Source organism: Equus przewalskii, chromosome 13, assembly GCF_037783145.1.
Source record: "Equus przewalskii isolate Varuska chromosome 13, EquPr2, whole genome shotgun sequence".
Classification (NCBI taxonomy): Eukaryota; Metazoa; Chordata; class Mammalia; order Perissodactyla; family Equidae; genus Equus; species Equus przewalskii.
Genome location: NC_091843.1, coordinates 1,409,730 through 1,687,651, shown reverse-complemented (window position 1 = coordinate 1,687,651; position 277,922 = coordinate 1,409,730). Strand labels below are relative to the sequence as shown.

At 47.0% G+C, this 277,922-nt stretch overlaps 3 protein-coding genes and 2 long non-coding RNA genes across 17 annotated transcripts; 2 read left to right on the top strand and 3 right to left on the bottom strand.

The window, feature by feature from the left end:
- Nucleotides 1-937: 937 nt before the first annotated feature.
- On the bottom strand, nucleotides 938-42,406 carry TBC1D9B (TBC1 domain family member 9B). 4 transcript variants are annotated; one of them, XM_070570066.1, is made up of 22 exons: nucleotides 42,183-42,406; nucleotides 39,635-39,745; nucleotides 36,173-36,291; nucleotides 32,444-32,672; nucleotides 31,120-31,378; nucleotides 29,447-29,654; nucleotides 26,398-26,610; nucleotides 15,670-15,831; nucleotides 15,238-15,388; nucleotides 14,516-14,730; nucleotides 12,837-12,954; nucleotides 11,755-12,040; nucleotides 10,495-10,624; nucleotides 10,261-10,359; nucleotides 9,427-9,495; nucleotides 8,251-8,491; nucleotides 7,799-7,864; nucleotides 6,053-6,124; nucleotides 5,742-5,792; nucleotides 4,167-4,229; nucleotides 3,495-3,604; nucleotides 938-2,238 (listed from the first exon to the last, which is right to left on the bottom strand). In XM_070570066.1, the coding sequence occupies exons 1-22, from the start codon at nucleotides 42,298-42,300 to the stop codon at nucleotides 1,552-1,554; spliced, it is 3,777 nt and encodes a 1,258-aa protein (XP_070426167.1). In that variant the 5' UTR covers nucleotides 42,301-42,406; the 3' UTR covers nucleotides 938-1,551. The 4 variants fall into 4 exon arrangements, with proteins under 4 accessions (XP_070426167.1, XP_070426169.1, XP_070426170.1 ...); XM_070570068.1 differs by having other exon boundaries at nucleotides 3,495-3,651; nucleotides 42,183-42,395; XM_070570069.1 differs by lacking the exon at nucleotides 5,742-5,792 and having other exon boundaries at nucleotides 3,495-3,651; nucleotides 42,183-42,395.
- Nucleotides 42,407-50,600: 8,194 nt separating this feature from the next.
- Nucleotides 50,601-157,495, bottom strand: RNF130 (ring finger protein 130). 9 transcript variants are annotated; one of them, XM_070570054.1, is made up of 9 exons: nucleotides 156,595-156,916; nucleotides 126,997-127,191; nucleotides 112,014-112,264; nucleotides 97,062-97,133; nucleotides 94,844-94,926; nucleotides 87,233-87,329; nucleotides 84,879-85,083; nucleotides 81,314-81,407; nucleotides 74,247-74,428 (listed from the first exon to the last, which is right to left on the bottom strand). In XM_070570054.1, the coding sequence occupies exons 1-9, from the start codon at nucleotides 156,836-156,838 to the stop codon at nucleotides 74,413-74,415; spliced, it is 1,257 nt and encodes a 418-aa protein (XP_070426155.1). In that variant the 5' UTR covers nucleotides 156,839-156,916; the 3' UTR covers nucleotides 74,247-74,412. The 9 variants fall into 9 exon arrangements, with proteins under 9 accessions (XP_070426156.1, XP_070426163.1, XP_070426159.1 ...); XM_070570061.1 differs by lacking the exon at nucleotides 156,595-156,916 and adding an exon at nucleotides 156,095-156,438; XM_070570055.1 differs by lacking the exons at nucleotides 74,247-74,428; nucleotides 81,314-81,407 and adding an exon at nucleotides 50,601-52,009 and having other exon boundaries at nucleotides 156,595-156,926.
- On the top strand, nucleotides 132,495-133,995 carry LOC139075226 (uncharacterized). Its single transcript, XR_011525386.1, has 3 exons — nucleotides 132,495-132,585; nucleotides 132,995-133,088; nucleotides 133,710-133,995. It is a non-coding gene; the product is annotated as an uncharacterized lncRNA (long non-coding RNA).
- Nucleotides 157,353-179,838, top strand: LOC103541270 (uncharacterized). The gene is made up of 3 exons (XR_542429.2): nucleotides 157,353-157,814; nucleotides 162,685-162,772; nucleotides 174,499-179,838. It is a non-coding gene; the product is annotated as an uncharacterized lncRNA (long non-coding RNA).
- A 13,346-nt stretch (nucleotides 179,839-193,184) lies between these two features.
- Nucleotides 193,185-277,362, bottom strand: RASGEF1C (RasGEF domain family member 1C). Of its 2 annotated transcripts, XM_070570065.1 has the most exons (14): nucleotides 277,122-277,362; nucleotides 229,234-229,416; nucleotides 228,950-229,072; nucleotides 227,649-227,786; nucleotides 220,654-220,854; nucleotides 219,518-219,592; nucleotides 214,466-214,555; nucleotides 213,065-213,167; nucleotides 212,496-212,575; nucleotides 212,320-212,415; nucleotides 207,577-207,672; nucleotides 205,621-205,744; nucleotides 198,692-198,764; nucleotides 193,185-198,285 (listed from the first exon to the last, which is right to left on the bottom strand). In XM_070570065.1, exons 2-14 carry the CDS (start codon nucleotides 229,408-229,410, stop codon nucleotides 198,261-198,263), a joined length of 1,401 nt encoding a protein of 466 aa, XP_070426166.1. In that variant the 5' UTR covers nucleotides 229,411-229,416; nucleotides 277,122-277,362; the 3' UTR covers nucleotides 193,185-198,260. The 2 variants fall into 2 exon arrangements, with proteins under 2 accessions (XP_070426166.1, XP_070426165.1); XM_070570064.1 differs by lacking the exon at nucleotides 207,577-207,672 and having other exon boundaries at nucleotides 277,122-277,246.
- Nucleotides 277,363-277,922: the final 560 nt, after the last annotated feature.

The following is a 277,922-nucleotide window of genomic DNA, read 5'->3' as shown; positions in this document are numbered from 1 at the left end:
ATCAATTTAAGACTTGACAGCCAACTGGGTGGGATTCTTATGTATATCTTTACTTAATTTCATCTTGGCCAAGAACATAGTCTTTCTGGTATGAATTCTTTGAAATTACTTTATGGCAAAGCATATGGTCAGTTCGCGTAAATACTGGAAAAGAGATTATATTGATTAAATAATGACTTTTTGTTGTTAAGAAAGAAAACAGTTGGTCAGTTTCCTTGACGTTGCTTTGCTGTCTGTATTGAGATGTGGCCCAGCAGTTGTGAACAAGAGGAAATCATGGAGATTGTCATTTTTAAAACCAGCCATAAAATCTATAGAGACAGAAAGCAGATTAGTGGTTGCCTAGATCTGGGGGTAGGAACAGGGACTGGCTGTACACTGCAGAAGGGGTCATTCTGGGGTGATGGAAATATTCTGAGATTGCATTATGGTGATGGTTGCACAACTCTGTAAATTTACGAAAAATCATGGAATTGTAACTTAAAACCAAGTGAATTTTACAGTAGTAAATTATGCCTCAATAAAGCTATTAAGTTAAAAAAAAATAGCCACAGAAATGTATCTTTTAGTAGAAGAGAAGCCTCACATGTGGAGCAAACGTGGCTGCAAAGTGAGGGGTCCTCATGGTGCGGCTGGCAGCCTGTGGCCCCTAGTCCACTTCCTGACCCCGAGGGCTTGCTGCTGCCCAGGCCGAGCACACGCCTCCTGCATTGGACCTGCAGCACTTGGGCTTCCTGAAGGCACAGTCAGCACAGGCCCTGCTCAGCCTGCATCAGCATCTCCCATGTCCCCGTTCTCCCTGGGGGCCTTGAACTCCCACCCCCTGTGGGGGTCTAAGTGCCTGGAACCTCTGGAACACAGCCTGGGCCCACAGCTGCCCAGGAAGAAGCCAGGAGCCCCAAGCAGAGGCCACAGTACGGCTCTGTACACAGTGTGGTTTTTAGTTCTTTCAGGGATTTTATTAAGGCATTGAGCACAGTGTGATTTTTAGCCAACTGAAATGAATACAAGGAAATACATGGGGACCTGAGGGATGTGCTTTTAAAGTTAATGGTGAGGATGATGAGCTGAAAGAGCATTTAGAGTAATGCCTGCGTGGCACCCACTCCAGTGCAGTGGACGCTTCCTGCCCGTGTCCCCCAGCCAGGAGCTCAGGCTCAGGGGCTCCTGGAGAGCACCTTGAAGGTCCTACCACTTTGGTGCCCAACAAGCATGTGACCCCCCTACCTGGCGCCAAGTTGCAGGAAAGCCCCCGGAGCATGCAGTGGCAGGAGTGCGCCCATGGGTAGAGGATGCAGTGTGGCCTGGTCACAGTGCGGGCCGATCTGAGAGCCTCTGTCTGTCACCACGCAGGGCCCAAGGCAGGGCCCACCAGGCAGGCAGGAGGAGAGGGGCGGGGAGACCCTGCCTGGGCCCCAACTGTGGCTGTTCAGCCTTCCTTCCGTTTACAACTCACTGCTTCTGGGGAGAGCAAGAGGGCTGCGTCCTTAAGGAGAAAACAGAGCTGGAGGGGCGGGAGGGAGGAGAGGCCAGCCCCAGCTGGCAGAGCTGTCAGCCTGAAACCCCCGGCTGCTCGTGGTCACTGGAGGTGCTAAACTGCCTCTCCACCTTCTTTTGGTCCTTGATCTTGAGTCCAATGTCTACCCTCTTCTCAAAGAAGTTCACCAGCACAGACTCTGTCAGGATGGAGGCCAGGATCTGCTCGAAGGAGATGCACCAGTCGGTGTCGACAGCGCCCCCGCAGCGGGTGGTGGCCGCAGGGCTGCGGGCCTCCCCACCCACCAGCACCGTGTCGTCAGCCAGGTCCTCACACTGCAGGGAGCCAGCGCTGACCACCGAGTAGGAGGACATGGACATGTCGTCTTTGGTTTCATCGTCGGACAGAAGCTGGGGGGGGGAGCCCCGCCCCTCACCGCTGCCCCCCTCGCCCACCACTTGGCTCTCCTGCAGTGCTTTCCCAAGGTGGGTGTCTCCGCCCGCGCTGGCCTGGGGGTCGCCTGCAGCTGGTGGCTGAAGCTCCTGGGCCGGGTCCTGAGGTGGGTCAGAGGCTGGCGGCTCATCCTCCTCAGGGGCACGGTCCCTGGGCTTCCGGCCTGGCTGCAGTGAAAACTTCTTCCCCACCTCGCCAATGCGGAGCAGCAGACTGGCCACCGTGGCGATGGCGTGGTACAAGTCCTGCTCCATGGGGTCCTCACTGAACATGTTGTAAAGCGTCTTGCACAGCTCAATGAACTGTTCCTTTTAAGGGGAAAAACAGAAAAAGGGCAGGGAGATGGTAAAAGATGGGTCAGACTGCCCTTGGATTAGCCAGACTGACAAAGCTGCCCATTCTAACTGGTGTAGGGTGTTGTCTTATTAGTTGTCTCCACACAGCTGTGCCTTGTCATGCCCATTTCACAGATTGGGACACTGAGGCTCAGAGAGGGAAAGTGACTTGACCAATGTCACACAGCCCTTCAAAGAATTTTCTTTTCCAGCTGCCTTTCTTTCAGCCCAGAGAGAATGGTTTGGGATCTCTCCTTGTCTCTATGTCCATTGTTTTCTTTTCCTTTTTTTTTTTTTGGGGGGAAGATTGGCCCTGAGCTAACATCTGCTGCCAATCCTCCTCTTTTTGCTGAGGAAGACTGGCCCTGAGCTAACATCCAAGCCCATCTTCCTCTACTTTATATGTGGGATGCCTACCACAGCATGGCTTACCACACAGTGCCATGTCCGCACCCTGGATCCAAACCAGCAAAGCCCAGGCCACCGAAGTGGAATGTGCGCACTTAACTGCTGCGCCACCAGGCTGGCCCCTACAAAACTCTCGAGAGGGTGATAACAAGTGCAGCCTGGGTCAGCTGAGGGCTGTGGGGAGGTCAGATTCCAGGTCCTGAAACCATACAGTCAGGCCTCCTGGCCTGAGAATGGGATGGAGCCTCACTTCCTGGAGCACCCAGTTCTTCAGGCCTGTGGGTAAGAGAGTGCCCAGGCTGCTGGTGCCCTTTGGGCAGAGCAGGGCCATGGTCAGGCTGCAGCTCAGGAACCACCTGGTGAGATATCTGCGGTCCTAACTGTGAGACCTTGGCAGGACGCCAGGCTCCCGGCCTGGAGAGCAGCTAAGGAAGGCGGCCGCAGGCTGGGTGGGCCTCTGTGTGCACAGCGCCCGTGCAGGGCAGGGTTGGGGTGGTGTGCCTGATGCTGTCCAGGAAGAGGTGGTGCGAGCCCGTCTGTCAGAGGCTGATCTACCCCAGTGCTTCTTTGCTTCATGGATGCTGACTGACTGTGAGCAAGTTGTCACCATGAAGCACCACCAGGACAAGGCCCCAGAGCACCTGGCCTCCTGTCTTTGTACACTCATCCCTGACTGCCCTCTGACCAGCAGGCTCTCGAGGCAGGCAGAATTCCCACCCTGCAGGAGGTGCTAGGAGGGAGGGTGCGGAGTGGGGGAGGGAAGGCCCTGCCTTGGTCAGAATTCTCCAGAAATGCCTGTTGTGGGCTCTGATTCGGCCTACCTGGTTCATCTTGGGAAGATCCTTAATCGAGGTCTCCTTCTGAACCTCCTTCTCCTTGGCCCACATCCGCAGGTAGTGCCGACAGTCAGGAGGGCTGGCGCCCTTCTCCTCTGCGAGTCAGAAGAGAAGATGAATCTCCATCTGCTGACTGAGAGGGCTGGGGGTGGGGGCAGGGGTCTGATGGGGGTTCTCCAGCACAGAGCTCCTCAGCATCTGGGGAGGTGGTGATGGAAAGAAGCCCTCCGAACACCACAGTCTCCCCCGAGTCACGCTGAAATAGGTCTGACCTAGGCTGATGAGGAGGGCCCAAATCTGTCTGCCCCCCGATGGTGACAGGACCACGTGGGGCTAGAGAGGGGACAGCACAAGAGGAGAGGCTGGCTGGGCACCTAGAGGAGTCCTGGCAGAAAGCTGGCAGCCTGGGGAGAGGTGCTGACACTTGGGGGTGCTCATGGCCACAAGAGCTTCAGGTCTGGGGCTGTCGAGAGCAGGGCAGCTGATAGGCCAGGCACTCATTTCTCAGCAGCGCCCTTTCCCCAGGGACAGCCAGGCTGTCTGGCATGAGTTTGCCATCTCCCCTGGGGTGGGGGGCTCTCCTGCAGTGATGGGGTGCCCAGATCCCACACACGCTGGGGTCTCTACCAGCACCCACAGAGATCAGCCTGTATATACCTTCTCTTTTGTCTCCGACTTCCTCACTTCCAGCTCCCTCTGGCTGTTCCTGCTGTAGTGCTTCTGGACAACCGGAAAAATTAAAAGAACAAGGAGAACATTCTTCTGTGGTAACTCCAAACCACTGAGGACTGTGAGCGGTCTCGTCCGTGCCCTCCCCCAGGGGCTGGGCCTGCGGGCTGTTCTGTCTGCTGCCCCAACGGCACTGCAGCAGGACCTGCCCAGCTCTTCACCTGCCATGGGAGACCAAAGAGCCACGGAGCCCTCACTGCCTCCCTCTCCAAGGAAGACAATCTCACCACACAGCGTTCAGTGAACAATGATGCGTGGTATGGACAGAAAGTCTGAGAACTAATGATTTCTATGGTTTCTGCTGAAAAAGGTCAAACTCAGGGGAGTTTTCATTACCAATTCCACCTGTAACCGCCTCACCAGCTGACGAGGAACTGTATGCACATGAGTCCTGTGCTCAGCACTGTATGTGTTAAAGTGACACATTTGCTGGAGTTGGCACACACCGTGCTCCCTACAAAGACCATGAACTTGGGGAGAGCAGGCTGCCCAGCTCCCCTGGACCTGTTCCCTAAGGCAGCGTGGCTGGTGAGGACCCCTTGGTGGGGCGGCAGCATCCTGGATCTGAACGGCCCTTCATGCTGGGTGGTGGCAGGGACAGGTGCACCTCTCTGAGCTCAGGCTTTTCAAGGTGGAATGGAGACCCGCTGCTGGGGGCCACAGGGGGTCTGAGGACAGGACTCTGCATCCCTGGTCCCTGGCCCCTCCCAGAAATGCCTGTGACAAGCCTAATGCACCCTTGCTTTGCCCAGGTTCTGTGTATGACAGAGGTGCATCAGCTTCTTCAGTTTCTGCACCTGAGATCAAGGTCCTCAAGCTTCAGAGTCGAGTCCTGCATGCCTCTGGCACTGTCAACAGGACTGCCTTGGGGATCTTGATAGACACAGTTCTTAATTTCCCTTTTGGGTGTGTACTATCCTTGGTGTACATTATCCCCCACAAGAAATTACAGAGTGGAGTTACGGTCAGTTTTCTAAGTGCATTATGCACCACCACCTTGACTGTCGAGTTCCAGGCCCAGAACGTAGCACAGGGATGAGTTCTAACAGACACTCAACACATGTATTTTTCCTTAACAGCAAAGTTGTGTAGAACCTGACAATGTTTTCCAAGGAAAGCACCTCCACACTCCTCCGCCTCCACTGGTCTGCTGTTAGCCTCACACCGTTCAATGAGAGTGTTTGTGTTTCCTCCTATCAATGTGACAACAGAATACTTTTTGCATATAACCACGGAGCTGACATCCTGGTGTCTGCACAATGTCCTTTGTGCTGCATGGCCTCGTGTGCCACCTCCATGACAGGCACAGATGCACCCCTTTCCTCCCCAGTCCATGAGGAGCCGATGGGTCTGGGTCCTCTTCAGGACTTACCCATGCAGGAGGCTGCCCTGGGGCCCAGAGCTCCCAGGCCACCTGACCATGCAGGGGAGTGTTAGGAAAATGGAGCCCAAGGCTCTGGGCACACCCAGTGCAAAGGGGCATCCTGCCCCACAGGGACTGACCTTGAGCCTCCCAGGGCAGGAAAAGATCCAGATCTGAGGCCAGAGGAGATGCTGGAAGGGACAGCGGAGAAGGAGTGGAGGACAGAGAGAAGCAGCAGCCAGGATCCAGGAAGGAAGAGATAAGAGACAAGGAATGAGAACACCCCAGGGGACCCGGCCTGGAGAGGGAGGCAGCTTCTCCTTTTCCTCATCCCAGAGCTGCCGAGGCAGCACGCTCCCGAGCCCACCACACTTGAGCCCACTGCAGGGCTGCAGGCCACCTGCATGGGCCCCACAGCAAAACTTCACGCTGGTGTCCCAGCAGTGCTCACCTTCTGAGGAGCTGTCCTCCGTGAAATAATGGGTCGCTTCCAGGGCTGACTCGGCCTCCTCTGGGCTCAGAGCTGTACTCAGAGAGAAAGGAGAGTGAGGGCAGGAGAGAACAACGTGATTCTCACCCAAGCAAACCGCCCGAGTCCTGGCCGAGGCCGAGCTTCCCCCGAGGTGCGCCCCGCCGCTCCTGCCCACCGGCACAGTGTGTGGTCACAGTGTTGATGATCAAGCCTGGTTATTGTTACCTTCTTGACTTTTACATTGTGTTTGAAAACGTAATACACAGTCCAGGTAAAAATCCAGCCAGTGTGGTTGGGAGTCTAGTGAACATCCTGCACTCCGATGACGATGAGGCCCAGAGGCTCCTCAGGGGATGTTTCATGCTCCTGCAGGCACATGTGCAGGACCAACCATCACAGGTGATTTGCTCCTTTCACTTTATGTATCCTGGGCACCGTTCCATGTCGGTACACACTGGCCTGTTACAATCTTTGTGATGAAGTGGTCCCCAGGGTCTTGGATGCACGTGGTTCTGTGTGTGGGCTTATTCTCCCCGTGGTATAGAGGGTGATGCAGTGAGAGGGGTTTAACGATGTGTGGCATGGGGGGCAGGGGACGGGCTATGGGCTGTGGTCCACCAGAGACCTGGATGGAGCAGGGCAGGCAGACGTGGCTTGGGAGCAGCCCGGGTGGCCCTGTGTGCCCTCATCCATGGGATCCTGTCCCAGTGGGGTCTGCCCAGCCCAGGCCTCTCCCTCAGCAGAGTCAGATGTGGCCAGTACCAACCTTCCCTGGAGGTGTCCCTGGGGCCACTGTTCCTTGTCACATTACAGGGAAAAACCAGCCATAGGTGAGAACACCTGTGTCAAAAGCAGGGCTTTCTAGCTCTGGCTGCACAGAACAATCCCTGGTGAGCTTTAAAACCGCACATCTGGGCCCAGGTCAATGCAGGCTGAGCTCAGCACCAGTATTCTACAGATCGCTCGGGCTGCCTCTAGGGCAGCCGTGAACAAGACCAGGGACCAGGGCAGCTCCACCCAGAGGAAAGCACCAGGCCCAGAGGCTCCCCTGCCTGAGTCTCGGTTTCATCCTGTGAAAACAGGGATGACTCCATCTGGGAGGACTCTGTGCAGGTACCCTTGCTGAGCTAGGTGAGCTGGGCCCATGCAGGAGGAGTCCAGGGACGGCAGGATCCAGCCTGCTTTCTGACCAGCCGCCCACCACACTGCCTGTCAACGTCTCCAGGAGGCCAGGGCCCCACTCAGAGATGAGGCCCCTGTGCACGGCCCTGAGACAGGGCTCCCCAGGCCACCCCTCCAGTCTGATCCTCCGGGGATAACAGGAACTTTGAGAAACCTAAGGACAAACTACTCAACACAAAGGTTCTCAGTTTCAAACTTGAATCTCCACTCATGCGACCCCCTCACCCCCTTGTGGTTTTTCAGTCCAGCTGCCTATGGTCTTGGATCCTTGCCTGTGGGCTGAGTCCATTCTGGGATGCTCCTGCATGTCCCCTCCCAGATCATGGCCTTGCTCTCAGACCAAGACTGGGGCTGGGGCTGGGGCTGGGCCTCAGCATTCCAGCCTCCTCCTCTGTTAGGATGGGGAAGCCTCCACGATGCCTGGTCCCATCTGCTCCCAGCTGCTTTGAGGCCCAGCAGCCCCACAGAGGCCTGTGCCCAAGCCTTCGGATGCTCTAGCCCCAGTTGTGGACAGGCGGGGGCGGGGGGGGGGGGGGTGCTCACCTGGGGGCAGGTGCAGCTTGTAGAGCATCTTGAGCTTCTCCATCAGGTCCCCGTGGTACATCCCACCTGCAGAGGAAGGCCAGAGAGGAGGGCGCGCTGGCACGAGGGTGCCAAAGCCTGGGGCTGGCCCACCTCCCAACCCCTCCCCTCCAGTGGGATCCGGGGGAACATTCCCCACAGCCTGACTCCCTCCAGAGAGGACCCAGGAGCAAGCCCTGGGCCTCCTGCTTTCCCCTGAGCTTCGCCCTTCTCTGGAGCCTGCAGACCCTGGTGGAGGGAAGGGCCCCCACTGGAGCCCCACGTGTCCCCAGTGAGAAAACCTCCCTTCCCTTATCAAGGGCCAAGGGCTCTGGGCTGCCCTCTGCTTGCTGCAGCGGGAAGACTGGCCAGGGCTGGCATTGGGAGGCTTATTCAAAAAGGGCGAGGGACAGATGGGCTCTGGAGCCACTCACTCATCCCTGTCACAAACTCCTTGAAGTTGATCAGCGAATCCTTGTTCTTGTCCAGGAGTCGGAACATGCGCCCTGCCAGCACAGGTGTGTGGGAGCCGCAGGCCCAGGGTGCCAGGCTGGCAAACAGTTCCCGGAAGTGGCTGGCGTCGATGCGGTACTGCTCCAGGTAGGGAAGGCTGGGGTCCCGACGCACAGCTGCGGGGTGTCCACTGCCCCAGTACTGGCTCGCCAGGTGCTTGGCCTGCAGGGGGTGCAGCCTGGTGAGATGGCCCGGCCTCCAGGCCCCTAGCTGGTTAGGATCGCCAGGCGGTCGGTGTGTCTACCCTCCTCCTCCGTTCAGGTCTGCAGAGCCCGGGGTGCTGAACACTGGGCCAGACACAGCACCTCACGGAACTCCTCCCATCGGTAGCATCAGGCTGTCTTTTACAGACGTGGAGTGGGGACAGAACACTGCTGCTGCTGGCCACAGCATGGCAACCAGCTTGGGGCTGAGCCAGAGATAGCTGGAGGGGAGATGGGAACCAACCAAAGGGCAGAAAGACAGCGTGGGCTTTGCTGTTTATGCCTGCTCTTCAAAACTCTTTTCCCCTTTCTTCTGTTAATAGCACCTGAAATTTTCTTGGAGAGGCCCTCCTATCCCACCCTTAGGCCATGGAGCGGGTGCATGGCCCAGCAGCAAACACCATCCTGTAGCCACAGCACCTAACTCGAGTCAGTCCAATAATTAACCCTTTGCTTTTTGCTAAAACCATTGGAAAGAAAAATTCTCTTTCCATTGGGTTACTGAAAGGACAGGATAACCCTGGAGCTGCTGATGACAGTCCTGCCTTTCTGCAGGAAGAGCAGTCCAGAGGGACATCTGAGGTGGGGGAGCTTGACAGCACATTTAAGCACCTGGATCCAGCCATGCCTGAAGCTGTACATTCCTAGAATTTTGGGGGTTACCTGAGCCACTGCATTTCCTCTTCTGTGTAAGTTGACTTGAGTGGATTTTCTGCTACTTAAAAGAGTGTCCTGCCTAAACTCCAAGAAGGATTACAGCCTACCAAGTGAGGTTTGTCATAACTGCATCTGAGGATGCTTTTAAATCTGTTTCTTTCCTGGAAGGAGCCCACTGTGCTAAGAATGCATTTAAGGGACTAGGATTGGGTACTGGTCCTGCCCTTGCTGTGTCACCTTAAACACCATGTAAAGGTCCTCCAGCTCTTCAATTGAGAAACCAGTGTCCCCAGGTATAGCTCGGACCTAGAAGGAAAAAGAAGCAGGATGTATTGGTGAATTCTCAAGTTCCTGCTATGGTAAAAACAAGACGTTCTTTGAGAAAATCCACATGTGGATGAGGGCGAAAGCACAGACTACTCTCTTGGTATGGCCAGTTTGCCAAGCGTAGGAGGGCAGTCTGTTCAGGAAAGAGGGTGTGGTCACACACCTTCCCCTCGTCACCCATCCTGTCACTTAGTTCACACTCCCCGAGCTCCTTCCTGGTGAGCACTGGGGCCATTCTGTCCTGAACATCCAGTGGGGGCAGTCACTTGGCGACTGCTGTCTGGGTCTCTGGAAAGACCATGGCACTGGCTCTTTGGAAGCTGTTCTAGAACCTCCTAGGAAATGCTCCCTTCAGAGAAAGGGGGAAAAAGGCTTGTGGCAGAGGAACAGTGGTCTGGGCAAGTAGAGTGTGGCTGAGTGTCCCTACCTGGGGCCAGGGTCAGGGATCAGATGGCAAAGACAGGCCAAGAGGGCTCAGTGCAGAGCAAGATCAAGCTTGGTCTGTAGGCACTGGGGTGTCAGAGAAGCTTCCCAATGACGAAACCATGAGCAGCAAAGAGTGACTGGGACCTTTTCCCACTTCCCCAAATTTGCACCCACACCGCTGGATCCAGTCCCACACAAGGCAGCACTGAGGAGCTCTGCACCCCGCCCTGAGGAGCAGGAGCAGCCCAGCTGTGCCATTGCCCCCAGCCCTGCCCCTGCCAGCAACCTGGGGCCACGAGAGCTCTGCCCCGTGCGTACCACACTCCTCTTGGCTGTATCCTCCAAGGACTGGATTACTTTCAGTCTCTGTTTAAACCGCATCTGTTCAATGTCGTTGGCCCTCAGGCTGCTGAATTTCTACCGGCCAGAGAGAGGTGATTCAGTGAGAGAAGGTGGAACCACAGAGCAGAGGGCCGCCACCCACCTGGGCCACCTGCACCCAAAAGGCCCTGGTTGGACTGGCCTGGCCAAACAGCTCCGGTAAGTGCTGACCTCATAGGACACCTTCAGGAGGTCAAAGATGTCCACCTCTGCAGGAGGGTCATCTCCACTGGTCAGCAGGGCATGGAGGTGTGGGATAGGGGGAGAAACACTCTGCTTATTGACCACATTATCCAGGTATCTGTAAAGTGGAAGGACAGAAGTTTAGACCACTTACAGGTGACAGGGATATCTCACCCACAGCTAAGCAATATGCAGGGACCTAATTTGCATAGCCTCCCAATTAATGAGTGAGCGTGCTGAGGGTTGGGCATCCTCCAGAAGGGCCACTGACTCTGCTGGAAGGGGAGGCGAGGGAAGAGGTGTGCCCTGGCAAATTGGGATGCCCCCCTGGAGGCAGGGGAGAGAGGGCCTTGCCTCCTGTGAGGTGTGAGCACCAAGTCTCAGGAAGTCAGGCTGTCCTCTGGGGGTCCTGTAGGTGGTGACCCTTTTAAGCCCAGACACTACCACATCAGGAGAAAGGTTTGTCCCAGTAGGAGGGACAATATGCTCCCTCCCTCTGGCAGGTCACCAGGGATTTGGAAATCCCCTGCTTTGGCCAGGAAGAATCAGGGCCCAAGGAGTGTCCCAGGAGGAAGGCACAGGAGAAGCCTGCTGGGAGGGTGTCCACGGGAACCTGGCTTCTCCAGGCATACAGCCTCGGGACAGGGCCCGACTTTGGCTGGCCTCGCCCAGCCAGGACCTCATGCCCTCCCAGGCTCTTGGGGCTGGGCCTCACACTCAGGTGGGAGAGAGTGGCTGGTCCCCCACACCCACTGGCTCCAGCCCCATCCCCAGTCAGGCCCCAGCTCCTGAGGGGCCCAATGTGTGTGGTGTGGGAGACGGGCATGGAAACCAGCTGCAGACTCTGATGCCTTGGGCTCTCTGTCTAGGTGACAGGGAGGTTGTGATGCTGCTGAGCTTGGGAAGGCATGGCCAGGGCTGCTTTGTGGAAGGAACAGATGCCCAGCCTTCGCTAGAGGCTGGAGGCCCTGCTTTTCCAGCTTCCTCCTGCGTGCCAGGCCCTCAGCCCAGCAAGTTCTGGCCCACAGCCCATTTTATCTTCTCCCAGTACTGTTTTGTTTCCCACCAGAAAGGAGGCTCTCTCCTGCCCCCTAGAGTGTCCCTGGGTCTAGCCGTGGCCAGGCGCTTGGTGGCATGGTCACTGAGTGCTGACCAAGGAGAGCTTGGGGCTGGTGAGGGGTGGGGCTCTGGCATTCATGGGAATGCCGGCCAGCTCCCCAGCAGGAGGACGGAGGTTGGCTTGGTCACCTGCCCAGGATGGTCATGGCCTCGCCCTCGTCGCTGCAGCCCAGCAGCTGCTCCATGTTGGCATCTAGGATGGCCAAGGCCACCTGCAGGATCACCTTGATGCCCTCATAGAAGAAGCAGTCAACGATGACCACAGCACTCTCGAAGGGCATGACGCTGAGGAAGAGGGTCAGGAACCAGGAGAGTGAGATACTGGAAATGACCCCCAGGCCCTGCATCTTCTCCGAGAGCTGCGGCAGGAAGTCTCTCGTGAGCTCCTCGAAGATGCCCTGGTCCACCAGGGCCCCTAGGGAGAGGGTGAAGGAGTCTGAATGGTGCAGGAAGCCCACCTGGTCCCTGGCCAGTTCCACTTACACTGAGGGCTAGAGGGGGTGGGGTGGGGTGGAGAAAACAAGAAATAAAAGAACCCTGTGAGTTTCCTTTCTAAGCTTCCAAACCATTGTGTGAAAACAATGATTTCTTCCATTATTTTGGATTTTCTTTTGGGGAAGCACTCACTTCTCCCTAGAAGAGTCAGAAGTAAACCGTGGCCTCAGCAGGTTCTGTGTGTCCTGCCCTGAAGCTTGTGAACAGATGTGATTCTAAAGGACGCCAAGAGTGTAAACCCCAAAAACCAAACGGGAGGGGAAGGACATCTTAGAATCACAGACTTACATATGTAATTAAATACACTTGTAAGCCCATTTCTATTTACTAACACAGGCTGCAAGTTCATAGCAGCTGAACTGGGTATTAGGTACATGGAGGTGTACTATATGTGCTAGTTGCGATGTCTGAAATTTTCTACAGTAAAAAAGTTTGAGTTAGATGGATGGGAATTTAGGCCCCAAACCAACTTTCAGAAACCCGACTGCGTAACATCTAACTCTCGCTGCAGCCGCTCCTGAGGATCTGTACAAAGTCTGGGCGAGGCGACAGGTCGGGGTCTGGCTCTCTCCTTTCCAGCTGTGTGACCATTTCTCAGCTCCCTAATCTGTCGAATGAACCATGACGGTGCAGCCTGCAGCATGGCTGCGAGGCCCCTGAGAGCTCACGTGTGGGACGTGCTCGGCCAAGGGGAGCCGCCGGGCCACGGCACTCACCCACCACCCTGGTGTTGTAGTAGTCGGGCAGCATGCGTTCGCAGAGGGCCACCAGCAGCCAGAAGGCCTCCTCCTCGCTGCCATAGAGCAGGAGCACTGAGGTGACAATGTTCATGGCCTGCAGGCACAGAGATGGCGATGGGACATCAAGTAAAACTGTCCCCTCCTGCAAGGGACTTGCATGGCCTCACTCTACAAGCCAAGTCTGGCAATGACAAGTTGTCTCACCCAACTCTGGGCAATTTGCTAAAAGGCAATTTTCAGAAAATCAATTTGATAAAAACAGTCAGCCAAGTCCCTCAAATTAGGCCAGTGGGCACTGGGAAAACCATAAAGGTGGACATCAGCACGTGGCACTTCTTCAGAGTGGTGTCTGTGGTGTTGGAGGTGCGACCCGGGGCCCAGTGGACGTGTAAGCGAACTGTGTGGCAGAGCCCTGCACCCACGTGACAGCCCCAAGGCTGCAGGGACCACCCATAGCCTGAGCTGACAGTAAGGCCTGTAAGAAAAAGCTTCAGTGGTGGTAAATTATCTTAAAAATTATTTAAAGCCAGCACACTTGGCTTTCCATGCACTAGTAAGATGTCATGCAGAACCCTGGTCCTACAGAAAGTGATTTTGGGGGAGCTGGCCTGCTTCTCTGAAATCCGATGCCATCTATGGGAGAGAGAAAGCCATTCAACCTGTCCAGGAAAACGCCCACTGGATTGACAATCAAATGCTGCCAGAAATGCAAATCAAAACCACAACGAGATGCACCTCACACCATCAGGAGGGCTCCCATCACAAAACAGAAAACAACAAGACTGGTGAGGATGGGGAGAAATTGGGACACTGTGCATTGCTGGTGGGAATGTAAAATGTGCAGCTCCTGTGGAAAATGGTATGATAATTCCTTGAAAATTAAATATAGAATTATCATATGATCCAGATATTCCACTTCTGAGTATAAAGCCCAAAGAACAGAAAGCTGGGACACAAACGGATATTTGCACACTCATGTTCATAGCAGCATTTTGCACAGTAGCTAAAAGATGGGAGCAACCCAAGCATCCATTGACCAATGAATGGATAACAAAACGTGATCTATCCACACAGTGGAATATTATTCAGCTTTAAAATGGAAGGAGATCCTGACACCGGCTTCAACGTGGATGAACCTTGAGGACATTATGCTAATGAAATCAGCCAGCTACAAAAAGACAAAAACTGTACGATTCCACTCATATGAGGTCCCTAGAATAGTCAGATTCATAGAGACAGAAAGGAGAAGGGGGTTGTTTACTGGGTACGAGTGTTTCACTTTTGCAAGATGAAAAGAGTTCTGGAGACGGATGGTGGTGATGGCTGCATAACACTTAATGCCACTGAACTGCACACTTAAAAATGGTTAAGATGGTAAATTTTGTGTTACGTGCATTATACCAAACACACAAAAACATCAAATGCCTCTAGGATCCAGATCAGAAGCACATAGAAAACAACTTAATATATGGCATGGGGATGAGGTGAGCAATGAATATTGTTCTTAATTACATCTTTTTCTGTGGTGAGGCTTCTGCTGCAGGGAACAAGGCTCGATAGCAGATGTGTGAGGCCACCACTCAGGCTCACGGGGACCTGCTCCTCTGAGCCTCTGGTGCAGATGCTGCCTCTGGGCCCCCACTAAGCCCCCTTACCTGGCAATAGCCGATGGTGGGGTTTCGGAAAGCGTAGGCAGTTAGCACCCGCCGGAGTGCGGCGATCCCGAGCTCGTTCTGGAAGGCGGGGTGCTCAGGCATGGAGCGGTGGAGGTCTCGCTCGATCTCTTCCGTGGCCAGGCTATACTTCCCGGTGGACTCTTCCACCAGCTCAGCGTAGTAGCCGGGGTGAGTCACCATCTCATTCCAGGCCCCTGCGGAGACACAGCCGGCAGTTGCCTCTCTCCTCCTCCTTTCCTGGGACTTTGGGGGCAATGATAGGACAGGTTGGAGACCTGATGTACCACAGAGAAGTGGAACTGTGGGGCCAGTTATAAGATATGAGACAAAAGTTCCCTCGTGACTGCCCCTGGGAGGGGTCGCTCCGCCCAAGTTCGAATGGCTGACATGCCCTCTTCCTGAAACCTTCCCAGAGGCCAAGAGTATAAATGTTGTCAGAATCTGTCCCAAGAAAAGGAGGCCTCAGGGGGGTGTCCTCCCACTGCAGGCGGGAAGGCATTACCTGGTGACGGCACCCCACCCTTGGCATCTGCTCCCCAGGTTGTCCCTCCTGGTGTGGGCCCACACAAGGCCCCTCACAGCTGAACCCCACTTCTGCCCTGTAAAGGCCTGGCAGGTCCTGCTTGGCTGACCGAGGAGGCCCAGGAGTCAGCCGAGCTCCCACACAGAGGCCGTGGAGGCTGTGCCTCCAGGCAGCTCACCAGAGAAGAGGAGCCATAGCTCGCCCCGGAGGCTCTCAGGGATGCCCTTCAGCACCAGCTCCCGTGTTCTGGTCGTGCGGTACATGCACATGCCGCGCCCGTACTCAAAGAAGTGAATGTTCCACGACTCCTCTTTCATCTTCTCCTTGGCCTGGGGGAAAAGCAAACCGGCATCTGTGGGCTCAAGCACCGCTGCCTCACCGGTGCACCCGGGCCACCGAGGCCTGGTGGACAGGGCTGCCTCCATCTCGAGTGCTGACTGGCCATCTCTGATTTCCCAGGGCTCATGGCAAGATGCCAGGAGCCCAGGCTGGGCTGAGCATCGCACCGCCCTCAGGCATCAGGAGGATGGCCTCCCTGCAGAGACCCAAAGCCCATGGTGACCGGCAGGAAGGCATGAGGCCACAGCTGGCCGGCCTCCCCCAGGCTTACCCCTTTGGCCCCCAGATCCTCCATGCTCCCGCTTCTCTGGAAGAGCTTGAGCAGGCCCTGGGAAGTGGTGGGCGCCTGCTGCGCACAGGAGCTCTGATGGCCACCGAGGGGTGAGGTCGGGCTGGCAGGCTGTTCTGATGCTGCCTCAGGAGCTGGGGATGCCTAGAAAATACAACACGGGCAGGAAAGCACAGAACAAAACGAGTGAGCTGCTCATGGGGCCTCTGATGTGCATGCCAGTCACAGAGCTGGACCCCCACCCACGGGGCAGATGGCAGTGGGAAGGCAACACTTAGTCTGGCCAAGCAGGAGGCTATGTGGCAGCCCAGCCCTACCTCTTCTCCAGCCAGCTGGACAGCTACACTGTCCTCCCTTCAGCATGCCCACCCACGCTAGCTAGTTTCTCATGAGGAGGGTTCTGGGGCCCATCCTGCCAGGCCCTCTCCCAGGGAGACTGGGCCCAGGAGACGCCCTGGGTGCCCCCTCCTGAACGCGTGCGCCCCCTACAGAGCCTGGCTGGCAGCGCCGGCAGCTCACAGCGGGCAGGCCACCTGGCGCATTGCTCCCTGGGGCACCTTCTCTGCTCCAGCCTCTGGGGTGCAGAGTCTGAGCATGTGGCCTCTGGCCATGGTGACCGGCTCAGGTTGGGACTGTTGGGAAAAAGCACTGGGCCCCCAACGGAGCCCAGCACCGAGCCACATGGGGAAAGCGGAGCAGAGGCGGGGTGACGTCGGGGCAGATCCCCCAGCATCGTCTCGATCTGACAGCCTGCCCTTTCCAGACTGACTGAGTCCTAACTGAGGTGACCCCTCCTGTGGGTACCCTCAGTGATGCTGAGTGAGGAAAGAATCTTCTCTCCCTCGGCCTATCCATTCACTGTGCTCGCAAGGGCTCCTTGAAGAAGAAGGGGCTCCTAGACCCTCCAAGGGCTGGTCACTGCCCGCAAGACTCCCAGAGGTCCATCTTCCTCTGACCAGCCCACATGCCTGATGTGTGGTGTGGCCTGCAGTGGCCACATCACCTCTTTGCTCTGGATACTCGTGCCAGCTCACGACCGAGTTCTCCTCAACAGTCAGCTGTGTTTTCCAACAAGGCTGCCAGGGCTTTGAGGGTGAAGATAAAGACACAGACCTAGAGCTGGGTGTGTGGGGAGGGGTCCCTGCCTGGGGACCACCTCTGCTATGGGATGCTTCCCCCAAAGGTCTAATAAGCAGGGCGCTGCGTTAGAGGAGGGCCTAGTAGGGCTGTAGGCCCCTCCCCAGTGTAGGAGCCTGGGGAGCTGCTTTCCACCGCACAGACGGCCAGAGGACAAGAGAAATGAGCCCCGGGGGTGCTGTGAGAACTTCCCAGGAGGACAATGTGGGGCTGGCAGAAGGAAAGAGGGAGCATTCAGGACAAAGGTCTGCAAAGAAGCCCTGACCTTCAGGATCTTTATTCCGACTTTCTGGAGCCATGCCCCTAGCCCTCACCCTGCCAGCAGGTCAGCAGGTAAGTTCCTAACCTGACCCCCAGGGAGGAGGTCTGGAGCTGGAATGCAAACCCAGCTCCTCAGGAAAGCACCTGTGCCCCTTCAGGCACAGTGTGGGTGATACCTGACACCTGCCCTCTGCTCACATAGCCCCTGGGCTGTGTTCTGCCTGCAGGCACCTGACTTCTAGGTGAGCTCACTGGCAACAGCCTGTGCAGGGAGCTTGTCTCTTGGCCTGGGGGGTTAAGGGGGTCCAGAGCTGGCACCTACTCTGTCTGTTCTCCCCGTAGCTCCCTCCCTGAGTGCCCACTGGCAGGAGCACTGCTCTTGGGTGGACACTGGTCATTGGCTCCCTGGAACTCACTTCCCCTTTTACCAGCAGCAGCTCTCCATTTTCACCTGGGGGCACATCTTTATCTGCTCTGGTCCAATGCTTTGTGGGCTCTGAAGGCCTGGAGTGATGGCCCGAGCTAATTAGCATTTCCCACCCTGAATTCAGGGGGCTCCGGGGTGCTGCGTCAGCCAGTCACCAGCGAGGAAATGCAGTGGTGACTCTACGGGAAATGTTGGGATGAGCCAAAGAGGATGCAGGAGCTGCTGCCACCATCCTGGTACCATACATGGCCTGGGAATGACACTCTCTTGGCAGAAAGCCACATCCAGTTGGCGAGAGGCTGGCTCCGAAGAGGGGTGGCAGGCCGCACAGACTTCTCGGCTTCATAGGCTAGTGAGCCCCCTTTGGCGTGCTGCAGCCTGGGCTGGGTTTCCTGCCTTTGCGCTCTCCTGTGGGCTCTGATCTCCCTGGCCATGGTCCCATCCACCAGGGCAGGGGCAGCGGCGATGGACGCATTCCTGTAACACTCCCCTTCTCTGTGCTCCTTACGTGAGAAGCCTTGCCAAGATTGTGATGATCTCACAGGGAACACATGTTAAACTCATCAAACTGTACTCTCCAATAGGTACAGCACATTGCATGTCCACTTCACCTCAGTAGAACTGTTCTTAATAAAAAGGGGGAATAAAGAGAACTCTGCTAGGTTCACGCCCACAGGCCACCCCTGTGCACCTGGCTGGTGTTTTACAAATGGATTTTGGGTCCACTAGAGTACATTTTCATGACAAACTGCTGGCACCCAGAGGGCACGACCCCAGTCCAGACCAACAGCACCCTCATGCTGAGATTCTGCTTCCCACCCAAAGTTCTCCAAAGGCATATGGACACAAATGGACTTCCAGGCCACAGAGAACCTCAGAGAATCAGAAATCTCAGTGCCAGAAAGGAGACTGCCTCAAGAATGAGACTCAGCAGTACCCACGGTGCAGGGACGGGCCGTCCCGGCGTGACACAAGCTTGCAGGCCATGCCACCCGGGAATCCTGCATTCCCCAGGCCAGGCCCTCTCCCCTTCCTCTAGGGAACCATCACACACAGTTGTTCAGGGCAAACCTCCCGGACCGCCTGCACTCCTCACTTCTACGGAACAAGATTTCTGTGTAACTGAGCAAGCAGGAGCAATCTGAGGACCGCTCACGGCCACCCCACCTGCCCACCTGCCCGCACCTTGGCTGTGCATGCCAGGCCCGCTCCTCCCACCTCCAGGGCCCTCCTCAAGCACCTGCCCCTCCCCTGGACTCATTCCTGTCAGCACAGAACCGTGCTGTCATTGTCCCTATAAACTCTCCTTTTTCTTCGGCTTTGTGAAAGTCCATCCAGCTGTACACTGAGAATCATGCGTTCAGTGTATATACATTATACCTCAAGTAAAAAGGGATGCTCCCAGCGCCCCCCCGCCCCAAAGTGACGCTGGTATTCTCAGGTGACCTTTATACAAAATTTCTTGAGAGAGTTGCCTAAACCCACTGTATGCTTTCCCCTCTCAAGTTTCTTCCGGTCTGTCAGAGTGCCTGTGTATGCTGACAACCATCTCTGTACCTAGCACCTGGGCGCCTCTGTTCAGGAGCTGTTGAGTCTTACTATGGCAACGCTAAAGTCAGCAGGCAGCCCTCTCCTTCCCCTGCCAATGTGTACGTTAGCGTGATGTAGTTTGACTCTTAGTTAATAACGCGATCAATGAGTGCATGCTACTTCCCACACCTTTTCTCCCACGTTTTCACTGTACTCTAGCTCCGTAATCTGAGCAAATAAAGTCACATACTACATATCACCTCTCTCCTCCTGATCTGGTCTTATTTCTACCATAAATACATTCAGTGTTCACCCCTGACCTTCTGCCAGAGCTGCTCTAACCGTTTCTTGGTTGTCTGAAGGTTGCTCTCTATTAGATTCCCCAAAGCTGATTCCAGACCCCTGGAATCCCTGTGTGTTCCTGCCTGCCTGTGGTCCTTCGCCTGAGGGCAGTTTGCTGGATACAAAATTCTTGGGTCATAGCTTTTTAAAATTGTGTATCTTACAAATGTCACTCTTCGTATAAAACGTTGCTATCAAAGTCTGATGCCTCTCTGGTTTTCATTCCTTTAATGACTTGGTCTTTTTTGACTGGTTGCCCCAAATAATTTTTTTAATCTTTGAAGTCCAATAGTTTTACTAGATTCTATCTCAGTATTGCTGATTCTGTACTGATTTTCCCAGATGTACAACATGCCCTTCTACCATGCAGGTTCAATCTTCTTTTGTGTTCAGAAATGTTTTCTTGACTATTAGTTTCTATCAGTTGCTATTCCACAGCTTTAGTTTCCTTTTTTTGGGGAACTACATTATACATAAGTTAGATCTTCTTCCCCTGGCTTCTTTATCGCTTCTCTTGACTATTTTTCCCTCTTTCTCTATTTGTTGGAATTTCTTTCTACTCCATTTCCTCCCATCTCTTCCTTATCCCTTAATGGATTTCTGTGGGGTCCATTTATTCTTGCGTTCTTGCTTATATGACATTCATTTCTGAAATATTTCTGTACTTTTTCTTCTTTCCTGACACCTGTCAACTCTCTTTTCACATTTTTCTGTTGACTAGTCACTTTATTTTTGACCTTTCTAATAATTCTTATTTATACCATTCTTTAGTAGTTTCCAGCATTTTTCTAATTATTTTTAGATCATTTTGAAATATTAGGGTACAGTTTTCTGGTGTGCTTTCATTGTCTGTGAAAGGTTATTTGGCTGGTGTTTTCCCCTGCAGTACCTTTCTATAGAATGTGATGATGACTTTCTCTGTTGCTCACGTGTAAATGGCATGAATTTTTCTGTACTTTCAGGAGGACGTTGTACATATGGGATAGATGTGGGTCAGGGTGGCTTTCCCAATTGCACGGTTTGAGGATCTGTCTGCTGTCGTCTCTCTGTGTAGCCCTCTTCCAGGACTTCCTGAGGTCCATCCCCTCTAGTGACGGAAGCTTCTCTCTCTCCCCTTCACCGCTCAGGCTTCCTGCCCTGCTTGGTCCAAGCTCTTTTTTTCTCAGGGATCCTCTTTCCTTTGGAAGGGAGTTTTTGTTGGGTGTTTCAGATCCTCAAGTGCTTGGGCGTAGCATCCTCTGATCTTTGCTCATCCGTTAGTGGATTTCCATGTTTCGTTTTGTTCACTTATCTGTAAACTGGAGCCTGAAAAATCTGCTCGCAGTTTCTCTGGTTGTTTCTCAGATTCACTTGCTGAGGTTTCTGTTTAGTGAGTCATCTCGGGGTGGGGGTGGCGGGTGTTTTTGGTGATTCTGGAATTCCCAACTCCTAGGTCTGTCAGACCCTCTTCCTCTCCCCTCCACTCCCTCCGCGCAGCTCCTCATTCTCTGTCTGGACAGACTGTTGCTGCAGTTGGTGGTCTGACCCACCGACTTGCAGGCTGGGGCTTGTGAGATGCCTTTCACCTGGTTTTGTTGAAAACGTTGCTATGGTCTTTTCTTTTACTCTTGAAGTTGCTCTGTGCATCTTTATGAGGAAATCTGGTAAGATTTTTAAATTACTCTGCCACTGCCACCTTGTCCCAGTTGAAGGCCACTCCAATCAGCCTTTTCTTCCTGTCTTTCCATGGAACAACTCTTGTCAAGGCCACCAGGGCCTCCTTGCCATCTCCAGTGGTTAGGTCTTAGTTCTCACTGTTCTTGACCTCAAACTTCATACATCTAAAATGGAATTCTTCCAAACCTGCTCTTCCTGCATCTTCTCCCTGTCGTTAAATGGTCATTCTTTTCTCTAAGCTGCTCAGGCCAAAACCACAGCATCATCTTTTTGTAAACCCCACTCTTTCTTCCATTTCTTACATCTAATCCATCAGTTCTCAGATCTGCCTTCAAAATGTAGCCTATACACTAACACTGAAACATCCAAAAAGGAAATTAAGAAAATAGTTCCATTTACAATAGCCCCCAAAAGAATAAAGTACTTAGGAATAAACTTAACCATGGAGGTGAAAGAGTTGTACACTGAAAACTACAAAACACTGCTGAAAAAAATTAAAGAAGATCCAAATAAATGGAAGGACATCCCATGTTCATGGATAGATTAGAAGATTTAATATCGTTAAAATGTCAGTACTACTCAAAGTGATCCACAGATTCAGTGCTATTCCCTATTAAAATCCCAACAGTGTTTTTTACAGAAATAAATACATCCTAAAATTCACATGGAATCCAAGGGATCTCGAACAGCCAAAACAATCTTGGAAAAAGAATGAAGTTCAAAGTCTCGTACTTTCTGATTTAAAAATTTACTGTAAAGCTACAGTAGTTAAAACAGTGTGGTATTACTGTAAAGATAGACATATAGACCAAGGGAATAGAACTGAGATCCCAGAAATGAAAACTTGAATATATGGTAAAAAATTTTCGACAAGGGTGTCAAGATTACTCAATGGGGAGTGGATGGTTTTTACACATGGTGTTGGGAAAACTGGATATCCATATGCAAAATGATGAAGTTGGACCCTTACCTCACACCATACACAAAAATTGACTCAAAATGGAGCAAAGACCTAAATGTAAGAACTAAAACTATAAAACTCTTAAAACAAAACATAGTGTAAAAGCTTCATGATATTAGATTGGCAATTATTTCTTGGATATGACATCAAAAGCATAAGTAATAAAAGAAAAACAGATAAATTGCACTACATAAAAATTAAAAACTCATGTGCACCAAAGGATACAAATCATCAGAATGAGAAGGCGACTCAAGGAATGGGAGAAAATACTTACAAATCATATATCTGATAAGAGGTTAATATCCAGAATATATAAAAAACTTCTACAACTCCCCAACAAAAACAAGCAACCTGGTTAAAAAAATAGGCAAAGGACTTGAATAGACATTTCTACAAAGCGGATATACAAATGGCCAACAAGACATGGAAAGATGCTCAACATCACCAATCACTGGGGAAAGGCAAATCAAAATTACAATGAGATATCACTTAATGTCCATTAGAATGGCTACTGTAAAGAAAACCAACCAGAAAATAACAGGTGTTGGCATGGATGGGGAGAAATTGGAACCCTTCTGCATTGCTGGTAGGCATGTACAATGGTGCAGCCACATGGAAGATGGTACGGCAATTCCTCAAAATACTAAACATTGAATTAGCATTTGAGGGGCCGGGCCAGTGGTGCAGCAGTTAAGTTTGCACATTCCGCTTTGGTGGCCCAGGGTTTGCCAGTTTGGATCCCAGGCACAGACCTACGCACCGCTTATCAAGCCATGCTGTAGCAGGCATCCCACATACAAAATGGAGGAAGATGGGCACAGATGTTAGCTCAGGGCCAATCTTCCTCAGCAAAAAGAGGAGGGCTGGTGGTGGATGTTAGCTCAGGGCCAATCTTTCTCACGGAAAAAAAAAAAGTGAATTAGCATTTGACCCAGCAATTCCACTTCTGGGTATATCCCTAAAAGAACTGAAAGTAGAGTCTTGAAGAGATGCTTGTACCCACACATTCATAGCAGCATTATTCACAATAGCCAAAAGGTAGAAGCAACCCAAGTGTCCATCAGTGGATGAATGGATAAACAAAACGTGGTCTATATATACAACAGAATATCATTCAGCCATAAAAAGGAAAGAAATTCTGATACATGCTACAACATGGATGAACTCTGAGGATATTACGTTAAGCGAAACAAGCCAGTCACAAAAGGACAAATACGGTATGATTCCTCTTACATGAGGTCCCTAGAGTAGTCAAGTTCATAGAGACAGAAAGGAGAATGGTGGGTGCCAGGGGTTGGGGGAGGGTGGTCTGGGGAGTTTGTGTTTAATGGGTCCAGAGTTTCAGTTTTCCAAGATGAAAAGAGTTCTGGAGATGGATGGTGGTGATGGTTGTACAACCGTGTGTATGTGCTTGATGCCACTGAATGGTACACTTAAAAATGGTTAACTTTATGTTATGTGTATTTTACCACAATAAAAATATATAAATATATGTATATATATACACATATCCTGAATTGGACCAATTCTCACCAACCTTGCTACCATTGCTACCACCCTTGACCAAGACCCTATCATCCTATGTCCTGACTACTGCAACAGCCTTCCAACTCATCTCTGCTTCTATTCTTGCCACTCTCAAGTCCAGCTCTGTCCAAGAGAAATATAATGAGAACCAGATACATAATTTAAAATTTTCTAGTAGCCACATTAAAAAACATGAAAGAAATTGGTGAAAACTAATTTTAATAATAAATTTTATTTGATCCAATATACCCAAAACACTATTTCAACATGGAATCAATGTAAAAAATGATCAAAATGTTTTACATTCTCTTTTTCATACTGAATCTTCAAGTTCTGGCATGTAGTTTATACTTGTAGCACATTTCAATTTGGACCAGCTGCATTTCAGGTGCTCAAGTGTGGCTTCTGTAGTGGACAGCTGCGCCTCAAATTGATTCTCAATATGGTGGCCAGACTAATTCGATTAAAACATAAATAGATTGTGTCTCTCCTCAGGTCAAAACCCTCGAACAGCTTCCCATCTCACTCTGAGTCAAAGCTAAGCGCTTACAAAGGCCTACAGGCTTCACACGATCTGGCTTCCTGCGTGCTCTCTCATCTCACCTCCGACACTGGTCTCATTTCTCTTACTAGCCTGTACCCAGTCAATCTTGCCTCCAGGCCTCTGTACCTGCTATTCCCTCTATCTCGAACACCCTTTCCCCACATACGTTATGGCTTGGTCCTTTACTTCTTTCAAGTTCCTGCTCAAATGCCACTTGATCAGGGAGGCTGCCCACAAACAAAATAGATCGAAGACAGCCCCTCCTTCCCAGCACTCCCAAGCCCTTGTCCCACTTTACTTGTATCCATGACCCTTACCACTCCCTGACCTCCTGGATGTTCATATGCTGTCTATCTGTCTCTCTCAGCAGAACATAAGCTCTGAGAGGCATGGATTTTGTCTACTCTGTTCACTGTTGTAATCTTGGTGCCTAGAACAGCACCTGGGACCTAACGGGAGGGAACAGAAATGTGTGAGGGGAACCAATGGAGAGCACTTGGAAGGGGCCACAGTGCTCACTCTGGCCTGTCAGCCCTGTCATTTGTGGTGTTGGGCCTCATAAAGGCAGCTCAACAGTCCTGCTCATGTCCCTTTTCACCCAATCTAACCTCATTCTTTCTCGAAATCCCAGATCAAGCCCAGGCCCCCCTAAGAAACCCTTCTTAACGTCTCCAGTGCACACAGATTCTGCCTGGCTCCTTCCCATCCACTCCTTATCTACTGAATAACTTCTGAGCATTGATTACAGGGGTGGAAAGTTTAAAGGCCTTCGTGGGCCAACCAGGTGGGGCTCTGGGGAGCTGGAGGGCACGTGCCACCACTTGGTTCCAATGCTACCCAGTGTGAATGAGGGCCCATAATGCCAGGGCTGCTGCTTTTTCCAGAGAAACCAGATATATGGATTTTTATATGGACTCTTCTAAGCATGAAGTGTTTTCACAAATTCAGACTGACCAACAGCAAACACATCTTGTCATATCAAGAAGCAAGGAAGTGAGCAAACATGGCCAGGGTTGTGCCAAAAAGAGTCAGGTGCCAAGCTGAACAAGCTCCCTCTGGTCACGGATGGACTGAGGATAATAACTGTCATGGATCAAAAAATGTCAAGTTGCTTAAATCTGTAAGTTCATATATAATTACACTGAAAAATAAACATAAAAATGAATTGGTCACCTTTGGAGGATACTAGAAAAGCAACTTATCATTTTAACAACTGGTGAATAAAAGGAAAGAACAAAAGATTTACTCTGCCTTTCCTATCTGAACTGTGCCTCAGGCAGCCGAGCGGGTGAGGAGGGCAGTTTCTCAGCAGGAAAGGGCTCCGGCTAATAAACAGAAGGAGTGATAGCATTAGGGAGCCATCACCTTGCAGCCCTACTGAATTGCTGGATCTGGCAGTGCACCTCCACAAGCTGTACCAGCACACGAGATGACCAGGGGTTGGATACCCCTTGGTGGGAGCACACAGCACCTTAATCCTGCTCAAGAAGACCTGCCCCCCAAACACAAACAACTGAACCTGAATCTGACGTGGATCTCACTACTCAACCACCAACTCACAGGAAACAGGGACAAAGGGAGCCGATACATGCCTCCAGGGGAAGCAACCAGCAAAAACTGGACTGTGAGAACCTTCACAGCAAAAATGACCCAATTCCTGCAACAAAATACTGCAAGAAAAAGAGAAAGAGCTCAGGGGAGCAGACGTCTGTAGATAGAAGGGATTTATGGGACATATCAACCAACAGTAATGTCTGCACAACCTCTGTGTACCTCAATTCAAATGGCACACCTGCATGTGGGAAATGTGAGCACAAGTATTTCATAGTAAGGAATTATTATTAAGTTTGTTGGTATAATAATATTACACTGAAGTCTTTAAAAAGGGGGTCTTTCCCTATAAGAACCTCAGACTAAAAACAGACAGGAGAAACCCCAGTTGAACGAAGCCGAGCCGGATGGGCCTGAACAGCACGGCTCCTGCTCTCCGAGCACAGACATCCTCAAGGGACGAAGCGAAGATGGCTGGTCAGCCAGAGGCTCTGTATGTGAATGGGACTCATGGCAGGCAGGTGATGCTCAGGACTGGGGTGCATGGCGGGGTGGAGAGGCATGTGACCTGGGGCAATGTGTGTGTGGCCCAGCCACCTGAGATGGGGACTGGGTTAGGCTCTCCACCCAGCACCCAGTAGGACCCTGCCTAGCCCACGGCCCACAGCAGACCTCACAGGGGGCAGGCTGCAGCACAGATGCTGATGGCTGCCACAGCTCTTCTCCTGGCCCTGACTCCCCTGCAACCCCGCTGCTCCCAAGGGGTCCCCTCACCTCTGGGGCCGGGTCCATGGCACTGGTGTTCCTCCCCCTGCCGCTGCTGCCTGGCTGCCTGGACGGTGTCCTCTGGAGGAAGTCAGAGATCTTCTGAACCAGGAAGCCACGGTCTCTCAGGTTGGCAAACAGGAAGGTCATTTTGCTCCTGGTGCTAATAGACAGAGGGCTGGGCAAGACACTGGAACTGTCGGCTTTTTCGACAATGGTCACCTAAGAAGGCAAAGACAGTTTAGGTGTATCTTGGGACGTGGAGCTGGGCAGTTTTGTGAATATGAGAGCACAGCAGCCTCAGATGGTCCTCTCTGGGGCACAGTGCAGGGAGTGGATGGGGGGGCTCTCCGGGCCCAACCTGACTCATATTCTGACTTTGCCACTTGCTGCTGGTGACCTTGAGCAAGTTCCGTGCATGTCTAAGCTCGTTTTTCACCGTCGGTGGGGGTGAGCACATCAGCCTTGCAGGACTGTCATGAAGATGAAGATGCAGAACGTAAAGTGCTGAGCCCAGCTACTGGTCCTTCTGGCTTCCCAAAGATGGCCAGTTTTCCCCCACGCTGAAACACGCAGAGGAGCCCACCCTGCACAGCCGTCCTAAGCACTGGTGCCCAGAACACCTGCTGACAGGTGTGTCCTCGGCCTGGCTCTGACCCCAAGGCATGCAGACAGAGCAGCAAGCCATGGAAGACACAGCATGGTCTTCAGGGGGCGCCTCTGCAGAGCCTACAGCCCAGGGTGGGGGCAGAAAATGGGCATGCAAATGAAGCACAGTCACCAGGGCTGAGTAGGGAGGCCGCTGGGCTGCTTCGCGCTGAAGGCTCCTCTGGGCAGATAGCAACTGAGCTGAGACCTGGTGCAGCCAGGTGAGGAACTGGGGCAGAGGGCTGGCAACCACCCTGAGAAGGGGCCGGACTGGCCAGATGGACAAGGAAAGGCTGGAGAAGCTGGGGCAGACTGAGTGAGGGTGGGTGGGATGGGGCTTGTGAGTGTGTATACATATGTGAGTGTGTAGGTGTGTGTGAATGTATGCGTAAGAGCATGTATACGTGTGTATGTGTGTGCATGCGCGCATGTGCATACGTGGCATGTATGTGCGGTGCATATGTGTACACGTGCATGTGTGTATGTATGTGGGGGTGGTGCATGTGTACATGTACCTGTGTATGTGCATATGCACGTGAGTTTGTGGTATATATGTGTGCGAGTGTGTGGTATGTGTACATGTGTATGACTGTGAGTGCGTGTGCCTATGCATGCAAGTGTCTGCATGAGTGTGTGCTGTATGTGTATATGTGTGTGTGCATGAGTATGTGTATGTGTTTGTGTGCACACATACATCTGCATGTGTGTGAGCTGAGGTCTGAGAAGGGGCAGATGGCTCACGACAGTCTCTCAGGTCACAGCAGGCAGTTGGGGATTCTTCTAGTCACAAGAGAAGAACCTGGGGGATTTGAGGCAGGGCACCACATGCTCTGACTGACACTCTGAATTACGTTGGCTGCTGTGGGTGGATGGTCCTAAAGGGGTTGGGTGCAGGCAGGACACTCTCGAGGTGGCCCAAGCAGACGACAGTGTCCTAGTGCAGAGGAAGAGAGGTGACCCAGAGGGCGAGCTGAAAGGATGTGCTATGGCTGGGATACAGCCCGGTCAGAATCAAGGGTGGCTTCCACCTCTCACCCAAGAGGATGGATGGAAGCGGCACTGCCTCCTGAGGTGAGGATGCAAAGAGCATGTGTGGGACTGCAAATTCAGGGGCCCACTGGACACACGAGTGCAGCTGGCTCTGAGGGAGGAGCCCCTGTGAAGCCCCTGGCTAGGGTGCTGAGGATCGGTCAGTGCTGGGCCAGGCCTCCATCCTGACCAGCTGCAGAGACCCATCCCAAGAGGATGACGTGGTCCTGCTCCACAGCTCAGCCAGAGCCCTCTGCCATCAGAAACATCAGTACTCAGCAGCAGAGTGGAGCTGTGGCCTAAGGAGACCCCTTAGCTGGCCCCCAGGCCTCAGGGCCAGGCCAGTACAGCACCCAGCACCAAGCCACAGAACTGGCGCCAAGAGAGAATGTGGGGTCAGGGGCTACCTCTGAGCCCCTCAGTCTGGAGCTTCTGGAACTATGGCTCTTTTGAGTTCTTTGTGTCTGACTTCCCTTGGGGAAACTGAGGCAGCACATTACCCCACACCTACTCACAGCTACACCTGCAACTCAGGGCACTGTACAAACGCCACGGAGGTCTTGTTGCTCTAGGTTTTTAATAACATCAAAATACCGTGATTTAGGTTATAACTGAAGAACCTCATTGTACTTCAATAATTAATGAGCCAGTCTGCCTTGATAGGTCGTGAGAAAAAGGAGACCTTGGGACCTGCCCTGACCTTGGGGTCAGTGCCTTCCATCCAGACGGGGGCCCTCTCCCTCTCTGTCCACACGCTTCACTGCAGCACAGGACAAATGGCATTGTTTCCACCTGGATCGCCATGGGAGCCCAGGAAACCCGAGAAAAAAATACCTCTGACAGGTGAGAGCCGACCCCTCCCTCTCACAGGTAAGAGGCGATTCTACCCCTGACAGGTGAGAGCTGACTTCTGAAGACTCTGCTGGAGCCTGAGCCACAGCCAAGGCCAGTGTTGGCCTCTGAGAATCACATGGAGGGGCATGTGCAGTCAAAGTCCTCCAAACCCAGTCCAAGCAGGGCTTTGCCGAAGTCCAACCTCAGGGCCGGCAGGCAGGACTGACAGACACTCACCAGCAGGAGGCCCCTGGCCTGACCAGGGAGGTGTGGGTCCTCTCTGAAGTTTCCTTATGTCCCAATGTGAGCTCTCCTGGTGTGCCGAGGTCCCACCCTGTCTCCCCACTAGGCAAGGTGAGGCGACCTGAGGGGGCATTCAGTGCACCCACTCCTGAGGGGTTGGCACAGGGCAGGTACTTGGGAGGGTGCTGACTCGCCACATGCCTGCCATGTGGCCATCACTGAATGCCAAGTAGCCATTCCAGCCAGGGATTCCTGCCAGGTGCCCCACTGAGTCAGGTCAGAGCCAGCTGGGGCTGGGGCTCACCTCCCGCAGGGGTATGATGAGGTGGCACGCATCCTCCTCCTTGCTGGCAAAACAGATGTAGTTGCTGGAGATGAACATCTGGCCAGGGATGTGCAGCTTGTTGAACGGGGTCCACAGGGTGCAGCCTGTGTGGCCATCTAGGCGCTCGTCCTTGGGCAGCCGGAATGTGGCCCGGTAACACTCATTCTTGGCTCGGGCATCCAGGTCTCTGGAGAAACCAATGGGACCAGAGTCGGGGCCAGCACACCCAAGAGGGGCCTCAGGGCCTTGGTTTCCTAATCTGATTCAGGCTGTTGGGGTCCTCCCATGAGCAAGTCATGCCCAAGAATCTTAGAGTTCAATAAAACACGCACGTGAATGGCCAAGTATAATGTGAGACATTTGTATGACCAGCAGAGGAGCGGTCAGCCAACAGCATGCCATTGAAACCCAATGGCTGTAGGAGGACAGCTGGAGGCGACGGGGTGTGACATGTTGCTCGCTCAGTACTGCAGGCAGGCAGTGCCCAGTGCCTCGAGGTTTCCTGTCTCTGCTTGCACGCCTCTGCCCCGAGGCAGCTACTTCTCACTGGGAAGACCCAGCTCCACCTAGAAACCCAGACCAGGACCTCCTGCCAGGCAGTGTGCAGACTAAAACCCACGAGGCTGTTGCCTGTCTGACAGCTGTATGAGGTGGCTGCCTGGTGCCCTGCTCCTCGCCCCTTTGGTGGCTCTGTTCTCATAAACATCTCTTTCGACAGGCCCACGAGGACTGCCAGAAGCCTGAGCAGGGCCTGATGGGCACACCCTGATGGACAGTGCCCAGCATAAGTGTCAAGTCCTGGTCCTGCTTACTTTCTTTCTGGAAGGTTCCAAAAGCAACCTTGTCACTTGCATTAGGAGAGTCACATCCTTGCGGATGGTGTTCTGAAGGTGCATCCCAGAGTCTGGGCCTAGGCCAGTCTGAATGTCACCCAGAAAACGGCGGGCAGGGATGAGGTTTCTGAGCACATGGATATAAATCCATGAACTTCTGAGCTCCCGGCCAGCCTTGCGGGTTTCCCGTGAAGCCACAGTTGAGGAACGCAAACAGAAGTGCTGGGGGCGGGGGCCGCTATCACTCATTCCTCTGTCTGCCAATACCCACGGACAAGGCAGCAGAGACCTCAGAGGTGCACACGAGGCCATTTCCTTGGTTGCACTTCAGCTCCAGGCCTGGGCACTGGGTACCATGGCTACGAGGGGCCACTGGCCAAAGGGTCCAGGAAGAGGTGTCAATTACTGTGGGATGGAGGCTGTCCATCCTAAGCCTGGATTCACCAAAGCCTTCCAGATGCAGCCTCTGGGGGAACCCTGACCCAGGTGGTGGGCAGGGTGGTCCGGCAGCCAGCTCACACCCTGGCTCCACCACTCACTAGCTGAGGGGCCTTGAGCAAGTTACTCAACCTCTCTGTGCCTCAGCTTCCTGTCTGACACCAATGAGTGTAAGGGTACCTCCCCATCCCAAGGCTTGGAGAAAGAACACAAGAAGCACTTCCTCCGCGTCAATGGCAGGCCCCTCAGGACAACCGCTCTGCGAATCCCTTGGTGCCCTCCCCTGCTATCCAAAACTACCCCTTTACCTGACCCCTTCCCACGAGGGGAGCCCATGAGGGGTGAGGAGGGCGGGCCCCTCTCGCCCTGGGGGCAACGCACCGCTTCAGAGCCGAGATGTTCCTGTGCGGCCGAGAGGGCCTGGGCAGCGCCTTGTCCTCCAGGAAGCCCTCATTGTCCAGCAGCTGCCGCATGGCCAGGTTGGCCAGCTGCTCCATGAGCTTGAAGGTCTCGCCAATGTTGAGGAACATGGAGAAGAAGAGCTCCTGGTCCCGGGTGTCGACGCGGATGCTCTCGGGGAAGAGCAGGGTGGCATTCTTCTCCAGCCGTGTGACATCTACCCACTGTACCACCAGGCTCACTGGACACCCGTGGGGACAGACACACCAGTGAGTCACATGGGCAGGGCGGGGCTCAGGAGTCCCCCTGCACCCAGAACACACGCAGGGGAGCCACTCTCCGAGGGCAGCATTTACCACGTGCCCGCCACCTCCCCGTGCCCAAGCCTGGCTGTGCCGGGACACACACTCCACGAGGGGGAATGGAGCCACTGCAGCCCCCACTGCGTCTCAGGCCAATCCAGTGCTCGGCCCTGAGAACAGATGGTGCAAACGTTTGCCCCACAAATGGCTGCAGGACGACACAAATGGAAGTACAGAAGTGAGCTAGCTGACCCCGGCCCCAAGAAGCCCATCTGGTGGGAGTACACTGATGTGGGAACAAGTCACAACATGGTGTGACCAGCACAGAGAGGACACCGGCACCTGACTGACGAGGAGGTGCGTGGCGGGGAGAAGGGTAGGGGAGAATGTGACAAGTATACACGAGGCAGAAGGCCTTGCCTGGCTCAGGAGGGGAAATACTGGAATTGGCTGGAGCCCTGGGGGCTCCTTCTGGGAATGACATGGCACCAGATGGTCCTGGCTGTCATGAGGAGTCTGCCTCATCTCCCGAGGCCAGGCTTCCTGCAGGGAGGGACCTCCAGTAAGTGGCTGCAGTGGCACATGCCCAAGGCACCACGTAACCTGGAGCCATTCAGGGACATTGTGTGCCCTCAAGTACTCAACTCATAGAGGAGAGGCCCTGTGTAGAAAGTCACTATGTGAAGAGCCGTGTCGGTGCAGACGGCCATGACAGGAGCCCCCAAGAGCCAGGTGTGTGCCGGCTCAAGTCTGGGCGTTCCTGGTGTGGGCCACTGAGGTGGCACTGGGTTTTGGGGAGACCCTCTGGTGGGTATGTGGGGACAGAATGTCTGGGGGCTGAGAGGAGGGAGACCCCTCAGGAACTTCAGTGGTCTGGAGAGGCCGTGAACTTTCCGGACGTCAGAGGCACTGAGGATGAGGGACCAGTTGAGGGCCTGGGGGACATGGGGGACGTGGGTATGCAGGGGCGCCCCCACCGCCCCCACCCGCTGGCCTGTGCTCACCTTCCTTTCCCAGCAGGAAGGAATAGAAGCACAGATGGTTCACGGACAGGTAGAGCCAGCCCTGCCGTGGCACGCGGCCCTTCCAGTAGCTGCAGGAGTAGTAGTTGACCAGCTTCTCCCCCTCAGGCATCCCGAACTGCTTTCGCATCTTCAGCTCGGCCTCCTTGAATTTCCCCGGGTCTTCGTCTCCCTGGGGCTGCAGGTTCTTGTTCTCTTCTGCGATGATACCCTGGAGGAGGACAAAGGGACTGGTTTATGCAGGCCAAGGGTCCCCACAGCTGAGCCAGGCAAAGGCGGGAGCAGAGAGGCCCAGGGAACCCCAGTGGTGGGACCAGGATGCTTGGATGCCAGCCCAAGGGCCACAGCATGGGCAGGCCCCCTTGGCTGATCTGGCCAGTGCATTGTCGACACACATGGTCGGACAGATGCCAGGCAAGTTCCCTCACCTCCCTGAGCTATTATCACCACTAGCTCAGGGCGGCGACTTTTAAAATAAGCATTTTATTTATTTTTGTGCAAAATTTCTGAAAAATATAATATGTAAACATGGTAAAAAATGCAATTGGCAGAAAAATGTCTTCAGTGAAAGCGGAGTCTCCCTGTCCCGCCCTGCAGCTACTCCGCCGGGTCTTCCCAGACCTGCAGGCACTGAAGAACCTTTACACAAAGGCAGGCAGCTTTCTCTCTTCCTCTCTCTACCCAAACGGCATCTCAATGTGGCACTGTTCTGTGAAGTGCTTTTCCCATGACAACATCTTGGAGGATGTTCTGTGTTAGACAGTCCCCTCTGCCTCCATACACCAGGTGGCTCCTGCCTCTCACCTCTGCCCACAACCAGCTCAGCACCCATGGACCAGCTCAGGGCCCACCTGGCTCAGCGCACATTTATCTGTGTCCTGCCAGCATCTTCACTGGGCTCAGGTTACCCAGAGACATCACCCTGGGCCACAGAGCCAGCCCCAAACCTCTTGGGGTAAAAGAGGTTCTTAGTACACTCGGCTTGAAGTGTGCACACAGATTTTCTGGAGGATGATTACTCAGTAAACTAAGGGAACTCAAGGCCAGGGCATGGGGCGGGCCTGCTGTTTCTGCCAGACCTCCTGGCGGCCTGTGTCCCTTCCTCCATGGGCAGGGAGGATAGCCAGCAACTGGAGCGAGGACCCAAAGGTGGGGTATGCTCCGATGCCCCTGATCTCAGGATAGCCAGTACTGCAGTGGCTGTGATCTCCACGTCTTCACTCCCTCAAGCTGCCTCCGGTACTCCCTGGAATACTCCTGCAGGAACTAGCTCCACATCTAAAAAAAGGCTCTGCAAAGCGCCCTCTGCATTATTAGCGTCCCCTCCCTCCTGGAAAACACTAGGTGGGCTCTGGACAGCCTGTAGGTCATCACCAGTTGCCCTGCCCCCCAACTCCCTCCAGCTGCACCAGGGAGACCCTAAAGCAGGGAGCAGAGGGGCTAACATGGCCTGCTCTGCATTTTCCACCTGTCTCTACTCAAGAGTAATGGTCCCACCAACAGGAATGAGCTGGCCTGGCTCATAGGGCTGGGATTTCCTGTTTGTTGCCTGATAGAACCCAACTATAAAAATCACTGGGCAGATTTTAAATTATTGATTCAATTTCTTTAATAGGTTTAGGCATATTCAGGTTCCCTATTTCTTCCTGAGTCTCAATTTAACTTATACTATGTGGTAGGCCAAATAATGGCCCCCAAAGATGTCTACATAGCAATCCCGAGGACCTGCGAATACGTTACTTTATAGAGCAAAAGGGACTTGGCAGATGTGATTAAATAAGGACTTTGAGATGGGGAGACGATCCTGGATTATTCGGGTGAGTCCAATACAATCACAGGGGTCCTTATAAAGAAGGGGACAAGAGGGTCGGAGTCACAAAGGGGATGAGACCACAGAAGTGTGCAGAGAGAGACTGACTAATGGATTTGAAGAACCTACACTGCTGGCATCAAAAAAGAAGAAACAGGCTAACAACCAAGGAGTACAAGTGGCTCCCAAAAGCCGGCAAAGGCAAGGAGACGGATTCTTCGCTCAGAGCCTCTGCAGGAGCACAGCCCTGCCACGCCTTGACTGTAGCCCATGAGGCCACATGCAGGCCCGGTCTCAGGACTGTAGAAGGAAGCTGTGCTGTTCTAAGCCACCAGGTTAACAGCAACTTGTGGTAGCAATTGGAAGCTAATACCTATTATTCTAAAAAGTGTCCACCTAGTCTAAATTCTTAAATTTACTGACTTAAAGCTGTTTATGGCACCCTCTCTCTCTTCTTTTAAACTCTGCTTCTCATATTTCTGTCCCAGTGTTGCTTATTTGAGGGTTCTCTCTCTTGTCCTGGATCACTTTTGTCATGGGTTTATTTATATTTTTGGATCTCATCTGTTTTCCTTTTGTACTGTTCCCTTGTTTTCTATGGAACTGACTGCTGTCCTTCATTATTTACATCTTTCTAATTTCCTAGTTTCTCTTACTGAATTGGACACTTGGCTCATTAATTTCCACTTTCTTCTTCTCATACCAGAAAACATAAAATTTATAGCTTAAAATTTCCTTCTGTGTAGTGCTTTGCTGCATCCCACAAATTCTTTTTTTCTTTCCAAGGAAGATTAGCCCTGAGCTAACATCTGCCAATCCTCCTCTTTTTGCTGGGGAAGACTGGCCCTGAGCTAACATCTGTGCCCATCTTCCTCTGCTTTATATGTGGGACACCTACTACAGCATGGCATGCCAAGCGGTGCCATGTCCACATGCGGGATGCGAACTGGTGAACCCTGGGCGGCCGAAGCAGAACGTGCGCACTTAACCGCTGTGCCACCGGGCCAGCCCCTGCATCCCACAAATTCTAATATGCAGTAGCATTTCAATTATCATTCAGTTCTAAATATTTCCTAATTTCCATTTCTTCTTTGGCCCATGAGTCATTTAGAACTCTTCTGTCTGTCTGTTTAGTTTGTGTGGGCCTGGCATAAAGGAAGCATTCAACAATGTTGCTGTTATTATTGTTATTATTACGGTTATTGCTCAGCTTGCTCATTAGGAGCGTGGAGACTTGCCTCTGCTTTCTTTGCCTGTTTTCCTGGAGCTAGAAAGGCAACACAGGTCCCACCTTGAACCCCAAAGTGCACAGAGAAGAGCTGAGGAACTCCTGGTGCTGCCTCTTCAGGTCTACGAAGTGCTGACGTCACAAAGCCCAAAGCAACTGTGCAGAATGAAAGTCTAACCAGTAAGAGGCCTCCGGGGACTCTAACCTAAGGCAACAATGGAGCAGAAGCAAGACCCACGTACACTCAGATAAACGCTCGTTATACTGTTAACTATCGCCCGAGAGGAAACAACCTAAATATCACCGTGATGCTGGTTTTTACACATTGGTACACTTTTCATAATTATTATGTGGATAGGTGTAAAATATTCCATTAAGTATACCACATATGATTAACAAGTCCCCTGAATATAAAGTGCTCAGCACAGGACTCATATGAAAAATGCCCGGCTCAGCTCAGTCAGACTCCAGTGGCCGGGAGAAGAGGGGGCTACATGGGCAAGGAGGTCAACTGCCCCTTTCAACACCAAGAGAATGGCAGCAGACTCCTGGTCCCCACCTCTGTAAAGCGGGGTAGGACTAGAGCGTGTAGTCTGAAGAGTCAAGAGGATGACCAGGCGAACACTACAGCCCAGAGCAGGATGGGGACCCAGCAGCAGAAGGCGAGCCTTACATGTATTTTGCCCTTGACGAAGGTAGTGATGTCCTCCTCATTGTCGAAGATTGACAGTGTCTGCAGTAAGTTATTTTCCAGCCACTCCCAGTGTTTTGTGATCTCTTTGCGGGAAGAACCTAGAGGGAGTTTGGTGGAATAAAGAAAAGGAAAATCATAAAATCACAGGCCTTAAACATAAACTCAGGGGCCATCCCGTGGCTGAGTGGTTAAGTTCACTTGCTCCACCTCAGCGGCCTAGGGTTTCGCAGGTTTGGATCCTGGGCATGGAGGTGTCACCACTCATCAGGCCATGCTGAGGCGGTGTCCCACACAGCACAACCAGAGGCGCTCACAACCAGAATACACAACTATGTACGGGGGGCTTTGGGGAGGAGAAGAAGAAAAAAAGAAGATTCGCAACAGTTGTTAGCTCAGGTGCCAAGCTAAAAAGAACAAAAAAACAAAAAACATAAACTCAAAGAGATTAAAACAGGCGACCTAATTTGTATATCTAAGTGACTAAAATCTTCAAGCTGCTTCTCTTTTCCTTTTAAACTTCATGTATATAACAAAAGTCATAAATGGTCCCGATAAAAACAAAAAATAAAAACATTCAGGCAGAACTGTAAAGTCCCGTGGAAAGTAAAGTCCCCATCTCCCCCTAGGGCCTAGAGTGAGAGTGATCACTAGCTCCCCGTGTCCTCCTAGAAACAGTCCACTCACCTGCAGGTGTGCTTACTTATAAAGATTTGTCTCAAGATAAAAGGACTTCATGTGGCCTTTGGTATATCACTGACTAATCAGACACAGCCAGACTTGGCAGGAGTGCCTGCAGCTCTCCTGAGAACTCAGGCATCCACAGGTGGCAGCTGGAGCTTCCCACAGGGCTCCAGGCCCTTGGCTGGCTGGTTTCCTGCTGCGCTGGCCAGACGCACTCCCCCTACCCCTCTACCCCCGGCCTTTGCCTGCCATGCCCCTGCTCCTCATCCCTCTAACATCCCAGCCCCACCCTTGCCTCCTCCAGCGACCCCTGTCTGATCCCTTCAGCTTCTGGCTGGCCCCCAGAGTCTGCCCTGCCTAGGAGGTGGTCCCTGTCCTCCTCAGGGAGGGGCCCTTAAAGGAACTGCAGGCCCAGTGGAAATGGAAAAACTCAGACAAGGCAGACCAACACCACTCCCAAAGAGTCGGGCAGCTGTTTTCTCTGCCTCCACCAAGGACTGGGCAAGAAGGGCCCCAGGAGGAGATGCAAAGGGATGAGAAAAGGTCTGCCCTGGCCTGGCTCCCCTGCCCTGGCACCCCACTGTTTGGAGTTCTGCATGTGCCTAGGTTTGCACTCAAGAACTGTTTCCTGAATGAATGGTCACAAGAATAAGAAGAGGAGTGAAGGCCTCCTTCTAGCTGACCTGGGGTGAGACGGCTCAGGGACTGGGAGTGTCCAGAAGGCCCAGCCGAACCTGTGACCCATGGGAAGGCCTGCATACATGGCACGGACGGAGCCTTAGCAAGACACGAGTCCAACACAGCTGCAGACATAGACATTTTCAGTGGGCGCCTGATCCCTGGTCACCCCATCTTCGCTACCTGGAAACACTCTTTCACCAGATGAAAACTGAGTCCTGACCCTGCCTTGGCCAGGCCAAGCTGGTCCCCATCATTGCCCCACCCAGGCACCTGCTCATGGCTCTGTCACTTGTCACAGGCACATCTCCGTTCAGGTTGATTTGTTTCTTTACATTTCCCCAAGCAGCCCACCACACTCACAAGCAATTCTGCAGAAAGACCCTTCCCTGTGGGCCTGCGCAAGGATGCTCACGTGAAAATGACAAACCTGGACTCATATGACTTACAGTGAGTAGGACCAGGCGATCAAAATTATCCCAGATCATCCATAGATTACCTTTGTTTTCATTTTCCTTTGCGTTTCTATTACAGGCTCCTTTCTCTGGTTCATGGGGGCCAAAGTCTAGTTGGTAAGGGAAGAGATTTCTTTCTCTCTCTCTTTTTGCCAAGAACCCTCATTCGAATTTGGAAGTTAAATTTGCACATGATGCAACACTACCGTATCACTCCCTTTTACACACACGGTCCTGGCAACCTAAAACAGAAGAAATCTTGTCCACACTGCCCGTGAGGATCTATCTGCACTTTAATTATAAATATTTACACATGTGCACTCAAAAGAATTATTGGTTAAAAGGAACTCCATCTTCATTTAGTACTAAGTAAACACAAACTGTGCCATCTCTATGCTAGGTACTGGGAGTACAAGGAATATAATAGTTAATTAAATTATTAACTGCTACCTCTGTTTTAAGAAATTTTCATGGGATATTTTATTTAATTCTTAGAGCACCTTGGAGACAAGTACCATTATTTTCATTTTAAACAATGAAGCTGAGACACAGAGAGGTTAAGTAAGTTGTCGAAAGTCATGTAGCCGGGAAGTGACCCCAATCATAACTCTAACCCAGGTTGCCTGGCTGCAGAGCCGACCCACACCCTCAGGGAACCACGGGTCCAAGAGGAGAGGCAGCAGCCTTCAGCATAAAAGTGCTGGTGGAGACATGGCAAGTCTAGAGAAGAAAGAAGGCTAAGTACATGGGTCTGGGGAATCTGAGAAGGTTTTCCATAGGAGGTAACATTTGACAGGTTCTCAATAGAGCAAGAGGAGGTAAGGTGGACGTGGGGGACGCGGTACGCATACCAGCCAGGCCGAGTGTGGTGCTAACTTCAGGCCCTGCAAGCATCTGGTCTGCCTGAAGGCCAGGTGTGAGCATGGGGGAGAATGACAGAAATGGAGGCAGGCAGACCCTGAAAGTCCTTTAATGGCAGCCTAAGGAGTCAGGATTCACTGGGCAGGTGCCAGCAGGACCTTGTCTGGTTTGGGAGAGCTGAAGGCGAGGGCATGGGCAAGGGGGAGAGAGGCATGGGCAGAGGCCAGGGCAGGTGAGTATGGGGGCCTGACCAGGGCAGGGCTGAGGGTCTGGCAGAAGTGAGAGCAGGTTAGCGTGCAGCCTAAGCCTAAGGGCTGGGGCTCCACAGAGTAGCAGGCCCCTTCCCAGCACCAGGCCCTGCTGCCCCCAAAGGGGCTCCCACACAGCCACACAGCAAGGCCACGCTGCTCTCTGCCCATGGAGGGGCCTCTCTCGCTGCCACGGGCCCTCCCCCTCTGCTCCCTGAGAAAGAACCTCACTAAGACAGATGAAAACCCCGAGGGCCCAGCATAGACTAAAGCATCTCCAGGCACAAACTAACCTCCCTAGGCCCCCTCAGGGATGGTCCCACCCACAGGAAGCCCCTCAGCACCCCACTCAGGCTCTGGAACCAGGAGAGCAGAGGTCTTACTGGGCTTCTCTGCTTGGCTTTGAACAAACTCGTCGTTGTAAGCCTTCATTCATTCATTCACACCAAGGGGAAAGGGGCCTGCGAGGAGGAAGATGACTGCCCTGCCCAGCACCCCTTCTCATTCTGGAGACCTACCGCACGCCACTGTCCAGTAGACCTGCGACTCCTGGGTCTGGTGCAGGATGCGGTAAGGGGCCACTCGGGCGCTGGAGTCCAGCACTACGTCCAGGGTGCCCACGAGAAGACCTGGGAGCAAGGCAGAGAAAAGTGGAGGGTGAGGGCAGGCTGTGTTGAGAGTTGAGCCGGGCAGCAGGCAGCCAGGACTGCCCCCCGCCCCGTGCCCCAGCCGAGAGGGAGAGACACCCTGCATCACCCTCGTCCAAGAAATCTTTACCCTCCAAGGCCTTCAACTAGCGTCTGAGCCCTATCAAAAAGTCCCCTCCCACTTCTTCCTGAAGCTTCTGCACATCCCCGACTCAGGAGCACTGGCAGGCAGAGGCTGTCCAAAGCTTAAACAATTCTGGGAGGCTCTCTTTAAGAAAAATACAAAATTAGGTTTGAAAACAAGTATTTCTTTAGAATAAGGAAGTATAACTTACAAATTAAAAACAAAACAAATACCACATATATCACAAAATCCAGAAAAATAATACAATGTGTTTTATTAACTGCCAGACACATCTCTTAAGATACATTTTCCATGGTATTCCCATGGCTTTTTTCATAAGACAATGATTTTGCAACATCATTTTACAAATCAACAACAGGAAGATGATGCAGTCCTTCTGCCAACGAATCACACATTTTTATTATGGAAAGTTTAAGGAAGTTCCTTGCAGCCTCAAAAGTCATGGCTGAAAAGGACGTGCAAATTTTTAGAATTGTCCAATTTGGGAAAAGATTGATCCAGTTTTTTTTCCATCTCTGAACTGAAGCGTTTTAGGGCATTTCTAGTTTTCCTTCTCATCCCATACAGCCATTGTCAATGTCACTACTTCCCCAGCAGATGAGAGGAAACGTCCAACCTTGACCACTGTATCTGATTCACTCCTCTTCATTATCAAGCTACCTAAAAGCCTGTTCATTGTTCCAATTGGAAATTTATTTTTTCCTTTTAATGAACTACTGCTTTTGGTGTGATCTGAAAATATTTTGTTACCATTTTCCTGTTGATGTCAGAATAATTTCTGTTGATTTTATTACTCTTTATTAGTTTTATTACGACTTTAACCCTTGTTTCATATTCCATTTTTAACTATATTTTTCTGTCTAGTCTTTAATTAATAAAATTACCGATTACAAAAGAAGGTACTCTTCACATACACCCGAGCCAGCAGTCTCTAATCTTTCACTTGGTTTAATGAAATGCTCTAAAATGTCTCTCTAAATTGGAGATAAAGGGCTTATTCAAGTTTATCAGCGTTTGGAATACATTTTTTTTCATGTCTTCTTTTGGGGTTTCTCTTCTGGTCTTGGAAATTTTCATCTTTATACGTTGGCATCTTCACGTTGTAAGACCTGAGAGCTGTTTGTTTTTAGACATTTTGTTTTCCTTTTTCTCCCACAGCCCCCCTGTACATAGTTGTGTATTTTTAGTTGTGGGTCCTTCTAGTTGTGGCATGTGGGACGCCGCCTCAGCAAGGCTTGAGGAGCGGTGCCGTGTCCGCGCCCGGGATCCGAACCGGCGACACCATGGGCCGCCGCAGCGGACTGAGCCGCTGGGCCACCGGGTCGGCCGAGACCTGAGGGCTTTTCACGCGGCGGGCAGCTCGGCATAGGCTTACTCTTCGAGGCAGAGGCCGGGTGGCGCCGGCCGCCCCTCCCCGGAGACGACGGTCCGGAGCCGGGACAGGAGGCCGGCGCAGGGCAGGCCGCGGCAGGGGTGGCAGCCCGGCTCGCCCCAGCCGCCTGCAGCGGGGCGTTCGCCGGGGGAGCCCGTCTCGGCGGAGGCGGAGCGCAGAGGGGCGCGGCCGGGCCCCAGGCTGCGCGGAGGCCCGAGGCGCGGAGGGTCGCCGGTTTCCCCGGGCCGCGGCGGGAGCGGAAGACGCCCCGCGGGCGCCCACAGAATGTCCGCTCCGGGGGCCGGAGGACCCGCCACGCCGGCCGGAAGTCCCGTCCGCCGACACCGGGCCGCCGAGCGGAGCGGCCGGGCTGGGGCGGGGCGGCGGCCAGGCCCGGAGCACGGGCCCCCGTGGGCGCTCGCGGGTGCGCACGCCGCCCAGCCTCCTCGGGGCCGGCGGCGGGCCCGGCTCGCTCCCCGGCGGCGCGCGGCAGTCCGGCCAGGCCGCGTCCCCAGCGCCGCGCGCCCGGGGCTCAGAGGGCAGCGGGGGCGGCTCGGCGACCTCTGCTCTCGCTGCAGCGGCAATTCTCTGGTGAGGGGGCAACGAAAGGCGCAGAAGGAAACGTGTGCCCGTGTCCCCTGTCCCTCAGAGCGCTTGGGGAAACTGAGGCGGAGGGCCAGGACCCGGCGATGTCGCCGACATTCAGCGGCGGCGCCCCGCTCCAGGAAGGGCAAGGCGCTCGGCCGGCCGCCGGGAAGCCGCCGGGCACCGGGCGCGGGCGCAGGCCGCCGCCAGCCTCCACGCGGCGCCCCGTCCCCGTCTCCCGCCCGGCCTGCTGCCGCGAGCGCGCCCGCCCGGCCGCGCCCAGGCCCGTGCGGGCCGCCGGCCCCCGCGCCTCTCACCCGTGAGGCCGCCGCCCTTGCCGTGGCCGCGGCGCCGCTGCAGCACGAAGAAGGGGTTGGCTCGCTCCGTCACCCACAGCGCGTTGGCCACCAGCACCTCCTCCGGCCCCAGCCACATCGCGCGCCGCTGCCCCGCCGGCCCGCCAGGCGGAAGCGCCGCCGCCGTCGCCGTGCCGAGCGGGCGGGCGCGGGGCCGGCGCCCCCTGGCGGGCGCGCGCACCGGGCGGACGCCGACTCCGGGCCTGCGCGCCCCCTCAGCGCCCCCCTCCCCCCGACGCGTGCCCCGCTGCGCGCCCCTCGCGGCGCCCCGCGCGCCCCCCCACCCCCCGCCGGGGCCGCCTCCCCGGGTGCTCCACGCGCGGCGCTCAGTGCGGCGGCGCCGTACACAGGCGATGTCCAGCTCGGGGCGCGGGCCTCCGGCCATCATGGCCGAGTCCACAAACCAGAGGGACTGGTTGTCCAGAGAGGAGGGCCCCCGCGTTGCATGAAAACCTGCCCAGGGTTTGGGGGGAAATGTAAAGAAACAGCATTTGGAAATACACGTTTGGCTGATCGTGCAGTGCAACCCCGTGCGTGTTAACATTGCAAAGGGCGGCTGGAAGAAGGTTTGACGATTGTCATAATTCTCAGAATTCCGACCGACTGTTGGACCTAAGACTAAGAGAATGTCCGGGAGCCCAGGAGAGTGTGTCAGGAAGCCCTGAGGCTGGCAGGCTCCACAGAAATCAGTGCAGTCCCCTCACCTGACAGATGGCGACACAGAGGTGGGGTGGCCTCCGTGTGTCGAGACAGGGCCGGCCCCTGTGACCCCAGGGGTTTCTGCATAGGCATGGGCTGGCAGCATGCGGGGCTGCGGATGTGGATTCCTGCCCTCCCAGTGCCGGCCCAGAGGGGTCCACCGGCTCGCAGTCCAAACGCTGACCCTATTGAGTGAACGGGGGAACTGTTAACTCTGCTGGGGGCAGTATGCTACATCCAGAATGTCCAGGGTCAATTGGGATGCAGGATCACCTTGCTGGCCAGAGCCTACCCAAGGATCCAGCAGGAGGGCGGGGGTAAGGGGGCACTTTAGAATCATGCTGGGAGGCCTAAGCTGCTTTCCAATTGGGCTTCTGTCACTGGCATTCCAGAGTCTAGTATGATAGATGTAGGCATAAATAGGTGGTTTCATGGTTGACCGCCAGAGTGATCAAAAGCCTTCTGAAATGTTGCTTGAGCCTCTGAATGAAACTTCAAGATGGATATGCAACATTTTGTTTATCTGTTCATCAGTTGATGGACATTTTTGGGTTGTTTCCTCTTTTTGACTTTTGTGAAGAATGCTGCTATGAACATCTGTGTACACGTTTTTGTGTGCACATGTTTCCAGTTCTCTTAGATCCCTAGGAGAATTGTTGGGTCCTATCATAAAGCTATGTTTAACTTTTTGAGGAACAAATTGTTCTCCAAAGCAGCTGCACCATCTCACATTCCCATTGGTGATGTGTGAGGGTTGTGGTTTCTCTATTTCAACACTTGTTATTGTCTGTTTTTTTATTATAGCCATCCTAATGGATATGAAGTAGTATCTCATGTGGTTTGGATTTGCATTTCCCTAATGATTTACGATGCTGAGCATCTTTTCATGTGCTTGATGGTCATTTGTATATCTTCTTTGGAGAAATGTCTACTCATATCCTTTGCCCATTTTTAAATTGGATTGTCTTTTTATTGTTGAATTGTGAGAGTTATTTATATATCCCAGATACTAGATGGTTATAGGGTATATGATATTAAGCCTACTTTTTACATTATTTTAAATCTAATCCCCACACCTTAACCCCATGAAATAGGTATTTTATGATCCCTATTATAGAGATAGACTGAACTCAGGCAGGTGAAATGATTTGCGAAGTTCATTTAGTAAGTGGTAGAGGTGGTACTGACGTCCAGGCCTTTTTGGCTCCAGCTCTTTTCTACATGTACTGGACATCTGCTGCTTTTGCCCCAGCATCCATTTCTTCCTGTACAGCATCAAGATTTTGCTGTGGGAACCACACCTTAGAACTCTCAGCTCCTGCCTTTCAGGTGAAGCCAAATGCACTCCTGGGCTGCAGAAGTGGAGCCCATGCTGGCCTTGGCCATCAGCACATTCAACCTCTGTGACCACAGTGGCTGGTTCAGTGATGGCCATGTGCCTCCAACCAAGCCAATCAGGGCCAAGAAGAGGCTATTCTGGTCTGCTTACCTCTTGGGGAAGTATACCAGCTTTTGTGCTGACGGGGCTACCACATCCCGGAGCCAGAGAATGGAGTTTACTTAGAGGAAGCAAGCTAGCAAATGTGTCCTGGTGTCAGTGTTTGAGGGCCAAAGCATGTCGTAATGAACACAAGTATCCTGTGGCATTGTAGTTTTTGTGACCCACTGCATTCCCTTCTTGCTTAAGCCAGTTTTGGTTGGGGTTTCTGTCACTTGCAACCAAAGTCCTGACACAGGTTACCACCCACAGTACTCCACGTGGCCAAAGCAGCTTTTTCAATGGGTTTTTATTGAAATGGTTATATTAGCAAATCCCGAACATACAGGTATACACTATCAGCATACAGGGCTATACCATACAATTTCACTACTTAATTATACTTACATCAACCAAATGGACCTAGGAGTTGTGCTGCCCCAAACATTTCAAAGGGCGTATAAGATCTGATTGCCGAGAAATCAGCTCACGTTCTAATGCAGGTGTCTGTGTTCTAGAGAAGGTAACTCCCCCTACAGCGAGCCCCCATTAAGCTAATTAGCAGTTTTGCTTCTTGGCTATTTGATGTGTGTTCTTTCTGGCACAAGCTATCTAATGGTGAATGAAATTCAAGCGCATGGTTCCCCTTTCATCCCTCCAGGTGAAGATAAATAAGTCATTTGCCACATTTAGGTATATCCCAAGCCACCCCCCCCACCTAAATTACCTGTGCTATAGTTAGAAAAATAGTTCTGTATGCCATCCTCTGAGATGTTGTGCATAGTTAGCAGGAACCCAGAGTAAGAGGAGCTCTCTGAATGACCCAAATATGAAGGGAGTAACTTTAATATTTTATATGAGTACAAAAACTACTGCGGGTCAAAAACTATTGTGACAAATGTAGCCTGAGTTTGGACCAACTCCTCTTGTACAGGGACAGGACTGTTCTATTAGGTGGCCCCCAAAGAGCATCTCCTAGCCCAAAGTCTGTTCCTGGTTCTGGAATCACACTGGTTGGTTGCTTAGACAGAGCCATTGCCACTTGGGAGTGGACCCTGCTTCCCATTCTCAGCTTAAGACACCAGATTTTGGCCCCAAGCACCAGCCAAGGGTGCCCCTCCTCCAGCTGGGTCAGCAAGCCAGGGGGATGAGCGGACACAGTGCCCCTTCTGCTTCTCTCCAGGGTGGCATGTGTCATCTCAGGCTGGGCACCCAGCAAAGGTGCTGGGACCCTGGCACTGGCCACACCTAGTGGCCTGGTCCACACGGCCTGCTGGCAGTCAGTGGGCAGTGAGCCTTTCTGTTTAGGAACAGCTTTCTCACCTGAAGGGAGAGAAATGGCCTGGATGTAATCTCTACCTACCTCCACCCTGCTCTTTGTTTTCACAAACATGTTGGCTCAGTACCTCTAGTCACAGGAAAAGTCCTTTAATATCACATAGCGCGAATATACTTGGACTTAATTGTGGATGAAGGATAATTCTGAAAGCAAATTAGAATTCACTTTGTGTTTGGTTAAATTTATAAAAAATAGCTCAGAACAATCATCTGTAACTCTCGACAGTTGCCAGTAGCTGTAAAGAGAGCTGAAGAGAGGGTGATAATCACTGAGGCGGTGAGTTGCTGATGAAGACCAGTCAGACTAGCCAGATGACCGACATGTCCCTTTCCTGCACACGCACCCACCCAAGTGGACTGTAGTGGACTAGTGAGAAAGAGCTGTCTCAGGTCAGCATTAAACGGCGGGGGACCCTGGAAGCTGTGTCCCACGGGGCTAAGGGTCCTCTGCAGCTGAGGAAAGGGTGCTAATGACATCCTCCAGCTCTCGGCTTTCCACAGGAAAACATGTGTGGTTTATGAAAGTGCTCACTACTGAGCTGGACCGCCACCCTCAGACTGAGCACATGTGCTCTGGTTGCTGCCTCTGGGCTACCAGCAATGCCTCCCCAGGTTGGCTGTTTCTGAGAAAGTCATTCCTTTCAGGCTGCCAAACTGGGTCTGTGCCCCCTCAAACCTGCGTCTTTCGCAGTATATGCATGTGGAAGATTTAGTGGGAGGAACTAGGAAAGCCCAGGATGGAGGTCTGAGCGATTCCAGCAGCACAGAATCCTTAACAAAAGTTTAATATTCAAGTGTGCACGAAGTTTGTTTTTTTAATCATAAAATATCTTCCTTCTTTCCCAAGTCAGAATAAACAGAAAAAAATGGCTTGACCAGGCTGAACTGCAAGAGGGAAAACCCCAGAGTCCCAGGTCACAGACTGGGGGCCCCCACAGGAGCACGAAAGCCAAGTCTTGGGTGTAGACGTGTGGTCCTTTTAGCTGCTGAGGCCAACAGCATCGCTTCCCCACTATGTCACTGAAGGCTGGTGGGACACAGTTCTGGAGAACGCAGGTGACAGCTTTCATACCATGTCTGCTGGGTGTGTTCTGAGGACCTGGAGCCCCTGAGAAGCCAGAAGGGCTGGCCAGGAGGGGACATGGCCTCTGCAGGAGAAAGCCCTCCCTGCAGGCCCAGGCTTGTGGGCTCCAGCACGCTTCACTTTTCCTGTCTGGCAGGACAGTAAGTAAAGCACGCCTCCCCTCCGCAAACCAGGCACCTTACCTCTGCATCCTTCTTTCTGCATTTTCTCCGATGTTACAATACTTAAAGCATGTAAGGTATTCTCCAGTCCTGCTGGAAGGATCCGAACCACTTCTGTGGGTGTCACGTGAACATGTATACTCAACATCCATTGCATCCTTTGCCCAATGGGCTTTGGAATGATTCACCAACGGGGCCAAGAGGAAGGGCACAACTAGATGCCCCTCCCTTCTAACAAGTGCCCTCAACAGGGAGGACACTTATTTGAAGCTGCGGGTGTCATGACAGTCACCCCGTGATAACCATCCCTTACTCATGTGTGGAGCTGGGAGCGAATGCTGAGTTTAGGCACTCCTGTTTCTGGAGCACGTGAGGGTCAGCCTGTCTGCCTTGGCCACAGCTGTGAGGGGAACACTGCCTTTCTCGAATGGGGAAGTTACACTCAGTGGTTTTTCTAAACTAGATGCCATCAGCAGCTCCTTCTGTCCCTACCTTAAATATCAGTGGCTTATCCCAAGCTTGGTTCTGTCGCTGGACAATTTCAGCCCCCTCTGGCTTCCACCATCATCTGAACTAAGGAAACTGCAGGCCTGGCTGGATACCTACCGGGGAGTCCAGCGAGTGTGTGTGCGTTTGAGTGCCTATGTCAGTGTACATACGTGTGCGTGTGTGTGAGGGAGGGAGGGAGAGAAGCCATGGGGCACCTGAGGGACTGTGCTCACAGGAGACTAGAACAGTGGGTCTAGGTGACGTGACGTTTAAAACAGCTTCCCAGGAATTCTGATGCACAGAGGGCCACACACTGCCCACCCTCCCCTCACCAAAACCCTTCCTGAGATCCAGAGCGCATCTCTATGCCTCCCTCTAGAGCTCTGCCAGCACTGAGCTCTAGTGTCCCCACAAGGGCTCTCCCTGGATCCCACCAACACCCACCTGTCACCAAGACTCGCGACTTTGCCTTCTGCTTCAATCTCATGGCTCCCTCTTTTCCGCTGTCAGCCAGACCCAGTCTTGGGTCCAAGGGCGATGTCCTCTGCTCTGCCTTGGCCCGAGGCAGGGGCCAGCTCACTCTTTCCAAAACAGAGGTTTGGGCCTTCCCCACAGCAAAGCCTCCCCGCCCGGGAAGTGAGGCCCACGCCAGTCTCAGGCTCTTCTTGGTTCGTCTTCGCTGAGGTGTCACATTCCCAGCAGCCACAGGTCCTGTGGGGCCTCTCTGGCTGCACTGCCCTGTTCCATCTGCACCCTGGGAAATCTCCCCTTTACCATCACCCTCATTTCATTTGGTCTCACATCCCCGTTGGTTGTTAATGTGCCAGTTTCCTATAACAGCCCGAATCTTAACCATCACTAGATTCACCGTACCTCTGAGTATATGCGTTTGGCACATAGTGAGAACAAAGTAAAGGTCTGTTGATGAAATCAGTTTTATAATCCTAGCTTTTTCCTTCTAAATCCTAATTCCTGGAGATCAGTGTTTTTGTTTCATGACATTTATGAGCAGCAACCCCTTGCCAAGGTGACCTGACATTCACACCACCTCCTCGTTTTTCTGGAGCAGAACCACTGCCTAAACAATAGTGGTTAACAGGAAGACAACGTTGTGATTTTTCTTCAGTTAAAACCAGTTTCATTTAAGACACAGATCAAGGAAAGAACTGGATGTAAGGGGGTAATAAGAATACAAGAAGAGTTTATAAAGCCCAGAGGAAATATCAAATGAGTCAAATTTAGTAATCTTTTTGTTTAAACCCCTTGTGACCACATCTTTTGGAAGCTGGGTTGTTGTGTGCATCAGGGTGGCTGGCAGGTGTGGGCTCAGCCCCGGGTCCACACTGGTGTTCTGGGACGTGCCTGTGGACGCCCCTGAGCCAGGCCTGAGGAGGGGCAGGGACACGGAGGCTTCCTTCATAAGCGGGGCTCACCAGGCTTTGTAAGGGGCTTTTAGCAACCTGGTGGTGGAGCCTATCTTCCCCTGAGGGGCAGAGCCAGGCAGCCCTGGACAGATACGCCGCCTGCTAACCACTGCCACCACTGGGTGACCCCAAGCCTGGACAGCTTGGCTGTTTTCGGCCCAGCTACCTCTCTTCTTTTCCTAAAATAATACGAAAGGAGGGCTTTGGGCAGTTTTTCCCTTAAGAAGTTAAAAATCACCAAATTGTAAGTATTTGCATTCTAATTGTCACAACCCAATTCCTAGCTGATCAGCTGATGGTTCTGGCTGCCCCAGACCCCACTCTACATGCATCCTGCGGTATATGCTGATGGTTCTGCACCCACCTCAGCCTGGGGATGGCGTGGAGGCCATGCGGGGAGGAAGAGGATGGCACCAGGCCCAGCTCAGAGAAGTCCACTGGAGGGATGAGGGTTTGTGCTATAAGTAGCTAGCTCCTTTGCTCTTTCCATTCTTCAAATAGTGTCTCTCCAACCCCCCCAAAAAGATCAGATGTTATCATACATTTCCTAGCTAAGGACCACCGTGGCTGTAAGACTCGCAACAAGGGAGACACTTACATGTTGCAGCAGAGTCGCCTCTCTGTACTGCCAGCCATGCCTGCACGGCCAATAAACTGCTCCCCAAAGGGCGAGCTTTAAGAGGCAGGGACGCCCACACTGAGAAGCGTGTTCTCACAAAGTTCACATGCAGGCAGCCCTGGGGTCCCTGCCCCCGGCTAGGTCCCTGGGGGGGCTCGGCAGAGGATTTCCCCTCAGCACAGCCACCAGCAAAGAGGTTGTTATATGGGACAAATAGTGCCACCCTCGCTATTACCAAAGTACATGACCTTCACGGAGAAGTTACTAACCCTCCTGACAAAGGCAGGACGTTCTGTTGCTGCGCAGGAAAGTCGCCCCAGTTTTCAGGGACAAGGTGTCGAGCTGTGATGTGATGCACTATTTTGAGTAAATTACCCTGTAGGAAATGCCTCCTTGATTCTTCCACAGTGCAAGTGTGCCCTAGATTTACCAGAAATTCAAATATTATATTAATAGGGAGATTTTTAGGTTCTCAAGTAATTTCCTTTCTTTTCAATAAAGGAATGTCTTGAGTGAAATTTAATGTATATGCTTTTGTAAGATGGCACAAATTAGAAGAAAATGCTCCACTGGGATCTGAGTTCTGGTTCAGGAAAACAAGGTCGTGGTGTGGACGACATGGTGGGAACTGAGTCAGCTTCTCTGTCGGATGAGCCAGAACAATGACAAAGGCAGGGGTGAGTCTGGACTCTCCGGCAGACGGGCTTCAGGTCTCCTGGAGACGCACTCTCTCACCGCAAAGCCCGTGGGGCCAGCCTGTCTTTCTGAACAGTGCTCTCCTGAAACCGTTTATCAAAAATATTGTTATAGTACAAAGACTATAAAAAGGAAAACAAACAAACAAAAGCCCTTGGTAAAAGGTAAAAAGGAAAAGCTGCTAAAACCTTAAAAATCTGCACTGTTTCAGCCTCAAGCGATCATGAACAAATGCTGCTGGTCACTCCAAGGTGACATTCCTAAAGCTGTTCCCCGCCCCCCGCCCCCCACCTCAACCCCCCCAACTCCTGGTTCTCTGAGGGCTTTGTTCTGGGCATAACTATGTCAGAGGCATCTTAGCAACATGTCATGAGAAGAGATGCACACGGAAATGGCAAGTGTTCACCTCACACTTCTGTTCCACAGAGTCAATACACATAACAGGGCGGGAGATTCATCGGTCTGCATGGTTTGCTGCCAGGTCTAACTCCAGGCCTATGGAAACTGGTTTCCATTCTCATAACAAGGATCTGAGGAGCTGACTGCATTTACACCTCCGCATAGCTCATACCAACAGGAGCAATGGGCTGAACTCTGGTGTGTCCTTGAACAAAAAGGATGCGTAGATTTGTTTTATAAATTTGCTCATGGTAATCCGTGTTGGGATTACTCTTAAGATACACATTTCTCGTGACATTAACTTGATATCATCTCAGGCGTGTGTCCCTGATGTCCACCATGCTGGCCACCATGTCTTTTTCTATAAGCCCCTGTGCCTTCTTCATGCTGATGCCAAGGCCGGTGGAGGGGACTAGGTTGCAGCCATGAAGACTGGAGAGTGGGGTGTGTCTGGTATCCAATAGCAAGGATGGTGTTTGATCTTCTCAAGGAAGAACTCAGAATGGTTCTGATTTTGACATCTGCTGGCCGTCCCCCTGAGATAACTGTGCCCAGAGAAGACTCCTGGGCTGGCTCCCGGGCACCACCTGCCCACACACCTCAGGAGTTGCCAAGCAGACAAGCCCACAGGCCTCAGGGATAGGACCTTCAGTGTTTCAGTGATCACATAAGCACTTGTCACCTCATGTCATGCTCTGTGAGTGAGGATTGTAATGACAATGAGGACAGCTGCCCATCCTGCACAGCCTGCAGCCCCATCATGGTGTTCTGGGTGGTCAGTCTCAGAGGAGGGACAAAAGGCAAGGCTCTCTCTCAGGAACCTTTAGAAAGAGGCCCTTTAACAGAAAGTAGAATAAGAGACAGGAAAATAGAGTGGGCATGTGACAGCAACGTGCGCCCTGCATCAGTAAGAGGCGCGTCTGTAGGCTTCAGTGTGCATTGTAAGTGGGGAGCACACACAGAATAGCATGTGATTATTCAGAGACACATTTGCAATGCAGCATTAATCCCTGGACCCCGCCTCTTCTCTGGAAACAGCCAGGCTTACTGGGCGCCCACATTCGGTGGCCAGCTTTGGGCGTGTTTTTGGTGCCATGAGGTCCCCTGAGCAATAATGCTGTCCTCAAAGCCTGACCTCGGGGGAACTTTGCAATTTAACCCTGAACCCCAACCTGTGCTTGGAAAGCGCTGTCATTCTTCCAAAATGGACGCTGACAGAAGAATACAAAATAAGAAAGGTGATCATAAATCAAATCACATAAGAGGTCACCCCCAACGGCCCATTTGAAACGTCAGGTTTTGTTCTCATCATACATATCCAGAGAAGGTTCAATTGTGGAGAACTCGCTTTCATACACCAGGCTCCGTGGGGACAAAGAGTTCCGATGAAAGAAGTGACCACCTGGAAAAGAAACAAGAAAGACTTAGTAGGTCATCGGGCCAACATTTCCCACATGGCTTGGAGGAAAGAACATGGATTTATCATGAGAGAAATAAAAAGAATTCACACACCCCTCAATTTAAGCCCACCTTAAACACGTAAATCCCAATGTTTGGATCCCAAGAGATTAACCACTGGAGTTCTTCAAAACAAAAGCTGCCTGGGTGCTCTTAAAAAGATTCCACTTACAAACCTGAAGACTTCTGCCTGGGGACACATGACCACATGGAGAACCAACCCCGCCACCCGCCACCCCACCCCCCCCCCGACCTCTCCTCTCAGACCCTGACCTGGGCTGAGCCCGAGGGTGACCTGGGCACAGAGCCTCTTCATTAGCTGGGCAGACCAGGGGCTGTGACCCCAAGGCTCTAATAATACATTAAAAAGTCTGTATTTACATGAAAGTTCTACCTTCAGATGGCTTAGATAATTAATTCCACATGTCTTAAGACCAGCCATCTCCAGTCCCCCTTTCTCAGAGACAGCTGCTTTGAGCTTATTCTTGTAGCATTTGCCTCCGTGACTCTAGATAACATGCCTGTGTAGGTCCTTCCTGATTCTTTCAGTCTTCGACTTTATCTGCTGAACTCCACTATGGAAGATGAGGGGTTTTTTCCTATCCTCCCCTGCTACCACATTCACACATACTCTCCATTGCCCAAATATAATTCTACTTTGATTAAAAAATCCAGTTTACGTTATTTGACTATTTGTACTATTCAGAGCTAAACCATGGTTACATTTCCTTTTCTGAACTATTCTGGTTTTTTTTTTTTTACAGCTTTACTCAGGTATGATTGACATACAACGAAATGCACATATTTAAAGTGTACAATTTGACGAGTTTTGACATAGGTACACAGCCAGGAAACCATGACCAGATTCAAGATAGTGAACATCTCCACTGCCCCCAAAAGTGTCCCAGGGTCTCTTGGTAATCCCCTCTCTTTCCTCCTGCCTACTCCTATCCCCAAGTAAACACAGATTAGTTTGCACCTTTCTAGACTTTTCCATAAGTGGAATTGTACAGTATGCATTGGCACTTAGAAATACAGCGGTTGTGACCACCTGGGCACATTGCGTGTGGACTTGCACCTTCACTTCCCTCAGGTGGACGCCCAGGCGTGGAATGACTGGGTGGGCGTATGCTTACTTTCCTAAAATGGTTGTCCCATGAACACCCCACCAGCAGTGCGTGAGGGTTCCAGTTCCCCAGCAGCCTCACCAACACTTAGACGGTAGGTCTTGACATTTCAGCTATTCCAGTAGAAGCACAGTAGTATCTCATCCTGATTTTAATTTACATTTCCCTGATATTGGGCATCTTTCCATGTGCTTACTAGCCAATTATATATCTTCTTTTGTCAAGGGTTTTGTTAAAATCTTTTGCCCATTTTTAAAACTGGGTTGTCTTCCTATTACTGAGTTGTAAGATTTTTAAAAAAATATATTCTAGAAACAAGTCCTTTGTCAGACACATGCTTTGTAAATATTCTCCTCTAGTCTGTGGCTTGCCTTTTTTTTTTTTTTTTTTTTTAAAGATTTTATTTTTCCTTTTTCTCCCCAAAGCCCCCCGGTACATAGTTGTATATTCTTCGTTGTGGGTCCTTCTAGTTGTGGCATGTGGGACGCTGCCTCAGCGTGGTTTGATGAGCAGTGCCATGTCCGCGCCCAGGATTCGAACCAACGAAAGACTGGGCCGGCTGCAGTGGAGCGCGGGAACTTAACCACTTGACCACGGGGCCAGCCCCTGTGGCTTGCCTTTTAATTTTCTTAATAATGTCCTTTGAAGAGCAAAGGTTTTAAATTTTGATAAAATCCAATTTATTGATTTTTCCTTTTATAGTTTGTGCTTTTTGTGTCAGAATAAAGAAAGCTTTGCAAAACCCAGGGTCACTAAGATTTTCTCCTTTGTGTTTATCTAGACATTTTATAGTTTTAGCTCTTATATTTAGATGATCCACCTCAAGGAAATTTTTGTATATGGTGGGAAATAAAGGTCAGAGTTCAGCTTTTTGCATATGGATATTTTCAATTGCCCCAGCATCATTTGTTTAAAAGATTATCTTTTCCCATCGAATTGCCTTGGCACCTTAGTTGAAAATCTATTGATCGTATATGTATGGTCTTTTTCTGGGCACTACTTTGTTTTAGCAATCCTTTTGTCTTTACACTAATACCACACTGTCTTGATTACTACAGCTTTGTAAGTCTTAAAATCAGGTATTGTAAGTTCTGCAACATTGTTGTTATGTTTCAAATGGCACGATGGGCAGGGAGGAGAGAAAAGCTGTTGCAAAACATAGACAAGTATTAAATGAAAGCATTTTGCAAGCTAGTGTGAGTGGTAGGACTACTTCTATTTTCTTGTTTAACTTTCTTATATTAAAAATCTCCACTTAGGGGCCGGCCTCATGGCTGAGTGGTTAAGTTCACGCACTCCGCTTCAGTGGCCCAGGATTTTGCCGGTTTGGATCCTGGGCACGGACATGGCACAGCTCATCGGGCCATGTTGAGGCGGCGTCCCACATGACACATCTAGAAGGACCCACAACTAAAATATACAACTATGTACTGGGGGGATTTGGGGAGAACGGAGGGAGGGAGGAAGGGAGGAAGGAAGAAAGGGAGGAAAGAAGGAAGAAAAAGAAGACTGGCAACAGATGTTAGCTCAGGCGCCAAGCTTTAAAAAAAATCTGCACTTAAAAACCTGGGATGAATTCAAAGATGTTTCCTCTCCATACAAAACAGCCCTCTGAGAGTGGTCTCCCCCAAAAGCTGGGATGTTAACCTCTGACAGCTGAAAGGGGTCTGCATAATCCAATAGGGCTGAAGGGTTAAAGATTAAAACAAACAAATAACAAAAGCTGAGGAGCTTTCCTGCTTTGCGGGAAGAACTAAAGCCATCAGAAGTGGACATGACCTAACTTTTTGGATTAGTGTGCTGATCAGCTGACACCAAATCTTTGGCAATTAAAAAATGGGTCAGAATTTACTCAGTAATCTACCCGCCATTAATTTGTTTACTTGAGAAAAATATGCTATCAAGAGAGGAACACACAAGCAGCTGAATTTCAGAGAAAGGCGTGATGCTGGCTTTGGCAGGGAGGCACAGCATATTCTTCAACACCTGGAAACACACCCTTATTTACTGATTAACTGATTATTATTTTTGCTATTGGCTACATAATGTTATTAAGTAAACTCTTAATTGAGGTATAACCTACATACAGAAATGTGTACCTATCCTAAGTATACAGCGCTTTCTATATAAAGAACACGCCCACAGACCACTAGATGGAGAACTAGAACCCTGCTGGCACCCTGTAAGTCCCCTCTCCTGACCCCAATCACCAGGCCTTCTCTTCTCCTCCAAAGGAAACCACTATCCTGACTTGTCAGACCATGCTTTAGTCTATTTTTAATTCTACATAAATAGAAACAGAGTATATATTCTGTCTGAATCTTTCAGACAATATGACGCTGACATTCATCTGTGTCATTGAACAGAGCAGTGGTTTCTTCATCTCACTGCTGCCATGATGTTCCAGTGTATGACCACTTCACAATTTATTTATCTCATCTCTTAGTGACGGACATTCATAGTTTCCATTTGGGAGCTGTTCTGAATATTGCTGTTAGGAACACTCTTGTGCATCTCTTTTGTACACACGTGCATGCATTTCTCTTGGGTTAGACCTATGGGTGGAAGTGCTGGGTCCTAGGGTATATACCTGTTCAGGGGCAGCAGGTGCTGGCAGTTTTCCAAAGTGGCTGTACCAATTTTTATCCCCACCAGTAGAGGAGAATTCCAGTTGCTCTATATCTACACTAATATTACATATTTTCTGTCTTTTTATTTTTCCACTTGTGGTGGATGTATAATGGTATTACATTGTGGTTTTAATTTACATTTCCCTGATGACTAAAAAGGATGAGCACTATTTCATATGTTTTTAGGTTATTTGTACATCCTGTTCATCCTGAAATGTCCATTCATTTCTTTTGCTCATTTTTCACATCAGGCTGTCAGTCTTCTTCTTTATTCTGAGTATGAGTCCTTTGTCATAAGTATTACTTATAACATTACTTAGTATTTTGTTGTAAGTCTTACAGGTTATTTTCTTCCAAAATATTGTATTCTGATGAACAGAATTTCTTAATTTTAGTGTGAACCAATTTATCCATCTTTTTTTCGTGGTTAGTGCTTTTTGAATCTTGTTTAAGAAATCTTTGCTTATCCCAAGGTTTTGAAGATAGACTATCTTTTAGAAGTTTCATTGTTTTACCTTTCACATTTAGGTCTATACTCCACTTCACATTCATTTTTGAGTATTGTGTGAAGGAGGAATCAAGATTCATTTTTTTCTTTATACATATTCAGTTGACCCAGCACATTTATTGAAAAGACCACCCACATCCCCATTACCATATAGTGCTTTTGCATGAATAAGGGTCCAGAAATGCTTGGTTGTTTCGGCACTACATTCTGTTCTCTTAAGCTTTGTGTCCATCCTTGCATCAACAGCTCACAGTCTTAATTCTGGACCTTATAAAAAGTCTTAATATCCAGTTCTGTAAGTCCTTTCACTTCACTGTCCTTCAAGATTATCATGCTATTCTTGGCCCTTTTTATTTCCATATAAATTTTACAATCAGCTCGTCAAGTTACTTACACACACACACACACCTCTGCTGAGATCTGACTGAAATTCCAGTGAATCTGTAGATCAATCTGGGGAGAATTAACCCCTTTACAATATTGAGTCTTACAACCTATCAACCTGGTATATTCATTTATTCAGGTCACCTTTAATTTCTCCCAATAATGCTTAATACTTTTCTGTGTAGAAGGCTTGCCCATCTTCTTTTAGATTTATTCCTCAGTATTTGGTGTTTATTTGATGTTTTGTAAATGATATCTTTTTGAAAATTTCATTTTCAATTGCTTATTGTTGGTATATGGAAATACAATGGACCCTGCTTAATTCCTTTTTCATTTGAAGAGCTGATTTGTAGAATCTTTCGGATTTTCTACATATACCACTATGTTGTCTGTAAATAGTGGCAGTTTTATTTCTTCCTTTCCAATCCTTACATCTTTTATTTCTTTTCCTTGCCTTATCATAATGGCTGAGACTGCCAATACAATGTTGAGAGAGATGGCCACAGCAGGTATCCTGATTTCCAATATTAGGGAAAAGTCTTTAATATTTCACCATTAAGTATGATATTTGCTGTAGTTCTGAAAATACCCATTATTAGATAAGGAAATGCTCCTCTTTTCCTAGTTTGCTAAAAGTTATTTTCTTTTAAAATCAGGAAAGAGTGTTGAATTTTAGCAAGTGCTTTTTGTGTATGTATTAAGATAAAAACATGACCTTCCACTTTTATTCTGTTAATGTGTGGAATCACACAGATTTTCAACCTATTTTTTAACTTGGCTGTAATTTTTTCCTACTAATATACTGTCAGATTCATTTAGCTAATATTCTATTTAGAATATTTGCATCTATATTTATAAAAGAAATTAGCTTGTAATTTTCCTTTCTGGTGATGTCTTTGTCATGATTTGGTATTAATGTTATGCTGATCTCATCAAAAAACTCGGGAAGTTTTCCTCTTTTTCTGTTCTCTGGACAAATTTGTGTAAGACTCATGTTATTTCTTCCTTAAATGTTAGAAAGAATTCACCAGTGAAACCATCTAGGCCTAGAGTTTTTCTTTGAGGGAAGATTTTAAACTATGGATTTAATTTATTGCTTAGACACAAGAGAATTCAGATTTCTTACTTCTTCTGTGTCAATTTTGGTACTTTGTGTTTTTCAAGGAATTCGTCCATTTAACTTTCAGAATTTATTAACATAAAGTTGTCATAATGCTCTTTTAATACTAATTTATTATAGTAAAAAACATATAAAATTTGACATCTTAACCATTTTTACGTGCAGTTCAGTAGGCTTAAGTGTATTCACATTGTTGTGAAACAGATCTGCAGAACTTTTTCATCCTGCTAATCTGAAACTCTATGCCCATTAAACAACACTGCCCCCCCTACACACACAACTGCTGGGAACTATTACTCGACTTTCTGTTTTTACAAGTTCTATTACTATTATTTTTAATGTGTATAGGCTTTGTAGTAATGTCCCATTTTTCATTCTTGATATTGGTCATGTGGGTCTTTTTTCTTGATCAGCAGAGGTTTGTTAATTTTATTAGTCTTTCAAAGAAACAACTTTGTACTTGGTTGGTTTTTTTCTATTGTATGTTTGTTTTCCATTGAATTAATTTATGATCTTTTTTATTTCCTTCCTTTGATTGAGCCTCCTGTTCTTTATTGAGAGGAGTGTCTAGAAAACTGATTCCTATCCCTTCCTCTGTTCTAATACATGCATTTAAGGCCACAGATTTCCCTCCAACACAGCTTTAGCTGCATCACACAAGTTTTGATAAGTCATATTTTTATTGGCATTCAATTAAAAAATTTTAAATAATTTCCATTGCAATATCTTTTTTGACTCATGAGTTTTTTACAAGTATATTACCTGATTCCAATCATTTATGGATCATTCTTATTATCTTTTTGTTACTGATTTCTAACTTAATTCCACTGGTCAGAAAACATACTCTATGATTTCAATCCTCATATATTTGTTGAAATTTGCTTTATTACCCAGCATATGGTTTATTTTAGTCAGTGATCTATGTGCACTTGAGAATAATACACATCCTGTAGTTGATGAGGGCTACATATACGGCAACGGCACCTTATCTGTTAATTGTGCTGCTCAGATCCAGATCCTTGATGAGTATTGTCTACGCATTTCCAAGAGGTGCGTGTAAATTCCCCTCTATGATAGTGGAATTATTTCTCCTTTTAGATCTGTCCATTTTTGCTCCATATATTTGAGGATACACTAGGTACACAAATTTAGAACTGTTTTCTTCATGATAGTTCAACTCTTACATCATTATCAAATGTCCTTCTTTATCTTAAAGCACATTTTGTCTGATATTTATACAACAATAATTTTCTTTTGGTTAGTGTTTACAAGGTATATATTTTTCTATCATTTTACTTTCAATATTTTTGTCTCCTTATATTAAAAAGTGTGACATATAGGGGCCAGCCTAGTGGCGCAGTGGTTAAGTGTGCACGTTCTGCTTCGGCGGCCCAGGGTTCGCCGGTTCGGATCCGGGTGTGGACATGGCCACGCTTATCAAGCCATGCTGTGGTAGGCATCCCACATATAAAGTAGAGGGAGATGGGCACGGATGTTAGCTCAGGGCCAGTCTTCCTCAGCAAAAAGAGGAGGATTGGTGGCAGATGTTAGCTTAGGGCTAGTCTTCCTCAGAAAAAAAAAGTATGACATATACATAGATGTGTGTGTATATAAATTTTAAATCTAGTCTGACTGTCTTTATCTTTGAGTATTTATTCATCCATTTCTATTCATTACTGACATACTGGGATTTAAATCCATCATTTTACTTATTGTTTTCTATTTGTCCTGCCTGTTCTATATTCCTTTCCTCTCCTTTTTATTTTTATCTCTTCTTTCGGATGATTTTATTATTTCATTTTTCCTTCTATAAGTTTATTATATATTATTTTATTATTCTCTGAACAGCTATGCTAGCCTGGAGACTATTTTACTATATTTCTTAGTTGTTATTCTGGATCACAACATATGTCCTTGATTTATTCAGGTCTAATATAAATCGGTACTATTACTTATTTCTGGACAATGTATCTTAAGAGCAATTTTATTCTATTTATCTTCTTCCATCTTTGGTGAAAGTGAAGTCAAGTAACTTCCACCAGACATTACTACTAGCATTTCACACATCAATTGTCATTTAGATTTGCCACATATTTACCCTCTCTGTTGCTCTTGAATCTTCTACATCTCCATGTTTCTATCTGGAATAATTCTCCTTCTGCCTGAAGAACTCTCTCTTGGTATTTCTGTTTGTTGGGAAATGTCTTATTTCATCTTTATTTTTTATTTTTCCTTTTTCTCCCCAAAGCCCCCCGGTACATAGTTGTGTATTTTCAGTTGTGGGTCCTTCTAGTTGCGGCATGTGGGACGCCGCCTCAGCATGGCTTGATGCCCCAGGATTCAAACTGGTGAAACCCTGGGCCGCTGAAGCAGAGCGCACGAACTAAACCACTCGGCCACGGGGCCGGCCCCTCATCTTTCTTTTTGATGAACTTTTTCCCTAGGTATTTAGGTTGGTAGTTTTCTCCCCCTAACACTTCACTCCGCTGTTCTCTGGTTTCCACTGTTTCTGTCAGGACACCAACTGGCAGTCTTCCATTGCTACTTTACACGCAATGTATCTCACACTGAAGAAGGGAAAAATGAAGGACTCATGCTGTGATTTCAAGGCCACTACAAAAGTAGAGTAATCAATGTAGTGTGATATGAGCATGAACACTGACATGTAGATCGATGAAATATAATTGAGAGTCTAGAAATAAACTCATACATGGTGCTCAACTGATTTTTGACAAGGGTGCCAAGGCCACTCAATGGGGGAAAGAATAATCTCTTCCAAAAAAGGTATTGGGACAAACGGATATCCACATGCAAAGAATGAAGTTGGACCCCTACCTCATACTATTTACAAATATTAACTCAAACGGATCAAAAACCTAAATATAAGAACTAAAACTATAAAACTCTTCCAAGTTCTTGTGACCTTGAATTAGGCAACACTTTCTTAGATATGAAGCCAAAAACACAAGTAAGCAAAGAAAAAACAAACTGGACTCCATCAAAATTAAAAACTTGTGCTTCCAAAGGGACTATCAAGAAAGTGAATAGACAACTTACAGAAAGGGAGAAAATATTTGCAAATTATGTATCTGATAAGGCCTAGTATCTGGAATATATAAAGAACTCTTACAACTCAACAACAAAAGACAAACAATTCAATTAAAAAATGGGCAAAGGACTCAAATAGACAATTCTCTAAAGAAGACGTACAAGTGGCCAAAAAGCACACGAAAAGCTTCTCAACATTAGTCATTAGGGAAATGCAAATAAAAAACAATGAGGTGCCACTTCGCACTCAGGAGAAATGGCCATAATTTTTTTACAAAAGGAAAATAACAAGTGCTGGTGAGGATGTAGAGAAATTGGGACGCTTGTACACTGCTGGTGGGAATGTAAAATAGTTTAGCCACTGTGGAAAACAGTTCAGAGGGTTCTCAAAAAGTTGAACACAGAATTACCATATGACCCAGCACTTCCACTCCTAGATGTATACCTAAAAGAACTGAAAAGAGGGATGCAAACAGATTCTGTACACCAATTCATAGCAGTATTATTTTTTATTTTAATTTTTAAATTTTTTTTATTTAGATCTTTTTATTTTATTTTTATTTATTTATTTATTTTAATTGCAGTAACATTGGATTATAACATTATATAGCTTTTGGATGTACATCATAATATATTTCGAATTCTGTGTAGATTACATCACGTTCACCACCCAAAAACCAGTTATAGTCCATCCCCTCACGTGAGCCTAACCACTCCTTTTGCTCTCCCCTCTCTTCCCCTCTTGGTAACCACCAATCCAATCTCCATTGCTATGTGTTTGTTTGTCGCTGTTTTTATCTTCTACTTATGAGTGAGATCATACAGTATTTGACTTTCTCCCTCTGACTTATTTAATTCAGCATAATACCCTCAAGGACCATCCATGTTGTCACAAATGGCCAGATTTCATCATTTCTCATGGCTGAGGAATATTCCATTGTGTATAAATACCACACCTTCTTTATCCATTCATCCCTTGATGGGCACCTACGTTGCTTCCAAGTCTTGGCTATTGTGAATAATGCTGCAATGAACATAGGGGTGCAAGTATCATTATACCTTTGCATTATCAAGTTCTTTGGATAAATACCCAGCAGTGGGATAGCTGGATCATATGGTAGATCTATCCTTAATTTTCTGAGGATACTCCATGCTGCTTTCCATAGTGGCCGCACCAGTTTGCACTCCCACCAGCAATGTACGAGGGTTCCCATCTCTCCACATCCTCTCCAACACTTGTTGTTTCCTGTCTTATAAATTATAGTCATTCTGACCGGAGTGAGGTGATACCTCATTGTAGTTTTGATTTGCATTTCCCTGATAGCTAATGATGTTGAGCATCTTTTCATATGCCTGTTGGCCATCCGTATATCTTCTTTGGAGAAATCTCTGTTCAGATCTTTTGCCCACTTTTTAATTGGGTTGTTGGTTTTTATGTTGTTGAACTGTACGAGTTCTTTATATATTTTGGATATCTGACATATGCTTTGCAAATATCTTCTCCCAATATTTGGGTTGTCTTTTCATTTTGTTGATGGTTTCCTTTGCTGTGCAGAAGCTTTTTAGTTTGACGTAGTCCCATTTGTTCATTTTTTCTTTTGTTTCCCTTGCCCGGTCAGACATGGTACTTGAAAATATGCTGCTAAGACCGATGTCAAAGAGCGTACTGCCTATATTTTCTTCTAGAAGTTTCATGGTTTTGGGTCTTACATCCAAGTCTTTAATCCATTTTGATCTGATTTTTGTGCATGGTGTAAGGGAATGGTCTACTTTCATTCTTTTGCATGCGGCTGTCCACTTTTCCCAACACCATTTATTGAAGAGACTCTCCTTTCTCAATTGTATGCTCTTGGCTCCCTTGTCGAATATTAGCTGTCCATAAATGTGTGGGTTTATTTCTGGGCTCTTGATTCTGTTCCATTGATCTGTGTGTCTGTTTTTGTGACAGTACCATGCTGTTTTGGTTACTATGGCTTTGTAGTATATTTTGAAATCAGGGAGTGTGATACCTCCAGCTTTATTCTTTTTTCTCAGGAATCCTTTGGCCATTTGGGGTCTTTTGTTTCATAGCAGTATTACTAACAATAGTCAAAAGGTGAAATCAGCCCAAATGTCCATCAGTGGATGAATGGATGAACTAACTGTGATATATATATACATACTATGTGGTATATATATATACATACAGCCAACAAAAGGGCATGAAGTACTGATACATGTATCCTACAACATGGATGATCCTTGAAAACATTATGCTAAGTGAAAGAAACTAGACATAAAAGGTCACATACTGTATGGTTCCACTTACATGAAATATCCAGGATAGGTATATCCACAGAGACAGAACACAAATAGGTAGTTACTAGGGGCTAGGGAAAGAGTGGAATGAGGAGCAACTACTTAATCAGTAGGGGGCTTCCTTTTGGAGTGATGAAAACGTTTTAGAACTAGGTAGACGTGGTGGTTACACAACACTGTGAATATACTAAATGCCACTGTCAACTTTAAAATGGTTAATTTTATGTTATGTGAATTTCTTCTGAATTAAAAAGAAGTATCCTTTTTCTCTGTTTTAAGTTTTTTGCTGCCTTTTGTTCACTTGGAGTTTTACTATGATGTATCTTGGTGTGGTTTTCTTGAATCTGTGGTTTGATGCCTTTTGTCAGTTTTGGAAAATTCTCAGCCATTCTCTCTTCAAATACTGCTGTGCCTCACTCTATCTCCTTTCTGTCTATGACTTGAATTACACGTGTATTAGATTGTTTTTATCATGATCTAAACTCTCTTATGCCCCTTTCTGTACTTTTCTTTTTGTGTTTCAGGTTGGATATTTTCTCCTGCCCTGTAGTCCAGTTCGTAAATCCTTTCTTCAGTGATATTTAAGTTGATGTTAAACTTTTGACTGTTTTTTTTTTTTTTTAAGATTGGCACCTGAGCTAACAACTGTTGCCAATCTTTTTTTTCCCCAAATCCCCCCAGTACATAGCTGTATATTTTAGCTGTGGGTCCTTCTCGTTGTGGCATGTGGGACGCTGCCTCAACATGGCCTGAGGAGTGATGCCATGTCCACGCCCAGGATCCAAACTGGGGAAACCCTCAGCCGCTAAAGTGGAGTGTGCGAACTTAACCACTCGGCCACGGGGCCAGCCCCTCCTTTTACTGTTATTACTATCAATTATTATATTTTTCAGTCCTCACATTCCATTTCTTTGCTGTTTCCATTTAGTTGCTGAAATTATCTACTTGTAATTGGTTTCCTAAACATACAATTATTTTAAAGTCTATGCCTGATATTTCCAATATTTGTATTTGTTGTGGATATAGTTCTATTCTTTGTTTTTTCTTCTTTTTTGGTCATTTGGTCTCCTGGTCTGCGTGGTATTTCTGATGGATTGCTAGACGTTATACGTGAAAAACGCAGAGATAAGCTGAGGCTGCTGATGGTGGTAACTTCCCCCAGAGGATTTCCTAATGCCTTGGGAAGGGACACAGCACTTTTAAGGTGTGGATGAATCACTTAGATCCAAGCAGAAATTAAGCAGGTCCATAGCTGGGCTTCAGTCTTTGAGAAGGCTATTCAAATTCTGGTTCATCTTCCAGCTGCAGGGTGTAGCCCTCTGGGGATCCCACTGGAAAGCCTGGGGTGTTTATCAGGCTCGTTCTCCTTGACGGGCCCTGAATTCTAAGTTTTGAGCACAAGCCCAGTAAGACGGCCTGAGCTCTCTTCATCTCCTTCTGTCAGCCACCACCTTTTGGTCACTACATAGCTATTGTTTATGAATTAACAAATGTCTCCAATGCCCAGTGTTGAACTTCCCTTTTTTCTGGGTTCTTGGCTCCTAAAGTCCTCACTGCATTGATAGCTCTTCAATGTCTTAAAATAGAATGTTTTTAAAAATGCTTTTTCCATATTTTCTGGTTGTGCTTAGTATGATGGTTGGACTGCAATAAGCTAGTATGACATTACCAGGAGCAGAAACCTCATCAACTTATCAATGGCTCAGAGTTCCCTTAGTGTGGCTTAAAGTCCCTTCTAGACTCTAGAACCCTGAAATTGATAAATGTAATTAAAAAAATAAAAGAGAAGATTTCTGCAATTTTCTGCAAAATATAAGTACCTGATTACACGTGTTGTCTTATTTGCTGTTTTATATCTTTCTTCCCCAGTTACACCATAAGCAACTCAGGGGTGCAACTCAGATATATTTTATTTTAGTCTCTTCACACTGTGCCAGTGAAATTGAGTTGGTTGGAATGTACACTGTCCCAATTAGAGACCATTAATTTGTGTCCAAATAGTTTTAACTTGGAACTATCTCAGTATGAAACAAGAGAGCTTTTGCATTAAGAAACACTCAAGAAGCCAGAAATTAACCACCACTTGCTATTTTGGTGTATTGTCAGTTTTAATAGTTATATGGCCTTCATAAAGATTATGAAGATTTTAAATATCTGAAATGTCCATCAATTGAGAATTGCTTCAATATACAATATACTTAATGTTAAAGAGAATGAGGCAGACAGGTCTGTATGCACTGACGTGGAATAATCTCCAAATATTGGGGAAGAATAACATTATGGCCCACATAGTGTTTTTTTGGGTAATCTATTGTTTCCTATACTCTTGGTCTCAAATTTTGTTAGGTAGCTGTTTTCTGATTTAGTTCTAGCAAAGAGCAAATGGAAGCCTTCTGTGCTTTGAAATTGCAAGCTTTCGTAAGAAGGAATTTTAGACCCTTAAGGGGATTGTGGATGCAGATGCAAAAAGGGCACAGAATTCTATAGGTAGAGCCATTTGGGAGAAACTTGTAAGGTTAAGATGAAAACAGGAAGTATCCACAAAAGCAGAAGTCCTAACTGCTTACACATTAGAGTGTCTTGTGACAGAATGTCCCTTCCTGAAGTTTCTGGAGTTTTCTTCGGGGATGTTACATTTAATTCTTAAAACACCCTGTGCTAATTTGTCATCTATAACTCTCTTCTGTGGATATCAGGTAGGGATGCTTTTGTTTGGCAAAAAGTTTCGGTAATGTCCTTTTTTTTTTTTGCCTTTGGGCTAAAGGAAAATTAATAGGTCAGTGACCAATAGATAATTTGTTTTAAAGCTATGTGTAGGATTTTGTTGGGGAAGGGCAATGGGTATTCTATGTTGATAATAGTCTTAAAAAGGTGTGTATGAAAGAATATGCTTCTATATGCACAAAATTTCTGGAAGTGCACACAAAGGCCGCAGGGAGGCTGGGAGAGGCCAGGCACCGGGTCAGGGTAAAGGCAGTGCACTCTTCACCTCACTCCCTTTTGTACTATTTTTTCTTTCTTTTTACCATGTACATATATTATTTATCCAGAAAAACAATTTAAAATGACTTCTAAGTACAAGAAAAGGGGCATAAAGGGGAAAAATTTAATATTCATATATAATTGCCAGACAGCCCACCAGATAGACATGGTATTCTTACTTCTCAGAGAGGAAAACTAAGGGTCGGAGAGCTGAAACAACTTGCTCAAAATTCTGAAGCTCAGAGTAGAATCCAGGTGACTCTGAATCCAAGGCTCAGTTATCTTTCAGTTTTACTCTTAATAATAAGCAACTGGGATGACAGTTCTCATCAACTGGAAGAAACACTGAACAACAATTTAAACTCCTAGGTGCAACGCTATTGACTAATTTGAATGTCTTATGCTGCATAAGAAACGGCAATAGTAAAAGAGAAGGTATACTTTTTCTAGGACAATCAAAATTTAATTAAAATTCAAAACCTTTCCAAGGATTTTACAAACGTCCTGGTGACAACTTTGATTTAAAAAATACAATGTTGCTACTGCTTCTTTCTTTTTGAGAAATTTAAAAAATATCACACAAGTTCTGAAGACAGACAAGTTTTCAGCACTCAGTGCTATAACAGAACCAGCTAAATAACTACAGGATCTGGCAAATTTTAAGAATTACTTGCATTATGCTAACCTCATTGTGTTCCTATAATTAATGTAACAATATAGTCTACAAATCTGTATCTTGTGTCTTCTTAAAGAATTAGACAATGCTCAAGCCTTCTTTATGTTCAAGTGAGTCAGGCTCCGGAGTGCTGTGTCTGGCTCTGTGAATGGGGGCTACGTCTCTCCAAGGTCCCTTTCCACCTATTTTCTCTGCACCATTTCTGGCCTAACTGCATGGCTCACTTCCAGATCAGGTGCATATATTTATTTGCTCACAAGTGGCAAAGCTATGTTTTATCACTACGCCTTAGGCTCAATGGCAGCTAAACCTGTTGAAAGTGACAAATGACTAAAATTTTCACATATAGCTTCCCTTATGTAAAACGGAAATCATCACTAGAGGTGAACCAGCCTTTCCAAGAGTCCTTTCAAAGGGCTGTACGAGTTCTTGCATTGGTGCCCAATGGACCCAAATATGGAAAAGACCAGTTGTAAAACCTGAGTGGTGTGGGACCTTTCCTGGCCCGAAAGTGGCCTGAGCAAGGCTTTCCCAATATCACTAGGGGCTTTTATGGATCAGTTCACCTTTTCATACAAGGAAGGAAGAAACAAGTATTGCTGGGCAACACTATATGCCAGGCACTTTCACAAACATCATCATTCTAATGCACAGCTCTATGTGGCTGTTACTGGAACTTTCATTCCATTGATGAGAAACTGAGGCTGCGTGAGGTTAAGTGACTGACCAAGTTAGGAAGGGGCTGGCCTGGGATTCACATCCAGTCGCCTGACTGCACATTCAAATACGTAGCTCATGTCAATCTAAAGGGACGCTGCCTGGCATGTTTCAGTTAATCTAGCTGGCTGTGGTGAAGATTCAGAGGGACAATGGAAATTCAGATTGTTTTGCCCAAAGCTTGGCAGCGCTGGACCTCCACAGGAACCTAAAAACTATGTTCTGCTGCTGTGAACTCTTTCATCTGTCCTGGGCTGCTCATGCATCCTCCAGGTGAAGAGGGCTCCAGCTGGAAGCCCAGTTTAGAGCATGAGCGCCTGAGCTGCAATGTGCATTTACGCCCATTCAACAGTCAACGCCAGGAGAGAGGGGCACGCGGAGGAGAGAGCAAGCATTTAAACAGTGGGGGTGACTCTGCCTGGCGCTCCACACCAGGAGTGTCCGCCCTGATGTGAGCGTGACGGGAGCAGCACATGACTCAGATGCTCCTGCCGAGTCACAGTCTCCTGTACTTCTCCTCAGCATCTCACTGTGATCTGAAGAATTCTTCAAATGTAATTGGACGTTTTGCTTTTTGCCTTTATAAACTACCCCAAACCCCTAAGATGTAACTTCCTATATGATAAGCTAGGTGTCAGAAACCCATTTTTCTGGGTCTGAAGAGAAATGAATCATTTACATGGTTGAAGTCTGAACGACTCTTCACTGTCCATATGTCTAGGCCGATCTTTTGGTCATGGGTGATTTGTGGTGGGGTTCATGAGAAAAGTAGCCCCTGGAGAGAGGGTTCAGGTGAGGTCCACCTCTGGCCGGACGTCTCACTTATGCCTCTGCACCCTGAGTTTGCGGGGCAGCCTGAGCAGGAAGAGGTATCACCTGGAGGCAGAGGACAGTGACGCCTCAGCTTTCTGACCCGGGGTGAGAAAACCCTTTCTCTCTCGGTTAGTCAAGACCAACTGACATTTTCCTCAAAAGAACTTTTATGAAAAGCTTTAAGGTAAAGAAAACAAGAGTAAAGGAACTGTATAATTTTTACAGATTTACTAGAGTTCTTCTAGTCTCTCGAAGCCTCATCAGAGACTGGCCAGGCTATTGCTGCCAGGACAGCACACCTGTCCTGGCACCTTCTCGTCACCTGGGTCCGCCATGATCCTTTCTCATCCTCAGGCTGAACTCGGGTTTAACTGCCGCCCTGGCTCCTGCTATTTCTACCTGCTTTTTCGACTCCTCAGTAAACAAAATACTTCTCCAACATGACCTCAGAACTTCTCTCTTTGAGCTGTACTGGTGAGTGGGCATAAACGCATGGAGGCACCTCTGCCATACTGATACTCTCCTGTGCTAAGCAAATTCTTCCGGAGGTTTCCTCACCCATGGGTTGCTGGAATCTTCCCCTCATCACTGACACAACTGATTTAATCCTACTTTTCACCTGCTGGCTTATTTGTTAAGGCAGCTTCTAAGCTGCATGTTCTAAACCAGCACGTTGACCTACTTTCTTTAGTGACCCCACTATTTTAATTTCAGGAGCCAGTCTGCATTTAATTCACACCTTCAAAAACGCATGAGCCTCCTCATGGATCCCCACTGGAAAGGGAAGGCTCGGTAACAGAGCATCGCCATCCAGCCTTAGGACACCTCTCTCACCCGCTCACGTCCTAAATCGAAGCCCATCCCCCTTCCCGGCCTTTCCTACCATCATGCTTGGCACACGCGGGTCCAGTGGTCAGCAGGCCCCATAACCTGCCCTTCCACTTGGTGATCTTCTCTAAGAGGCAACATGGAATGGGGGTTAGAACACGGGACTGGAGCCGGACTGCACTGGGCCCAGCCGCAGCTACTTCCCAGCACAGCAACCTTGCAAGTTACTGGACTTCTCTAAACCTGTTTCCTTATCTGTAAAATGGGGTTACTAATAGGATTGTGCCAAGGATTAAATGAGTTAATATATGCAAAATGCGTACGCGTGCCTGTCACATAGTGAGCACTTACATGTTAGCTATTACTACTGTGACTACTCATTAACTTTAAAAAAACATTGTGTGCTTATATAGAGAGCCCAGCTCTCAAAGAGTTCTTTGCTCATTTTCCTGTTATACACACATACATTATACATATATGTACACTTATATATACATAAAATACACATAAAATGTGTACGTGTATACAAAGCTCAGCGCTCAAATAGTTCCCTCTGTGCATTTTCCTGTTTTTGCCCGGAGACTCTGAATTTGTTAAGGGGGACAACTGTGTACAACTTAGCAAATGCTGTCCCAGCTGTCTCAGGGCTGGACAAGGCCAGGGGTTTGGAACATGGACCCCTGGCTGCCTGGGTCTCATTTCTGACTTTGGCACTTAACAGGTACATCATCTTGGACAAGTTACTTGACATTCTCTAAACCTCAGTTTCTTTACTTGTAAAAGAGAAAAATAACTATACCTTCTCTCATTGGGATGCTGCCGAGATTAAAATAACGATGCGTGTAAACCACGTAGCATGACGTCTGGCACACCCCATGTGAACTGCTGGCTATTGTTAACAGCTTTCCCAGCCCAGCTCCACAGCAGAGATCTAGAATGGCAGTCTCTTTCAACTGAATTCTTTGTTCTATTTGTTGTCATTAAGTTCTTTTCCTACACTGCCTTGATAAGGAATTTAGCGTAACCAAATAATGTGGTAGATATAAAGTCAAGGAACCTTCAGGATCTTTTCTCAACTATTTAAAAAGTCTACAGTTATAACTCAGCTGGCCAAAGAGAAACAAGATTTAATTCCTTGAGGCCCAAGGCTGCCTAAAGGCACCAGGTAGGATCAGGTGAGCTGCATTCCTGTTGGAAGCTCTTTGGATTAAATTCTTAAAACACTGAGGCTTCCTTGAAATAAAATACTCTTGAAAAACATTTTGTGTGTGTGTAAAAAAACCCCGAAAAAACAGAATAACCTATGCCTTAGGCATTACAGATGTCTAAGAAAGGTTTAAAACTCTGAAATACCACATCTGTTCCTGATTAACTTCTGATCACTCTCTAATTTAAAAAACAGTAAACAAGAAATTATTCAACCTCATACATTGCTTCTTATTCATAAAGCTGACTTCTTGGTTGGTAGCATCATGCCCATGAAGAAACAAGCAACTGCATTCTGATGCTAATTCCAACTCTTGCTCTAAGGAACAAAGCCCACCCATTAAGAAGCACATGTGGGGGCCGGCCCTGTGGCCGAGTGGTTAAGTTCGCGTGCTCTGCTTCGGCAGCCGAGGGCTTTGCCAGTTAGGATCCTGGGTGTGGACATGGCACCGCTCATCAAACCATGCTGAGGCGGCGTCCCACATGCCACAACTAGAAGGACCCACAACTAAAAATACACAACTATGTACCGGGGGACTTTGGGAGAAAAAGGAAAAATAAAATCTTAAAAAAAACCCCAAAAGCACATGTGTACATGTGTGCGCACACACAACACACCACTTTCATAGTTACTGAGACCATGAGCAACTGAAACATCAAACTTGATGATGTCGGTTAAATCTCAAAGCCACAAAACAGCAGGTTCAAATTTCAGTGGATGATGACAAATCTTTAAGGGTGATGATGGGAAGCCCCATCCTATTAATTTACTCATTTAATTTCTTAGCTCTTGTTAAAAATTCTGTATTTGGCCTTGAACCGCACGTACTATTTAAGAAAAAAAGTCTTACTCTCGGCTGGGACTTGAAATAATTTGAAAAGGTGAAAGTATATTAAGTTAATAGAAATGGTAACGTCACTAACAGTCCTACATCCCTTGACTGCTGACGAAGAAAAATAACAACTACCCAGAAACAGGAAGGAGAGGAAAGGAAACTACTACTTTGATATCACTAGAACAAAGCCAGGTAGGGGGACTGCACTATTAATTTACGAAAATACTGCTAGAAGAAAGAAACTTTGTAGGTATTGAGGAAGGTGTCAAGGCAACAGAGCCTACTCTAAAGCATAACATCAAATGCACTCAGCTGAACTCTCGAGCATTCAGAGTTGGCTGGAAATACCAGGAGGGCCACTGAACCAACGCATCGCAAGGGGTAAAGACGTAATGAATAACTTCTGCAGTCTTTAAACATCCCTTAACCCATAGGCATCTAACAACAGAACCCCAAAATACATGAAGCAAAAACTGACACAATCGAAGGGAGAAAAAGTTCAGCAAGGTTGCAAGGAAAAGATCAATGTACAAAAATAAATACTTCTATAGAAATTAAATAAATAAATGGAAAGACATGGATTGGAAGACAATTTTGTCAAGACGACACTACTAACCTAAAACGATCTGCAGATTCAACACAATCCCTATCAAAATACCAGCTGACTTTTTTTTTTTTTAATAGAGATTGAGAAACAGACCCTAAAATTCATACGGAAATGCAAGGGTCCCTGAATAGCTAAAACCAGCTTGAAAAATAACAAAGTTGGAGGACTCACATTTCCCAATTTCAAAACTTACAAAGCAACAATAACAAATACTGTGTATTACTGGCACAAAGACAGACAAATAGATGGATGAAATATAAGTCAGAGTCTAGAAATAAACTCATATATTGTGCTTAACTGATTTTTGACAAGGGTACCAAGACCACTCAAAAGGTAAAAAATAATCTCTTGAACAAAAGGTATTGGGACAAATGGATACCCACATGCAAAAGAATGAAGTTAGACCCCCTACATCATACCATTTACAAATATTAACTCAAATGGATCAAAAACCTAAATGTAAGAATTAAAACTATAAAACTCTTGCAAATTTTTATGACTTTGAGTTAGGTAATGGTTTCTTAGATACAACGCCGAAAACACAAACCAAAGAAAAAAATAAACAAATTGGACTCCATCAAAATTTAAAAACTTGTGTTTTGAAAGACACTATCAAGAAAGTGAACAGACAACTTTTAGAATGGGAGAAAATATTTCCAAATTATGTATGTGATAAGGGCCTAGTATCTGGAATATATAAAGAACTCCTACAACTCAACAACAAAGACAAACAATTCAACTGAAAAATGGGCAAAGGACTTAAACAGACATTTCTCTAAAGAAGATACACTAGTGGCCAATAAGCACATGAAAAGCTCCTCAACATCATTAGTCATTAGGGAAACGCAAATAAAAAACAACGAGGTGCCACTTCACACCCACTAGAAATGGCAATAATTTTTTAAAAAGGGAAAAAAATAAACGCTGGTGAGGACGTAGAGAAATTGGAACCTTTGCACATTGCTGGTAGGAATGTGAAATTGTGCAGCTGCTTTGGAGAACAGTTTGGCAGTTTTTCAACAAGTTAAACTTAGAGTTATCATATGACCCAGCAATTCCACTCCTAGGGATAAATCCAAGAGAACTGAAAAAACATGTCCACACAAAACTTGTACACAAATGTTCATAGCAGCATTATTCATAACAGTCGAAAGGTGGAGACAACCCAAACATCCATCAATGGACGAATGGATGATCAAAATATGGTATATCCATACAACAGAATATCGCTGAGCCACAAAAAAGAACGAAGTACTGACACATGCCACGCCATGCCATGGATGAACCCTGAAACATTATACTACGCAAAAGAAGCCAGTCACAACACATATTGTATGATTCCATTTATATGAAATGTCCAGAATAGGCAGATCCAGAGACAGAAAACAGACTAGCAGTTTCCGGGCTGCAGGGGGATGGGAAGGGTCAGAGGTTACTGTTAATGGATATGGGGCTTCTTTTTTGGGATGATGAAAATGTTCTGGAATTAGATAGTTGTGATGGTTGCACAACCTTGTGAATATACTGAAAATTACTAAAATAGCTTACCCTTTAAACGGGTAAGTTTTATGGTATGTGAATTATACCTCAATTAAAAGAAAAGAAAAAGCTTCCACCTTCTACAGATTTGAGTATGACTGCTGGAGGGAACCATTAACGAATTGGAGCGCATTCTCATCCCTCAGGTATGCTGATGCTGAGGCTGAGAATTCACTGCTCAAAACTTACACATACTATTAACTCTTCAAGCATATGACTCAAAATGATATCAAGTATTTCAACATTTTCCTCATCAGTAAAGCAAAATATTTCATTTACACATGTAAAATTGCTCTTATCCAACTTTTTAGATTTTGCTGTTTTTAGAATACTGTATAAACGAGGTGAAACATCTGGAACAGATAGGATTTACTCCTACTCAGTGTGTACTTTGGAAACATTTTCTCATCCTCATCCCTTCTTCCCACAAACACTTAGTGAGCACTAACTATGTGCACAGTGCTCTACCAGGCACAGGGTGTACAGTGGCCAGTGCAGTTAAATGTCCCTGCTGCTCTGGAGCTGCTGATGTGCTGGAGGCAGCTCGACCACAAACAAAGAAACAAGAGATCATCAGAGTGAATGGCGACCTGGAAGAAAATAACAATGGAGTAACTCGACTTAGGGCCCAGAGGGCACCACCACACAAGATGTCCCCACCCTTGGTCCTATCTGGGCACAGCAGGAGCCGAAACACAGTAGGAGTGAAAACACCGCAGACACAGCATCACTGTGCCTCCCAATGGGGAGTCATAAGCGTCTTCTGTCTCTGAAACATGGAGAAATGGAACTCAGGCATGTGCCTCCCAATCCGCCTTCCAAACGCACGTGGGCAAATAACATTCAACAGCACAGGGGGTTATTTTATTATTTATTTATTTTAATACAAAGCTTTGGCATTAGCAATTTTATGAAAAAATAAAATGTACTAAAAATAAATGCTTGTGTGGCATGATTGGTAAATGATGCACAAAAATAGGTTCTTTTTTCCTTCAAGGCAATCAGTCAGAAAGCAGTTTTTTCCTTCTTCAAAACCATTCTACCCTACGGAATAAAAGGAAAAAAGAGGTCAAGAATTAGTTAAAGGGTAGTTGTCAATGTTACAAAATAACAGAGAAAGTGATCCTAACTGAAGGGCGGCCTGGGGCTGTCCCCAACTATTTCCCACCCCACCTGGTTAAAGGCAGTAAGTCATTAGCACTTTCCTGATCTCAGTGCTTCAGATTCGGGGTCAAATGGCTCAGCCACCTTAGATGTGTGTCGGTATCAGTCACCTTAGATGTGTGTTCGGACTTCCAAAAGGAATGCAGGGAAAAAAAGTACAGGCTGACAGTATCTTGTTTAAAAAAGCAAGGACAATTATCCTACAATTTACAACTTTCCCTGATTTGAGCACATTTGCTGAATGTCCTGAAATCTGTAGCTGTTGTCTTTAAAATATGCTCCTTATTCATACCTCATACAAGAATGTCATTAATTATTCTGAAATAAGATTTGAAGAGTACAGACTTTCAGGGTTACATGGCCTATTACAGGAGCCCCCAGACTCTGTGTGTGTGTGTTCGTGTGTGTGTGTGTCTGTCTGTGTTCGCGTGTGCGCGCACACGCACGTGCCTACATCACGTGCCTAAAGGTACCTGAAGTCTCCTGAGGTTTCCTGCGCTGTCCTCAGGCTAACACTGGCCCCCTGCAGCTGGCCCCTGGGACGCCCAGGCTTCCTGAGCCCTTGTACAGTCTGGTTCAATTTCCTGGTTTCTAAATCATGTCTTCAGTTCTGCTCTCTTCTCTCTCTGCTGAGTTCCAGATCCAGATTTCAAACCCTCTGTGGTGATCATACACCTCTCCAGCATCATTTGATTTCATCTCCTCCCCATCACCTTGACTTCCTCCTGCAACTCTATTTTCCCTTAAGCTATCTTCCTGAAAAACCTCAGACATTATCCACTGTTTCTAAGTCCAAACTGTGCAGTAGCCTCCCGCCACCACCACCTACAGAAGACACATCAAACCACACAACTCCTTGAACCTGCTCTGCTTTTTCCTCACTCTGTGCCCTAGTTATGCATGGCCTGGTTTCTAAGTCACTCCCTCCAGGAAGCCTTTTTCAACTCCCCCAGGGCAAAAGTGGCAGTTCCCCTGTGTCTGTGACACTGAGGGGCTGTGCTGCTTCATACTGTGCTCGGTCCCCAGGCACTGCCCTCCTTGCTCTCCCCACCTCCACCAGCGCCGGTAAGTGCAGAGCACTGAGCGGTGTAGCCCCTTTCTCCCCAGCGCTCCTTCAGGGCAGGGTCTGGCGCCCGGGGAGCGCTGGCAAGATGATGCCTAAGTGATGGCATTCACATAAAGCTCTATACTTTATTGTAGTTCATATTTAAGATAACACTTTGTTTTACTCAGAAAACTGGATATTAGATATAATTTCTTTATCTAATATATATATTTACAATATATTAATGGGCAAATTAAGATATTTAAAGTTATTTTGCTGCCTTTCTATGAAATTATCAACAACTAATGAAGCCAAAATATTAGAAATACTTCTAAAAAATAAAAAAATGACCACTCACGGACAGCACAGAAGTCCAATCAAAGGTCCTTGCAACCTCTAACCCTCTTTCTCTCATCACGTCTTTAGAAACCCCAATTTCCTGTCCTCAGCCATGTTATTCGGAGCCCTTCAAGGCTCTGCAGAGTAGTCAAAGATAAGCGGTGTCAAGGGAAGAGCTGGAACCCGAAATATTGGGCGTGGATCCCACGCCCTTCTTCCCACGGCATTTCTCAGGGGCCAGTAGGCCCCTCTCGGCCTCAGGTCACTCCTTGTGTATGTCTGTCAGCTCAGAGTGGCTAAAAGGAGAAGTAAATACTAAGAGGAAGAATAGGATTTATTATCAAACTGGGAGCAAGTTCACATCTTTGCTGGCACAGCTACCAGAAAGGCTGTCTCAGGAAAATAACAAACAATCCGAAATGGGTGTTAGTGTGAGCAAAAGATATTAGACAACTAAAAATTCAAAATTCTTTAGATCAGTGTTTCTCAAACCTTGGGTTGCAACCTATTAATGGATTGTAAAGTCAATGTAGGATTTCTTGACTAGCATTAACAACAACAGCCAAGTATAGAGAAGAATAGATCAGAGAATATTGCACGAAGTAAGGAAAATGGGAAACTTCTGTTTCAGTTATACATGTGGGAGCACTGGGTCACAATGTAAAATGTATTTTCCTTTTCTTTCTTTTTTAAAGATTGGCACCTGACCTAACAACTGTTGCCAATCTTCTTTTTTTTTCCTGCTTTTTCTCCCCAAATCCCCTCAGCACATAGTTGTATAATTCAGCTGTAGGTCCTTCTGGTTGTGCTGTGTGGGACACTGCCTCAGCATGGCCTGATGAGCGGTGCCATGTCCATGCCCAGGATCTAAAGTGGTGAAACCCTGGGCCGCCTAAGCAGAGCGCATGAACTTAACCACTCGGCCACGGGTCTGGCCCCTAAAATGTATTTCTTACAATGGGAGATGGTAAAAAAAAAAAAAAAGTTTTAAAAACATTGCTTTTGATACTTAAGGTTTTCAAAGAGGCAGCCAGCAGAGAACCCAATCCCTCTCCTCAGGCTCTGATCTCGCCTAGGAAGGGACCATTTAGGACAGACAACTTAAGAGGGACTCAGAACTGGAAGGCGTCTTAGACTTCCACCTGACGCAGGGTCTCCCTCTGAACAGCTCCGGCCTTGTAGCTTCTGTCTCAATAAGCAGGTCCTGGCAAGCTCACTAGCTTTCAAGACATCCTGTGTCAAGGGTGGACAACTCTGGCTGGCAGAAAGTTCTTTCTGACCTCAAGTGGAAATCTATGTCCTTGCAGATGTCTCCAGAACTACACAGTAAGTATCACCTTCTGTGTGCACTGGTTAGTCACCATGGCACTACTACGAGTATTAAACGGGGGCAATGCGGGTAGTAAACACAGCCCAGTACTTGTTCTTGGTAGACACTCAATAAACAGTAGCCATCCTCATCTTTGGGAGTCCTTCAAATACCTGGAGACACCTCTCACAGCACTCAGTCTTCTCTTTCCTAAGCTAAGCATCCCCAAGATATCAAATGATTAAGTTTTCAGACCCTTTCATACTGAGATATGTCAATGTTGCTCTTCAAGAGTCTCAGCAGAACAATTCAGAAACAGTGAGTAGAGAGTAAAATAGACACATGGATTCCTTTGACCTAGTCTATAAATTTCTCCCACTACGCTTTAGAGGACAGCTCATGGGGAGCACTGGGGGGACAACCGAAGCCCCTGACCGGCTGCAGCTCCAGGGCTTCTTGGTCTTGGGTTATGCTCTAGGATTTCACATTTGTTCCAGTTATTTTGTCACGTTAACCACATCAGATTCATTTCCTCCTGCTGAGACTATTCTGAATCTTGAACATCTGGGCTACTCTTGTCTGCAAATCTTAGGACATGATTTCTATGACTCAGAATTTAGGAACTGAGAAAGGGTTGTAGAGGACACCCAGCTGAACCTCCCATCAACCCAACCTCTCTCCTACATCACCCACGCATCTTATAACTTGTTCCTCAAAGAAAAACAACAGTGAAAATATTTACTTTTCTTATGTTAAGATAGAAACAGACTGATGCAAATATAAGCTGGTAAATGTTGGGATTTAACAAAGTTTATTTGAATAATGAAGTAGAGCAGGAAACCTCCTCTGGGAATTGAAGTTTAATAACTTTGCTTTAGGTACTAACAGAGGTATGAGAAGCTAATATATATGAATATATTTACCTTGCGTTTATTTGCTTCTTTGACTACTACCCTGTTTATATTTGCAAAGTCTCAAAATTCATTAGATTTGTTCTCAGTGTTAAAAAAAATTAAAGCACAATTAGTTATGGTTGAATACCTAAACAGTATTTCATCACAACACAAGGGAAGTGACTCCAGATCCATGGACTTCTGAGTGAAGCCAATAGCATCAAGCCCTGGATAAAGGTGCAGAGCATGGTGAGGGCGGAGGGGGCGCTTTCACCCTTAGCGGGGCAGCGAGCCACACCCTGAGGGGGAGGCTGGCCCCCGGGGTTCCACATGCCTGCTCTTACTTCTGGCCTGTACTGCTTCATCTTATCCACAGGGTTTCACCAGCGACTACACTGGTTCAAGGTCTTGCTGAAATCACAGTACACAAGTTCAGTGTAACTGTTAGAAAAGTAAACTATAATAGTAGCAATGGGCGTAGACGTGAAGTTTACTATTAATTTCTAAACAAATAACTAACGTGAAAACATGGAATCTATTTATGTAGAGGACTATCTTACAAACGGATGAGGTTACCCAGAAAATTAAAACAGAGCAATTAAATTCAAAAGGCGATCTCCTTTTGGCTCTAAGCTTTTGGTAAAGGCAAAAAGGGAAATAAGATAAATTTCAAAGAATTCATTAATAATAATTAAATTTTTTGCTAAAATAAGCTTTTCTCTGGAATTAAAATCACATAAGAAGTTTTCATCAATGTTTCTGGGAAAGAGACATTGAGTAAGAGTTGATTATTATCTTTTATTCCCTACAATTAAAACAGCCTTTAAAAAAGTTAAGTAACTCATGTTATTTAAAAAAATCAACACATAAAAGCACAATAGGAGGGAAAAACATCAGTCAAAATTCTACTAAATTAAAAATAAGCACCATTAATATTTTGGTGACCACCCTTTTATTTATACATAAATGTGTACATACACATACACACACACACACACACAGACACACTTTCTCTCTTTCTAAATGGGATCATGAAAATTGTCGGCTCTGAAGAGTGGTTTTGACTGAAGGCACAGAAATAATATCAAATGAACAACTGCAGTATCAACCCTCCACGAAAGCCAGTGGGAGAAGGGTTGGAATAAGACATGGATCTAAGATCTCTGACTTAGATCTAAGTGATGCAGGCATTTATGGAACTGAAATATTACTTTGATTACTGACATGTAACATGTCTACTGAGCATTCTCTAAAATATCTGCTGCACGAACTGAGCATCTGGCAGACTGTGAGCGGCAGGCAGCAAGGTGACCACTAAATTACTTAATGAGTCTCTGAAAGTGCCCTGAGCGCCACTACTCGCTGTGATTGGCTTTAGCTCATTTGTGAAGATTTTAAGAAGCGGGCTTACATTGTCATCTAGTCTAATGGGTCAGGATGGGAGTAAGCAAAAGAGGTGATCACAGGTGAAATAAATATTTCCCTCTGAACTGAGGTTTGAATCGTAGGCACTCACAGAGCTCCTATGATTCTGTTTTCTATTTCATGGAAGAAAATTACATTCATTTGCCAAATGATGAAGGCACACGGCCATCTTATTCACAGGACTTTGAAGGAATCTCAGTGGATTTGTTGGGCTGACATTTATTGAGCACTTACTATGTACCAGGCACCGTGCTAAGCACTTTATGTGCTAATTCTCATAACACCCCTAAGATGCACTCCTATCATTATCCATGTTGGGGGTGACTAAAATGAGCATCGGCTCAGTAAAACTGCCCAGTCTCACAAGCAAAAACTGGAGGAGTGGGAAGTCACATCTAGGTATGTCTGTCTCTAGAATCTGAGCAGTTAATGCTGTGCTGGGCTGAAGTGAAAATGTGTCAGCTGGGCCCAACGGAAGCAGCTAGCTGTTGACCTGGTGGGGGAGGCTGACACTACCTATCTGAAGGCTGAAGAACACCAAGTGACCACGACATCTTCCCAATAGGTGACAGGTCAGGGATGCCAAAGGGCACTTTATAAATAAATATCTAGCCAAGAGATCAGGTGAGAGGGAATAAAACCATGTCAATGCAAGTGGCGGTTACTTGCCCACTATCTCCACAGCTGGACGATGGGCATTCAATGATACCAATCACATGAGTTTGATTGGTTATCATTAATCAATTAAAACGCCAGGACATAACTGAATATGGAGAGCACATGAATTCTCTACCTGTAATAATTTAGGTTCAAATTTGGGTATTGTCCCAGGATTGCTTTCACCTCAAATTAGTTTTCATGAATACGGGTAAAAGAAATGAGTGAATAATATCCTACAGTAAACGCCCAAAATTTAAAATACAACAAATAAAACCTTTAAAAAGCCTTTTCTATACCTTACCCTGTGGAAAGCTACTCTTGGGAAATCACAGGATTAAAATGAACCTTACCAGTCATCTGGCCCAATTTTCCATCCTCTGAAAAACCTCCTACCTACAGCAGCCCTGCCAGGTGACATCTGGCTTCTGCCTGTCTTCCTAGTCCTGGGCACTCCCACTCTCACTCCAACAGACCCCTCCCCTGGGGAGCAGCCTCACTGACGGATGTTGTTCCTCTGAGTCCTCCCCTTTCATCTCACTTTGCCCCACGGAAATACAGTTTACACTTATTTTCTTTCCCCCTCAACGGTCTTCCTAATATTTGGAAACAGCAGGTCTTCCTGATTGCTTCTTTCTTGCAGGCTAAACATCCAAGTCACTGTTCTGTGACCACAGGCCCGGGTGCCAGGTTCCACCACAAGCTAAGTGTGTAAGACTCCAGGTAAAGTGTGATGAGCACCTAGTGAAGAGGGACTCCTGTCAATGATCAGGACACGGACATTCTTCACATCCTACGACTGTACTGCTTCCCTTGGCATTTGTTTGACATTGATGATTCCCCCTAGGCTTTTGGCTAATGAAAGCCCCTAGATCTTTTCTCAACTGACCTATTGTTGCTGAACAAGGTGAACTCCCAATCTGTGTTACTGACTAAAAATACATGTTGGTGAAATAAATTATTTTGCTAGCTATGATCCCATCAGGATCAGCATGAAACTGGTGGAAGCCAATTCTCACCATCTTTACAAAAATTACTCTACATATTTTCTTGGGATCATCTGGCACATGCAATCCAAAAAACAATTTGTTACTTACTCATTAGCATTCAAGCTAGCTGTGGCTCTGATGATCATGTAGCAGAGCGTGAGAGCACTGAGGAGGCCAAAACTGGCAATAATAAACCACTCTTCTGTTGACAAAGGAAAGGGAGGAAATCACTCTGGGGAGAAGGCTTAAGTCAAATCGATGTCAACATTTCCCTCAAATGCCACGAAGCAGACGTCAGCAGAGGTGTAGGCCAAGACTGGCCCAAGGAAGTGAAGCAGGAGGAGGTTTGCCACAGAGCTACTAACTGGAGAAGGTTAGTGGAAGTAGTGGTGAAAGCTGCAAGGGAGAAAGGAAAGCACGGCCCAAACGTTTCTTCCAGTTAAGGTCCTAAGGTTTGTGAGGAGTGTGGCCACTAAAAAGTGTGTAGTAAAATATGTAGATAAAATTGCACATGGACGTAGGTTTTTTAATTATTAATTTACGTGACAGTAAAGTAGACTACCCAGGCTTATACCCTTGCCTTCTTCATTTTGTCACTTCCGCATGGTTGTGTCGCTCATTCTTAGAGAAAGGCTTAGAAATATGGAGTAGTGGTTCCCAAAGGTCTTGTGGGTATTCCACCCCGTCCACGGGCTGGCCTTCCATGGCGTTGACGTACACGTTCTCTTCTCTCATACTTGGGCTTACTTATAGTTTGTACTTTAAAAAGACATCTTATTGGTGTCTTCTGGAAAGGACCACCCTCCACAACCCCACCGCTGGGAAGCAGCACTGGCTGTTCTGGCTTTGTCAAGCACCACCAGCAGGAAGGGTAGGTGGGTCACAAGCTCTGGTACACAGAATGCTAAGTGCTTTTATCTAGTCTCTCTCTAGGTCCAGGAGGTCCATTAACATTCTCCCATAACTTTTCAAAGTCTGTATTCTCAAGGTAACATTCTAAAAATGTTTACTGAGAACCTCAAAAATACCCTGAGAATCAATCTGATTTCCTAAAAAGTCTTAAATACAAAATATTTCCTAGAGTATACACTAAGTAGGGCTGGTTTAACAACATGCCACACATTAAAATTCCCTATATATCTGTAATAAGGCAGAGAGAAAAAATGTACACTTGGAATGCCAAATATTTATGTGCAAAACCTGTGTATAACATGGGTGTTTCTCAATCTGGTTTCCATTAATCTTACAACTATGCAAAACTGTGTGTGCCAAGGAATTTTTCTAGAAAAAGGTCATTATACTTTCATTGGATTGTAAAGGTAGAGATCTTCAAAAGCTTAAGAACTGTTCTTCAGGATTCCGAGTTGTTCTATGAGCGTTTCTCCGCCCACCTTGGTTTCTATCATTAAAATGCTCAGCAAACTCTCTCTTTTTGGCTAACAGTGCAGACACTCCTTCTCAGATCATAAATTCCTCATCAGTAGTGTGAGTTTATAACGTTTTTATTTAAGTCAAAATGAAGATTCAAGAACCCATACAAAACCCATCACTTTTACCCACAAGGAATTTAGGTGAGGAAAAATGTATACTGGTATTTAAAAAAATTAAGAGATGACTGGTCATCAATATCAAGAAGCTTAATACAGCATTCTTTCTTTTTTTTTCTTTGAGACTTTTATATATGATAAGCAGACTAACTTTTAGAACTTCAATTATGTCCCTGTTTCTGAATTTTGAACATACCATACATATATTCATGGCATTTCAGTTATAAACACCAGTAACCAAAAAGAAGTAAACACCGTTAAGCAAACACCCAATGGGCCCAGGGGTATTTTAACAGCAATCCACTGCAGCCGGAGTCTGGCAGCCTCTGTCTCCCCCGTGTGCATTAGCACAGTGCCTGGCACTCACTGGATGCTGCTGAAGGCACTGCAGCTGGAGTCTGGCGGCCTCTGTCTCCCCCGTGTGTATTAGCACAGTGCCTGGCACTCACTGGATGCTGGCTGAAGGCACTGCAGTTGCCATGGCACTACAGAGCTTTGAGGGAAAAGTAGAGGGAGCTTTGGTCTAATTTAACCACATGAATTTCATTTATTAACATGTAAATTCTGCTAAAGGTGAGCAATTTGATATACGAAGTAGTATTTTTTATCATCAAAACGTAAGATTTTGAAAGAACATTTCTATATAAAATATAATGGGGTCGTAGGTGCTCAATGAATGTCGATCAATGAAGGACACTCAGTAATACACAAACAACCTCGGTCTCCTTTATTACTACTAGACCAACTGTAAAAATCTAGACCATAAAACCTAAATGTCAAAGCAGGAAAACATGAACTCTTGTTAAAACAAATCACCAGGAAATGGTAAGAAAAGAGTCAAACTATATCAAAGAATAGCCTTTTAATTTTATAACTGAATGAAGCCTCCTTGAATTTGGACAAATGGCAGACTAAAACCTGGGAAATCATTCTCTAGTAATAATTTTTGGTTGGGTGAACACATGGACACTTCAACTGAACAGACCACATGAGTCTTGCTGTGTGAAGGGAAATACCTTCTGTGACAGCGCCCCCCTTTCACTGACTCCCAGAATTAGGCAGAGTCCCATGAGGCCCTGCGTTCAAAGCTACAGGCAAGCAACAGCATGTACTGGAAAAGGCAGCACCAGAGTGGTGACAGGAAGACGGGGTGAAGGTTGTTAGATGAAAAAATAACACATAAAGAATGGAATTGAAGAAAACAGCTGGCTTGTTACGGGGTGAACGTCAACAGGGCCCACACACACGCCTGCCAGCCCACTCATGCGGCTCTTCGGCATGGCAATCAGACACTCGGAGCGCTGCTTCTCTTCTCATCAACAGTTCAACAACCACGACGTTCATAACTAGCCCAGAGCGTTTTTTTTTTGGCTGAGGAAGATTCTTCCTGACCTAACATACATGCTGATCTTCCTCTATTTTTTAGTATGTGGGCCGCCAGCACAGCATGACCGCTAACAGAGCAGTGAAGGTCTGTACCCAGGAACCAAACCTGGGCTGCTGAAGCGGAGTGTGCCGAACTTAACCACTAGGCCACAGGGCCAGCCCCCAGAGCATTTTTTAAGGCAGATTACTCTTTGGCTTTTCTCCCACCTAGTGCACAATGATACCAAAGAGGTAAATGCCAAGATACCAAATTACATAAAAAGTGCAAAATAAGGTGAGCAGCAACAGGGCATCTCAACTGTTCCTAAAATAGTGAATTTCTGGGTTCAAAAGCTGGATTCGTTTTTTCTAGGTGGGCTGCAGCCTGGGAACTAGAGAGCACCGTGCTCAGTTATACAACACAGTCGAGACACTGCTGAGGCCCTGAGTCACATCTCAACACGCCTGTGTGCAGTGCAACCATTTCAAAACAGGTATATAAACAGCTACTAGGATAAACCTCTGAACGACCACCGCCAAACGGCAGCTATTCCTGTTATAGTTACACACAAATACACAAGCTCCTTATTGTAAAGAAAGTTTCATCATTTCAAATATCTGTGTTAACAAAAGTATCCATTGCTTTCTCAGTTACAGACTAAGTCATGTCCTGGTGACTGCCTCACATCTCCTCTGGAGCAGTCACCATACACCAAACATGAGCAGGAGATCCGCCTGTGCCTGGGCACGGGCCCACTTACTTGTTACTGCAATGTTGATCTCCCCTGTCCTGGGAGTGAGCTCCCCATCCTGAGGAAGAGGCGAGATCCCCGAAGTTCGAAGTGGTTCCAGGCCAAGGGAGTTGTCGCTGGTGAGGTCACCTAGGGCTGATCTTCGGTTAACTGCTTGGGTTCTGGTGAGCCTTTCCATGTCAAACGCCACGTTATCAGTACATGGCAAATTTGGCTGCAAAACAGTTCCAGATTAAAAGTACTTGTAAGAATAACAAATCTTTCTATAAAATTCTAAATGTCTGACACCCTGTTGAAGACTTTTAAGTTTTTCCATGTGAATTCCTCTCATTTCTCTCCCCACCTACCCTTTTCATTCTCACCCAAGTTTTTCTTTAAAAGAAAGAGATGATATCCTCCAAAAAATGGCACAAAGGAAAACCAAACTCCATTGCAGAAGTGAGAAAACTGGATACTTCATCTTTATACAGAAATGACAACCTTCTGTGGACATGGCTCACAGGGAGAGAGATTTATTAACATTAGTGTAGGGCTGGCAAACAGCAAAGTGTATCACTTTGGCTCTTATGTTAACGTTGAGTGACAGAAGCTAAGATAAAATACTCTTTCATCCTATTAACTTCTCTGTTAATGCCCCATTTATCTGGTAGTGAGTTTTGAAATATCTTCTACCTTTAAACACAAGTAGAGCACACGACCAAGAGCAGATCAGTGTTGAAAAGACTTTTGAACTGTAAAAAATAGCTGTTTCAAAACCTAAGCATCTACTCATGAAGGGAGAGGATTAGAGCTGCCTTGGGAACAAAGCTTAACAACTAGAAAGTGGCTATGACAGTATTCTGATGTAACAATACAGATATGTGGTTTCCCTAGCAACCTTTGGCTCTCTTAGCTGACAGCAGACAGCACATTAGAAGCAGAGCTGGGAAGGCTGGCTGAGAGAAGCCAGCAGAGAAGTGAGGGCCCACCAAACCCAGACAATGGCTGCCTGGGCAAGAGTCTGTTCTAGGTCACTCTACAGGCCAGTGAAAAAATACAGGACAGTGCAAGACCTGATGCTTACAATGACATCTGTTAGAGGAGGTTTATTATGCTAACTATATTTAAGGAACCATGATAGGTTATAATATAGTTTAGAAGGATTTTCATTAAAAACAAACAAACAAAAAAAAACAAAAAAACAAACAACAACCAAGAAGGCTAGAGGCAACAAAAGAGGCTAAGTTAATATTTTCCAAAGAGTCTACTACGTGCCAGGCATTATGGCAGATGTTCTAAGTTAAACTCCCCAACTGGGGTGACTTTGCCTCCCAGGGGACATTTGGCAACGTATGGAGACGTTAGTGATTGTGTGACCAGGGTGACATGCTACTGGCATTTAGTAGTAGAGGCCAGGGATGCTGCTAGACAGCCTGCGATGCAGAGGACGACCCCACCAGAAGGAATTATCCCGTCCAAAGTGTCAGTGGTGTTGAGGTGGAGAAACCTGTGTTAAACTATGATGTCACTGATGTGATCCCTGGAGATGGAGGATAAATGGGCGGTTACTGCCCAACTGGACTGCACCTAAACTGTCATCTGACAGCATATTTCAAATAGGACTATTTAGATCTTCTTTGGGTTGCAAAGCTAAAATGCAGAATTTATCTGTTGGGTCAAACTAACCTTTCTGCTCCATAAGGAGATTATTTTCACTTTTTTTGAGACCAGAAAGTATTTTATTTTCCTCTAAAAAGCAATAATCCTGGATATATACCTCTCTCGAGGAAGAAACTATAAGAAGTCTCCAAGGTCCTCGGTCAGTCAGCATGGGCTTTCCCGAAAGAGCCGAAGCTCTACACAGCACCTGACTCAAGCCCTGCCAGGCTATGAAAGGTGGGCACAGGGCTGGCACTGCCCACCTCCACTGCCTGAAACTGACCAAGGCCCAGGAGAGCAAAGCCAAATTCAAGAGCAAGGAACATGAGTGATGACAGCTTTACATTGTGCTGAATGCAAAAAAAATTTACTATTGGACCAGAGCCAAGTTTATATTTTATCCCTTTATTTTTTTTAAAAAAAGATACTGGAATAAAGGAAGATCACATTCTTCTCCCCGCCTCAGTTCTTCCCCACACACCCAGCACCTAGGAGAAGCAGCTTTCAAGAGGACAAGCACAGCTCTCTCTGTCCTCCTCCAGGAGTTCCCTGAGAGGGGCTGGGCTTTAAGTGTCCCAGAAGAGAGGCGCTGCTAGACTAACAGGCTACATGGCAAAGGAAGCCAGCGCTTTCTCGTGAGACTTAACCGTCTCCTTGGACTATGTTTAACAGGTTACACTTAGAGATGACACCACACGAAAGTAGTAACAAAATAGGAAACATACCACAATTCCCAGGGCCTTCAAAATATTAAGTTTGCACATAGGGCAGGTACAGTGTTCACTAAGCCAGGGATCCACGCAGGATTTGTGGAAAACATGCCTATAAAAAAATGGAGAATTGTACCACAAATTATATACTGAAAAACTGTTAGGCCAAAACCAAGGAAATGACATTTTTAGTCAGTCCATTTCCCCTCCTTTTAGGACATGTTCACAAGTCCCAAGAGGCAAATACTGGGGATGTCGTAAAGGCAGTTAGCAGAGAACTGAACCCGATCTTACAGCGACAGCACTGTATAATGAGAACCGAGAAGCAGTGTTTGGTTGTTTGGTCTTTTTATTCCACCAAATTCCAAAAAAGATTTGAGAGAATTTATTAAGAATGAAGATAATGAATCGTATCTTATAAATCAGTTATGTTTTCTATAATAGCTAAAGTAGAAAAATGGAATTTCAAAAAGATATTAAACAAGGGTTAAATGAAAAGAGCTCTCTGTATAACTATTAATCAGTTTCATGGAACTCTGTTTAAATGTCATTTAAAACATTGTTTAAACCTTTTAAAAGACTTCTAAGTAACCTATGTTAAATGTTTGTCAAGTTAGGGGTAGTCGCGGCTATTTTTAGGGGTGACCTGGGCTTGGGAAGCAGACAATGCTCAGCCAGCAGTTTTCAGCTAAAATGTTACGATGAGAGAGAGCATGGGTGCTGATTTTCTCTCATTCAGGAGAGTAGAAAGTCACCTTGGTGGGACCAGAAACAAGTCAGTCATGGAGGGACTTGTATTCTTATAAGAGACTCATGCCCTTTGGAAGGGAGAAAAGACTTTGAGGGAGCTGCAGAAATAATTTCTCAAGCAGCCCCAGAGGAGCTCTGAGAAGCTGAAAGTAAGCCACGTGGAAGCCCCAAACTTCTACCAAACAGGGATAGACATTCCCAGCACCTTTGGAGGAACCCGAATCGGAATCATGGGATAAGATCAAAGAAACTTTGAGAAAGATACCAAATTGAACCGTGGTATGCCTTTAAAGCTTTCATTGTTAATTTATAAATTATATATAAATTATATATAGCTGGCTAAAAATGCAGTTTTGATATAAAAAAGAGGTCTAGAAAACTCAGTTTTAATTGAGATTTGGAAGAAAAATTCGTGCTTACAGCTTCAACCTGAACAAAACATACCCACCCACCTTTCACCACTTGGTGGCCTTGTACCAATTTCTTTGAGGTAAGAATAAAGATCTCGAAGACTAAATTAACAATCTAGTCTGAAACTTGCAGATAATGCATAAACCAGAACCTCATTATCCCTGAAGGCTTTTATATAAACCTGAAGGTTTTTACTTAAGGGATCAAAGTCATCGACCCACTGGCGAGACTGAATTCATTTAGCGCACCAAAGGCACTGTCACATCTGCTTCTTGGTCCTCATATCCTCACACGAGAGTGCTTAGGGAGACGAAGGCCTCTACTACAGGACGCTACTGAAGAGGCATTCTCAGAGCACAGCTGTCAGACTACAGCCAGCTAACAAAGACTAGAACAAGGATTTTAATCCTTTCTGGGGATATACATCCCTTTAGGGTCTGACAGAGATGACAGATCCTCCTCCTTACGAGGGCACCTCTGCCTAATATCTGGCATATGTTTTCGGGAGGCCTATGGACCCCTGAGGGTTAGGTCAGTGTTGGGTAGGAGTAGGTGACTGGGAAAATGCTCTAGTTCTATGTAGGGTGGACAACGGACTTCGGCCAAGTGAAAGAAGAGAGGTTTTGTGATCTCTGAAGGGGCTGCTTTGGTGGTGGTTGGGGTGGGGATGGGGGCGACAGCTGACTCTCACCAGCTGTTTGTGGAGGCCGTGGTTTAAGCCAGCAGCAGACCTGCGGGACAGTGCTTTGGCTCTGGCCCTCCCACTCTCACCAGTGTTCTTGCTTCCCTCTCTTCTTACTGTCCTGCCTTTCTTTTCTATTACTGTTGATTCAGAAAGAACAAAATGGTATAATCCCATATTCAATTTTTAAAGCTGCATGAGTTGTGTGTTCTCTATCTCTTCCTTTAACTTTAGTTATAAATGGGTTTTTCTTATGTTGGGGTTCTTAATTGATTCCTTGCAGATTCGTTGATCTGAAAGAATGTGTTTGGCCCTCTGCTGTGGGAACTGTAAAGAGGGACAACAAAGACTAACTGGTCCTCAGGGACAAAGTGAGAATGCCTCCCTTCCTTGGCTGACTCAAAATCCGAAAGAAATATTTCTTTCTTTAAAAAATCTTTTCCTTTTGACTCATCCGTCCACCCCATTCATTGTTTTCTTACCCCAGACTCCACGCCAGTCAGCTAACTGCCCTCCTTCCCACACTCCCCACTCTGACGAGGCCATCTTTCCAGATTCCCCAACAGTCCAGCTTCTGTACCCTACCTGGAGACCAGCAGTCTAATTCCCACAGCACATCCTTCTCTTGTGAAAACAAAACCGAGCCTCTTTTCTCTTGACCCAGGGGCCCTTGTGGCACCAGCCCACCGCCCTCCTCAGGTTGCTGCTGGGGTTGTGGTGAGGAGCTGCCCTGCGCTTGTTGCTTCTTTCCTTCATCACCACTCTCGTGACTCTCTTGCTTCTATTTCCTCAGCTGTTTCAACAAGCATGACGTAGCCCTTCCCTTCCTCCTACGCAAAGTCCTGCTACTGCACGGTCTGAGCCTCGGTAAACTGCCCTCCTGACTCCTCGCTGTCTCCCGGAAAGCTGTAGGGTGGGGAGGAGCAGGGAAGGCTCTGTGTAATCTACTTCATGCGCTGTGTGGAGCAGTGAGTGAGAAACCGTACGTGGAATACTCAGAAAAGCACCAAGGCCATGCGAATGAACAGTTATCATTTAACACACACCCGGCAAAGTAACGTTCACGTTTCCCACAATATCCCAATAAATGGTCGGAACACCCGAGCAGCCCAGCACCAGAGAGCCTCCTACTAGCCTACAGGTAAACCACAAGGACCCAGACACCTCAGAGGGCGGCACCGGGGGCCAGCCAGACCTTGAAAAGTCCCTTCCTGCTGTTCTAAAAGACTCAAACCATAAAAGTACACACAAAGCAGAAAAGGGCCCAGCATATGTAGGGCTCAGTGGTATACTGGGACAGAAGGCAGGTGACGTGTTGAGGAACAGAGAAACGTGAAAAGGACAAGTATATCAGAGCTTGACCAAAAAAGCCCTTTATTCCTGTAAGAAATACTTTGGGATGCAGAATGCAAAACGTATAGAACATAAAAGGAATAAACCAATAACAACGAAATACAGTACCCTCTCTCCTACCTACTTCCCACCCAAGCCATAAACTAGAGAATGACCAGAACAATGGCTGGGGGTGGGGTGAGATGCCTACACTGAAGGTGAGTTGTTTTCACAGCTCTGCAGCCTCTCGGTGCCATGAAAGAACCTGGCAAATATAAAAGGACCCAGGATTATTACAGGTCAGAGACAAGCACTCTCTCTCCCTGGGTGGGACTGACAGCAGGTGCTGTTTAAACAGGCCCTCCCTTGGAAGCGAGGGCCTCACAGAAATGCCTCACCCACAGCCTGATGACTGACCCACTGAGCCCCACAGTGGCATCTTAGACATACGTTCATCCAAGCTGCAGCACTCTATTTCTGCAAAGTTTTTAACCACTAAAACATTCTGGGGGCCGGGCCCGTGGCCGAGTGGTTAGGTTTGTGCACTCGGCTTTGGTGGCCCAGGGTTCGCCAGTTCAGATCCTGAGCGCAGACCTAGCACTGTTCATCAAGCCATGCTGAGGTGGCATCCCACACAGCAGAGCCGGAAGGACCTACACCTAGAATATATAACTATGTGGTGGGGGGCTTCAGGGAGAAGAAGAAAAAAAATATAAGATTGGCAACAGATGTTAGCTCAGGGCCAATCTTTAAAAAAAAAAAAATTTCTGTGGCTGACCTTTAAATAAAAGAGGTCTAAATAAGGTGACAGTTTTTTAGTTTCTAAGATGTGTTGGCTAACATCCAAAAGATGATCAACTGTAATCAACTGACACAAGCAGGAGGTCCCAAGGCAATGCCAACTGTCATCTGTGCACTGTAAATTAACGTGACAGAAGACGAGGAGTAAAGGTCATGCAGCAAAAAGCCAGCACTCCATGAGAGGCTTGCCCTCTCCAGACAGAAAGTCTCAGTTCAGTCTCCAGAGAGGCCTGTTCAAATGAGGGAAAGACAGACACGAGCCACCTGGGCTCTTCTTCTTCCCTTCCTCAGGTGAAGACGGATAGTGACTGTGGATGCTTTTAAAAGTCTGGCTGTGCAGCGAGAGAAAGATAATCTGTGTATGACTCCACTCATATGAGGAATTTAAAACTATGGACCAAGAACAGTTTAGTGGATACCAGGGGAAAGGTGGGGTGGGGGGTGGGCACAAAGGGTGAAGTGATGCACCTACAACATGACTGACAAACATTAATGTACAATTGAAATTTCACAAGATTGTAACCTATCAATAACTCAATAAACAAACAAACAAACAAAAAAAACGATCGTCTTGCTTTCCCTGTTCTCTGGGGAAACTTGAAAAAAAAAAAAAAAGTCTGGTTGTGAAGCGGGAAGCTGGAGGGTAGTATTGGAGATGGGTTTGAGAGTTATGAAAACTGGAATTGGAAATGCTTGAAAGTGATAAAATGCTGTAAGTAAGACAGAAAGAACAAAAACTGGAGGGAGCAGATAGTCAACACAGCAAAGTCCTGGAGGAAGGGAAGGACTGGCATGCAGAGGTCCAGGTGGGAAGAGCACAGAATAAAGGAGGCCTCCTCCTCTGTCCTGACAGGAGGGAAGGCTGTAAGAGTGAGTCTGGAGGCTTTGGGTCAGGAAGCTAAGAGAACTTCAATTGTCTAACAGCCATTACTTTCTCTGTGAAGCTGATGGTGAAGTTATCTGCTGAGAGTGAGGAAGAAAGAGATGAGTTAAGGTATTTAAGGAGAACAAATATGCCCAGAAGTGCTGCTGTGAGGAACAGAGAGAGCTGACCAGGCAAAGAGAAGGGCTCTGTGCAGTGCCCCAGGCACAGCTGGGTCCACCAGAGCCCACGGGTGGCAAGCAGCTGGCAGAACTGCCAGGCAATGAGCTAAAGGAAGACAGCAGAGGCACACCTTGGCTTGGTTTCAAAGACAGCAGACAAAGAGCAAGGGCAAGGTATCCCAGGCAGAGGGAACAAAGTCAGCAGCAGCACAAGGCAACAGTTAATCTGAAGGTACTTGACAAGAACTCATTGGAAATAAGAGTGTTGGAGAAGATTTGGAGTAAAGATGAATATTTGTGTGAAGCTATCCTCTAGGTCAGTGGTCCTCAACTGGAGGCATTTGTGCTTGTCACAGCTGAGTGTGGGGACCTATTGGCATCTACTGCTTGGAGCCAGGATTCTGCTAAATATCCTGCCACACACAGGATAGCCCCCTCCCCAAAGAACTGTCTGGTCCCAAATGTCAACAATGCTAAGGCTGAAAAACCCTGCTCTGGGTCAAAAGTTGTCAACTCAGGTCCCACAGAGCATTGCTCAATGTGAAAGTTAATTTCTACTACACCTGAGAATCATGCTGTTGCTACCACTTCAGTTTTGCTGAGCAGGCTATGCAATATAGTTTAGAGAAAGCTACAGCTTACTGAGACTCCAGATGTTAAGAGTAAGAAACATCAAACCGCTCCAAAGCAAAAGGGGAAGTCTGATACACAGGCAGGGCAGGCATGAGCAGTGCCTTAACCACGGGTGCAAAGAAACGCTGTTAAGTTTACCAAAATTCTGATATTCAAACGCAGACCACAAACACAAAGGTTGAGACCACTCTTCTGGTGGTAGGTACAGCTATAGAAATGGCTAAGATCAACCAAAGTTTGGGACCTCAATGGAGGGTGTGGCCTTGCAGCATCAGAAGCACGCAGATACTTATTAAAAATAAACATGCCCGGCTCCACTTGGGATGTGTTTCTGAAAGCTCTCCACTGGCCCCGAGGTAGTCAGATTTGGAAAGCACTGGACCAAATTCAGAAAAAAAGGAGAACTCAAAATGAAACTGTGGAAAAGCCAATGCTTAGGGGACAGAGAGGATGGGGAGGAAACTTCCCACAATAACCTATTTCCTGCCGACGCTCCCTGGAAGACACTTTGATTTAGGAATAACCAGGAATTGTTTGGAGGCCTTTGTTCTTAGGTCCCAGACAGTTCTGGGAGGCCCTGCACTGAAATGGGAAGACAGCGAATTGGGGAGACCGGGCTTCCTCCTGGTCATTCCGGTGTCAAAAGAAATCTGTGCAGATGAAAACATTTTCTAAAATCAGGTAAGAGCTGATGATGCTTTATAAAACATCCTACTGATCCTTTTCCTAATTGGTATGTATATTTCCTTTAGCCCCATGTTTTAGACTGTAAGTGACTACAGCTGAAGAAAAACTGGTCATTACATAATTTAATTTTCCATAGAAGAGCTTATATTGAGTTTTATAGATTTTCCTTTATATGTAAACTAGAATGACTTGACTTCTAGAATCTTGGTTTTCTGTTTCAGTATATAGAATTACTCTTAACTTCTACTATTTTTTTAAAAAACCAGAACTTTCTAGGCTCAAAATAGATTACTTTGTGAATAAGTAAAGTAATACCGGTAGCCTCATGGAGACACTTACTAATTATTTTATTCATGCACACGCTCTGCATTATCGGAAGGCTGAAGCTGTGTGGATGTGTTTTAAAGAAGAGGGGAGAAGGAAGAGGAAAAAAATCTTTGATTTCAGGCTTCTCAATAGGTGGTTTCATGTTTTTCCAGTTAGCACTCAGAACTGTGTATCTTATTGTTTCACATCCCCAGCTTGGGACAGCACCATGGGAAAAATCAACAGACTTATGAAGCAAATGTGCTCTTTTCAGGGCATCAAGTTCAGGAGAACACCCTCCTTTGGGAAGGAGGTATGTGGCCTCATGTAAGAAGTACCAACATTAAAGGCAGACCTTCATATCGGCTCTGCCATTTCTGAATTGTGTGACTCCAGCAGCTACTATTGGTTTCACTACCCTTCACTGCACAATGGGGAGAAAAACACTAACCCTCTTACAGGAGAGAGAAACGTAAACTGCACAGAGCAGAGTCCCCGACGAGGAGCAGGCGTGCAGCACATATCAGTCCTCCCGACTGTGCATAACCCAGGTTCACAAAAAGACTTACTCCAAGTCCCTAGAGTTCTGGTCCCCAGAGCCAAGCGAACACTGATGAGGCTTTACTGGATGGTCTAGTGATGTACTCTGATTTAAGAAGGAGAGGAACAGCAGATAGTTCTGAAACCCACAGAAGTCAGAGCATTAAAAACTTTTCACATTAATGACCTTAGGCTGTGGATGTGTCCAGAGTTTGTGCCCTGTGTTTCTCATATAGAGAAAGGCTTGTGCAATCAGTTCTTGCTGAGGGAGCACGGCTCACTGTGAACTGCAACTCCTGCTATGTACACTGTGCAGCTGGGCCTCTGCCTGCCAGAAAACCACCGAGTAGTTCTCAAAAGCAAGGGAGCGACCCACTCTGAAAGGGAGACATACAAACTACGTTAGCATCATTCTTTTTTAACGAAGGAAGCTGACATACTTGCAGGGGAGAATCCGGACAACGTCATTCTGCTTATAGCTCTCTATGCAGACTGCGCAATGATCAAAGTCTGGGTCTGTTTCCTGAAATGAAAAGCACAGGGACAAAAGCCATACGCTAAGGTTAAAAGTACATAAATGGAGGAGATACAACCTAGCTAAGAATTTTCCTGTGGCAACTATGGTAAACAAGTGACTATAAAGTGAAAGGTTAAAAAAAACTTAATGTTTCCATGGGCTTAACTATAAAAATTACATCTAAGCCAATCTATTTTGTTTTTAAACTGTGTTGTGACAAGTAATACTAATTCTGTTTGTGAAACTTCCTAGAAGTCAGAATTCTAATTTTTATCAAGATTCAAATCAGCTATCACCTTGGACCACTCTGATACCCTCTCCCCACCACTGCTGCATCACTACTTGGGTCTAATGGGTCACACTGCACACCCCTCCACAGTTTGGGTACTCATTAGGAGGCTCATCTGACCACATGGCTAAGTATAGGCAGCAGAGATGATGAGCCCCCAAAAGACTGCTATCTGGAGACCTGCCCCAAGGATGGGAGCTGCGCATCTGGTCACAGATTTGGGGTAGAGAACAGCCATTGGCTCAGCTCAGTACTGGGTCCTTATCAAGTATCACTCAGAGTAACTGATTTCCTTCCTCCTCTGGACTGAGGAGGGGTTCCCCTGAACTGTCATGAAACAGAGCACTACCAGGAACCTAAGCCAGGAAAGGTGAGACTCTTTGCTGTGCCAGTGTCACTTAGACCGAAACTCAGTGGAACAACTCTTGGCAGGTGCAGGAGGTACAAACTAAGAAGGTGTTGGTTTTAATAAGGAAAGGGTTTTGTGCTAGCCTGGGGTAGGTTAGACCAGCTCCAGGGAATTTCAAATCAACGTGACAACTGAAAGCCCACCAGGCCAAGAAAGCACTGACACAGCGACCACTTCCCTCTGGTTGCAGTGCTGCTTACATTCTCTGCAAGAGTGTCTACTTTCTTCTTTCCTTAGTGTACAGTCAAGTTCACTGAAAATGTCTCCACTTTCCGGAGCAGTGTCAAAGAAAACTAGCTGTGGTGGTGTTAAGGCAGTGGGAATAAAAACGAGTAAAGTCGAGAAAGTGGTAAAACTTAGGAGGACAGAAAATCATCGAAATTATCCTTGCAGATTCTTTTTTTAAAATATTAGAGTTGGGCGTGGGGTAGAAGACAGTTTTGCTTTTACGCCTTCAGAGATGCAGTATTTTCACTTTGGATAACCTTGGCTGTATCAAATGGAGGTGTAACTTTAAGCTGCTGTTCTGTCTTACAGAGCAGAAGCAGGGCTCTGCCGTAACTTGAGAGACGACTGGGGAATGGTGGTGGGCGGGCTCAGCCGTAGCCTGTCACTGCCTCTGGTTCTGCACCCCCTAGCCACCAGGCCCAATCCTGACTCACTGTGCCCTTCTTTCAAACTGCTCAGCACAGAAAGCACCTTGTTGACTGACACTCCCTTGAAATGTGGGTCTCCAGTTCTCCATTTAATTGGTGAAGGAATAAAAACACAAAGGAGATGTGGCAAAGTCTCAGGAAGCATAGGAAGAGAATGCATATTCCTGTCTACTTAGTGCATCAACTGCCCCATTAGAGTTCTTCCCTTTAAAAGTATGCTAGGTTTTAGCAGAACGCTGTTGAACAGCACAGCCAGCGTAACTATAAGCAGCCCGGTGAAGCAAATAATGGCAAGAGCCTTTAAAGTCCAGGAAAGTTAGAGAACTGTATGGAAGGCCTCCAAATGACAGGCACACTAAGAATAAGATTTCAAAGAGACACTGGTTTAAAATGCAGCATTATATAGTACACTCAGAGAAAAATAATACTCTAACAAAGGAGACACGGATGATTAGTGCATATTCTCTCCCACCAACTCAAAAGCAAAACTACTTTTTATTTTACTATGTTTTTTGATGAGGAAGATTGGTCCTGAGCTAACATCTGCCGCCAATCTTCCTCTTTTTGCTTGAGGAAGACTGTCCCCAAGCTAACATCTATGCTAATCTTCCTCTATTTTTTGTACGTGGGATGCCACCACTGCATGGCTTGATGAGTAATGTGTAACTCTATGTCTGGGATCTGAACCTGTGAACCCCAGGCCACCAAGTGACCTTTATCACTACACCACTGGGCTGGCCCCTTACTTTTTATTTTTATAGTGTTAGAAGTTATTTCATTACTGTACCTTATCGCCCTTTTTTACTGTTCTGGTTGTCAATTTGCTGATGGCTTTCTTGGCTGCATCTCCAAGACGACGCTGTAAAAATTGCAAAGAAAAACAGACATACAAGTGCAAGATCTCTGGATGATGTTCTTTATTTTAAAATAATTATATGTATAAAGTCCCTATTGTCTTACATCATTCTCCATGTCATATCATATGGGAGAATTCTAAAAAAGCTATTAAAAAATTAGAAAAACTGGCAGTTTTCCCATAGATTCAGATTCTGGTTGAATAATTAAAAGGTGCACACAGTGAAAAAGCCAGGTGTTATAACTACTACTGCATTTTGTAGTTAATAAACATTTGAAGTATTACAGCATTATCAAAATCTACTTCTTGTATATGTCAGACACTATTAGATGTATAACTCTGTCTTAGTAAAAGGACACTTCAAAGCCCCTTGAAATTGTTTATCCTACCACCATCTGCTATGATAATGCTCTTTGATCTAGGAAGGTGCACTGACCTTCCAGAGGTGAGTTATGCTCATTTATCTGAGAGGGCCAAGTCAGGGAATCTCTAAGGCTGGATTTAACCAACATTTTACCAGCTATTGCTAGCATCGCTAGACACCAAGGACCCAAAGACGAAAAGACAGTGTACTCTTCATCTTGAAAAGCCAACTGAATTGGGGAACAGACTAGTAAACACATTTTAATAGGACATTGTAGAGCAGAGCATGCCCAAGTGATGTGGCAGCACAAAGGAGGCCACCTAACGCAGGCAGCGGGGCTCAGGCAGAGGAGGAACATCAGGGAAGGCTTTGAGGAAACGATGCCTGAGCTAAGACTTGGACAACTGAGTAGGAAGGAGTTAGATAAGGAAAGCATAGGCATCCTTTCTGGACAAAAGAATAGTCAAGTAAAGACAAATAGGTAGGACGCACAGGGATGTGAAAGAAATTATAGTTTGATATACCTAGGCTGAGTATATATTTTATTGTTCAAATACAATGCTCTGAGAGTCAGAGAGCCCTATTAACAATTACCCTGGGAAAACAGGTGCAAACAGGCACTGGGACAGATGGTCACCCTACACATAACCAGATCCTGAACTGTGAGCAGAGGAGGTGCTGAGGCTGAAGGAAATTGTGGGGGCTATCCTCAGGATAAAAAAAAAAAAAATCATAAAAACATAAAAATTTTAGGGGAATTTAAAAACACACAGAAGAAAACAATAATTTAATGAACCTCTAAGTATCCACCATCCAGCTTCAAGTGTCAATATTTTACCCATATTTTCATCTGTAAGAGGGAACCCCTTTTTATGGTGCTGGAGGATTTCAAAGCACATCACAAGCATTGAATTATTTCACCCATAGAGTCTTCATTACGTCTCTCTAATAGGTATGGGCTTTGATTGGTGCCGTCTTATCTAACAAAACCAACAATAATTAATCAACAATATCAAATACTCAGACTATACTACAATATCCCTAGTTGTCTCCAGAACGGCTTATTTGAATCAGGATACAAAGGATACAGAGCCTTTGGTTGCTATGCCTCTCAAGTCTCTTTTAACCTGGAAGAATCCCCTCTATCATATATATATATATATAACTGCCTTAGGGAGATATAGTTGACTTAAAATAAACTGCAAATATTTAAAGTGCATAATCTGATGTTTTGACATGACCCATGAAACCATCATTAAGATCAAGACAGTGTATCTTATCTATCATCCCGGCAACTTCCTCGTGCCTCTTCCTAATCCCCTCTTCCCATCACCCTTTCACCCTATCCCCCATGACCCACTTTCTGCTACTATAGTTTGTATTTTTGAGTTTTACATAAATGAAATGATACAGTATGAACTATTTTGTGTATGGTTTCTTTCATTTAGCATAATTATCTTGAAATTAATCCATGTGGTTCCATGTATCAACATTTCATTTCTTTCTTATGCTATGTAGTATCCCGTTATATAGATACACCGAAATTTATTTTTCACCTGTTGATGGGACATTTGCATTGTTTTCCAGTTTTTGGCTGCAATGAATAAAGCTGAAAACAACATTTTTTACTTACACAAGTCCCTGTTAAGGACGTATGTTTTTTCCTCCAGGGTAAATACCTATGAAGTAGGGAAGACTAGCTAACATGGTAGGCGTGTTTGACTTTTTAAGAGACTGCCAAAATGTTTTCCAAAGTGAGTGTACCATTTTACATTTCCACTAGCAGTGTATGAAAACCCAGTTCCTCCAATCCTCACCAACCCTTGATACGGCCAGTCTTCGTCATCTGATTGTAACCACTCTTAATAGGTGTGTAGAGGAATCTCGTTGTGGTTTTAATTTGCATTTCCCTAATTATGAGTGATGCTGAGTATATTTTCATGCACTTATTGGTCATCTGCATATCTTCTTGGGTGAAGTGTCTGTTCAAATTTTTTACCCATTTTTCTACCGAGTTTTTTGTCTTCTTATTGACGAGAGTATTTTACATATTCTAGATACAACTCCTTTTGCATATATTTTCTCTCACTCTGTGGCAGAAGTTTTTAATTTTGATGAATTATCAATTTTTCATTTGTGGATTGTACTCTGGTGTCATATCTAAGTAATTTTTGCCTATCGCAAGGTTACAAGATTTTCCCCTATTTTCTTTTCTAGAAGTTTTATCGTTGTAGGCTTTACATGCAGTTCTCTGATCTATTTTGAATTAATTTGGCATGGTATGAGATATTGTTTAAAGTTCTTTTTTTCGCCCATGATATACAATTGTCTCAGCACCATTTGTTGAAAAGGCTGTCCTTTCTCCACTGAATTGCCTTTGCACATTTGGCAAAAATCAGATGCCCATAAATGTGTGGATCTAAGTCTGAACACTATTTTATACCATATATCTGTCTACCATTAAGCAAGTATCAGTCATGATTTCTGTAGCTTTTTAACAAACTTGAAATCAGGCAGTGTTAATCTTCCAACTTTTTCCTTCTTTTCCAACATCCTTTCAGTTGTTCTTGATCCTCTGCATTCCCCTAAGAATCTCAGGTTCAGCTTGCTAACTTCCACTTAAAAAGCCATCTGAGATCTACGTTGGGATTGCACCGAATGTGTAAAACAATTTGGGGAGAAGTGACATCTTAACAATATTGAGTCTTCCCTTGAACGCTGTATCCTCCATCTATTTAGTTCTTGTTTAACTTCTCGCAGCAAAATTTTATGTGAATTTCACTGTACAGGTTCTTGCACATCTTTTATCAAATCTATTTCTAATAATTTCCTGTTTATGCTATTTCCTGTTTGATGCTAATGAAAACGGTATTTTTTTAAAAAAATTCAATTCTCATTCATTGCTTGTATAGAAATAAAATTGATTTTTGTAGATTGATCTTATATCTCCCAATGTTGCTAAACTCATTTGTTAGTTCTAGCAGCTTGCTTATAGACTCCATCAAATTTTCTACATAGTCATCTATGAATGAAGATGGTTTTTACTTCTTCATTTCTAATATGGGTATAATGGTAGCTGTCAGGTTTTCATAGACGCCTCTCATCAGTTTAAGAAAGTTGCCTTTTATTCCTAGTTTGCTAAAGTTTTAAAATCAAGAACAGATGTTAGATTTTGGCAAATGTTTTTTCCGCATGTATTGAGATCGTATGGGTTTCCTTTTTGTCTGATAATATGGTAAATTACAGTGATTAGATTTTTAATGTTAAATCAGCCTCGCATTCCTAGGATAAACACCACCTGGTCATGATGAATTAACCTTTTTACAGCACCACCTGGTCATGATGAATTAACCGTTTTACATATTGTTGGATATGATTTGCTAAAATTTTGTTTAGAATTTTTGCATCTAGGTTCAAGAAGGATTCTGGTCTTCAGTTTTCTGTTTTGTAATGTTTTTGACTAGTTTTGGTATCAAGATGATGCTGGCTTTATAGAATGAAACGTTAGGTATTCCTGCCATTCCAATTTTCCATAGTTTGTGTAGAATTGCTATTATTTCTTCCTTAAATGTTTGGTAGAATTCACCAGAAACCATCTGCCTAGAGCTTTCTTTTTTTGGAAGATTTTAAACTACAAAGGCAATTTCCTTGATAGATATAGGGCTATTTAACTTATCTATTCATCTTGACTGAGCTCTGGTCTTTAGCCTTTCATAGAATTTGTCCATTTCACTGAAGTTGTCAAATTTATTAGCATAGAGTTGTTCACAATATTCCCCTATTATCCTTATAATCTGAGGTGATGTCATCTCTCTCATTTTTGATATTGCTAATTTGTGCCTGCTCTCTTTTTCTCCTGATGACCTTGGCCAGAGGCTTATCAATTTTATTGATCTTCTCTAAGAACCAGATCCTGAAGTCATTGATTTTGTTCACCGACTGCTGCTCTGATCTTTATTGTTTCCTTTCTTCCGCTTACTTTGGGTTTAATTTGCTCTTCTTTCCCCAGTTTCTCAGGGTGTAAGCTGAGAGTGTTAATTTCAGACTTTTCATCTTTTTTCATACAGGCACTGCTTTAGTGGCATCTTCAACATTTTGATATATTGTGTTTTCACCTTCACTAGTTCAAATGACTTTCTAATTTCCCTTTTGACTTTATCCCTTGGGTTATTTAGAGGTTAGTTTCTTAATATGTGAGAGTTTTCCAGAGATTTTCCAGTTATTGATTTCTAATTTAATTCCAAGTGATCAGAGAATATATTTTTTTATGACTTGAATCCTTTTAAACTTATTGAGACTTGTTTTATGGCTCAGAGTACACTTTACAAGAATGGTATTCTGCTTTTGTTGTAGTGCTTTATGAACGTCAATCAGATGAAGTTAATTGACTATGTCGTTCAAATCTTTTACATGCTCATTGATTTTCTGTCTACTTATTCTTTCAACTACTGAGAGAAGGGTACTGAAATCTGACTCTAACTGCAGGTTTCTCCATTTCTCACTGCAGTTCTATCAGTTTTCATTTCGCATTAGTTTGAACCTTTGTTATTAAGTGCCTGGAAACTCTCTCAAAACATTAAGCTGGATAATCTTAGGGCTGATCTCTTTTGTTTCCCATTTCTTAGGGATCATTGGCCTTTGTTGCCTGTTGTTCAGTGTCTCAAAAACATTGTTTCATATATTTGCTTTTTTTCTTTTTTAACTGCTTCAGGCAGGAGGGTAAACCAAGTCCATTACTCCATCTTGGCCAAAAGCAGAAGTCTCCACCATACTTTTTTTTTTAATGCTATTTTTATAAGACAAAACTGGGTTATTTGTCCTACAGAATGTCCCCCATCCTAAATTTAGCTGGTTGTTTCCTCCTGGTGTCATTTTCCTTGGCCCATTTCTGAGGAAATGGTTGTTAGATTCAGGTTCCCTTGCTTTGGCAAGAATACCTCCTAGATTGTGCTGTGTACTTCCTAATAACCCATCGTGAGGGTATAATGTTAGATGGTCCAACTTTCAGCGATATCAAGCAGGATCAGTGGTTCAGGTTCTGTCAGCTTGATCCATCCATTATAAAGCTCCATCAGTCCTTCAAATAATTTTAGCGTCCACTGATGACCACTGTCTAAATCCATCATTTCATTACGGGTTACACAGTGGTGATTTTCTAATTCTATGCATTAGCTGGAATTCTTCTATGAAGACCTTTCCCTCATCACTTAGGGCCTAGTACTCGGAGAGGTAAGAAGGGCCTGAATTGGGCAAGTGGCAGTAAGGATAGAGAGGACAGGACAAAGCGAAGGAAGACTGAAGAGGCAAAACTGACAGAACCTAGTGGCTGGCTGACTGACATGGGGGCAGGAGAGTAGAGAGGTGTTAAGACACTGTCCCAGCTTTCAGCTAGGTGACTAGCTGTGTGGGAGTGGCGTCACACAGATTAGGGACCATGAGAAAGAGGAGAGGAGGCGCTGCTCGGAGACGGAGTTCAGGCTTCAGGGAGCCGACATGAATGCATGTAGGGCATCTAATTAGAGATCTCCCACAAATGTGTGGACACATCACCCCTCCTTTTTTGAACTTTCAAAACCTCCTGTGGCAAAAGTAAAAAACATCTTTTCTCTGCGTTTGACATTAATGTCAAGTATCTTCACTGTAGTATTTTTCTTGGGACTTGGCTTCTGTGTTACTACCTCCTTCTAGATCATCCCTGAGTTTTAATTCCTTCCCTCAACAGTCTCATCACTTTGTGACAGGTAGACCTCAGCTATGATTTTTGTCTCTTACTTGAATCTGTCTAAAAGCCACTGTTTTTTGCCTCTTAGTTTTAATATTATTTGCATCCTGCTGACTCTGAAACATCTAAGACAAAGCACAAATTTCTGTCGTGAAGATCACTTTTTATTATGGTCCCTTTCCTCCACCAGACCACCATGTCATTAAGTCACTGTTTTTCAAGGTGTGGTCCGTGAGGCAAATGCTTTAAAGCCACCCTGGGTGCTTAATAACAATAATACTAACTAATGACGGTATTTATAGTAACTAAGATTTACTCAGTACATACCCTGTGCCAGGTAGCCCTCCACATATACTGACCCATGTAACCCTCACAATCATTTTATGAGAAAGGAACTACATTATGCTCATTTTGGGGAAGAGGAGATCAAGGCTCAGAGAGATTAAGTAACTTGCCCAGACTGAAAACTGGTAAGTTCTATCCAGACTTCCCAACTATAACTGGAAGGGGGAAGTGTCTCAGGAATTTCTAGTTTTAAAAAGTGTTCTCTGGGGCCGGCCTGGTGGTGTAGTGGTTAAGTTTGTGCGCTCCGTTTTGGTGGCCTGGGGTTCTCGGGTTCAGATCCACGGCGGGGACCTACACACTGCTCATCAAGCCACACTGTGGTGGTGTCCCACATACAAAGTAGAGCAAGACTGGCAACAGATGCTAGCTCAGCGACAATCCTCCTCAAGCAAAAAGAGGAAGACCGGCAACAGATGTTAGCTCAGCGACAATCTTCCCCTCTCTGTCTCACACACACACACGTGTTCTCCCCACCAAAAAAAAAAAAAAAAAGAAGAAGAAAATGTCCCCATATGATTCTTTTACACACTAAAGTTTGAGACTCACTAAACTAAGTATAAACTACCAACCCCAGTTTCCAAAGCACTTCCTGTAACGCTCCACCCACTCTCTCATATTCTCTGCACTTCTGACTGTGCCCTATTGTTTAGGTAATAAAACTATTCAAGTTTCCAACTCGCCACACAAAGAATGTCAGAATGGGACAAAACCACAGGGATGCATCATTTTACAAGGAGAAAACCCAAAGCCAGAGAAAGCGGGGGTGATCTATCTAAAGTTAGTAAAAGTGCTGAGACTAGAACCGTAGGTCCCTTGCCTTTCTAGTCCAGCTGTTTTCCCATTATAAATGCTCAAAAGACTTGCCATATTATAAAATAAGAAGAGATACTGGTGTTCAGGGGCCAGATTATCTGATACCAATGTGAACACTATTCTATACTGGATGCAGAGTGTCCAAAAGTTTTAAATTGGTAGAAAACAATTTGAAACAACTCATACTGCTTAACCTAACAGGGATAATTTCCTCAAAGCTAGATGTTTCACAGTGTACTGAAGACAAGTCACTTCAGTGAAACTCATGTCAGGTTTCTCTTTTCAGTCACCAGAACTCTCCCTCAGACACAGAATTAAGTCTGTATCAGGAGTAGGGTCTTCTTTTAAACATCAGTGAGATCCAGGTGCTGTGAATAAAACTTCTCCCTGAGTGAAAATAGTCTGTAGTCTGCACTCTTTTTCATTCACTGTCTCATCACTACCCCTTCTTTTCCTTTTTGTCTCAAAATAAGTACGCGCAATGCTTTTCCAAGGTAACCATCTGCCTGTGCCCCTAGTCCATCCCCCAGCTCTGTACAGACTCACGCTTTACTAATATTGTTTTCCTTTGCTCTTTGATATTTCCCTTTTTAAGAGCACCTTTCCCCTAAGCCTCTCCCATCAGAAAAAACCTTCCATCACTCCACTGCTAAAACCTTTGATGAATCTGTACTGCTCAGAGAGTAAAGCCTACACTCTTCAGCACGAGATTCAAGCCCTTCATCTTCTAGTGTCAATGTACTCATCCAGAATCCGTTCACAGTCTCAGGTCTCCTCCCCACTATTCCTGATGCCATTTAGCTCTCCTCTCTCTCCTTTCATCTCTCCACGGCTTTGTGGAAAATGACCCCCTTGCCTGACTTTCCTGCCAGTCTCTGTCTGCTGAAGGCTTATTCATTCTTTAAAATTCAGCTCAAATGTCACTACCTCCTCTGCGAAGTGGCCTGACTCGCCTAGAGTAATAACACTCTGTCCCGAAGAACAGCCCCTATCCCACACGGTATTCTGATTGTGCCTGCCCACCTTCCCAGCAGAATGGAAGCTCGTTCTTTAATTCGTTTAAACTTTTACTGAGTCAGTGTGACATGCCAGGTCCTGGCATGTGATAAAAAGTGTGGTAAAATAACATATTCTCAGTTCAAACATCTATTTTCCTTTTCTAGGGCTTCTGGAATTGTTAATCCCTAATAAACATAATAAACAAAATTCAATCTACCATCCAACAATGACAAAAGAAGTCTGTCTCTTTTGACTACAAAATCTTTTCCTAGGGGAGAAATCTTGACAGTATGCACAAAACCCCCCATCCTCCCACCCAATCTGGAAGGAAAAAACTTTTTAACCCAACATTTTTCAAAGATTAACTGTATATATGCAATGTGTTAGCCTTCCTCTGAAGAACATTCAGTATTCTTGCATACTCTCAAAAGGCAAGTGCATTCTCCATTTAGCTACGTTCCAAGATAAAAATGGGCAACAAAAGCATATTTTGTTTCAGTAACCTTGAGATATTTATGAAGTCTAAGAACACTGTATATACATTTTGGCAAGGAGTTTTAACAAATTTTAAATGCCTTAAAAACTGTGTTTTCACAGGGAATATTCATAAGAAGACACCCTAAGCTCAGGAGTCCATCAGGTTGTGGAATTGTTTCTATCTGCCCTATTCCTCAACAGTAAAATAGAAATTCTGTTCTTCTGTTTTGGGAATCAAACTTGACTACTTTGTGATTAAAGGTGCAATATTAACCATGTAATTGTGAAAAAGTTTATATTTTTCAGAAAAACCTTAGGTACCCTTTCAATGTAAGACACCAAGCATCTATCCTGCTGTGTGAAATAACTATCACTGACTTATTAGAAGGTGACACTGAAGTTTACCATCAGCCGTCATCTGCGCTATCTGTGCCTGGGTCAGAACGCATTTGGATGCATCCTAACAGTTCTTCAGGGAGAGCAAACCACACATACTTAGCCGTAAACTAAAACACCAAAGCAGGAGATTCTTTCATATATAAAATGGTGGCAATCGTGTGCTTTACACTGTGCTCAGAAAGTTAGTCACAATAAATGGCTCTCTTTGGGAGCATATTCCATAGAAAGGACTGCTTCATGATGACAGTTTGTGGGAGAAAATGAGCTTCTCCTGACACTCACTGCGTTTCCTTTGCTAATAGTTCTGGCGTCTCTTTTAAAATAGCCAAAGGTTTCAACTAGTTGAGTTGCTGCCACCTCCTTATTAAACTTTAATAAGCTAAGCTTTTTAAGTGACATAAAAATTTCATCAAGTGTTTCTCAATCTGAGGAAAAACGGAAGGAGGAAAAAAGGTCAGAACATCACCGTCCACTACAGTGGCGTCTGGAGAACACTTTGGAAGCCTGAGCATAGCCGCCTGCAAACTAAACGCTAGGAAACAAGTTCTGTTTGTGGCCTGTGCCAGATGGTGACTGTGCTGACTCCTCCATCACACACGGGCCCCACGCCGCGTGCTAATTAAAGCACTACCGTCAAACAGCAGGCTCTAGGGACAAACCATTTGCTTTTTTCAAAAGGCCCTGGGATGGCTATATCCAACCCACTATTACAGGGTTTTCTTCAAGAATATCATTTCAGAGCAACTCTTGATCATTATACTTTTAGTGTTTCATAATGGCAACATATCAAAAAACCAAATCTTTAATTTAAAAAAAGGAGTATAGCGTGCGACATATGAAGCTAATAAGAGAAGGAACAGACAAAAGAGTTGAAAGAGGTGAGCTGCCTCTAAGAAACAAGAATTAGAGGAGGGAAGGACTGGGCAGGGAACCAAGCCTGGTGGTACTGTTTATTTTTTAAAATAATGTTCATGTATTATATTGGTTAAAATTTTTAATTAAAAAATGAAAGCAACATCACTGAATAAAGAAGCTTATTAAAGAAACACTTAAATGTTGTACCGTCCTTCAAGAAGCTGAAGAACTTCAGCTGACATCTATTTTCTTCAAACATCTTTAGACAGAATTTCTTGCCAGATGCTTTGATGATAAATATACAAATGATGTCATTTTGTTAGTGTTGATCTGACTCTGCATTCCTCCATTTCATCAGAACTTGATTTCACAACTATTTATTTTGTTAAAAGTCTTGTAAAATTGGTGCATTCTATGTGAAGGCTGTACATTTGATTTCATACACGTATATCCAATAATCTTTTCTATGAAAGTGGCATGTTTTTAGATCAGTTAACACTCTCATTTCGTATTCCTTTATCATATCAATCACCCGTGTCCGAGTCAAAATGCATGTGAGATGCTATGGGGACTTTCTGTCCTGCCATGATGGAATAGTCCCACTCCTCTCAGGTCCTCCCCCTTACACCTAAAAAACAAACAAGTACAAGGAGTCTCTGAGAGGTAGAAAGAAGAGGTTGGCTGCCTAGGACTTTGAGACTTGAAGAATGCAGAGTGGTGAATTTCCTGGGCTTCATTATGCCTCTCATATATCTGAGACAATGTGCTACAGAAGCCTGCAAACTGGAACTGTCAACAGGAAGAGACCAAAAAAAAGCCTGCTGCCCCTCGCCAAAGTACCAGGAAGAGTGGCCCATTAACCTGTCTACTCTCTAACAAGCACCAATGGAAAACCTCACCCTGCTTCCCACCACAGTTTCAGCAGGGCCCAGCGGGAAGGCGATCTTTCCACCCCACCTGCTCTCAGAAACAAGTGAGTGCACTGATCTAAGTGACATCTACACAACACTCCACCCAACAGTAGAATACACATTTTTTTCAAGCATCCATGGAACATTTACCAAGACAACCATATCCTAGCTCATAAAACAAACCTCAACAAATCTAAAAGAATTGAAATCATACAGAGTATTTCTCTGATCATAATGGAATCAAACTAAAAATCGTTAACACTAAGATAACAGCAAAATCTCCAAACAACTGGAAATTAAACAACACACGTCTAAATCCACGGGTCAAATAGGAAGTCTCAAAAGAAAAAGTCACATAAAATTGAAGGAAAATGAAAATACAGGATATCAAAGTGAGACACACACAGCTAAACTAATGCTGAGAGAGACACCTACAGCACTAAATGCTTACATTAGAAAGAGGAAAGGTTTCAAACAAATTAAGTCCGTTCTTTAAAAAAGAAATGGGAAAAAAGCTGGTTCTTTGGAAAAAATCAATAAAATCAACAAATTTCTAGCAAGACTGACAAAGATAAAGAGAGAAGATACAAATCACTAAAATCAAGAATGAACAGGGAATATCACCACTGCAAAATTAAATTAATACAGGGGAACCTCACTTAAAATGGAGTTGGGAAGTCCTGTAGGGGCGGTCCCCCACACAGGCCATGGGTTGCTTGACATCTCAGCAGGAAGGGCAACTGCTTACTGCTCCAGCGGCAAGGAAGATACTCTCCTTCCCCAGCAACAGCCCAGCCAAGCAGGAGCCGTCGCCACCCTGAACTCTTACTTTCTTCCAACGAATTTTCATTTAGAACAGCCCTTCCCAACTTCCCCCCATTCTTCTTTAAAAGCAAGCTCTCCTCCTCTGTTCTTGGATTTGCCTATGGTCCACTATAGCTTGCATTTCCGAAACTCCAATTCCTCTGGCTATTCCTGAATAAATTCATTTTCTTGGCAAGATAACTGGCTATTTTATTTAAAGCTGACACTACAGACGCTGCAGCTATTAAAAGGAGAACAAGCGAATGCCATGAACAATGCCATGAGACACGAACAGGGCCTGTATGCTGAAAACTATCAAATGCTGATACAAGAAATTTTAAAAGACCTAAATTAATGGAAAAACATACAAAGTTCATGGAATGGAAGATTCAACACAGTAAATATATCAATTCTCCTCAAATTGATCTATAGGTTTAATGCAGTCATATCAAAATCCCAGCAAGGTTTTTTTTTTTTTCTGTAGATACACAGACAATTTATATAGAAAGGCTCAAGGACCTAGAATAGATAAAACAATCTTGAAAAATAAGAATAAAGTGGGAGGGGGGCTGGCCTGGTGGCGCAGTAGTTAAGTGTGCAGGTTCTGGTTCTTGGCGGACCGGGGTTCACAGGTTCGGATCCCGGGTACGGACATGGCACCGCTTGGCAAAAGCCATGCTGTGGTAGGTGTCCCACGTATAAAGTAGAGGAAGATGGGCATGGATGTTAGCTCAGGGCCAGTCTTCCTCAGCAAAAAGAGGAGGCTTGCCATTAGTTAGCTCAGGGCTAGTCTTCCTCAAAAAAAAAAAAAAGAATAAAGTGGGAAGAATCAATCTACCTAATACTCAGGCCTAATATATAGCTACAGTAATCAAGACAGTGTGGTATGGACAGAAGGAAAGACACATCGATGAGTGGAATTGAACAGAAAGCCCAGATACATACCCATACAAATATGCCCAACTGAGTTTCGACCAAGGTGAAATACTGGACTATATACAAAAGCAAAAAAAACGAACCTCAACCTAAACCTCACTCTTTATCCAAAAATTAACTCAAAGTGGATCATGGACTTAAAAGTAAAACATAAAACTATAAAACTTTTAGAAAAATAATAGAAAATCTTTGGGATCTACGGCTAGACAAAGAGTTTTTAGATTTGATAACAAAAGCAAGATTCATAAAAGGAAAAACTCATAAATTAAACCTTATCAAAATTTAAAATTTTTGTTCTTCAAAAGACCCTGTTAAAGAAGTTGAAAAGACAAGATACATACTGGGGGAAAATTTTTGCAAACCACAATTTTGACAAAGTACTTTTACCTAGAATGTATAAAAAAGAACTCTCAACACTCAACAGCAAAAAACAAATAAGCCAGGTAGACAATGGGCAAAAGACATGAACAGACATTTCACTGAAGAGGATATACAAATGGCAAACAAACACATGAAAAGACGTTCAACATCAGTAGCCATTAAAGAAATGCAGAGTAAAACCACAAAAAGAGATGTTACTATACACCTATCATATTTGCTAAAATAAAAAATAGGGACAATGTCCAAATGCTGTCCAGAATGCAAAGGAACTGGATCCAGGATATGTTTCTAGCGGGGATGTAAAATAACACAGCTTGGGAAAGACTATGGCAGGTTCTTACAAAATTAAATATGTGCTTACCAAAACATTCAGAAATCGCACCCCTGAACATTTATTCCAGGCAAATGAAAAGGCATGTTCACAAAAAAACCTGTACATAAATATTCACAGCCAATTTATTTATAACAGCCCAAAACTGGCAACAGTTTGGTTAAGTACAAGTTAAACTGGAGAAATTTGAGTACGATCAGTGGACTGCGTCCAAGCCAATACTCTGGTTGTAATATTTACTATAGTTATGCAAGATTTTACCATTGGAGGGAAATGGGTGAAGGGTATATGGGATCTCTCTGTATTATTTCTTACAAATGCATGTGCATCTACAATTATCTCAAAACCAGAAGTTTAACAAACGTAAAGGACTGGTATTCCTGATAAAAATGCATATAACCTGGATCTTATCATGAAGGAAGATCAGACATCAGACAAACTCAAATGCAAAACAATCGGCCTACACTCTTCAAAACTGCCAATGTCAGATCAAACAGATTCACAGAGACACGACAAATGAATGCAACATACCATCTGATCAGATCAATTCAGGGTTTTTTTTGCTATAAAGGACACGAACAAGATAATCTTACAAAACTTAGAAAAGGTCTACAGATCAGATAATGGTATTGTATCATTATTATCTTCCTGATTTTGACAATCATACTGAGGTTACGTAAGACAATGTTCTCGCTTTTAGAAAATACATCATGAAGTATTTAAGGGTAAAGGGGCATCATATCTCACACTTCCTCTCAAATGGTTAAAAAAAGTTTATACACAACACAAGAGGAAATATAGCAAAATGTTAACAGTTGGAGAATCTGGGTAAGGGAATACTTTATACTATTCTTCCAACTTTTCTGTAAGTCTAAAATGATAAATAACAAAAACTATCATAATAAAAAATTTTAAAGGTGTCTAGGATACTGCACAGAGCCTGGCACATAAATGTTCAACAAATTTTATACTTATTTTCAGATGAAGAAATATCTCTCCTACTGGTATCTCTTCTAAGCATCTTCTACTAAGTATCTTTTCTACTGGTCCTTCCCTACCTCACCATTCACGGATAAGCTTAGATAGGACAGATAATTTATTTTTAATCGATTTCTTTTTTCTGAATAGATAATACATAGTTCAAAATTCACATGGGAAAAAAAGTCACAGGGAACCAAAGGGTGTACAGTGAAGTCTCCCTCTCCCATCCTCCCAGCTCCCCTCACCACTGACAACCAATCTGCCAGGTTCAAAATGCAATCGTGGGATACTTCTTCAAATCACTAGAATTAGTTAGATCATACTATAGTAAGCTAACCATCTACCTAGAATATTCCAAGTGGTCACTATAAATTTAATAATTTCCCCATTTAGGCATTTAAAATACCCTTAAATATTTGTGCAGATATATTTTCAACATACTAAAATGGGTAAGGGTTACAACTTTTTTTTCAAATGAAAAAATATTTGTATTATGTACGATCACAATAGAAGTCTATGAATTACGGCCGGTAGGCATCAATCACTATAGGGTACTGTAGCTCACCTGGTTTCTGTCGCGTGCGTTTGTGTACCTGATCTTCTGGATGAAGTAGAATATCAGCCATGCTGAAGAAATAATCATCAAAACAATAAAGGATATTGACACGAAGACTAGAGAGCCTCGGCTGAAGTTCTTAGGTGGCATTCGCGTTCCAACAGCTATTGTCATTTGTACAGAGATGTTTTTCTCCAGATAACTCAAAATATCCTTACCCCTCAACTCTGTAATCATGACAGCAATAATATCTCCAGTGCCTGTAATGTAAAATAAATAAATATACTCAAGTGACATTTAAAATTTGTAGAAACGTCAACTATACAAAAATTCTACTTAGAACAACCACTGTGATTTCTGCTGATGGCACAAGTCTGCAGCTTCAACTTTTCAAATGAAGTGAAGCTGCAGTGTGGTATGCAGGCACCAGTGGCAACAGGAGTTTGTTGTGTAGCACTTAAGATTTAAACACACTTTAGGCATAACATGATGGCAGTGTTAACAGCCATATTAACTTGTCTTACAACTATATTTAAAAAACAGATTACTAAATCAGCCAAATGTGACAACAGACAGTACAAAACATTATATTATACAGCCAACAGAAACGTAATAAAATCACAGCAGGTTTTCATTGTAAAACGTTTTCCATCTTAAAATGCACTTTAGAAAGTCCCAACTCCTTAAGAAAAGAACACTCTTATTTCAAACTGGTTACTTTTTGCACTAAACATTCTCAGAAACATTTACAAAGCATCTACAGCGGGTAGAACTAGTACAAGAAACAGGAAGAAGTACAGGGTATGCGGTTTCATAATATCACTGAGACTTAGGACATCGATCTGATAACAGAGTTGCAACAGCAAAATGCCAATGGTGGCATCTTTTATTAATAACAGTTGAAACCAACTTTGGTCCTATGTCTAGACCTGACTGGAGGAAGGTTCCTTCCTAGTTCACCCCAGAGCCCTTGGAAATCAAACCCTTCCTGAGACAAGTATAGGCTTCAACATTCTGGACTAGTTTGGCATCACAGTACTTCCAACTTCTAACAGCTGTCCAGAAGTTCAGTCACAGCCACAAACTATTTAAGTTAATTGTAAGGATGTTCTTAAGTCGCTCTTCTAGTCATCTAGTTCTTTAGCTTACGTAATTTCCAGAAGCAGTAATACAATAAGGGCATGTGACTCTCTCTCTCCTATGCACAGCATGAAACTGCTCTCCCTTTCCTCCTCCACAAAGGGAATAATTCCCTACTTTCTTTTAAGGAAAAAGAGAAGTCTGTCTACCACCAATCTAGCTGTCAGCGATCGTCCTTTCATAAGTGAAGTTGCCTGTGGTAACGTGCAACTGCTCGCACCTGCCTTCTTCAGAGAGCCCCTAGGACTCTGGGGGTCAGAGGAAGGAGAACACACACTTTATTTTGGGAAAGAGAAAATTATAACCATTAACTCAAATTTTAAAGAGGTTTGTGCATATAAATATAAATCACCAAAACAAAATAAAACTCCCCAAACATGCCCTTTCAAAGGCTTCTTCAAGGAATAATACTGAATATTTGGCTTCTACGTTTCGTTTATCATATTTAACTAAAAGGACTATGCTAGTATCATGTGCAGTCAAAGGACCACATGCAACTGAAAAGAAATTCAGTAACTAAAAGGAGTTTTATGAAAAGCTTAACCCAATGGAACACACAGCTTTGTACTACTTATTCAAAATTGTGCCAGCCACTTTATCAGAACATCAGTTTATCAGAATACCGACTAAAAACCCAAAAACAAAAAGAAAACTACAAAAGTAAAGAAAGCAACAAAGTTAACATCTAATTATCTTTCTGAGTAAGAGTTCTGATCAGTAAATTACAGAAAATCATAAAGTAATGCTAAGCCATTTTAAATTTCCATTTAGAAACCATAGGTTTGTGCTTTCAACATGTTGTTCAACAGGCAATGATCTGTGGTATAAGATACCAGGTATGGCTATAAAGTAACTGAGACGGATCCCACAAGCGACACATGACAATCAGTCTCATTGCTTTATAACCACACCAGGTACAAGCAGTTTAGAGTCAGTTCTGAGGCTCCCTTGAAGACACAAGCTGAAGGAGGAGCAGGGAGATCTGCACAGGTGGCCCAGGGAACCATCCATGCAATTTCACGCATTCAAAGAGCACTAGATGAGCACCACCTAATTTCAATGGGAAAGCTGTTTGGGAAAAGAAACATTTAATTATTTCAACCATCCATTCAACAATATTTATTGAGCACATACTATGATCAAGTTCCCTAACATTCACCTTTCAAAGAGTGGAAAATTACCTTCTTTGAAGTAATAGAAAATGTATATATTGGTCTCTGCCCCTGGTTCCTGGCACAAACCTCCTAAAACTCTTGCAATTTTTCTAAGTGATAAGAGCATTAGGAGCATCTTTCGTTCTAATATTTGGTCTTTGATGCTGGTTCCTGACACACAGCTCCTAAATCCCGTGGAATTTCCTGTGTTCGACAGGAGTGTCTTTTGTTCTAACGAGGCAACTCCTGGACAGCTTCAGGATGGGGGCTGATCACCAGAAAGACCAAGCCATGATGAGAAATTTGGAACTTTCAGCCTCATTCTCCCATCCTACGGGGAGGGGAGAGGAACTGGAGACTGAATTAATGATTGATCATGCCTACACAACGAAGCCTCCATAAAAATCCCAAAAGTATGAGATTCGGAGAGCTTCCAGGTTGGTGAACACATGCAAGTGCTGGGAGGGTGGTGCGCCGGAAGGCCCCTTCCTACATCTTGCCCTCTCTCTTTCTTCATCTGGGACTTGAGATCGGCTTCCGAAGTGGGGGTGGAGGGGAGTGTCGTGGGACTGAGCCCTTAACTTATGGAATCAGATGCTAACTTTAGGTATAGTGTCTGAACTGAACTGAATTATAGGACACGTGGCTGGTGTTGCTGAGAACTGCTTGATACAGGGAAAACCCCACATGCATTTGGCGACCAGGAATGTGAGAGTGAAGCGTGCTGTGTGCGGAGTAAAGAAGACTCACAGGAGTGTTTTTCTACTACACCTGCTCTTGGTTACGTGAAAAGTGCATCTACCCTCAAAGGGCAAAGGAGAATCTTAAAGGGACTAGAGAGAGGAGCCAAACACAGGTAGTCTCATCAAGCTCGTATCAGAGGCGAGACTGGGAAGAGTCACAGGAAAGGAGACCAAGACACTGCTGGTCAAGCAGGATGGAGAATCATCACAGCAGATCATCAGAATACTAGGAAAGGTACTAGTTTCTTAACCATTTTAGGTCACGCATCCCTTAGAGAATCTGATGATAGGGCCCCCTTCTAGAAGGAAAGTTCCTCCACAATTCTGCTAATTTCAGGAGAGGTTCATGCACCCCTCATTTCCACCCCTAAAGCTGATCTGGGCTCAAAGACCCTGAGTTAAGGATGCCTCAGACACTTGCCTTTTAAAGATCTGTGAAACCTTGGCCCAGCTTCTGGGGAATATTAGTGTCAGAGAAAATGCAAGCTTTGGGATAAAACCAAGTGGTGATTGATAAGAGTAAGGGACTAATTAGACTGTAATGATGTAAACACTCAAGGAGAGACGGCAAATAGTGGAACCTCCACCACCACTCCCATCACTCCCATCTCCACCCCGGGCAAACACCGCTCATAAACCAGACCATGGCCTCAGAATCCTGTGCATTTCCATGCCTGGCAGCCAGGATTAACCTGACAGACATAGCAATGAAGTAAAACTTGGTTGTGATACCTGCTTTCACCTGTTTTCTTGAAAACTTTCTCCAGGGTTTTTAATGCTAATGTTAATGCTTTAATGTTAATCAAACTCACTGAATTTGGCTACTGTAATAAACAACTCTATTCTTTCTCCTTTTATTTTGAGAATTTTCAAACCCACAGAACAGTTTTAATACTATGAACCCTCGCACACTTTTTATTTAGATTTGTCAACTGGTAACATTTTACCTTTTTTATGCATTTATTATATGTGTATTTATTTTTGATGAACCAACTGAGAGTAAGGTGCAAACATCATGACATTTCCTCCTGAAATACTTCAGCATTATCTCTTAAGAAAAAGGACACAATGGGTTCATCACTCTCAAGAAACTGAACTCTGATACAAGGCTGTTCTGTAATATACAGTCCGTGTTCAAATCTCTCTGCCTGGTTCTAAAGTGACTTTCAGAATTGTTTGGTGTAGTACCCAGGACCCAATCAGGCCCTGACGCATGGTGTTTGGTTGTCTCATCTCATTAGTCTCCTCTGATCTAATTCAGGTCCTCAGCCACTTCTGGTCGTTCACAACATTGACCTTTTTGGTGAGTCCAGGCCATATCTTTTGAAAATGTTCCTCGATCTGGATTTGCCCATTTCCTCATGACCAGATGTCCAAGGTCAACATGTCTGTAGGAACGCTACACAGGTGATGCTGCGTCCTTTCAGTGCGCCACAGCAGGAAGCACATGCAAGTTTTACCTTTACTGGTGATGGCGAATTTTATCACTTGGCTAATCTGGTATCTGCCAGATTCCTCCACTGTAAACGAATGCGCTTCTTTTTTCTTTTTTTTTTTTTCCTTTTTCTCCCCAAACCCCCCCGGTGCATAGCTGCATATTCTTTGTTGTGGGTCCTTCTAGTTGTAGCATGTGGGACGCTGCTTCAGCGTGGTGTGATGAGCAGTGCCATGTCTGCGCCCAGGATTCGAACCAATGAAGCACTGGGCCGCCTGCAGTGGAGCGAGCAAACTTAACCACTCGGCCACAGGGCCAGCCCCTGCTCTTCTTTTTTCAATTAATAAGCCATCTGTGGGGTGATGCTTTCAGAACATCTAGTTCCCCAGTGATCCAGCACCACTGATGCTCACTTGAAAACAGTTACTACAACTGCATTTGCAAAATGGTGATTTTCTAATGCTACAATTTCTTCCACATTTGTAAAGCGGTTCTGTAATCAGAGGCAGTAACATGTTTTTCTACTTATCTTTTTTCTCATTAAAACAACAGAACTGCTGGGTGGGCAATTTTTCTGTAAAAAATAGCCCCCTAGAAAATTCCATTTTTTAATGGGAAAAAAAGATAAGTAGAAAAATATGGTAATGCTGCTGTAATCCTGACTACAAAATCAATTTTCAGGGGCCAAGGAAAGGAATCTCAGAACTGACCTCCTTTGGGCTCTGCAGTCAGAATGTCTAGGTTTAAATGGTAGCAAGATACTTATTAACCTCTCTGAACTTCACTTTCTTCCTTCAAAAAATGAGATCACCTGCAGGTAATTACGTCACACTTTCCTTGTTTTTGATGACTCTCGGGAGGAAACCAAAGCCCTCCCACTGAATTTTGGAACTCCTACTCCCTCTTCAATTCCTCTGCAGCACCTCAGGATGCACTCAGGCACCTGCTGACCAACAATATGCTCAACTTCCCAGAGTCGGTGCTTAAGCTCAGGGAGTCGCCGGAGTTGGGAAGTATCAGAAATCTGCTCCCCCTACACACAGTCCCCCTTCACCGAGTCCTGGAACGAGTCTCAGGCAAGGCCTGGTCAGCCGGGCAGAGGCTTTAACCCCAGAACTGCAAATCCAGGAAGAGGGAGTATGAGCTGTCTGAGGCACCAGGCCCCAAGTGCAGAGGCGCTTTTACCAGTTTGAAAGCAGCTTCTCTGAAGGAAGAGAGTGTCAGCACGATGGTATCCAGTTGGGACCAACCAAGGTTCCCAAAGCTAACTCGTAATTGTGCTGAAACTTGAACCTGAACCTCCTGCCACAAGGCCAACATACAGGAGCTCAGTGTGTGTGCCACTGAGCGGTTCCACAGTGATTTGATAATTCTTGATGACACCTGGCTGCAGTTTGTACTCAAAAAGAAAAAGGTGTCCTGACCCCTTGTTCCTTCACTCCTCAGGCAGGCAGTTCTTCAATCTCACACAAGGAAGGCTCAGTGCCCAGCACTCAAACGTCAGTTTCTTCTACAATCTCCTGACCGTGTGAACTCATCATGGAATCTCTCTTTGTTTTTTCCACGTCATAAAAAAGAAAAGGTGGTCAGAAGAAAGCCCTCAATGGAAGAGAAAGTCACTTTCTTGCTTCAAGTAGAGAGGCAGAGAGGTAGGGGTTGGTAACGAGGAAGACAAATCACCAGTCACAGAATCTCTTAGTTAAGAGTTTTGGGGTCATCTTCAACAGAATACAGGGCCCTCCTATGAATTACTGACTCTTTAGGTAGCTGGCTCTATCCACAGGTAGCTTTAAGTGTTATAAAGGTTTTCCTTATATGTAATTAAAATCTTGATTCCTAAATGCCCATTCACGGCTCTTGGCTCTCTTCTCTGGAGAAGCATCACCAAACAAATTCTATCTCACTTACTGATGGTATAAGATACCATCAACTGTAAGGTGCATCATTACTGTGTATATCACGGAGAAAAAAAATCCTGTCAGTAAATTTTAAGACGTCATCGAATGTACAAAACACTCCAACTTCAAGTTTACGTCCCAGAATCAATGAAAATTCCTCTTCCACACAATAGTCCTTCATCTTCCCTGGGATTCCACCTCAGTCTTTCCTGCATACTAACTATTCCTATAGTCCCAAATTATTCATTTAAAAAAATAGTTTTAAAGAATCTAATGCTAAGTATCGTATAAAAACATTTTTTCCCAAAACCATTCAAGAGTAAGTTACCGGCATGATGCCTCATCACCACCAAACATTTAGTGTGTATTCACCTATAAACAAAAAACATTTATAAACAGAGTACAACCACCAAAATCAGGAAATTAACACTGATGCATTACTACTGCCTAATCTGAGGGTCCGTTCAAGTTTCCACAATCTCCAATCACGTCCTTTATACCAGTCCAGATCAGAGCCACACGTCGCATTTAGCAGTCACGTCTCAGTCTCTGTCAGTCTACAGCAGACTCTCAGACTTTCCTCGATGCTCATGATCCTGACACTTTTGAAGGTTATAGCCCAGTTATTCTGTAGAATGTCTTTCATTGCACTTATCTGGTGTTTCTCATGGGTGGACTCAGGTCGTGCGCCTCCGGCAGCAACGGCACAGAAGTGACGCGGTGCTCTTCTCAGCGTCTACCACCAGGGGGTGCAGTGTCGACATAGCCCATTACCAATGACATGCATTTTGATCATCTGGTACAAGTGATGTCCTCCAGGCATTTCCACTGTGAAGTTCCTCTTTTTCCCCTCTGTAAGTAATTAGTAAGTATTCTGTGGGGAGGTACTTTGAGACCAGGTAAATATTCCATTTCTCACCAAACTTTCAATTTACTCTTACTTTGTAGATCAGTATGAACTCATAGTCTATTTTATTGAATGGGCTAAAATAGTTACTATCATTCATTTTGATGCTCAAATTCCAAATTGTGCTTGATAAAGCACTGTTTACAGACTTTTCTCATCCTGTTCTTTTTTGGACATCAGTTTTTCAATGTCTTTATTAAAACAAAATGCTAAAATGAACACAATACTTCCAACGTCAAGAGCAGCCTGAGACTGAATCTCCCTCCATCTGAGTATTTTTACGTCCACAGGGATACAGCCCAAGCCTTCAACACATTTTAGCAGACAACGCACACACTAGTGTACACTGAGCTTCCGTGACTGAAGTGCAGGAGGCCTCCACTTGAGCTGCTACTTAAGCCAGGCTCCACAAACACTCGTTACTAGTTTTTGAACCCAACTGCAGATGGACTTAATGAATATTTGCTTTTTGTTGTTCTATGTGTTCCAAGCTTTACCTAGCTGTGTGTCATTTTTATGTTAAGATACTTTTATTACAAGTTTTTGAGAAAAAAGTTCTAAACGGGTGGGAAGGAAAGGTTAAGTACAGAGTTAGGCATTCTACCCAGAGAAGATTTCCATCGAGAAGGAAGCAGCCTATGTTAGCTTTCGCACCAAGCACCAGAACTCTAAAAGCCTTCAAAAATCTGTTTAATCTTTAAAAATCTCAAAGTCTGAGAATTCAGCGAGCTGAAGAGTTAAGAAAATGGACGGTGGATGCTGGGAGCCAGGTTTCTCACTTTTGGAATGGGAGTTTAGAGAGGAGCAAGGGGAGAAAGCTAGAAGGATCCATGTGGTCATGGAGGAGACTTGGAGACCTGAGTAGGAACTCATTCCTAGCTTAATATAGCTACATATGGTTATATATAGAAATATTTATAGATATGTGTATATACAGGCATTAGTACACACACGTATTGCTCTGCTCTGTCAGTTAAGAAGGCCCATAAGCAACACAACCTCAATACTAACAAGCACACCTACTGCCCAGATCTGGGTTTCTAATACCATCTCCAACAAAGGGAAACCAGGGTTCCCTGCAGAAATGGCTGATTCTAGGACTGGGAGAGGGAATATAAACAAGAGGAGCTTGAAATATCTTACAGTACTAGAAAGCAAGAAAGTAATCAAAAAGCAAAACAAACAAAAGAAACAAGACACACATGCTAATGGGAGCATGTCAAAGGACCCAAGAGCCAAGTGAAAGAGCTCGCAATGGCCAAAGCTAGAATAATCTGAGGATAAAACAGTACATAAACAAAGTAGTACTGTATTATAATACAAGGTATAAAATAGATATCCATGAGTCCATTCTGATATAAATAAATGACTGAATAAATAAATGGAGAAGAGACAAATCATCTATGTGGAATAATTCCAAGTAAGTATATAATACTCTGCCCTAAGGAGGGGGAGCCTAACCCCCGACCCCTTAACTGAGGGCTATGCATAGTGACCTCCTTCCAAAGAGTATTGTATGGAGAGACAAAAAGGAACTTGATGGTGGAGAAGTCTGACCAACACTCTCTCAGCCTGGTGGTCAAAGTCAACACCAAGACTGATCACTCCACGTGGGTCATAGGTATGTTGATATGATGTGATGAGACTGGCACTTCACATCTGTAGTCTTTCTCCTAAAAACCCATATTCTCAGTCTAATCATGAGAAAAACATCAAACAAGTCCCAACTGAAGGATATTCTGCAAAATACCTGAAGAGTAGTCCTAAAAACTTTCAAGGTCATCAAAAACAAGGAAAGTGTGAGAAACTGCCACAGACAAGAGGAGCCTAAGGAGACGCGACGACACAATGTCATGTGGGGTCCTGGCGCAAAAAAGGACAGCAGAGAAAAACCAAGTCATCTGAATAAAGTATGCACTGTAATTAATAATAATGCACCAATATTGGTTCATCAATTATAACAAATGCACTATACCAATGTAAGATGTGAATAACGGGGGAAATGGGGTGCAGGGTTTATGGGAATGTTTTGAACTATCTTTGCAATTTTTCTGTAAATGTAAAACTGTTCTAAAAAATAAAGTTTGTTTTTAAAAAAAGACATTACATAAAAGGGAACAACTTCTCATCAGAAAAAATGGAGGCTAGAAAACAAAGAAACACTTCTAAAGTGTTCTGTCAAACCAGAATTCTGTATCTATGTCCTTGAAAAATGATGGCAAGACAGATATTTTCAGACAAATGAATGATGAGAAAATTCATCACCAGCAGATCTGCACTGTAATACATGATACAAAAATTATCTGGGCTGACAGGGAAAGGACACCAGATGGAACCAGAGCTGCAGAAAGGAATAAAGAACACCAGACATGCTAAAATGCTGGTAAACAGAAAACCTATCAGTTTCCTTCATCAGTGCCATTCCCACCCCCTCACCAATGACGGACCCTTTCCAATCCTCCTGTAAAGGTTCCTTGGACTTAGCATTTGACAGTGGGTCTCATTTGGGACAGGGAAGCCCTCCTCGGGAATGTCTCTCTGGAATCTCTGGTGGAAGGGTTTGCATTAAAACAAACATGGAGGGGTGCCACTGACATTTAGTACAGCATGGGCTTAGGGGGCTACCATTCTGTAATGTGACAGCCCTGCTGAGCAAAGAACTATCCTGCCCCAAATACACCCGTCTCCACCCCACCAAAACCTGTGCTGAGGAATGCTGTGAGGCATCAGTCAAGGGGAAGGGAGCCTCACCAGACCTCTAACACGTGCAGCCAGGCTGCGTCATCTTCCTTAGCAGCTGTGCTCGTGGAGCTAACTCAGAGCTTGCAGCTCTAAGTCTAGGGTAATCATCATATGAACAGCCATCAAGTAAACAACGTCTTCCAACCTGTACCCTATGTAACTGATTTCTAACCTGGGATTCAAACCCATCCAGACCCTTTCTGTTATTTCAGCTCCCTCCTCTTCTGCTGCTGGAAAGTAAAGGGTAAGCACAGGAAAGATAAAAAGGTAAAGCCAGTGAGGAGTTCAAATGGCCTGCTCAGGACATGGAGCCTGTACCATCAGAGCTAGACAGGAGGACTGGGAGACAGGCCACCTCAAGAGTCTCACAGAAGGATTGTCACTTCCACTTCAGATTTAGAGAAATAAAGGAAAAATTCAGAGCTTATGCAAAGGTTTTAAAACAGAATCATCAGCAGTTATTTTTTTTAAAGCTATTTTTATTTTTTAAAAGCTACTGCTTAAGTGTTTCAGTTTTAGACTTTTTTTGACAATTATGAATTTTTAAAAAGTGTATGGATCACATGGAAGATTTAGAAGAAATATTTTCAAACTCAGGCAAAAAGATACACACAATTTATACTCTTATTTCCTGTCATTGCAGTACGTTTAAACCGCAGGCTCTATCTTTTTTGCGATAATTACATCCATATTCAATTAGAACCTTTAAACAGTAAAACAAGAGCATGACTCTTATTCATTTTCCTGATGGGCTTCTGGAATAAAGATGATAGATTTACATTAAGTGGTCCAAATTATTGATAGTTAAAGGTATTTTGCAATGTGTTTGTGATTTCTTTTTACTTATTTTCATAAAGTGAATATTCCATATTTTACAAAGTGCGGTATTTTTCTACTCATTGCTAGATAATAAATATAGAGCTAGATGAGTTTTTTTTTAAGAGAATACGATGGGAAAAAGGTGAAGAGCTATTCATCTAATTCTGTCCAGTCAGTCAAAGGAACAATAAGAGGCATTAGATACTGCTGACTGACAGTAAAACAGAAAAGCAACATTATTTGGTTACGTTTATCTAAACTACCTCATCTTCCTTTTAACAATGGAAACAATATACGTGGATTCTTATAGACATACAAACAAAACTATAAAGGAGATGCCCAATTTAACAATGATTTGACACAATTTACGACTGTTAAACAGTAACAGTAAAGTCTATATAAATTTTTTTAAACCAGGAAAATAAATCTTTAACTTTCAGACAAATGTGCACTACCCAAGAGCCAATAACTTCCCCTTTATACTACCACATATCCGCTAGCTACATTACAAAGAACTCATTCAGCTAACTAGAGCTAACAAATAAAACCACAAATGGAGTGGTCTTTCCTGTCAATGAAGTCATGGACACTGCCCTGGGAAAGATGTCCTTCAGTCAACAGATGAAGGGCGTTCTTTAGAACAAACACAAGCAAGCTCCTGAAACATTGTTGACAAGGCAAGAAAACAAAATACTTATCTTTAGCAATGTGGAATTTTAAAATTAGTCATAAAATATATCCTTAGATAGAAAGAAAGCTCAAGGAAATTAAAAGTCTTCATGAAATCATTTCAATGCAGCACAGACTTATTTGTTCAAGGTGTTTTGCTGACCACAGTGGAGAATGGAAAGATAAGACACGAACTTTAACGTAAATTGCAGTCCTTTCCCTACTGTCAGTCAAGTATGCAAATAATGACAACATGAAAGGAAAAGGACAATACTGTCAAAAGGGCACAAAAAGGCACTCCGCAGACTGCAGGGGCCTTGGACTGTAAACTCACTGAGGGTGTGATGCAGGGGTCTTTCTTTTTCAACTCCGATCACTTCATATTACAATGCATAACACAGGTTTCTTTACTCAAATGAAGGGTGGACATAACTGACATGTGAGCAAGGGAGGGCTAAAACATGGATCTCTGAGTCCACTCATTGAGATCTGGAGTTACAGGTTGTAGGGGGGCATCTAGTGACTCTGAGTCAAGGGTCGTTGAACCTCACATGGACAGCACTGGGGATCTGTGGAGGTAGAGAGCAGCAGTGACATCTCAACGAGCCAGGAAAGCAAGCTCTCAGTGCATACAGACTTTCTACGTTGTTGTCCTCTCTGACAGAGATTCATGGCCTTTCCGAGTTAGACTGAGAGTCACAAGAGGCCTTCCCACACAGGAGGCAACTTGACCCATGCCACAGAGGAAGTCAGTGGAAAATCTAGGACTAAAACCTAGCTTTCCTGTCTTTACTTCCTTGTTTCTCAAAGCACGATCTGTGGACCAGTGGCAGTAGCATCACCTGGAAACTTGTTAAAACGAAACAATCTCAGGCTGTATACTAGACCTAATGAATCAGAACCTGCATTTTAATAAGATTCCCAGGTGATCCGTATGCTCATTCAAGTTTGAAAAGTACTCTAGAACATGTATCTAGGCGTGAAACTATTGGATCACAACGTATGAGTTCTTTAACAATATCCAATAGTGTCAAATTTCTCTAGCTATTGTACCAGTTTACTTTCTTACATCATCCTTTCTAATTTCCTATGTATCTACTTAGAACAATTTTAAACAAAAATCATTCTAAAAATAAAAAAAAAATTTCAATTTCAATTCTCAATTTTCCCTTTCTTAGAATCCTCAGATATTCTCATACTTAAACTCTCACTCAAGCTACTTCTCTCTGGTTTTGTGTGTAAAATAACATCAGTGGGAAAGAAAAATATATTTTGTTCACTAGAATTTCTCCCTCTCCATTCTCTTCATGTTTTCAGTAAGAAGAAATCACTATAGAATGGTTAGATCCAAAATTTCAAACTGTTTTTCTTTCCTCTAAAACAGCTGAGGAGAGCAAACTGGCGCCTGCTCTGAGACCACAGCAAAAAAACCACTGTCTTGAATCCAGTGTCCTACACAGACATCCAACTAGGGTAGACTGCCCCTAATCCTCCTTAGGTTTCCCTGAAGAAAAGTTATGGGTGATCTCTGGATGATGAAAATCACACATGCTCTCTATTTTACTCTTTGTGCTTTTCTTTAGTTTCAGGCTTTTTTAATGAGCATGTATTACTTCTGCAATTAGAAAAAACACATGTTAGTTCTAAAAGGCTTAATTTGAAAGGAAGAAAAGTCACAGAGCAATAAAATTTAAATCCATCTGCATTATTCTATCAAGATACACACAAAAGTATCAATGACTCAATTAGAGTGAACAGGTCTTTGTAAGATAACTATCTAAACATCGATTATGTAAAAATTAATTATATGATTAAAAGTTAATTCTTTAAATAAGTCATTAATCTTTAAAATTTTTACAAATGCAGCACTAAACTTTATGTAGGCTTCAACGTTGAGAGGGAGATTGGTGACCTGAAAGGACATCAACAGGCATGGGTCTGAGCCCTCTTCTGCCTCACCTGCTGCAGCCTCCTGGTCTGTAAGAGGGGGTAAGTATCTGTACCATACGTGGTAATGGCAAAGGCTGTCCAAGAAAATATAAATAAAAAGGCTCCTACACATCACATGTCATCAGGGAAACACAAATTAAAACAACCTATCAGAATGGCCAAAATACAGAACAGCTGACAACACCAAATGCTGCTGAGGATATAGAGGAAAAGGAACTATCATTCACTGCTGGTGGGGATGCAAAATGATACAGCCGCTGTGGAAAACACTTTGGCAATTTCTTATAAACTAAACATCCTCCTAGTATACAACTCAGCAGTTGTGCTCCTTACTATTTACCCAAAGGAGCTGAAAACTTATGTCCACACAAAAACCTGCACACAAACATTTATAGCAGCTTTATTCATGATTGCTAAAACTTGGAAGAAATCAAGATGTTCTTCAGTAGTTGAATGGATAAACTTTGGTACATTCAGACAATGGAATATTATTCAGTGCTGAAAAGAAATGAGCTTTCAAGCCCTGAAAAGATAGGGAGGAAACTTAAATGTGTATTATTAAGTGAAAGAAGCCAGTCTGAAAAGGTTATATACTCTATGATTCCCACTATATGACACTCTAGAAAAGGCAAAACTGTGGAGACAGTAAAAAGATCAGTGGTTGCCAGGGGTTAGGGAGGGATGAATAGGCAGAGGAGAGGATTTTTAGGGCAGTGAAAATAATACCATAATGATGGATACATGTCATTATGCATTTGTCCAAACCCACAGAATGTACAACATGAAGAGTGAACCCTCATGTAAACTATGAGATCCACTGTAACAAATGTACCACTACGGTGGGGGACGTTGATAATGGAGGAGGCTGGGCATGTGTGGGAGTAGGTGGTATATGGGAAATCTCTGTACCTTCCACTCAATTTTGCTGGGAATCTAAAACTGCTCTAAAAACTAAAGTCTACTAAAAAATAAAAACCAAAAAAAGCCCTTAGCAGAGTGCCTGCTACATACATATATATAGTAAGTGCTCAATAAATTGAAACTATTGTTATTAAAACAGTTACATTATAAATATCCTGTTTCCACAAGAAATGAAGAAATATTGTTACTACTGTAATTATATTAATTACTAAGTCAGTCTCAACATTTATCCTGATAAGATAAAAAAGCTTCTTTCTCAAACAGGTAATCTTTGAGAATCCATGACATAACCTGGACAAATGATTCTAAATCTAACAGAGTATTTTTCAAAGTTATCACATGAAATTCAGAAATGTAAAATGACTAAGATTCAATCACAGCCAGTTACTTAGTAAGTGCAAAGTTACAGGCTCTTGTGGTCATTATTTAAGAAAAAGAAAAAAATTCAACTAAGGGAAAAAGACATGCATCTCAACAGACAAATGGTAACACCAAAAATAAATACAATAATAGAATTATGTTGAAATGATATGGTTTTAGCGGAGGTAGAATGCCTACCTATAAAGCAATGATTTCTAGGAGGAATAATAAAATCTACAGCCTTTTTGGTTTACCTGGATGAGTCATGGTGACTGGCTCCTCTTTGGATTTATTATTGTAGATGACTACAGCAACTGCATTGTGGAGAGCAGCCCGTGATATTTTTTCTTTAAATGTGCAGTTTCCTCTCTGTAGCAAAGCAATCCACTGTTTGATATTAGGAGGGACAAAGAATCGTGTTTGAGGATCACAGCCCAGATGATCAGCAACTAAACAGAAAAGAAAAAATTAATTTTTTCTCAAGATAAATGAAATCAATCAAGTCTATATCAAAGTGCTCCACTATAGCTCTGAAGCACTTCAAGCAGCTCACTGCCAACAGAACTATGAATACACCCACAGAGGACAGCACAATATATCCAAATCTGTATCTGTACAGGGAGAGACACTCCATTAAACCGTTACCTATAATGCAAAACAAAGCAGTGAAAAATTCTACTTAACTTTATAGATTAACAAAAATAAAAAAGACTGATACTATCCAGTGTAGGTTAGCGAAGAGAGGAGGAAGAAAAGGCAAAGACAGAAAACCCCCACAAACCCAGGTGACTGACCTACTCGTGACTTCTGCTCATTCATCTGCACTTACTCGTCTCTCCACACCCCACCTCCGACCACCACCGCCACCAGGAGGAGATGATTGTGCATGGGGTAAATGAGGAAGCCAAACTAATCTCTGATTCAGTTACCAAGCGGTCTTGGTGAAATTCAAGCATGCTTGAACAAATTTCTTAAGTAGTGTCTAAGGAAATTAGTTCAGTTTTGGCTTATATGTGCAAGTTTAAGTAGCTAAAACAACATGAAACTAGAATAAATAGATTATTCCTCTAATTAATATTTATTGGTAAAAATTACTCTACCATGCCACGTTAGGATACATGTATAACTTACCATATTCACTAGTTTAACAAGATACATGAAGACACCAAGACTATCCTTTGGGACTACAAATTACACGGCCATTGTTCTAGATTTGGGGGGACAGTTTGTTTCGAATACTCTAAGCATATTTGAATGTGTCAGGGCAAGGTCCTCAATTTTTGATTCTGCAAATATGGTCATCATAGCTCTGGCACCCTTTGTAAATCTTAAGAAGCCACCCCCGGCTGCTCTTCCCATTCCCATCCTCACATTTACAATCAGTTGAAATGAAAAGGAAGGGCAGTCCAGAGGAGGAAAGAAGTCACAAAACGTAAGTTTGAAGACTGCCCGTACGCAGTGCCAGAGGACAGCAGGCCCAAGCCTCCTGGAGGCAGTCACTGCCAGGACTTGGAGAGGGGAACACAGCACACCAGGGTAACACCAGAAGCAAATAAATAATGAAAATACTACATAAGTATTAATCAATAACAAAGGGTATAAAGAGTTTCTATGAAGACAACACCAGCGGGAAAACGTTTGCCTTCCACACCCACTGAAGCACACTGCTTAGCAAAGAAATGAAACTGCTTATACTACTTAAGGAAACTGTAAAATGCAGAGATGCCACTAACTTCAGAGAAATGTTACATCTATCCTTCCCGTTTGACTAATACCTTCCCCCAAATTCTCTTACTATCATGGTGAGGGACTGCAATGAGAGCGTACTTCTCTCAGAGGTCTCCTAATACACAGTAAGTGGGGGAGAAATGATTTCACAATCTGTTGTGACTGATACTGTCCACAACTATGACTCATCCTCTTCCTCAGTTTCTGCATCCTGAAACTTCAGTCCTTTCTCAATCAAATTAAATAGAGAGGAAAAAGCCAATGCCGCACTTTTAGGAGTCAACTACTGAAAGACAGTCAGGCGCTGTGGAACTCCGAAATTCTGAGGCCGACTGTTCACGCATCCAGTGATATCTGTTTCACAGATAATTACGCTATTTTAAAACATATGCATTTAGGCGATGTGTTATGATAACCTCATTGTTTTGGGAAAACTTCCAATACCATATCCAAATAGGGAGCAATCAAAGAACTGGTTTGAAGTGTTTCATTTGTTATTTTTCAAAACACACTGCTACACAAACCATGAAGAAAACGCCAAATCAAGACTATTTAAAGAATCTGTACACTTGTCTTCTGTGAAACATTCATTCGTTTTTCTGGGACTTACTCCGTCCTCCCTAGGATCTCAGAGCATTCACAGTGTAAAGAGGAAATAACATAGTCATGGAACCAGCAAGACCTGGGGTCCAAATTCTAGATAAACTGCTTACTCGCTGAGCAGCTGGCATAGGTTCAATTCTCTGATCTTCAATTTTTACTAATTTACAAAGACTGAAATACAATTCTTATCTCACAAGAGTTATATATGTGAAAAAGTCTACAATAATCCCTCTACTCTTGAGTGCTTAAAAAAATTAATTCCGAAGGAGGGCTTTAAAACCCTCTTAAAGGAATCCCTGCCCACTAAGAGGCTGGGAACAACTGAGGATCAAAACAAACTGCAGCAACAGACTGTATCAGCAAAAGTATGTCCCTGTTCCCCAAATTCACCAAATCATGATCCATAACAGGTCTCTGAAAACATTTGCATGAGAATATGCAATAATAAGCAAGAATAAGATATTCAAGTTCCTGTTCAAAGCAGTTTTCATTATCAGAAAGAGAAAATAAGGGATTTTCACAATCACTTAATACTGCATATCCTTATTTTATTTATCTCTTCCTGTAATTAAAAAAATAACTTGAACAATGAAAATGATGTTAACAGCTCTAAAAAAACTCCCCAAGAAGACTGATGACTGTCTGTGATTAAGTGGCACTACTTCAACACTTAATATCAGTTGCTTATACTTGAAGCAGTTTATTAAGTACAGAGTATGACATAAAAACCTATGTAATTATGAACCATTAAAATTTGTCAATAGTGATTTTGCTCAAATTCAAAATCATTTTACTTCTGATTTTTTTTACCTGCCAAACTCAGAAGTGGGCAGTGCCTCTGACTTCTTTGCATTTATTAGTTACGGTGTCAGGAAGTTGTTAGAATGTATCATGAAAATGTGAATTTATAGATGATATAAAATATTGTATTACAATATCTTACAATTTTGTCAATTATACCTCGATAATGCTGAAAAACTATTATATTACAGAGAAACTTAACTTCAATTTTTTTTCTGTAGGGCCCTTCCTGCTGAGTCCAGAAATAGTAACAAGACTTTTATTTACTCCTTGACAACAACCAATTATGGAATCCTCACCTCAAAGAATATTAACTTAAATGCTCAGAAACACATTAAGTACCAAAGAGAAATACAATGGAACCAAACACCCTGGTTTTGAATCTTGAACCCCTAAATGTACTGAAGAGGCACGCCTGACACAGAAGTGAAATGGCCACAAGGTGGTAGGAAGCACCAACGTGAAGTGCGCTTAGAAACTTAGGAAGGAAAAGAGCAACACAGTGCTACAGCTGTAGTGGGAGTTGGTACCTAAATGGAGCCCTGGAAAACTGCTCAAGTGGAAAGGAGAGGGGTGCGGACGTGACGAGCATGAGAACACTGAACAAAGATTAAGCCTTTCTTGAACTCTTATGAAAATCAAATAAGATGACACATAAGCAAAAATACAATGCTATACGATAATCGAAAAGAAGACCTCATCTGTAATGGGAAAAAGAGGAAGAATATTCTGGCACAAAGAATATGTAAGTATTTAAAGAGTTCCCTGAGTGAATAAGTAGATAAATAAATACAATCTGTCTTCCCTACTCCAGCAGCCTGTACTCTCCACCTTGATTCACTTGACTTAAAAGACCTCATCTCTTTATTTTGAGGTCATAATGGGTTATATTATACATTGTGAAATTTCAGGTGCACATTATTATTTCTCCATATTCTGTATAGACTGCATTGTGCTCACCACTAATAGTCCATGGTTTTTACCTGTCACCATATCTATGTGCCCCTTTACCCTTTTTGTCCACCTCGCACCCCTCTTCCCCTCTGGTAACCACTAATCTGTTCACTTTGTCCATGTGTTTGTTTATCTTCCACAAACGAGTGAAAGAAATCATGCAAGCCCTCATCTCTTAAAAGTGAAAACACCCCACCTAATAAGTACCATTCACCATGTTACTGTGTGGGTAACGTTTCCTTCCAGCCCCGGGACCCAACAATCTGCTACCGCTGTGACAGTCATTCGGGGCTGGGGCACATGATGGCAGGTGGCTGACTTTTCCAGGCGCACAGTGCAGTTGCCCAACACACCTCTCGCTCTCCGAGCCTGTATGTCTTGTTTCCTCCACCAGAAATACCAATCCCACCACTCCGCTGCTGACCACCTCCTAAGCCTCACGTTCCACTGAGATATCTTCTCCGAAACACCTTCTCACTCTCCTGAGGCTGAGCTGGCGTTTTATTCACGTTTCCATGGCATCCTGAGCTCACATCTGTTTTGCCATTTACCGTACCTCTATTGGCAAGTGGCCCTTTATTCTGAGTCTCTCCTGGCGTGTGAGACCCAGCATCTCCTCCAATATGTATGGCACATAGTGGACGCTTAACCTACTTGATGAAGGGAGAAAGGGAAGAACGACAGAGAGAGATTAAGCAAGAACCGACAGGAAATTGTGGGTGCCGAAGACCTCTCTGTTTTACATGGTAATGCTCTGCCTGGGGTAATGTTTTCTATCAGCTGTTTCCTGTAAAATAAGTAAAAATAAAAATAAGCCCAACTAGTTACCCTGGATTTAGATGTTTCCATTGTCAGCTATGTTCTGGTTATTTGCTCTCTTATTTCCATACTAGATTATAATCTTCTTACTCTTTAGATTTCCTGTTTCTACCTTGTCTTTTCTTATTCTCCCTTTGTTAAATTCTATGATACAAAGGAAAAAATACGATTCTTTATTTTTGTTCTCAATTTCTTAATTTTATTTTAATGTTCATTACTGGACTTAAATGTGTAGCTTTCAGCCTTTCATCCACTTCCATGGATATAACTTATTCTCTTCCTATTTCTATACTTTCATTTAAATCTAACATCTTATTTCTTTTTATTAGTTATCTTCATCATTTGTTTAGTCTTGTTGAAATGTTTTACTCTTCTCTCAATTTTTTGTTAACTTATTTTTAAGTTTTAATTTTCTCTTAACCCTATATCCACTTTATTCCTCAAATTTTTTTATCCCCTCTTTCCCCCTACTCCACTTCTATTACATTTTTCCTTTCTGGCAGGAATTGTTCCCATAATGGCCAGCAAAAATGACCTGGATCCCTTTTTGATTCTCAGGAACCTTATATTAATGATAATTCTCTCTTTTTCTTTTTCCTTTCATTTAAACCTGCTGGTCTCTTCCTTTTTAAAAATAAAGAAGAAAAAAAGAGATATCTCAAAAGACTCCTCTTTACTGCCACTTTTTCAAGAGCTGCCTGTATCTGCTGTTCCCATCTCCTCAGTCCCCTCATTCCTCACCACATTTTCATCTCAGCATGCAGCCACTACACAAAAAGTGCTCTGACTAAAGTACTTGAGGTCATAATGGGTTATATTATATATTGTGAAATTTCAGGTGCACATTATTATTTCAACCAACAACCTCAAGCACCAACAACCTCAGTGCTGCTAAATCCCAGAACACTCCGTCCCCTCCAAACTGATGACTCAGCAAGGTCTGGCTCAGCTGAGCACTGCCCCTCTCGGCTCCCAGGTCCTCACCCTCTGGGCTCTCCTCCTCTTCCTCCTCCACAGCCCTCCTTCCTAGTCTGTACCGACTCCTCTCCCTCTACTTGAACCTTCAATGTTGACATTCCAGAGCACTCAGACTACTGGGACACAGATCTAGGACTCTCTGGGGTTAGAATTGATGGTACACTTTTTTCTTCCTGGAATAATGAGGCTTACTAACATCTCATGTCAATCAGCCCTTTTCTGAGAAACTATCTTTTATTTTTTTACTTACATAAATCCACAGTTCCCAATACACACAACTAAATCGGGTCAATAGTATGCTAAGAATCAGGAGAGGAATATGGAAAATTGCACACACAGAAGGGATCCATTCCCTCCCATTCCAAGCAGAAACTGTTCTTGATCTTGAAGAACTAAGAGGCCTTCTTGAATGTCTACACTGGTGCACACGGATGAAGACATGGAAGGGTATCTCTGTAGGCAGGTATGTGGACACTCTGTCTAACCAGTTTGTTTCCAGGCTGCTTTGCCTCACTTCCAGGCAAAGCCATGGGATCACCTTGGGGTCTGAAGTGAACTCCATTTGTTGCCAAAAAACAAAAACAGAAACCTTAGTTAATTCAAGCATCTACAGATCACCTCTACACAGCCATATCCATTAAGTGACATTTACTTGCGCCCCACCTCCAGCGGGGAGGGAGACAGATGACGATCAAACATGAGTCACATAGAAGTGAGAACTCAAATTACATTTGAAGGAGAGGCCTCCTCTCTGTTTCCTCTGGGATGTGAACAAGGAAACATATGACTCCCGCTGTTGCTAGCAGCCACTGAGAAAGGGGGATCAATCTTAGGATGAAGTTAAAGCTAACTATGAGGGCAAAGGAAAGAGATCGAAAGGAAAAGGAACCCTGGTAGCACTGCTGAGTGCTGAATCCTTGAGCCCTGACCACAGCCCTACCTTTAAGCTTCTAGCTCTAAGACAGGGTAAATGTCCTCAGTATTTGTAGGCAATCTAAGCAGGAGTTTGTTACTTGGAGCACTTGTGCTTGTGCGAGTCAAGCAGCAGTGGTCAAGGCTGGGGTGTTATCTCTTAACCCACCAGGATCTACATCTGGCAACTCAAGCCCACCAAGGCGGTCAAACCTAAGGAGCAAGCGTCCTTGGAAAAGTTCTTTGACACAAGGAGGCAGCCAAGATGCCAAACCTTTGCCTCCTTCCTTCCGTCATTGGAGGGAAGGGGTAGCTGTTTGGGAGAAAAGAGTTTTGTTTGAAGACTGACATCCAGAGCACAGGTTCTTGATAAGGATCCATATGCAGAATCAGGGGGTCAGCGAAACTTGGATGAGGGGAAATCATCTTTATTTTCAATAAACTCTAACTGAAATCTAGCATTTTCTTCATCTATGAATGTAGACAATAAAACATCTATAACTCTATAACCAATAGCAATTAACATTAGTTATTACAGATATCACAAAATACTGCTAATTAATCAGACTCACCGCCAGAGCTTGCAACACAACGTGTCAATAAAGCACATATATTACTATGTCAAAACTATCTGAAACACTCTGAAATCAGGTTTCAGTGCACTTGGTCTCCTTTAATCCTATTTGGCATTTGTTATTCTGAGAAGCAGTCTACAGGTTTTTCTTCACTAGACTGCAAAAGGTGTCTCAATTGCCAGGTTTCGTCCATCCGTACTATTTACATGACATGTTTAGATCTGTTTCTTTACTTTACTTTGTTCTTATCTGCCCTGTTATTCCTAAGCTTCTTTATAACTTTTGCCCCTCCTTCTCTGCTTCTGAATGCACTGATCAAATTTTCTTTATTCCCCCCTTTTCCTACATTTATATATTTAAGTTCTACTTTTTTGTGGTTATCCTTAAAACGTTAACATACACACCTGATGAGAAGTTTACATTTAACCAATATCTCTATTCTCTTCCTGAATAACACAAGGCTCTTAAAATATGTCTTAGTTTCACAGAGCTACCATAACAAAGTACTACAAACTTGGAGGGTTAAATGACAGAAATTTATTTGCTCACAGTTCTGAAGGCCGAAAGTCTGAAATTCAGGTGTCTGTAGGGCCATGTGTTCTCTGAAGGCCCTAGTGGAGAATCCTGCCTTGCCTCTTCCTTCTGGTAGCTCCAGGTGACCAGTTTTGGGGCTGCATAACTCCAATCTCTGCCTCTGTCTTCACGTGGCCTTCTCTACGTCTGTCTTCTTGACTTCTGTCTCTTATAAAGACTTCTTGGATTTAGGGCCTATGTGGGTAATGTAGGATGACCTCATCTCAAGATTGTCAATTTAATTACATCTACAGAGACCTTTCTTCCAAATAAGATTTCCACACTCACAGGCTCTGGGGATCAGGACATGGACATCACTTGGGCGCCACCATCCAACCCACCAGAGTGCAGCTTCAATCACCCCTTTCCACCTTATGTTTAATTGCTCTGTATTCACTTCTACTTTAATTATCCCCTCCCTAATATTTAATGTTTCATACAGTCACAGTGCTTGTTAAACTTTACCTACAGATGCTCATCAGTCCTTATATTAGAAAGGGTTCTCCAGAGAAACAGACCAGTAAAATGTGTGCATGTATAAGGAACTGGCTCACGTGATTATGGAGGCTGACAAGTCCCAAGATCTGTAGGGTGAGTCAGCACGCTGGAGAGTTCATGGTGCAGTTTTAGTCCAGAGGCTGGCAGGCTTGAGACCTACCAAGAGCCAATGTTTCAGTTTGAGTCTGAGCAAAGGAAAAAGCCAGTGTCCCAGTTCAAAGGCAGGCAAGAGGATTCTCTCTTATTTGGAGAAGAATCAGGCTTTTTATTTTATTCAGGCCTTCAACTGATTGGTTATTATTATTATTATTTTTTATTATTATCATTATTTTCCTCTCAGCACTTTGAAGATATTATTCCATTGTCTTCTGCTTCTTATGTTGAGAAGAGGCTGAACAAAACATTTTTAATTGTGTAGGCTCTGAAATGTTACTTTACCTACTTTTTACTTTTGAATCTAGTATTTAAAAAAAATAAAACGTTTCCTATTTTTCTAATTGGTAATTTTTACTTCTTCGAGTATATTCTAAAGCAACAAATTTTATAATAAATTATTACTCTTATGCACAGAATTTTTAAGAAGAAGGCAACAATAAAAATATCTTCTGTATACCTAAAATGCTGGATATATCAATCAACATTGCAAGAAAGGTCATACATAGCTGAACTGTCAGCAAGTTTAATTGTCAATAGCTATCCATTATCGTTTGTCTTCTACACTTAGTTATTGGATATGTCAAATGGATTTTGATTATTTTTCACATCCTTAGAACTAAAATATATCTCTTGGATGTTCTCCATAACATAATAAAAAGCATTTTAAATGATGGCTGATACAAATCACTTTACCTGAAAAGTCATCTTCAAAGATAATTTTTATTACAACCGATGCAACAAATACTTCATGCAAGAGAGATGGTACAAATCAAAAGAACTAAAAATCACAGCTAGGTCCTCATACAAAAACGTATCATAGTACAACATAAGTAAGTGTTAATTATTTAATCCTCATTACTCTCCATTTCACAAAAGTATTACAGTATTGAGTACAACTCTTTCTGAGGGCCTCTTTTCTACTGGCTAGTATCCACCACGTCTTCTTCCCACCTCTGACTATTCTTTCTTATTTTCCCATCGTTAGCCTCTTAGCTGGAGGTGTTCACCAAGGTTCTGCCCTAGACCCTCTTTTCTCAGTGTACAACCTCACCAATTCCCATGGCTTCAACTATGTACCTATATGTAGATAATGTCTCAATCTAAATCTCTCTCTTAAGCTTTAGTCTTTAATTTTTAGTCTTGCTATGTATTTCTCCATGAATACTGAGTATTTCAAACTCATTATCTTCCCCCCTCAAATGTGATCTTCCCATCTGGAAGTCCTGACGGACAGCATCACCATCTATCTAAACACACAAGACTGAAATCCCTGTTGAAAAATAAGGAAGTGGCTGTAAAGAGACTCAGCTGAGTCAACAGTGTTCAGTTTTCTTGCTGCCACCAAGAGCCCACCAAGACAGAGCACAGCTGCTGACTGCAACTCAACACTGCTGATGCACAGAAGGATGTATGAACACAAATGGCCCAGAGGAGTAGCTGAAGGCACTGTTTTCCCCCCGGCTTTACTGATGTATAATTGACAAATAAAAACTATATACATTTAAGATGTACAACATGATGAGCTGATATACCTATACAGCGTGAAAGATTACCACAATCAAGTGAATTAACATATGCATCACCTCATACAGTTACTTTTCTTATTTTTGCAGTGAGAACACTTAAGATCTACTCTCTTAGCAAATTTTAAGTAGAAAATACAGTATTATTAACTATAGTCACCACGCTGTACATAAGATCCCCAGAACATATTCATCTTATAACTGAAAGTATGCAACATCAGAAGGCATTACTAATTCTTAGGCAGAAAAGTAAAGAATGTGGGAGCACTTCTATTTTGTCTTATTTATAACTTCTTTCTTCTGGTACTAGTACTTCTAGTACTAATGACTCTGAAACAATGACAGTGTTGACAAAGACTGGGCTATCTGGAACATAATTTCAAATATCAGAATGATGGATTTAACAATACATTAAAAGGATTATAATCATGATCAAGTGGGATTTATCTCAGGGATGCAAGGATGGTTCAACCACCATAAATCAATGTGATACATCACATTAACAAAATGAAGGATAAAAATCATACGATCATCTCGATAGATGCAGAAAAAGCATCTGACAACATTCAACATCCATTTATGATAAAAACCCAACAAAGCAGGTATAGAGAGAAAATACCTCAACATAATAAAGCCCATATATGACAAATCCACAGCTGACACCATACTCAACAGTGAAAAGTTGACAGCTTCTCCTCTAAGATCAGGAACAAGACAAGGCTGCTCACTCTCACTACTTCTATTAATCACAGTAGTGGAAGGCCCAGCCAGAGCAATTAGGTAAGAAAAAGAACTAAAAGTCATCCAAATCTAAAAGGAACACGTAAAAATATGTCTATTTGTAGAAATCCTACAGACTCCACCAAAAAGGTATTAGAACTAATAAATTCAGTAAAACTGCAGGACATAAAATCAATATACAAAAATCTGCTGCATTTCTATAAACTAATAACAAACTATCAGAGAAATTAAGAAAACAATCTCATTTACAACAAAAAAGAATACAATACCTAGGAATAAATTTAAACAAGGATGTGAAAGATCTGTATATTGAAAACTCTAAGAAGTCCATGAAAGAAACTGAAGACGACACAAATAAAAGGGAAGATATTCTGTGCTCATGGATTGGAAGAATTAATATTGTTACAATGTCCATACTACCCAAAGCAATCTACAAATTCATTATGATTCCTATAAAAATTCCAATGGTATTTTTCACAGAAATAGAACCACCCTAAAATTTGCATGGAACCACAAAAGACTCTGAATAGCCAAAGCAATCTTGAGAAAGAAGAACAAAGTTGGAGGTACCATGCTTCCTGATTTCAAACCATATTACAAAGCTAAAGTAATCAAACAGCATGGTATTGGCATAAAAACAGACACACAGATCAATGGAACAGAAGAGAGAACCCAGAAATAAACCCACACATATATGCTCAATTAATTTATGACAAAGGAGCAAAGAAGATACATGGGAAAAGGACAGTCTCTTCAGTAAATGGTGCTGGGAAAACTGAATGACTACAAGCAAAAGAATGAAACTGGACCACTATCTTAGACCATACACAAAAATCAACTCAAAATGGATTAAAGACTTAACATACGACCTAAAACCATAAAACTCCTAGAAGAAAACATAGGCAGTAAGCTCATTTACATCGGTCTTGGGGATGATATTTTGGATTTGACACCAAAAGCAAAAGCAACGAGAGCAAAAATAAACAAGCGGGACTGTATCAAACTAAAGAGCTTCTGCACAGCAAAGGAAACCATCAACAAAATGAAACAGCAACCTACGGAATGTGAGAAGATATTTGCAATTCATATATCTGATAAGGGGTTAATATGCACAATGCATAAAGAATTCACACAACTCAATAGCAAAAACATTTCTTCATCTTAGGGTCCTTGTTTATGCAAATTCCTATTCACACACTTCCCCACCATTCCTTACATTTCACAGGTGCTAGCTAAGTGTGTGATACTGTTGTTATCCCTTGAATGAATGATGGGTGAGTTAAAAGAAATGAGTCACTCTCACAGGGAAAAAAAAAATGATGAGCTAGGAACAGTATAGCTCACTGTTTGGGGGGAGTATTTGTCCAGAGGTTGGCTGACCAGTGACCAAAGGACTTTAAGCTAAACTGCTGAGGAAGAAAGTAGGAGAACATGGAAAAAAAAAAAAATCATGAAATCAGTCCCTATGGAAGAAAATTAGAAAAAAATTTACACTGTTAGCCACTACTGACATGAGGAAACAAATGAGGAGGCTTAAAGTTTTCATAATTTGAGATGTCCATAAACTAACAAATATAAGTAATAAAAAGCTTTAAAGTTTACCTTAAATACAAAAAATAATCAGGGGCCAACCTGGTGGCACAGCAGTTAAGTGTGCATGTTCTGCTTTGGCGGCCAGGGCTTGCTGGTTCAGATCCCGGGTGCGGATATGGCACCGCTTGGCAAGCCATGCTGTGGTAGGCGTCCCACATATAAAGTAGAGAAAGATGGGCACGCATGTTAGCTCAGGGCCAGTCTTCCTCAAAAAAAAGAAAAAACAATCAATGAGACTTGTTGAGGCATGTCTCAAGACTGGCCTATAATGATAGAAAAGTATACTTTACCTGAGAAACTACTATTCAGAAGGAAAAAAGGGGAACAGATATTTTCTATCAAGATAATGTGTGTCCTTCAAGGAAATCCAAGAGAACAGAACTCAAAAACATGTCCAAGATACGGACATGAGACTTTGATGGGGGCAATTCATCAAGGTCAACTGGCCAAATGGAGTAAATATGAAAGTTCTTAGCTGACCACAAAACTGGCAGACAAGACAGAGCACTGAGAGGGGTTCCAGCTATCTACAGAACTGCAGAAACCTCATTCAGCTAAAAGTAAGGTGTCTAACAAGTTCCTGATCCACTTCACGGTTCATTTAGTCTCCCACAGGATGATGGCTAGGATAACCAGGGGAAACTGCTACCCAGAATCAACACAGACCCAGAATGTGAAGTGATAAGTAACTTGGAAGAAAGCAACCTATCATTTTACAGTTTGCAAAACCCTGGGCAAAGAAAGCTGGGTAATTACAAATCATCTTGATGAGAAAGAAAATGAAGAAGCCAGTGAGAATGCATAAGATAAATTAAACTTTAAGGAAGACACACACAAAAGCTGTAAAGGCAAGTACAGGATAACAGTACAGACTTATAAAATGTTTTTCCAAAAATCAAAACGCCCAGAAAGAGCTGAAGGTTGCTAAGAATGACAGGCGCAAGTAAAGGGGCTTCTCTCAGCTCCTTTCCAAAAGATTTTGTTTCAAGTGTTTGAGAGTAAGAAGAATAGGAAAGAAATAGGTCAACTGCTGAGGGCCAATAAAACAAGGAATGAAAACATTTCAGCTTTTTTGCTTTTGTTTTCTCTATCAAGGAGAATAACCTGATAACTGCGATGATCAGAGCAAGGCTAAAGGACTCTGAAAACGGGTGCAGAGATTGTAAGAAAGCAAATACATTCTTAGGATAGGTTTCTCTGCTCCACACTCTCATTTCATCTCAGTAAAACTGCTGTTTATAACTTGTGCACTCATGTTGGTTTCTTCAAGTAATCTCCCATCTCATTAAGATAATTTGTAATTATCCAGCTTTCTTTGCCCAGGGATGTGCAAACTTAAAAATGATACAGTTGCTTTCTACCAAATTTCTAGTCACTTTGCTTTATATCACCAAATGCAAAGCAGACTTTGCAGTCCACAGCATATCATCCTCCTCAGCAGTATCAGAGGCAGCTAACTACTTGACTTTTGAGACAATACACACTTCTTTGGCCTACTACCTCTCTCTCTCTGTTTTCTTGGGTATCCAGTTATCCTAGCACCCTTTGTTGAAAAGACTATTCTTTTTCCCACTGAATTGTCTTGGCCCCTTTGTCAAAAATCAATTGAGCATAAACGTAAGGTTTTATTTCTGGATCTCAATTCTATTCCACTGATCTATATGTCTATGCCAGTACCACACTGTCTTGTAGGTAAGTTCTGAAATCAGGAAACGTGAGCCCTCTAATATTGTTCTTTTTCTTTTTTCAAGATTGTTTGACCATTCTGGGTCAACATGAATTTTAGGATTAGCTTGTCAATCTCTGCAAAAAGCCCACTGGTATTTCCTTAGGGTTATGCTGAACCTGTAGGTCAATTTGGGGATACCGTCATCTTAACAATATTAAGTCTCTGGATCCATAAACATGGGATGGCTTTCCATTTATTTAGATCTGTAACTTCTTGTTTTGGAGTTTTCAGTGCCAATGCTATTTTAAATTGTATTTTTAAAAACTTATTTTCTAATTATTCCTGGCACACAGAAGTACAATTAATCTTTTTGTGTGTGTCTTGATCTTGTATCTAGTCACTTTTCTAAATTTATTTGAAATATTAAAAAATCACTGTGAGAGGTAATAGGAAGTTAAGCTTTTCTGATGTTTAATTATGAATTAACGCTGGCTGCTTTCCTCAATTCATGACAGCTGGTTGTGTCTCTCATATGGTATATGAGGTGTCCTGAATGAAGAGTGGGATTTCACAATGTAAAGGGGATGGCAGTGACTCCCTCATGCAAATGTTTGTTTTCAGTTTATTGCAAAATAGCACATATTCAGTTGCATGGATTTATAGATGAGACCATCTAATTTAAACTGTCCCTCACAAATGGACAAATGGCTTAAAAAATCCCTGCAAAGTAAACCAAACAGAAATTGACAAGGCTGACATTTCTACTCTTGTACAAGCTCTTTTTAGATACCATAAAAGATCTATTAAAAAATCTAACTAATCATATTTGGGGGAAAAAGCCAAAAAATTAGAAATTAACACGAAGACTATTAGAAATACAGATTTATTACAGCTGTTATTAACTATTAACCTAAGTGTTGGGCCTTAAGATACTATGCCAAAAAAACCCCAATAATATAGTATAACATTTATAAGTATAATGCATAAATTAGGGATACATGTACATGAACAAACAAAAAAGTGTGTCCCAGTACTATGGGGAATGGGTTAGAGGGGGCAACAGGGGACAGAGGGCAGCCAGTTAGGAGGCCACAGTGTAGGTAAGAGATTAGAGAAGGCTACAATAGATGTGGGAGACATGGACACATTTTAGAGACATTTAGGAGTTTGAATAAAGAAGACCGTGATTAATGAGATAAGGGGGCAGGGGTCTAAAGAAGAAGTCTCAGTTTCCAGCATAATGCGTTGCTTAGAAGGTGATGCTGTTGAACGAAACAGGAAACACTGGAGGAAGAACAGATTTTTGGAGAAAAGATGATCAACTGTCTTGGACATATTGGGTTCAAAAGAAAACTGAGACGGACAGAACAATTTCACTCCTAAGCATACAGCCACAAAATGTTACATGTGTGTACAAAAGACATGTACACAATGTTAAGACGGCACTATTTGTAACGGCCAAAAAGCAGGCAACCCACACATCTGTCAAAAGCAGAAGGACAGACTGTGATATCTTCACGCACTGCACCACTGACAGAACCACTGCTACGTGCAATGACATGACTTCATCTCACTCACATGAAGTGAGCAGGAGAAACGAGTCACAAGAACATGACGCACACCATGACGCCATGCATACAAAGTTAACAAAGAGGCATCATCTGTGGTGTTCAAAGCTAGGACAGTATTTACCTTGGGGGTGGGAGTGCGGTGATTAGCAGGGGACTTCTGCTCTATCTCTTGACCAGGGTCAGGGTTACGGCAGTGTGCTCACTGTGGTAATTCATCAAGCTATGGACTTACAATTGTGTGTCTCTCTGTGTATGTCACAGCTAGTAGAAATGCTAAATTTTAAAAATCTGGTAATCTCACTCCCCAGGTTAAAACCCTTCAACAGCACTGAAATGTTACTACATTTCATGCCGTAACATGGATGAAACTTGAGGACGCTATGCTGAACGAAATCAGCCAGTCGCAGAAAGACAAATACTGCACCATTCCACTTATAATGAGGCACCTGGAGTTGTCAAATCAGAGACCGAAAGTAGAACTGTGGTTGCCAGGGGCTGGGGGAGGGGAGAATGAGGAGTTATTGTTTAATAGGTATGGAGGTTTGGTTTTGCAAGATGAAAAAAGTTCTGGAGACTGGCTACACAACAACGTGAATGTACCTAACACTACTGAACTATACACTTAAAAATAGTTATGATGGTAAATTTTCTGGTATATATATTTTACCATAATTAAAAATTAAACAAACCCTTCGATAGCTTTCTATTCCTCTTGGGATAAAGTCCAAAATCCTAACAGCCTAGAAAGTACCACCTTTTCACCTCCACTGGATACGACTCTCTCCCTTACTCCCCAAATCCTTTCAGTTCCTCAAGCACACCAAGGCTTTTTGTACCTTTTGGTCTTTATATATGTCCCCTTGGCCGGGAATGGCCTTCCTTTCTGCACTCCTCTTAATTTAGTGTCTGCTCATGTTTTCGTCTCAGCTTAAACATCACTTCTTCAGAGAGGCCTTCCCTGACCATCCTAGACTGCATTAGCTCTCTCATATATGCTCTCTTAGCATCCTCATACTTCCCCTAAGAATTGTTATTAAATAATTACTTGTGTTATCTGTTTAATAACCACTAAATACACAGATGCTGACTCACCTTGCCTCCCCCTCAGAGAGCACAGCGGAACCGCCTGCCCTGCCTGCCACACAGTAAGTGCTTAGTACTATTTGCTGAATGAACACTTGAAGCTGCTGTCCCACGTGAATTTAGAATTTCTGATCCAGATGGACTACAGTCCAGTGGCAACATGCAAATAAGAAACTGCATCACTGACAATGATCTTTGAGGAATCACATAAGAAAGCTATTAGAAAACTAACCTGTGTAAACAGCACTGCAATATTTAGAAAACGACGAAGATGGATTATGCAAATTATGGACCTGTTAGGGTACCACTAATCTTTAGCGAAAGTTCAGAAATGATTATTAAAGGAACAATTTGTAGACACTGAGAAGAGAAAGCTGTAATCATGGGATGCTAGCATAGATTCATTATGTGTGGGAGGCAGAAAAATGCCCCCATCCCAAGATATCCCCATCCTAATCCCTGGGACCTGTGAATATGTTAGGTTACACGGCAAGAGGGAATGAAGTCTGCAAATCAGTTGACTTTAAAATAAAGAGATTCCCCTGGACTATGTGCGTAGGCCAATGTAATCACAGGGTCTTTTAAATGTAGAAGAGGGAGGCAGAAGGTCAAACTCAGACAGAGAGCTTTGAAGATGCCTCAATGCTGGTTTTGAAGCTAGAGGAAGGGGCCACAAGCCAAGGAATGCAAGCAGCGTCTAGAAGCTAGAAAAAGCAAGGAAATGGATTCTCCCTTAGAGTCTCCAGAGGGAATGCAGTCTTGCCAATGCCTTGATTTTAACCCACTGGGATCCATTCAGACTTCTCACTTCCAGAACTGTTAGATAATAAATTTGTGTCGTTTTAAGCTACCTAGTTTGTGATAATTGGTTACAGTGGCAATAGGAAACTACCACACCATGGCTAAGCCATGCAAGATTTGCTTCTTTTTGTTCCTTGCCATAGCTCCTGACCTAGCAAATCAGGAAGAAAGTAAATAAAACATCTTTATGTTTTTTATACCAAAGCACTTATGTCTTTTATGGTATCATAAGATAAAGAAAATGCACCAAATGCAAAGAGAGTAAAGTGAATTAGAAAACTCCGTGAAATGCCTCCCCCAGCAAAGTGCTGATTAATAGAATAATGTCAACCACCTTAGAAGATTTTTTAATAATGCACAAGAAGGATCTGTGCATTCACACTCTTCAATACTTTTAACTTAGAGCAGGGGTTCTTACCTTTGGGTCCATGGACCAGAACCTCCTAAACCTTATTGAAAATTTTGTGTATATCTACACAAATATGTATTTTTCATCAGAAAGGTCCATGGCTTTCATTCAAGTCTTAAAAAGGATCCATAACCCCAGAAGGTTAAGAACCACTGACTTAGACGAAGATACAGAAAGTATGCTCATGATACACACTGGTGACACAAAGCTCTAGAAAGAGTGAAGACTGTGGATGACAAATCAGGATTCGAAAAATATCTTGAAAGGCTGAATGAACAGGCTGAATCCAGTAAAGATAAAACTGATGGCTTAGGGCAGCCTCTATGAAAAAGACTCAGTAAATCAACAATAAGCTCAATATGAGTTAGTGATTAGGCCTACCAGAGTAACATATGACTCTAGGCAGGCGTCCAGAACGATGGAAAAAAGCAGTTCTACTCTCTTCTGCATTGGTGAAACAAAATCCTAATACTTCGTTGAATTATGGGTTTCTCTTTGTGTTTGTTTCCTAAGACTGCTGTTTGGCTTAAAATAAGAAAAACTTACTATCTCACAGTTCTTGAGGCCAGAAGTCAAAATCAAGGTGTCAGTAGGGTTAGCTCCTTCTGGAGACTCCAAGGGAGAAATGGTTCCACACCTCTCTACTAGCTTCTGACGGTTGCCAGCAATCCGTGGCACTCCCTGGCTATGGCAGGATAACCCCAAACTCTGTCTACCTCTATCTTCCCATGGCCTTTTTCTCTGTGTGTCTCTCTATATCCTCTCCTCTCCTTATAAGGACACCAGTCATTGGATTTGGGGTCTACCCTAAACTAGTATAATCTTATCTTGATCCTTAACTACTTACATCTGCAAAGATCCTAGTTCCAAATAAAGCCAGATTCTGAGGTTCCAGGTAGACATGAATTTTTGTGGGACACTATTCAACCCACTGCATCCTTTAAGTGGAATACTGATAGACAAATGCATTCTGAGGTTTATGACATCATATCCTTAAGAAGGGTCAAAGAAATAGGGATATGAAGACTAAGGGTTAGAGAACTTGAGTCAGACAAGGAAATCAACTATTGACCATAAATACTAAAACCAATTTATTTTTCCAGATGAAAGACTTCCTAACATTGTTTTCCAGAGATGAATGTGGTAGATTTCTGTTACTCATTTGTTCAAGCTGGAGCTGCACAATCATCGGATAGAAATGCTGAGACCTCAGATGGGTGGCTAGACTTGATGATCACTGATGACCACTAAGTTCTGAGATTCTATAACTCCTATCTCATGTCTCCAACTGCCCCTTTAACTGGCCACTATATAGAACCAAAGAACCATAAAGCTCCATTGATACAGCAAACACTGTGTGGAGGAGTAGGGGGTGGAGATGGGTGGCATGCCAGCCAGAAGGCAGACATCGACTTCCTCAGCAAAAAGAGGAAGATTGGCAGCAGATGTTAGCTCAGGGCTGATCTTCCTCAAAAAAAAAAGAAAAAGAAGAAAAGAAAACTTGGAGGCCCCAGAAACTAAAGAACATCAAAACAGCTTCAACATGGTGAGCAGGTAATATCAATGTCCTGAGGGAGGGAGAGGCTGGGGCCAGACCCAGCAGCGAGAGCCTTGCACACCACAGTAAGGTCTATTCTATGGACCATGAGAAGCCACTGAAGGGGGTTAAGCAAGGAGTGACACAACTGAGTGAAGCTTCAAGATTATTCTGGCTACTGTAGGGAGAAAAGGTTGATGGAAGTTAAGAGAAGAAGCAGAGAGACCAAGAAAGGGTAAGAGACAACAGCTGCTTGTACTAAGATGGCAAGAGTGAGAATGGCAAGCAACAGATAGACATGATGCATCCTGAGGGTAAACTGTGGAGGACAGATTAGATGAGGAATGTGAGGAAAAGAATCAAGGATTACTTCTAAATTTGTTTAAATAACAAGAGTGGACAGCAATGTCATTTACTGAGATGGGGAAGACTGCAGAACAGCAGTAGCAGAACGGAAGGCAAAAAAAATATCTAAAGCTCCATCTGAGGCTTATCAATCTGGAGATGTCCTTGAGACATTTAAGTTAAAGATGCCAAGTAGGCAGTTGAACGTATGAATCTAGAACTCAGAGGAGGGGAGTACACTAAAAGTAAAGATACAGGAAGAGGCAACAGGAGGCATGTGGACAGAGAAAAAACTGTTGTCGCAGAGAGCTGTCATTTCTTTACAAGAAAATATTTTTGAATTACTGGACATGGTTAAGCGCTCATTTGTTTTTGCTTAAATTTTATGATCTCAAACCTCAGTCAGCTGGGTTCTAAGATTTTCGCCAGCAACATTCAGCTGTTTGGCAATAGGAAGCATGGAGAAGATGAATGGTACATGGTTTCATCCAGGACTGAGATTTTGCCAAGTGACTATGATACAGGATAGAAGGAAAAAGTGGTGATTTTCATGAAGAAGCACGGAATTTACATCAAACAAGGAGAGAAGTGAGAAGCCAAGAAGGGCGCTCCATGCACTGGGGGTCAAGGGATGGGATCATACAATGCTCAGTTCAATCAGTGCTGAATGATGGCTTAGACAATGGATGGGGAGAGAGGGAGTTGCCAGAGAAAAGAGAAACACTATGAGCCAGGCAATGTAGTAGCTACTATAATAAATTATTTTGGGGTCCATGGACTTAGATTTGTTTATGAAATAAAATCAGTTAATTCAATGCTAGCAGTTCCTGATTTCACAGTCTATGTCAGTGCTTACTAAGCGGATCTCCTGAAATAGTGCTCAGTTTATGCAGAGTCCTACTCACCACAGCAAGTCACTAGAGCTGGAGAAGAGCTCAGATGTTGGGAAAATAGGGAGCATCTTCATTTGCAGTATGCAAAGGGGAAGAGTAGGACTCTAATTGTACATACGGATGAAAAAAGACAAATCTGTCCAATGGCACACGATGAACTGCACCTGCCCCATTCAACCCATCACCCCAGACCCCAGAGGCAGTCATTTTCATCTGTTTTTAGTTCTTCTGGTGGTCACCCTCCAACAGTTCCAAAAAGGCTTATAGCCATTATTTCTTAGTTTGTCAACTTTATATATTATCTGTGGTTTGATGATGTTACAAATTAGGATTCTGCTCACTTAGGCTTCTCCATCTTCCCTCTCTCCTGATTTCATTATTTTACTATTTTCCTCTGTGGTTAAACCTTTCCAGTTTCTGCAACTACAGACTATCCCGTGAATCCTCCCCCTGTGCAATGAGATGAAGACACTGGCTCGCTCGTCCATCCCTGACTCCGCTCTCTCTTGCATTTCTCCACTTTCGTCACCTACTGATAGTTGTGAGGTTGAGAACATTTACTTTCTGTTCTGCAAGTATAATTAAGTCTTCCATGCTTTAACTATAGATTGATTTCAAACAATGAAAACCCAACAAAACCAACAAAAACATTAATATTATAATCATAAAAATTACAAAAAAGCTGAGTCTGGTGCTGGGATTCCATTTCCCTCTATAGGATTGACTAATTGCTCAAAACCAAAACACATTTTAGCTTGTTTCACATTTGGACCAAGTATTCTTGGCCTCAGAGTTCCTCGTTTTCTTACTAGGGAAGAACAGGCCCTTTTCAACATATTCCTAGAATCTTCCAGTTTCCCACTCATTCTAACCATTGCTTGGAATTCACTCCGTTCTTCTTGAAGCTAGGAAATAAATTTTTAAAAAAATAAACCTGTAGACACTTACCCTGTTCCCTTCAGAGTCTGACTTTCCCCCATGAATAAGGCTTTGTATTGCAAATGAACAATTTCCAAAAAAATAGAGAAAATGAGAAATGTCACTGATGATACAATCACTATAACACCATTTTTATTTTTGCATATTACTTTGAGTTCTTGTCCACTGTAAACAAATTTAATACAGTCACAGTTCAATCACTATATATTTACTTTTGTGGGAAACACACAGCTTTCACGATGATCCCCCCTTTTTTTTTTTGAGGAAGATTGGCCCTGAGCTAACATCTGCTGTCAATCCTCCTCTTTTTGCTGAGGAAGACTGGCTCTGAGCTAACACGTGTGCCCATCTTCCTCTACTTTATATGTGGGATGCCTACCACAATATGGCTCGCCAAGTGGTGCCATGTCCGCACCTGGGATACAAACTGGTGAACCCCAGGCCACCGAAACGGAACGTGTGCACTTTACCACCAGGCCGGCCCCCATGACGATCCCTTTTAATGGCTGTGTAACACTGCACTGAGTGGATATATCATAATTTACTAAACCCACTTGGGACGCAGTACAAAGAATTGCTTAAACTATGAGCCTGCAGTCAGACAGACCTCCATCAAGCCCCAGCTCCACTAAGTCCCCAGCGCCACACAGCTGATGGGTCACCTCACAGCTCTACTTCATCCAACACTTTCACCCTATGCCACCCTAAGCACGGAGTAGACAGGAGCCAACACAGAGACAGGATCCCTGCCCTCAGAAACAAACAAAATAGATACATAATTTCCAATCATGTTAAGTGCTACAAAGAAAAAACACACTAAGTGAGAGACTGGAGTGCCTTGAATTCTCATCCACCCATCCACAAAATGAGGATACCGTACCAGCTAGGGCTGTCACAAGGATCAAATGACAACCCATGTACAATACTTGATACCACTCTTGGTACACAGTATGTACCCAATGCGTGTGAACTGATCACTGCCTGAGATGAATGGAGAGCACCAAAGCAGAAAACGCCACCCTCTCTGCATGCTCTCTCCTCTTCTTTCCTCTGTCAATATAAATACTACACTTCATCAGGTTTGAGTTCACTGCTACAAGTTCAATGGGAGTCTTTTATATCCATTTCTTTCCTCATGTTCATGTTTTCTTTTATCTCCTTGAACAAACTGAGTAAATTTATAACAGCTGTTTTACTATCCTTTTCTACAATTCCATCATTTGTTCCATTCTTGGGCCTGTTTCTAGTGATTGTTATTTTGCTGGTTATGGGTCATATTTTCCTGTTTCTTAGCATGCCTGGTACTTTTTGATTGGATGTTAGCCTTGGATTTTATGTTTTTGGGAGCCAGATTTTGTTGTATTCCTTTAAATACTGCTGGATTTTTTTTTTAAGTTCAACATATGAGGTAGTACTTTTTTTTCCCCCAATGTGGTTATTTTTTCTCCTAGGAAGATTGGCCCTGAGCTAACATCTGTTGCTAGTCTTCCTCTTTTTTTTCCTCCTCTCCAAAGCCCCAGTACATAGTTATATATCCTAGTTGTAGTCATTCCAGTTTCTCTTTGTGAGATGCCACCACAGCATGGCTTGATGCATTGTGTGTAGATTCACACCCAGGATACGAACCAGTGAATCCTGGGCGCTGAAGTAGAGTGCACGAACTTAACCCCTTGGCCATGGGGCCGCCTCCCTACTGCTTGGTTTTGTTCTAGACCAGTTAAGCTACTTGGAATCAGTCTGCTCCTTTCAAGGTTTGCTTCTAAGCTTTGTTAGGTGGGTCCAGAACAGGCTTTCCTCTAGGGTTAATGTGGCTTCACTTCATGCCCTGTGCATTAGGAAGTCTTTGTACTCCGATTAGCAAGAATATGAACTATTCCCAGCCTTGTGTGAACTCCCAGAATTCTTCCACCTGCTAATTCTGAGAGTTCCTCAGACAACGTGCAGATCAGTACTCAACCAAAGGCCTGAGGAGACCCTCACAGCTCTCCAGAGCTCATCCTCTCTCTATGCAGCTCCCTCCTCACCAGTACTTTCCCTTCTCACACACTCCAGCCCATTCGAGCCACACTAGCCTACCTGAGCTCTAGACTCTGTCTCATCAACTCAGGGAGACCACCAGCTTCTTCCTGGATTCCCGCTCCTTGTGCTGCCGCTCGGAAACATCCAGGCGGTAAGCTGGGGTAGTCACAGGGCTGGCTCTGTTGTTTATTTCCTTTCTCTCGGGGATCTCTGTCCTGTGCTGTTTGTTGACCTATTTCTAAAACTGCTGTTTCATAACTCTGTCAGGTTTTCCAGTCACTTAAGGTGGAAAGGTAAACCTGGTGCCTTTTACTCCAATATGACTGGAAGCAGAACTAATCAAGTTTGACTTCAAATTCCACATTTCCAATGAAACCTTTTTAGACTACAAGTCCAAATAAGTCTAAATTTTTCTGGTCTTTGTGCCATTTACAATCTAATACAATAACAGAGGCCCTATAGTACACACTGTCCATCAACTCCTCCCCCCACCCCCACCCCCCCCCCCCACCATCCTACAATGCCTGCCATCAGTTTCACTACCACATCAACCCCCACAAGAAGAAATGCAATCACACATTCCAGGGGCTTGCTAGTGTCAGGCACAGTCCTAGATGCTCGGCTGAAACAAAGAAGACATTGCTCCTCATGTCCAGGAGCTCAGTTTGGGACAACTCAGGAATCAAATTCTCATCTATAAATTCATAACATAGTTTTTAATGGGAAAAACTACAGTATAAACAAACCTTTAGAAAAAGGATTGTCAAATGTTCTCTTAAAGGGCCAAAGAGTAAATAGAGAAGGCTTGTAGGCCACATAGGCTCCTGTCACAAGTCTGCCAGTACAGCTCGAAAGCAGCCACAGACATGTGAATGAATGGATACTGTGTGTTCCAATAAACTCTATTTACAAGAACAGGGTGGGTGGCCCCCTGGGTGTAGTTTGCAGACTCCTGCTTTAGAACAAAACCCACCTGTAAGCTGAAGACAGCCCAAATCATGTTCTACAATGGCATGTCCTAGTTGTGCCATCCAGACGAGGCTGATCTCAACAAGATGACCAAGTTCTCCCAGGCAGGAATCACATACCATGTCTTTTGTATACACCACAGGACTTGCATAACACAAGCACAAGGTAGGAGCTTACTAAGTACTTGAATTCATTTGACATTTGAAGGGTTCCCTTTGCTTTATTCAAAATCGCTTCCAACAGTAAAGAAAGCTTCACTTTCTTTATGAAATAATGTCTATTGCAGAAAATACTCTAAGGATGATAAAACAAACAAATCTTATGGTCCTAAAAAACTAAGTTTCATTTTGTAAATAAGTCAAGATTGCTAGACTTAAAAGAACCAGTTCTGAGGACCATCCATCCATCCCACTGATGTGGACATGGCCCAAACACTACAGGCTTCCTCTCTGAGCATGAGCTAGAGAGAGTGCACAGGCACATAAAAAAAAACGTGCCTCAAAATAACTTTCAATTGCTGTCAAAATTCAAATCTGTTTACAAAGGACAAAGATTTGATACACTGCACATATTTTTTTAAATTATTCAATCAAAAAGATAACCTAACAAAACAAATTCTAAGTGTTTAAATTTATGTTTTCATCGCTGTACAATACGTGTGTGTATATATGCACACCCCCAGACATCCCCATGTGACTGGTTTGAAAAGAACTACTCTCTTCTTAATGGGTGTGTTCTGGCAGGTTTGTCTAAAGACATCTGTCTAACTACTTTATAGTCCGTCACATCTTGTTCAAGCTGGAAGATTTTGGAAGCTGTCTAATCTAACCTTCCTTGAAATGAAGTAGTTCCCTCTTGTAATATTCAAAACACTGCTCTGTAGGTTGTTCATCTCTTAAAGCTCATTCAGAATATAAACTAAAGGTGTGTTTAGCCTATGTGAAGTGGGACGAGTGCTGCCCAGGATCCACATGGCCAAACGCATACAAAATTAGACTGGGCTGGCCAGTGAGAGCTCATAGGCTGTGTCCTGTGACATGTAGCTAGGCCTTATTTCTCCTCAATTCTCTTCAGTGCAGGACTATATATTCATTGTTATTAACTTTTTTTTAGTTTCAGCCCACCATTCCACACACTGAGATCCTAGGGATCCTGCAGTCCAACATCAGTTAAATATGCCATGTCTTTATCAAAATCACTGGCACAGCAAACACCTTTGCAATGTAAAGAAGAGCAGGAGGAAACTGAAGGCAGCAAGTATAGACAACACTTACGAGAAGCTTTGCCACAAAGAGAAACAGAAATGGGATGGTAGCAGGATGGATATTTGGTGGGGAGGTCAAATGCTTTTTTAAAAAATATTCAAATATTTATATACCAATGGATCATCCAAAAGTGAAGGAAAAATACAGTACGTAAAAACATTTTCTAAGTTGTAAAATTCAATATAAATTTATTGTATATGTCTCCTTTATCTTCTTGCTTGGTTAATTCATGTCAAAATTTGGTTTTTAGAGCCTCCAGCTCCATCTGAATTCTCTCTCCTTTCAGAGGCTGTGCTCCCAGGATGATACCAACTTTTTCTCTGAATATTCTGAAATCTCTAACTATATCCTATAGACCCAGCCTTTGCCATTATGAATTCTAATATTACATGATCCCTTTCATTAATGTCCTTCACTCTTTATCAGAATTTTGAAATTCTGGTTCAGGTTTAATGGATTCATCAAACAGAATCACTTTTTTAAACACAAAAACCTTAGATTTAAAAAAAAATTTTATTGCAGCCCTACAGTCAGCAAAACGGCAAATACAAAAAAGTTTATCATTTCGTAAAATCATTCTCTAAGGCTGTAACACCCAATCATGAAAATTTCTATGTAAAGCAAAAGCGGCAGATACCAAATTCTTCCCAGCAGCATATCTGCATACATAACGACATCATCAACACAGGGCCTCCTCCTGGCCCAACCCCCGTCACAGGCTCAGACAGAAAATCAGCGTGCACACACAAATTTCATGCACAAGGTCTGCTCCACAGAAGACACTGGCTGGTTTACATTTTCTTTCTAGTTCTAAGCTCACCCTTTGAGTAAGTTAGTAAGACAAAAGCAACTGTGATCTGCAAATGCAGGACATGCTCCTTCAGAAGTCTGTTTCTAGCTGTACAGCGTTGGTGGTACGGTGGTGAGCATAGCTGCCTTCCAAAAGCCCATTTCTAAAAATAAATTATCAGTTAAAATATGAAATTTGTTAGCACCAAATGAATCTCCATCTACTAATGCATTCTATTTAGTGATAAAGAATATATTTTCAAAGCACATTGCTTGTTGATGAAATATAAAGTTTAACACTTTCCAAAATGTACTTCGAAAATACCAAAGCATGAAAGGAAAAAAATCGCCAATTTTCCCTTTAAAGGTATAGGACAAATAAATCTTGCTCAGTAATTAACCATACACGCCTAATTGATAGGAGCACTGCAAAATAACAAGAAAGGTGTCTACTTTCATAAACCAAATCATAGATTTAAAATGAGTCATTATGTTAAGCTCTACGAAAACTGTAAAGTTATTTTGTCTTTATGTTCATTTCTATCACTTATCCCCAAAATAAATTTTCATTAATCTCACATCTATTGACCATAGCCCTTTTTTTGCCAGAAATTGCCTCATATCATTTTTTTGTAATTTGAACATTACTTCGTTCAGTGTCAACACACAGTAAGCCCTCAACAAACATGTTAAGAATTCTCTTCAATTCAAAATTTTAACAGCTATAAAGGTCAGAGGGAATGCAATATTTCTTCTAAAAATACAAAATTTTCAAACTCAATCAATATCATAATGTGAAATACCTTAACATTATTCCAATTTTAAGCCATTTTCTTTCATTCTTTTTTATATAACTGACATAAGCCATTTTCTTAAACACGAATAATTTTAATGGATTTCTATCACCATTCTTTTTTAAAATATATTCTTAGCTTCCTGCTGCAAAAGCAGAAAAATGTCTTGGATTTCACATAAACCCATAGGTTTAGAAACAATTTACAGGTAAACTGACTTATAAAGAGCCCCACTAAAATGTGAGCTTCAGGAACAGGAGAGACATTATCCGTTCACTGCTCTTGCCCCCCTCTCTTCCACAATGCCTTGAATGGTGCTTCTTACACAGTAGGACTGCTGGACTGAAAGAACCTATGTGTGCAGACCCCTTGGTACAAAGCCACACAAACCACCTGCAGGATCCCACCACCACCACCACCACCACGAGAAAATCTGGAACAATCTCGTGTTGTCCAAATACAAAAGGAATCTTAGAGAATGGAGGACAGGAAGAGAAGATGGACACTCAGGGGAACTGAACCCAGACTCGGTCTTCACACACGTCCTGATGTGTTCATTTGATGCTATGTCTAAAACCCCACCAATTTAGGATTCATTTAGGTTAACAAGCCGCCTCTTTTAAGAATGTAGGAACCATTTAAGCCTTTCAACAACCTTACAAGATAAATATTTCATCATTCTATTTTGCAGATGAAACTGAGGCTAAGTGACCAAATCAGTTTCCTAGTGTCAGACAGTACTTTCTTGGTGTCACACGCTTTATGTAGAGCACGACTCAGAACCTTTATCCCCCAGTGAGAGGGCAACAGGACTAACCTTCATGTACACACCAGTGCACATCAGTTCCCAATACCCTTCTATCCGAACACCTAAAGAAGCTTTCTCAAAGATGGGGCTTTTGTTTGGGGTGACAAGCAAGCAACAAGTAGTTCTGGCACATGGAACATGTTGGAGGCAAGAATCTAAAGTGAGGGTCATGGATTTCGGATGCCTGGGGGAACCAAGGCCCAAAGACAAACCGCAGATTTCAAAACACTGCACAGGGCCAGCTCTTGCTCCAGAACAGCTTGCCTCTCTCTCTTCCTCTTCCTCCCCTTCCACGTGACCCTCCCAGTTCTCCGCACCAGAAAATAGGCTACCATTGTTAGTGCCATGCTTTGGCAACATAACACGGCCCAGCCACAGTGACTGGCACAGAACAGATACACAAATATTTACTGAATGAACCAAGGACCAAAGACGTTTCTGTGGGCAAGCTGAGACCCTGCCTGCCATCTGAACAAAGTGGAGATGAGAGACGCACCCTAAGCACCTGATCACTGGTGTAAAAGTGAACTTTCCAAGGGCGGGTCTAAAGTGGGGACAGACTACAGTGAGAGCCCGACAGCGGTTCTCCTTCCTCAGCCAGACCGCCTCACAGAAGAAAACAGCTCAGCACTTCAGCACGCAAAGACAGATCTCACCAGGGGCACGATTTTTCAATATTTTACAGAATGAAAACAGACACCATTACCTTATTTACGCTGCATAGTTTAGGTCATCTTAACACGAATAGCAGCTTAAAAAAAATCCCCTCTCAGCATTCTCAGGGTGAGAGTGGCGGTGGAGAAGAGAGCAGACGTCTTCCAAAAAGTTCGCAGTGGGTCAAAAAACAAAAAAATCATACTCCACAGTGTGGAAAAGTTTCCTTCAAGACGTGACCAGTGATTCATACAGACATACGTTTTACATGAAATAATTGCACAGAGTCCACGTTTATAGGAAGACACGAGGATAAGCCAAGCGGCGGCAAAGTCAATTCTGGAAAATTTTACCTGTTTCCCCTCCGGCCGGCACCCGCGACCTGGAGACTTGGCTACTAGTTCCAATTGGCACCAGATTCCTCATAACGTGAGGTTTTCAGACGTCAATTACAGACAAGAGCCAAGAGCACCAGGGAGGATGCCCGTTTTCCTCCTCCCCCTTCCGCGCGCCCCGGAGGGAAACGGCCCGCTTCTACGTGAGCGAAGGGCCGACCCCGAGAGCGACGCCGCGCCGCCCGGGGCTGCGGGCACACCCGCCGGCGCCCGCCGCGTCCTCCGCGCGGGGCTGGCGCTCCTCGCCGCCGCCTTTGTCTCCGCCAACTCGCGCTCCAGGGCCCTCCCGTCAACAAGCTACCTCAACGGAAAGGAACGTTCCCGAAGTCGTTAAAAAGCAGAAAGCCGAGCATCGCGCGCCCGGAGTCTCGTTCCCAGGCCGAACGGCCGGGCCGCACACGGCGGACGCCCGCCCCGGGGCCGCCGGCCCCCGCCGCCCTCCCGCCGCCCGCACGCACCTCCGTGGATGGGCAGCGGCGCCAGCACCTGGCCGCGGACCTCGGCCTTGGGCGAGTCGAGCCCGTAGCGCCCGCGGTCGATGCGGAACGTGAGCGGGCCGCCGCGGCCGGGCTCCTGCACCGTCACGTTGATGAGCGCCGTGTAGTACTCCTGGCTCGCGTTGTCGGCCCGCGCCGGCCACAGGCTGCAGGTGAGCAGCGCGAGCGCGGCGAGCCGGGCCGGGCCCGCCCGCGCCGCGCTCATCGTCCCTCCGGCCGCCGCCGCTCGCGGACCGGGCTCCGGCGCCGGCGCCGAGGGGCGGGGCGGGCGCGGCCGGCGCTGCGGCGGGAGCGCGCGCGCGCAGCCTGCGCGGGCCCGGGCACGAGCACGGCCCTCCTCGGAGCCGTGGCCCCGCCGCTCGCCGCCCTCACGTCCGCGGCCCGCCCGCGGGGACGCGCCCGTGGGGCCTCGGCGAGGACGGCTGGTCAGGCTGCGCGCGCCCGTCTCCTCAGGCCCCCTCCAGAGCTTTGGGAGCGGGCTCCCTCCATCTCCCGGGCCCAGACCCGGGCCCGCGCAGTGGGGGCGCCTCGCGAGGACGCGGCGGGGGCGGGAGGACGCGCCAGGAGAAGGGTCTGTGAGCACAAAGTCCCGCTCCTGGCTGCCGCCTCCGGCGCGCGCTCGCCGCCACCCCGCCGCCGGCCGAGTGGCAACGCGCAGGCCTGGCGCAGCCCCGCCCCCGCGCGCATGCGCCCAGGCCCTGCCGCTCCCGCCCGCCTGCACGAGGGTCCGAGCTGGCCGGCTCACCCCTCGGCCCGCGCCTCCCGCCCGCCCGCCCCGCGCCGGGCCCTGGTCCTCAGTCCGGCGTGACGGGCGCGGGGCCTGGAGCGTGGGAGCTTTCCAAGGGCCTATGGAGAAGTTTGAGACTAGAATAAAGAAGAAAAAAAGCTAAAGGTTTACAGTTAACTTAAAAAATTAAACGTCCATGAGATTTCCCGTTTCAGCTGGTCAACTGCAACTCTTACAGTTGACACGGCGGGTGTTTCTCTGTAAATAAGACTATCGGGGGTCTGCTGCACTCGGAACTGTAAGGACGCCTGAGTGGTTAGGAAGGACCACTACAGACTAGATGAACCTTTCAGAGGCCCTGGACAAGGAGGAGGTTGTGGTGAGATCCCCTAGACGCACACACTCCACCATCCACACGCTGCGTGTCAGTTAAAGCTACGCACCCTTCTAAAGCGTAAGCTAAGGGGAAGGGTGGGTCTAGCTTCAGGTACAGCTGAATTCAGGAGTTTATAGGATATTGGGCTGTGTACTCGTCATCGTTCTGGTGGGGAGGTGGGGTGGGGGAAGGATGGCATCTTCTGACCAGCCAGGCCTGGATCTCCTGCCTCCTATGGTAGGAAAAGGGCAGAGTCAGCTTTGCACAGCCACGTGTACTGCGGATCTTGGAGAGAGGCTGCTTCCGAAAGGAAAACTGAGGTGCTGTTTCCAAGGAAAGGATGTGGATGCAGTGCAGGCTAAAACATCGCATGTCTATGAGTGCCTTCTTAGGGACGTGCTTCACAGCTTCTCCCTCCAATTCCTTCCCTTCCACCCTGACTACCATGGTCTCTCTAGTCCCTGTCCTGGCTTATTGAGACTGGCGTGTACTTGCTTCCTTGCCTCCAGGAAGCACAGCCCCTACCTTCACCAAAGCAACCAGGCCGCCTCCCTTGGCCAGCACTCACACGGGGCTCTGCTCTGACCCTCCTCCAGCTGGACCCTTCCTCACAGGGCAAGGAGTCCATGAGACCAAGTTACCCAAGCTCAGGTACCGGAGACCTGGAATTCCCTTTCCAAACAGCCCTGGGCCACTTGGGGCCTGCTTGGGACTCTTCCCCAGTGGAGGTCTCCTTGCTCTGCTCCTCTCGCTTGGCATGCCCTGGCCTGCCCCTGCCTGTGATGCTCATGCCCTCTACTCCCTTGTTCTTTATTATTTTGTTTGTGTTTTTGTTTTTTGTGAGAAAGATTCGCCCTGAGCTAACATCTGTGCCAATCTTCCTCTATTTTGTATGTGGGATGCCCCCACAGCATGGTTTGATGAGTGGTGTAGGTCTGCATCTGGGATCTGAACCGGTGAACCTGGGCTGCAGAAGCAGAATGCACAGAACGTTAACCACTTGGCCGTGGGGCTGGCCCCTCCTTGTTCTTTAAAGGATCTTTCAAAGTGTGGGCTGCCCATGGCCCCTGGCAAGAGAACGGATTGTAGAGGCCCCCAGACACCACTCTGTTAAATCAGATCAGAAGAAAGAGGCTTCCTTTAAAGTCCTTCTCAGCCCTTCTGAATTTGTCGAGGAGAGAGATGGTTCTGGAATACTTTTAACACTTCTCTGGCACTTACTAACCTCCCTTTTAAACACGGGCTGATGCTAACAATGCCCTGCATTTGGTCATGTAGTTGTCTTCAATTGTGTGCAGACATTGCCTTTGGGGCAAGAGGCTTTTCATTTATAGTAGTGATACCTTTTAAGAATTGTGGTAAATACACGTAACATAAAATTTACCATCGTAACCATTTCTTTTTTAAAGATTTTATTTTTTCCTTTTTCTCCCCAAAGCCCCCTGGGTACACAGTTGCACATTTTAGCTGTGGGTCCTTCTAGTTGTGGCATGTGGGATGCCACCTCAGCATGGCCCATTGAGTGGTGCCATGTCTGCGCCCAGGATCCGAACCGGCAAAACCTGGGCTGCTGAAACGGAGTGCGTGAACTCAACCACTCGGCCACGGGGCCGGCCCCCATCGTAGCCATTTTAAAGTGTCCAGTTCAGTGGCATGAAGCACACTCACACTGTTGTGCAGCCATCACCTCCATCCATCTCTAGGACTCTTCATCTTGTAAAACTGACTTTCTCTACCCATTAAGCAATAACTCCTCATTCTCCCTTCTCCTTGGCTGCTGGTAAGCACCATTCTATTTTCTGTCTCTATGCAGTTCACTGCTCCAGGTACCTCCTGTTAGTGGAATCACACAGTATTTCTCCTTTCGTGACTGGCTGATTTCACTTTGCATAATGTCCTCAAGGTTCATCCATGTTGTAGCATGTGTCAGAATTTCCTTGCTTTTAAAGAATGGGTAATATTCCATTGTGTGTATATACAGTCACACGCCACTTAATGCCAGGGATGTGTTCTGAGAAATGCATTCTTTGAAGATTTTGTCGTTGTGTGAACACCATAGAGTGACTTGCACGAGCCTAGATGGTCTGGCCTGCTGCACACCCAGGCTCTGTAGTACAGCCTACTGCTCCTGGGCCGCGTGTTACTATACTCAGTGCTGCAGACGATTGTAACACAGTGTGTATCTAAACATAACTAAACATAGACAAAGCACAGTAAAAATACGGGATAAAAGATAAAAGGGGCACACTGTACAAGCACTGAGTGAACGGAGCTGCAGGACTGGAGGTCGCTCTGGGCGAGTCAGTGAGTGAGTGGTGAGTGAATGTGGAGGCCTCGGACGTCGCTGGACACTACTGAAGACTACAAACACCGTAACTTGGGCTGCACTAAATCTTTCTTCAGTAATAAGTTAACCTTAGCTTACTGTAACTTTTTTCCTTTATAAACTTTTAATTTTTTTAACTTTTTGACTTTTTTGCAGTAACAGTTTACTACACCATTGTATAGCTGTACAAAAATATTTTCTTTGTATCCTTATTCTATAAGCTTTTTTTCTATTTTTAAATTTTTTATTTTTCTTTTTTACTTTTTAAACTTTTTTGTTAAAAACTAAGACACAAACACACACATTAGCCCAGGCCGGCACAGGGTCAGGATCATCAATCTCAGCGTCCTCCACCTCCAAATCTTGTCCCACTGGAAGGTCTTCAGGGGCAATAACACGCATGGAGCTGTCCTCTCCTGTGATAACAAGGCCTCTTCTGGAACACCTCCTCAGGGACCTGCCCGAGGCTCATCTTGAGGAGGAGTCACTCTTTTCAGAAATACGTCCATGGTGTTTGCTTGGTTTGTTTCTTTTTTCATCATAGATTGCTTGTAAGCAGATAATGCACCCTGATCATTCCTCTCTATTAATGAAAACCTTTCGGTCTTGGGGTCGTGTTTTCAAACTTTTTAAGCAGCTTGTTGAGATCTGTAAAAGCTTCTGCTACACCCTTCACTGTGAATTTTCTTGGGAGTTCTTTTTCTTCTCCTGCAGTTTCCTTTTCTCTCACTGAGGTTTTACAATGGCTATGACATCACTAGGCAATAGGAATTTTTCAGTTCCATTATAATCAAATGAGACCACTATCATATATGCAGTTCGTTGTTGAGCAAAACGTTTCTATGCCGTGCATGACTGTACCATTCTTTTTTTATCCATCTGTTGGTGGACACTTGAATTGCTTCCCCCTTTGGTCTATTGTGAATAATGCTGCTATGAACATGCATGGACAAATACCTCTTCAAGATCCTTATTTCAATTCTTTCGCATAAGTACCCAGAAGTGGGATTTCTGGATTACGTGGTAGTTCTATGTTTAATTTTTTGAGGAATTGCCATACCATTTTCCATAGTAACTACACCATTGTACATTTCCACCAACCCCGCATAAAGCTTCCAAATTCTCCACATCCATACCAACACTTTGGACAAAACTACCTTTTAAACGATTGAAGTAAAAAAAAAAAGTGAGTTGATTAAAAGTCTGAAGTAAATAAACGCACAGGTGGTACTTGGCTATGGCAGATCTCATGAAGGGCACGTGCTGAGGTCTGACTCAGGCCCATACTGCCCATGAAACTCCCTCCTCTGTGGGGCCATTTCTCTGAATCTACCGTCCATGACTCCCCCCCGCCTTTGCTCCCATCTCCTGTCTTCCAAAAAATCCCAAGTCACCTGTAAGCTTCAGCGGAATTGCCCTTATCTGCGGAGCTCCAGTGGTCCCAGCTGCCAGCCTCTCAGGTCCGGGTCCTGATAAGGGCTTCTGTCCTTCAGGAGCAGATCTGCCCCCTCTGGGAGCAATGTCTGCCTTTCCAGGGCCATAGGCAGGGGCAGACTGTGTGTAAAGCAGACTACGTAGCACTTGGAGCTCCAGGGATCAGAGCCCCAGCTGGATTTCCTGAGCAGTGTCAGGAACCTCAGAGGGTTGCCCAAAATCTAATTTCTCCTCCTCCTCCCTCTTCTCCTCTTCCTTTTCTTTCTCAGATGGCACATGATCCCCCTCTGGTCCTAGCAAGGCCTTGGTCTTATTTTATTATTTATGTGTTCTCTTCTATCACTACCCCTCTCTCTCATTCCTTACCCCACAAGCAGCCATTCTAACGTGCTTAATGTATAACATTTGTGTTCTTGCATTATGTGTGGCGTTGTTTAGTGTACATGTGCTTCCTAATTAGAAAACAATATTGGTTATCTATGTCATTCTGTTTCTCACTCTCTTCACCCAGCACTATGCTGATGTTTTTTTACTTTTTCTTACCTTATTTATTAAATTTTATATTGAAATATAACATACCTTAGCTAAAGTGCAAAAAATCTTATGTATACAGCTCAACCATTGTTCAGTAAGTAAAAACACCTTTGTAACCACCATCTAGATCAAGGCGGAGAACATTGCCAGCTCCGCTAAGGCTTCCCTAGGCTTCTCAGCTATTAGCACCCACTATTCTGATTTCCATCACCATAGATTAGTTTGCCTTGTTTTGAACTTTGTAGATCAAACAGATCAAATTGTGTGATTTAATAGAATCACACAATATGTACTCTGTGGTGTCTGGTTTCTTTTTCTTAACGTTTTATCTGTGAGATTCTTTCATTTTTTTGCATGTAGTAGTAGTTTGATCTTTTTCTTTGCTGTATAGTATTCCACACTTGATTTGTCCATTTTTGTGTTGATAAGCATTTGTATTCATTTTCATTTGGGGCTACTATGGCCAGAGCTGTTATGAAGACTCTGGGTGTCTTTGATGGACATGTGTATGCCTCTCTGAGAGTCTGTATTCTGGAGTGGAATGGCTGCATCACATGGAAGACATGTAGCTGGCTTTGGTGGATACCAGCACTGTCTTTTTAAGATGCCCTCCCTTCACCCCTGTCTGATCCTCTCTTTTCTGCTTTCCCCCAGGCTCTATCCCTTGAAGGTCTTGGTCCACGTTGGCTGTCCCCATTGCTGCTGATGATTATTACACACCACCCCTAAACTGTGGCTGCAGGTAAAATGATTGGGGAAACCCAGTGCAGTTCCCATGGGGCAGGCAGTCCTGAAAAAGGTGTTCACAGTGTGTTCCTCCTGGAGCTTGAAGTCCTGAGAGATGCTGCAGGTGGAGAGCTCTGCAGAGGCATCAAGACCATACAAGAGACGTCTCTGAATACTGGCCGAGCACTTTTACACTCACATCAGGTTTGCTGTCTCCTCCTTTTGAAGGACCCAGTGACATGCCATGGGCCTTTCACATGATGGCCTTTATAGAAGGCGGGCAGAGGAACAGGACCCAGGTCCCCAAAATGCAGCCTCTAGGTCACTGGCACCACATGGGAAGGGTATTTTAAGAAGTGCAAAGAACATTTTAATTTTAATAATTAAATGTTGACTTTAATTTTATGTTCTAATTTATAGCAAGTCATTTTGCTTTCAATGATAGCAATGTCATCTCTCTTTAAAAAGTAAGATGTCTTAGAGAAAAATACTTAATAAATAAGTCAGGTGCAACACAGGTGTGGCAAAACTGTAAAAGTTGTGTGCAAAGTGCCAAAGAGTAGGAAAGCTGACGGAGACGGGCTCCCAGGACTGGGTTCAAATCAATGGTGCTGACTGTTAAATCTTCAGGAGTTTTGTACGTCGTTTGTTAACCACTGATGCCTTGAACTTGGCTGTGGTGGTAGGGTTATCTTTACACCACAGAAATCGGCAGACACTGCATCAGGGCCTCCTCCCTGCCTCCCTCGCTTGCTCTCTCTCTTTTTATTATTTTTCTGAGAGTGGTCTACCAGAATGCCTCTGGTTCAAATCCCTGCCTGACCACATGTCAACTGCACGGCCTCTGCGAGCTCCCGTCCCCTCTGGGATCAGCCTTCCTCTGTGAAGTGGGCCTAATGAGCTCTCCCTCTCTAGCTCTGGATGATGGGTGCTGGAGGCTACAGCTAGCGCAGCCATCCCGACTCCTCTGTGGCTTGTCTGGTGGCCCAGAGACCTGTGATGGGGTCGGGCGTCAGCCTGGGTGAGGACCGCAGTACTGCCTCCCACAGGCGTCACCCAGAACGTGCCGCCCTCAACAATAGACATTCAGGCCAGCCACTGTCCTGCACACTCAGCCACCAGGTGCTGCACTGCCAGCAGGCGCACAACGTAATAGCATCTTATTTTGAAAAATGTGCAATACATTTGTGTCAGCAACCCAAAATTTGTAATCATTCTTAATGAAAAACTTCAAGTATAAGAAGTCGAAAGGCTGACACAGTGAAGCACTTGTTCCCCACCACTTGGGTTCAACCATGGTTAACGTTTGGTCATAAATGCTTTACTTGTCTAGTGCTTTTATTGAAAATTTTTTTCTTGAACCATTTTTTGACACTTTGGACAGTTCTCCTATATTGTCATGACAAGACAGTGAATGGTAATTCCTTAAAATAACCCTACATCCTACCCTGTTCAAATGTTCCCAAACATCTAAAAGTAGTCCCCGCCCCTTACTGTTTTCTTTGAATGGGATCTGATGAAGGTTCTGCATTGGGTTTGGTTGCATCTTTTTCTGGAAGTTCAGACTTTGAGGGTACAGCCCCAGCTCCAGCAGATTATAAGTAGATGGCCCGTCTGTGGCTTTGAGGTTGTGTCTGACCCGGACCGTACCACTCAGAGTTGACCAGAAAATGTGTTCAGTTCTGCAATTATCTGCTGATAACACGAATATATTGTATCATACTTTTTTTGTGTGTAGACACAAGTTATACCACAGTTACTGCAACTTTCCTTGTTTTTAATATACCAGGAACTTCAGAAACTGGAGACAGCCCAGGCTCCTCTCGCCTCCCAGAGTTCCCCAGAGGAGGGAGGCGGCTGCCTCCTCCGTCTCCTGGGGGCCAAGGCAGTCGCGGCGGGCAGGTGGCTGCCGGCCGGCTGTCCTCTGAGCCCAGGGTGCACAGGCCACGTCGGTGAGAGCAGGCTCGGATCGGGTTGGGGGGGCTCTGTGAAAACCCCTGTAGACAGACAAAATGGCTCAGATTTGAAACCTGTCATGGTCCAGGGCCGGGAATTAAGTTTTCTGTAGGAAACCCGGACACAAGGATTTTCACACCAGTTTTGCAGATGAGGAAACAGAAGCTCAGAGAAGTGAGCTCCTTGCCCAGTGACCTTGCCACAGCTAATGAGAAGTGAGTGGTGGCACCGGGGTAGGAGCCAGTCCCCCAGCTCCAGGACCCCTGCATTTCACTGCTACAGGTCATGCCAGGCCCAGGATGCAGCCGACTCCTGGATTTCCTGGTACTCGGCCCAGCCCAGGAAGCGGGAGTCTCTGTCCAGGAATTCGAGTGGGGCCTGGGGCCAGTGCTGAGTGGGCACAGGCTGCTGGGTGGCTGCCTTTAGAGGATCGAAGGCATCGCCTTGTCTTTTGTCAAGCTTTGTTTGGTCAGAGTGATGAATGACTGAGCCAGAAAGAGCTGAGAGAGGAGGTGCGGGGTGGGCTGAGCTGGCCTGGGCAGGTGGGCTCTCGTGTCTGACTGCTGGTCCCCAGGCTGACCTGAGATGGTCCCCAGGGTCCCCAGGGCACCTCTGCCTGGGATCTTGCTGTATCTGGGAGGGCCCTCTGTTCAAGGGCGGCAGAGATGTGAACAGAAAGAGACTCTTGGAAGGCTGCAGGGCAGCTTATCTGGGGGAAGGCAAGGTAGTAGGGGCGGGCTCACAAAGGACAGCACCCAGGTGACTCTGGGGATCTGGGAGCTGGAACAGAGGGGTGGCTTCATCAGGGCACTGCTGCTAGGCTGAGTCAGCGTTACGTCCCTCCGGGAAGAAGGCATCTGAGCTGTCTAGTTTGAGTCAGGTGCCCGTAACTTGATCCTAGAAACGCAAGACACCTTGACAGCCAGCCTGCCAAGAGAGCATCTAGTGGAGGAATAGTCCCCAAGAGCCAACATAGCCCATTGGGCACAGGAGACAAGGGCAACTCTGTCTGCGGCAGGGAAACCACACAGGCTACCTGATCCCACTTCTGGCCAGGTGAACGCCACTGATTTCTTCCAGAAGTGGAGATGGGCTTCCAAGGCCCTCTCTTCAGACATGTCATCCAGCTGGGGGATAGTGCCACTTCCAGTCAGTCTGTGGTCAGCTGAGAGATTGACATTAGGGCCCCAGCAGCTCTTCTCTGACCGGCAGCCTGGGGATTCAGGTGGAGCAGGGCAACACAAGCTGCCGGCCCGGAGCTGACAGCAGCCTTCATGCTGCTTTTAAACAACATTCAACACGATAAAAATAAAACAAAACCATGTACACAAGGATGTTTATTGCTGCATTAGCTACAGGGGCAAAAAGTTGGAAATAAACTCATTTATTTGTTACGCAAATTATGGTACAAGAAACATGAGGATGATTATGCAGCTATTAATATATCAAACAAGCTGTAGCAACGTGAAGAACACTTATGATGTACTGTTGAGTGCAGGCACAGAATACAAAATAAATCTCTTCTTGTCACTCTGTAAAGTAAGTCCATGTGTGTGAACAAGGCCCAGAGGAAACTAGCAAAATGAAAATAGTTTGGTTTGTTTGGGAGGATTATGGGTGACTGTTTTTACTTTCCTTTTTTTTTTCTATTTTCAAAATGTGTGCTTTTTGCAATTACATGTAAAGAAGATCTCTCTGATGATCCATCAAGAGACCACTGAGGAACCTAATAGAAGTTGTGGGTTGTGGCAGGTGGAGCCAAGGGTAGGAAGGTGGGGCTATTGTGGGGGTTGGGCTGGCAGAGTTGTGGGTGGCTCCAGATGATCCTGAGTCAATTTCTCCTTCACAGGCCTAATACTCTCCATACATTTAATTATTCTATCACTATTCCTTGAGGGAAGAAAATCGACATAAATTTGGTCTATTGACTGTGTGCACCTTTGCTAAAGATAAATCTCACGTTATTGTAGCACATGGGATATGAATACTGGCAATGTTCCTGTAAGAAGTCCTTGTTCAAAAACTGTGCCAGCTTGGTTTTTACTGAAGGCAGAACGGGCCAGCTGTTACCCCTGCTGAAATCACAGTTGGGTCTCATTCCTGCCAATCATTTTTGCCCCAGGGAAAGTTAGAAAAAGGTGGAGAACGCATCTCCCTAGAGAAGTATATGCCCCATGGTGGCTAAGAATCTCCTAAGAAAGTTTGGGGTTGGGGTCTCTAGATGTGCTCAGATATATAAAAAAAAAGAAATCTCCCAAGAGATTTCACCTATAGAGGACGAAGACCCATGGGGAATGACAGAAGACTGCGTGCCAACGTGGAGAATGGGTGGCAGATGCTGTGAGGGGTGACTTGGTGCCACTCCAGCCACCTCTTCCCTGCCTGACCCCACTGTAGGGGCTACAGGAGGTAAAAACCCAGTTTTCCTGTATACGCACACACCCGTGCACTCCTGCAACCGCTCGTTCGTTCGGCACATGTTTACTGAGCGGCAGTTCTAGGTCCTTGGAATATACAAGCAAACGATCAAGGATCCCCACCCTCAGGGCACATCCCAGCCAAGATGCCTTTCAGGCCAATGTACTGGGAGGGAAGTTCTGCTGGGCCGCAACTTCCCCTCCTCCTGCCAACAAGGGACCATGAGGATAGAAGCCACACACTAAGGGTATAACCACGTGTCCACTAGGACCAGTTCAACTGACCCTATCTTATCAACAGAGTAATTAAAAGTTGTTTTTCAGGAACTGAGACACTATCCCTTTTCCAGTTCAGGCTGGTTGAGACCACCAACCCATCAACTGGGGGCCTGTGCAAATGCCCGATGAGTAACCCTTTTGACGTCGAGGGGCTGAAAACTCCACCCTCAGATCACACTAACGCACCATCTTTGAACATGGGTCCTGTGAGGAGCCATGGAGCGTGACTGTGCTTGTGCAGATGATCATTACCTCACTCCTCCTCACCTCCAATCATCTATCTCCACACTTCAGACCATCCTGCCCATCATCCCTTAAATTTTGCCCCAAGCCCTGGATTGGGGACACAGTTCTGAGAGTGTTGCCTCCTGTCTCTTTGCTGGCCGACCTCACAGTAAAAGCTTTTTCTTTTCTCAAAGGCTGATGCTGTGGTAATTGGTTTTTCTTTATGCATATCAGGCAGAGAACCCCCACTTTGTGCCTAACGAGGGTGGCGGAGGAGCAAGGGCGGAGGCACCTGGGTCCGTGCCCTCTGCTTTCTTCTGCACTTCTTTGTTTAAACCACTGTGGGAAAGATTCCCATTATTTGCATCTGAACACAGTCCTACCCGGTAAAATAAATTTATCTATTTAACTGAGATAAGTGGAGCAGAGGGGCACAGAAAAACTCTCTGCCTGGGCTCTAGGTAGCTTGGCATCCTGCAGTCTTCCCCGTACTACTCATTTTAAAAGACTCCCAAATTAGGCCTTGCCTAGAGAAGGGAGCTCCTCCTGACTGAGAGAACCTAACTATAGGAATGAAGAAGGAGTTGGGATTCTTGGGTAGGAGTGGAGAAGGCAGGTGGGGAAGGCCCTGCAGCAGGCTGGTGGCCCTGCAAGTGCAGGGAGGTATGTGCTGATTGGGGCCATTTTAGTTGCAAGTATCAGAAATTCAACTCACTGTGGAGGAGAATTTACTTGTTCACTTATGAAAAGTCTGGAGGTTGGTCTAACCTCAGGCACAACTGAATCTAGGAGGGCAAGTGATATTGTCAGCATTGGGCTTCCTCTGGCGACCTTTCAACCTTGCTCTCTTCTCAGTTGCCTTCATTCTCAGGTGGGCTCTCCTCATCTGGGTGCAAGATGACCCCCAGTAGGTCCAGGGGGTACATTCTATTCTCTCAGAATCCCAGAAGGGCACAGCAGGAAAGAAAATCCTTCTCTTTCTCAATGGACTTTTCATTCCATCTTCTGAGTCTCACTGGTTTGTGTCATGACATGAGTTCACCACTGAGCCAACTGCTCTGATCAAGTGGATAAAATACTCTGATTGGCCAGACCTTACCACATGCTCACCCCTGGAGGCAGACATGGAGTCCCCTTGACCCAACCCCATGGACTCAGAATTTGGGTTTTGTCCCTGGTTCCTGGCACACAGCTTCTAAAACCATTGGCATCTACGGAGTGGTAGAGTGTGTTTTGTATGCTAAGGAGACGAGGTAGCTAGGGGCCCCTAGATAGCTTCAGGATGGGGACTGGTTTCCAGAAAGGCATGATTAGAGGGTTGGAACTTTCAGCTTTACTGGCCAACCTCTCGGGAGGGGAAAAGGGCTGGAGATTAAGTTAATCACCAATGGACAATGATTTCATCAATCGTGCCTATGTATTGGAACCTCCATAAAACCTCTAAACAACAGGGTTTTGAGAATTCCCAGGTTGAGGAACACATGGAGGTGCTGAATGGGTGGCACACCTGGAGAGGGCATGGAAGTTCCACATACCTCCCCCATCCCTTGCCTATGCACCTCTTCCATTTGGCTATTCCTGAGTTGTATCCTTTATAATAAACTGGTAATAGTAAGTAAAGTGTTCTTCTGAGTCCTATGAATTGTTCTAGCAAACTATCAAACTTGAAGTAGGAGGCAGGTTGCAGGAACCCCCAACTTTGAGCCAAGTCAGATGGAAGTGCAGGTAACGTGTGGATCTGACACTTGTGACTGGCATCTGAAGGAGGGCCAGTCTGTGGGACTGAGCCCGTAACCTGCGGAGTTAACTACCTGGAGTTGGCATCAGAATTGAATTGGATTGTGGGACACTCAGTTGGTGTCAGGATTGGTTGGTGTCCAGGGAGTTGAAGAATTGGTTATTGGTATGGGGAAAAAAACCAAAACCAAAAACTCAAGCATGCACTTGTAAGCATATGGGATGGAGATCTGGGTAGGGACAATAACAGATGCACATGGAGACCCTACCTATGACCAGAGGTAGGCTTGCTCTTGTCCTGGCTCAGAGTCAGGTGGTTCTCCAGCAGCACCCTGGGGATGGGTGGCCCCTGAAACACGTCCAAGAGTGGCTCAGGCTTGGAATCAATCAAGGTGCTTCGGCTGCAAGTAATAAAAGCCCTGACTTAAACTGGTTCACTTGGGAAGGAGATCCAGAGGAAAAGGAGGTTCCAGGAAGGCTAGCCTGCGTGGGCTTTGTCCCCAGGCTGTCTCCTCTCACAGCTGCAGATAGATGCCAGCGGTAGCTGGAACAACATAGTTTCTCATTCCTGTTGGGTACAGAGAGAGAAAGCAATCCCTCAACTGTAGAATAAAAGTCCTCATCCTCAGACAGTTGAGGTGACCTGTCCAGCTGCCCCTGGACAAATAGGGTCAACAAAGAAAAGCCAAGACTGATTGCCCTGATGGGAAAGGGGGCTAAGATTACTTCGTTGCTTAGACTGGCTGGCCTGCTCACATTAACTTCATGGAGGAGGGATGTCTGTCACGGGGCGAGCTCTGGACAGGTCCTCTCAGCGCAGAGCTGCTGTTGCCTGAGGCTGCCCTGACCTGTGGGAAAGAGACCTCCCCCTCTCTCCACTCTCTCCTCCTTCTCTGCCTCTTCTTCCCTTTCTCTCCCATTTCATGCTCTTTCTCCCCACCATTCTGTTCTTCCACTTCCTGTCTCCTTTTTGCTTTGCCCTCTCCTGCTTTCTGACTTCACTCCACACACCTGTTCCATGGGCTAATTCGAATTGTATGTATATTTTCACCTTAGCATTGGCTATATGGGTTTGGGCAGGTGACTATACCTCTTTAAGTCTCAAGTTCTTTAGCTTTAAAATGGAGGAATTAATATCTATCTCGCACGATAATTGAGAAGGTTAAAAGTTAAATTTATGGGTTCTGATTCTGGCCAAGATGAAGAAAGACCATTACAATCTGTCTGCCCCACTGATTACAACTGAAAACTCTGGACAAAGTAAACAAGTAACCAGCCATGGACTCTGATGCACCCACAATGGGGGTGGACTGGAAGGAAGAGCCAAAACTTGAAGAATGAACCATATGGGCTTGGGAGTCTCAGTTCTTCTTTTCCTCTCTTGTCTCTTGTTTTTGAACTGAGGTCCAATATACAGCTGTGCAGAGAAACCATCTGTCTAGCCAGAGGCCGGGGAAAGGGGCCTCTGCAAGAGGAAGTGTGTGTGGGAGAATCCTTGAGCTCGTTTTTATTTTTCCTTTTTTCTCTCCTGCCCCTGCCTTGAGGACAGCCCTGGTTGCAGAGCTGCAGTATTGTGCCAGCAGCATGAACACCTAAAACTCTGAGAGGAAACCCATGTGAGCCAGAGCATGAGGGGCAAATCCCAGAGAGGAGAGAGCTGGAGGAGGGATCCCTAATTCAGCGGATGAGCCAATGCCTGTCCCTGACTCATCTCCAGGCTGCACAGAACAGACCCAAGCAGCATGGAAACGTTTTTTGAAAAGGTTTTATTTTGAAATAATTACAGGTTCATAGGAGGTTGAAACTCCTTTGTGCCCTTCACCCAGCTCCCCCAATGGTGACATCTTATGTAAGTGTAGTGCAATATCAAACCCACGAAAGTAACATTGGTATAATATTACTAACTGGACAACAGACCTTATTCAGATTTCGCCAGCTTTTATATGCATTTTCGTGTGTGTGTGTTTCTATGCAATTTTATCCCATGTATTGTGTAACCACTACCACAATCAAGACACAGAACTACTCGATCCCCACAAATAGACCCCTCCTGCTTTCTCTTTACAGTTGTACCCACCCTCATCCCCTTCCCTTTCCTCTGGCAACCACTAACCTGGTCTCCGTGTCTGTAGTTTTGTCATTTTGAGAATGTTGTATGATGGAATCGCACAGGACATTACCTTCTAAGACTGGCTTTTTCCACTAAGTGTAATTCCTGTGAGATATATGCAAGTTGTGACATGTGTCAAGAGCTTGTTCCTTTTTGTCACTGAGTAGTAGCCCATTGTGTGGTTCTACCAGAGTTCATTTAACCATTCACCCTATAAAGGGCATTTCAGTTGTTTCCGGTTTGGGCTATTATAAATAAAGCTGTTGTGAACATTCAGGTACAGGTTTTTCTATGAACCTAAGTTTTCATTTCTCTGAGATAAATGCCCAAGAGTACAATTGCTGGGTCGTATGATAAGTGCATGTTTAGTTTTACAGGAAATTGTCAAACTATTTTCCAGAGTAGCTGTGCCATTTTACATTCCCACCAAGCAAAGCCTTGGAAAACTAAGGTGACATTGTATCTTCCACACACAGAAGGTAAGGCAGAACTTGTGGTCTGAACCTAACCAGGTTTGACTGACTGCTAAAACTGCCACAAAAAAAAATCATTCTCTAGAGGGTTTTAATAGTACCCAGAATGTCACATCTCACAACATGATATTCAAAATGTCCAGGGTACAATCCAAAACTACTTGAAGTACCAATAACAAGGAAAATGTGACCAGTTCTCAAGGGAAAAGACAATCAACAAAAGATGCCACACTCCCCCGCCGACCCCCACCCCCGCCCCAAGACAATCTAGATGTGGAAGCAGCTGTTGTAACTATGCTCCAGGAGGTAAAAGGAAACACTCTTGAAAAAAAATGGAGAGACAGATGTTCTCAGCGGATACCTGGAAACAACCAAATGGAAATTTTAGAACCAAAAAATACAATATCTAAAATTTAAAATTCACTGGGTGGGACATATAGCAAAATGGAGACAACAGAGAAAATAGTGAATTTGTTGGTAGAGCACTAGAAATCATCCAACTTGAAAAAATACAGAGAAACAAAAAGTTAAAAAAAGAAGAGCCTCAGAGATCATGGGACAATATCACAAGATTTATGATTCGTGTTATTGGCATCTCAGAAAGAGGAGAGAAAGTGATTGGTACAAAAGAAAAATGGGAGAAATAATGGCTGAAAATTTCCCAAATTTGATGAAAGACAAACATTTATAGATTCAAGAAGCTTAGCAAATCTCAAATAGGATAAACTCAAAGAAAACTACACTCAAACACATCATAAACAAGCTGATGAAAACTAAAGACTATGAATAAATCCTGAATCTTGAGTCTTCATAGATGGGAAGAATTAATATTATTAAAATGTCCATACTATCCAAAGCCATCTATAGATTCAATGCAATCCCTACCAAAATTCCAATGGCATTTTTCACAGAAGTAGAAAAAAAATCCTAAAATTTGTATGGAACCACAAAAGAACCCAAATAGCTAAAGCAATCCTGAGAAAGAAGAACAAAGCTGGAGGCATTATACTTACTGATGTAAAACTTTATTACAAAGCTATAGTAATCAAAACAGTATGGTACTGGCTTAAAAATGGACACATAGACCAATAGAACAGAACTGAGAGCCCAGAAATAAACCCACACATATACAGTCAACTAATATTTGATAAAAAAGTCAAGAATACTCAGTGGGAAAATGATAATCTCTTCAATAAATGATATGGGGCAAACTGGATATTCACATGCAGAAGAATGAAATTGGACCTTTGTCCTACACCACTCATAAAAATGAACGCAAGATGTATTAAAGACTTAAACATAAGGTCTGAAACTATAAAACTCCTATAAGAAAACATAGGGAAAAAGCAGCTTGACACTGGTCTTGGCAACAATATTTTGGATATGACACTGAAAGTGCAGGCAACAAAAGCAAAAATCAAAACTGGGACCACATCAAACTAAAAATCTTCTGCACAGCAAAAGAAACCATTAACAAAATGAAAAGGCAACCTATGGAATGGGAGAAAATATTCGCAAACCATCTAACTTATAAGATATATAATACATTTCACACAACTCATACAACTAAATAATCCTATTAACAGATGGGCAGAGGATTAGAATAGACATTTTTCCAAAGAAGACATACAAATGGGCAACAGGTACATGAAAAGATGCTCTACATCACTAATTATCAGGGAAATGCAAATCAAAACCACAATAAACTACCACCTCACACTTGTTAGAATGGCTATTATCAAAAAGATAAGAGATAGCAAGTGTTACTGAGGATGTGGAGAAAAGGGAACCCTTGTACACTGTTGGTGGGAATGTAAACTGGTATAGCCACTACGGAAAACAGCATGGAGGTTCTCCCAAAAATTCAATTAAGATTAGAGCTGCCAAATGATCCAGAAATCCCACTCTGGGTACATATCAGAAGGAAATGAAATCACTTTCTTGAACAGATATCTATACTCCCATATTCACAGCAGCATTATTCTCCAAGACATGGAGACAACCTAACTGTTCATCGACAAATGAATGGATAAAGAAAATGTGGTATGTATAAGTACAATGGACTCTTATTCTGCCATTAAAAAATATGAAATTCTGCCTTTTGTGAAAACATGGATGGACCTTGAAGGCATTATGCTAAGTGAAATAAGTCAGACAGAGACAGACAAAAAGTGTAGAATCTCCCTTACGTGTGGAATCTGAAAAAGCCAAACTCATAGAAACAAAGAGTATAATGGTGGTTACCAGGGGCTAGGTGGGGGAAATGGAGAGATGTTGGTCAAAGGCTACAAATTTTCAGTTATAAGATGAATACGTTCTGGGGATCTAATGTACAGCATGGTGACTATAGTTAACAATATTGTATTATATACTTGAAAGTTGAGAGTAAATCTTAAATGTTCTCACCACAAAAACACAAAAAAGGTACTGTGAGTGATAGAGGTGTTAACTAACCTTAATGTGGTCATCATTTCACAATATATAAGTGTATCAAATCATCACGTTGTGTACACTAAACTTACACAACGTTTTGTGTCTGTCACAGCTCAATAAACGTGGAAAAAAGAATAAATCTTGAAATTACCCAGAGAAAAGTGACATGTTGCATATGAGGGAACAACAATTCAAATGACCGTGGATTGTGGATTGTTTATCAGAAACCGTGGAGGCCAGAAGACAGTGGAGCAACATCTTCAAAGTGCTGAAAGGAAATAATTGTCAGTCTGGAATTCTATATCCAGAGAAAATATCCTTTAAGAATGACGGTGAAATAAAGATGTTCTCAGGGGACGGCACACCGAGGTTCGTCACCAGCAGAGCTGCTACAAAAGGAATGCTAAAGGGAGTTTGCCAAGGAGAAGGGAAACGATAGAGGGGGGAGACTTGAGACTTGGCAATGAAAGAAGAGCAACAGAAACACTGACGATGTGGGTAGATATACTAGAGTATTTTTCTCCTCCTAAATTCTTTAAAAATATAAATGACTGTTAAAGAGAAAATTGTAATATTGTTGGATAGGTTTTGCAATATATGTAGCTATAATGCATAGGACAACTTTCATATAAAGAGAGGATGAGGGGCCATATAGTGGGAAGGCAACTGCTTCCAAGCTTAAGGAAACACTAGACACACTGAAGCATGACGTGTCCTTCCGCTCCCGGGTCAAGCGCCGTGTGGCCTGCAGGCCCTATTTGTGCCTCCCTTTTAAACTGAAGGTTTTAACACTCCACCAGAGTTGACTGACAGAATGAATGAATGAATTCAGCCCCAGGTTTGCTGTCCAACCAGCATTTTGAGAAAGGGCCTTTGGGTTTTACTCTCAAAAAGATAGATCTCCAGGGAAAGATGTCCTTCATGTGAAGCCCTCCAGGTCAGAGCTCACGCTGCTTTTCCTCCATGTCTTCACCCCTGCTGTCATTTCCCCACCTCCCCAGCTCAGACTCAGGCCTGGTAAGGGAAGTCTGGGTCTGAGAAGGGTGCAACTCTGCAGCTGTGCCTGGCCTGGGTCATCTGTGGTTTGCCTTCACTGGAACTCTCTACATGCTGCTTTCTTTGGGGACAGACCCTTGAGTTTTCTTTGAGGAACTCATGTGGTTTGGGTGGGCCCCACCTTCCTAGATGCAAGGTGGGCACGTGGCCCTGGCCTGGCCAACCAGGTCACCCCATGAAGGGTTGACTTGTCCTTTAGGCACAGAAAGCACAGAGCTTAGGGCCCATGGTACTTCCAGGGGCTCATGGAAATGTTTAATTTTTCTTAAAATCAGAAGAAAAAAAAAACGACCTTTCAGGGGCCCAAGATTATATTTGTTTTCACAGAAATGCAGTTGTAAAATAAGTTTTAAAATATATCTTATGGAGGAAGGGACCCACAAAGGCGGAAGTGCCAGGGCCCCACAGAAGTCACAATCCAGCCCTGCCCAGGCCAGCAGGAAGCCCAGAGTGGGCACTGCAAGGGGTACTCCAAGATCCTTGCTGGAATTTCTGCGGAGGAAGACTGCCAAACTCATGGAGGCCCAGCTTTGAGCTACAGTGGGGAGGGGGCTGTGCTGTCCCCGCACCTGGGGAGGGTCTGCCTGAGAGGGAGGTCAGGTAAAGAGGAGAGAGCAGGCTTCGATAGCATCGCAGGTGCAGGTGGGCCTCAGGCCACAGCTGAGCTGGACTTGCCAGTTTTTTGAACCAAGGACTCTGAAATTTTGCTGGGCCCAGTTTGTGCTGGATTCCTATTCTTCACAACCAAAAGAATCCTGGCAGACGTAGGCTCTGAGAAGACGCCTTTTTCTTTAATAAAACAGAGTGCAGAGCTTCTCGAATACTTTAAGATTACTGGCCTATTCAGATTTTTCTATTTCTTCTCGTCAGTTCTGATAACTTCTGTTTTTCTATGAAACTACATTTTTATCATGTCATTTTTTTTAAAGCATGAAGTTCTTTATAATATTCTCTTATTCTTTCAAGTTCTCTTTACCACTTACCAGCCAACCCCTTGTCACTCCCATGCCCTGGAATGGTTAGTTATTTGTTGTGTTAAACTTTGCCTGTCCACATTTCTCGGTGGTTCCCTTCTCCGACTAGATTCAGATGGATACACATATTTTTCTTTTCTTTCTTTATTTATTTTGATGAGGAAGATTTTTGCTAAGCTAACATCTGTGTCAATCCTCTTCTATCTTTTGTATGTGGGATGCTGTCACAGTGTGGCTTGACAAGCGGTGTGTAGGTCTGCGCCTAGGATCCAGACCTGTGAGCCCCAGGCTGCCAAAGCGGAGCATGCGAACTTCACCCCTGTGCCTTTGGGACGCGCTTAGGTCATGAGGGATTAGTGCCTTACAAAGGAGGCTCCAGAGGGCTCCCTTGCCCCTGCACCATGCAGGGGCACAGTGAGAACGCACTGGCCGTGAACAGGGAAGAGGGCTCTCGCCAGAAGGCCACCATGCTGACAACTTGATCTTGGACTTCTGGCCTCCAGAAGTGTGAGCAATACATTTCTGTTGTTTATAAGCCACCCTGTCTGTGGTACTTTGTTATGGCAGCGCGGATGGACTGAGACATTATACAGTGTCTCTTTTTACCTTTCCTAATGGTTCTTGCCTTAAATTCTCCTGTGTCTGATATTACTGTGATTAGACTAAATTTCTTTTGGTTAATATTTGCCTAGTATATTTTCCCCCATCCTTTTAATTCCAATCTTTTTGAGTCCTTGTATTTAAGGTTTATTTTCTTTAAGTAGTATATGATTGATTTTTAAAAATCTAGTCTGACAATTGTGATCTTTTACTTGGAAATATTTAGATTATTCATATTTAATGTATAATTTTGTCGATATCTACCACCTTATTAATTTTTTTCTCTTTATAACCGGTGGCGGTTATATGGTTTTTTTTTTCTTTTTACTATCGATTTCTTTTGGACGATCAAATATTTTTAATTGCTTCCTTTTATAGTTAGCTATACTTCTTTTATCATTCTTTTAGTAGTTAACCTAGAGACTGCAACAAGAATTCTTGTTGCAAATGCAACATATTATTGCTTTTTACCATTTCTTAATGCAAGTTATTACTTTTTACCATTTCTCTATTAATTACAGATGCTTAAAACCTTTCAATTCCATAGACTTTTCCTGGATTTGGCATTACTGTTAGTTTCTGTTTTGTTTCTACATGTATTTTAGGCCCCACATAATGTTACCATTATTGTTTTGTATAGTCACTGCTCAGTCAATATTCATTTATTTTAATCCATATATTTACCCTTTCTGCGCTTTTCATTCTTTTCTTCAATTCTGTAATTCACTATTGGTTCACTTTTCTTCTGTCTTAAGAACTTTTCTGAAGTTTTAGGTTTAATGATAAATTTACTGACAAGAAATTCTCTCAGTTTTTGTATGTTTGAAAGGTCTTTATTTCCCTCCATGTTTGAAGGACATTCTCTTTGGTTATAAAGTTCTAGGTTGGGAATTATTTTGCTTCAGTATTTCAGAGATGCTGTTTCACTGTGTGTCCTTTCTGCTGAGCAGTCAGCTGTCAATCTTATTTGTTGCTTCTTTGAAGGGAATGTATCTTTTTTCTTTGGATGCTTTTAAGATTTACTGTTTTTTCCTTTGTTTTTCAGCATTCTTACTATACAAAGTGTGGTTTTTCTTTGTATTTATCCTGCTGGGGTTTGCAGTGTTACTTGAATTTGTGCTTTGATGTCTCTAATTAATTCTGGAAAATTCTCAGTCATTCTCTTCAAATATTGCTTCTGCTCCAATTCTTACTCCTCTCTTACAGGACTCCAGTTCTCAGGTTTCAGTTCTTATTCCTGGGTTCCACATGTCTCTAACACTCTTTTCTGTATTTTATTTTATTTTTTAAAATCTCTGCTTCAGTTTAGATATTTTCTATTTGTGGTAACTTGTCTCCATGATGTCTCTCACCAATTACTTCCCACCCTGAACACAGGCAATTTCCCCATCAAGAGGTAAAACCTATTGCTCTACTTTCCTTGCATCTGGGTTGGGCTTAGACCCCACTTGAGCAACAGAATGCAGTGGAAGTAATGTTCTGGGACTTCTGGGGCTAGGTCATAAGAAATCATGTACTTTCCACTTACCCCATTGGAATGCTCACTCTGGAGCAATCCAGCCACTGTGCAAGAGCCTGATTACCCTGCGACCACCATGCTGTGAGGAGTGCTGGCTAATCACACAGAGAGGACAAGCGTAGGCGCTCGAGTGGACAGTCTCAGCTGAGCACAGCCTTAGCGTCGTCCCTCCAGTATGCTCCTCATATGAGTGAGCATGAGATGATACAGAATATACATTGGCTTCTGCCCCTGGTTCCTGGCACAGAGCTCTTGAAACCTTTGTAATTTTCTACATGATAAGAGCACTCTGAGCATCTCTTGTTCTAGTATTTGTCTTTGACCCCATCCCTGCCACAGGGCTCCTAAACCTTTGTAAATTCCTAAGTGATAAGAGCACTAGGAGCACCTTTGTTCTGTTGAGGTGACCCTGGGTGAGATCCTGGGTGGAGGCTGGTCACCAGAAAGACCAAGCTATAATTAGAAACTTGGAATTTTCAGTCCCATCCCCTATCCTGCAGAGAGGGGAGAAGGGCTGGAAATGGAGTTAATAACTGATCATGCCTAGTGAGGAAGCCTCCATAAGATCCCAACGGGAGGGGATTGGAGAGCTTCCAGGTGGGCGAACACATCCACACTGGGAGGGTGACGCACCCCAACTCCACGGGGACAGAAGCTCCCGTGCTCAGGACCCTTCCAGCCCTGGCCCTATGCATCTGGCTGTTCATCTGTATTTTTTATCATGTCCTTTAATAAACTGGTAAGTTAAGTAAGTGTTTCCCTGAGTTCTGTGAGCTGCTCTAGCAAATTAATCCAACCCAAGAAGGAGATGTTGAAACCTCTGATCTGTAGCTGGTTGGTCAGAAGCACCGGTGATAGCCTGGGCCTGCAACTGGTGTCTGAAGCGGGGGGCAGTCTTGTGGGACTGAGCCCTTCACCTGTGGGATCTGACACTATCTTTGTGTCAGAATTGAGTTGAGTCGTAGGACACCAAGCTGGTGTCACAGAGAATTGCTTGTTGTGGGGAAAAACCTCCACACATTTGGTGGTCAATCAGAAGTCAAGCGTTCTGTGGCAGTAGTAAAGGAGACTCACAGAGAAGAAACTCGTAATAGGGAAGAACTGGATTTTTCCCAAGATAGGAAGGAAAAATCTGGATTTTTCTTATACAGTGAGGTTCTCAGAGACCAACCCATCTATTAGTTGAATACCACCAAGTGACCTCAGTTGATGCTACGTGGAGCAGAAGAATCTGCAACTGAGCCCTCCTTGAATTTATGACCAACAAAATTGTGAAATAAAATAAAATGATTGTTTTTATGAAGCCACTAAGTTTTGGGGTAATTTCTTGTGCAGCAATAGCTAACTGGAACAAATTTCAGTACCCAAAAGTGGGAACATTATTTGGTTTTGGAGTGTCTTTGTCCATGTGGGCTGCTATAACAAAAATACCATAGATTGGGTAGCTTAGAAATAGCAGAAATTTATTTTTTGCAGTTCTGGGGGCTGGAAGTCCAAGACAAGGTGCCAGCAGGTGCAGAATTTGGTGAGAGCCTGCATCCTAACTGGCTGTCTTTTTGCTGTAACCTCACATGGTGGAAGGGGCAAAGGAGATTTCTTGAGCCACTTTTAGAAGGACACTAATCCTATTCACAAGGGCTTCAACATGCGAATTTTGGAGGAACACAAACATTCACTCTATAGCACAGAGGGAAGAAAGGAAGGGAGGGAGGGAGGGAAGAAGGAAGGAAAAAAGGCAAGGACGGGCGGAGGGTTTCCTTTTGAGTCCAAGCTCCTCTGGGAGGAGAGCACAGCGGTGAGGGAACATCCAGCCCTGAGGCCGGTTTCACAGGGCAGGAACAGGTTCTCCTCTTGCTCCAGTGGCCACACAGATGCCCCAGGTTCTGGTTCCTGAAATCAAAGGCAAAGCCTGACATGCTGTGGCTTCACCTCACCCCAGAAGCCCATGCGGCAGATGTTGCCGTCCTGTCCCCTAGAGCCAGAGGGTGGGCACACAGCCTGGGGGCGGCCCTCCAGGAGGCCTAGGGTCGGCAGAGACTCTTCACGGGGCAGCTGGGCCATGGGCATCCCGGGGCACAATGGCCAGCATGTATTGGAGAGTTTGGCAGTCTGAGGGGCAGCCAGGCCCCTGAGTTCCAGGGGGCCCTGAGCCTACAACCCTCACCACCTGCTCTTCCTTCTGCACTTCTCCTCAGACAAGGCACAGACGTCCCCTCCCTGTCAAAGCCTGCCTGACCCTGCCCTGGCCGAGAGGTTCAGCATGTTCTCTTGCCAAAGGCCTCGAGTCACATCGCGAGGTAGCGTGGGCTGGGGCAGGCTGAAGATGTGACTCCCAGATGGGCCCTTAGGGCACCGCAGGAGCTGCTGCCCTCCCTCCTGTCCTCCTCACAAGTCCCCAGTGGCCCCTCTTTCCTCCCTCTCTGCCCAGGGCCAGCCCCTTCCCCAGGATGGCGGGTCCTGACTCCCGTTGGGGTGAAGCCCTGGACCCACCTCTTCACAGCTGCCACTGCCAACACCGAGGGGTGGGCTTTGCTTTCCGGCCAGTGGAGGGGCTGGGACTCTCAGCTTCAGGCTCTTGCACCAGCAGAGCTGAAGCAGGTTTTTCTCAGGGCCCCTAGAGTCAAACACACTCACCTCATGACCACTCAGCTTTCTCTGCAGGCCACTGAGGTCTTCCACACATTCTTCTTGCTGACAGGATTAGATCCCACTGCGTGGAGGGAGAGTCACTGTGTTAGCTTCCTGCAGCTGCAGTACAAATCGCCACGCACATTTGTCTTTTCGCAGTTCTGGAGGCCAGGAGTCCCAAACCAGTCTTGCTAGGTTAAGGTCAAGGTGTTGGCAGGCCTGGTTCCTTCTGGAGGCTCCAGGGAAATCCATTCCCTGGCCTTTTCAGCTTCTAGTGGCCCCCTGTATTCCTGGGCTTATGGCTTTTTTTTTTTTTTAATTTTGAATTTTATTTATTTATTTATTTTTGAGGAAGATTAGCTCTGAGCTAACATCTGCCAATCCTCCTCTTTTTGCTGAAGAAGACTGGCCCTGAGCTGACATCTGTGCCCATCTTCCTCTGCTTTATATGTGGGCCGCCTACCACAGCATGGCTTGCCAAGCACTGCCATGTCCACACCCGGGATCTGAATCGGCAAACCCCCAGCCACCAAAGCAGAATGTGCGCACTTAACCTCTGCCCCACTGGGCCGGCCTCTGCTTCCTCCATCTTTAAAGTTCATCACTCCAGCTTCTGCTTCCACCATCACAGTGCCTTCTTCTAGAGTCAGAACTCCCTCTCCCTCTTATAAGGACACTCGTAATGGCATTTAGGGCCCATCTGGATAATTCAGGATCATCTCCCATTGCAAGATCCTTAACTTAATCACACTTGCAAAGCCTCTTTTGCCATGTAAGGTAACAGTCACAGGTGCCCGGGATTAGGACGTGGACATCTCTGGGAGCCCTTATTCAGACTCTGTAGTCGCCCTGGCATTATGATGCTTATGGTGCATGTGCCTCCTTCTGCCCTACAGAGGGTCCCCATAGGAACTGGAAATGCCTCCTCCTGAGTGTCTCCGTGAACGACGCTATGCTTGTGTGACTTCTCTAAGCCCCAAGACCAGTGGCCAGGGCAAAAGGTTCAATTCATCCTGCCACACGTGCCTATCCCCCTGGCTAGGGTTAGAGACCACTGCTCACCTCCCTTGCCTGTCTCAGCACCGCTGAGGCCTCCACAGCACCTGCTGGCCACAGTGAAAGAGGTCAGTTCCCCTCTGGCCTGGGACCATGACCCAGCCCTCTGTCCTCTTGGAGGTCTGGATATGAGCCTCTGTCTTCCTTTCTGACCCTTCACAGCCCAGGCCCTCCTCTTGGATGCCCACGCCGCCCAGTTGCCCTCCTTCCCTGACCAGCTGCTCCTGTGGGATACGTGGCGAGTCCAGCTCGGGGGACAGACGGCTGCCTTACCTGGAAGCCAATCTGACTTATTCTGTGTAGCTTTCCCAACAAAAGTCCTGATTCCACAGCTCGGAATCCACCTCTAAGGAAGGGCATCCAGACAGACCTGACAGACTCTGGAAACTTCTCTTCTGGGTGTAAAAAACAAAGAAAGAGTAGTGTAATTTTCAAGTGGATGGGAAATTGAGCCCAGACCAGATCACAGAAGGCTGTTTTCATTCAAAAACACATGAATGCCATCCTCAGGGCCCGCTCAGGGTCCCAAACCCAACCCACCGCAGCCCAGGTGGGCCACCAGAGTGGGCAAGAAGGCTGCTGGGGGCTGTGTAGAATTGCCTTCTGGAGATGTGGCCCAGAGCTGGCAGACAGTGCAGCTTCTAAGGAGAAGCCTGAAACCCAGATTTGTATGTATCATCTCCAATTGTAGATGTTTGCTGGTAATTGCACTGTAATCACCACACAGGTCAGGCTAAAGGGGTCTGGGATGTGTTTCCCCCAGGCCTCTGTGTGCTCAGGGCTTTCGACACCATGCTCTGCAGAGCCCAGGCTGCTGTTTCCCCAACGCCGGGATTGTGGACCATCTGTGTCAGCACCACCTGGGGACACAGGTCACAACTTGACTCCCAGGCCATTTGGGATCCCTGAGCCTGAGTCCCATGGGTGGGGCCAGGGACCCCTGCCTCTGCCATAAGTGCCACAGCAAAAGTTCCTTTATAACTGCCAGATTTCAGAGCCCAGCCAAGGTCCACTGTGGGCCTTGAGGAATCTAGAGCTGTTTAGCCCTAATCGGTGTCATATTTGGGACTTATGTGACATGAGTTCCTTTAAAAAGCAACTCCACCTGCAAAATACAGTTTGACGTCAGCTGTGCTGAGGCAGGGGTGGGAGCGTGGTGCCCACAGCAGCCAGAGCGATCTCTATCTTTTGAGCATGAATCCTGCCCTGCCGCTTGTTTGCTCAACCTCCAGTGGCTCCCGACACTCGCAGTCTAGTCCTCGGTCCTCCCTCTGCCTCAGACCCTCGCTGTCCCCCACCCCTCTGCTGGCATTCTCCACCATTCCACTTGCCCCATCCTCAAATGTCACTTTCTCAGCAAGGCTATCCCTGATCACCCTATATAACACAGCCCCTCCCATCCCACACTCTCTCCTCTCCCTCTTTATTTTCCTTCCTAGCCTGGAACTGCTTTCACATTCTGACATCATGTTATAGGATGTTTGTTCCCTGCTGTGTCCCCAGGGAACAGTGCCTAGCACAGAGCAGCTGTTGAGTAACTATTTGTAGAGTGAATGAAAGACTACAGAAAGACGGTTTCTGCCTCAGGGCCTTTGCATAAGTTGGTGCCTTTGCCTGGAGTGCTTTTCCTCCTAGCTAAAGCCACAGCTGGCTCCTTCTTGTCACTCAGATCCCATCAAGTGTCCTTACCTCAGAGTGGCCTTCCTGGTCTCTCTAACACCCCACCTCTCAGCCTTTCTTTATCACCCTGCTTTATTTCCCTTTTCTTGAACTTGAGCTATAACTCACATGACATAAAATTTCACATAACATAAAATTTACCATTCTGCAGTGTATATTCACAAAATTGTGCAACCATCACCACCGCCCAATTCCATAACATGTCCATCACTCCAAAGAGAAACCCCATGCTCATCAACATTTGCTGCTTATCCCCCTCCCCCAGCCCTTGGCGACCACTAACCTACCTTCTGTCTCTGTGGATTTGCCTACGCTCAACACTTCATATGCATGGAGTCATGCAGTATGTGGCCTTCTGTGTCTGCTTTCTTTCACTTCACACCATATTCTCAGGGGTCATCCACGCTGTAGCACGTGTCAGCGCCCCATCTTCTTTATGGCTGAGGATACTCCGTTGTATGAATGTACAACATTGGTCCATCTGTTCATCGGTGGATGGACATTGGGGTTGCTTTCACTCCTTGGCTGTTGTGAATGACACGCTATGAACATTCGTGGATGTGTCCTTGTGTGGGCGTCTGTTTTCATTTCTCTTGGGGATATGCCTAGGAGCAGAGCTGCTGGGTCACTGGTAATGTTTTATTTTCTTTAGAGCTCTCAGCACTTTCTGAAATTATTACTGGAATGACTTGTTTGTTGACTGTATCTGCCAGGGTGAAGTGAGTGGAGCCCTTACCTCAGGTACGAAATAAGATGGGTGCCCAAAACATCAGTCATCGGCATAAATAATGTTTTTATGCAATATTTTAAAAAGTCAAAGACAGGGTCAGCCCAAGTGCTGAGCCTGAGGCAAAATCCAATCTTGTCTCTATTCAAAGGTTGATATTCTGTTCATCATGGATATTTTGCATTAGTTTTGATTTTTAAAAACACTGCATTAAAATATTACTAACTTGACGGCGGCGGTTGTGCGCGCATGCCCCTCGGCCCCTCCAGGGTGCGGGCGGCGAGGGCTGGGGTCCAGCGCGCTCCAGGCCGGTGGCGCCCGGTGGAGGGACAGGCTTGTTGGTGAGCAGGGGGCATACCGTCAGCTTCACCTGGGAGGCACGGTCTCAAGCTGCGAGGCCGCAGACCCCCTGACGCCCCTCAGGGTCCCAGGGGAGAGGGGCTGAGGCTAGACCTCAGGGAGGGCTGCGCGATGGAGAGAAGGGAGGAGATCGCCCGGAGTCTTGGAGAAGAATTGGACCCAGATCCGTGAGCAATTGATCGGGGGTTGGCAGAGGGATTTCCCCGCCCAGGCAGACCCTGACCCCTGGCGTTCGTGGCGCAGGAGGCCCAGCATGGCTTTGGGGTCCGGCGGCTGGACTGAGCGAGCCGAGGCTGCTCTCCGGATGCACGCCTGAACCGAGCTGGGGGGCCAGAGGGACCGTGCCTCCCTGGCGGCCCGGCAGCGCCCGCCCCGCCCCTCCTCGGGTGGACAACTCCACAGGGCTGTGACCCAGCTGCAGAATCTAGAGGGCACCGAAAACTCGGTGAGCAAGAGAAATATTTTAATACAAAATTAAAAAGTTAAATCAGGAAGCTGCTGCCTGTGTTCTGGCCATTTGTTTTTTTTGAAATAAAGTTTTATTGGAAATTCAGCAAAAGTTAGCGAGCACAAGCCTCTGGCTCTGGCCCCGGCATCGCGGAAGGTCACGATCATGTCCTCCCTGGGGGTCCGGGGCATCCTGGCATGACAGTGGCCTTAGCAGGGCTCTCTTTGACTGTCTCTTTCCCTTATGACTGAGGGGACTGGGTGTTGACACAACATTTTGGGAAAGTAATTTGTTGATATTTATTAAAATTTAAAACGCACTTCTCCCTTGGAGCTGTCACTGCATTTTCAGAAATCCATTTAATTGTTTTTATCAGCTCCTTATATTAAACACCCTCATTTGAAATGCTAGCATGATTTTTATTTTGTCTGGATTCTGATCGATTTATATCCTATGTCCCTGTGCAATCACTTTAGGGAGCATGGGGACTTATACCGAGGACTGGGGTCACTAGTTTGAAGGAAATATACGTACATAATTGTTCAAAATGCTGCTGGAGTCCTTGCTGGCGGGATGGTCCCGTAACCTCCTCATCAGTGCATGAGAGGCTCCAGCCCCTCATGTTCTCAGCAATGTTTGATATTATCTACCTTCCTAATTTTTGACATTTGGACATAAAGTGGTATTTCATTTGGGTTTTAATTTGCTTTTTTCCTGGTTCTTAGAGAGTTTTGATTTTTTTCATAAAGTTATTACTCTTTCAAGCTTCATGCTTTTGCCAGTATTTCTCCTTTTCTCTCTCTCTCTCTCTTTTTTTTGTTTGCTTGAGGAAGAGCTAACACCTGCCCATCCTCCTCTATTTTGTATGTGGGACGCCACCACAACATGGCTTGATAAGTGGTGTGTAGATCAGCCCCTGGGATCCAAACCCACAAAACCCTGGGCTGCTGAAGCAGAGCACATGAACTTAACTACTATGCCATGGGGCCGGCCTCTCCTTTGTTAATGTTTTAGTTGTGTTCACTATATTGTTACTGCTGAGTCACAGAAGTTTGCTGTAGAATGTAGGTATTAAACCCTTGTCAATTTCAGACTTCACAAATATTTTCTCCCAGTCTATTATCTGTCCATAACTTTGTCGTGTGTACTTCTTTGAACAGAAATCCTTAATTTTGTGTCATCGAATCCAATGATTTTTTTGCTGCATCCATTTAATTTCCATAGAATTAACAAAACATTACAGCAGGTTACACACACATAGTATTTTAGTGTTGTTTATAGTGATAAAAAACTGAGTCCGTTCCTTCACTCCTCCATCCCTGCTCCATGTCATCAGTAGGAAAAAGGCTGAATATGTTGAGGGACACCCATACTTGGTGTCACACAGCTATAGAAAAAGAGTGAGAGTATCTCTCTCTATCAATCTATCTCTCTCTATTTATCTGTCTATCTAATATCTGTATCTATTGCATTAACAGAAAAGAGTAAGTTGTAGAGTAATGTGTATGGTAAGATGCAATTTTGGTTAAAAATTGCTTTACTACTATGTATTCATCTGTATACATTTATAAGAACAGGGAGAAAGATGAAAAAGGACACCCAGCAGGCTGTTAATATTGATTACCTAGGATATAAATGGGTGCAAGGATAGGAGCAGAGGGTGGTGGCAGTTCTTCTGGGGTATATGTGCCAGAGTCCTGGGCTCCAGCACACTACTCCCTCACTGCCCCCTCACATCAATCAATCCTGAAGTCCTGTTCAATCTACTTCCTTAACACTGCCTGTTCCCATCACTTCTGCTCCATCCGTCCATCTATCCACTCAGCCACATTTCCCCCCTTCCTCCTTTCCCTCTGCCCCAGTTCCTTGCTAGCTTCCCTGTTCCCCCGCTGTGCTCTCTTTCCCACCTGGCATACTGACCATAGAATGGTATTTCTGGAGAAGAATGTAACTCTGTCAGGGACTCTGACCCTTGCATCCCAAGGACCTAGACAGTAAGAGCTAAACACCTCTTCATGCATCAGCCACCTATTTAGCTTTCTATCCCCTCACTCCTGGACCTGCCATTTAGTCACAAGACCCTTCCCAGAGCTCAACCTACTCTTTGAGAGAGAGTTTTGCTGGATATAAGATTCTTGGGTGACAGGTCCTTTCTTTCAGTGCTTTGAATACATCATACCACTACCTTCTGGTCTCCATTGTCTCTGATGAGAAGTTAGCTGTTAATCTTATCCGGGTTGGGGGGGGGGGTCTCTTGTATGTGACAGATTGCTCTTCTTTTGATGCTTTCAAGATTTTCAAACTTGTTCCTCTTTGTCTTTACTATGATGTCTCTGTATGTGAAAGTCTTTCAGTCTATCCTAGGCAGAGTTTGTTGAGCTTCTTAGATGTGTAGATTAATGTTTTTCATCAAATTTGATAAGTTTTAAGCCATTATTTCTTCAATTTTTTTTCCTGCTCCTTTCTCTTTCTCCTCTCCTTCTAGTATTTGCATTATGTATACACTGGTGAGATTAATGGGGTCCCATGTTTCCCTGAAGCTCTGTTCATTTTTCTTTAATCCTGCCTCTCTCTGTTCTTCAAATTGCATAATCTGTGTCAGCATATCTTCCAGTTTGCTGTTTCTTTCCTTTGCCAATTCAGATCTACTGTTGAGCCCCTCTAGCAATTTTTTTCATTTCAGTTATAATTTCAACTCCAGATTTTAATTTTCTTCTTTTTTATAATTTCTGTCTCTTTATTGATACTCTCTATTTTATGAGACATTGTCATTGTATCTTCCTTTATTTCTTTAAGCATGTTTTCCTTTAGTTCTTGGAACATATTTACAATGGTTGCTTTGAAGTCTTTTTGTTACATCTGACATCTGTGTCCTCTTGTATATAGTTTGTGTAGCCTGCTTTTTTCCCTTATGCATGAGCAGACGTTTCTGTTTCTTTTCACATCTTGTAAATTTGTTGGAAACTGGACATTTTGGAAAATATATTTTAGCAACTCTGGGTGCTGGTCCTCCTCCCCATCCCCTGGGCTAGTCATGTGGTGGTTGTTTGCTTGTTTACTTGTTTGGTGACTTATGTGGACTGTTTTAGTGCAGTAAATCTATTTCCTCTGCAGTGTGAAGCTCTGATGTTGCTCCTCAGAGGGTTCAGGCTTGGGTGTGTGTACAGTCATCCCGAGATGACAGTGGCTTTGGCAGGGCTCTCTTTGACTGTCTCTTTCCCTCATCTCTCTGTTACCTGTCTACCTTTGTCCGTATCACACCTCTATGTTAGATTTCACTAATTGTTGGATGATTGTTCTCTTGCTTTCAACAATGTCTTGGGACATAAACTGCTGTACAATCTGATCCAATTAAATGAAGGCCCCCTTTTCAGGGGTAGTTTTTCCGGTCAGTATTTGAGATTTGTTCTGACCCCAGGTGAGTTCTTCATGGCTGTTTTTTTCCATGGTTCTCTCTGGTAAACTAGCTGGTTTATGGTTCAGTTTATTGTACTCATGAAGCTACATGAGTCTCCTACTAATGGCTTACCACTAAAATCTATTGTTAGTTTTTTGAGGTTTTTTTCATGAGGAAGATTGGCCCTGAGTAACATCTGTTGACAATCTTCCTCTTTTTGCTTGAGGAAGATTGTTGCTGAGCTAACATCTGCACCAATCTTCCTCTATTTTATATGTGGGATGCTGCCATAGCATGGCCTGATGAGCAGTGTGTAGGTCTGTGCCTGGGATCCGAACCCGTGAAGCCCAGGCCTCCAAAGCAGAGCATGCAAACTTAACTTCTGCACCACCAGGCTGGCCCCTAAAATCTTTTGTTTTTGAGAGTGCCCTTAGGCTTGAGCTTCCCTACACTCTGTTTCAGATAAAGTCATTTCTTTTGGGCAGAGCTTGGGAGTTTTCTGTTCTTATGGCTTGCCTCTCCCCCTGGGAAAAATCTCTAAGCCACTGCCCCATAGTGGATGGTGGGGACAGTGGCCCACTTTCTCAGAGTGACACCCTTGCCTTGTGAGCAGAGCACTGGGTAGGGGCTGTAGCCTCTGGTCTTCTTGGTTTGTGTCTCTCAATATGGAAACTCCACCCTATGAGTGAGCTGGTATGAGGGCAGTGAGGGCCTCAATATTCTCTGACAGAAGTGCCTGGGGTAGAGTTTCCCCTCTGCGATGGTGGCTGGGTGGAAGAAGGGCCTCCCTGACCTCTCAGCTGCACTTGTTCAGGATCCACTTTTGCAACACATAGCTGGGGGTAGGGATGAGAAATGCTTGTGCTCTGTTTCTCTTGGGGAGATAGAATAGCCCTTGACTGTGACCTGAAGGGTGTGGAGGGGGGCCCTGTGTTCTTGGCTGCACCTGCCTGGAGTGGAGCTTCTATCACACTGAGCTGAGAGTGAAGAGTGAGGAGGTGGGTCATGGTTCAAACCCAATAAACTCACACTGTTCTTACTAAATTTTAGTAGATTTTCTTAAATAAATTTTCTTCATTTACTCTATACTCTTAGGACAATTTCCAGAGGCTTAAAAAAATAATTTTCACCACTTAGACTTGTTTTATTGGGGAACGGGTCTGTGGAGCTCCTTATGCCGCCATGCTAGAGGTGGAACTCCTCCAGCCTGCTCTGTGAGGTTTCTTCTCCTGATGGCTGGAGGAGGTCCTTCCCCAGCACTGCCCTGAGAAGCTGGCTGGCCCTCCCTCCCCTGTCCTCTGTGCCCAGGTGTTTCCTGCTCTTGTAGCCCTGTGTGTTTGGGATCATATTATTTTGGAAGGAGACACATTCGAGGGATAAATTCATCTTTCACAGTCCCTGTTCTTCCCCATTTCCCTGCTCATTACTCGGTGTGGAGTCCCTTGCAAGGCCATAGGCTCTCTCAGGTTTGGGAGTCCCACCCTACCTCCCCCAGTGAATTACTGTAATTTTTTGTTGTACAATGCTTGAATGGAATTTTATGGCTTGTCTCTAGAAATTATTTTTAAAATTCATTTTTTAAATCAAAGTATTACTTGAAAATAATTTATAGTGTTAAAGGGCTTATAACAAAAGCCAGACATCCCTTGTCTCTCCATCCTCTGCATTCTTCCTCCCCCTAGAGGCTCTGTGTGGTAAAGGTTAGGATGGTCACACCTGCCAGGTCTCTCAGTCAGGCTTCTTCTCTGGGAGCCCTGCCCTCCTATTCACTCCAGTCGACACTGGGTGCTCTCTAGATGCTGCCGGGCCGTCTCCCCAGGACCTGCCTTGTTCTCTCCCTGTGTTGGATCCTATGACTGCTGACCCTCATCATCTTCCTTGATTTATTTCCTCATTTTGGTGCACATATCTTGCAGCAGGAGCGTATCCTGATGACAGTGACTGTTGGCAAGGATTTGAGGGGAGGGCCCTGAGTTCTGTTGGGAGCATAGACTAGTACAATCATTCTGGAAAGCAATATTGCAATATTCTGTGAAATTAAGAATATACAGATCCTGTCCGCATGCAGAGAAATCTCCCACAGCTGGAAGTTGGAAGTCCCCTCCCCTCAGATTTTGGAATATATACTTTCTCTCTTTCTGTATGTTAAATTTTAATTGATTAGTTTAATTTTTGAATAGGTAGTACATTGCATGGTTAAAAAGCAGAAAGTCTTTCTCTATTGACCCAGTCCACATCTCCGGAAAGTTAACTATTATTATTAGGTCTTTGTGTATTTTTAAATGTTTTTAAAGTTTTAAAGAGATTTTTAATGTAATATAAGCAAATGTAAAGATCATTGCTGAGCTAACATCTATGCTAGTCTTCCTTTGTTTTATATGTGGGATGCTGCCACAGCATGACTTGATGAGCAGTGTGTGGGTCCATACCTGGGATCTGAACCTACGAACCCTGGGCCACTAAAGCAGAGCAGGCAAATTAACCTCTATGCCACCAGGCCGGCCCCTACTTTCCTATTTATTGACTCTTGGGTTATTTCCAACGTTTTGCCTTCAGTGCGGCAATGAACAGCCTTATGCAGGCTTATTCTTTAGGAGGTGTGCAAGCGAGATGGTGAGATAAATTGCTAGAGGTGGAATTGCTGTGTCACAGCACACATGTATTTGTAATTTTGATGAAAATGGCCAAATCCACTCCCATTGGAGTGTATCAGTCTACACTCCAAGCAGCAATGTTGGAGTGCAAGCCCACACAATGTTACAAACTGTTTTTCTGTCAAGCTAAGAGGTAAAAGCAGTGCGCCAATGTGGTCTTCTGAGTGAGACTGAGCATTTCTATCACCCATGAGCATCTTTTCAAAATTTTGAGTCATTTGCAATTCCTCTTCTGTCAACAGTTGTAATCTCTTGCCCATCCTTCTGTTGGATAGGCCATCTTCCCATTTCCTTTTGAATCATCTCAGTCAGACTTTCACCCCCGACGTTTCCCTGGAACACCTCCTGTTGAGGCCACTGTTGACGTCTGTGTTGACAACCCACAGGTCAGCAATTGGCTCTTGTCTTATTTGACTTCTCAGCAGCACTTGACACAGCTGACGGGCCCCTCCTTCTTGGATCTTTCTTTATCAGCTTCTGTCTCTTCCTTGATTTTCCTCTTAACTTCTAGAAACTCCTTTTCAATGTCCTTTGATGCATCTGCCTTATTTCCTCAACCTCTAAACATTCGAATGCCCCAAGGCTCAGTTATCTTCTCTCGGTACCCTACTCCACAGATGCTTTATCCAGGCCCCTGGCTGTGTAAGCAACCTGCACATGGAAACCGTCCAGAGTTACGTATCCAGGCCTGATCTCCCCTGTGAACCCTGGAATCCTGTCATTCCGATCCATTCTCAGTGTCTTCACTGGGCTGTCTAATGGATATCTCAAACTGAACATGCTCCAAATCAAATTCCTGATTTTCCTTTCCACTCTTGCTCCTTTCCCAATCTTCCCACATCTCAGTAAATGGCAACTCCATTCCTCCATTCACTGAGGCCCAAAAACCTTGGAGTCAGCCTTGACCCCTCACTTTCTCTCACATTTGACTTCCACCTCATCAGCAAACCCTATTGCCTTTACCTTCGAAATATGTCCCCTATCCGGCCCCCTTTGCCCCCTCCACTGTGGCCCAGCCTGCCTCTTCTCTCACCAGCTTCATGTCAGCAGCTCCTAGTAGGGTCTCCTTGCTAAGTGCCTTGGTGTGTGAGATTCAGTGAGTAACTGAGAGACAGATTTAGACAGAGAGGCTGTACATGCTAGCATTAAGCCATGTTGATTTAGACTGTGCTCTGCATTGCTGTATGTTATTTATGTTCCAATCCAAAAGGGTAAATAATTATTAAAGTAAGTAGAGTGTAATTGTCCACAAAAGCAATAGGAGTAAAGAAATTTATTGGAGAGCTTTCTGCATCGCTTGGCTACACTGATCTTAGTGTTGTACTTAGCCGCTCGCTGTCAGCCCATCCTGTGTGCTAGCGCAGGCCAGGAGAACGCACCAGTCTCCCCTCTGGGCTCCAAGAAGGAGTTAAGGCTTGGCTCCTCCCCAGCTGGGAGCCTCTGACTGAGCTCTCCAGGCTCTGGCCTGGGCTGGGAGCAAAATCCACAGGAACAGGAATAAAGTAATCACTGGTTACTTCTCCATTATGCAAATATTGTGCTAACAGATTTCTTCTTTAGGATAGATTACAAAAGTAGAACTATTGAGGTAAAAGACATCAAAGAGATCCTTCTAAAACGGACCATGTTACTCCCTGTATTAGTCTGGATTCTCCAGAGAAACCAATAGGAGACATGACAGAAGATAGACAGACAGATAGACAGATGATAGAGATTTATTATAAGAAGTTGGCTCACATGATTATGGGGGATGAGAAGTCCCACGATCTGCTCTGTGCAAGCCGGAGAGCCAGGAGAGCCAATGGTGCAGAGTCTAATCCAGATTCAGGAGAGGCACAATGTCCCAGTTTGGAAACAGGCAGAGACAGCATGAATTCTGTTACTCCACTTTTTGTTCTATTCGTGCCTCCGACTGATGGGCTGAGGCCCGCCCACGTTGAGGAGAGCTATCCGCTTTACTGAGTCCACTGATTGATTCGAACGTCAGTCTCACCCAGAACCACCCTACAGACACACCCAGAACAATGTTTAACCAAATATCTGGGCCCCCTGGCTCAGTCAAGTTGACAGATAAAATTAACTACCCATCCACCCCTGAAACTCTTCAGGGGCCCCCAGACCCTTCATGGTCAGCTTCAAGCTGCTGGGTCTGCCCCGTGGGGTCCCTCACCATCTGGCCTCTGCTGGCCTTTCCCGCCCCTGCTTTCTGCCCCACACACCGCTGTCTGTCTCCTCCGTCTTTGTTGAAGTATTCTCTCAGCTTGCGCACGTGGGGACGGTCTGTTGGTCAACATGAGGGTTCTAGCTTATTGCCTCAGGTCTGCTCATTCCCAGTTAATCTTTCCACCTCTCTGTTCCAACCTGGAGGCCCAGGTGGGATGCCAGAGGAGAATGGCGTCAGGCAGCCGCTCAGCCCTTGGGCAAGGGCCTGATTGTGGCTGAGAGGCCTCTCGTGCTTGTATTTCCAGGTGTCCCTGTGGGACGTCTCTCGGCCCAGGGCCCCAGGCCCCCACCTAAGTCCTGAGAACTGAAAGTGAAGCCGTTTTCACTGAAGACGTTGTGCAGCTGGGCCTGCCCCTCACAGCACGGGTGCCGTGACAAAGGATGACACGATGGGACGTGAGCCTGCTCCCTTCTGCTGCTGGGGACGACACATGACTGCCCGGCAGGGCCCACGGAAGGGAGTGGGGAGCTAGGGGGAGTGGGAGCTTTGTCTTAAACACAATGACACATCAGGGGGTACTGGGGGCTCAGGGACCCAGAAAAGAGGAGGGGCAGGAGCGGAGGACAGACCTGTGTCACTGTGTCTGTGCTTGCGGGAGACCTGGCGGCCTGTCGGAGCCCCCTTGGCTCCTCCGCACCCTCAGGAGCAGAGCTCTGGAGCCCACGGACCCTCATAGGGGCAGGCCCGTCCCTGTGAGCTGGGTGTCCTCGGGCCATGGCTTTGCCTTTCTGAACTCCTGCTTCGTCACTTGCCCAGTGGACGGTGAGAGCACCTCCCTCGTGGGGTTTGTTAGGCTGTGTGTGGTGCCAGGCCTGGAGCTCGGCGCCGGCGAGGGAAGTGTTTGCATTTCGGTGCAGTGGAGCCCCAGCTGAGGGACACCCGGCCGCAGCTCTTGACTGAGGGACGGCTCCTCGCCCCGCGACCCACTGGCGGGCTGTGTCGGTGCAGTTAGAGACCGGGGAGGGCGCCCCGCCCTCAAGAACCTCATATGCACCCTGCAGTGTGAGGGACGCAGTGGCCTGAGGTCTGGGGGGGGGGGGAGGCGGTCTGTGGTGTCCCCTGGGGTTACCTGGAGTCCTGCCCTGGAGGGACAGACAGGTTCTGCAGAGGCCTGGTGTGGCTGGGGTACAGGGCTGAGTCGCTGGTCGTGAGAGGGATGCCCTCGCTCAGGGAGCTTGGCGGGGTGGGGGCTGGTGGGAGTGTGGCTCCAGTGATGGGCGATGTGGGGCCGTGGTTTCAGAGGAGGTGCGGAGCACCCGTGTGAGAACAGGCCGATTCGGAACCCCAGCCAGGCCCAGGGGCCTCCGAGGCAAAGCCGTCAAGGATGTCCTCCTGTCCCCCACCCCCACTGTTCCCTCTCTGCAGGGCTGGGGAAAAGCACTAGGAGAGACCCCGGCCCCGCCCTCTCCCTGGCCTCCTGGGCGCAGTGGGGCTGCTGGCTGTTCCCATGCCCGGTGTCTGGCACCCAGATGCCTGCCTCGTGGCTGAGCTGGGTGGCTTCAAACCCTGTGCTGTGGGTCGGGGGTCTGCGTCACCAGCGCTGTGCTGGGCCTCACGGGCGTTAGTCTTGGGCACCACCAGTGCTGCTGACACCTGCCCCACAGGCGTGGGACCCACCTTCGGAGTCCCTGTGGGCCATCTGACTTGGCCATAGGGACTGAGACCAGGAGAGCAAGAGGACAAAGGGACCTTTGCAGGGAAGGGCCACGAGTCCTGGATGTGGCTAAGGAACCGTCTGTGTGGCTGTGAGCTGAGCACCATCCCTCTCTGGGCTCTGAGGCTGCACCTGGAGAAGTGGCACCATGATCCCCACCTGGGGGGCTGCTGGGTGGGTAGTCTGAGAGAAGCCCCACTTCTGGCCGCACAAGGTCTGCCATCCAGAGGCTGCTCAGGGAGGTGGAGACCAGGTTCAAGGGCCCCTTGGATGAACCGGAGACACAAACACACTCAGCCCGAGTCCCCTTGGCCCTGCGTCCTCTGCGAGGCTGGCCGTGGGCTGTCTCCTTCTCTCTTGCCCTGAACCCTCTTCCAACTTGGGGTGAGCCCAGACCTCACCTTGACATCTCCCCTGACACGCATTCTGCACTGGGTCACCCAGAGTGGGCAGGCTGGAGGGGGCAGGCGTGGAGGAGGGGCCGCATGTTAGGAATCCCACTCCAGAAGACAGGCCTTAAACCTGAGGCTGCTTCTCTGACGAGATTGACAAGGTGGGAATAGCATGCCAGGTGGTGGGAACAGCATGTGCAAGGCCACAGAACAGGAAACGATGTTTCCTTTGCATTGGGGCTGCAGGCCCAGCAGCAATAGGGCTGTAGCCCTGCCCTGGTAGCACTGACAAGCTTGACCTGCCTCCTGGTGTAACCACTGGAGTTTCAATGGTAGGCCCTGAACTGCTTTCTCCAACACCCTTCCCTCACGTTCCCCGCAGCCTGGGAGGAGGCGGCTACAATCTCCTGGCAGGAGATGCAGAGGGCTGAGCTGGGCCTCGGCTGCTGGGGGCACGGCTGCGAAGAGACATCTGGGGGCTGGCCTTGGAGAAAGAGCTGGAGCCTGGGCCTGGGTGAGGGATCGCATGAGGAGGGGAGGGCACCGTGGCCAGCTGCCCCCAGGTCCCTCAGCCTCAACGGATGCCTCCCCTCGCTGAGCATCCTGGGGTTCCCTCACAGGCGCCTGTACCAAGTTGCTCAGGGATAAGGAGCTGGAGCCAGGCGACTGGCAAGGCCTGGGCCCTTGGGTGGCCTGGGAGGCCCCTGCAGAGTGTCCTGTTTCCCCAAGGCTGGGTGGGAGACAACCTCCTCTGTGGGAGCTGGGCCCCGGGCAGGCCTCCCAGAGCTCCATGGGCATCGGACCTGGACCTGCCATCATGCGTCTCTGAGGCTGGCCTGACTCCTTCGCACCACATGCTCCTGCTCCTGACAGGCAGTGCTCAGTGTGACTGGGAGGCAGGGACAGTCCCTGCTGACGTTTGCAGAGGGTCCTGTCTAATGTTGCCCCAGGGGATGCCAGGCACCAAGGGAGCATGTTGGGTAGGGAGGAAGGGATGAGGAGACATCTAGCCAGCTCCTGGGACCCTCCAGGCCCCTGCTGGGATCTGAGTATGGTGTGAGGTGGGTGGAAGCCTGAGCTCAGTGGCAGCCTGGCCCCCGCCCTGCCACCTGCTCCCTGCACCACTCACCCTCTCTCTGGGGGCTCAGATGGGAAGGGGGGAAGCTCTTGGGGCTTGACCCTAACATGCAGCGGTCCCACACCTCTGCCAGGCTGCCAGGCTGCCAGGCTGCCAGGCTCTTCCGGGGCCTGGCCGAGGTCCCGGCTCGGTTCACCAGGCAGAATTCCCTGCGTCAGCGGAGGCGCCTGAGGTGCTGAGTGCCTATGCTGAAGCCATGGCGCCAGGACAGGCAAGTCTGGTACCTAGCGGGCCCAGCCCCTGAGCGGCCTGACGTGGCCAGCAGCTGGCCAGGGTGGGTCAGTGTCCCCCAACATACCCTGCTGTGCCCGGCAGGGCCTGACCTGCGTGACACATCACCCTCCCTGACTTCCTGGCTGGGTGACCTGGTCACATGCCGGGTGGGGGCTCAGCAGCTCCATGACCACTGCTTCCCGGCACAGAAGCTTGACTCGGTGTGTGAGGGGCTGGGGGGGGCCCATGAGAGGAGCCTCCCCTCCCACTCCCCAAGAAGAGAGGCGTCTGGCCGCACAGGCTGTCAGTATCCATTCGCCAGGTCCTGTCAGCACAACGTAGGGTCTGTGGGGAGGGAATGGCCACCACGTCCCCCTCCTGACCCCTGGGAAACTGAGCGTGGAAACTGCCTGCCTCCTGGCGGAAGCTCACCTCACGCCCATGGGTGAGAGACACGGTGTGGACGTGGACATGCAGGGTGTACTCATGTGTGTTTATACCGGCTCTGAAGTTTACAATGTACTGTACGTGTTGTCAGCTCTGTGACTCAGATTTGTCCGGTGACCTGCATCAGATCTGTCACCAAAAAGCCATCCCCTGATACCAGCAGGATCCAGAAAGGGGGTGCACATGGCTTCAGAAAACAGCCATGGCGAGGGGCAGGGTAGGGTCCATCCTAGAATGGCAGGGGCCCTGGGGGCTCTGGTCCCTTTCACATCACTGTGATGCCTGCTGGAGAGGTGGGGGCTCCCAGGCCACCTGGAAACAGACTGGGTGTCGGCCTCTGTGGCACATGTCACCCAGTGACATCAAGACTGCCGTCGTCCAACACTTTGGGGCCGTGCTGTGTCCTTGCCAAGGATGGACAAACTGACCAGCAATGTGACCTGCTGTCACATTGTCCTGAAGGCAGGGCCCCCATGGCAGGTGCCATCCACACGTCTGGAGGCCCAGGCCCTGCCAGGGCTGAGGTTCCACAAAAGGAAAAAGGTCTCCTGTGCCACGTGGTCGCTGTGGTGGCGCCAGGCCACAGGTTCACGGTTTGCGAAGCAGTGAGGCACCAACACCCCTGCCTTGCGCTGGGCCGGCTGAGGCAGGGCTGCAGAAGCCTGCTGCTGACTTCCTCCGCTCCTCCTCCTGCAGCTCAGCGCTTCTCACGTCTTCCCCAAAATAGAAGACCTGCCGATTGAAAGGTGCCGAGGGTGGGGAGAGCCTGCCGCGGCCAGGCCATACTGCCCTCCAGCACTGGCCTCCCGCCCTGGGTGCTGTGCAATCCTCCGGGCTCGGTCCTCAAGGCCCACTGCTGTGGATCGTTTCCCACCTCTGCTTGGCTTGGGTTAACAGGCCCAACAAGCAGGAGATGGCGTGAGTCTCACATTATGGTGTGAGAACAGGGACTAGGGGTTTCTGGCCCTGGGACACGTCTTGACCGCCCGCAGGGGCAGCCTGTGGTCCTAGCCTCCTCTCCTACCCCAGCCCTTGAGTTCTGCCCCCACTCCTAAGACCCTGGCCTGACCTGCCCACCTCCCGTGGGCTGAGACGCAGGCATTGCGGCCACCCAGCCCGGCGCGGCGCACAGACTCACCTTAGAGACTTCCACCTCTCTCTTTCTGTTTGGTTCTCTGGGCTCTCGCTTTCATAAGAAGCCAGATAAAGACCTAGTCAGAAAATGAAGTAAAATTAGGCAATTGTGGTTGATGATGATAATCTATTTTATACAGAGTCTGAATTGCTTTAAGTTTTTACATCAAACTTGTTGCTGGGAGGTAATTGTAGGTTCACGTGCAGTTGTAAGATACACAGAGCCATCAGTGTACCCCTTACCCGCTTTCTCCCAATGGCAACCCCTTGGAAAACTACAGGACAGGCTCAGCACCAGGATATTGACGCGGATACTGTCCAGATGCAGACATCTCATCACCATGAGGATCCCTTATGTAGCCTTTCATGGCCCCACCACTTTCCTCCCATCTCCACCCCTTTCTGATCCCCTGGCAACTACTAATCAGTTCTCTATGTCTGTATTTGGTCATTTCAGGAATATGATATTCATAAATGGAATCGTACAATATGTAACCTTTTGGGGTTGGCTCTTTCCACTCAGTGTAATTTTCTGGAGGGTTGTCCATGCTGTAGGGTATACCAGGACTTCATGCCTGTTTGGTGCTGAATAGTATTCTATGGTGTGGATATACTACAGTTGGTTTACTGTTCACCCACTAAAGGACATCTGGGCTGTTTCAGTGTTCGGTTGTAACATGCTAAGCTGCTATCAGTGTTGGTGTATGGGTTTCTGTGTGAACGTAAGTATTCATTTCTCTGGAATAAATAAAAGCCCAAGAGTACAACTGCTGTCGTATAGGAGCTGCATAGTTTTTTTTGTTTGTTTATTTATTTATTTTTAAAGATTTAATTTTTCCTTTTTCTCCCAAAGCCCCCCGGTATATAGTTGTGTATTTTTAGTTGTGGGTCCTTCTAGTTGTGGCATGTGGGACACCACCTAGCATGGCTTGATGAGCAGTGCCATGTCCGCGCCCAGGATTCAAACTGGCGAAATCCTGGGCTGCCGAAGCTGAGCACGTGAACTTAACCACTCAGCCACGGGGCCGGCCCCACTGCCTACGTAGTTTTATAAGAATTCCTGAAGTTCTACATCCTGAAGGTTTTCTCTTGCTTTTTTTCCTAAAGTTTTATAGTTGTACATTTTCTATTTGAGTCTGTGATCCATTTTGAGTTAATTTTTGTGTAAGGCTTAGGATGAGGTTCATTTTTTGGTTTATGGATGTCCAAACGCCCCAGCACCACTTGTCGCGAAGGCCATCACTCCTCCACTCACTTGCTTCCGCACCTTTGTCAAAAATCACTGGGCGCATTTGTGCAGGTCTACTCCTGGGTCCGTTGTTCTGGCTCATTGACCCGTGTGCCTGTCTTGTCAAGACCACGCTCTCCTGATTCCTGTAGCCATATAACAGCAGCTTTCATATGGGGTAGAGTGATTCTTCCCAGTTTATTCTTCTTTTTCAAAATTGTTTCAGCTATTCTAATTCCTTTGTCTTTCCATGCAAATTTTAGAATAATCTTGTCTATATCCGTAAAAAATCCTGCTGGAATTTTGATAGGAATTGCATTAAACCTGTACTTAACTTTGGGGAGGAGAATTGATATGTTTGCCATGTAGAGTCTCCCAATTCATGAACGTTCCGTCTCTTCATTTGTTGAGCTCCTTGATGTCTTTCATTAGCATTGTGTAGTTTTTAGCATGTCAATCTGGTCCACGTGTTGCTAGATTTACACTTAAGTATTTCATTTTTTGAGCAATCATAAATGGTACTGTATTTTTAATTTCGGTGTCCACATATTCATTGTTAATATATAGAAACACAATAGATTTTTGCCTGTTTATCTTACATTCTGTGACTTTTGCTGAACTCAGTTCTAGGAGTTTTTGTAGATTCTTTGGGATTTTTTTACATCTTCTGCAAATAGGGACAGTGTTAATTCTTCATCTCTGATCTGTATGTCTTTATTTCTTTTTCTTGCCTTTTGCACGCACTAGCTCTCCCATTACTGTGCTGAATAAGAGTGGTGAGGGTAGACATCCTGCCTCGCTCCCCATCTCAGGTGGAAAGCAGACAGTCTTTCGCCATTAAATATGATGTTAGCTGAAGGGGTTTTGTGGATACAATTTATCAAGTGGACAAATTCCTTCTATTTTTATGATTTCCTGAGAATTTTTCCCATGCATGGTTGTTGAAATTTGTCAAATGCTTTTTCTACACCGATTGATGTAATCAAATGATTTTTCTCATTTAACCTGTTAATTTGGTGGATTACATTGATTGCTTTTCAAATATCGAACAGGCTTGCATCTCTGCAATAAACCCACTTGGTCATGATGTATAATTATTTTTAATATATTGCCAGATTCTATTTGCTAATGTTTTGTTAGGGAATTTTTGCATCTATATTCATGAGGGATATTGATCTGTGTTTTCTTTTTTTATCCTATCTTTGTGTAGTTTTGGTATCAGGCTAATATTGGCTTCCTAAAATGAATTGGGAAGTTCCCACTGCTTCTATTTTTTGAAAGAGATTGTGCAGAATTTGTATTAATTCTTCTTTAAAAGTTTAATAGAATTCTCTAGTGTAACCATCTGGGCTTACAGATTTCATTTTTGGGTGTGCTTTTTTGTTTTTGTGAGGAAGGTTGTCTCTGAGCTAACATCTGCCCATCTTCCTCTATTTTATGTGGGATGATGCCACAGTGTGGCTTGACCAGTGGTGCTCGGTCTGTGCCCAGGATCCGAACCTGTGAACCCCGGGCTGCCGAAGCAGAGCACACGAACCTAACTGCTACACCACTGGGCTGGCCCTGTTTTTGAGTATTTTTAATAGTCAATTCCCATAATATTATAGGGCTATTCAAATTATCATTTGTGGTAATTTGTGTTGTTTGAGGAATTTGTCCATTTCATCTAACTTGTCAAATTTATGTGCATAGAATTGTTCATAGTATTTCCTTATTAGCCTTTTGACGTTGGCAGAGTCTGTAGTAACACCCCTTGTTTCATTCCTGATATTAGTAATTTCTGTCTTCTCTCTCTTTTTCTTTGTCAAGAGGTTCTTTGCTAGAGGATGGGAATTTTTTTGTTCTTTCCAAAGAACCAGCTTTTTGTTTAATTGATTTTCTTTATTGTTCTGTTCTCCCTTTCACTGATTTCTGCTCTCTGGTGCTTTTATTTCCTTCCTTCTGCTGCGTTGGGATTATTTCACTCCTCCTTTTCTAGGCTCTGAGATGGGAACTTAGATAACTGATTTGAGTATTTTCCTTTTTTCTGACATATGCATTCAGTGCTGTGAAATTTCTTTCCCTCAGCCCTTCTTTAGCTGCATCCCACAAATTTTGATTGTATTTTCATTTACTTCAGTTATTTCTTGATTTCCCTTGAGACTTCTTCTTTGACTCATGGATTATTTAGAAACATGTTGTTTAGATTCTCAGTGTTTGGAGATTTTCCTGTTGTCTTATTTAACTGATTTCTAGTTTGATTCCATTGTGATCAGAGAACACACTTTATGATTTCAATTACTTCAATTTTTTGCAGTTTATTTTATGTGGCTCAGGATATGGTCTATCTTGGTATATGTTCCATGGGCAGTTGAAAAAATGTGTCTTCTGTAAATGTGTAGTCGTGTGGAATGTTCTGTAACGTTGATTAGATCCTGTTGTTTGATGGTATGGTGAGTTCTTCGATGTTTTTGCTGATTTTCTGTCGAGTTGTACTATCAACTGTTGAGAGAGGGGCATTGAAGTCTCCAACTATATTGTGGATCTGTTTATTTCTCCTTTAAGTTCTATCAGTTTTTGCTACATAAATTTTGCAACTCTGTTTTTGGTGGATACCCATTTAGGATTGCTATGTCTTCTTGGGAGACTGACCCTTTTGTTATTGTATAATGTTCCTCTCTGTCTCTGTAAATTTTCTTCCCTCTGATATTAATATTGCCATTCCTCCTTTCCTTTGATTAATGTTTCCCCATCCTTTTAGTTTTTAACCTGGCTGTATTATTATATTTGAAATGAGTTTCTTGTAGACAGCATATTATTGGGTCATGGCTTTAATTTACTCTTCCAATCTCTGTCTTTTACTTGGTGTATTAGACCATTTACATTTAATATAATTATTGATAGGGCTTAAATCTGACATTTTGTTCATTTTTTTTTTTTGGTTTTTGTGTGTTCTCTCTTTGTTTTGTTTCTGTTTTATTTTTCCTCCTGGAGGTTGCCCAAACAGTTTTTAGAATTCAATTTTGACTTATCTCTACTAAACTCCTGAAGGATATTTTCACTGGATATAGAATTATGGGTTGATAGTTATTTTATTTCAGCATTCGAAAAGAGTGCCATTGCCTTCCAGCCACCATAGTTTCTGATGAGAAATCAGATGTCATTTGAATTGTTTTTCCCCTACAGGTAAAGTGTCATTTCTTTCTCAATGCTTTCAAGATCTGTTTCCTTTTCTTTGGTTTTCAGAAGTTTGACTACAATGTGTCTTGGTGTGGGTTTCTTTGGGTTTATTTTGTTTGGGATTCACCCAGCTTCTTGAATCTTCAGGTTTGTGTCTTTTCCAGATGTGAGAACTTTCCAGCCACTACTTCTTCTATTACTTTTTCAACCCTGCCTTCTTTGTCCCCCTCCTTCCTAGACTTTGATGATAGGGGTGTTAGATCTTTTGTTATAGCCCCACAGAGGCTCTTGAGGATCTGTTGTTCAGATTGTATGATTTCTATTGTTCTGTCTTCCAGCTCACTGATTCTTTCCTCTGTCCTCTCCATTCTGCTGTTGAGCTCATCTACTCAGTTTTTATTTCAGTTATTGTAGTTTTCAGTTCTAAAATTTCCATTTGGCTCTTCCTCATATCTTCTGTTTCTTTGCTGAGACTTTCTGTATTTTTATTTGCTTCAAGAAGCCTCAAGGCTGACTGGATTGCCAGGAGGGCCCTGCCAGGGGAGGCCTGGAGCTGAGGGCCCGGGGGCACTTCTGTCAGAGGCTGTGAGGCAGTCAGGGCTCAATACATCTGAGGTCTCTTTTGCTTTTCTCTGCTTTTTGGGGGTGGGGGGAGGGACAGGAGAAAGAGAGGGTCAAAATGAGAGGTGTTCCTCTCTTAGGGCGCTCCAGAAGGGCTAGGCTCTTATCTGTATGTTCACAGCAGAATTGCTGACTGGCACACATCAGACTCTCTAGAAATCCTGAGACTCAACGAGTGAATGAAATGCCCCTTTCTCTCTTCCCCTACACTCCCCCTGCCCCTCTCCTAAGGTGCCTTTGACACATCTTATTGCCCAAGTTCCATGAAGAGGTCAGTGGCTAATGACAACAATCATCATAACAACTAGTGTAGGAGGTTTAATAGCAGCCCAGAGAATCCTGGTCCTGTGACCATGTTACTATCTACGGCCTAAAGAGACTCTGCAGATGAGATTAGCTAAGGAAGTGGAGCAGGGAAGATGATCCTGGATTACCCAGGCTGGGCCCTAAGTGCAGTCATTAGTGTCCTAAGAGGGAGACTTGACTACAGGGGAGAAAAGATGATACAACGGAAGAAGCAGAGGCTGGACTGATGCGATTCAAAGATGGAGGGGGGGGCCGGGAGCCAGGGGTACAGGCGGCCCTTAGAAGTCCTGAAGAACCAGGAAATGGATTCTCCCCTCAGACCCTCCAGAAATACCCAGCTCTAATATCTTGACTTTAGCCCAGTGGAACTGATTTCAGACTTCTAACCTCTATAACTGTAAGAGGATAAATTCGTGTTGCTTTGAGCCACCAAGTTTGCAGTGATTTGTTACAGCACCAATAGGAAACAGATACAACTAGTATCATGGAGTGTAGTCCCATAGGCTTTGCCTATGCCAATTTAAGGAATTCTCATTGTGGCCCTGGGAAATATGTTCTCTCCTCACTTTATAGATGCAGCAGTGGACGCTCAGAGAGGGTGAGGAACCTGCACAGGGTCACACAGCTCACTGGGGTGGTAGCAGCCCAGGCTTGTTGATGAATACATCAGGTTGCTGAGCTTCTTGTGTGAGGGGAGGGACTCCACATGCAGGTGAGAGCCCCACCAAAAGGCTTCAAAATGAATAATAATATGGCAAAGTTGAAAGTATTAATAATTCAGAAATAAAATCATTAAACAATACTTCCCCTTAATTTTTTATTTTTGGCAGAACATCTTCTCCTGAGTATGGGTGTGGGTCCTTCTGTAAAATGCTTGCTGTGGCAAGGAGCCAGGCCTCTGGCATGCTGAGTGGGGGCCTCTCAGGGTGGTTCAAGAGTGTCCTAGACCCAGAGAGCAGCTAGCCATGGGGCCACACTGCCCCCACAGGGACGATCAGCTCAGGCCCAGATGACCAGTTGCTTCTCCAGCACTCCTCTTCCTGGAGGAGGGAGTCCTGGAGGATGCTCACTGAGCAAATTCAGAAGCAAATGTGCTGTATCTGACAAACGACCAGGTGGGAACGCTGGTCTGCTGGAGGGATGGACAGCAATGGCACTCTGGAGAAAGGGTGTCTGCTCTCATGCTGCTGTGCACCACACACACACACACACACACACGTGCACGCACATCAGCTGTGGAAAGATCCATGAGCCCAGTGCTCTGCCAGCCCCGTGTGACCCTGGGAGGGCAGTTCTTATCATCACCCCCACTTCACTGATGAGGAAAGTGGGTCATACAGAGGCATGGTTCAGATTTATGATGCCCAACAGCGTCCAAGCTGTGTCCAGCGGGACGCCTGGCCCTGGAGTCCCAACCCACAGCTCCTCGGGCCCTGTCCTGTGCTCTGAGGGTGGCAACCATCCAGCTGGGGGATGCAGCCTTCTCTGCTCCCTCCTGGAGCCAGCAAATGTGGGTACGGTGCGTTCTGCTTAGAGCAGGGGCCCTGAATGGCGATGTGACTATGAGACCACCCAAGAGTCCCGTAGCCGGGGGTCAGGGAGGCCGTGGGCCACCTTACCATCCTCGCTGAAGATGGGGGCGCTGTGCAGGTAGTGGATGATGCTGCGGTCTTGTTCGAAGGGACACTCTACTTGTTTCCATGTGATGAACTCTCCAACCTGCTTGGCCAGCTCCAGAAATTTCTGCCAGGGTCACAGAGACACAAAGTGGGTGCCCCCCAGTGCCTGGAGGTCACCTGTGAGACTGGGCCCTGGCCGGGCTCTCTCATCACTCTCAGTGAGGCCCACCTCTGGGGCAGGCAGGACCACTGGGAAATAAATGACCGAATCACCCATCGGGAAAACCCAGGTGGTTGTCACGTCTCCTCTTTCCCCCTGAGGAATCCCCGCACCTGACACTCGGGCTCACCAGGCGCTCTCTTCGTGGGAGAGAGCAGCCAGCTGGGCCGCTGGCTGGCTGCGCATCTCAAGGGGACTATTACTTTAGCTCCATTCCATTTGTTTTTGTGGTCATCCTTACTTATGACAAGTGATATGGCCCTACGTATGACACGTTTGTTTATTTAGAGAATGATGCAAAAAACTTTAAATAAATATATTTAAATAAAATTTAAGGAAATTCATTTAAGTAGAATTTTCAGTAAATTCTGGTGGCCAGCTCCAGCTCGCACTGCCTGTGCCTCGATCTGGGGCCACAGGAGCACCTTGCAGTCTTGCCTCTCCCACCCTGGCCTCAGTTCTGAGGACTGGTTCAAGAAGGGCAAAGACAAGGGCTCCCACACCTGGTGTGCTTTGGGGTCCCCTGGGCCCTGCAGCCTCACCCTAGCCTAGTCTCTCACGTGGCCTCACGGGACTGCCCCCCAGGATGCAGAGCCTTGGCCACCTCTGGACTGGACTTCTCCAGCTACACTGGCCCTCAGGGGTCACCAGCCCTGTGGGCAGTATGTGAAGGTCTGTGGGGTATCTGTGTGAGGCCCCAAAGCAGAGGTGACTCCAGCCAAAGGGCCCAGGTGTTGGCCGGGGGCCCTGTCAGCAGGGGACACCTGCAGAGGCCTTGGTGGGCCTCGAAGCATGTCCGTCCCTCCTGGCCCCTCTGTGCGGCCGTGGTTGGAGCCCCGTTTTGCAGAGGGAGAGACTGAGACTCAGAGAGCAAGGGGCCAGCCCAGGACTGCCTGCCCCTTGGAGATGGAGGCTGGGTGGGGCCTGCCCTCCTGTGGGAGAAGAGCCGCTCCTTACAGATTGGGAGAGCACACTGCGGCGTGGCGTGCTCTGCCTGTCTGACGCAGCTACCTCCTGCCGCATTGCCCCATGCCCTCAGGGCTCCTGGGCCTCCGCCCCCACCATACCTAGCCTACCAGCCACTCTGAGACACGTGTGCTGCGTGGGCCTGTGTAGAGGGTTGGGACACAGAGCAGATCAGCCTGGCCCTGCTTCTGAGGAGCTTGAGAACTGGAGTGCTGTGACCAAAGGATGTCCAACCTGCTGTGCATGGGCCTCCCTCTGCCTGGGAGGTCAAGGAGGGCTTCCTGGAGGAGAAGACACTTGAGCTGATAGTGGCGAGCATCTGCAGAGGGAGAAGAATCTTTCCTTCTGCTCCCTCTGCCTTCTGCCTGACCAATTCCTCCTGCTGTTCAGGGCCCTGCCTTTGGGAGGCCTCCCCGGCCCTGTGCACTGTGCCCGTGTGCAGCCACTGTCACGGCACCTCGCCAGTTGTCACTGTGGCCCTGCAGGGCTGTCTTCCTTACCAGGCTGGTGCTCCTCAAGGGCTGAAAATGAGTCTGCTTTGCCTGTTCTGGGCACAAGGCCCACACGGAGCGGGAGTCAGTGCCTCATGGGCCTTGGTCTCCCCCTCTGGACAATGTAGGTGGGGGGACTCTGATGACCCCACCTCAGGGCCGGCTGTGAGTGGCTGGCTGCACTCCTCTCGGGGACCCTTTAGTCCAACTGTTCAGGGCTGGTGCGCCTGCTTGGGGGCTTTTACTGGCCTGTAACCCACAGGGGCTCCAAGATCCTACCTCGAAGTTGACATGCCCACTGGGGAGGCGGTTGGCACAGCCCTCGTTCAGGAAGTAGATGTCTTTGATGAACAGGCTGAAGAAGGGAATGACGATCTGGAAGGGAGACGCTGCAGGTTGGCCCTTGGCTGGCCTCCCTGCAGGGCCGCCCGGGCAGGAGGCAGCCTCGCCAGCAGCCACCTGCCCCAGGGACCTTGGGCGCAACCCCGAGGCAGGGGCTGGAGAGACTCCCTGGGCGAGGCTGGCAGCCTCGGGGCTTCCTGGGTTACAGGCTACTAAGTGTGCATCATGGGGCCATGTGGAAACCACAGAGAGAGCAGGCATGGGCCCTCTTACCCTGGGGCCAGACTGCTCCCTCCGAGGCCCCAGCAGACCCCAGGGCTGACTGAGCTCCTACCGTATTCGGGGCCATTCCTCCTGGTGTTGGGGTTGGGAGAAAGACACACAGTTCCGATGACCCTTACCATTTCTTCCCTCGCCTGCTGGGAGAGGCTGGTGGGAGCGTCCCCCCACAATCCGGGGATCCACAGACCTAGGCCTCCCAGCTCGTGTGCACCAGGAGGAACAGTGCATGCTGAGCACACTGTTAAATATGCATGGACTATGAATCATCTGTTGTGAAGTTTTGTGGCCTCTTTTTGAACAAAACATATATATATATTTAACAATTTGTCATTCTGTGTCTTTCTTGATGCTAAAGATCTGATGCTGCTGCACCGTGGGAAGGCCGGGCCCTGAGGGCGGCTCCGAGCGGGGCCTCTGAAGGGCGGGGCTCTGTCTCAGCAGTGGACGTGCTTCTCCTCTCTGCTCTGCACCTGCTGACTCCTAGGGGAGAGAGACACACCACTCACAGCTCACCCCACCCTTGGGGAGCCTGCTGGGTCTACCCTGCTGCTCTGGGTTGAACTGTGTCCCCCCAAAACATACATTCAAGTCCTAGACCCTGTGAACAGGACCTCATTTGGAGGAAGTCTTTGCAGATGGAGTCAAGTTAAGATGAGGTCATACTGGTTTAGGTGGGCTCTAATCCACTGACTTGTGTCCTTATAAAAGAGAGAAGTTTGGACACACCAGGGAAGATGCCATGTGAAGGCGGAGGCAGAGCTGGGAGTGATGTGGCCACTGGCCAGGGAATGCCCAAGACCATCAGAAGCTGGAAGAGGCAAGGAAGGATCCACCGAGAGCCTCTGGAGGGAGCACAGCCCCGCCAGCCTTGACTGTGGCCTCCAGAACTGGGAGAGGAGACATTCTGTTGCTCTAAGCCACTCAGTGTGTGCGCTGTGCTGCGGCAGCCCAGGAAACTGACACGCTGCTTTGCCCTGGGGCTCCAGTCAGGACCAGCCTCCAGCCCGTCACCCTGGGGACTGGGCACCAGGACCTGACATTTCTGGCTCAGGGAGTGCTGAGGTCAACCCCATCCAAGCTGATAAGGACTCTGAGTGAAGACCTCAGCACTGAGCACTCTGCACAGCACAGAAGTGTGGATGGCGCAGCTGGGCAGGGCAGATGGGGAACCTGAGGCCCATAGAGTGGCAGGGCCTGGCTGGGGCCACTCAGCTAGTGACCACCGGGACCAGAGCCAGATTTAGCAGGGAGACCAACTGCCTGGTGTTTTCTGGGATGCAGGACTTTCGGTGCTAAAACTGGGGCTGTCCCCAGGAAGCCAGGACAAACTGGTCACCCTAGATTTATATGGGTCCACAAACATTGGCTCAGGTCTTCTCTGTGCCAGGCCCAGGGCTTGGGGGCAGTGAGGGCGTGCCAGACACATTCATCCCTGACCTCTGTGTAGCAGGACACAGTCACGGACACAGCCTACGGAGTGAGGAGGTCTTTGCTGCCCCCAGGCTGGGTTTAGTCCCTGTGTGTGCTCCCAAAGAGCCCTCTGCCTATGCCCTTGTCACGGGGGCATTGGTGGTGGGCCTGAGTGCCTCACTGCATTGAGCTGTATGCACACAGGATTGTGTTTCATCCTTGCCACAGTCCTGTGAAGCAGAACTCTTATTACCCTACCTTACAGATGAGGAAGCCGAGACCCAGAGAGGTTAAGTAACTCACACAAGCTCACACAGCAATAAGGGGCAGAGGCAGGACTAGGACTCAGGTGGCTCAGCCCCAGAGTCCCTGTCTTGCCTGCCTTCACACTGTGCCAGGAGGGAGCATGGTCTCTGTCCATCTCCCCAACTCCACCACTGGTGCCGAGTCCCAGGCCCAGTGTCAGTACATGACGGCTAAATGGGGTCGGAATGGGGAGAAGTGCCGGGACAGAGATGGGAGTAAGGTCAGTGGGACTCCACAGACAGAGATGGCTCCTTGCGGGCCTGATGCAGGCTTCCTGGAGGCAGGGCCATTGGAGCTGGTGCCCAGAGCACTAGCATTTTCCATACATGAGCACTTCCCACCACGTCTGCCATGTCCACCTGGGTCCAGGCCCATCACATCAGGCTCTAGTGCCCTAGCTGGTCTCCCTGCCCCCACGGCGTGACTGTAAACCCACTGCCTTTGCTTTCCAGACCTGAGCAGTTTGATCAGAACCCAGCTCAGCTTGGAGGTGGCCCAGAGAAGCCTGTGCAGAGCGGGCCCTGGGCCAGAGACCAGGGAAGAGGGAGGAGCTGGCCACAGGCAGGAAGAAAGCATAGAGTGCCACGACCACTGAGACCTCCTGGCCTCAAAGTTTCAGTCGGGGGCACTAGGGGCTGCAAGAGCATCCCCAAGCATCCGTCCCTCTTCTAGCCATCCATCCTTCCTTGTAGCTTCCCTTCTATCCATTCATCCATCTTTCTGTCCTTCCTTCCATCCTTCCATTGATCCATCCATCCTTCTGTCTATCCATTCTTCCATCCATCCATCCATTCATCCTTTAGCCTTCCATCCATTTATGGACCATCTTCTGTGGGCCTCGCTCATGGTCCATGTCTCTATAGAAGGTAGAGGAGAATGCAGTGAAACTATATGCACAGCTCTGTAAAGCACCCACTGACAGCGCCAGACCTAAATGCACAGCGTCCCAGCACCCCAGAGCTGGAAGGGGGCTCAGAGCATGGGAACACGAAGTCCCAGTCTGTTCACTCTGCCCCACGGCCACCTGCCTCAGCACAGATGGAAGAAAAACAGTGCAGAGTGCCAGTGCCATGGCTGACACCTCAGACCAAGGGCTGCAGCCACCTCTACCACCCCAGACCACAGTCCAACACTGGGCCATATGCCAGGGCCCTTGTGCCTGCCACCTAGCTCCTGCACCCTGGGAATGGGAGGCAACACGGTGGTACACAAAGACCCCAAGATTCAGAGCCAGGCAGGCTGAAGTCCGACTCCTGGCTCTGCCACCTCCTCGCCATGTGACAAGTGAGATCCCCTCTTTGAGACTCAGTCTCCTAAGCTGGGAAATGGCAATGCTGAAATCCATCGCACGGAGTAGTTGTCAGAATTAAATGAGGGCTGGAGGGCAAGTGGCCCTCATGTGGTGGGTGCTCAGTGACGCGAGGTCCCTGTCCCTGCTGCCTTGGTTCTCCAGCTTCCTGGGTCCTGGGGGACAGGCTCATCTGCCCTGGGATTTGAGTCTTGCCTTACTGAATGCCGTCCCCTCCACATCAGCTCTCTCGGGACCACATTGCTGAAGTGCTCACAGCCTGCACAGGAAGGGCCAGCTGCACAGGCCACAGCCATCCAAGTGGCCAGGTCTGTGTAGAACCGCCCCACTGAGAGTTGGGGGAGGGCTGGGAAGGCCTGCTGGGTGGCACAAGCGTGCCGCTCTCGGCCTGCTCCCCAAACCTGGCCACTGGCCTCCATGCGACACAATTCCAGAGTGACTTAGAATCTGAGGAACACAGGTGGTTCTATTACCCCTCAAGCTGGAAACAGACCTCCACAAACCGTGGCAGGGACCTGGCTCCTCCAACGTTCCTGCGACAGACCAGACTGAAAAGGCCTGGCAGTCTTGAGGTTTCCTCCCCGTGAAGACAAACAACTCTAATCATCGGGCTGGTGTCAGGGTTAAGCCCGAGGATCATTGCAATCCCAGAGCCTGGGCATGGTTTCTTTTATCAGAGGCCATGAGGAGAATTTGCAGGAGAAATAATACTGGTCGGGGTGAGCGAAGGCCCCCAAATGCAAATGTGTGAGCACAGGACCCGTGAAAGGCAGCTTTAGTGAGCAAGCAGCTTGGTGCAGTCATTGCTGGAGACCAACTGCGACCTGAGGCCACATCAGTGAAGTGCTGCATCTAGAATACGGAGCTGTAAGACCCAGTGTGCTTGGAACCACAATTTGGTCTGAAACAGAAGGAACTCTGACCAATGGAGCAGTTCAGGGGTCAAAGGGACCCTAGTGAGAAAGGAACTGGAGACCAGGGTAGGACCGGTCAGGGCATAGGGCCACTGACTCAGGAGGAGGAGGGAGGGGCCTGGGGGCTTTGAAGGACTGGTGGGTAGAAGGGGCAGCAGCCTCGCTTGCGTGGCCCTCCAGAGAAGACCGCCCCAGGGGCTGACTGTGGCCCCGTAAGGAAGCACTGCTCTCCAGTTTGAGCTGCTAGGGTGTGGGCTGGTCTGTTTTGGGAGGTGGTGAGTTCCCCATGGTGGAGGCATGCAAGTAAGGCAACATTACCAAAAAAAGGCTGTCTATTACAAATGCTGTAGAAGGGCAAGGGGTTGGGTCAGTTGACTGTCCAGTCAGCATCCAGGTTCTCTGATGCAGCCCACCTGGGCCAAGAGAGGAGCTCTGAGGGCCGGGCAGGCCCTGACCTACCTTCTCCCGGCTGCTGTGGGCGGTCAGCGAGCGGTGGGCTGCTCCGCGCAGGGCTGTCCTGTAGTTGTAGAAATTCCCTGTTGGGTCCATCTGGTGCTGCAAGGAGACAGAGGCGTTTGGACTGCTGCATCCTGGGGATGGCCAGTGGCCCCTGGCTGCCCAGCAACCTTGCTTACCTCGAGGACGAAAAACTTGGCTGTCTTCACTTTGGCCCAGGTTTTCTTCAGCCGGGAGACAGGGCTCATGTTCATGCCGGCTGGAAGATGGAGGGCCAAGCTGGGGGCAACTCGGGCTGCACAGTCCTACTCACTCGCTCGGGCTGGAGGCCTCTGCGGGTCCCAGCTGGCCCAGCCCCTCAGGTTGTACCCTGACCAAGGCTGAGGTCCGCAGTGGCCTCTGCCTGCCAGACTATGGATGGATGGTGGTGGACATTGTGACTCTGTGCATGCAGGTCCCTGTCCCCGTCCCCACCACACTGGCCCCATACTGTGGCCAGGGCCTGCTTTGGGTCCCTGCTCCTCCTGGATCTGGGGACGCACTGCCAAGCCCTACCAAGCACCCTGAGGAGGCTCAGCCGGCCTCAAGGGCACCTCCCCTGAACCTCTGGGACGGGAGGTGGGCCCAGCCGGCACCGACCCCACCCAGAGGAGCACTCTGGCTTGCAGCCTGTCTGCCTGAGTGCACCCCCTTCAACCTTTCTGGGGGCACGTGCATGGGGGGCCCCAGGCCGGCCACACAGACTCACAGATAATGGCCATCAGGGAGTTGAAGTTGCCAATGTTGAAGCATTCGCGGGCCACGTCAATGAAGAACTCGATCACCTGCGCCCTCTGCTTCTTCTTGGCTGGCTGGGGACAGGGAGCCTGAGGCTCAGTGATGACATGCTCCCACCCGGCCCTGCCTAGACCTCTGCTCGTCAGCCTTCTCTAAGCCTGTTTCATAGCAGAGGCGCTCTCCCAGGGCAATTCATAGACTGAGGGCTCAGGGTCTCAGGCACGTTCTGGGCAGAGCCGGCACAGAGCCCAATGCCATGGAGGGCTCAGCTCGGCCTGGTGGGACTCTCTTGGGGCTGAGGGCTCCCCGGGATGTCTGCCTTCAGGCCCAGCTCCAGCACGCCCCCTCCAGAAGCAGAAAGCATGGCTCCCTCGCCCTCCTCCCAGCACCAAGCTTGCTCTCCCCACATGATGCGGGGGCACGTGCTGACGCCAGACCCTGTCCTCTGAGCAGCCCCTCCACCGCTTTCTGTAGAATGACTGTGTGCCTTCAACCCCAGCTTGTGGCCGAGGTTGAGACATCAATCTCTCTGATGGCTCAGAACCAAACTCTGTCCTCCCGCGGGTGGGGGATAAAGGCCAACCCTTCCGGCCCCGGGTGGGCTGTCCCACAGGAAACACTCCCACAGGGAGAGGCATCGCAGATCAGCTTCTCCTTCTGAGCAGTCCTGCCTCTTCCCCTTTCTCTGTCACAGGTGCTGACCCCTCATAAACACCTCGTCCCCCAAGTTCTGTCTCAGCATCTGCTTCCGGAGAGCCCAACCTGGCAGCCACGCTGCCTGTGATCTTTCCCTGACAAGTGGCCTTGGGGCTTGACGGGAGAGTGGGTTCAGAGGAAGGTCCCTCTGCTGTAAGGAAGAGAAGAGGGTGGAAGGGTATGGCCCGGTGGGACCGTGGCCCAGGGACAAGCACGTCTGGCTCAGCGTTGCTGGGTCTTCCTGCTTTCCAGGAGAAGCCAGGGACCTAGACTTTGTAGGTGCAATCTCCCAATTCTTAATAGTTAGGTCATTTCTACCTCTCAGTCCTGAGCCAGCCAGGGACGAAATGTGGCTGCAGCCCAGGCCACCACGGCAGACAGGCCCAGATGCAGGAAGCAGAGCCCCTTGCGGGAACATCAGCTGCCCCTCACTCCTTCAGCAAGCAGTCTCTGACACCCTCGTCAGAGGCCATGGATCCCTGCCAGGCTCTACCCAGGGGGCAAATGTCACTGCAGGCAAGCTGGGTGACACCGGGTGACCTGGAGGGATGCTTAGCCTGGCCCTGGGCTTAGAGATGCATGGGCTCAGGAGGCCCTCTGGTTCCCTCCCGGTGGGCTCCTTCCACACCCGGCCACCTTTGGCTGTGCCAGGCCATGCCCCCAGCTTTCTACGCACCATGCAGATCTCAGTTGCCACGAGGTAGCACAGTCTGTTGAACCACTTCACATAAGCCTCTAGGTTGTCAGTCTTGTCACTGAAACAGGGCTGGGGAAGACATAGGACCAGTTTTTCTGTCAATAATTTTTTGAACATGAAGTCAGTTCATGATCATTATAGACAATCTGGAAAAACGCCGAAACCTCAAAACCATCCACAAATACCAATGATTTGATGTGTATCTTTCTAGTCTTTTTTCTATACGCTTAAAAATGTAATTTAATGTGAGATCTATTAATATGAGATATATATATATATATATTTACACAGTTGATCATTATTCCTAAATTCTGTATTTGTAAATCTGTTTACTCTCTAAAAATTTGTTTGTAACCCCAAAATTAATACTCTGATCACTGTCACTGTCATTCATGCATGTGCAGAGTGGCAAAACCTTTGAGTCGCCGGCCGCACCTGTGCATTCCCAGCTGAGGCTGAGCTGGGCGACGCCCTGCCTTCTCATTTCAGCTCCAACACTGTAAACAAGTGTCCTTTTTGCGGTCTATTTAGTGTCATGGATATTTCACTGCTTAAAGTGGCCCCCAACCGCAGTGCCTCCGCCCTGTGTCGCTTCCCTAAGCCCGTGAAGGCTGTGATGGGCCCGAAGGAGAGAACACGCCTTAGCTAAGCTTCGTCCAGACATGAGTGACAGTGCTGTAGGCATGAGCCCAATGTTACTGAATCAACAACGTGCATTAAATAAGGTATCTTTAGACAGAAACACACATACACAGGTTATATACCGACTGGTTGATGAAAACTTTGTGATGAGAGGCTCACAGGGGCCTGCCTCTGCGTTTCCACAGAAACGGTGGCTCTGTGCTCACTAATTCAGTGCTCACGACGACCACAGGCTGTAACTTCTGTGAACCACAAGAATCAACTGTATGTCTCTATGTATCCATCTATCTGTATGTAACTGTAGATATAGGTCCATATTTTTCCACATGAACCTTTCCATGTGCCATAAACTATCATTTGGAAATATAATTTTTTAAATCGATATAGAATATTCCACTGTATAAATGTACCATAATTTAAAAGAATCCACGAGAAGGGAAAAAAGGAAACAGAAAAGATGAGAAACATAATGGAAAAGTACAAAAGAAGAGAGTAAAAACAGATCCACAGAGATCAGCAATTACATTCACTGCAATGAAAAAAATCCAGCCTCTTGCTATTTTTGAGAGACACACCCCAAGCCCAAGGATACAAGTGAAAAAATAGAAAAATACATATGATAAATATCACCTAACTAAATTACTATTAGACAAAATAGACTTTAGGGCAAAAAAACGACTCTAAGGCAGAAAGCACTGGGAGAGTTTAAAGGATACTGGCACAATGACAAGCGGTCCAATTGATCAGGAATGTGTCACAAGTCTAAATTTGTTTGCACCGAATAACATGCTTCAAAATATGAAAGCAAAAATAATAATAAAGTTCTTTATAAGGAGAAAATTAAGAACACCTGTTCATCAAAAAACATAGTAGTGAGAATGAAAGCAACCAACCAGGAGAAGAAAATTTGCAGTCTGTTTAACTGACAAAGGATAATTAACTAGTACATATTAAAAAAACCTCACAGAAACTCTTAAAAATCCCTAAGAAAAAGACAAATCATCAATAAAAAACTGGACAAAAATCAGGGACAGACATTTCATAGAAGAGAAAACAAGAATGTCCAAAACACAAGAAAAGATGCTCCATTTAACTGTTTAACAAAAATGAGAAAGTCTGACAATCTCCAGTGTCTGTGAGGACGTGGAGCAAGGACAGCTCTCTGCTGGGAGTGTGAACGGCGCAGCCACGTGCCCAGCCTGGGATGCACGCAGCGAGCCCCTCCAAGGTAAGCCTAGGGCAACAGAGCTCAGAGCTGTCCATGGACTCCCGGGGGCCCTGGGACCCCTTCAGAGGTCCACAAGGACAAAGCAACTTCCATATTTACACAGTGTTACTGCCCTTTCACGGTGTTGACATTTGCGCTGATGTGGAAAAGAATGGTGCAAAAAACTGCTGCCACTTCAGCCGGAATCAAGGCAGAGGCCCCAGGCCACTCCAGTGGTCACTGCGTCTGTCACTGCCACACACTCACAGTAAAGGACAAAAGCGAGTGTGAGTTGAGAACGTCCTCGAGGAGGCAAAGCTTCTCCACTTTTATGAAATCTCAGCCCTTGAGTACACGTCTTTGGCGTGTTCTACATGACGAAAGGAGACCACCTGGACGCCTTCTGCCTCCCGCGGTCTGATGGGGTCCAGAGGGAAGGCCCGGAGCGAGCGCCGCGGGAGCCGAACGACCGCTTCCCCACAGACACCGTTCCCACCTGACGGAAGGACTGACCACCTACGGTTTCCAGACTTCACTATTTGACTGATATTGTCTCGAAAACGAACCAAATGAGCCTGTCACTTCAAGGAAAACAAGTGATAGTATATGTTGCCAATGATAAAATTCACATTTTTAAGAGAAAATTGGACACTTGTCGAACATGTATCCGCCTCAGTACCTTGACAGCTTCCTAATATTTAAGGACTTTTTTGGGTTGAGATCAGTATGATATTAATGAATGTGATTTACAAATATCATGTAATGAAGCGTGCCAACATTCCTAAGAACTTCTTGGTTCAGTGAACTCATATTTCCCAAACGACCAACAGATGACATTACAAAGTCACGCCTGGGCAAGAAATCCCTTCGAGCTGCAAGACGGACCAGTGGGCTCGAATTAACAGAACGTCCACTGGCTTATTTTCAGATTTCAAATAGCAATTGATCTCAAAAAACTACCACTTGCTGAGTTTCAGCATAGTAGCAAAGGAGAATATTCACAACCCCCTGAAAAGGCTGTAAATACTGCCCCCTTTTCCAACTACATATTTGCGTGAAGTTGGATTTTCCACCAGAACAATGCAGGTTAGGAGACAACGCAGACGCAGGCAAGAGAATCCGGCTGTTTTCTGTTGTCTGCCACTAAAGAGATTTACAAAAATACTGTAAAACAATGTCACTCTTCTCAGCACTTTTTTTTAATTTTGGAAAATATAGTTATTTTTCATAAAATACGTTACTTATATTAACATGTAATGAGATATTGTCATTTTGGGATAAATAAATGGCTAATAAGATAAGTATCGGCAGATATAATCCACAAAACCAAAGGTTCTTTGGGGTCAACCGTAGTTTTCAAGAGTGGAAAGGCATCCTGGGACTGAAACATCTGAGAACCGACGCCCTAGAAAGCTATGCCCCCGTGTGCAGCAGGAGACGTGTAAGAAGGCCCATGGCAGCAATATCCACAACAGCGAAAGGCTGGGAACGACACAAACGTCCACCTCCAGGAGAGCGGGTGAGTAAATGCCACGTGCAGTCTTGATGTCCTTCACAATAAAAAATAACAAGTATTTGGAAATGGCCAAAAAAGCAAAACAAAACAAGAGCAAACAACCCGCTATGAGCAGCAAAATTGCCTTCCCACCGCGGCCCGCACTAGGCTCCGAGCGGTGGCTGTTCCTGGAGGCGGCGACACGCATTTGAAGCAGATCCGGATCACGCACGCACCCTTCTGTTGTTGTCACACAAATGGTCACATATGCTTTGTTACTGCTTTTCACTCTAATTTTTTCTTGACAAAGGATCTTGGTGATTATTCCACACTTACAGTCATTCTTATTCTTTTTAAGAGTTGCATAGCATTCCCTGCATGGATTTTCGTTATTATCTTCAATTCAATTCCAACTCCTAGTGCCGCGTGGACAGCAGCGCGGAATCCTGCCTGTCTTTCTGCACCAACCTCTCCCCTTCCAGCTTGCACCAGGCAGTGCTCCGCTGCCATTCACAGGGTTTTCATGTCAGTATTTTTGAAAGTGGGCGGCCCCATCCTTCTTCCGAGTCTGTCTTAACCGGGAAGCTCCACTGAAGCCTGTCCACCATGGGTCACCCTGCTGGAATTTGAAATCCCCATGGCAGAGCTTTCAGCATCACTGCGACATGCAGCTGCCACAGTGTCGGACAACTTCTGCGGGGAAACAAACCCAGACGTGGCGCTGAGAGTGCGAATCTTAACCACTAGAGCCCTAGGGCTGGCTGTGTACGGATGTGTTATAATTTTTAGTCCAGTCCCCATGGATGATAAAATAATTTGCTTCCAGCCTTTGGCCATAAAACACTGTATATCCCAAATATGTTTGTGTGTACATCTTTGTGTACATGGGTGTGCATATCTGTAGGATAAAGTATTAGGTGTGGAAAGTTGAGGTCCAGAGTGCACACTTCAAGCGTTGATGCTGTTGCCACTCTGCCCTCCAATGCGGCTGTGCCAGTGTCACCCCCACCAGCCGCGTATGAGAGCATCCCTTTCCCTCGGCACTCACAGTGTTTAATCTTTGCTCAGAGTCACAGTGTATCTTTGCTCCTGTGAGCAGTGAAAAAGCCATGGCGTATTCAGTTTGCACTTCTTTTACTAGGCGCCAGGGCAGAAGACACGTTTCCACTTTCTGCTCGGATTTAACCCCTTGAGAAGCACCAGGCACCCTGGTGGTTGGGCTCTGAGAGTGGAGGGGCGGACTCTGAAATGCGACGTGCGGAGGCGGCCGAGCGCCTGGCCCCAGGGCCACAGCACTCACCCGAGGCAAGAGCGCGCCCTGACTCTCCGGGGGCTGCGCGCTCCAGCCGGCGCTTCCCCGAGTGGCCACTGGAGGGCCCGACGCCCACCGGAATGCCCGGGGAGGGCGCGCGGGGCTGGAGCGCCGGGCACCCTCCTCCCTCCCTCAGCTCCCCGCCACCCCTCCGCCCTCGCTGGGTGGGTGACCGGCTGGGCGCGTGCCGCCCTCCCAGGCTTCCCCGGGACTCCAGCCAGGGCGAGCTGGAGGAGCACGGGCGGAGTGGACGCGCCTCTTCAAGCCCATGGCCCGCTCTGGGCCCCTGAAGCTCGCCTAGCTGATGCTCGCGAGCTCCCCGCAGGGCAGTGGGTGGGGGTCACTGCTGGGACAGCCCGTCCAAGGACCTTCTACCTTTGTGCCGGCCAGAGGGTCTTTGTTCACAAAAGCCTGGACAAACTCCTCAGGCCCGATGTGTCGCAGCCGTTCCTGCACCGGGAAGGAGAAGAGGAGTCAGGTCAGGGGGAGGGTATGGGAGGGGGTGCCCCTGGGGGCCTGGCAAGGTGCTCCTGCGGGGTCCCTGCCTCCCAGTGGGCACCTCCCTTCTCAGTGGGGCTCCACGACCCCGTTCTGGGTTGTCACAGAGCTCAGCACCGTCCCTGAAGGAGGCAGCCCCTCTTTCCCACGCCCCGGGGCTGCTGTAATTCATGGGGCCAGTGGGCAATGTCCTATAGGGAGTGCTTGTGGGGTGCGATACCTGGGAAACCAGGCTTGAAATGGGGTAACTGATGACCTGCTTCCTCGGCGGGAGGCCTGATGGCTAAGAGCATGGGGTCTGGCTGAGAACTGAATCCTGGCTCTGGCTCTTCTGCTGTGTGACTTCTGGCAACTCACTTAAACTCTCTGGGCCTTAGTTTCCTCATTTGTGAAAAGGGAATAATAATAGTACTTACATGGCAGGGCGGTGTGGGGTATAGTGCCTGGAAGGCAGCAAGGGCACCATAAATGTGGAGGTTTAAAAGAAACCCACTCCCCAGCCTCCTCTCTGCCCTTGACCTCCGCATCTGCAAGGAAACTAACGCCCTGGAGGCTGGGCCGGGGCGTCCCCTTCGCAAGCAGGAAGGCGTGTTTGGCTTCTCTGGAAAGCTGGGTGGGCACAGCGTGTCTGTGTGAGTCATGGGGGGGGGGTCGGCGGGGGAGGCTGAGGCCTGGGTGAGGAAGGCAGCAGCCCTGGGAGGGTCACACAGCAGGGGAGTTGGAGCGAGGATTTGAACCTAGTTCTTCTGTCCCAGGCTTTGCGTCTCAGGCCGGCCAGGGTCAAAGTTGGGCAGGGCTGGCACCTCCAGCCCTCCTGTTGCTTGCCCCGGGAGTGGTGAGAGGCTGCTCCAGCGTCCAGGGCCCTCTGGAGGTGCCCGGCTGGCCCTGCTGTGACGGGCTCAGGCCCTGGGTTATGCTGAGACAGGCCGGGGGCCGGATGGGGCCAAGGGTGTCAGCTGTTCTCAGTTGTTCCTGGCTCTGATCTGGGCGGAGGGCAGCGTCGGCCTGCTCACCAGCTCCACGTGGGTCAGCTGCTGGGCCAGCATGTAGGGGTCACTGCAGACGCCGAGGAGCTCCCTGTGGATGGAGGCCGGCGGCTTGGTCCTGTAGGAGATGGGCTTGTCGGCACCCAGCACTCCTTCCGGCCCCTGGCCCAGGGCCACCAGCTTCTGGTGCAAAGCCTGCAGGAGCTGCTGCATCCTCTTTCTGTATGCCTAGAGGGGTGGAGAGAGGGGCGCTCAGGCCCAACACCCATCTCTGCCTCTCTCCCATCTGAGGGGTCAGGCCCCGGGCTGGCAGGGATGGGCTGCCCCACCTGAAGCAGGACCCAGTCCAGGGCAGGTCAGGGGCCACAGTTGAGGCTGGCTGGGGAGGAGGCTGCAGGGTTACCAGTGGGAGCTGAGAGGAACTCAGCCAGGGAGGGTGACCAGGGTCCAAAGCCATCCCTGCTATCTGGGCAGCAGGCAGAGTGGACACTGCTAGGGGCAAGAAGGGACAGAGGAGATGTGGAACGGGCTCTGCCCTGGGCAACTGACCTTTGCTTTAATGGGGGTCCCTCCTGCCTACGGTTTGTTTACAGAATGACAGCCTGGCCTGGGCAGGGAGTCTGTGTTGCCATCTCTGTGCTGTCAGAGCCACGCATGCAGTGGGCGTGTGCCCACGGCAGCCGTGCTGACAGAGCCCCTTACTTTCACGCAGGTGGCTGGGCCCGTATTTTGGGCCGCCATGGGCTGTGCAGGGGTGAAGGCCACCACCCCACCCTCGAGGCCGCCCACCTCCCCACCCCCATGGGGAAGCTGATTCTTTCCCCCTCAGAGACCCCTATTTCTAAGGAAGGCGCCATCAGACCAGCTGGGTTCAGCAAGCAAGACATCTGCATGTTCCCAAGGGGTGGGGCAGTGACCCGCAGAATGAGCCCCCAGGTCAGCAGCAAAGGGCCCCCCCGGGTGGTTTCGAGCCCACCAGCCCAGGAACCGATGTGGGGGTGGCAGTGGGCATCAGGGCCTGGCCCCCTGCAGATGGGTGGGCCCCTGCCGGCCTGGCTCAGGGGCTGGGAGGAGAACGGGTGGTGGGCTGTCAGGACCACCAGGCAGTTTCAGATGGAAAACACAAGCCCAGCGGCACTTCGTCTGGCTTGCTGGGCCCAGTGTGCCTGGGGGCTCGACGGTCCCTCAAGTCTCTGATGGGGCTCAAGGGGCCACTGAGTCCAGCACTGTTAGAGCCCATAGTGCTGGTGTGGTGGTGGCTTCGCCAGCCCCTTATGGAAGTGCTTCTCTGTGCAGTGGCCCTGGCGACTGTGGTGGAGCCGTCACGACACAGGGAACAGGACAGGAGGCTGCCTAGCCGACCCCTAATGCCAGCTCCTGGGGCCCTCTGGTGCCGCGGAAGGAGCAGCCCTCCTGCTCTGTGCTGCCAGCCTGCTGCCCCCCGCCCCCGCCTTTGTGTGTGGGAACGTGAGCCAGCCCCAGCGACAGTCTGCCACCTGTGAGCCACGTGTGCCACCCGTCTCTCTCCTTCTCCTAGCCAGTGGTGTCTCAGGGGCTTACACTGGCTATCACACCCCTCATCTCCCACTCGCTCCTCCCCCACCGCAACGGCTCTACTTCCCTCAGCCTCCGGGCCGCTCTTGCTGCCTCCCCAGCACCTCCTGTCCAAAAAGCCAGGGGCCGTCTCTCAGGCTGCAGCTGCCCTGGCCTTGACCTCAGCCCCCTGTTCCTCCTACGCGGGGCTGTTCACAGGCCTGGCTGCTGCTGTGGCTGCACGTGGGGTTCCTCCTGGCCTCGTCCATTCTTCTCATTCCTGGCTCGCTGGCTCATGTCCAGGGTGTTATTTGGTGTTCGTGTGTGGACAAGGCCCAGTTTGCATGTGCCACATGGCCTGGGGTCACCCCGACCTGCCTGGGGCTCTCCTCACCCAGAGCCGCGTCCTCTGCCCACACCCTGGTCTCGGTGGCTGGAGCAGGACCGTCAGGTGCACGGCCCGGATCCGTCCCCAGGCTGCCACCAGCCCTCCTGATTTTGCTTTCTTCTGATTCCATGCTTCGTCTCCCACCATGGGCTCCATGGTCCAGGCCATTGTAATCTCCCTGGCGGCTGCGGGGGGGGCCCCCCACGCTCATGCTGGCCTCTCTCCACTGCCCTCTGCGGCCAAAGCAGTCTGTTCAGAATGCACGTCTGACCTTAAAATGCCTCCACGCTTCTGCAGAGATGAAAGCCCCGCATGGCTTGGAGGACCTGAGGTCAGCTCTGGCCACGCTCAGTGGCCTCCACGTGGCCCTTGCCCCCCTTCCCTGTGCTCCAGACGCAGGCCCCTCCTCCATCCTTGGACCCCTTTTCTACCCCTACCCCGCTGCCCCGCAGGGCCTGTGTAGCCTTCTCCCTCTTGGCATGCTCTTCTCATCTCTGGAGCTCAGAGTGCTGGGCCCTTCCCTCGCAGCCCCTGCCCGCGCCACGCCGGAGGACGACCCTCTTCCTGTATCCCCTCGTGGGACTGCCGGCTCCGTGAAGACAACACCGGGTCGCTCTTTGCTCATCGCCAGCATGAAGGGCGGTGCCTGGCTCATAGGAGGTGACCGCATTTGCTGACTGGACGAACGTGGCCTTCACCTGCCTTGGGTCAGTCAGCCTCTCCAGGGTGGACTGCGGGGCCCTCCTGACGTCCAGGGTGCCGTGCGCCTGTGCCTACGGTTTGACAAAACCATGCGCTTACGCTACTTAAAAAATACTCAGATAATTTAGCAGGACTTGTTTCTGTTGAACCAATATTCACCCCAAAGAATTGCCGTTGCCTGTTTTCTAATTCATTTAGAACTCTTCCAGTGGGTCAACCTCCAGCTTAGCTGTTGGTCTTTCCTGAATGTTCTGCTCGTCCTCTGAGGCTGGGGACAGTGTTGCCCTTCCCCTGACCTCCTCTCACATTCTCGCTGACTTCTGCACACTGTGGGTGGAGGCCCGGAGAGCTCCTCAGTGAGTCTGAGCAGACCCAGAGCCCCCCTGAGGCCGTTGAGGCGTGCCTTGTCCCTGCCAGGAGCCCACGTTACGGAGCACAGGGCGTGCCTGGCATGGCGCAGCACCCTGGTCAGCGTGCCTGCGTGCCTGGGGGACAGGGCCTGGGCTGTGTTCTCGTCCCTTTCCCCGGGCCGCCTCCTGTGTGCACAGACCCGGCGCCAGTACAGAGGTCGTCCAAGGGTGGCAGCCGCAGCTCTCCAGGTGTCTCCGGGTTCTCTGGAACCGGGCATGTCGTGGTTAGAGTCCCTGGCTCTGGCCGGACAAGCACAGACCCCTGTTCTCTGAAGTTCTTGCAAACTTCCTTCGGAGCAGCCCAGGGCTGACGTCCAGTGGGCTCAGCTGCTCTGCATGAGTCGGAGCTCTGAACCCAGAGCCCAGTTTGTTCTCTTTGTCAGCTGTCTGCCACCTGTGCCCTCGGGGGAGGCCTCCGAGGCAGTGGGGTCGGTCCAGCAGACAGTCACGTGGGTGGGAAAGTAAGATCAGTCCCAGGAGGGCTGCCTGGTGTCAGCCTCCTCCGCGGGCCCAGTGGGTGTGGCCAGAGCATTTCTTTCCTCTTGTCCTGTCTCCCTCACCACAGCTGCGACCTCTGGGCCTTCTCTGGGCTCCCCCAGCCTCCGTCAGCCTCGGGACTAGCTTCCCTGAGCTGAAACTGCTGAGTCTAACCTACCAGGAGCCCCTCCAAGGCAGGCTCCCCTGCCTGGCACAGGTGGTCCGGAGCAGCATCTGGCTGCAGCAGCTCTGTGCTGGAAAGGTTTCCATGGGTCTCCAGAACCCACAGTCATGGAGAAGGGCCTCCTCACTCCTTCCAGCCTTCTGTTCCCAGCTACTGAGAGGTGGTGGGGAGGACAGTGAGGACATGAACCTTCCAGGAAATGGCAGAGGGCACAGGAGGAGGCAAAGGTGTCACCTGTCATGGCTGCACTGATGGGGAGGCCCACTTGACCCTGGCCCTGTGCTGTCGCCTCCACATCCCTGAGCTTATTGTTCTCCTCACAGCCCTATGAGGCAGGGATTATCATCCTCCCTCTTTAGAAAGGAATTTAAAACTCAGAGAGGTTAAGTAACTTGCCCAAAGATACACAGCTCTGAAAACACTCGTGCTCATCTCACTGCCTTGTGCCCGGCACTTTATGTCATTTGATTCTATGCCTGTGTGAGAATCCTTACAAGAAAATGCTGAAATATTTTTGGAGCAAAAGATATAATGTCTATGATTTGTTTAAAAATAATTTGGAGGGAGGGGGACGTGCATGAAGGCATAGAAGAAACAAGTTTGGCAAAATGCTGATAATTGTTGAAGCCAGCTGAAGGTTCATTGAATTCATTGAATTCATGGTTGCTCTTCTCTGTTTGTGTATATTTGAAATGTTCCATGACAAAAGTTCCATGAAAGTTAAAAATAATCCCAATATGCCTGAATTTTGGAAAGAATTGGACCCTCATCATAGCTTGCATTTCCCAGGTGCTGAAATAAGAGCTCAGGTGACTTCAGGGACTCTGCTGCAAACCTGCGTGGTGGGGACCGTTGTCATCTCCATTTGACTGTTGAATGAACTGAAGCTCAGAGACACGAAGCACCTTGCCCAAGGTCACACAGCTATGGTTTCCAAGCCTGCATCTGGCTCATGCTCTGAGTCCTGAGGCCCTGCTTTGTCAGTCTGGCCTGTGGCTCCCAGCTCCCCTCTGAGCTGAGCCCCGGCCCGAGCTGGGAGGTGCCGCAGACCACCTACAGCGTTCAGGGCAGGCCAGCCCTGGAGGACATCCCCTTTGCAGCAGGTGCTTTCCGCAGAAGGGCAGCTTGAGGAGCACAAAGACACGTGGGAGAACCCCTGTCCCAGGCCAGGGTGGGTGGGGCGGAGCCGGGGAACTCTGGTTCCAGCCCACACTGCTCAGCACACCTAACTGGATCCCAAGAGAAGGAGCAGGAAGTGTTCTGAATGACTTTTTTCTGCTCTGAAAACCCACGCCTGGGGGATGACCGTTCTCCATTCACAGGGCTCCGTTGTACCTTATTTTCACCCACTAGGTGGTTAGAAAAGATTTCCCAGCACAGCCCTGACAGCTTCTTGGGAGCTGGTGAGGAGGCTCCGCTTCTGGAGGAAACCAGCCCAGGACTTACACCCATCCTCCACCAGCGCAGCCAGGAGGGCAGGGTCTGCCTCTGAAATGGCTCCCCCAGTGGCAGAGGCAGGCCTGATAAGGGAGGGTAATCCCATCTTGGCTTAGACCTCAGGCAGCTGAAGGCCTCCTGGGAAGAGGGAGAAAGCAAGAGACGGGGCTCTTCCCCCCTTATGTACCCTTTACTCCACCCATCCATCCATCCATCCACCCACCCAACTATCCATCCACCTACTCACCCATCTGCCCACTCATCCATCCATCCATCAGCCATGTATCTCCTACCTACTCATCTGTACATCCATCCTTATTCACCCATCCACTCACCTTCCCATCCATGTTCTCACCCACCCACTGACACCCACACATACCCATACACCTACCCTCCCATCCATCTATTCATCCATCCACCCACCTACCTATCCACCATTCCTACCTTTCCCCCTCCCTTCTTTCCATCAGTCTTTCCTCATCCACTTGTCCCATAAATTCACCTACCTACCCAACTACTCAAACATCTGTCTTCCCGCCTCTACTCATCCGTCAAAGTAGCCAATTGTCTATCCAGCCAGTCAGCAAGCATCTCCCTTCCCTGCTTCTACCACTCCATCCTGATCCGTCCAATCCTGGAGGCTTCCCTGACCCTGTTCCCTGCTGCATCCTAAGCCAAGTGACATGATCCCCAGATGAATCGGGATGCAGAGGGAGGAGGAGAGGACCCTCATCTCACTGAGCCCTCAGAACAGCTAGCTTACTTGCCTGCTCTGTGAAGTGACCCCGGGGCAGGGCCTCCCTCTCTGAGCCTCAGTTAGCCCTCTGCTTTAGAGCTTCCATAGTCCAGCCTGCCTATCAGTTCCCCTGTGCTCCACGTGCAGCCGGCTCTGCCATGTCCAGACGCACTCTGGGGCACATTACTAGCTGCTAGCTTGCCACATTCAGCCTCCTCCCAGGGCTGCTGACATGCACTCCCTGCACTGTTCTCTCCTTCCAGATAAAGCAGCATCAGTGCTGGCCACAGCATCATTCTGGAGTGGCCAATAAACCTGCCCCTTCTAAAGGTGCCAGGAGACCTCTGTCCCCTTCACAGGGCCCTTCTCTGTATTCTCACCATAATCCTGGGGTGGGAATTTTTGTCCTGCTTTCCTCCATTAGGGAAGTGAGGCTTGGAGACCTTTAAGTGCCTTCCCCAGTGGAGCACAGCTGGGAGAGCCAGGCAGGGTTGGGGGCACAGAGGTACACCGGGTACCCAGGTACACCGACTGCCTCGCAAGCCACTGGAGTGCAAGGGCCATTTACCCTGGAGTGTGGTTTTAGCTGCAGGGGGCACTCTCTCCCCCTCTGCCCAGCCCTGCAGGGTTTACAGCTTACCCCTGGAGGCCGAGAGGATCGCCAGTCAACCTGCCCAGACAGCATGTGGCCGCTATTCCCACTGTTGCTGTTATTTTGGTTCATCCTGCAGAGCCCTTTTCTGCCCCTGACTGGAGGGACCTGGTCCAGGAGTCCTGACTGCCAGCCCAGCCCTGGATGTGGTGCAGGGGCAGGAGGGGGAGGTCTCCGTGGCACTAGGCCCAGGACGAGGGCTCTGCCAGGCTGGCCTAACGGGCCACAGACCAACAGCCTGACCATGTGACCACAAGGTCCCGTGAGGGGATCTTCCCTCGCCCACCATCTGATGCCCTGGATGAGAGCAAGATAGGAGAGAGGTCAAGAGCCCTGGCCTGGACCCGAGGCCTGAGTTGCCTGCCAGGTCTGCAGTGCCCGATTCCCTGATGGGGCAGAAAGGGGTTGATTTGAGAGGAGCTACAGTGTGCAGGTGGGAAGACAAGGCCCCTAAGGGGCCGGCCTGCTGCCAGGGTACAGACAGGTGAAGGATGCTCACCCACCTCATCACAGGGGGCAATGCGGCCCACCATGTCCTTCAGGTGCCTGATGGTCGACTCCTCCTGGAAGTCCCGTGGGAAGGTCTCCATCCACTCGGCCAACAATTGGAGCAGTTTGGGGCCAAACTTCCGGACCTGAGCCTGCAAGGCAAGCGAGGGGCATCCACGGTGGGTGAGGGGTGATCGCGAGGGGGGCCACCTCAGCCACCGCCTCTGCCACTCCCTGCTTGTTCTGTGCCCAGGTCTGAGCCACTGGGTGGCAGTGGCTAAGGCGGGTACAGGCCTTGTGACTTCTCTGTGCCAGGCGACAGGGACGGGTCGTGGGGTTGGGGCAGACCACAGGGAGCAGAGAGGGCAGGCACACTTGGGGAGGGGTCATCTGTTTTTGCTGCCTGGCATCTCGTCCTCCTTTCCGTGGTGACAGCACCTCAGTTTGCCTTTTCTCCCTCACTCCCAGCCGGGGGTTCAGGGGCAGCTGACACCACCCCGGCTCCGGGAGTGGGCCCAGATCAGTGCCAGCCAATCAGAGCACGCACACCCACGTCAGGTGCAGTGACAGGCTTACAGAAGGGCTTATGGCCTAAGCCAATGAGATTGGGTCTTTCCCTGGACCCTACCAAGGGTGGGCGCTCTTTCTAGGGATTGTGAAGGTGGGCTGAGAGGCGGAGCAGTGAGGCCACCTGTCACTGTGCGGCGAGTGCCCGAGAAGGAGGCTGGCCAGCGGAGAACGGAGTGGAGGGCTGGAGGAGAAGGACCACGTTCTAAGGAGGTGGTACTTGAGACTCTGCAGTTACATGAGCCAGTAAAGTCCCTTTGCTTGGGCCATTTGAAGTCGGGTTTCTGTCACTGTAACAGTGGAGCCTGACCCACACACGTATAAATAGACAGGTGCAAACTGAGGCACCTGGTCAGGGACAGAGGAAAGGATATGGGGAACCACAGGAGGCTGGGCCATCAGCGGACCCCCAGAGGAGGGAAGGGTGGAATGCAGGGTGCTGGGGGCAGGGAGCCTGGCATATGCTGCAGGGCCATCCAGATGGCAGGGGTCCTACTGATGGGGCTCTGTGGGCCTGGGTCTGGGCTTGGTGTGAGCTCAAGGGCTCCCATAGGGCACTGGATAATGGCACCTGCATTAAAGATTCTGAGTCTGTCCCTCTGGCTCTGGGCCTCAGAGAAGTCAGAAACCCCCGTGGGCTCCTTCAGGAGAATGGCACAATCACTGCCTCTCCAAGAGGCTGATGCCTGAGGGCATGTCAGGGGAGTGCTGGTACACTCAGAGGCCCCCTGCTTTGCCTGCCCCTCACCTTGTCCAGCACTGGCTTGTCCAGCTGCTGCTGCTCAATGCACAGGTGGCAGACCCGGGCCAGGAGCTCCTGCGGCTCGATGAAGAGGCGGGAGCTCAGCAGGAAGGTGAAGATGTAGGCTTTCTAAGGGGACAGAGAGAAAGGCAGCATGTATTCACAAGGGCATGGGGGGCATGCCTCCCAGCCTACCCCATCCCCTAGGCCCAAGACCAGCGCCAGCCCTGTTGCCTTCTCCACGGCTGCCCAATGTGCCGCCCCTGCTTTCCACTGGGTCAGTCGCTCACCTCAGGGTAGTAATCGGCTGTGGGCACCAGGTACTGGATCAGGGTGTCCAGGGAGGCTGAGGATGGAGCTCCATCCAGGAGAGGCTGCCCAGCCTGCTCACCGTCTGTGGGCTCAGTGGGCGGGGGGCTGAGGCTGCCGCGGGTGACCATGTCGGAGGCGCTCAGTGTCCGCGGCATGTCTGCCTACAACGGCAAGCAGCATTTGGGGCACACCTGAGCTGGGGCCTGCTGGTCCCCTGGGCTCCTGGCTGGGCAGGCCCTGCCTCCCACAAGCACATCTGTGCCCACCTGAGGCCAGTGATCACTTCCTGGGAGGGCTGCCAGGGACCTCCACCCCACAGCACAGCATCCTCTGGGAACCATCTCTCCTTCACTCTCAGTCCAAACCGTTTAGGGAGTGACTCTTTTCAGTGTCCACCCCCACCCCCAATGAAGGTTGTTTTTGACAAGGCCTGGACAGTCAGCATAGCCCCCCTGCCCCTGGCCACAAAGATTGGATCAGAGATGGGCCTGATAGAAACTGGAGAGCTCAGGGGCAATCCCAGAACTTCTGTGGTGCCTGGAAACTCTTTCCCCTGGGACCCCTGAGCTGGTAGAATGGCCCTGTTGGAAACATCTTGTCCCCATAAGGGACCAGGAAAGTGGGCAGGTTCCTGAGGTTGGCGTGTGAGGTCCTGGATCCCGCTGTGCCGGCAGCCACTCTGTGGAATTCTTGATTACATGAGCCTGTTTAATTTGGGTTTACTCTCAGGTGCAGCCAAATGGCTGCCCTCTGTATCCTGGCATCCCAGGCTGTTTGTGGTTAGGACTGGCTGACTCAGCCACCTGTGCCCTCCTGCAAGAAGGCTCCCTGCCATCTTCACTCCTCCCTCCGTCTGGACACGGTTGAGGCTCTTGTCAGCACTGTGAGTGTTGGGGCTCTGCTGTTGGTGCCTGGTCAGAGAAAGGCCACCCGCGATGGTCGTGCAGGGATTTCTCTATCCAAACCTCCTCTGGGCAGGGGTCGGGGCATGTGCTCTGACCTGGCACTGTATCAAGGGCCTGGCCTACAGCAGGAGCCCGTCCACGCATGTGCAGTGCAGCCTTTCCCAGGCTCTTCTACGGACCCGATAGGCCAGTCTTCCTGAACAAAGCCTGCCAGGGCCTTCACAGCAGCCAGGCCTGGCCAAGCCTGGGACTGTTTGACCATCCCCTTTGCCGGACATTCAAGTTGCCCCCACATTCTTAACCATGGAGTCCTGTGGGCTTACCACAGGGACTTCCGAGGGTTTGCCTCCCCATTGCCCTGCTCACCTCGCCCCTGCTGCCCTCATGGCAGACCCTGACACGGGTGACCTGGCCCTGAGAGTAGAGACAGATGGACATGGAGAATCAGAGCTGACACTGGGGATCAGAGGGAGCCCCGTGGAGGGCCGTCCCAAGGCTGTACAGTGTGCAGTGTGCCGGGACTGGGTTACAGACTGGGGAGGGCTCAGGAATCAGTCTAGATGGCAGCCCGGACAGTCCTGGCCCTAGGGACAGCACAACTTTATTTTCCTCCCAGGTGTGCTGGTGCAGACAGGGTGGCGGGGGCCCACCGCTGGCCTCTGCATGAGGACCTCCAGGGAGTGCAAGCCGGCCTCTTCCTCCCTCTAGCAGGGGCTCCAGCCTGCCTGAAGCACAGAGAGGGCAGGGTGTGTGTGTGTCTGAGCTCAGGAGAGGGCAGAAGGCGCCTGCAGAGAGACTTGCCAGGTGGGGGCCAGCGTGCACAAAGGCTCAGCCGAGCTGGGGGCAAATGGCGTGATTGTGGGAGTGTGTGCTCCGGTGGCAGGAGCCAGGCTGTGGGTCCTGGAGGCACAGTGGTGAGAGACCAAGTGGGGGACCAGGGAGAGTGGGGGTGGAGGGGCATCACACACTGGGGTGCGAGAGCAGCCACGTGGAGATGGAGGCCCCCAGCCTCCGGACGCCCCTCCCAGAAGTAAACTGCTTTTGTTAGTTTCTTATCTATCTTTCCAGAGCTTCTTTAAGCAAGGACAAAAAAATATAAATACATATTCCCTCTTTTCGGTCTTTATTACACGAAAAACGTAGCTCATTGTACACATTCTCTTGTATTCTTTTCCCTAACAACTCATTTTGGAGAGCTTTCCCTGGCAGGATAGAACTTGTTCATTCTTTTTACTTTTTAACTGCCTCACAGTGTTCCATTGTTTGGATGGGGATAGTTTTTAAATGCCAGTGATGAAGAAGCTACCCAGTGTCCAGCGATGGATGAACGAATAAGCAAACTGTGGTCCATCCCCACAATGGAATATTATTCAGCCTTGAAAAGGAAGGAAATTCCAACACATGCCACGACATGGATGAACTCTGAGGACATTACACTAAGTGAAATCGGCCAGTGACAAAAGGACAAATACTGTATTATTCCACTTACAGGAAGTCCCTAGAGGAGTCAGATACAGAGAGATAGAAAGTAGAACGGTGGCTGCTGGGGGCTGGGGGAGGAGAGAATGGGGAATTATTATGTAATGGGGACAGAGTTTCAGTTTTACAAGATCAAAAGAATTCTGAAGATGGACAGTGGTGACGGCTGCACTACAATGTGAGTGCACTTAATGCCACTGAACGGGACATTTAAACATGGCTAAGATGCTAAAGTTTATGTAATGTGCATTTTACCACAATTGTTTTAAAAAAAGCCATGATGGGAAATGATGATGGGAAAATTATTTATTGTCACAATTTCCCTTGAAAATCCTTGAAATCACCAGTAAGCCCCCCCCAGCCTGTGCTTCTGTGGACAGAGCCTGCGTGGTGAGGTGAGTGGGCCCGGGAGTCTGGGGCCAGCATGGACGGGCTCTGCGCCGAGCGCCCCCACAGACTGGGTGGCTGGCGGACTGGTTGCTCCGCCCGCGCCCTCTGAAGAGCACTTTCCCGTCCCCTCTCTGCCTTGCTGGGCCGCAGGGCCCTGTGTGTGAGAACAGACATGTGCATGGTATGACTCCAGTGGGCGTCCACTTTATACCCAGTAAATGAACAAGGCTGATGAAAACACCCAGTGCTGCCTGGCAAGTTGGAGCAGCCCTTTAAACCCTGCTGGGTGGGGCTGCATATTGTCATGGTCCCTCTGAATTGTACAAGATTTGGCTCCATGTGCAAAGAGCCTTATGTTCAATAGTGCCCTTTCACCTTAATCCCAATCCTTGGAAATATAACCCAAGAAGATTATCTAAAGAGGAAAAGCATGGAAAGGAGTTTGCTTCGGTGTTAATTATAAGCAGTGAACGAAATCCAGAGTGCTATAGATGATGAACAAAATGAGAATGGACAAGAACATTCTCATACCCGTTAGTGGAGTTTCTGTCATTGTTGAAATGATGGTCATGAAGCCTCGGCGATAACACAGAAACGGGTTCTGGGATAACAAAGTGAACAGGCAGGCAAGGACTGCACATCCGACACAATGCAGACAACCCATTCAAGTGGACGGAACGCCCCGGGCGCTGAACGCTGCGTCATTGATGTGCACACCCCCTTGCCCTGCTGTTGTTTCTGTTTTAATGCCATTCATTCAAGCCGAAGGTAAGCTCAGCCATCAAATGAACCCGAAGCATGAAGGGCCCCAGGAACACCTGCACCAATCCCGGGGTGGGGGTTGGGGCATGCCCGCCCTGTGATGGGGCCACCGAGGGGACTCTGAGAGGAAACATCTTGCTCTGGCTCAGAACTGAGAGTGGCCAAGCCACAGTTTGAACTGCAAAGTCCAATTTCTGACCTGTCCAGCGAGGCCCTCTGCCCCAGGACGAGCAACGCACCATCCCTTCACACACCCTGGACCTGCCTGCCGGGCTCGCCTCCTGACTCCCGGGGCCCCGGGCCTCCTGTCCCCCAGGCCTCGCACTGCATGCTGTCTCGGAGGAGACTGGCTTGCTGCCTGCTGCACCCCCAGGGCCCAGCCCCATGCCTAGCACATACATAGTGGGTGCTGGGTCAAGATGTGTGGCATTCAAGTGACTCAGTGAGGCAGGTGGGAAGCGGTGATGCCTGAAGTCACACAGCGAGCACTGGGGTGGTGAGGGCGGCCCATACGCCAGGCGTTCAAGTGGCGAGTCGGTGGGAGGGAGGAGCTGGGGAGAAGCTCGGGTCTCGGCCTGGGAAGGCTGATAGAGCCACTCCCCGCTCCCTGACCCCACCTCACCCCTTTGCCCTCTCTTCTCACAGATGAGGAAACTGAGGCTCAGAGAGTGAAAGAGTCACAGCTTCCCCCCTCCTAGGCATTCGCTTCTGCCTCCGTTTCCCTGCCCAGCCCCACCCCCTCAGGCGTCTCGGTGTCTCCCCGTGTTTAGGTCTCAGGCCCTGCATCTGGAGGTCCTGGGGCTCCCGAAACAGTTACACCTGGGCAGCCAGCCTGCATTTTGTGGACTAGGCTGGTGGGAAGGCCGGCGGAATGAGGGGAGAGGACCCTGCCCGCCGCCCTGCAGTGGGCGCCCAGTGCCCCACCAGCGCCCAACGGGCCTCCATCCTTCTGGGGCTGCGCACTGGCAGGCCATGTGCTCTGGGCCTCTGGCACCCGCCACGTTTCTGGGACTACATGGCCTATGCTGAACTCCTCTATGGGAGCTGGGGAGATGTGACAAGTGCAGGACATGTCAGGATTACAAGGCAGGCACAGTCCTAAAGGATGATCTTTTTTTCATTCCCCAACTTTTGACGGAGATGTGGGTACCAGAAATATGTAACTTTCTTTTTCATCTGATCATACAAAAGCACGTGGCAGAGGCTGTTGAGGGCCCTGGGGTTCCTCCTCAGTGTGAGGCCGGTAGTGAGCAGCCAGGGCTGTGGCCATGAGGAAACCCAGCTCCTGGGGCCACCACAGGCTCAGACCTTCCAGGTTGAAGAGACACCAGGACTCCTGACTTCTATGTTTTGTATTCTGATTTTAAGAGTGGCAATTTAATTCATTAAAAAAAAAAGAAAAAGCCCCTGTAGGTCTGCCGGATGGTGCAGAGGTTAAGTTTGAGCTCTGCTTGACTGGCCTGGGTTTGCTGGTTTGGATCCGGTGTGGACCTACACATCACTCGTCAAGCCATGCTGTGGTGGCATCCCACATAAAACAGAGGAAGATGGGCACGGATGTTGGCTCAGCTTCAACAATCTTCTTCAACAACAACAACAACAACAACAAAAGCTCCTGTGGGGGCCATACCAGGGGCCAAAAGCACATTTAGAGATAACAGCTCTATTTCCCAGGTGGCCAGTCTACAACTCCCACTCTGTTGTCATGGCCCCTGGCACTGGTGGTTGGCATTAAAAATCAGCAGAAGATGGAAAACTATGGAACCCACGCAAGAGAAGCACATAGGGGTCAGTGCAGCACGTCTTGGGCACTGGAGAGGAGATGATCTCTCGGGCTTCCTTTCCTGGGCAGGCACTGGACCAGCCGTGGCCGAGGGGACAGAGGTAAAGGATACTCCCAGATGGGGACCCCGTGCTGCGGCGGGCTCCTCTGAGCTCTATCAGGTGCCTTCACGCTGAGAACAGGGTGAAGAGTCCCTCCTCCCAGGTTAGGAGAGGAGCTGGTGAGACCACGTGCACAAAGCCCCAGCACGGTGCCTGGGAGAAGACAGGGCCCTCAAGGCGCATCCCCCATGGGCGCTCCCCACCTGCAAGGGCCTGGGACCACAACCCGGTAGTAATTCCAACTGCTAAGGAGGCTCTGTGCCAAAAAAGCCTGTCACCTGGACTCCTGGGCTTCAGCAGGGTGTCCTGGCTGGCAGTGGCCTGATGGCTCTATCCTGCTCGTCCAGCCCCGCAGCTGCGGCGTCTGCTGGGGACTACCCCCGCCAAGTCAGCCTCAGCTGTCGTGGGCCCACAGCTCCACATCAGAGCCACTCCGGCCTTGCCTTGAGATGTAGCAGAAGTTTACACGTTTTCACACTCTCATACCACCATTTCTCCCCACTCCCCCATTATATCTTTTTTAAAATTGTGGTAAAATATGCGTAACACAAAATCTACCGTGTAACCATTTTTAAGGGTACACTTCAGTGGCATTGAGCACATTCACACTGTTGCACAACCATTACCACCATCCATCTCCAGAACTTTCTCATCTTCCCCAACTAAAATTCCATACCCATTAAATAACTCCCCATGCCCCTCCCCCAGCCTCTGGGAACCTCTGTTCTCCTTTCTGTCTCTGTGATTCTGACTACTCGGTACTTCCTCTAAGTGGAATCACACGGTATTTGTCCCTTTGTGGCTGCTTATTTCACTTATCATAATGTCCTCAAGGTTCATTCATGTTACTGCAAATGTCAGAATTTCCTTCCTTTTTAAGAGTGAATAATATTCCATTGTATATTTATACCAAATTTTCTTTATTTATTCACCTGTTAATGGATGTTGGAGTTGCTTCCACCTTTGCCATATAGTTTTCAGCAGTGGCTGCCCCATTGTACATCGCCACCAGCAATGTAAAAGGGTACCAACTTCTCCTCATCAAAGCCAACACATCTTGTTTTCTGTATTTTCTTTTTTTGATTGGCACCTGAGCTAACATCTGTTGCTATGCTTTTCCTTCTTCTCCCCAAGCCCCCTGGTGCATAGTTGTAGATTCTAGCTGTAGGTCCTCTGGTTGTGCTGTGTGGGACGCCACCTCAGCATGGCTTGATGAGCAGTGCTAGGTCTGTGCCCAGGATCCGAACCTACAAAACCTTGGGTTGCTGAAGCAGAGCGCAGGAACTTAACCACTCGGCCATGGGGCGGGCGCCTGTTTTCCGTATTTTTGATAGTAACTGTCCATTACAGTGTGAAGTGGTAACTCACTGTGATTTTGATTTGCATTTCCCTAATGATTAGTGATGGTGAGCATCTTATTGGCCATTTGTATATACCTTCTTTGGAGAAACGTCTGTTCAAGTCCTTGTCCCATTTTTGAATTGAGCTGTTTGATTTTTTCATTGTTGAGTTTTAGGATTTTCTTTATGTATTCTAGATATTAATCCCTCATTACCTTTGTGACTTGTGAACATTTTCTTCTATTCTGTGGGCTGCCTTTTTACTCTGATGGTAGTGTCCTTTGATGCACCAAAGTTTTTCATTTTGATGAAGTCCAGTTTCTCTACTTTTCCTTCTGTTGCTTGTGCCTTTGGTGTCATATGTAAGAAGTCATTGCCAAATACAATGTCATGAAATTTTCCCCCAACGTTTTCTTCTAAAAATTTTGTAATTTCAGCTCTTATGTTTAGGTCTGTGATCCATTTTGAATTAATTTTTATATATGGTGTTAGGTAAGGGTCCAACTTCCTTATTCGTTATGTGGATATCCTGTTTTTCCAGGAGCATTTGTTGAAGAGTGTCCTTTCCCCATTGAATGGTCTTGGCATTCTTGTTGAAAATCATTTGACTATACCCAGGGGTTTATTTCTGGGCTTTCTATTCTGTTCCATTGGTCTACATATCTCTCTTTATGCCAGTACCACACTGTTTTGATCACTGTAGCTTTGTAGTAAATTCTGAAATCAGGAAGCGCAACTCCTCCATATTTTTTTTCCTTTTTCAAGCTTGCTTTGGCTATTCAGAGTCCCTTGAGATTCCACATGAATTTTAGGATGGATTTTTCTATTTCTGCGAAAAGTACCATTGGAATTTTGATACAGATTGCATTAAATCTGTAGATCGCTCTGGATAGTATTGACATCTTAACGACATTAAATCTTCCAATCTATGAACACAGGATGTCTTTCCATTCATTTGTCTTCTCTCATTTTTTTCAGTAATGTTTTGTAGTTTTCAGTGTCTTTTGCCTCTTGGGCTAAGTTGAGGTAAGGATAAGTTCCTAAGTTTACTCTTTTTGACGCTGTTGTAATTGGAACTGTTTTCTTAATTTCCTTTTGGATCGTTCACTGTTGGCGTATTAGTTGTGTAGAAACACAACTGATTCTTTTGCTGTTGATTTGGTATCCTAACTTGCTGATTTGTTAATTAGTTCTAATAGGTTTTTTGTGTGAAATCTTTAGGGCTTTCTACATATAAGACCATGTCATTTGCAAACAACTAATTTTACTTTTTCCTTTCTAATTTGGATGCCATTTATTTCTTTTTCTTGCTCTGGCTAAAATTTCTTGTACTATGTTGAATAGAAGAGGCAAAAACGAACATCCTTGCGTTGTTCCTGATCTTAGAAGAAAAACTTTTTGGTCTTTCACCGTTGAGAATAATGTTAGCCATGGGTTTTTCATATACGGCTTTTATTATGTTGAGGTAGTTTCCTTCTATTCCTAGTTTGTTGAGCGTTTTTATCCTTGAAGCGTATTGAATTTTCTCAAATTTTTTTCTGCATCAATTGAAATGACCATGGGGTTTTTTTCTCCTTTATTCTGTTAATGTGATGTATTATATTAATCGAGTTTCATACGTTGAATTATCCTTGCACTCCAGGAATAAATCCCATTTGCTCGTAGTGTATAATCTGTCTAATACGCTGCTGAATTCAGTTTGCTAGCATTTTGTTGAGGATTTTTGCAACAATGTTCATAAGAGAGAGTGGTCCATAGTTTTCTTTTCTTGCTGTGTCTTTGCCTAGCAAAGTATTAGGAAAATGCTGACCTCACAGAGTGCGTTAGGAAGTGTTCCTTCCTCCTTAATTTTTGGGAAAAGTTCGAGAAGGATTCGTGCTAACTCTTCTTTGAATGTTTGGTAGAACTCACCCAGAAAGGCCACTGGGTCCAAGGCTTGTCTTTGCTGGGAGGCTTTTGATTACTGATTCAATCTCCTTACTAGTTGGAGGTCTGTTTAGATTTTCTCTTTTGTGATTCAGTTTCAGTAGGTTTTATGTTTCTAGGAATTCGTCCATTTCACTAGGTTATCCCATTTGTTCACATATAATTGTTCATAGTAGTTTCTTATAATCCTTTTATTTTTGTAAAATTGGAAGTGGTGTCCCACTTTCATTTCAGATTTTAGTAACTTGAGACTTCTCTCTCTTTTATTGTCAACCTAGCTAAAGGTTTGTCAATTTTGTTAATCTTTTTGAAGAACAAAATTTAGGTTTCATTGATTTTCTCCATTGTTTTTCTCTTCTCTATTTTATTTCTCTCTGCTCTAATCTTTATTAGTACCTTCCTTCTGCTAGCTTTGGGTTTATTTGTTCTACTTTTTCTTTCTAGTTCCTTAAGTTGTAAAGTTGGGTTGTTGATTTGCGATCTCTCTTCTATTTTAACGTAAGTTTTCACAGCTACAAATGTCTGTCTTAGCACTGTTTTCACTGCATCTCATAAGTTTTACTATGTTGTGTTTGCATTTTCATTTGTCTCTAAGGATTTTCTAATTTCCCTTCTTTTCTTCTTTGACCCATTGGTTGTTTAAGAATGCATTGTTTAGTTTCCACAAATTTGTGAATTTTCCAGTTTTCCTTCTATTGTTGATCTCTAACTTCATCTTGTTGTGGTCAGAGAAGATACTTTGTATGATATCTATCTTTTTAAATCTATTCAGACTTGATTTGTGGTCCAACATGTAGTCTATCCTGGAGAATGTTCCCTGTGCTCTAGAAGAATGCGTGTTCTCCTGCTCTTGGGTAGTGTGCTGTATATGTCTATTAGATCTAGTTGGTTTATTGTGTTCTTCAAATCCTCTATTTCCTTACCTATCTTCTGTCTCATTGTTCTATCCATTATTGAGAGTTGGGTATTGAAGTCTCCAGCTATTACTGTAGAACTGTCTATTTGTCCTTTTAATTCTCATAATTTTTGCTTTGTATATTTTTACAGTCTGTTTTTAGTTGTGTAAATGTTCATAGTTGTTATATCTTCTTGCTGGATTGAAACTTCTGTTAATATATGACGTCCTTCCTTATCTCTTGTAAACTTTTTTGATTTAAAGTCTTTTTTTTTTTGCTATTAGTATAACCATCTCACTCTCTTCTTGTTACTATTTACATAAAATATAATTTTCCATCTTTTCGCTTTTAACATACAATCATGTATCACGTGACAACAGGGACACGTTCTAAGAAATGTGTCATTAGGCAATTTTGTTCTTGTGTAAACATCACAGAGTGTACTCACACAAACCCGGATGGTATAGATTACTACACACCTAGGCTATTTGGTACTCATTTTATGAGACCATCGTTGTATATGCAATTTGTCATTGACTGATATGTTATGCAGCACATGACTGTACTTATATTTTTGGATCTAAAATGAGGCTCTTGTAAACAGCATATAGTTGGATCATTTTTTTTTGCTTTTTTTTTTAATCCATTCTGCCAATATCTGTCTTTCTGACTGGAGAGTTTAATCTATTTACATTTAAAATAATAACTGTTAAGAGGGATTTACTTCTGCTATTTTGCTCTTTTTTCTATATGCCTTTAGCTTTTTGTCCCTCATTTCCTGTATTAGTATCTTCTTTTGTGTTTAGTTAGTGTTTTGTTTTGAAATATTTTCTTTTCTCACTTCCTTTTGTTTATATTCTATAGCTTTTTCTTTGTGGTTACCATGGGGATTCTATTTAACATCCTAGAGTTATAACATTCTACTTTGAACATATACTAGCTTAACTTAAATAGCATACAAAACTCTGCCTCTGTAAGCGCTGTCCCTTCCCTGTTTCAGTTGATGTCACAAGATCATATTTTTATGTATTTGGTGTCCAAAAACATAGACTAATAATTATTTTTTTAAAATGCATGTGTCTTAAATCATGTAGAAAACAAAAAGTGGAGTTAAAAACCAAAGTTACCAATATCTAACTTTTATAATTGCCCATGTAGATGTCTATATCAGAGATCTTTATTTCTTCATATGCCTTCAAGTTACTGATTAGTGTCCTTTCATTTCAACCTGAAGGTCTCCCTTTAGTATTTCTTATAAGACAGTTTTAGTGGTAATGAACTCCTTCAGCTTTTGTTTATCTGGGAACGTCTTAATTTCTCCCTCCTTTTTGAAGGACAGTTTTGCTGTATATAGGATTCTTGGTTGACAATGTTTTTACTTTCAGCACTTTGAATATTTCAACCCACTGCCTTCTGGCGTCTAAGGTTTCTGATGAGAAATCTGCCAAAACTCTTATGGAGGGTCCGTTGCATGTGAGGAGTTGCTTCTCTCTTGCTGCTTTCAAGATTCTCTCTCTGTCTTCTAAACAGTTTGATTATAATGTGTCTCATCGTGGGTCTTTTTGAGTTTATCTTACTTGGAGTTTGTTGAGCTTCTTGAATGTTTATATTTATATCTTTCTCCAGATTTGTGAAGTTTTCAACCATCAGTTCTTCAGATAATCTCCCTGCTCCTTTCTCTGTCTCTTCTCCTTCTGGGACTCTCACAGCGTGTATGCTGGTCTGCTTAATGGCGTCCCCTGGGTCCCTTTGGCTCTGTTCACTTTACTTCAACCTTTTTTCTTTCTGTTCCTCAGACCCAATAATTTAAATCATCCTGTCTTCAAGTTCACTGATTCTTCCTTCTGTCTGCTCAAATCTGACTTGGAACATGTCTATTCCAAAGTGAATTTTTCATTTAAGGTGGTGTAATTTTCTGCTCCAAAATGTCTTTTTGGTTCCTTTTTATGTTTTCCATCTCCTTATTAATATTTTTATTTTGTTCATACATAGTTTTTTAACTGACCATTCATCTTTTAACTGACCAGTCCATCATCTGGTCTTTCTCAGAGATGGTTTCTGTTGATCTATTTTGTTTTCCTTTCAACGGTCCATACTTTCCTGTTTCTTTCTATGTCTTGTGATTTTTTTGTTGAAAACTGGATGTTTGAATCTTATAATGTGGTAGCTCTGGAAATAAGATTTCCTCAGTGTTTCCCGTGTTTGTTTTAAGTGTTGCCGGGTGCCTTTGTGCTGGGATCAGCCTGAGGTGCAGACTTAAGGTCTTTTCTGAGCCTGCTCCTTTCCATGAGCATGTGCCATGACTGTTGAAACTCCCCCCATATGGGGTGCTTTTGAATGTTCTAATCCTGGCTCCTAAAAGGAGGAAAAGGGGGAAAAGAAGGAGGAAAAAACCCAGGTTCTGGCCCTTTAAATCCCCTGGAAGCCTCTTCATTCAGTGGGGATTGAAACCACAGTGGCCTGCCCCTGTATCTATACCTCCGTGATCAGATGCAGTGATCAGCATCAGAATCCAGAGCCCTGCTCTTTGGAGTCAAGGTCTTTATTGCCCACCTTGGCTCCTGCGAGCTGCTCCCAGAGCATGTGCATGGCTGCCTGCCGTGAGGCTGAGGGGTGGAGGATGGGTAGCTGCTGCCATGCTAAGACCTGAAATTGACCAAAAGTAACTGGGAAGTCCAAGCTTTCCTCAGGAAGCTTCAAGCCTCTGAAAAGACTCGAGTGCTCAAATAGTTATGTCTCACAGATTCTGCCGGTTCAGCTGTCCTCTAGCTGAGGTGGAATCCTGGTGCTTCCTACTATACTCTCTTCCCTGATGTCCCCCATTATGTCTTTAATTGGATATTGCTATTGGGTTTGGAATATGGATTTTTAAATCTCATTAGTTCTAAGAGTCTTGGGTTTTCCAGAAGGCAATCATGTCTACAATTAATGGTAATTTCATCTCTTCCTTTCTGGTGGTTAAACATCATTCCCTTTTTTTGTCATAATGCATTGCACAAAACTTTCCAGCAGAAACAATACTGGGGAGAATAAACACCTTATACTGTTCTGTCTCTCCATCAGGGTCACGTGTGCTCTGGAGACAGAGCTGAGAGCCCTTCTAGGATGATGTTCCTAGTCCCCCCGCAGCTTTTTGGGAGCAGCTGGGGCCACACAGCCCCTGAATCTGCATGTGTCCTGAAAACCCAGGTCTCTTCCTTCCCCTGCCATGAGAAAGAGCTGCCCAACCCAGAAGGGCCTCCTTAGAGCCCTTGTTTCAGCCTCTGTTCAGTGTTACTTCTATCTTTGCAGGGCCTCTAGGAGCTCTGAGAAGTGGCCTAAGTTCCAAGCTTTTCTCACAGAGTCCAGGCCAGACCTGCACCCCAGGTGAGGTGTCTGGGGCCTCAGCTGGCCCAAGGCATGGTTGAGAGGGCCAAATGTGCATCTTTGCTTGGGACTGCTTCTGATGCATCTGCAGGAACAGGGACAGTCCCTGTGCCCTTAGGGGATGGTGAGCTGAACTCAGGGCCATTTGCAAGGGTCCTGGATAAAGTTCCCATTCCACCTGACCCAGACAGGTTCTGAGTCCCAGAGGTTTCAGTTCAAGAAGAAACAGATTCTGTGTCATGCTTCATGTGTCTTTTGTTCTTATCTTAATCCTTACAAGAAACATATGGGAATGACTGCCCACTTCATAGATGAGCACACCTGGGCCCTGAAGAGTAAAGTGGAATGGACAAGGTTACCAGCTATTGACTAGTACCTGGATCACTGGGCTCCCACCTCCAGCCCCAGCTCCTGGCCCTGGCTCAGGGAAGGGAAATTGGTAAAGGCTGAGTGGAAGACAGACATGGCCCAGATATTCAGCAGGGGAGCTTGGCTCAGTGGCTTGGAGCTTGGGGAGGGCAACTGACTACTGGGAACCCCAAAGTGGCTGAGCCTTCAGGAGGCAGGGAGCCCTCTGAGCAGCCTGTGGTGGACTCAGGTGAAGGAGAGACCTCTGCTCACAGGCAAGCCCTTCCCCAACTCTTATAGGAGCCTCAGGGAAGGAAAGAGTCCACCTGGGGTAGGGGTGGACCATGCCAGCTCAAGCATGGCTGCTCTGAGCAGTGGCAGCATCTTGTTCAGCCCCAATAAACCCTGTGGTCCTTTGCTTCACCCTCCCTGACACAGCCTGGAGCTAAAACACTTACCTCATTCCAGTCTGGGTCCCATGAAGGTCTCCCCGCTGTTCCCTGGCACCTGAAGGGATGCTGTGGGGGTGCCAGGGCCTCCCTCAGGCCTGAACCCAGAGGTTGTGCTTGCCCACGCTGGGAATGCACCTGGCCTTGCCTTCAGGAGGCCACTCAACAGACTTGCCTGTGAGCAGAGGACTGGCCTGAATTATTTGTATACTCCATATAGCCCTGAGCTCCTGCTGACAGAGCCTGCTGCTTCCATATCTCGGGCTCTGAGAGCTCAGAGCCAGGCTTGCAGGCAATCTGTCGAGTGCAGGTTGACAGCAGCAAGACCCACCACAGGTTGGGAACTAAAAATAGAGCTCTTCAAAGAGGGAAAAGTCAGCCACTCTCTTGCTCCATAATCCTAGTCTCTTAATCTTGGTCCACATCCTTGATTACTTTCTGAGGACACACTTCTAGAAGGAGAGGCACTGGGCCGAAGGACATCAGTCCTTTCAAGGGAATCAAAATATACGACCCAATTGCTCCCCTAAACCTGAGCGAAGGGGTTTTGTTTTGGCCTCCCAACCTCCATGCTTCCTGACTTCCAGAACCACTTCTCCACTGGCTGGATCCCTGGTTAGGGTGGGGTGGGCCGGGGGGTAAACTGAGTCCTGGCCCACGAGAGCAGCATCCCCTCTTCCCATCCCTGAGCAGGGGACCCAGGTTATCCAATCAGAGTAAATCCTAGGCCTTGTTTGGACCACAAGAGAGAGGTGTTCTCTTTACTTTTTAAAGAAGTAAACACAAGAGTCTACACAAACACATCTACAATTTAAATAATAATTATTTTTATTGTTATTATAATTACATGAACATCTGTGAACCGATACCCAGGCTAATACGAAGAGCATCATCAGGACCTTAAATCCCTTAAGCACCTTCCCTGATCAAGCTGACTTCTTACCGCCTCAACCTCTAGGTGATGACCATCCTGACTTTCGTGTTAATCATTCTCTTCTTTTCTTTCTAGTTCTACCCACCTCATGTAATCTATCCCCAGGCAATACACCGCCTAGTCTTGAAAATGGAGGGCAAGCACCCACCAGCCTTGCAAGGAGAGGGCAGCACTGCCCCCGCTGGACAGAGGCTCCAGGTGGAGGTGAGCGGAACAGTCTCCTGGTCATGGTCTGCCTTCTGCTTCTCTGGGAGTTGACAAGGCCCCTTCTGGGGAGGTCGTGAGCAAGGTCACGAGCAAGTCTTGGGAAACACAGGGCTCTCCGCAGTCGGGCGCCCGGCAAGACGGAGGTGCACACCAGGCACTGGACACGCAGCAGCAGTGCAGTTAGAGGGAGCGGGCTGCTCTGCACTTTCCGCTTCTGAGCCCACCGTGGCCTCCCTGCAGCCCTCAGGGAAAAGCTGAGAACTTCTGCGAGTGATGTGCGTGCCCTCAGCAGAGCACGAGGGAGAGACCCTCCTCAGCCATGGCCAAGACAAGCCAAGGGCCGATGAGACTCTGGGCCAAGCTCTCCTGGGCCTTCTGTCCTCAGGGTAAGAAGACGGCCGATGGAAGTGGGGTCTTAGTGATGACAGTCCATCTCTTGGGTCCCACTGCTGCAGTGTGGCTCAGCTGCCCTCCAGGTCTGGTGCAGAGCTGCCATCTGGGGATCGCTTTTCATCATCATTTCACCAAGGGATTCCTTCCTCATCTCTCATGTTGGGTCTTCTGCTTCCTCAATCTGTGGTCTTCCACTTTCTTGGTTTGTTCTTTCATTTTGATGGAGATCATCCCCCAGTAGCTTTTGAGAAGGGGTGCTTAGGAAATAAATTTTTCGAGACCTTACATGCCTGGAAATGTTCTCACATCACCATCTTACTTGTTGGTATGGTTGATAGTTCAGCAGGGTATAGAATTCTAAATTAGAAGTCATTTTTCCTCAGAATTTTGAAGACACTGTTTTCTGGCTTCTCTCTGAACTTCGTAGAATTTTTTTGTCACAGTAGGGTGACCAACCATCGTGGCTTGCCCAGGACCATCCTGATTTTAGCGCTGAAAGTCCCAAATCCTAAGAAATCCCTCCGTCCCAGGCAAACCAAGATGGTTGGTCACCCCCATCCCAAGTCTTCTGAAATTTCACAGTGATGTGCCTTGATATGGGTCTTTTCCATCCCTTGTGTGGGGCAGTTTCCAGTCTCTCCAGCTAGAAACTCACACCCTTCAGTGCTGGGAAATTTCATTAAGTCATTCCACTGATGACTTCGTCTCCTTCCTTTTCTGTTTGGAACTCTGAGTATTCATGTCAGACCTTCTGGACTTGTCCTTCAATTTTTAATCTTTTCTCTATTTTCCATTTAAAAAAATCTTATTGAGTAAGCCCTGATTGCCTAGTGGTTAGAGTTCATCATGCTCCAGTTTGGTGGCCTGGGTTTGGTTCTGTTCGCAGAACCATACCACTCGTCTGTCAGTAGCCATGCTGTGGCAGTGGCTCACATAGAAGAACTAGAAGGACTTACAATTATAATATACAACTATGTACTGGGGTTCTGCGGTGGAAGAAAGAAAAAAAGAGGAAGGTTGGCAACAGATGTTAGCTCAGGGTGAATCTGCCAGCAAAAATAAATAAATAAATCTTATTGCTCTGCTTTCTGAGTTTTTCAAGTTTATATTCTAAATCTTCTATTTATTTCTGCTGACATATTTTTAATTTCTGTGAGTTATTTTTTCTTTGAATGCTCCTTATTAAATGTCTAACATTTTGTTCTTTTTTCCTAGATGTAGCATCTTCCCTTACCTCCCTCAGGATATCAGTAACAAGTTTTATTTGAGGTTTCCTTCTCCCTGCATTGCCTCTGTTTCCTCCAGTTTGCCTTTCCCCACTTTGTCCTGGTCTCCGTCTGCCATGTTGAGTGCATTCCTCTGTGTCTGGGAACCCTGGCTGCCAGGTGGAGACTGCACACTCTGAGGGAGCAGGGGGATCTCACTGGGAGGGCTGTTTTGGGGGAACTCTGATACTGGGGTTGGGAAGTGGAGCTGTGGGGGTGACTCCTGACTGTAGCCAGCCACTAATTAATCCTCAGGCTGGGGATTTGACTCCCTCAGCTCTGCTCTCTCATTGGTTCCTCAGCCACCTTCCTAAAGTTTCTTGCTACTGTCACTGCTCCTGTTCTCCCTGTCCTTGTGCTGTGTGTCAACAGAAGTGCCATTACAGTATTTTAGGGGGCTTCGGGGGGACTGAGTGTTCAGCCTGCCCTCCTGATGCTCTCTTCCCAGCAGCACTGGAGGCGGAACAGATGAAGGCCTGAGCTGCTAGCAGCTATCCAGACACCAAAGGGAGGCCGGGCGCCCCGTTCCTGCCCCCTCAAGGCAAGTGGGCCTGAGAGGGGGCAGGAGGACAAGCCTTGAGCACAGTGTGTGGGCCCTGAATCCAGCTGCACCCGAAGTTACCCCGCTGGGAGACTTCATTTATGTGAAATAGAAAATTCCCATGTTTTGTTTTGGTCAATTTGAGCTGAGCCTCTGTCACTACAAGTGGAAAGAATCTTGATACCAAAAACTTCTTCCAGGTGACACTCCTGCCTGCAGGACTCACAGCTGCCCACCTGTGGCCTCATTTATCCCATGCAAGGTGGACAGGGCCACACCAGCGGAACAGTCTCTCTGTGCTAATGTGGAAGTGCTTCCTGCAGATGCCCCCCGTTCCTGGTTGCTCAGCCCAGCACCCCTCCATGTCCCTCCCACAAGAAGCCTTTTGGCTCTGCCTGGGACTTAGGAATAGACAGGGGTCACTGAGGGCTCCAGGGTCCAGTCGAGGCACTCACTTCCTTCCTTGTGCATTTGGCCTCTGGGGCCTCCAGACTGGATGCCCCCTGCTGCCCAGCCACCTGCGCATGTTGTCCTGTGAGCCGAGACAGCATCTCCAGCTGTGAAGGGCTGGGCTCTGTCTTAGGGACACATCCCCTGTGCTGGCCATTGCTTCACACCTGGGATCACTTCACCTGGCCCTGCAGCACAGCCTCCTGGGAAAGACCCATGAGCTTCCCTCACCCAGATTTCTATCCTAACACAGTTCCAGCATCATCTCCGTTATCCATGTCAGCTTTGCCTTTGGGAAGAAAAAACTGGCCCCTTATTTCAGATAAGCTATATACAATATGCCTGTGACCAATAATACAGTGTTAGGAAAACTTTTAAAATGACTTTAAAGCTAACAAATAGAAAATTAATCTCTAGATAGGAGCACAAATGGGAGGAAAAAAGTACGGAGAAGCACATCTACTCCCCACAGAGTCTCATACCAGCAAGAGTCCACACCCGGCCCAAGGACCTGCCTGTGAAAACCAGGATGGTCCCCAGTGTGAATCCACAGATGTGTCCTGCGAGTGGTTTAAGGCATTTATTTTCCTTGGCGTGCTGACATTTCCATATATATTTAGAGTATTTGTATTTACAGTATAACACTAGGTGGTGATATTAGGGAAATGCATCAACAAAAGGGAAGACAGGAAACAGAAGGGGCCCGTGTCCACATTCAGCCAACCTTAGGTCGTGGATACTGAAGGGAGGAGGCGTCTGGCTTAAGAGAGTAACCAATTGCCCCCCACAGCGTTCCCTTTTCCCCACTCACACCACCAGCCTGTGCACGGAACCCTGCAGCCCTGGAGCCCCGAGAGGGGGCGGAAGCAGAGAGCAGAGAAACAGGACTCTCTTCTGGGGCCTCTGCATTTTATATGCCTGGGAGACACATCCGGGATACAGGCAAGGAGGTATCCACCCCCTCACCCCCAATCCCGGCACCCGGCCACCCCACCATGTTGCTCCCGGAGCACCTTTTGAGAGGTGAAAACCAGCCAGACAGGTGAGTGGGCTCTGAAGGTAGAGGAGCCTGAGCCAGTTTCCAAGAGAGCTGGCGAGAAATGGCCATGGGAGGATCTGCCTCCACGAGGCCCAGGATGGCCTGGGAGCTCCCGGTGGCGGGAGGAGCAGGGCAGCCAGAAGGGAATTGCTCCAGAGACCCATGAGGCCCGGCACGTGGTTCCCCCATGTGGACCAGACAGGCTGTGGTTATCGCCATGGGAGCCCTGGGGCCTCTGACATCAAGCTTCTAACCCTAGCTCCCCACACCTTAGGGTCCAGGATGCAGCCCCGGGAGGGCGGATGGCCATACTGACCGGGATCCGAGATCCGAGGAGGCTGGGGGACTGCCAGGGCTCTGAGGGGAATCAGATACAATCTCGCCCCCCCTACATCGCCCTGCTCCTGGAACACAGCACTCTTGTGCCGGCATTTGCAGGTCCCTCTGCCAGGAGCATCCTTCCCTCACTTCACCCGGCTGGCTCTCCAGCATTCAGAGCCTGCTGGGATGCCTCTGGGATACCATGACCTATGAAAAGAAATATATTCATCCTTTATAATAGACTGGTAAATGTAAGTAAACGTTTCTCTGTGTTCTGTGAGCTGCTCTAGCAAATTAATTGAACCGAGGAGGAGGTGGTAGGAACCTCTGATTTATAGCCAGTCGGACAGAAGCACAGTGAGAACCTGGAGTCAGAAGTGGGGCCAGTCTTGCGGGACTGAGCCCTTAACCTGTGCAACCTGATGCGGTCTCCAGGTGGACAGTCAGCATGGCGTTAAACTGTCGGACGCTCACCCGGTGTCGGCAGTGCAGTGAGTGTGAGAACAGCGTGAGGGGAAAGGAGAAACGCGCACCGGAACCTCTCGATCGCATCAGGCAGACCTGCCTGTGGTGGCTCCTCAACGTCACGTCACTGCGGTCATGTTCTCACCGTCCTTGCCACCTACTGAGGTTCTCACTCTGTTTGTTTACTTATTTCTTCTCTGTCTCCCCACAAGACGGCGAGCCCTGGAACATGCTTTCTCACACCCACGGCAGCATCCCCGGTGCTCGGACTGTGCTTGGGCACGTGCAGGATACCTCAAAACACGTCTGAAACAAACGAGTGAGCGGATGGATGACTCTTACCTTCTGCTCACATCTGGCTGTTGACCTGCAGTGTGGCCTTGGTTAGAATGCTTCCCCTCTCTGGGCCTCATTTCTCACTCAACTAGTGGGACCAGGGTGGGAAGGTCCCCGGGGCTGCCTAGCTCTGGACTGCACAGGGACACGAGGACTGTTCAAAGTCACCAGCAACCCGGCTTCCTGCTCACAGGCCCTGCTGCCTTGTTTCTGAAGAGCAGGATGATGTTTTCTTGCCTCTAGCCACCTGGCACCCGCCCATCTTCCTGGGCCATGGAGACTCCACGCAGAGGCTGGGCATTCACCACTGAGTCTCAAAGTGTCAGGGTGAGAATCCAGCTGGGCTGGGAGTGGATAAATTGAGGCCGGCGAGGGGACATTTGCACTCTAGATCCAAGCTCTGGCTTCCAGCCCCGAGGATGCCCACTCCTGGGCGGTGGAGGGAGAGAACAGACCACGTGCCACCATGCAGAGCAAGCCAGGTGGGAGTCTCAGATTCTCAGAGCCCCTATGTGTCACCCTAAACAATCAAAACCAAACAGCCTTTCATTAGTGACATTTGATAAATGGCTCCCTTTGTCCTATTAAGGATTTTTTTTTTACAGGTATGCGTTGTCACAAATAGTTATGTTTATTACTAACTCATATTTTGGTGTTTTAAGCTATTCTAGCTCCGATGCCTTTCCATATACATTTAGAATGACCTCGTCTATATTGACAAAAAATCCTGCTGGGATTTTGACTGGAAGTGCAGTAAATCTGTAGATTAATTTGGGGAGAACTGATAGCTTTACTATGTTGAGTGTTCCCACCCATGAGCACAGTATGTTTTAATGTCATTGATTTCTACATTCCTCTTTATTATTTCCTTCCTTCCCTCTGCTTTGGGTCTATTTGGCTCTTCTCTTTCTAGTTTCTTAAGGTGAAAGTTTTAACTATTGATTTAAGAACTTTCCTCCCTTCTGCGAGAATTAAATGCCATTATTTTCTTTTTAAGCACTGTTTTAGGCCTATCCCACAAATTTTGGCATGTTGTATTTGCATTCTCATTCAGTTCAAAATGACACTTGACACTTCCTCTCTTATCTATGGATAATTCAGAAATGTGTTGTTTAATTTCTAAGTTTTTGGGAATTTTTCTGTCATTGTTCTGTATTTGATTTCTAATCTAATCCCCCTACAGTCAGAGAACATATTTGGTGTTAGCGCAATACTTTTGTAATTGTTAAGGTGTATCTTGTGATCCAAGACACACTGTGTTTTGCTGAATACCCCACGTGCGCTGGCATTCTGTGTATTCTGCTGCTGTTGGGCGGGATGGCGTGTAAATGTCAATCAGATCCAGGCGGTGTTGAGTTCTTCTCCATCCTTGCTGATTTCTGGCTACTAGTTCTAATGAGTAATGGGAGAGGACTATTGAAGTCTCTAACTGTATTTGTGGATTTCTCTATTTTGCTTTTCAGTTCAGTCAGTTTGCTTCAAGTATTTTGAAGTTCTGTTGTTAGGAAAGTACACATTTAGGATGATGTCCTCTTCGTAAATGACCCTTTTTATCATTATGTAATGTCTCTTTTTATCTTTGGTAATTTTCTGAAGTTTATTCTGTTATTAATATCACCACACCAGGTTTCTTTGATTAGTATTTTCATGTTATATCCTTTTTCCATTCTTTCTCTTTGAACTAATCTATGTTATTATATTTGAAATGAGTTTCTTTTAGATAGCATAAAGTTGGATCATGTAAAAAATCCATTCTGACAATTTCTGCCCTTTAATTGGTCTGGTTAAACTGCTTATAATTAATGCACTAATCAGTGTGTTTGGATGAGGGCTGACATTCTATTATTTTTTAAATATCGATTTTATTTTCTGGAGCAGTTTTAGGTTCACAGCAACCATTTTATTTTTTCCTTTTCTTGCCTCTGCTTTTAATTCTTGTTTCCTCTTTTCTGCCTTCTTCTGAATCATCTGAGCAATTTTTAGCGTTCCATTTTGACTTCTCTGTTTGGTTTTTCACTATCTCTGTCCGTGTATTTCTTTTCAAGGTGGCACTAGGGATTACAATAGACATCCTGAACTTTCAACAGCCTCTTTAGAATCAGTATTTCACCACTTCATAGGAAATACAGAAAACGTAACTGCCATGTAGGCGGCTTTACCCTCTCTCATTTATGTTTTAGGCATCTTATTCCTTACATCTACCTACAGCGAAACTGAACCATTCGACAACGTTAGCATCTTTGTTTTCAACCATCAAACATATTTAAAAAATTCAAGAGGAGAACGGTCTATCATGTTTACACAGACACTTATCATTTCCGTCCCTCTTCCTTCTTTCCTGATGTTATAAGTGTCCTTCTGGTGTCATTCCCCTTCACCAGGAGAACTTCCTTTAGCAACGCCAGAGAGCTAATCTGTTGGCAATAAATTCTTAGTTTCCCTTCACCTGAGTATGTCTTACAACATCTGCATTCCTGAAGGATATTTTCTACGGATATAGAATTGTGGGTTGACAGTTCTTTTCTTCCAGCATTTACTCCCGGAATATTGTTCCACTTACTTCTGACCTCTATGGTTTCTAATGAGGAATCCACCGTAATTTGAACTCTTCCCTTATAAGGAAAGCATCATTTTTTTCAGCTTCTTTTTTTCTTTGTCTTTAGTTTTTAGCAATTTGATTTGATGTGTCTGGACGTGAATTTCTTTGTTTTACACTGTTTGGGATTCACCTTCTTTTCGGGTCCTTGAAAATGTGAGTTTATGTCTTTGCCTAAATTGGGAAGTTTTCAGCCATTATTTCATCAAATGCTTTTTCTGCACTGCAGTCTTTCTCCCGTCCTTCTGGGACTCTACTGACATAAATGTTAGACCTTTTGCTATTGTCCCTGAAGCTCTGTTAATTTTTCTTTCAATTTCTCTCTGCTGTTCAGACAGCAAAATTTCCATTGAACTATGTCATAGAACTATGTCATAATATCACTGATCATTTTATCTGTCCTTGCCATTCTGCTACTGAGCCCATCCAGTTAGTTTCTAAATTTTGGTAGTTGCATTTCTCAGTTCTAAGATTTCCATTTGGTTCTTTATGCCTTGTACTTCTTTGCTGAGACTTTCCGTCTTTCCATTTGTTTCAAGAGCATTTGCCCTTACTTATTGGAGCATGTTAATTACAGCTGTCTTAAAGTCTTCATCAGATGATTTGAACAGCTACTTCACCTTAGCGTTGGCATCTGCTCATTATCTTTTCCCATGTGAGTTGAGATTTTCCTAGTTCTTGATATGTCAAGTAATTTTGGATGGGGTTTTAGACATTTTGAACACTATGTTTTCAAATTCTGGGTCTTGTTTACATCCTATGAGAATATTTATGTTTTTGTTTTAGCAGGCAACTGACCTAGTTGGGCTTGTGCCAAAAGTTAGCGTGAAGTTTCTATGGTTGTGGTTTTGATGTTAATTTTCAAAGCCACTGAGTTGGTATTCAGATTTTGTGCCACATAGTGGCCAGCCTGAGACCAGGCCAGTGGTCTGTCTTGTCCTTTAGTTATCAAAGCCCAGGGTGTGCTGTGTGGACTCAGATCCCCACCGGTGCAGCTTGGGGGTGAGCCCAGGAATTCATAAACAACTTTGTGGGGCTGCTCTCCTGAGCTCCTCCCTCTCGACAATCTTTGTGGTATTTTCCAGTTGCCTGGGACTCCCCTTTTGGTCTTCCAGCCAGAGAGCTAGGGCTTTACTCACCCCGCTCTGCCATGCACTCCCACGATTCTTTCTGCATCTGGGGCCACCTGGTAGGAGGTCGGAGGGAGGAGGAGCCAAGGCAGCGCACTCTGCCCGCCGTGGGGCAGCAGCTCCTCCACAGAGAGGCTGTTCCGCTCCCTCAGGGTCCTAGGCTTACAGGGCCCATGCAATGTCCTGTGGGACTGCTTGTGGGCTGGGTATGAAAGAGCAGAGGGAAGATTTTTAAAATAGATTTTTCCACCCTCTTTGAGCAATAAGAGAGACCTTTCCTGCTCCTTGAGGCAGAACCAGAGGGTTTCTCCTGGAGCTCTCTGTTGGTGCTGATGTCCCTTCTGGCCTTCGGGCTGCGCTGAGCACAGGCTGGGGACCACCCAGTGGAGGAAAAATGGGAGACCCACTGCCAGTTCAGTGGTTCTTCAAATCCTGACTTTCTTCCCTAATCTGCCTGCTATTATTTAGTTTTTGAAGTCTTTAAATTGCTGCTCTGTGTATCTGTCAGATTTTAAGCTGCCTTCAGCGGGCAAGATAGAGTGAGTATGTCCTAAAACCATAATGCTGGGGCTTATATTTTATTTTGTAATTTTATTCTTTTTAAAAATCAATAATGTTTGTTTTCACTGCATTCATTTTTATGGTTACTTTCTATTTATGGGAAGTGATCCTGGGGATTTCGGTAGGAATGTAAAATTTCATTACAAAATATGTTCATCTTAATAAATGAATTGACTTTATGAAAGACTACATCAGACCCTCCAGACCTCTCTGCCTGCCTGCTGTGCCCCAATCACGCCGTCTGCACCCCACTCAGAGGCAGGTCTGCATGGCTCCCCCACTGCAGAACACCCTTCCGTTCCCCTGGAAGGCCAGCTGCAGTGTCCCCTCCTGGAAGCAACCTTCAAAAATGCAGTCGACAGGGGGCCGGAGCCATTGCACCTGGAGGTGCCGTGAGAGGCGGTGAGTGAGGAAGGGTCCTCTGAGCAGCTGGGGTTACAGCCGGAGGCCTGCTGAGGGCCAGTCCTCTGGGAGAGGGGGAGGCAGGCAGATGTGAGTGGCGAGGGTGTGTGTGCGCTCCTCCCTGAGCCTCAGTTTACCCCCATGCACAACTGGGCAGATAAGGCCCTAGAAACATGAAGAGGTTGTGTACGGATGTGCCCAGCCCAGCGCTGGGACCTGGTCAGCACCACCACCAGCGACATGACACGCCTGGGCCCCTCCCGAAAGTCCTTCTCATGGCCCGTGAGGTCCCACCGATGAGGCTCCAGGTCCACCCTCTGGCCTCGTCCCCAGTTCTCCCCTTGCACATGCCATGCTCAGTCCTGCCTCGGGGCTCTGTGCCTGCTGTTCTCCCACCGTGGACGCCCTTCCTCCAGGCCTTCACGGCTGCCTCCCTCTCATCCTCTATCACAGCCTTCCCTGAGCACTGGTCCACACAGCACTTGCTGCCCCTCTCCACCCTGACCTCATTGCGTGTCCCTGTGGCATCTGTCTGAGTCTGAAGTCTCATGTGCCTCATTACGTGTCTGTCTCCTCTCCTCCCCATAGAACTGTGAGCTCCCCTGGGGCCCGGCTTGTCTATGCTGCTCATGGCTGCTCCCCCAGCAGCTGGAACAGGGCTCAGTCAACACTTGCTGGATCAATGAATGAAGGACAGTCAGAGGGAGGTGACTGGATGCAGCAGCAGACAGAGGAGAGCAGAAGACATGCTCTGGGAGCCTGGCCAGCAGCCCAGGCTGATGGTGATGACCAGGCTGCCCCCAGGTGGCAGTTGGAGGGGAGGAGCATGGCCTGTTTTGAGAGGGGAAACGAGTGTCTCATTTACTGCAGAGAATGAATACCAGTCTCCTGTGAAAACACACGCCATTGAGACGCATGAGGGGCCCAGGGTGCAGGCGCTAAGTGTCCCTCAGCCCCCAGCCAAGAGGCAGCCCTGCCTGCCTCGCCCCTGCCGGGCGCCCCTCCGGCCTGCTTGCCCCCTCCTGTCACTGCCTGAAGCCAGCCGCCTGGCCGCAGGGCCCTCTGCTGTCACACCTTGCGATGGCTCCTGCAGCCGCAGCCCTCCAGCGGCCTGTTCCCTCATCCCCACCCCACACTGGGCTGCCTGGACCCTCCCCGCCCTGGGTCCCGGCCGCCGGCCCCCCGCTCTGGGCCCTGCGCGCCGAGCGCTAGGCCCGCCACCCCCGCCAGAACCCCAGTGTCCGCAGGAGCCACCGCCCCTCGGACAGACCCTCGCGGCGCCTCGGCGGGGCGGGCAGTGGGCAAAACAACCGTCTGCTTTCTCCCTGCGGCCTCTGGGAGTTGTTCCCGAGGGTGGTTCGGGAGACCGCGGGGCCTCGGACCCGCCCCGGGGGCGTGCGGCCGCCATCCCGCCTGCTGGCGTGGGACAGCCCCCCGCTGCCTGGGCCGGCTGGCGCCTCTGCGAAGCGGGGCTCCAGGCCGCTCTCCGGGCCCCTGCCCACCCCTCCACCCTGCCCACTGTGCCTGAAGGTGGACCGAGGAGGACCAGTGTGGCCACTTTCTCTGTCACAAGAGACACTGAGGCCCCCATCATGCCCAGACAGCCGGGGGTCTCCCGGGCCTGCTCCCCCTCCTCCCCTCAGGCATGAAGTGTCCCCTGCCTGCTGCTGGCCCTCCACTGCCACGTGTCCTGCCCTGGCCTCTGGTCGGGCCCAGACCAGGCCCTGGCCTGGTGCGCCTGCAGCTGTGCTGGTCAGGGCCCAGGGTCACCCAGCTAACGAAGTGGGGTCTGGAGGGGCAGGGCCCGGGAGTCAGGACAGAGTCACGGCTGCACAGACATCACCCCCTGGGTCCTTTCCTTCCAGCTAGAGAAGGCTCTCAAGGGTCTGGAACATCTTAAAGGACAGAGAAAGAATTTCATTTCTCCTCTGAATCTGGAAATCTGGGGGAACAAGTTAAAAAGTGGTACAGCTTCCTGTTAGCAGTGACCTGTGAGTGGGATCCACAGGTGAGGGGCTGGACACGTGGGGCAGTCCCAGAGAGCCGGCGCCGAGGCCAGGCAGCTAGCTGCAGCGCTCCAGCCGCCGCCCCCCCACGATGGCAGGCGAGAGCCGCCATGAGCCTTGGGGCCTGTGACACCCAGCACGACCGCTTCTCTGAAAAGAACTCCCAGAAGCAAGAAGCTGCTTTCAGGACTTCTCGTTCTTGCTGTAGGAGGGGGCTCTCACAGCGGGACTCGAGATGCGTCATCTCTTTTCTGGGAAGAAGAGGGGAAGATGAAGTCATCAGCGTTACAACGAAACAAAGAAACATACTGTTTCTGTCTGCTCTCTCAGAGACCTCCAGCGGACAGAGAAAAGGCCTTTGTCAGAAAGGCTGGGAGCACGTGTGTGCGCGTCTGAACCCTCGGCCGCGCTGCACTTGGAATTCTGGGCTCAGTCCCGGCCTCTGGGACGGTGGGGCCCTCGCCCAGCCAACCCCTGGGTGGTGTGCGCACACACGGCTGCAGATCTGGGCCCCTCGTGAAAGGGGCCCCCGAAAAGCAGTTTTGTCATTATCTGTGCTTCACAGAAGGGGAAACTGAGGCTTGGAGAGAGGGCCTGACCTAGCTGGAACGTGGTGGGGACAGGAGGGCCCCCACCCTTCTGGGGACTCCAACTGATCATTAGGCTTTTATTATCTTCTGAAAATGGGTCCAGGGTGGGCCTGCAGCAGACACTGATTCTGATTTGGGAGGGTCTCCACGCAGGGGCCCCAGGCAGGCTGCGTGGGGAAAGGCCAAGGCTGGATGGTGGGCTACTCACACCTCAGGCCCGGAGGCTGCCCGCTGCACAGGGTCAACCCTGGGGACCAAGGCAGTGCGAGGCCTCCAGCCGCTGTCCTGAGAGACAGGCAAGGAGAGTGCCAGAACTGGGTCCTGTGCAAGGCCACTTGGCCACGGCCACCTCTGCAGAGGTGGCGAGCCCTTACCTCTGAGGCTGAGACCTCCCACCACCAGGGGAAGGGCCGTCCTGGTCAGCTGTGGGCCCTGGACATCTGCCCCGCCCTCAGCACCTGGGGGAGGCCAGCAGGCACCAGAGGAGCTGCCGGAAAATGTGGATGCCTGGGCCTCACCCCGGCTTCTCATCAGCCCGGGCGGTTCCAGTGCTCAGCCCAGCCAGGTCTTTCATCAGAAGAAGGAGTCTCTGATTTGGGGACCCACAGACCTGCTCCACCGCCTGCCCAGGAGCCCCTGGGCAAGTCCCTTCCCCCTCAGAGCTTCTGATAAAGTGGACACAGGGCTCCACGTCACACGGGTGGGTGGAGGGCACAGGTGTGAACCAGTCACTGTGCACGATGCCCAGTCCAGATGCCACCGACACACATGCACCTGAAGGGGAACACGCGAATGGTAAGAGAGCACAACAGCGCCCTGGAAATAGGGGCGGCAGGGCCCCCACAGGTTCGCCACACCTTCCAGTGGGAGCAGGGGCGATAGTGAGGCAGTAAGAGTGAACACAAGAACAGTGGGAAGCGAGTCACCGCGTCAGCAGTGCTGCCCTGCTCAGCCATCATGTGGATTCACTCAGTCCTCGCCCACCTGCCATGCGGCTGCTCTCACTCGCCTGTTTGACGTGAGGCCACTGTGGCTGAGGGCCTCACCCCTGCAGTGCGGGGCGCTGGGGAGCCAGGCACGGTGAAGGTGTCTCCCAGAGCCCCGCTCGGTTTCTCCTTGTCCCTGCTGGCCCTGGGCCCCCATGGCAGCTTGTGGAGGCCCCCGGGGTGCTGGGGAGCGAGGACACCCACCAGGAAGAGAAGCCTTTGCAGGGCTGGGGACACCTGCATGCCAGGTACCAGCAGGGTGATGCAGGGGGGGCTCCCCTGGGCACACCTGCCCTGGACAGGCCCCTGGGTCCCTCCAAGAGCCCAGCCTCAGGCTCAGGACCTTCGGGACACAAAACTCATTTTGGTGTTTGTCAGATGAGCCACTACAGGGTGACTTTCAGGACCTGACTCCTCTGCACAGCTATTCACTTCATCATGTTCCTGACGTCAATTCACATTTCAGGATTAGCATCATCCTTACCGATAACAACTGTGAACTCACGGGTCTAACGTGCTGTGTGCTTTTTACAATGCATTAAAATAAACACCCTCAACACATGATGACGACTGAACAGGGGACAAGGCAGTGTTGTGCTCAGTCCTCAGCCCAGCCTGAAGACGCAGCCTTGCTGGCTCCTGAGGACACACGGCTGTCGGGGCTCGGATTTCCAGACCTCCTGCCTTGGGGTCTCCAAAGCCAATCAGGTTGCCTCCTCGACCTGACCGAGACCGCAGGAGGCCACGCTCCTGGGCCCCCGCTGGCCACCCCTCTGCGCGGGGGGTCCTTGAGGCGGAGGCTGCGCAGGCCACGCTCTCCCCGCAGCCCGCCCCTCCCTGCGGGCTGAATCTTGCAAGACTGGCCTGAGCGGTTGTCAATCCTGTCATCAGGACAATGACTTCTGGGCTCTGCAAGGACTAGTGGGCTGGCCCAGGAGCCACCTGTCACACTTCCCAGACCTGCCAGGACGCAGCAGGGAGGAATAGCCACCTGTGCAGACTGCCCCTGCTTGGGTGTCAGGGGGCCCTGGCTTTCCCAGGCTAACACTTTTCTTCAGAAAAGATTCAGCCTACAGATGCCATGAAAACACCGCTGTGCTGGCGACTGCAGCTCTCAGGCTGGCAGAGGCCAGTCCTGCCTGCAGGCCTTCCCGGCCCCACCTGAGTCACCCTGGCCTCCTGAAGGAAGGGACTACAGACAAGAGGGGCTTCCAGGAATGGCAATTTTGCCAGCACTTGGGGGCCCAGGTGGGGGGCGGCCCTCAGAGTGAGCAGGAGGGACTAGGTGAGGGGCAGGGAGGGGGAGGCTGGCCTGAGGGCCACAGAGCAACTGGCACTACTTCCAGAAACATCCACCCTGGGAAAGAATGAACTTGGGGCCATTTGCACAGCAGGTGCAATCCTGTCCCTCTCTGGGCCGCCCCCACCCAGTGCAGGGGCTGGCCTGTCTTGGTCACTGATTATTCAAGCTGAATTCACTGAGGGCTTATGCTCTGCCCAGCCAGCAGCTTCCCCAAGGAAGCGGGCTGTTAGCTGGCTCCACTTCTAGCCTCCTCTCGGCTCCAGCAGGCTGGGGAAGGCCCTCAGAGGAGTGTCTGCATGACCCTTCTGGCCAGGCCGCTCCAGTACATGGACGGAGCGACGCAGGGGTAGCAAGTGCTGGCGTGCCAGAGGGAGATCGGGTTGGCCTCCTGGTCCCACGCCAAGACTTGGCCCTGCTGCAGCTGCCCAAGGTCACAGGCCTCTGTGACTTCTGCCTGCCCAGCATCTGTTCTTCTTTCTTTTGTCAACAGAGCCCATTTTGTCCTCCTTCTCTTGCCTGTAGTAGGAGGGCACATGGCCCTGGTGTCCACTTACAGTAGGAATTGCCTCGGCCTATGATGGTTTGGGATGGGCATGTGATCCAGGCCCAGCCACTAAGTGAATTCCATCCCCTCTTTGGGATAGATTCATGGGTAGGCATGTCACCTGAGTGGGCCCCCAGACTCGGTTCTGGGGACATTTGTTTGAACTGTCAGAGCAGAGACTCCCTCTTTCTGCTCAGGTCAAGGAAAGGATAGGAGGTAAGTGTGAAGCTGCTGTGGGCCTTCTTGAGAAGGGAGCCCACATGGAGAAAGCAGAGCCAAGATGCAGAGAGGTTAAGACCATGTCCTAGATCCAGCCATGCCTGAAGTCCACTCCTGAGCTTTTCATTTACAGATACAAATACATTCTCTTTTTGTGCTTAAGTCGGATTGAGCTGAGTTTCTGTACTTGCAGTAAAAAGAACTGTAATTCCCCAGGCTCTGGAGACAGGCCTGTTTCTCAAGTACACCATCATCAGCAGGCAGGAGCTATACGGAATCAGCTGTGGGCTGTGAGGAGTGCATTGGCTTTACACGCAGGACGTGGGCTTGGGCCCTGGCTGTGAGACCCTAGGGAGCTCACTCTCCCTCTCACATTCTCACAAAGCGGACCTAATGGCCCAGCTCTCAGGCTCATGTGCGGAGGTGACACAAGGGCAGGAAGGACCAGCCGTGGGAAGGACATCCTGGGAATGGAGGAGGGTGTGTATGGAGGGGGCAGCAAGTGCCAAGGCCCGGAGGAGGGAGCAAGCCGAGAAGAGCACGGCCACTGTGGCTGGAGGGGGTGGTGAGGACCCTTGCCCTGGGGCACGGGGTTGGGAGGAGGGGACTTTGGTCCCAGGGTTGTGCGGTGGCCCTGGAGGGTCTCTGACTGCTGGAGAAGGGTGGAGGGGGAGTCACGGGTGTGGAATGAGCTGGAATCGGGGTGGAGGGAAATGGCTGCATTCTGGACAGTTTGGGAAGGTGACACCCACAGGCCATGTTTGGATGGCAGAGGGATCGCTGATGAAAAGGACACTAGGTTTGCATTTGACCACCTGGGTGACTTGACTGAGACCAGGGTGACTGTAGCGGGAAGAGGATGGTGGGGTGGGGGGACGCGGGAGCAGAGGGGGAAGCTCGGGGAGGGGGTCTTGGAAGCCCAGAGCAGGGTGGTGCAGGAGGCAAGGGCTGATCAGCGCACCAAGTGTGCAGACAGGGCAGGAGGAGGAGCGTGAGGCACAGCGAGCCCGCGGGCAATGCCCCGAGATTTGAGGACCCTCCAGAGCAACTTGTGGATGGCATGACAGCAGAAGCCAGCCTGGGTCAACAACCCTGACCTTAGCAATTACTCTGAGACCCTGTCCAGGCAGAGCACAAACATCACCAGCACCTGCTGAGAGGCTGCGGGCCCGGAGTGCCCAGCGACAGGGGCTGCTCCAGCACAGTGCAGTCCTCCCTTCACTAGAGCACCGCACAGCTGTCGGGGGCACAGGAGACCTTGAGAAGAATGTGAGGGGCTGACCCGGTGGCCAAGTGGTTAAGTTCGCACAGTCCGCTTTGGTGGCCCGGGAGTTGTGCATTCGGATCCTGGGTGCGAACCTACACACCGCTCATCAGGCCGTGCTGTGGTGGCGTCCCACATAGAAGAACTAGAAGGACTTACAACTAGGATATACAACTGTGTACTGGGGCTTTGGCGGGGGGAATAAGAGGAAGAGTGGTAACAGATGTTGGCTCAGGGCCAATCTTCCGCACCAAAAAAGCATACTTAAAAAAAAAAAAAGAATTCAAGGTTTCATGAATTGGATGGAAAAATTCCATCTTTAAAAAAAAGAATGTGAGCTACAGAGTGAGAAAAGCCAGTTATACTTCAGGCCGTGCTGAGTACAAATTCATCTTTGCAAAAGAGAAGTATACCCCCACACCCCCAGAGAAAAAGTCCCCCATGTTCAATGACGAGAGAGGCTAGTGAGTTGTCCTAGTTTCCTCTTTACCCCTTTCTGCATTTCTGACTTTTTTTCTCCAATGAGCTTGTATTACTTTACAGAGAAGCTTCAAGGGGTTTTCATTTTGGGAAAAGAAGAATGGAAAGACAGAGAGAGAGCAGACAGATGAGGTGCAGGGTGGCACCGCAGGCAGGGCAGGAGCTCCAGGTCCCGGGCGGGCATGGGGAGGAGGCAGCCTGCTGGAGCTGCCCTGCCCGCCGGCCGATTCCACTGACAGGCAGTGGACACAGTCTTCTCTCTGCAGCCACTGATTAGTCTGCGGAGGTAACAACAGCAAGAAGTATGCAGGGAGCATCTGCGTTTAACCAAAAGCAGGGCTGCTGGACTCCAAGTCACCCGTCCAGGCAGAGGCCGGCGCACAGGCGGGCCCAGAGTTGAGCTGCAAGGCCCAAAGCGGTCAGAAGATCAGCTGCCCTGACGGGGTTCCGACTGGCAGGCGCACTTTGCAGTCTGCAGAGTCCTTGCACAGACGCCGCTGCTCCGAGTCCCAGCCCCCGCCCACAGGCTCAGGGAGCTAAGCCCCCACCCCAGGCTGGCCACGAGGGGGCAGTCTCGGACCCGGCTGCTGCCCTAGGGACGGCCAAGCCCACTCCCTGGGGCAGGGCCCGGGGGTCCTCAGCTTCTCTTTCGGCCTTAGCTGTTCCTTGTTTGTGTCATTGGTTTGTTTAGCTCCGTCCTGAAGCACAGCCAGCGTCCTGAAGCACACACAGTTGAGGTGTGTGGCGAGGCGCGTTCTCCCAAAGGAAACACCCCCGTGCCACTAGCACCCAGGTTGAGGAACAGCACAGTTCCAGCTCCCCAGAAGTCCTGCCTGAGCCCTTCACAGGCATTAACACTTAACTTCAACTGGAAAGAAAAATGAACAGGGATCAGCACATAGGAAACCACCGCTGTCAAAACCAAGCCTGAGACGCACAGCGCCCAGAGGGATATGCACACCAAGTGCAGGAAAGAGGTGACAGGAGAGGCCCCACATGCCCACCTGTGTGGCCACGGTGGGCTGCACACCCAGCTCGGGGCCCTGCTCTGCGCCCCCATCGCTGGCGATCAGGAGGCGGCCACGTGGTGACGCACCAGGCCCGCTTGGCCTCAGTCCCACCCCATATCTACACAAAGGAATCAAGAACATGGTAACTACAGGGGTAAATATAAAGGCTTTTTTCTTTCCATTTAAATATCTTTAAAATACAATTGAGTATTTAAAGCAAAAAATAATGTAGTATGGGGTTTGTAAATACAGGGAAAAAAAATGTATGACAACACTAGCGCTGTTATAGGTTGGATTGTTCCCCTCCAGACAGACATGCTGAAGTCCTAATCCCCATATCTCAGAATGCGATGTCCTTTGGAAATAGTTACTATAGATGTAATTAGTTAAGATGAGGTCACACTAAAAGAGGAGGGCCCCTAGTCCAATACAACTGGTGTTCTCATAGGAAGGTGACTGCTTGAAGACACAGACGCACTGGGAAAGCATCACGTGCCAATGAAGGCAGAGCCTGGAGCTGCAAGCTGAGGGGCGTCAAAGACATCTAGTAAACCACCAGAAGCTGGGAAGAGGCAAGGAAGGATTTCCTAGTGGTTTCAGAGGAAGCTTGGCCCTGAGACACCTTGATTTGGGACTTCTATCCTGTGAGAGAATAAATTTCTGTTGTTTTAAGCCATGTCAGTTTGTGGTACTTCGTTCTGCAGCCCCAGGAAAGAAGTACAAGCACAAAGGCTGAGGGGAGAATGGAAGTACACTAGCAGAAGGTCCTCACACCACAGTACTTGAGGTTCGACTGGGGTAAGTTAAGATGCGCTGGGAAGAATTCTACAATGGCCCCAGATTCCCACTCCTGGTGTACACACCTTGTATAATCCCCTCTCTTTGATTTTGGGTGGGATCTGTGAATATGATGGATGGCAGTCCTGTGATTACTTATGTTATATGGCAAAGGTGAAGGGAGTTTTGTAAATTTAATTAAGGCCCTTAATCAGTCGACTTTGAGGTAATCAAGAAGGAGATGATCCTGACCTAATCAGGTGAGCCCTTGAAAGGAAGGTCTAGAGCTCAGAGACTCACATCAGAGGCTCCCTGATGTCACTGAAAAAGCGAGCCACTGTGAGCCCCACAGCTGCAAGGAGATGAATTCTGCACCATCCACATGAGCGGGGAAGGGGCCCTAAGCCTCGGATGAGATGCCAGCCCCAGCCTTGTGAGGCTCTGAGGGGAGGACCCAGTTAAGCTGTGCCTGGAACCTGACTCATGGAAACTCTAAAATAATAAATGTGTGTTGTCTTATGCTTCCAAGATTGTTTTAATGGCATCAACAGCAAAATAGTACAATGTATATTGTGACACCTAAGCCAAGTAATACAATAACAAAGAGATATAGCTAACAAGTCAACAAAGGGAATAAAATGGGATCATTAAAAAATACACAATTAATCCAAAAGAAGTCAGAAAAATACGATAAAATGATGAAAGAACATAGGAAACAAATAAAAAATAAATAGCAAGATGATTGATTTAAATCCAATAATTTCAACAACCACGTTATATGTAAATGGTTTAAAAAACCCAATGAAAAGGCAGAGATTTTCAGACTGATAAATAAGCAAGAACCACATAGACGCTATCTAAAGAACTTCTTTTTAAATAAAAAGACAAAAACAGGGGAAAAGCAAAAGGGTGAGAAAAGGAAAGCAAGCTGGTATTTCTATATTATTATCAGACAATAGATTTCAGAGCAAACAATATTACAATAGATAAAGAGAGCCATTTCATAATGACAAAGGGGTCGATTTATCAAGAGGACATAACCATACTAAACATGTACTCACCTAATTACACAACCTAATGAAGAAAGAGCAGAGAGAACTCTGAGGAGAAGCAAATTCACAACTGTAGTTGAGGTTTTAACACCCTCTACTCAATAATGGACAGAACAAGCAGAGAGGAAATCAGGAAGGATGCTGAGCACTTGAATAACACACCAATCAACTAAACCTGACTGATGTTTATAGAACCCTTCATACAAGACAGCAGAATACACATTCGTTTCAAATGCACATTCAACAAGATAGACCATATTCTGGGCCGTAAAACAAGTCTCAGTAAATTTAAAAGGCTTCAAGTCACAGAAGGTATGTTCTTTGACCATGAAGGAATTAAATTAGATATCATTAGCAAAGCTATCTGGAAAATCCCCCAATATTTGGAAACTAAATAATACACTTGTAAATAACTTGTGGCAGAAAGAAAAAATAATAAAGGACTTAAAAAATATTGTGATCTGAATAAAAAAGAAAATACAACATATCAAAATATGTGGGATGCAGCTAACGTGGTACTTAGAGGAAATTTTACAGCAGTAAATGCCTGTATTAGAAAAAAAAAGATCTTAAATCATATACTCACATCAATGATCTCAGCTTCTACCTTAAGAAACTAGAACAAGAAGAACAAATGAAACCCAAAGTAAGCAGAAGAAAATAATAATATTCAGAGCAGAAATCAATGTGGTACAACAGAAAAATAACAGAGAAAAACAATGAAACAAAAATCTGGTTCTCTGAGAAGACTGAAAATTTTAATAAACTGCCAGTCAGATTAATCAGGAGAAAAGGGAGAATACACAAATCACCAATGTCACAAATGAGAGAGGTGACATTGGTACAAGTTCTAAAGATATCAAAAGGATAACGAGGAAATATCATTAATGACTATATGCCAATCAGTTGATGACGTAGATGAGATGGAAAATTTTCCTGAAAGATACAAACAACCAAATCCCACAAAAGAAGAAACAGATAACCTGTAGCTATCAAAGAAATTGAAATTATAGTTACAAACTCCCCATCAGGAGTAAGACAAGAATGCCTGTCTCCACCACTGCTATGCGACACAGTATCGGAAGTCCTAGCCAGAGCAATTGGGCGAGAAAAATACCTAAAAGGCACTAAATTAAAAGGGGATAATAAAACTCTCTCTATTCACAGATGACATGATCCCATACATACAAAACTGCAAAGAAGCCACACACAAAAAAACTGCTAGAACTAATAAACAAATTCAGTAAGGTTTCAGGGTATAAAATCAAGACACACAAATCAGTTTTTCTCCTATACACCAGCAATTAACACTCTTAAAGGGAAATTAAGAGAACAATATAATTTACAATAGCATCCAAATGAAGAAAATATTATAGAATTTAACCAAGAACAAATTTCACCAAGAAGGTGAAAGCTCCTACACTGAAAACCACCAAATATTGTTGAAAGGAAATGAGAGAAAATCTAAATAAGAGGAGAGACGAAAACAAGGTGTGGTACGGCCACACGACGCGAATCCCGCTCAGCAGTGAAACTATGGATACACAAGAACAGGGACGTGCTTTCAAACAGTTAAGCTGAGTGACAGCAGCTGGGTGGATGTATTTACTGTCCTGATTGTGGTGATGGTCTGAGTGTTTACATATGTCATGAGTGCTCACTGCATGTCAATTACACATGTTTAAAAAATGTTTATAAAATATGATACTTGATATGGTTATTGGAAAACATTTAAGCACGTTTTCAACTTTTCAATTGTAATTTTTATGAACTATAAATACAGATCAATTATTTCTGACGAAAACTTAACATTCAAACTGAGATGTGCTGTAAGCACAAAATGTGCATCTGATTTTGAAGACAGTGTGGAAGAGGAATGTAAAGCCATCACTAGTAACTTGTATATTGATCACATGTTGCAATGATAATATTTTGGATATATTGGGTTAAATAAAATATATTATTAATCTCAATTTCACCTTTTGAAATGTGGCTACAAGAAAATTTTAAGTTATTCACAGGGCTCCATGATGTTTCTGCAGGACAGAGCGGTTCCAGATGGAACTGGCTGGTTAGGGGAAGTGTGGGGACAGACAAACAAGATCAATGACACCAGAAGGACACAAATGGCCAAACTCACAACATAGGACACTATATAGACAAATGTCCCCGTTTTTCTAACAAATCAATGGAATGAAGACCAAAAAAACCGGAAGAAGGACTATTTTAGAATAAAAGACACTTAAGAGTTATGAAATCAAATGCAATGATGCAATGTGTGGAACTTGCTGAGATCTTGATTTGAACAAATCAACTATAAAAAGATATTTTGAAGTAATTGGGGCATCTGATAATGGACTGGCTATTAGACACCATTAAGAAATTATGATTGGTTTCATTAGGCGTGTCAATGGCGTGATGCTTAGGCATATAAAACCCCTCTCAGTTCAGAGACGCACTGAGAATCATGGTGGGAGACGACAGCGCGTGCTCTAAGAAGCCAACAGGCTGGGTGTGCAGAGAAATGAAGACGGGCTGGGAGCTGATGGCCGTGGGAGCTGGGAGATGAGTAAATGTAGTTCATGTTCATCCTATTCTTTGCATGTTTATGTTTTTGAAAATTTCCATAAGCAAAAGTTAAGAAAAAAAAGAGGAAAGTCGTGACCATCTCCTTGGAAGACCCTCCAGCCCGGGCGCTTTGTGACCTTGGTCTGACCTCCCTGCTTTCGGAGGGTTGGACCACTGAGGCTTCCCCCTGTCGGGTGGGGGACGAAGCTGGCAGCAGGAAGAGTGGCGTCTCTCCGAGTGCAGCACCGCTGATCGTGTTTGTTTCGTGCAATGTGCGCCCAGCAGCGACCCTGCTCAGGAACTGGTTAGGGCGCAATAACCTGATGGTTCCTCCTGCTCACGCCTGCTGTTTGCAAAATATAAGCACATTTCCCCAGCAAACCTTTCAGAACTGCAGCATGCAGACACTTAAAGTCCTTTTCATCATCCGAAGTGCTAACACAATTTGGCTGCGATCATGCAGAAACATCTGTTTTCAAACTGCAGGCCACAAGGGGCCTGCAATTCACCCGCCCCTGGGAGCAACTGTCACACACTGTCATCTCAGTCTCTTTCACCCTTCCCACATCCCCTTGCACGTGTTATTCTTAAGGGGCTTGTCAGAACAGCTTGGTTGTCAGAACTACTGAGCTGGGGGAAGCCCCTGCAGTGGTCAGGACAGCGGCACCTCCCGGGTGACTGATGGGTATCGCAGTTAAACACTAAAGGACTGGAGAGTTTGACATTTTCACGGACTATGTCACAAGTGGGTGGCACTTCCCTAGAGGGCCTCCGAAGGCTGGTCAACCTTCTCTGAGGAACAGACCCAGCGACTCCCTCCGCTCTACCTGCCTGCGCTGGGTGTGGGTGTGTGCGTGTACAGGGCGAGCCCAGCCGCTCCTGTGTCTCAGAGCGGCCCTGCCCTCCCGGCCCCTCCGCCTGCCTCTCTCGTGCTCCAGGTCTGCCGAGGGCTGACAGGGAAACTGGGAAGTGGCTGGTGAAGAAGGCCTGAGCCCTCCCGCACACCGTGCGCTGCGCCCCCAGCCTGGGTACAGGACAGTGGCCGCAGAGAGGCCCAGCGCCTGTCCGCCAGGAGGCAGAGAAGGGGCTTGGAGCCGCCAGGGCCTCATGCTGGGACCTGGATCCTTGCTCCTCCCACCCCTCCTTCCCTCCCACCTACATTTTGCCTGACTCCTGTCTGACTGTCCAGAGCAGCTGGGGCATGGCCTTCTCCCAGCAGCATCGCTTTAGCTGACCCTGGCTGTCGCCCTCCCTCACCCAGGCGTGAGCTCGGGGACACCCTGGGCCCGCAGCAGGCCTGCTGTAGAGAGGTGCCTGGTGCCCACGTGGTCTGATGAACCCAGCGGTCTCCACAGTGGGGACTGTGTCCCCAGAGTGCAGAACAATTCCTCGGGAAGATTATGAGAAGAAAATATGAGAAAGCCTTTTAACATCTGAGCATTCACTGAAGGCGATTTTATTGTGTAGTATGTGCTATATAAAGAGACTACGTGTAACATAAAAGCCATGAAATAGGATATCAAATTAGACGCCCGGAGGCTCTCCACCCAGGCAGGCAGTGCAACAGCAGCAGTCCCTCCATTTTGTCCACCTGTCCGTCCTCCCAGCCACCCCACTTCCAGCATTCCCATTATCTGGAATTTTAAAACAATTCATGAAGAAATATTGTATCAACCTCGTACAACTCAACAGCAAAAAACCAAACAATCCAATTAAAAAACGGGTGGAAGATCTGAATGACATTTTCCGAAAGAAGACATACAAATGGCCAACAGGCACATGAAAAGATGCTCACTACCAGCAGTCATCAGGGAAATGCAAATCAAAATTACAGGCACCGCCTCACACGTGTTAGAATGGCTATCATCAACAAGACTAGAAACAACGAGTATTGACAAGGATGTGGAGAAAAGGGAACCCTTATGCACCGTCGGTGGGAATGCAAACTGGTGCAGCCACCATGGAAAACAGTATGACGGTTCCTCAAAAAATTAAAAATAGAAACACCATATGATCCAGCAATCCCACTTCTAGGTATTTATCCAGAGAAAATGAAAACACTAACTTGAAAAGACATCTGCAGCCCCATGTTCACTGCAGCGTTATTCACAGTAGCCAAGACGTGGAAGCAACCCAAGTGCCCACCGATGGCTAAGTGGATAAAGAAGATGTGATGTGCATATACCATGGAATATTACTCAGCAATACAAAATGACATCGTGCCATCTGTGACAACATGGATGGACCAGGAGGGCATTATGCTTAGTGAAATAAGTCAGACAGAATATGACAAATACCATGTGATCTCACTTATGCGTGGAATGTTAAAAAAAGCAAAACAAACTCATACAGAGAACAGGTTGGTGGCTGCCAGAGGCTGGGGGATTGGCGAAATTGGGTGCAGGGGGTCAAAAGGTACAAACTTCCAGTTACAAAATAAATAAGTCCTGGAGATCTAATGTACAGCATGGTGACTATAGTCAACAACACTGCATTACACATTTGAAAGTTGTTAAAAGAGTAAATCTAAAAAGAAAAAAATATTTAATCTCAGAAATATGTATCCCTAAAAAATATACTGTATAGTTTGTTTGCTTTTAAGTTTTATAAAAATGGTGTCATTCTGTATCCCGTACTCTATGACTTGATTTTTTCACTTCACATGATGTTTCTAAGAGTCTGCTGTCTGACGGCCCATTATATGAGTGTTCCATAATTTCTTCGTCCATTTTCCTGCCAGTGTACCCTGGCTGGCTGCAGTTGGAGCAGGATTCCTAGTGCGTGCATGCACGGTTCTCTTGGGGACATGTCAGGCATGAAACTGGTCCTTCGCAGGATTCGCTGCAAGTATTCAACTTGACTGGATTATTCTCAGTGGTTTTGCACACTGGTTGGACCAGTTTACACCCCGGTACATAGATTAGAAGGGTTTCTATTCATCCCCAGCCTCTTCAGCATTTGTCATGACCTCATACATGAGTTTTGCTAATTCAATGAGGTGCAATGGTATTTCTTTCTTAAATATTTGATAGAATCCACCAGGGAAGCCATTTGGGCCTGACGTTTAATAAAACGTCCCAGAAAATATTCTGGGAAGGTTTTAATTATAAAATCGATTTCTTTAACAGAAATAGTATTGTTCAGATTTTCTATTTCTTCTTGTGTCAAGTTTGGTAAGTTATGTCTCTCAAGGCATTTGCCCTTTTTATCAAATGTATTAGTATAAAGTTCTTCATTAAAACCCTTTATCCTTTTAATGTCTGTGGGATACAGGTAACCTGTGTTGTCTCTTGGTCAGTCTTCCCAGGAATGTATCGATTTTACTAATCTTTTCAAAGGGATTTTTCTCAGTTGTTTGTCTTCTCTTCTACTTACCCCCATTCCCATGGGATGATGTTTATAAACAGCTTGGGCACCCTGCCTGATGGATGGCAAACACTCAGAGAGGCACTCCCGGCTGAGCCCAGCCCAGGCCTGAGGCTGGGTGGCGCTCCCCACGTCTGTTGGGTGGTCAGACGGACCGACTGGTGGGCGGCTGAGCAGAGAGTGGAGGCCCCATCAGGACAGAAGGAGAGCGCAGCCCTGCCACCTGAAAACAGCCCGGACGGCAAACAGCTCTGACCACGGGCCACACGGACCGCGTGCCAAGGCCTACGCTGGTGGGGCCTGTGAAGTCCCCTTGCTCCCCTGAGCTCTGTCTGCTCATCTCTAAAGTAGATGGAAGTTACTCTGAGACTCACCTGAGGCCACAGGTACAGTCACCGTGCCTGTGCAGGTGCTTCCACCACCACAGTGGGAATGGCCATTTTGTTATTATTTAGCCAGACTTGGGCACTTCTGAATGCTGTCTGGATTTGAAAACAAGCAAATGAGCAATTTACTGGCCAAATAAATCAAGCAAATATCTCCTCTGCAGGGGCAATACTTAGCGGATTCCAAGAGGCTGCGCTCCTTCTGGTCCCTGGGGAGATCCGTTGCATGCAAAGCAGGAGTTTGCCAGTTAGGAGGATCCCGGCACGGGGTGCAGAGGCCTTTCACCGGCAACCCTGGAGCTTGTTTTAGTTTTATTTGAAAAGAATAACACTGAGGCTTCCTGCCCCCAAATTCATGGGCCTTTAACAGGTTAGTCCCTAAGACTGCGTGGCTGAATGGACGCCCACTCTGCGCCAGACACCAACATTACAGGCCCTGTGTGGTGTCTGAAGCCCAGAGAGATCTTGCAGTGTAGGAGCAGTCACCCAGCGAGGAAGTGGTGGCTTTGAACCTGGCCTCGGCGACCTGGCACCTTCTGCCACTTCTGGTGCCCTGAGGACTCTTGGGGGCCTGCAAGAAATGGGTGTGATGGGCGCCTTTGCTGAAAGAAGAAGCCCCTGAGGCTGAGCCGGGCCCACAAGGCCAGGACCAGAGGCCAGGGGAGCGGGAGGCAGCCCTGGGAGGGCTCAGTGACAGTGACAGGAAGGGAACTGGGAAGGATGCCTGGAGGGTGGGAAAGGAAACTGAGGCGGGAGCCCAACAGTACCACAGGACATCCCAGTAAAGCCATCAGCCCCAGGGCCCAGCCTCTCCTCCCAACACCCCCTTCCCACACGGCTGCTGGCAGATGCCCTGGCCCCCAGGAGGGCACAGGACGGGGAGGTGGAAGGTAGGGGGTACGTCACTTCCCGGAGACGCATCACAGTCTGTAATTTTAAAACAACTTTGACCTAAAACACTTAGCCCGAACTGAGTTTTGAGGTAAAAGCCTAACAAATCCAGATTATGGGAAAAAATTGACATAGAGCCTTCAAAACAGTGAATGTCAGGAGACAGGAATAGAAATGTGGAGCGACTGTTGTAGATTAAAAGAGTCTGAAAGACACAATAAACTAGTGCAATGCTTGACCACGGACTGGATCCTGGACCCAAAGAAGGCTCGAAGGGCACTACTGGGGCAGCTGGGGCCGTCGAGTAAGGACCAGGCAGGAGGAAGTGCGTCTGCGTGACGGCCAGGCTCCTCAGTGAGCACGGTGTTGTGCAGGAGCGTGCCTGCTCCGTGGGGCGCTGCAGGTTTGGGGAGGCATAACTCTGGCAGCTGACCCTGAAGTGGCTCAGCCGCGATGACGAGTGCAAGATGCAGCGAGCTCTGCAAAACGAGAGCAAGTGTCGGGCTGGGTTGGAGAGTGCCCCAATCTGCGTGAAACTCCCTAAGTAGAAGTTTGGGACACCTCCAGGTCCCACAGATAATGGCAGCTTCCTCAGTGCAAACCTCTCCATACAGATTGACCAAGGAAGCAAACACGGCCACCCACACCAGGCTGAGGGCAGGGCCAGGAGACAGGCTGCCGCTGCCTGAAACTGGTGTGAATGAGGCAAGAAGACCCAGCCTGCAGAGCCTGATCCAGAGCCCCTGGCACGGAGCTCAGGCAGAAACCAGGAGACAGAGGAGCGAGGACCGCCCAGGCCAAGAACTCAGACTAAACAGCACCAGGAGAAAGGCTGGGGAGATTCTGAGAGCAGGGCTGAGACGGGGCGTGGGGAGGGAGCGCCAGGTAGTGGGGAATTGACAGGGCACAGAAAGTGTACGGGCCAAGGCGGCTGTCTCAGAGAGGCCCTGCCTCTGGGGCACGTGGCTGAGAAGTGCAGGTCTTTAGAGGGTTGGTGGTAAATGGACAGGAAGAAGGAGCATGGAAACCCAAGGTCCTGCAGAAGCAAAAATGAATGGTAAACTCAAGACAAGCACTCCGGGCACTGAGGACTCCCGGATTAAGGGCTCCGCACTTCTCTAAGCCAACAGAAGAGGGCACTCTTGAACCAAGAAACCTGCCATTACCCAAATCCCCAACTCCCGCCTACCGTCCTCCGTTATCACCAGTCCAGGCAAACATAAAGGCATTTCTAAGCCAACAGACGACGACAGACAATAGCCACACAAAACCAATTTAAGGAGCTGACAGCCATTCTCCTCGCAAACCACTTCACAGGGCACCGTAGCTCGAATCGCCTTCAGAAAGCGTGCTGAGACATCTGAAGTATAAATTACAAGACTCAGAAGAGAAACGGACAAAAAAACTAGGTAAATGTGAAATAGAGTTGCCCAAACTCAGGAAAGAAAATGAAGATGACAAAGTCATCTCAGAAATGAATACTGAACCAGAAGCTCTCTTAGGGAGGACAAATTTGACTGAGAACTCAGTGATGCTCACTGAGGAAATGAAGGACAGCTACCACACAACAAAACGGACAAAAAGACCGCAGTGAAGAGAATCACAGAGAAAGTGACAGATATAGAGGCCAGGCAAAAAAGATCCAGCATACAGACATATTATTGTAATCCCTGAAGAAGAAAAACAAAATAACTAACATTTAAAATTATTATCCAAGAAAACTTTCTGGAAATAAAAGAAGGCGTGAATCTGCATATTCAAAGGGCCCCCGTGACTCTGAGAAAATTGATACTGAAGATCAACTCCAAGACATTTCCTAGTAAAATGATTAGACTTCAAAGATAAAGAAAAAAAAAAAACCCTTTGGAGCTCCAGGGAAAATGATCAAGTCACATACAAAGGAAAGAAAAGCAGTTTCTATCAGACTTCTTGAGAACAACACGTAAGCATTATAACCCAGGACCGGCTGGTGGCGCAGTGGTTAAGTGTGCATGTTCTGCTTCTCAGTGGCCCAGGGTTCGCTGGTTTGGATCCCGTGTGCGGACATGGCACTGCTTGGCACACCATGCTGTGGCAGGTGTCCCATGTATACAGTAGAGGAAGATGGGCATGGACGTTAGCTCAGGGCTAGGCTTCCTCAGCAAAAAGAGGAGGATTGGCAGCAGATGTTAGCTCAGGGCTAATCTTTCTCAAAAAAAAAAAAAAAAAAAAAGCACTACAACCTAGAGCAACATTTTAACAAATTCAAGGAAAGAAAGTGTGAGTCAGGATTTTATAACCAGCCAAGCTACCCTGCAGGTGTCAAGGGTGCAGAACAATTTCAACACGAAAGAGACCAGGGATGCCAAACTCACAAGCCCTTCTTGAAGAACCACAGAAGCCAAGCTTCATCAAACCAAGGGATGACTGGGGAAACTAGCAAAAATAAATATTAGCAAACAGAATCTAATAGCACTGTGGCGGACACACTCTAGGGCACCGACAATCCCTGTCTCCTGGTATTCTCTGCCTTGAGTGTGGCTGGACCCTCTGACTTTCCTCTAACCAACAGACTATGGCACAGCTGAGGGGATGTCACTTCTGTGACTCTGCACATAAGACTCTGACTTGCCGGCAGATTTACTCTAGAGACTCTCTTTGCTGGCCCGATGGAGCAAGAGGCCATGCTGGGGAAGCCCACCTGGCAAGGAACTGCAGGTGGTCCCTAGGAACTGTGGGTGGCCTCCAGAAGCTGTGGGCAGACTCCAGTTAACCACCAGCAAAACACTCAAGCTCTCAGTCCTGTAACCACAAACAAATGAATGCTGCCAACAACCACATGAGTGGAAAAGTGAATCCATTCCTAGTTGAGCCTCTAGATGAGGACTCAGTCCTGGCCAACACCAGCAGGAACCCAGCTAAGCCACGCCCAGACTTCAGATCCACCGAAACTATGAGATAATAAATGTGTGTTGTTTTAAGCTACTAAGTTTATGGTAACTTGTTACGCAGCAATAGATAGCTAATACAATCACATTAAAATATATCATGCCCAAGTGGTTTCTATTTCAGGAATGCAAGGATGGCTTAATATTCACATTAATACATTTTGTGTCTTATTGTTTGCCTCACTCTCATCCTGGACCTGACATTAGGAAATCCATTAATATGATTCATCTTACTGATAGTGATAAGGAGAAATATCATATAATTATCTCCATATACGGCTTCAACAAAAATTGACACCCATTTCTGATTTTAAGAAACTACCCAATAAAACAGGAATTAATGGATACTTCCATAACTATAAATAAATAAAGTCTCTCCATCTTAAAGTCAGCATCTTTCTTAACGGGAGAAGTACTAGAGGCCTTTTCACTAAGGTCAGAAGCAAGGTAAGGATGCCCATTATAGCCAATATTTAATGTTGAGTTGGAGGTATTTAGCCAATTTGACAAGAGAAAGGAATTAGACGCATAAAAATCAGTAAAGAAGCAAAACTATTTCACTATTCAGATGACAGAATACCTGAGCTATCTAAATCACTTTATCATTTTATCTAAATGATAACACTAACAACAAAATTAATTTAGTGAGGTAGATAGATATAAAATACATACACAAAACAATAACCAGTTAAAAGATATAATGGAAGAAAAAACATTACTAATAGTAACAAACAAGGTAAAACACTCATGAATAAACTTAACGAGAAGTGTGAGGAAAACTTCAAAATGCTCCTGAAGGTTGTCCTGATAAATGAAAGACCAAGTAGTCTTGACCACATAGAAAGACATTGCTTGTTTTTGGGTAAGATGACTCGACTTCATAATCATGTCAATTATCCTGAAATTGTATACAAATTTAATATGATTCCAACAAAAGATACAAGCAATACACTGGGATAGCCAGGAAACCCCTAAAATAAAAAGCCATGGAAGGGTGACTTGCCCAACCAGATATTCAAACACAATGACACCAACGGAACAATGAGCACATCTAGTACCTGGATACCCGTTTCTGAAACCCACGCCCACTAAAAGGCACCAAGGTTTCTTGGAGAAATGGCTGACTGCAGGTCTGGGTCAAATTACAAGCGAGAGCAGCACCAACGCTCAAATGCTTATGGGAACACGTCAAAAGGATGCAGAGACCAACCCGAGACCCAGTCTGAGGCCCAGCCCGAGACCCAGCAGCATCTCCTCTGATCTCTGCAGACTCTGCGCTGGGCACAGCGAGGTCCGAGAGCTGCACAGGCGCACCAGGGAGCGGGGCAGTGCTGAGCCCAAACCAGGCTCCCTGTCCACCACAGCTGACAACTCGACCACCCAGAGGAGACCCTGCCCTCCTCATGTGCCTGGCCCTGCCAGGGTGGAGGCCTCCGTGTGGCTGCAGCCCTAGCGAGTGGACTCCACATCTGGCATCCACTGGGCTCCTCCTCAAAACTCTCTCTCCATCACCTCATCAGCACCTGGTCCAGGTGCCCGCAGCTCTGCCTGGCCAACTCCAGCGACCTCCTCTCTGATCCTCTCCTGCTCCCTGAGTCCTCTCCACCTGCCTCGGGGGCATCCTTTCAACACGCAACTCTAAACCCTCCAGCGACTGCCCACTACACTCTGAAGAAAATCCAAACCCCAGAGCTCCCCTCACAGGCTCTGTTCCAGCTCCTCCTATCCACCCTCTGTGCCTGCCTAAGGGACCTGGCACCTGCTGCTCCCTCAGATCCTTCCTGTGGGCTCTGCTCTTCTGTTCACATCACAGCCACCTCACTGCAGGCGGCCAGGCTAAGGCTCTGCCCACCCCAGTCTCCCTCCGCCCCCATCACCCCGTTTTCTTTTCTCCTGAGCACTTACCCTCTGCCACACCCTGTTTCCCTCTGATTAGTCGTTCAGCTTCCCTCTCTGGCATCTGCTTGTAAGCACTTACTGGGGCAGGGAGCAGACAGTACACAGTAGGTGGGCAATTAATGCTCTAGGTGAGTGAGTGGACACTTCCAGGACTCCCCTGGTCCCCTGGCACTGTGGCTGGAGTATGGCTTTTGGAGCCAGCCCCACCATGGTTGGAACTCCAGCTTTGCCACTTCGTGGTCCTGAGACCTTGAAGAAGTCCCGTCATCTCTCTAAGCCTCAGTTACTTCAACTGAAAGAGGGGGGCACGGCACCTGCCCGGCAGATAAATCTTCCCAGGGCCCTTGTCCGGCTCCTGAAGCTCAGCAGAACCTCTGCCTCAGGGCCCAGGAGGCAGGAGGGCGGGGGCTGGGCGAGCCCCTCACCACCGCAAGCTGCCAGGTCTGTCTGTCCCATACCGCCCCCCTCGCTGAGCGTGGGGCACGGTCAGACCATCCCCTCCTCCCCTCCAGGCCTCCCTTGCTCCACCTGAGCACAGAGCGGAGTGGACTAAGGGTCCCCTGACCCTGTCCGCTGTCACTGCGTGAGGGCCACGCCCAGGTCCCCGAGCTGACCCCACCGTCCCTGCAGGCTCTCTGATGGAAGCACTGATCCTGTCGTCCCTCCGATCCCAGCTTCAGAGCCCACAGCACCCTCTTCCCCACGGACAAGGCCCTTTCCCTTCTTCACAAGCACGGGGCAGGTCAGCCTTGCTGTTCCCGCTTCACAGACCGGGAAACTGAGGTGCAGCGCGGGCTGGAGGCCTCGGGTCCAGGCGGGCTTCTCCTGCCACCTGAGCGGCTGAAGAGGCTTGCTCCTGGCGCCGAGCGGAGCGGCGGGGGACGCGGGCACAGCGGGTCTCCCGCCACCGCGGCCGGCGGTGCCTCTCCGCGTGTCCCCTCCGCGCCCGCCCGGCGCACGCCCCGGACACCCCTGCCCGCCGCGCGCCCTGACCCCGCACCTGCGCCCCGCGCGCCCCAAACATCCCCCGCCCGCCGCGCGCCCTGTCCCCGCACCTGCGCCCCGCGCGCCCCGGACATCTCCCGCCCGCCGCGCGCCGGATCCCCGCACCTGCGCCCCGCGCGCCCCAGACATACCCCGCCCGCCGCGCGCCCTGTCCCCGCGCGTCCCCGCACCTGCGCCCCGCGCGCCCGCAGCCCCGCGCCCCACTCACCGGTCCCTGCGCGCCTGCACCCCGGCCGGCCCCCGGGCAGCGTCGCCGCCGCGCCCGCCGTGCTCTGGCCCGGCCCGGAGAGCGCGGCGCCCCCTCGCGGCCTCCCGGGGAGCGCGGCGGGCGGGGCGGCGGGGCCGCTGTCGTTCTCGGCTCCTCTCCAGGCCGTAGGGCCGCGGCCAGGCGGCCAGCTGTGCATTCAGGGCCCCCGCCGGCTGGCTCGCCTCCCGCCCCGTGGCGGGGACCCCCTCAAGTACCGCACGCTGCCCCTCTTCGCGCGGCTCCTGCCGGTCGCTGCGCCCGAACTGCCCGCCGACGCCCTCGCCTGATCAACCGCTGGCACCCAGGACTCCCTTTCCTCAAGGCTGGGCACTGGGCCCTCCTCTTGGGCTCTCCTCCGTCTGCGACGGCCACTGAGCTGCGGTTTGGCTGTGTCCCTGAGTCCTGTGGGCACAAGGTGGGCATCAAGGGGGCGAGGAAGACTGGACCCCCAGCGCCCTCTGCGGGCAGGGCCGGAGGGAGGGGAGGACACCGCTTGAAGACACTGGGGTGCTAGGAGTGTAAAGGTGTGCCATTTCACGTTTAGAATGGGGGAGGGGCCTGAACAGGATCCAGGGACCTTCCTCAACTGGCCCTACCTGGATATTAGAAGTTCCCGGTTTGTCCCGGCATAGAGGTCAGGACATCTGTCCTCTGCTTCAATCAGGATCTGCCCTATAAGATGTAACAGGAAACCAAATCCAACCAGTTTAAGCAACAGTAATTTATTGGCTCATGAAGTATTAAAAATGCCAAGATATGCTG

Bases quoted from the DNA above. Each gene is read 5' to 3' on its own strand.
- TBC1D9B (XM_070570066.1), bottom strand. From the start codon at position 42,300: ATGTGGCTGGGGCCGGAGGAGGTGCTGGTGGCCAACGCGCTGTGGGTG. The intron at 32,673-36,172 runs GTAAGGCTCGCC...GTCCTCCTCCAG, and splicing joins TCGTCAAGGGCAAAATACAT to GGTATCATCGCAGAAGAGAA. The intron at 14,731-15,237 runs GTGAGCTGCCTG...GTGTCTCCGCAG, and splicing joins GCTATGGCTCCTCTTCTCTG to GGGCCTGGAATGAGATGGTG.
- RNF130 (XM_070570055.1), bottom strand. From the start codon at position 156,838: ATGAGCGCGGCGCGGGCGGGCCCGGCCCGGCTCGCCGCGCTCGCGCTG. The intron at 97,134-112,013 runs GTGAGCTACAGT...CAATTTTTACAG, and splicing joins ACGCACGCGACAGAAACCAG to CGTCGTCTTGGAGATGCAGC. The intron at 52,010-84,878 runs GTAAGTGGGCCC...TTTCTTTTCCAG, and splicing joins GATCAACATTGCAGTAACAA to GTGGTCACTTCTTTCATCGG.
- RASGEF1C (XM_070570065.1), bottom strand. From the start codon at position 229,410: ATGCCGCGGACACTGAGCGCCTCCGACATGGTCACCCGCGGCAGCCTC. The intron at 212,576-213,064 runs GTGAGTCTGTGT...TCCATCTTCCAG, and splicing joins CTCCCTGATGGCCATTATCT to CCGGCATGAACATGAGCCCT. The intron at 198,286-198,691 runs GTGAGTCTGTGC...TTCAATCGGCAG, and splicing joins GAGAGGTGGAAGTCTCTAAG to GTCTTCTATTTTGGGGAAGA.